Genomic DNA, 281,596 nt, shown 5'->3' with positions numbered 1-281,596 from the left:
AAACAAATTTCCACTGTATTAAATTTCCTTAAATATCCTTTTTTTAATAGCACCTACAAGAAAGCCTTTGGGAAGTGGGAATAAGTTGCTAAACTCACTAATTCTCAAGACTTCAAGTACTGTTTTATCAATCTATTCCACTCATTCCACACCATAAGAATTTCAACAGCTTGGGGAGAAATTATAAGCCATTTCAAAATGCTGTTGTTACTATCTCATCATATTGATGACATACCTTCACAGTCATAGTTTTAGTGCTGCAGTTTAGTCCATTGGTATATGAAACAGTTTTGTTTCTAGGATGTGGCTGGTTATTCTTCTCTGACTGCTTGTGCACATACATAATGTATTTTGAGTACATATATCAAATGAATGAATTTCATCCATCACAGTTCCTTATCATCCTAGCATCTAAATCCAGGTCAAGCAAAAACTATAAAAGGCTACCACAGCTGGATCCTTCAGGTTTCTAAAATGACAGCTGACACTGTTCAGTGCAATCCCTCTTATGCTCTCTTCCACAAATGGTGCTTGGGGCAATCAGGTCACTAAAGTGAAGAGTAACTCATGAAGAATAACTCGCCTTCGTAAGATAGGATTGTGCTTGTTTGCTTGTCCTGGATTAGTGCAAACTCACAACGGCCTTATCTTAATGCAACCACTTGGCCTAGATCAGCAGCGAGGCCTCAGTTATCAAGCCACAACAGAGCCCCAAGGGAGGCTTGAAACACACTGAATTCCTGCAAAGCCTGGACAGGGAGCTGCTCCAATCAGAGCTAGAAAATCTCAACAGCAGCTTGTCCCCACAGGAGTGTTTCTTCTTAGTGCTCCTGTGCAAGACTGCCCCTGGAGCTCCCATGCTTGCAAAAAGTCATCTGGTGCCAGGAATGCTGCTTTGCACAAAAGTCAGACCCTGCCAAGCAGCACCATACTGCCCTAGCAATAACAACTTCTCCTGTGACTGCCTGATGCCCCAGGGTCTTGCCATGTTCCTTCTAAAGAAACAGAGAGGGCGTAGGAGCTACTGCCCACTACTGGGGCAACCTGCCTTTTATCGACAATCCTGTACTCAAGTTTATAGCTACCCATAAGGTCAGAATAAAAATATTGATAATAATTAAGCAGCTAGTCAAGACTTGCACCACTTTTCTGTTGTTTGGTATTGGAATTAAAGGACAATCACGAGAATTAGATGTGTATGTTCTCCCATAACAGTATGGTATGCTTATCAGAATTAATTTGGAAAGAGCCTTCATAGCATTTCAGCTGCCAGACTCAGTTCTGCAATGCCCCACAACTCCCTGCTCACTCCACTTTTGTGCAATTTAAATACTGGGATGACAGTACTGGATTAAACAGGCTAAGATATAGAGGTCTCCATGACCCACTTCTGCCATTACATTTTCTTTCTTCTAGGCCTGATTTTGAATGCTCTTTTTCACTCTTACTACATTGAATGTGGGCTTCTTCTGGGCCTAGTTAAAGATATAAGTATCTATACATACCTGATCAAGCCATTAACTGACCTTCTATCCACTGGAAGACGGCTGTGGTTTTTATGAGGCCAACAGCTAGAATTAGAAACTCAACAGCCCTTTCTGGGTGGTAAAATATTTATTTCAACCTAGTATTTGAGCCCACATCTGTCAGTTATCTATAGTGAAATCTATAGCACTAATGTATCATGCTGTTGACAATTTGTGTACCCTACTACTAAACCAGATGAACATCAGATGATATGGTGGTATCAGGTGTGATCCAATTCTTTATTGATTACATAAAGCCTCTGTTCAGGACACTATGATAGATAGCCCACAAGACTGTTTCCTGAATCACAGCTATTTTCATTCCGTTTTGATTTCTTTATTTGGACTTTACAGTATTTATCCAAAGTCTATGAAAGAAGAGCTTCCATAGGAGTCTTAAGGTCCTGCCACTAGCTGTCTGCTATATGTAAGATGCTTATGTACTGTCTGGTTTCACATCTTTCCACTCAGATATTTTAGTGATGAAGCTTACTAGCTTATCTATACTTTCTTTACCTGTTAATTCAACAGGGATCTTTTCATCCTCATAAAGGAGGTAAGAAGACACAGGAAACTGCCATGATCCAATACAGAAAGGCATTCATGAAGCCATGATCAGCAATGGCTGCAGTGAGCCCAAGAATTGAAAACCATGCAATGCTGCAAACAAAGAAGATAAGTAATTGTCTATAAATTAGTTAAAAACCAAAACCACACCTCTGGCAACACGTCAGCCACCTGTCCATGCTCTGAAAGGCTGGAAAGGATTTTGGCAGAAGTCGTCAGCACAGACTTAATTTTGTATCAGATGTGGCCAATGGTTTAAAGCACAGCAAGGCCACAAAAACATTATAAATTCCCACACTACATACAAAAAAACTTGTTGCAGCTCTCAGGAAGAGCTAAACACATGTACAGGGCACAGTATGCAGAGAGCTTAAGCAGAAGAGACCAAGTAGCAAGCAACAGCTGTCTCAAAGAGGTCTCATGAGCAGACAGCTCAGAAAGTGAAAATCTGCCCATGGCGGGAAGCCTGGCCAGCTTATGACAAATACTAGTAACTCCTTCCAACAACAGACTACAGCCAAGAGCTTTCTGCTTCAGAAGGCCTTATGCAATAAAAACTGATCTGGTCACCCACATCTATCTCTAACCCCCCCCCCCCCAAAAAAAAAAAAAAAACAACAAATCTGCCCCTGAGAGCATGTATGTCACCAGTAGCACAGCTGCCAATAGCAAGCATGTTGCACATTTGTAAATACCCATCAGCGCATGATGAGATGTGCAACTATCTTTTGATTTCCTTCCTAGTGCTGAATGCCACCATTTCAAATGGATATGAGTTTCCTAGTTCTGCTTTCCAGCGCTAGACAAAAATGCCATCCTCTTGTTCAATACCTTCTACTGCCCCCTGCCAGCTCTGAAGACTTTAACTCCCTCTGTCTGTATGATGGGCCCATGCCCCCGGCTCTGCTTTCCAAGAACGCTGCATGCTGAGCTGCCAACCATACCAGATTCCATCCACCAGTTCCCTGACAGGCATGAATGAGTATAAATCCCTCCTTGACTCTATCAGAAATTACATGCATTTTGATCATGCAAGAAATCTGTACAGAAGACTAGGGCATGTTTGTTATGCAACTCATCATTAAAACTGTATCAGATTTCAGTACAATCTTTAAAAGCATTAACTTTCTATTCTATACAAGTCATTATCAAGGCAGACGGCACTCTGTTAGGGATTTAACATTGCAAGATATAGCTTGTCTTGCCCCAAATAGTTACATTCTTCCAGCTTTGCAGTGTCAGGAAGTAGCATTAACAGCATCAATATATACATCTTTTATCATCCTTACTAGCTTTAATGCACAAATATTTTTGTTGTGTTTCAGGGTCACATGTTCTAACATCCAAGCAGCAGCCCAAATGTAATCCCTCAGCCTCATCTGGACCCACCTCCCTCCTCACCACTATCCTTATCTTCACCCCAGCCCTGCCCCTCTAATCTATTAGTTTCATTCGTTATCTAGCCCCATGACCTGTGGTTTCATATAGCTTTTCCAGCAATAAATGCAGTGCAGCAACAAGCCACTGCACAATCCAATAAATGTAAATTTATCAATAAGGGGTTTTTTTGTTTTTTGGGGGGGGTGTGTTTTTTGTTGTTGTTGTGTTTTTTTTTTTGCAAGTGTGCCAAAGAGTACAGGAAAATCTCTAGAGTCTTTAAAAAAAAAAAAAAAAAGGCAGCTTGGGGCAGGGGGAGGAGAATTTTTATTATTATTAATCAGCCCGCAATTTGGAGATGCTAGCTTTAATCCATGCTACTATGGAAAACATACAATCAACAACTACTTTTTATATTTCTTGATTATATCAATAGCTTGACACAAGCAAAGGTTCTCAACGACATTAGTTAAATAGAAGGTGACCTAGTGGTTAATTTGAGGTTATTAAAACTAAAGAACCAAGCAAGCACTGGGGAATTTATGAAAGCTTTGATAAAATATGGCCCAGAGATGATAGAAGTTTACAGGAAAGAACGGAGAACAAAGAAGAGAAGATAAAGAGATTGAACCAGATAGAGAAGAGGCTCTATCTTAGGACTTTTATGACAGAATGAACCCAGAGTTAAAGCAAGCAAATAAATACGGAGATGATGTCTAGATGAAACTGTGTCAGCATCCAATAACGCAGTTTGTTCTTTCCCAAATAATTTTAGAACATCAGACATAATATCATACCTTGAATATTATAATCTTTTCTAATACCATCTAACCAAATCCTTACTTTTAAGTATCCAAATCTGTGCTTGCTCTCCCACCCATATCAGTGTTGCTTTATAAAAAATGTTCACTTCTCCCATGTGCATCATTTCAAAAACTTTTTTCTCATTTTTCAAAATCCCATGCAGGCCTTTTTGTGCCTTAGCATAAAGCAGGATAATCTGGCTGAGAGCAGGATATAAACAGTTTTTTCTCTATCTGTTTTCAAGTCTTTTAGGATCAAAATAATCTATTTATGACTATAAACCTGATTATCTTCCTTTTCCTCCAATAATTCACCAAAATCTTTCTCACCATAATCATTCAAAGAATGATTTTTTAAACTATAAAATATAAATAATTGTTTCTTATTTTATACTTTCTAGATCAGAAGCATTTGGGTCAAAGGACATACCTTTTCTCATTTAATATCAAAAGGCCAGTCAATATTTATGAAAGCGACAGCCATGAGCTCAGAAAGATCAACTAATCAAAAAAAAAAAAAAAAACCCTCAGGAAATTTAAAAAATATGCCACCTAGTGGACTTCTTTTAAACATAGTTTTGAACTAGAAGATACCCCTTAAAAATTTAGAATGATCAGTCTTAACATGCTTTGCTGGGTATTTTTTTAAGCTTTCCTTTAGCTAGACTTGATCAGTTAGGAAACAAAGACTATGAGAGAGCCCACTTAAATCTATTAATATGTGCAATAAACCATACCTGTTTTTTTCTAACGTCTACAAAATTGCTTATTTGAAATCCCAGAAGTATGAGAAAAGCGCACGCAAACATTAGCTCTCTTCCATCAAAGAGGAGATGGTCCCAAAGTCAAGATTCAAGTAAACTCAGAGATAACTGATAAAAACAGGAATTTGAAAACAAGGTAAAAAAAAGTCCAGAAATAACAGACACAGGACAGAATTCAAGCAATGACACTGCTCTGTGAAGAAATCAGAAAATGTTACACAGAAATTTGAGTGAACGAATAGCTAAAATACTCCAAACCAAAATCCTCCTTGTTCTGACTAGGGAAATGGCCATTTTAAGTAATGCCAGGGAGCTGGTGAAAAAGTCTTGGTGGCATCACAGGGGATGCACAGCAAAAGAAAGGATTTATTCTTCCAAGGTTTCAAGGAAGAAGGGAGGGAGGGAGGGAGGGAGGGAGGCCATAAGATAGAATCAAAGATATTCAGCAGCTGAATCTTACTGCCCCAGAAAAAGCTAAGCACCAAGGATGTCCGTGACTAGAATCAGCCAACATTGCCAGAGCCAGATTTTCCATTCTGCTTCTGTGACCACGGAAAAGCAAACAAATATTGGAGGTTGGCTGAGAACCAGCATGCAGGCATCAGCAACCTCCAAAATACATAGAAGTCTCTCTGCATAAAGCAAGATTAATTCCTAAGCAGGAACTTGGGTGAAACAGCAGCAGACTCCTTCACTAGCATGGGGTTCCTTCAAGCAAAATAAGTAGTCAGAAGCTGTAAAGGGGTTTACTAGGAATTAGTGTTTCACCAGCATGAAGGATTTTTTTCCTATCTAGCTAATATTACCCAAAGCAGGTTTATAAAGAGCAGTATTTTCACTGAAGGTAAGGTAACCACTGTATAGAAAGGAGGAAAAAAAAAAAGGCAACCACTTGTTAGATTTTTAGAAGCACATAGTGCAGAATTTATGTGTATATGCAAAAAGTAATGAATCAGTGCAATCAAGTGCTGAACTTCATAGCACAAGCATGCCTTTTAAAACTATTAGTTTTGAATTGAATGAGCAAGAAGCATTTAATGAAGAACATACACTGTCTATACATGTAATAAATAACATGGAATCTCAATGAAAAGCAGTTATGGTAAACTGAAAGTATAATTACTTCTGTTAATAGTGGTCCACCTATCACTCAAAGCATCCATTTGGAAAACTACATCACATGGTAGCAGAGGATTATATAAACACAATGTTCTCTAAAACAAAACCTTCACTCAGTCAAACAAAAAGGAACATGCTACAGGGCAGTAGAAAGTTTCCCAGTACTGTACTTTTTGTTTTTTTTTAATATTTTTTGTTTTCCTGAAAAAGCTTTAAGTATGCAAGTTGGGAGGACCTCTGGAGATCATCAGATCACATCAGAATCCCAACATTCATTTTCACAGAAAGTAATTACTGGTACACAACTGTAAAAACAGTTTCAAAATGCGAGCCACAAAGTCTCACAGTTGGCAGTAAGACATTCCACTTACGTAGCAGAAACATTTCAAAAGTTTTGTACGTTCCCAACTAAATTTCAGCAGAAACACATGCACAACAGCGAGATGCCAATTAGCAAATTGCTTATTTATTCAAATAAATAAAGAGGAAAAGAGCTATGATTCTCTTTTTAATGCAGGTGTACTGATGCCACAATTACAGAGGAATTTCAATGGGGAGGAGGCAGGGCAAGCCATCTCGTGTAAACAAGCTTCATATTTACTTTTCTAAACATATACCCTCTTCTGTATTATGACCTACCTCTCTACGTGAAATTACCTATTAGAAGCATGCTGATGAAAGGTTTGGTTGCAGAAGGTTAGAAGCAGGAGAAAGGTCAAGCCATGTCTGACAAACTCTGAAATATGTCAACAATCCAATTGTTAAAATTAATATATTATGCACTGTGTTCCTGATCCTGCTTAAACTGACAAGAGTTTACCACTAAAATTAGTACGCATCTGATCATTTTACATCAAAAGTATTGGTATTTTATGGTCTGCAACAATCCATTTTGATAAGTTATTCTTGTATTTTTTTACATGAGCTTATCATAACAGTCAGAATTGTTCCCAGAGAGTTCTTAAGAACCATTAAGCAAATAAAATGAAGCCTCTCATTCTTTTTTAGGGGAAAAAAGCCAAGATGAACTCATACCAGCCTTTCAGGTAATAAGAAGAATTGAGTCACACCACACTACCCTGTGGCCTCTACAAAGCTTCAAAATTAATGGAAACTGTAAATCATCAGCAATTACTCATAATGAAAAAAATCCCTTTTCACAAGATGAAATACATTTTATATATTTTCAAATTGGGTTGTTTTAGACAGCATGAATTTTACACTGCGCATGATTTTTAATGTTAAAACATACACACAGAGAAAAATACAGCTACAAACAATGCACTTAAATACCTGTACATCATTTACATATTAAAATATTTTACACTGCTCCAAATTGTGTCACTTAGCTATGCACATTTCAAAACAGAGTGTAAAATGCTTATTTTTTTAAACAAAGAATGGAAAGTTAATGCTGCTTTCAGTTCCTTAGTAATTCAATTGATTCAAGTGTTAACTTTGTTCCATGCCAGCCATCAGGGATAAAGCTAAAGATTCCACTGTGAACAAAATCATAAAAAAAAAGACAAACTGTTAATATTTACATTTATATCAGTCTGCAAAAATTCATTGCAGCACTCAATTTTGTACTTTAAAAGGAAGACACAATCTTATTATTTAAATTGTAAAACCTAAGGTTTTAAGACTGTCAAGTATTTTACGAATCTGATATTTCTGACCACACTTCACCATTTCCCTCACCTCCTGAAATAATTAAGGAATAACTGATAAGAATTGAGCTCCTTTGTGTGAAATACTAATTGCAGTAAATGGAAAAAAAAAGAATAATCTTGGGGGGGGGGGTTGTTTTTTGGTTTTTTTTTTACATGTGGTAAGCCACACTCACAGATGATTCTTGTAGACTGAATAACAGTGATTTGAGATAATACCTCTTCTAGAAGTCCATCTTACTTCCTGTTGGGGGTTACTGCTCTCAAAAGAGAAACAGATGAACATGCATCTAAGTCCCAGCTAACCCCCTTCAGAATTTGGCACCATAGCTCAAAGTGCCATTGATTAGCAATTTAAGCTAATACATCAGGCCACAATCAGAAGCACAGATATGTCCTCTTCTGCTGTTTCTGCTACTGAAGCAGTAACTGCCACAGAAGGGCAGAGCCAAGAACTCTCAGTTTCAGCTGAAACATCATAATATTTACTGTGACTAAAATTCTAGATATTAGTGATATATCACAGCTGTTAGCCAACAACAGTAAGAATGCTTTTCTATGCCTTATAGGAACAGGGAGCTTTATAAAATCAGAATACCACTCCAAGCTAATAAATTTCTAGACAGAATTTAGTTTCATTTACTTGTTCAGAAAACTACTTGCCATTTTCTTGGCTACATTAGTCATCCCGTCCTCCAGCAAACAGGTAAACTGTAGATAGCTGTCCATAAAAAAAAGCATGGCACAAATACCCTAAAAAGTGAATGCAGTTAACTTACTAAGAGGTAAGTAAAGCTTTATGTCTGTGAATACCTCATTTAGTACTTAAAAAAAATGAGATTCTTTAAGATGCACTGACAAACATTAAAATGGGTTAGCATAAATACATTCCTATAAGGCTTGTGTTCCAGTAAATGTAGGTATATGAAAACCCTTATATACTTACAATGAGGAAAAGAGCCTCGACAGACAGCTTTGTTCAGAATAGTTACAAGAAACATATGACAGTTCTTAAAATCAGATTCCATCTTCTCTATGGATTCCATCCTAAGAAACAGTTAAAATAGAAGTACACTTAACAGACTAGGAACTATGTTATCTTCAAAATACGACCAAAACTTCTTAATGACAAAAAAGCTCCCTGTACATTGTAAATTCAAGCCAGAATGCTATTTCAGTTATGTCTGTGTACACCATTTCTAGAAAACAAGGGCAATTTTGACAGGAATGCCTGGGCACTATCACAATGCTACCCATAATGATTTTCTCAATTTCTTAACTTAGCAGTTAGTAGGAGGAACTGTGTGGTTCTAAGTGACAAGAATTATTATTCCCATGTAGTTTTATGTCTTAGGACAGCCATTTCTGGTGCCTATTGCTTCAAAGCTCCTTGGGGTAAATCTGCACTGATAAATAAAATGGGGTCAAGATCACCACATTGCTTAGATATTCACTGACTCTTTAACTCCACTTTGGACTGCGCCAACTTGCTTTCACCAGAGAAGCAAGACTGGATAGTTCACACCAATCATTTCTTCCTTTTTTCTCCTCTCCCAAAAGACAATACAGATGAGACTACATCAGGTGCAACTCTTGACTCTGGCTGTCCTGCCACATCTGAGAGCATGCAACCTCGGATATAATTTCAGGCTGTATAAACACTGCTATGGCAGTTTATAACACAGCCTTCACAAATATTTCAGACATATTTTAGAACTGGAAAAGCACCCCAAAACAATAATTTCCTAGTGCCACAGAAGACCAAGGTCCAAGTCCTGTGTGTAGAAACACAGCCAGTCTGTGCCAAAAGGAACTACTTCCAAAAAACATGGATGTGAGCCAGTCCATGCCAAGTGGCCTCAGGGCCATGGGTCAGTCCTTGACTCTTAGACCTTGCCTTGGAGACCTGCTCACTATCATTCACCATTTGAGCAGCAGGTTTTACAAGCCAAAAAACCCCCCCCAAAAAACAGATCTTATTTTTAATCTAGGCTAGAGAATGGCCTAAAGAAGGACAACTGATTCACAGACCAACACATTAATCTTATCTGGGAAATTACAGGTGGGATTCTTCAATCATAGCCCTTAAGCAAGCACATATCATTTTTTAAAACCCCAGTTATGACAGCTGTCTCTACAGAATAGGTATTATGGGAAAGGACAAATCAAAAAACTTCCAATTTTACCACAAATACAAAATTCTAGCATTTGAGCAAAGGGAGTCAAACATTCTGCATGAAAATCTTGAATCCACCAAAGTTAATGGAAGAACTTTCATAGGCTTCAACAGTTTCATGTTTTTACCTTAAGATTTTGACAAAGGCTTTGTAATTTGGATTGTCCACATTAGGAAAAAAAAAAAAAAAAGAAAAACAAAAATGTATGTTCTGCACTTCCCTGCCTCCCAGAATGAAAGCCATGCTAGGTAATTCCACTCTTCATAAACCAATTAATGAATGTCAGCTTCTACCTGCCTACAGTTTTAAATCATAGCCGGGAAACATGTTTACAAACCCAACCTGTGACTCTCTCATTTTACCACTACTAACAAATTGGAAGGAAAAGAAAACCCTCTTTGTTGCTAAGCTCCAGAATCTTTTCAGAAACTTCAAAGTTAAATATTGGCCACCCTTTTCCACTAGAAAATACTTATTATACACTGAAACAAGTGCATGAAACTTGTTAAGTTCTACCTAAAAAAAATTTCATTTTGGTTAAGAAATACTATTTAGCCTCTGGAATCTGTCATTAAACATTCAGCAAAGTCCTGTTGTTTCGTGCACAAAAAAAATCTCAAAACCATATCTGTAGCTCAGAGCTTTGAAGTTATGATAATACAGAATTTTAGGTATGTATACTTACTTCCAAGCCCCCAAACCAGCCTGCCAACGATCTGCAAACATCAATACTAAATTTAACACTTTCATTATAGCTTCTTTCACAAAGCTCACCTAAAATAACAATTAAAATAAAAGGAGTAATAGCCAACAATTCCTTGTTAATCATAATCATTTTCATTATTAAACTGCAAGGCAGTAATATGCTAATGCCATTTACTCTGATCTGTAAAAACAATCTCCTAAGTATAACATGATTCTAAATTCAAAATGTGTTTTGTAACTGTACTTGCTCCCTGATTAATTTGATGGCTGACTATTTTGATGAAGACTAGCACAGAGAGTATTCGGGATAAAAGGCTACAATGCTATCCAGATATCTAAAGTGCCAACGTAGTAGAGCTATTACAGATAATGTATAATCATTTTATTTCCAAATACCAGTTTGTTCAAATTCCCACATCTCTCAAAAACAAATGAATTGTGTAAAATCTGATGTAAATAATTTCAGTTTATCCTCTTTTTCATAGAACTGAGGTAAGACTTGCAATGCAAAGTGAATCTCAATGTTAACTCCGGAAAAGTTACTGTTTCCTCAAGAGTACCTATGTACTGCTATACAGGAACTGCAAAATAGACAGCCTAATTAGTACTAAATTAGTTTCTATCTTGCTAAACTCAATATATCAAATATTCCTTTTTTTTTTTTTTACCCACCTTTTCTCTCAATAGGCAGCGATCATGGATTGTAGATAGATATCTGTAATGAATTTTTATCAACTGATCTAAATCTTTGGCTTCTTCTACCTGATGCTGAAACTCCAAGCCTGTACTGTGAAGAATCTTAAACACAGAAAAGACTACAGTTACTAAATTCTACGTTGTACAGCAGTACTTACTCTCTCAAGTCTCTCCCAAGACTTTTTCTGGAGACTAAGACTGCTCAATTAATTCACTCTTCCCTTTCCAATCTTTTAGGCTCAGTCTCCCAGCTACCATCAATATAGCATAGCTTTGAATTCTTCATAATTGATAAGTGACATTCTTCATATAAATGGGGATGCTGCCATTGCACAATGGACAGATTATACTATTTCTGTAGGAGTGATTCGGAACACATTAATTTCATTGGGGACTTTTTAGGATGCAGAAGATTTGAACTAGAAATAGAACACAGGTCATCTTTCAGGATACAGAAATGCAAAATACTATCGTAACAAAAGAACATCCTCCAACTTCTCAAAAGAGCAACATATTAACACAAGTAATTCCTTTATTAGGTTCAAAAAAGGCAATAATAGAGCAGCTATAAATCTACAGGTGTTATCTTATTATTTAAGAAGTTAAGTATCAACTTTTGGATCTGATTACTTGTGATTTCTGAGAAGGATCCATTTAAAGAAATAAAATTTCTGTATTAACACTTATATGACCATAATAACTCTTGAGAGAATAATAGCTTACAGAAACCTATTTTGACATGATAGTGTTTCAATCTCATAGCATTGGGAGAAATAGCTAAAAAGAAAAAACTATTAGTATCCATAGATAAATAATATGCATGTAGAAATTCTAAAATATTTTTTGAATTACTGATTTAAGATGTCTGAATTAAAACTGACAAATATTTTTAGCTCAAATTCAATGTGTATATTGGGCATTAGACTAAGATTCTGCTTTCTGTTTGCATCTATTTGGTCCAGATTGTTTTAAACGAAATTGCATCTATGGTTATACGTTCTTAACATAAATGAAATTATGTTATAAGACAAACCCTCGTCATGATATAGTTGTGCAGGCTGTTAACAAAATGCATAAGCTTCACTCTTAAGAGGAACATGTGATGTATTTGTTGTTTTATACGTTCTGTTTGAGGTCCGAACAGAGGAAGTGTTCCTTGTTCTAATAAAGTTCCTTCCTTAAGCTGTGGGTTTTCTGCAGCACAGAGTAGCTCTAAAAAAGAAAAGAAAAAGGTATTAAAATGAAGTGTATATGAAAAAATGTAGCTAAAACATTACTTAAATTTGAAATTAGTTATTTCTTATTATTCTGCACAGAAGAAAAAGTTTACATCAGTTTATTAATTCAGATGATTTATTAAGATATACCAATAAGACACTGAAATAGTTTGACAATATATGTACAATGCAAATTGATAAATACTTAAATAGGAAATGCTATATAAGAGCTAAAGATTATGTGAAAGGATAAAAAAACTATATTAAAATGAAGCTACTTCCTAATTTATTTTTTAGGACTTGAAGTGTCCATTATTCATTTTATATGGAAGAGGAAGAATACAAGTATCAAACCAGTGAACTGAGATACTAAGAGATCTCTTTCTAGATTCCCCAAATATTTAAATTGTGACTTAAAGTATGTATTCTGAATGATGTATCTTAATGCTTTGATCTCAATTGGAGCATATTTTTAAACTGTTTTCTTAACTTGTTTTCAAAATACTCTTGTAAAATCATGAATAAACAGTGTTGCTCTTCAGGTTAAAGATACCGAAGAAATGCCCTGAGTAATGTAACTGATTTTGAAAGCTAATAGAGACGGAGATCTATTTTATAAAATGAGTCAGAATCCTAACTGTTCTATATACTATTTACTGTAAAAATCAGCAGACTATATATATCCTTAGACTACAGACCAAGATTTTAGAATATCTGTCATTCAAGCAGTTTCTTACCATCAAATCGTAAAACATCTAGGCTATACTTGGCCCACTTTATCTGTAGTAAGAGCAGAAAAACTTGATTGTAAATTTTTTGGCACTCTAAGCTTATAACTATGTCCACAGGCCAAGGAACCTAAGAGAGAGGATAATTAGGAGAGAAAAGGTAAGTAACTTCAATAAAACATTTCAAATCTGTTCTAAAATAACAGCAGTAACTTGTAATTACACTCTACCTTATAACTCAATGTCAAACCATCTAAGGTGTGGACAGGGAGTTTCTTCTTTGCTGTATCAACATTTTCAAACGATATAGACAACCTATGTAAAGAAACAAGTGCTTTTATTGGTGATAATCTATCTTAAATTAGTGGTTACTTTTCTTAAAGGTTTTTAATTTCTCATTGTGAAACATCAACTGTCAGATTTAATGTGGTAGAGGAGGGTAGAAAAGATGACAACAGTTCAAAACTTCATTAAAACAGATTCTTGTAATGAATACGCAAGAATTAGTATTGCACTATACAAGTTAGGTATATTAATAGAGCTAGCTGTGAAGGAAACAGTAACTGTATTGTATTTTGCAGGATTTTGCATTTTACCTTGAACTATCCTCTGGATAGCGTTGCCCAACTGCTTCTTGAAGTTGAACATTTAAGAAAGCAATGTTCTGCCAAGTTTCTTTTTCTCTAATTTTGTCAAAAATTGATGTATAGAAATCATACATAGTATCTCCAGCTTCAAGTAAGAAAAAGTTTCTCATTGCCTGCAAGTATTCTACTAGCCTAAATGGGGAACAAAAATATAGGCATTTCCTCAATCTTCATCACACAACTGGAATCAAATACAACTTTTATAAAAACAAAATCTTAAGAAGTTTCTTCATTACAAGAACTCAAACCCGAACATGCTAGACTTAATGAAGTCTACCCTGAATCCTTTGTTTATTCTTCAGATGTCCTCCACATATGTTCAGATAAAACAAAATAATCTGCCCATGTTTTACTGTAAGCCTGAGCAGCTCCGTAACTTCAACAGAACTACTTACGGGATTCAGCCATCTTCTGGGCTGGGCAATTCACAAAAATAGCTTAGAAGTGAGAAATCCTGTCCCTCTCTCTAAACAGAACTTAGGAAAGGAGATGTAACTTCAGGGAGAGTTCTGTGTAAGGGAGGATTTTAATATGGAGCCCCCAAAAATGATATTAATTCTTCCTCTGAAAAAGTAGGAAGAAAACTACTTCCTCATCTGTCACAAGAACCATGAATACAGATATATTAAGTATGTGTAGTTCTTATATAAATGTGGTACTGCAGAGCACTAGTACTTTAGGCAGATTAAAAGCATGGTGACTTTATGGCAATGTAAAAGGTAAAAGGAATGGGTCGTTTTACTCTGTGTAATACAAAAATACCTCATAATACTGTTTTATGTATTATAAATTTTATAGTATCATAACCAAATCTCACCTTAAATAAATAATTCTGGCTTTGTAAAATTTCTCTTGCTGTTTCAAATGACAAGATTATTAAAAATACTGTCTGAAACAACTTCCCTATTGTATGTCCACTGAAAACAGATTGATAGCTTTACTCCTGATTTAACCTGGACAAAGGTTTCACATGGGATTCTATCATGTTATTTTCTCCTTTTTACTTCAATGTTTTTGCTGTTGTTTATCAAGTTGGAGTACAAACACAAGACATTTTGAAGCTTTTTAACAAAATCTTTAAAAGAAAATTCCTGCTTTTATTATATGGCATACCACTGGTATTTAGTATTTTTTAAAGGAAAAACACAGTTAATTTCTTACCTATAATCCTTCTTTAAAGTTTGCATTAGATTACCACAACATTCCAAGTATTGCTTGTCTATGTGAGGATAAAGGCAAGACCTTAATGTCAGTTCAAAAGTCTGGCAGGTCACTGATTCTGAGGATCTATCCACACAAACATCCCCACCAGTAAACTTCTCATGAAAGTCACTTTGTTCCAAATATAATCTTCAAAATAAAACACATTACTTAGTGGAGAAGGCATTTAATTCATACAACACATAAAAGAAAGATGTCATACCTTCAAAGCTTTTAATCAAACTTTGATCTTCTGCTCTAGAAAATATGTTGCAGAAGTAATAAGAGCTGTTTCTTAACTATAGCACTCTTAATTCATTAGTTGTTAGTTTCATAACAAGTCTATGAAGTGACCATTCACACTGTTTTTGTATGACCAAGCATAAGAATATTGAAAGGGATGACATACTGTAATCACCCAGTTGCTCAAGGAATAATTCTGAAAAATAATACCAAGCTCAAACACTCTACAGCTTAATAAATAAACCCTTTATCATAAATAATCATTTTAAAACTACATGTAGTTTTATAAATTATAAAACCGTATCATTTTAAAACTATATTGTGCATCAACAAAACACTGGTGAGATGAACTTCTCAGGACAAGAAAAAACAAAACTACAGGAAAAAGGCAAAAAATTTGAAAAAGCAGAATTTGAGGTCCCTTAAATATGGATTCATATATTATCTCTAATATTATATCTTAAGAAAAGAGATTCTGTGGGCATTCCACATTTGGTAAGCTTAATTATTTTGTCATAGGAAAGATCAAATTATTATAACTTGTAAAAAGCTACTCAGTAATTTCATCCATTATAAGAGCAAGCCCATTTTTTTATCACTTCAGAGCAGGTATTGCCTTGACAGACTGAACGAGATTGTCATTTATTTAATCATGCTATCAACTTTAATGAATAGGATAGTCTCAACCAACAAGGGAAGGACTCTTATCTACTATTAATTACAATTTCTTTGTAACAAATGGTGCCTTTAGACATATCTTAGGAAAAACATTCCAACTTTAATTGTGTAGAGTTTGACCTTTACAATAAAAGCCTTTAACTACAATTGTAAGCCAAAAGGCACTATGGATCACCAACATTTTTGAGAAACTGAAGTCTTAGATCCCAAATAGGTATTCAGGAAAAAAATAAGTGGCTATTTGTTATTTGTAAATAATTAAGATTTTTAGAGTTACAACCTTTCCTGCTAATTCTCAGAACATTTATAACCTCTACGACTGCCTTCCTTCATGAGGAAGAATGAAGAATCTTTATGCAATTAACATGAATTCTGGAAGGCTTTTAGAGCACAACTGAAGCTGCATTTTTCAAATAATATGCTTGGTATAAATCAAAGACATTTTATACAATCCCAAGCAAGCCCATTAAAAAGTTTGGATTTTACAACAGCATTCACTATTAAAACACACTTTATTTATTTGATAAAAACCCGTTATGATAAAAGACGACTCCAAAGGATGCTACTAGCAGGAATTTGCAAAAACTTCTTTACTGTTTTTTTTTTTTTTTTTAATTGGCAGAAGGGTGGTGGTTACTTAGCTTTTGCCACTGATTATCAGTGCTGTTCTTTATTCTGTGCTTGCTTGTTTTAAGCAGCAGCAACTAAAATTCGGTCTACCGAATGTCACCAACCAGAATATGGCTTTCCACAACACAGCAGTAAGATCATTCATCTAGGGGTTATTCATTTACCTGGCAAAATTAATAGCCAGCAGTGGGTCATGGACATCATCCAGTTCTAAGTGTCTTTCTGCTATAGACTGCATCTTTATCAGGCTCTGCTTTGTAGCCTGTTGTTCTGTAATAATATCTGGAACAGATTCTTCCCCGTGCCGCAGGCGAGATTGCACGGATTCCAAGAACAGCGTATACAAACTCTTTCTTTCAGCATCTGAATTGGGTAAGACATTTCATGGTAAGATTTGTTCCAAGAAAAAGCATCATTTGAACTATAACAGTAAGAACCGTACAATCTAACATTTACTTGGTATGTTTTAACCCACTACATTTAGGCCACTATTTAGCAAAGTGCTCAAGTACCTAAATGAAGCACTGCTAAACCAGTCCAGTGCTTAAAAACAGGCATATGTTCAAATGCATTGCTGAATAGGTGTCTGAATTATAAAATATTTCAGAAAATGTTAGAAAATTTCCTCCTTCAGGTGCAAAGGCAATTAATTATTCACACCTGAAACAGCCCTGCAGTTTTCACTAGAATAGATTATCTTCTCAAACCAAGTGGGGAAACAAGCCTAGAGAGATCCCAAAATAATTCAACTACTCTATTTCTAAACATAAAGAAAAAGCAAAACGAAAAAATATATTTTGTCTCCTATGAAAAAACAGAAAATAATAATTAATTAGACTGTTCTATGTTTTACTATCGTTCAAGATAACTACCCTAAATATTCATATTTATAAAAATGTCAAGATTTTTCATCTAATTATCAGTAAGCTTTCTTTAGCAGTCCTACATGCTGTCTCAAAATTATTCAACCACTTATTAGTGGAAAACAGCTACTTATTAAAATCAAAAAGTATTATGCTTGGAACATATAAACTGTTTTTGTTTGACTCATAACCAATGGAAAATGTTTTGCAAGCATAATAAAACAAAGTTTAAGAACAACTTAACAAATCAGACCAATAAAAACTGAAGTGAATATTCAATCTTTATTCACTTTGTTCTTATCACTTGTTTGCACTGGAAAAGTAACTGTTTTCAATCAGGTGTGAAGTTACAAACCATACTATTGAAGTGTAACTAGGAGAGTATATTAATCTAAAAACATAGAAACATTAATACATAAAATATGTCTGTACTGTTAGGTACACTAAGGACTGGTATTATACAAACTGACATCTCACCTCTTGATGCAGCTTGTTGAGGAGAACCATCTTTACATTGAAGATTCTTCAACAACTGCATGGATTTTCCAGCCATGATGATTTGCTTTAGAACTGGTTTCAGAAAAGAGACCATAGTATGTTGCCTGCTTGAAGGGGCCTGATCGCTGCCAGAACTGGCACTGGCATTATCACTCATCTTCTCTTCATTCTCTGTCTTTTCTGACACACTATATAATGTGTAGGTAGCATACCAAAAATCTCTGTGATTAACTGGGACATTTTTGTTTCTGTAAAGAAACAAGAAAGCTATTAAATACTTTTTTATTTTTGAAAGATGAATCTTCCTTACTAGATGATATAAATCATCCTTTTTCCTGTACTTAGCCTTTCATTTATACTAATCAAAAAGCATTTTCAAAATTATATAAAAAAAGCTCATTCACACATCAAACTATCTAGACATCTCCAGAATGATGGATAGTTTTAGCAGGATAAAGAATCAGCTCACAATAGATAAAGACAATTTTATACCCAAGCAAACCCCAAAACAAGGACAAATAGACTAATAAAATTAACTTTATGCAGGAAGTTAATAATGCCTAGGGCTGTTCATCCTTAATAACAAAATGATTAGTGTGATTAGTGATTTACTTAGATTTATTTAGTAAATCAAAACCACAATGAAGAAAATACTACTACAAAAGCAGAAAATTTCTAGATTAGGTGAAAATTAAATTCTTAATTCACTTTGCTCTTTTGTGCTGTTTATATCAGATACATAGTTTGGTCTTTGAAGTCAGATGGAAAGTAACCTAAATTAGATAATTAAAATTGGCTCAACTGTAAATACAAGCTGAAATCACAACTGTTAGCAGTACTGAAAACACAACTATGGAACCAAGGAAAGAAAAATCAAGTAGGATACAACAACAATGATAAAGATCTCAATAATTAAGGATTTATTACAATAGTATTAGAAAGATTCTCTTACTACCTGCTCACTTTTACATGTCTTAAAAAATATATGTTCAATTAAATATTGTAGATGGGGGAGGGAAATCTCTAATTTGTAATTATGAGACAAAAATCTACTAGTTTCCATTTCAAACTGTCAAAAAAGCAACCAGCGAACCGTAAGATACAAGAAGAGAAATTAACAGACAAATAATATTTAGGAAATGTGCATGTAATTCAAGACACTTTATTAATTTGTACTGCAAGTCTGAAGCAGTAAGATTTAAATTCTAAACAGCATTTGATTTATATCAACTACAGATTAGTAAAATAACTGAAAAGTAAATTTTAAAATTTTTCCAGGCATCTTGATTTTAAAAGAAATTATTAACAGCTTTAAAAAAAAAGTCAGCACACAGAGTTGGATTGCCAATTTTATATTATAGATAGGAAAGTTAAACACTTGATTTCTATTCCAAAAAAATACTCGATAGGGCTCAGTATCTAATGCAATTTCCCTAATATGCTGAGACAAGTCATAAGAGAATGATTAAGAAATTAATTCTACTTAAATAAAACAACTAACATGAAATCCTACTTTCATTGTGACTATTTACTTCCTAGGTTCTGCAGCAACTGTTATGTTCACACTCACATTTTGTTTACTCAGTATAACTATCCCTACCTCTGAATGATAAATTCCTTTGCAGGATCAAACAAATTACCATGGACTATCCACTCATCCACTGTCTGTAAATACGGCCTCACAGTTTCAACCCAGAGAGAGAACAGAAGGGACACCTGAATTAAAAAAAAAAAAAAAAAAGTGGCTGTTTTTTTAAGTATTAGATGAAATACAGCAAAGCCTAATCTGTTAATTGTGCAAAAATAATTTATAAGATGTACTAACTATACTTAAAGATTTTTAAAGATAAAATGTTGAACTAAAAATTACAGCACACATTGTGCATGCTTCCCTTTATTACTTTTTTCATTGCAATCAGTCCCAAATAGCAACATTCCTTATTTTCACTCTTACATCTTTTAAGCAGAAATGGTTAGTCATAGAACATTCTGTGGTTTCATAATGTAGAAAACTGAAAAACAGGAGGACAAGATGACATTTACTATATTTTTACTAGTATAATCAACAGGTAACTGTAAAAACAAAAGTGCATTTCAGCATTAATTGAATTATTCACCAATGTACAAGAGTTATTTAAAAGCTTTCTCTTTTGTAACAGTCTCCTTGCCTCTTGATTCCCCACAGATGCTCCCCACCTGAGTCCTAACACCTGCTGCTGATCTTCTTTCAAATCTGATTTTATCCAGGTTAAGTTAAGATACAAATAACTCATGTCAAAATACAGTAATTCATTTATGGCAATCAAATTTGTTCTCAACCTTCAATCAACTAGCTGAAGGCTAGTGTACTCAGTCACCATATCATAGAGAAATTTTACTCATCAAGTATTCTAGTGTGTGTTCTATTAAAGAAGACTTGATTTCCCCTACTGTTTGCTCGGATGCTTCTCCAACACTGTCATATTCAAGAATAGCTTTGTAGAGAGTATTAAGCAGATGAGATGCCCGTACAACATTTCTAGTGTCAGGTGGCACTTCCGCTACTCCTGTGCTGAAGACTTTGTGAAGTACCTTCAGCTGTGCCAGTCGGGGAGACAACTTATCTATTACTATTGAAAGCGTGACTGTTTTATCTGGAAAAAAAGACAAAAATATATGAAGATAACATCCAAAAGAAAACAACATTTTGGCAAAGGTATTCATGAATTTTTAAAATATAGCATAGCATCTTTCACAGTTTCAAAATTTGTGCAATGTCTTGCATGCTTCCCTCTTGTAAGAATTCATGTGCCTCCCTCTTGTAAAATTTCCCTTGCACTGTACCTTTGTTGATTATGCATTTTTCAATTTCAGTAAGTTCTTCTTTAAAGCTAATGAAATATTTGTACAAGGCCCACATAAAAGCTTGGTAGGTTCTGAATGGGGCTTCAGTAGTTTTCTTTGGAGTAGAAACAGTTCCATGCATTATGTTTTCCGGGCTGTGTCCCATCACTTCATCAATAAACTTCTGTAGTCTAAACACAACTTGACCATATGCTGCTATCTGCTCCAATACAGATCTTAGGCAATTCTAGAAAAAAAAAAATTAGAAACATCTAATGTAAATGTTTATTTTGTAAAACCTAAAAATAAAATCACAAAATATTTTTATTTTCTTTGAACTTAAATATAACAAAATTTTGCTATGTCTATCACCTAATTATATTCTCACATACAGGAACAGCCTGTTCAGTTTTATTAAATCAAATGTGTTTTGATCAACTTAAGAACAATTACAGAAACATCATTTTTCCACAAGAAGTTTAATTTCCTATTTGCAAAAGACTACATCTTTCTGATGACAGATACATTCAGCTGAGATTCACCAAACAACTTACATGGGTTAAATGAGTTACAATAATATCATTCCGCACGGCCACTTTTCCATCATTCAGTTGAAATATAAAAAGTTTTTTAACTCCTGACAGTAACCTGGAAAAGAAACAAAAGGAGTAATACATTCTTTTTCCTTAATGGACTCATAATTTTATAATTAATAGAAGAACTAGCTCTTGCTTGCCTAAATGTTTATTTTCTTCAAATAAAAGAAGACCAACCATGATGCTATTGGTACTGTAAGCTGTTGCCAGAACAAGAACAATAAAACACGGGCAGCAGGCAAACATCCCCTAAAGTTCCTTTCCAATTGAGATAATTTCAAAATATAGGATGGTTCAAAATTACTTTTCAAAATTGCACACTTGTTAAAAATCCATAAGGGCAAGATAAGAACAAATTGGTTCTTCTTAACAGTTGGACCTGAAGAATCAATACATGCAAGAAGCAGTAAACTATATTCTTCTTTGTGAACCTGAACAATTAAACACACATTAGCAGCATCTTTATTATCAGCAATGGTGCAAACTAAAGAAAGCTCAGTAATAATTAGTTCCTCAAATATTACTTCAATGATAAATCTCTCTTCTGTTATCTCCTTGAGTGAAGATACTAAAATAAAAGTTAAAATGCAAGCTTTTTTGACATTTCTGCTTACCAGAGAGTTTCCCGTATAACCTGAGTTTCAGTGACTAGTGTTCTTTCTTCTGGCACATGTAAAGGATTACTGGTGTACAAGTGGTGGTCCCTTAGAAAAAGAAAATGAAAACAATTTAATGGTTGAAACCACAGCTGACTCACTTGCATGTATCTTAAGACTCAGTTTTCCTCTACTTACACCTGGGTAGCTCCAATGGATCAAGGGGGTATTTGAAAAATATAAACAAGGGCAGAGTTTGTTTCTGTATTGTTAAGCAAAATAGTATGGAAAAAGCATTCAAATTTCATTTAGTCATACACAGCTTGACTAGCAGTTAAGTAGCAAATACTGAAGTACTGAATTTGTTTTTTTTTTAATTCCTTGATCCTTGATTATTTAATATTTCATATTCAATACTGTGAAAAGTTAGTCACTCTTTCTGTTCAGAATATTAAACTTAAAAATAAATATGAATTTGCCTAACTAATATCAGCAAATTCATACCTTATCCCAAAAGTTTGCCCAAGGAATGGAAACTCTTCCTCATGATGCTGTGTTGCTCAATTCCTTGTAAACCTTCCACAGTATTTTTCATATTTTAGCAAAATATACAGTGATTATGTGCATTTGTAATATTTTGACTTATTAATATCATCAATGGCAATAGTTATGTTACCACATTTAAAATTCAAACAATCCAAATTAAGTACTACTGGTTACACCATGTATCTGCTAACTTAGTTGGAACTCACAACAGAAACATTATAGTTTTATTTGTTACTGATTTCCTAATGCTTCCTGTAAATTTTGGTTCATAACTAGCTAGGCAGCTATCTGACTCTAAAACAGATTTACTCCTTCATTAAGAAATGCATTAAATTAAGCAATCAAATACAAATCTCATGACATGTATTAGTATAGTACTGATACTTCAGAATTCTGGAAGGGGGAGGTGGGGGAAACAAAGAAACAGACATAGTTTTTTTATTAAACTTTCTTCTCATTTTCCTTCCAGCACCACAGAGAATTGTGATGAGGTACTTCTGTGTGTACTTTCCCCACATAAAATCTGTGTTTAATTCTAACTTCATAAGGGACATACCAAAAAGCAAACAAAAATTAAATTTTAGGAAATTCTTTATTTTCAGGACTACTTATGATCCATCTACATTAGTTCCTCAGAGACCTTCAGAAGGGTTAACCTCAACAAAATTCAACACTGAGAAAGATTTGCTTCTTGAAACAAGGAAGTCTCTCTCTCTCTCTCTCTCTTTCTCCCTCTCCCTAACATAATAACAGATGCTTTTTGAAATGGTTTTTAATAAAAGAAACAACTCCTGCTTCCTAATCTTTTTCATTTGTACCCATTTAACTGAAAACTCTGTTTTTACTAAATCAGTAATAACTATAATAGCTTTATAACGCAGTATTAAAGACAGTCAATAAAGTCATTATTTAGCATTATATAATGCTGATAGGAATGCATAAGTGACCTTGTTTTCTTACCAGACTGCAGCTAGGTTGGAATGCAGGTGCAGACTATGTGAAAAGCGAGGAGCTCTTCCTGTCCAGTATTGAGGAACTACATGCTGTTCCAGCCAGCTGCGGGCATCAGGTTCACCAACTGTGAAAATGTGATAGTAACTGAGGTATTTTTATTTATTTAGGAAATGCTTATAAAACACAGGAAGAAGTTATTAATGCGCCTACCCACTCAGCTGCAGAAGTACAGATCTTTCAAATAAATCAGAATTTGCAACTATTTACACTTCATTGCATTCACATGTATTCAAAAATGAATTAGTTTACACTTAAATGCCCCCATCTCCTAAAGGTTTCTTAAGTCCTAAAAAAATAAACTTGGAGACGTATTTAGATTTCAGCTCTTCCTTCCTCTTCTATTTCAGGCAATTCTCAAACAATATATACAAAATAAAGGTAACTTAAAAAATAAATTGCCAAATATCACTGACTTTGTCAGCATGTCACTTTCTACTATGCGCTCAGTCCATTAACAAAAATTTTTTTCTTTAAATATGATTACCAGGAAAACTTTACCTAATCTCAGTTAGCTAGCTGCTTCTTGTACCATATATCTATATCATGCTGTCTTCTTACACAAGGTATCTTGTACCCTATACTATTCTATGCAAAAACATACAGCTAGTTAACACTGTCTGAAGCTATTCAGAAGCAAGCCACTAGTGTTTTAATTATATAAAAGCATTTTTTTCAAAAATGTTTCATATACAGAATTTGTTCAACCGTTTCTCATCACCTAATTTTATTTCAGCATTCTGGTATTTAATGATAAAGAGATCCATACAACTGTTACATTTACTGAATATGTTTTTATTCCTGTATTGGAATATTCGTGCACACTTTCACCACAGAAGTTTGTTTCCAGAAATAAATAGAAGTCTTCTCCATTTACGTCAACAGAAATCACACCAAGCCTGCCATTCTAGTGCTTTCTTACTGCTAAAAATTAAACAAGCAGCAGTGAACAGTAAGGCACATCTTTAAACCATAACTATAGGTCTAAGAACATAACACCTCACTAAAAAATAATAAATAAAGCAGCATTAGATTGCTAAACTTTGAGCACATATGTTTACATTAAAAAAATGACAGCTCTTGCAAACTCTCAGAAGAAAAATCTAACCTTTCCAGGAAACATTAGGTACTGTTTTCTTGTTTGGATCTTGGTCTTCTAAAGGTGTCCTGTCTACTTGGATACCAGAGTCCTCCCTGCTCAAAGGCTGAGTGTTTTCCTCTTCTTCACTTTCTTCAGACCAATCCTATGAAATGTAATAAAACACAGTATGTCTCAATGCAATGTAACAGATCTATATTCAGTTCCTATTGACTGAGAAGCTGAGTGTTTCTTCCACTGTAAAGGCAGTTCACAAAATTAGACTAACATTACTGTCTACCAGGGACTGAACTGGTTTAAGTTAAGTAAAATATTAAAACTGAAAGTTTTTGGAGCAAGAGAATTTGTATTTACCTTAAGGGATCTAGCACAATTGGATTTAGGTGTAGAAAAAAGCACAAACTACTGAATTTTTAAAATATATTTCAAAAGCACATATTCACATAATATATGAAGTTCTAATGATATCAGTGTGCTGTTCAAAGTTTTCAATACAATTTCTCCTTCTGAGGTTCAAAAATATAATTTAAACTCCTGAGCTTCCACTGCTCCTTAGGTACTGCCATATTGATAACTTCTCACAGTATTAACAGACTGTTAATTTATTTGTTTTGCAAAGTTTTCAGAGTCATGTGTTAGGATGATCTGGGAAATCCACATACATTCTATTAACTTTAGCTGATACAGTGAAACTGTTACTTTGAAATCTGTTTTCTTCTTAATCTCCTTTTGTCATTATGCATTCTACTTCGATGCTAAAAATTTGTCATATCCTTTTAGACCAGGGACAACAATCAGTAATCTTATCGTTTGGCTATTAAGTGGGAAAGAGATTAGAACAGTATACTGTCTGCCAAAGAAAAACATTTTTTTTCCTCCAAATCTTTCAAGTGAATTAGAACTTGGGAAAGGAAGTGTGTTCAAGTGGACAAACAAGAGAACTGGAAATGATCACAGAAATACAGGTAGTTCTGATTAGGAGCAGGCAGAGGTCAGCAGAAGAAGCCAGTTTAGCCACAGGACTTGTCAAGTTAAAACATGGTGAAGAACAAAAGCATTTTGTACTACTATTATTCCCATTTGGGTCTGTATGTCTTTCATGGTATTAGGTAAGGAAGTAAGCAACATATTAGGGAATCCTGGGAGGATCAACACAACAGAGTATACAAACCAGGGGAACTCAGCCAGGACTGTAACATGCTTCGAACCAGTGTATACGGTTATTTTCTTTCACCTTAAAAAATTACTTACTGGTGTATCTATGCCAGGGCCAAAGTAAATTTCTTCTCCTTCCATCAAAAACTTTCCCCAATCAAATTCTTCTTCCTTTTCTAAGAGGAGTATAAATACAAAAATGCTGAGTCTCATTTAACTCTGATTTCTTTTTCCTCTAAAGACATTTTCAAAGCTAAAAATATCTCGGTACTCTACATCTTTACAATAAAAGGCATTCTCTTCCGCTTAAGATTATGCCATTTTTCCTTTAACAAAGTTATACACTTTGCACGTGAAATGTAAATGGTGACTGTACATTCCTTAATATTTTTCAGTTTTGTTGCTTATACATTCAAAATATGCAATGTAGTGAGCCATCAGCATATTAATCTGTATGATGCTATACTATCCTAGGCTTCAATACTGGAAAAACATGCAAGGATGCAACATATTACTTATTATGACTAGTCCCATTTAGCTCAGCAGAAACATTCTAAACATATAATTTACATACGCATAAGGATCCTGGACTGTAAACAAAACAAAGCAAGCATTGGCTTATTCTCCAGAAAAGACACCACACATCCATGATGCTATGTGTAATACTTCAAAATAACAATCAAACTTACAATATATTATATCTTAAACATGAAGTTTACTCAACTGTAATTAGTGGTGTTTGAGATAACCTCTTCATATTCACATTCCTGGAATGGGCTGAAAGTGCATTCAAAACACCGCCGAGGGAATGTGCAGAGATCATTCAAAAAGGAATCTTAAGATGCAAGATTTTCTTTAGGTTAGTCTGAAATATTCTTCTTTCAGTCTATGATACAACACTGTAAACAAATGGGGGATGGCATCCACTCAAACTTAAGCACAAGCCTAGTTTATAGGCACTGAGTGAAACAGTCGTCCTTTCTAAATTAGGCAAATGGGCTCTCCCTCTGGAAGCCTTCAAAGGTCTTGACCTTTCCTTGACTACACAGGGAACAGCAATTTACATTACTAGAGCTGTTTCAATAGAACCCCTACTGAGGTGCAAGATAACTGCTGAGGATAGAAACCATTTGTCTTTGAGCTTATAAGTCCTTCTGAACAGGTGAAGAATTTTAGTAACTGATAGCAGTACAAGTCAAAAAGCATTATCAAGAAACTTTAAAGTTGGTCAGAAAACTTCATTAGCTGATGTAACAAAAATGGGACTACGAAAGATTTGCAGGGTGTTTTAAGTGTATAAATCATACAGCAGAATCAGTAAAGCACCCTGAAGTGAAGGAGATAATAAAATAGAGAGGACAATGTCTTTCTTATCATATTATGTTAACTGATTGTATGTTATTAGCAACACAAAAATCTTGTAAACTTACCCACTTCCTTGTCTCTTGGTTTTTCCACATAGTTGGTGTTGGATGGAGAATCAGATAAACACAACAGAAGAGATAGTATGGAATAGTGTGTATCTGTCTTTAAAACACATAAAAGAAGCAAGTTAGAAAATGGCTTAAAAGATTTTAGTTAGGAACAAATGAAGCCTATTATATGTAGGAATGCTCAGCATTAATTCCCATTCCTCAGTCTCAAACTAAGAAAAAAACCTGCAACACCAGATCAGATGTTATCTGTTTCCTTAGGCCTGCTCACTAGCCAATCAATATTCGAATACTTCAAAATCAGCCATAGCATAAGCTGCCTCTTTCTGAGCTGATAAGAAGAAGATATGGAAGAGATAAGAGGAACCCAGAAGTACAGTGGAGGTAAAAAGTCACCAGGGGACAAGGGATAAAGATGCATCTTTAACTGATATTGCACTAATGCAGCTGTGAAACAAAGGCCTTCAATCTGGCTACAATACTCTTGCCAAGATTGGTATGCTGCAGAGATTTGTGTCATGATCTGTTTCCTAGTATCTGCTTAGAGCACAACAATTTCTTATTGAAGTAATATCTTTCTTCAGCCTGGTTCTGACTTTCTGCAGCATATAGCTCACTGAGTATGTATTTTTCAATATAATGTTCCTATTTAATACTAGTGACTCTACAAGAGTTTGTCAAAGAACACCAGTAGGTTTTTGACAGAATCACATATGAGCTAAAGTTTCATTTACCAGTCATAAAACTCAGATACTCAGTCTAAGTTACATGCCATTGCTAAAACCTAAATGTTGCGTAATATCCCAAATGTGAAAGACTACACTCCAGTTGCATTTTCAAAGGAAAAAGGCTGTTTCAATTCTTAGGATATTTGCAACATTCAAATATAAAGTGCTTGTTTGGGGGTTTTGAGGGGGTTTATTTTAATTAACTCTCAAAACAAGCACGATTAGAGATATTTATTCACAAGTCTCCACAGTACAGTATAACAACACGTGACGTAAAAGCCATTGTGCATTCTTGGATTTCTCACAACAAATTAAAGGAAAACTAAAAACAATCCAAAGAATGGTAAGCATCAGTGCAGTGAGAAGTAGAATCAGGCTACAACTCAGAACAAACAGCCCTATTAAAGAATGACATTACCACCAGTCAAATCATAATTCACAACAGCAGGAACTTTCAGTTTTCAAAGGTCAAATTAAATATGACACTGCCATACTGGAAGCATAGTGAAAGCGTCCAAGTGAGTCAACCTTTGCTGTTTCCATCCATCCAATGCCCTAAACTGATTTGATTCAGAATGCATCAAAGATGAAACAAAGTCCCAATAATGAAACTACAGCATAGGAGTGCTCCATTTGGAAATATACTAAAACTAAAATGCCCAGATGCATCACCTGACATAGGGTAGAAAAATCCAAGCAAAATATAAGAACTTCTGCTCAGCTAGCTATTGTTTTAGAACAGAGAGGAATCTAGTTACAACATTTGTACAATGTTGACCATAAAACATCTTCTCTGAAAAAAGAAGATGTAATTTAAGTCATGAAACAGTGCATGCTGAAACACTGAAAAAACAAGAAACACATCTCTAAAATAAATGGAGAAACTACAGAATACAACCCTGAGAATCCATGACATAAACAGCAACTGCAAACCCCACTGGTAAAATCATCTGTAATTTCCAATACAACATCATTATAGAAGTCCTCATCATCAGTATAAATGCAAGAGCGCTGGAAAAAGGAACTACCAAAAAACCAAACAAACAGCATACATACCTTTGTTTCTTCAACGCCTGGGAGTGGCGAGTTCAGAAATTTTTGTGTTAATCTTCTCCAGCTTGCAGCTTTTCCAAGGTCAGAATGAACTACTAATTTTTCATGTATTCTAATAAAAAAAAGAAGTATCAACAAATGCTCTAAAAAGACAATTAATCCATTATTAATCCATGAACATAAAACTTACCCATCTATCGTCCTCTCTACTTTGTGACTGTTCACATCAAGAAACCGGTGAAACCTGTGTGAGAAATGTGTATTAGAAAATGTTTGAAAAGAAAACCTGAGTGAGGAAAAAAATAAAGCTGATTTACATATATGATGACAACATCAGTAATATGTTTTCTGGTTAATAACGCATGATTAATTCAGCAACATCATTAAACAGCAACAAAAATTAATCTCCATGTCTCTTATCTCAAGGAGGATTAACTATAATTGACTTTGAAGATGGGAAAATGTATGTAAGTTACATTTGACAAGCAATTTAAACTGAATAGAAAAATACTACTGTAGCAGCAAACCAAGCAATTAAAGTAGCTTAACTCAGTTAAGTCAAACGGAGTGAGGAGCTCAAGAACATGTTTGTCAGAGATCCCTGTTGAAGGCAAAAAAATTACCTGGGACATGCATCACAAGCACAGGGAAAATATCCACATGGAAAGGCCTCTAAACCAAATGAAAATCCTTTAAAAATAGTAAAGGACAGTGCCAGAAAGAAAAATGAAAGAGAGCCCAAATAAAATAAAGAAGGATGAACTACAGAAAGCGCACATAAGGACAAAGTAAGAACAGATGAAAGGTAAGTTAGACTTTACAAAGGAAATTAGAATAGGAAGAAGGTTCTTCAGTTATACATAGAGGAAAACCTGGAAATGTGATATGACAGCAGTTTGGATTACATCAAGATTCCAGATACTCTACACGTAGCCCTCAAAGTCAACCTAGTATTTTGCCTCAGCTTCCGGCAACAACTGCATAGAACAAGGTGATACAAATCATATGACCAAAAGATGAAAAAGAATACTACATTTGAACTGGGAGCACAAGCTAAATGTAATGGACTGAATTTGGAGAGGCAATCATCTCAGTGTCAAAGTAATGAACTAGAAAATGAAACTGCAAGCCAAGTAGCAAAGATTTTTAATAAGCATTACTGAAGAATAAAGACATGCCTGTATTTAAGAAAAACAACTTGGTTAACTACAGACCCATTAGTCTGACTTCAGCTGTGTGAAAGGCTTTGGAATAAATGTTGCAAAGAATAACTAAGAGATGAAAGTAAATGGAAAGCATGATAAAACGTAACATTAACTAGGCAGCTGATATTCAGGCTAAGAAAATACAGCTTATCTCATCTATTTCAGCACATTAGCTTACATGGGAAATCATTAGTTCACCTGGAAAATGATGATAAGTACAAGAACTGGAAGATACATAAAAAGAGACTAGAAAGATGACCCAAAAAAAGCTGCATTGAAAGGGAAAACTATTAAGCTAAAGGAAAGTTATTAGTGAAATTTCTTTAGCCCAGTACTGTTTAATACTCTAATTAATGACCCTAACACAAAAAAAGTATTTCAATTTTTTTTTAGGCAAGTTCAGAGAATCATCAATAGAAGGACTAACATACTGCACAGAAAGAATTAGATGAATTTGAGAACCACAGTATAGAAACATCATCAGATCTAATAATACAAATCACAAGTTTCACAAACTTGAAACTAAAGAGAATTTCTACTGTTATCTAAGGGCTCATGAGTTGGAAACACCAGATTTCAGGCTGAAGTTCCTGGTTTCTTGGACAGCAATACTGGCATAAACACCTTCCTCTTCCCAACCCTCCCACACCAAACTGTTTGTCATCAACCCTGCATTGCTCCCTCTGTTTTTCTGCCAGGTTGTTTTTCAAAAAACAACCCACCTGTTCCCCAATTTGAAATAGCACACAATGACACAAGCAACTGTGTCACTGAAACAGGAGAAGTGTCAAGTCAGGGGACAGAAGACAGGACTTATTTAACCAAGCTCAAGAAAACCCTGCTACCACTACAAAACTGCAGACTCAAGATAGTTACTATTACAAGCAACTATTCTGATGCAGCTACAAAACCAGCAAATAGAATTCTATGATGCATTAAGTCAAAATACTTCTGGTAAATACAAGAAACACAGTGAGACAGCAGTTGCAATACTCTATTCCTACTTTTCCAATGAATACCACTAACCTCCCTTGACATTTAGCAAAGTGTTGATCTTGTCAAAATGCCAGCTATAGGTCACACTCAGCTCTGCCACATCTCAGACTCACACCAGCCACCGACCAATGGATATTTAGTTATTGTTTCATGCAAAATAGTCTTATTTGAGTCTGCTATAGGTACAGGTTTCACAATCCTACTCAACGCTGCAATGCAGTAAATGCTATTGCTCACCTAAAAACTGGATTTAAGCAGCATGAGAAATGTAATTATTATTGATTTTAAATCGATTAGGCACTTACTGCATGAAGTTAAGCAACTACATAAGGCTCTGTAGAGGCAGCAATTAACTGAGAGTAAGGGGAACTGGAAATAGATTATGTGAAAACTGCAAGCAGACACTTGGTATGATAATTATGATAATTGAGAAAAGCAGTGTATGCAAGTTCAGTAAAAACACTTCAGATGGTGTAATATATGTTAACTGTATCCCTTTAACTTTATTACTGGTTAATAAAGACTGTATTTATGGCAAGCTCAAATAACATCAAACACATCTATCTTTGCAGACTGATATCCTTTCACATAAGTAGTATCCAGTATCCACAGTATCCATGGCCAGCTGCTTTATCTTGATTTGGTGAAGTTTTGTTTATGTGCTCTTATGTATAATGTTTATTCCTTTATTTTGCCTTCTACAGACATAAGTTTCCGGACGACTCAGTGAGAATGCTAAGTCACCTTTTTAGGTATCAAGAGAAAAACCCTATATCACTGAGATTTAGAAGCGCCGGAGTAACAGCCACTGATCCTGCGGTAAGGACTTGCAAGCGGCCGCCCGTGCCACCCCAGACGCCCGGCATCGCCGCAGCCCAGCAACCACCAGACGCCCTCCCCGCTGCCAGGCGAGGAGGCGACGGCGGAGCCAGGCAGGCCGCAGCCGGCCGCGCCGCTACGAGAGGGGCCGGGCGCCAGAGCCGCTCCTTCCTCCGGCGGCAGCGGGCAGGGGCCCGCGCGGGGCACCGGCCGGGGGCAGCCAAAACGGCCGGCGGTGTCCGCTCAGGCGCGGGGGGGAGGGAGGTGGCGGCGCCGCAGGGGCCTCGCAGCGGCGGGCGCTGACCTGAAGTTGGACCAAGCGAAATTCAGCGCCATCTGGAACCGGCCGCCGCCGAGCTCCTGCTCCTCCTCCTCCGGCAGGCCGGTCACGCGGCGGACCAGCGCGCGGACGTCCCGCTCCTGCTCCCGCTCGAAGCGGCTCCGGGGCCCGGGCGAGGGCGGCGGCGGCGCCGCCATGGCAGCGCCGCTGGGGGAGGGGCCCCGCGAGCGGGGGCTGGGGGGGGAGGCACGCCACAGCCGCCGGCGCGCACCACCTGCCCCGCGCGCCGCTTCCTAACGGCCTCTCGCGAGACCCTTCCCCTGCCCCCCCCGCCGTTTGCAGGGCGGGCGCGTGCGCATGCGCGCAGCGGGAAGAGGCGGGGGCAGGGAGAAGCCGTTTGCGGTCACGTGAGCAGCGGGGGTTGCCGCTGCGCGGGCTGGCGGCGGCGCACCAGCGCGGCCGCTGCAGCCCCTTCCTGCCCAGGAAATGGCGGTTGTGTTCAGAAGCGCCGCCGCAAAGGTGCGATCGCTCAGGATGTCACAGCCCAAATGAGCAATTAGCAATTTTGTAGTAACTCAAATAAGGCTAGACATTGCACGGTTCACTCCAGCAGACCAAAACATAATGCGCGTCTTGATTTCGAGGAGGATCTGAAGTCAGGCCGGGCAAGGCACACTATCATTTGACTTTAGAGCCATGTGCTTTTTGTGGCACCATCCACCCCACTGTTACCCTTAGTAGTACTTGAGTAAGAAGCTGCCTTTCACCTTCTTGTTAAGACCATCCCACACAAAGCAACTGTGCTGCTACCAAGCCATTCTGAAGCAGTCGGGTGTGCTCCTCCCTGACTAAGCCTCTACTTTTGCTCAGTGGAATAAAACATTGCAGATGGGTATTCTGTAAGCGATACTTGACTTGTGTATGTGATGATGATTGAGAAACTAATTCAGCTTTGTCCTTGCTCTGTCAAATGCTCGCAGTTAGGACACGGAGCAACTTCGAATGCTTTTGTCTCTTGGTGTAGTTTTACACTGTGGCAGTAGCAACATCCTGACAGTGATCTTCCTTGTAGAAAGAAATTAATCAAATCAGTGGAAAATACTGTTACTATTGACAGATTTCTGTAACAGTCTCTGCTGCAGCTGTCATATCCTTTCCTTATTCTTAGGCTTTGTCTTGCATATTTCATTTTGCCAACAAATACTGAGTTGTAATCCCCCCCACCCCTGCAATAATCTTTTATTCCTTTTCACTATAAAAATGTTTATATTGGCACAACTGAAGAAGCAGCCAGTGAGATTTGAATGAGTGGTAGAAACAAAGGTTACAGAAAGAAGTGTCCTTTTTGAGTCACTTCTAAATATGCCTCATCCATCACTTAGAATGGCAAAAGATGAACATAAATTGCAGTTTCCCTCAGACGTCTTAAATTAAACCAGCCTAGGGGCAGAGACACTTCAAGTATTACCTATTGTGATTAATTTGTGATAACTTTTCCTTATCTTTACTCTTTTGGTTGCAATTCACATCAATTCAAAATCTCTTCAGTAGGAGAGGAATCCTGATGCAACATTATACTTAATTTTCTCTTCCTCAGATTAACTCTTTGCTGTTGTATGTTCAGTGGTGATATTGGCTTAACTTACCTTTTTGCATGTCCTTACTCACTGGACAGTGCAACAATGGGATAAGAGACCAAAAAGGCAGAGGGACAATGACAGTTTAAGTTCATACATCAAACAAGAAATAATTTCTGAAAATGTGGAGTCAGACTGTTCAGAAAGTATTTTTTAGGCTTAAATCTTAAGTTGATTATATATAAAACCTGGAAAAATTTTAATGGTTTCCAACTACTATATTATATACTATACTATATATTGTTTTGGGAAAGCAAATGTTTTATTATATACAATTTTATTCCATACAGTTCAACAAACCAGCTCCAGGCAAAAAAAAATCCCCAAAAGCTTATTTTGAAAGAAGTTACCTGAAAAAAAAAGAGATTTTAAAACATATTTAATGTACCAACATTATGTAAAAATATGTAAAAATACAGTAGTAGTATGATTTTATAATCCTAACAGTAATAATAATGAAATTCTTGTAAGTTTTAATAAATTAAGGAACACTAGTACGCTTTCATACTGGTAAGCTAAATCATACCTTAAGCTTCATGTGTAAAACTGCAAGGAAGTGATGGTCTCAATGCATGTGCAGGTGGGAAACTTAGCATGAACATAAGCTCAGAGGGGCACTGTTACAGAGGTATTACTTACAAAGTCTTTACTAAGCATTCAAAAAAAAGGTCTATAAAACTTTATTGGTATTTCTATATCTCCAGTATTCTCTGTATATGATCTTTACTTTAGATTAGAAACAGTCTTTTTACTCTATATTTGAACAGTATTTAGCCAAATAGAGTTTTGGGTCATGACTTGTTGTCCTAGGTGTTACTAAAGGTCTACACAGTAAACACTGCAATGGTATAAGCCATAGTAATCAATAGTTGGAATACTATGAATGGCATTTAATCAAAGTTATTAGATAGTGAAGCCTCAGGTGTTCTTTGTATAATGTTACTGCAGTTTTTAGCCTATCACTTCTGTATACTTCAGCATACATGTGCCATCACTTTGATCACTCTTCAGAGAACAAGTTCTGGTCCTTGTAGCATGATGTTAGGATGTGTGTGTAATCTGAGCCCTTCATGGTGTGAGAAGCATTGCAGCCACCCATTTCAGAGCCCAATCAGAAAAAAACAAAACAAAACACGATTTTCACAGCAGGAAGGATTCCAGATCTTAATAGTTGCCTTGCGGCAAGCAGAGTTCCATGAAACATAGGCTTTAATGACAATGCTGTCTGAAAGATTTCCTGTTTCCTGGCTCTATCCAAGTCCTTTTCCCCTCACACCACACCCCCAATTGTGCTGTTTGTGAAGCCACACAATGAACTGAATCAGGGAATTGATTCAGGTTAAAAATCTTTTTTCTATTTTGCAAGGTATTTTATTCCAGATCAGTTCGCTAATCCATTTTATTGGAGGTATCAAGAAGTGAGGAGAGAAATCCATACACTAAAGCCTAAATGAAAGTACAATGTCAATGGCTGGTGAATCAGAAATCTCTGGCTGATTTTCAAAACAGGATACAAGGGTTGGGACAAATGCCTGACATCTGTGGTCCCTTTGTCTTGAACAGCTTTAACTCTGCTAATCACTTTTTTCATCATAAGCCTTATTTGACCTTTGTTTTCCTTAGTAGCAAGGCTCAGTATTTGATTTCAATACAAAAGTTGGTAGACAACTATTTTAAAGAGAGCATACTTCCCTGATGAAAATAGAAATCAATAAAATTGTGGACATTGGGATAAAAAAGTAGAACAATATAATACAGCAGTAATTCCACAACCTTGTGTTTCCTCCTACAGCCATAGTTCTGCCTGTCTCCAACCTAGTGCTCAGCAGTTTTGTCTCTCTGATCACAGTTCTGCTTCTCCAACTTGTAGTATACTACCACTAGCCCAGATATGTACCACTGCTATCGGCATTGCTGTGTGTCTGAAAGAAAGAGACAACACCACAGACCTGAAGAACGGAGATTTGAGACCCAGAGAAGAAGCTGAAACTGAGATGCTTCAGGTTGAAGAGAAGCAGTCAAGTCAGGGCTGAGAGAGGGAGCTCTGGGCAGGGGGTGGGCACAAAGGCTGGAGCTGACAAAAATTGTAACCAGTGATAAATGTTCTTTATCTGACAAATAGATAGATTTAAACTATCCATTTTTTAGCAAAACTACAGTTTAATGCTAGGGAGCTTAATATCTTACTTTATGTTCCTTGGGGTTTTTTTGTGGTAACTGTCACTTCCCACCCAGCTGTCCTTCCAGGCCACACTGCTATGAACTAGATGTAGCTCAACTAAGATCTTCCTTGGTCACAAAATTAGGTCATATGTGGAACACGTATGTGTAATGTCATGTAAATGTTTAGATCCAGTCACGTATCGAAGGAGGAATTACAATACAAGTCTTCCACTGAGAAGTGTGTTTTTCAGTGAGATTGCTCTGAGCATGCTATCTCAAAACTTCCTCCTACTTTTCAGCTTCATTTGACAAACCAATTTGACAAATTGACAAAGGATTGCAGAGTAGGAGAAGGAATACATGAAATGAAACATGTAAGATGAAGGCCTGGTTACAATGGACCTCTAGACAAGTCAGCTATGTGAGGTTCACACTTAATGCATATGACAAGTCAGATCTCCCATCACTTTCATTAGTCATCTCTGTTGCCAGCAGAGCACAGGATAAATTCTGCAGGACTGATGGAATATACATTTAAAATATTGTGTTTAAAGAAGTATTTCAGATTTTGGGTGGGTTTTTTTTTTCATATCCAGGGTATTTGTAGAAATAATTCTTTAATACTGGAGGGGACTACAGGAAACTGGTATTTATTATATTGTGGGTATACATCCATTTAATACTAAATATAGAATGTATGAGACTAATCTGAGTCCTGAGGCATCAGTAAAGAGTAACACTTGTCTTTAAGATCTAGCAAAAAATCAATACAGATAATTTTGAATACCAAAGGAGGCTATAAGATCTTGGAACTTACTTGATGATTTACACTAGAACTTAAAAAAAAGTCTCAGAAGGCAACAGGAAGATGATGTACCTGATCTTTATCCTTAACAGTAAGAAGGTCATCTGATAACTTTTTACTATAATAGCTTTTGAAATACACCTTTTTTCTGCTTAAGGATTAACTTCTTACTCTCAGTTCTTCATCTGGTGGAGTTTCACAACTGAATATAATGTAGGACAGATTTAGAAAACTGCTGAAGCTGACTTTTTTAAGATTACAGTTTACAATTGCTTGCACTTCCTGTTACTTGGATGTATATTTAAATAGACTTTTCATGGCATTAGCAAGAGAATCATTAATTGCAGACCCAACAGGCATTTGTGGTACATTGATAAAGAAAGTTTTGGTGTAGTCCTAAAGGAAAAAAATAGCTTTGTGAGTTTAAGCAATCATAAAAAGACAGATGAGTATTGAGAAAGAAATTGTAAGGATACCAAACTGACTGAACAAAAGACAGTAGGGCTAATTTGAAGAATTTGCTATTGTATTAAAGTCTTGTTAGTACCCAGTCTTAAAAATCAGTATTTAATGTGCAAAGTTAAATTTCTATTCAAGCACATATTATTTTTCTATTGAAAAGAATGCATACTGCCAATCTAACTGAACCACTTTCATCAGTTTCAACAAAGGTCATTGCACAGTGCTGATGCATTTGCATCTGTGTGTTCCTTTGAATGGTACCTAAAACATTATTTTTGACTACAGCGTAGAATATTGGATAAAATTCTGACTATAGGTAAATTATTCTTACAGACCCTGGAGTACAACAGGGGCCAACAGTCACTCTTTCAGATACACATATTGCTGAAAATCAGACTCATACATCTTTGTTTTTGTTTTTGTTTTACAAATCAACAAAAAGCACACAAACTTGTGTGACACAGTGGGTAAAGCAAGAGATAGAAAACAGGTATTGGGCTTATTGGAGATGCTAAGGAATACAATCAGCGCAGAAAGAACAATGAAAACTCAAAGAACTTGGCAGAAGACTGTTACTTCAAAAGAACAAGCAAGAGATGTGTGATATTTAAGTAGTTTGCTGCAGATTAAATAAAATCATGGCTGACAGACTGTGAGATTCAGTTTCTAATTTTGTGTATGATCAGTCCATCCATTCTTTAAGGGCAGTAGTGGTAGTGCTGTAATACCTTGTATTGGTTTATTTTATGGAAGACACAATCACAGAACATAGAAACCATGTTGGGTTTTAGGTCACTATCTCACTATCAATAGCAAAATCTTGTTAGAATATTGAGATATTTCTAGTGTTACTGAATAATTATACTTCCACAGTTATACTGTAGCTTAGTAAAATTAGTTCCATGGAAAGTCTCTTGACCAAAATAACAACTCTTTACTCTAGCTTTTTATTTGGATATAATATGTTTTCGTTCAGTAACATAATTCTCAAAGGTCAGCGGAGTTGCTTTTCTTACCTGTTTGTGGATTAGGTTGAGGCACAGTTCTTTTAATCATCTATGGGAACAGGGCTTGACCTTTACAAATGCTAATCAGTATTCCAATTTGAACAGCTTGTCACATTCATTTATATTCTGGTTTTGCTTTCCTCCCTTTTCTTACCCATTAAAGCCGTCAAACCTTCTTAGACAATTTTACCATACGTTGCTTTTCTTTTTGCTAAATACCCTTTCCAGATAAAAATACTATGTTCTTCTACAACTTTCTTGATATTTCTTTTCATTGTTAATGCCCTGACTTAAGTTTCCTTCCATATCAGATCCTTCTGCGGGGAATGTTGTTAGTCTGTTCCTATATGCAGAGGTGGTGCAACTTGGGTAGTAGTATGCTTGTTGGTTTTGTGAGCTGAAGTGATGTGCAATCTCTTTATCTAGTAGGAAAACAAGAGTGTGATTGTGATTTCTTCCCCCAGTACAGAAAAAATATCTTATGCCTGGGCTTTCCACACAATTCAAATATCATATGTCTGCTCAGATTTAAATGCAGACTTCTCTGGTTTACACAGGGACCTGGTCATATATGCTTTCTTTGTAGAACTCTTTAATATATAAAATAATAGAGCATCCAGCCTTCCAAATCCCTTGATCAGAAGTTTTTTCAGACATGTACACACTGTAATCTCTATCTGCCACTGGCTGTGGATACATTCCTGTCTTGGAGCACTACTCACAGTGTTTGCTAGGCTTCTTCCATACCACCACAAATTTTACTTTCCCTGCTGGTACTGCAGCACTGTGTATGAGGGCATGCGTCATGGCAGAAAACATGCAGTCATTCACATGGGAAGAAAAAAGCGAGAGAGATCTTCAACCACTATGAATTGCTTAGCTCCATGATCCTAACAGTTCACATTAGCCGAAGAGCTGATACCAAGTCCTTGGTCGCTGCCATGTGGTAGATCAGTGTGAAATGAAGACCACGTGTCAGCTTTTGGAATTCTCTGCATTTAAAATGAATCTAAGAGCAAATGAAGAAAACTGATAAAAGGAGTAGGACTGGATATGTGGCACTGCTGAGAGCTCGCTGTTCTACTGAAACAAAAGAGCTGTATCGGCCATCAGTGTTCAGACTGATGTCTGGTGTGATCAGCGGCACAGAGTCTAGTTGGAGGCCTGTAGCTAGCGGTGTCCCCCAGGGGTCAGTACTGGGTCCAGTCTTGTTCAACTTCTTCATCAGTGACCTGGATGAAGGGACAGAGTGCACCCTCAGCAAGTTTGCCGACGATACAAAACTGGGAAGAGTGGCTGATGCACCAGAGGGCTGTGCTGCCATTCAGAGGGACCTTGACATGCTGGAGAGGTGGGTGGAGAGGAACCTCATGAAGTTCAGCAAAGGCAAGTGCAGGGTCCTGCACCTAGGGAGGAATAACCCCATGCACCAGGACAGGTTGGGGACTGACCTGCTGGAAAGCAGCTCTGCGGAGAAGGACCTGGGAGTGCTGGTGGACACCAAGTTAAGCATGAGGCAGCAATGTGCCCTTGTGGCCAAGAAGGCCAATGGTATCCTGGGGTGCATCAGGAAGAGTATTGCCAGCAGGTCGAGGGAGGTGATCCTCCCCCTCTCCTCAGCCCTGGTGAGGCCGCATCTGGAGTACTGTGTCCAGTTCTGGGCTCCCCAGTACAAGAGGGATGTGGCGCTACTGCAGCAAGTCCAGCGAAGGGCTACAAAGATGATTAGGGGACTGGAACATCTCTCTTATGAAGAAAGGCTGAGAGAGCTTGGCCTGTTTAGCCTGGAGAAGAGAAGGCTCAGAGGAGATCTTATTAATGGGTACAAGTATCTGAAGGGAGGGTGTCGAGAGGATGGGACCAGACTCTTTTCAGTGGTGCTGAGCGACAGGACGCGAGGCAATGGGCACAACCTGAAACACAGACAATTCCATCTGAACATGAGGAAATACTTTTTCACTGTGAGGGTGACAGAGCACTGGAACAGGTTTCCCGGAGAGGTTGTGGAGTTTCCTTCTCTGGAGATATTCAAAACCCGCCTGGACACAATCCTGTGCAGCATGCTCTAGGTGACCCTGCTTGAGCAGGGAGTTGGACTAGATGATCTCCAGAGGTCCCTTCCAACCTCAGCAATTCTGTGATTCTGTGGTCCTGGCACCCAAACACACTTCAGTCTCTAGGACCAAATTCTCTACTGTTGTCCACCCTGTGTAGTCATTTGCAATGGAATAAAGGGGAGCAATATGCTGTCAAGTTCCCATTGACTTGAATGGCCTCTGTTCAGCTGGAAAAAAGCTATAGATTTAATTTAAAAACACATGTACAGGGACAAATATGGACCTTCAAGTAAAAAAGAAAGAAAAAAAAAGCAGCAACTGCTGTCTTCTTTTGTAACACATAGTTGTCTTACACTTCTTGCTAGCCTCAGAAGTTTCCCAAACTACCTTTTCAAGAGCTTCTGTTTGAACTTCTTATCTCTCTGGAAAATTCCATACAATTTTCAATTATTTCCAGACACTATGATTAGGTGAATCTATTACTAACTCCTGGATGCACAGGTAATCAGCAAATCTAAAACCATTTCACGGTTCTGTGCTGAAATGAGAAATGCTTTGTCTATTTTTCTGGAGATATTTCTCATGTCAAGCTGTGACAAAATGAGTATCATTAAGGGCATTTCTTTTTATTCAGCTGAGTAATGGAATTGTGGTGTGTAGCTGGGGCTCCAATTTTTTTTAAAAACTGATTTCCAGGCATAGAATGGGAGACAAATATTATGAAGATTACATTCAAGAATAAATGAAGTACGAAGAAATAATTTGCACTTGTCCTTGAGCTGAAATTTTCTAATGAGTATATAGCAAATGACATAATTGCTATATAATAGGCTAAATTGTGAAACATTTTGTTTATGAGATCACTAGTAATTTAATATGATTACAAGTTGGATTAAAGCAAGTAGAAATAATTGGAAGTAACCTTCATTTTTCATGTGAGAGATTTGCAAAAAATCAACAAGCTCCTGGCAGTAGAGATTAAGGCAGTCTTCATACCCAAAACACAGGTAATATCCCTGCCTAAAAGGAAGAAAAATGATAGCTGCTCAGAAATTTCTCAGAAATTACCATGGTCTTTACTAATAACTGTTTTGATCCAGTGGCATCTGTGAGGATGGGAGACAGCCCAGATGGTGGAAGAGATAGACAGAATTCAGAGCAGTCTAAACAAACATAGCAGTATGAGCCCAAGAGGAGATCTTTGTGAGGTACTGGCTGAAAAGGAGCTTGGTGACAAAAAGCTGCCTCAATTTGTGTGATTCTCTGTACCTTCAAGAAAGCAGAACTCTCTACATTCTTGTTCGTATAGAGCACTGTTCTGGAGACAAGGCTCCTTCATGATTTTCTTTTTAAATGGACTAATCTGCACAAGCATACACTTTTGGTTATCAACTTGGGTCAAAAATATAATTTTAATGTGGCATCAGTTCCACATTCATGAACCTTTTGCAGTCAGTGGGTATGAAATTGATGGATGCATGCAATTTAGCAAGCAGTTTAGCCCCACAGCTAATGCAGTTAACACATCACTATATGTGAAGGGGCATATGAATTGGATCATGACTGCAGTTTTACAGACAAATTAGGATTTTCTTTATGCCTTACAATGTGACTAGCTTGCACATTTTGCTGGCATTCTGAGCTAACAAGCACACACTTTTGGGGATGCTAAGCAAAACTTGCCTTTGGAGATGAAGCATATAGGTTTTACAAGCCCTTTAGTTTTTATTCATGTGATCTGGGAACTGGGAATTTGCATCTAGCTGATCTATGACTCAGATACCAAAAGTGTGGAAATTTTAAGGGGGAAGGGCTGTTTTTCTAGCTACTTATATGATTTTCCGTGAGGGTTATTGGACTAACCAGAGTGTATACACCATGACTTCTCACAGCATTCCCAAAAGTGCACAGTCAAAGGAGGATTTGAAAGTTAAGAATAGCGCTTGTTCAGGATATCATTTCCAAGTGTTTCACCTCAGGTAGCCTTGTTGCTAGGGAGGCCTTAAATTTTCATCTTCACCCAACACCTCTAGCCTCAGAAGATTTCCCACTGCATAAGACAAGTCTTAATGGTGAAACATGTACTGAGAGCCAAGCCACCATGCAGGTGGCCTGAACAAGAGATCAACCTAATCTGAAAAAAGTGATGGATTTTTGCCAAAACACAGAAGAAAACCAGGTCCTGTAAAGTCCTTTAGACTAAATCATTAATCAAAATTGAATTTAAGAATGTGAGTTTAATGAAGAAAAATGGTAAAATGTCTCAACAATTAAATAACCGATTGAGAACTTTTAATATCCTTAAAATTACTATTAGGAGATGGCCCAGTTCATGCCAATTATACAGGCCAAAAATTGCCATTGTCCACTTTCAAAATTTCAATGATAAAAATCTGGCAAAGCAATCTCAGTACTGTTTGAAGCAGAGCAGACATTGACTCAGTGAGAACCACTCAGAGAACTACTAGAGTTTATTTTAGACTAGAAAAAAAGAACCACCATTTGGTATTATAAGTCTATTTTAAAAAACAAAAAAGGTGAAGATTCTTGTTATAACTTGCTACAGGATGATATTCCCTGAGGCCTTTGGGCATGACATCAAATGCCCAAGTAACAATTTTAATGCAGAATAACAATGGTGGCTTGATTAAAATCATGGGCATGTTTGGACTGATTTTGACTCTAATCAACATGGTGAATGATGAAGTCAAATTTTGCAGTGTGAGTACACTGTTGATTCATGGAGCTCTACTTATGAGCAAATACACATGCCATGAAACTCTCCAGAGTATGCTGCAAAAAGACAGAGAGTTCCCATTTCCAGCAAATTTCTTGATTATAAGCAAATGTACCTGCCCTATAGGGTACACCAGATACATGGTCATGACACTAGCAATTAAATGGAAAATTCTTTAAATGGAGAGGGCCACTAGACAACTCTCCAGTAGTTCATAAGTAAAAGACACAAACACTAAAGAATGTTTCAGCTATAACAGAAGAACTGTTTCATAACCACAACTGCAAAAAGCAAGGCTCTGTGGAAGACATGAGAAGTGGAGAGAATACTTTAATAGCAATAAAAAATGGACTTAACAGGAAGCAGCAGAAGAAAGAAGAGCAAAACAAAGTTCATGACTGCAAAGACAGATAAAGAGAAAAGCAAATGCCAAAAAATATCCTGAGCTGTATTTAGAACAGCTAGACAGACTACCAGAAATGACTGGAAAGTGCACAGTCAGCTTGCTGCTTCCCATGAGTTTTATGTACAAGAACAGAGCTGTAGGTACAGACACATACAAGCTGGGTTAATGTATTTCTTATTAGCTTGGGTACCAGACTATATGAATGCAGCTATACTGCTTTTAGTACCAAAGTCCAGAGACCTTCACATGACTAATATGAAGCTAATAATCCGAACCTGTCAAGTTCAAACTGATTCCTATACCTAACTTAAGTAGACATTTCTGGATCACGCTCCAGCTGCAATAAGGAGCACACTGCTACAGCACTGAAGTGGTTCTTCATAGAGTTGACTCAGGATACACATGGTTCAGTGATGCTCTCCCAGTTATGGACTGTCTCCATAAGGAATAAAGCAGGTGGCTCTGCACAACAGCTCAGGTACTGGGAAAATTATGAGCTTAGATTCAAACCAAAGGTACTTTGTATATTCACAGAGCATGGCACCTGCTGTTAATAACTTCCCCTGAATTAGGACTGTGATGCAGATCACCCTAGCTGCAGCATTGTTTCTGTGCTACTAGTCACAAAGAATAAAAGAAATGAAACTATATTACTATAGGCATTCCAAAAAGCAACCACCTGGATGCATAGAGAATGATTACAGGACGAAAATCATTTTACCCATCCACATAGATAATGAACAATGAGTGTCTAAGCAGCAAACAACTTTATTAAATTAAAAATTTATGTTCCAGAAATATATGTTTTCAATGCAGATCTCATACTTTTTGGTGAGGTGGCACGGAAGTCCACTAGGGTGACTAATGGAAAGATTGACTCATTTCAAAGTAAATACCCATAGCAAATTGTCGGAGAAGGGTCTTCTTACAACATCAAGAATTCTAACTAGGACAAGCTCACATAATCATCAAGCATAGCAAGAAGTTGACAGACATATTTAGGACACCATCAATACAACTTCCATAACAACTGATAATATGGATGCCATCCGGAAATCTCAGAAAGGGAGTTGGATGAGCTTCTGTCAAAGTTGATCTCTATTTGTCCTGTTATTTTTTTGTCCAGGTTTCTGGCTCTGACTATTTTCATATAATAAAAATCCTCTTGTTTATACACAGACTTAGCATACTTATGGGTGGAGGAGTTCCAACAGCTAAGGGCTTTGTCAGAACAAGTGTTTAATTTTGTAAGATTTCAGGACAGAGATTGAAGCTGGCTTTGCCATCATTTGTCATGATGGACCTTAACAATTTGAACCAGCCTTTTTGCTGCCATGAACAGTAGAAAAGCTGTAGAAAGGCTGTGGGTTCCAGAGCATATTGCAGTTTGTTCTAATTATCACGTATACATTAGTAACTTGAATTCTTTTAGGTCCCGCCATAAAAGTAGTCGACTTGTCTGAAGACAAGTCCCTCCTGCCTTGTCCAGGAAATGCTTTTATGTATGAACCTCCTTCTGAGGCTAGAACACCCATGTAATTTCATTGCTATCAGTGGATTTATTTGTGGTTTATAACACTGAGATGAAAATCTAGCCCCATTAAGGGAGAGCAACCTCACTTTATTGCCTCCAAATTCTTACAGTCCCCTTCAAACTTGTCATCTTCCTGTTGGTAAAAATGGGATCCTGCTGTAATTGGGGTGATCCTTGAATTATCTTATTTAGTCTTTGTCTAAAGCTACTAATAAGCTGTATTTCTTGTTAGCACTGAAATGGCTGTAAAATAAGTAGCTATTGAGTTCTGTGCTACAGAAAATTTATATGCTTGGATTCTCATAAATTAAGCTGTTAATCAACCTATTTGTCAAAAGGGATACATTTGTGTCGGATAAATGAACTGCCTATTGGCAGATTAGTTAATAACAGAGTGCAGCCCAAAGGCCCAGTGTGGAATCTCAAAAACGTCTTGGCAGAATCTCAAAAACTAATGCTGTATGAGACAGTGTTTCACAAACTAGGGACTCATAAATTAATATCCTATTTAAATTAATTATCATGACTGACAGATACAGGAAGTCTCCAGAAGTAAATTTACATTCAGCTGAATTGCCAGGGCATAGAGAAATTCATAAGAGCTTTACTGTAAGTAATGGGTTCTAGTACAGGGGACACGACAGGCGCACCTTGTTTCATTGTGCTTTGCTTTATTGTGCTTTGCAGATATTGTGTTTTTTATAAATTGAAGGTTTGTGGCAACCCTGCGTGGAGCAAGTCTGTTAGCACCATTTTTCCAACAGCATGTGCTCACTTCATGTCTCTGTGTCACATTTTGGCATGTCTCACAATATTTCAAATTTTTTCATTATTATTGTATCTGTTATGGTGATCTGTGAGCAGTGATCTTTGATGTTACTATTGTAATTATTTTGGGGTGCCACAAACCGCGCCCTTATAAGACGGCAAACTTAATCGATCAACATTGTGTGTGTTCTGACTGCTCCACTGACCGGCCAGTCCCCCATTTCCTTGGGCCTCCCTATTCCCCAAGACCCAACAACATTGAAATTAGGGCAATTAATAACCCTACCATGGCCTCTAAGTGTTCAAGAGTCACACATTTCTCACTTGAAATCAAAAGCTAGAAATGATGAAGTGTAGTGAGGAAGGCATGGCGAAAGCCGAGACAGGCCGAAAGCTTGGCCTCTTGCACCAGACAGGTAGCCAAGTTGTGAAGGCAAAGGAAAAGTTCCTGAAGGAAATTCAAAGTGCTACCCCAGTGAACACACCAATGATAAGAAAGTGAAACAGCCTTCTTGCTGATATGGAGAAAGTTTTAGCGGTCTGGATAGAAGATCAAACCAGCCACAACATTCCCAAAGCCTAATGCAGAGCAAGGCCCTAACTCTCTTTAATTCTGTGAAGGCTGAGAGAGGTGAGGAAGCTGCAGAGGAAAAGTTTGATGCTAGCAGAGGCTGGTTCATAAGGTTTAAGGAGAGAAGCTGTCTCCGTAACATCAAAGTGCAAGGTGCAGCAGCAAGTGCTGATGGAGAAGCTACAGCAAGTTATCCAGAAGATCCAGCTAAGAGAATTGATGAAGGTGGCCACACTAAACAACAGATTTTCAGTGTAGACAAAACAGCCTTATCTTGGAAGAAGATGCCATCTGGGACTTTCATAGCTAGAGAGAAGTCAATGCCTGCCCTCAAAGCTTCGAAGTACAGGCTGACAGCAAGAGAACTAGAGCTGACAGCAAGAGAACCAGGATTAGAAGTGGAACCTGAAGAGGTGACTGAATTACTGCAATCTCATGATAAAAGTTGAATGGATGAGGAGTTGCTTCTTATTGGTGAGCAAAGTGGTTTCTTGAGATGGAATCTACTCCTGGTGAAGATGCCGTGAACATTGTTGAAGTGACAGCAAGGGACTTAGAATATTACATAAACTTAGTTGATAAAGCAGTGGCAGGGTTTGAGAGGACTGACTCCAATTTTGAAGAAGTTCTGTTGTGGGTAAAATGCTCTCAAACAGCATCGCATGCTACAGAGAAATCCTTTGTGAAAGGAAGAGTCAATCAATGCAGCAAACTTCTTTGCTGTCTTATTTTAAGAAGTTGCCACAGCCACCCCAGCCTTCAGCAACCACCACCCCGATCAGTCAGCAGCCATCAACATGGAGGCAAGACCCTCCATCAGCAAAAAGATTACAACTCACTGAAGGCTCAGATGATGGTTAGCATTTTTTTAGCAATAAAGTATTTTTTAAGGTGTGTACATTGGTTTTTTAGACATAATGTTATTGCACACTTAATAGACTACAGTATAGTGTAAACATAACTTTTATATGCACTGGGAAACCAAAAAATGTGTGACTCGCTTTATTGTGATATTCACTTTATTGCAGTGGTCTAGAACCAAACCTGCAATATCTCCGAGGTATGCCTGTACAGAGGATACAGGTTGTCAAGGGAATCAGGGCCCAGCTCCAATGAGCTATAAACCTGTCCTGTCAGCTCCCAGCTGAACAAAAACCAGAAAGAACTTTGGGAATTGGTCCAAACACAGATAGCCAATAAGATTTGTTATCTCTTTGTTTCTTTTTATTTGTTTTCTGAATCTGCTAGCTAGTATCTTGATTTATTTTACTTTCATCTGGTCATCTGGCATATGTCATCTGGTTTGAAAAATGATTTCAGCATGAGCTGGCAATAGCTCAAGTACCTCACTCTTCAGGGAATGAGCAATATAACAAAGGTCTACTAAATTGCACCCACCCATTAAGCCACATATATGCTTAAAATTAGTCTGGCCTGCTACCTTCCAGAAGAAGGTGGCACAAGAAAAAAATGAAATAAGAGGAAGAGTTGCCTTTTAAGCAAGTCAAACTAGGAGAGAAGCCAGCCTAATACTGGCTAAATAAAATATAAAGCATCAAAAAAAAAATTTTTGAGGAAAATAAGTGGAAAGTGAAAAACTGTAACAAAGAGCTAGAAAATCAACCAGTAATGCCATGAAGTTGTGACCAAGAAGCAGAAGGCAATAAATTAAGGCAGCATCCAAGTGTCATGAAACTAAGGTAAGAAAGGTAAAGACTGAAAAATAAAATGACCGACATCTCTCTGGAGAGTTTCTAGTACTTGAAGAAGATCTTATTAAAAGAAAATGAACTTGGTCACTTCAGAGTTTAACAAAGTCCTCAAATTGTACTCGTGTCCAATGCAGTGAGGTTAATGGTATGACAACAGAAGAAAGCTGTCAGCATTACAGAACAGAGAGAGGCTGAGGAGCGATTCTCTTTATGTAAGGTGGGTCTCCAGAGTAAACCAGCAATGTCCAAACTCAGTGTCACACAGGCCACGAAGTCCGTCTCCCTTAATGGGTCTGCTCTATGTGGAGACAGGAGTCAGAGGGAGCCTGTCTGGGAGGAGAAAGAGGATCTCGCATCCTCCAGTCTAAGGGTATCAACCCACTGTGACACCGATAGTCAGAAAAATACTGGGAGCTTCCTCACATGCATGTATCTTTCTGCAAATATGCAGAAAGACATTTGTGGAAGAGAAAATAGATTCTTGGAGAAAGCTCCCAGAAAGCAATTATTGGTTAAGTGCAGAAGCTATGTCTGTGATGGGGATACTGCTCAGTGTATTTAGCAAAGTGAGTTATTCCAAGGAAATACAAGTAGAAACAGATTGCTGTTATTTAAGGGGTGGTGAAAAAAGAAAAAGCACTGGACTCTGTTTTTTACCCCTCAGAAAAAAAAGTGGCTTAGCTGGAAGAGGCAAGTGAATTCTTGAAGCTATGACTGAGTGCAAGTAGAAAGCACAAGTATGGGATGTGATGGCATCCCATTTCCTCTTTGCTTACCCAGAGATTTCTTAGAGTCTGCTGCGCTTGTCCTGCTTGACCTGTATGGACAATACTGAGAAGCCCTTTTGATTTCTTTAAGGACTCCTTGGAAATGAACACTGAATCTGAGGATGCATGGAAGAGGACTACATTTTTCACTTATATGGGATTTTAGAGTACTTTTAAGATGTGAACTAATTCAGAGAGGACAGTTCAGATTCAACCCAATCCTTACAGGTGAAATTTTCAAGTTCAGCAGCAAGTAGGAAGAACACAAAGAGTGTATAGAGTTGTGTTAGGAGACTTTAAAAGGCCAGTACAAAAATCAGAGCAGAGCTAAATCTGCTCAGGTTAGACATTTCCAGTGCAGGCATTGGCTTCTGCATTAGTCATTTTAGGTTCTCCTTACAGTCAATGGGGAGCAACAGCTGTTTCTGGGCATGACTCATCCCATTCTAAAGCTGGTATTTGTAGTAAGTCAAACAAATTGAACCATGAAATTGCCAGTTTCTCTCCACTGACTGTAAAGGGTGACCAGCTCAGCTGTAAATGCTTACAATGTAGATGAATAAAAGCCAAGTAAGAAACAGCCCACGCAAAGTGCCTACATGTAAAATTGGAGCAGCCAGAGGCAGCTCGCCCCTGAAACAGTGAAGGCCATCATAGATTGGCTGTACCTAGACTAAATGCAAGTCCAAATTTTCACAGGGGTTGAAATTACAAGATATTTGTGAGAGGTAAGTAATATTGTTACTCCATTTACTCATCTAGGTTTAAAAAAAAAAAAAGAAGAAGCTTTGACAAGATAAGTGCACAGGCTCCTTAAGAGAATATCAGGAAAACCAAAGAAAACTTACTGAAGGGCCCTATTATGGCCAGTCCCAATTTTGTTAATATATTGATGTGTGCCCATGCACTATTTTCAAGAACAGATAGACATGAAACTGTGGCCCACAGAAATTGAATAAACAATATAATGAGAGTTAGCCAGTTATTAAATACATCTTTTATGATTCCTGTGTGACCAAACCAACAGATGCTGAACTGATGTCAGAGATACTGAGGAATGTAAAGTGCCTTGGGCTGGAGAGAGTAATTGTGCAACTTTGCCATAGGAAAAGGGAAAGATGAAGACGTCTGCCAAAACGGCACGTTTTTGAGGAAACCGTGATGGTCAAAGAAGCAATTAACTTGCAAAAAGTCACTTTATGTGTCTGGAAAGTCTCATTCTGCCATTAATTTCTGAAAAATAGATTAGCTCAAAGTGTAGTCATCTCCTAGCTGTTTATGAGTCAGAGATTAAAGCGGGACGATAGAGTGTGAAGAAGTATGGAGGAGTGAGGGAAAGAAGGTGTTCCTCTGTCTGTGACTGCTGTTGGATACAGCATATAACTGCAGTGAAACTCATGGCCGCATAGATTACTTGCATTACCAGGAAAATAATAGCTCTTGAAATCACCATGGGATTCATTTTTCGGTATTTTTGGTTTTGTGTTTTATTGGAATTGGATAGGCCATCCAGGAGTGGCTTTGACCAGTAGCCATAATTCCCTCCAAAAACCCTCTGAAAATGTCATCCGTACTTTTCATGAACTTGAAAAGTTCAAAAGTGACCTTTCTGATGTGTCCAAAACACTGCTAACTGTGGGCAAGTAACTTGGATGCCTACAGCAGCTGTCTTGGGCCGACAACCGTACTGACAAACTTACCCACACAGTCGGTACCATGGACAATATTTCTGAGTGAACAGAAGGGAAGGGGAAGCATAGGTGCACCTTTGGAGATGCACTGTCAGAAGAAAAGAATACTACATAACAAACAGGAACATGATCACAACTCTACAACTCTACTCAATCTGAATAGGAGCTTCCCTTGTGAAGGATTTATATGCTGAGGAAGGGTTTACCCATAGCAGGGTGCAAGGACAGAAAAAAGAAAGAGTTAATATTCCTTTATATGCCCTTTATCTTTTCAACAATTCTATCAATGAACCCAAGGAAAATATTTTGGAGAAACATGACAATGAATAAAGAGTTTGTTTCCCAAATCCTCTACCCTGTCAAACACACCTACCATAATCAAGAGCTGTATCCCTCTCTGGGTTGAAAGGTTAGCATTCATCTCCATAACACAGATTTTCCACTTTGGTGGTTAGCATTTTTTTCTAATTCATATTCCAAAAATGTGCATTTAGTCTATGAACAATTTTTTTAACCAAGCCAGGAACATGGCTAAAAAAACTGAGGAGCGAAGGAGATGAAGGAAAAACAAAACATCAACAGAGTTGGTGATTATGAAAAGTCTTTGTCTTACTCAAAAAGGAGCAGAAAAAGATGCATGCATTAGTTTGAGACTGGCAATTTTGTATTTAACCTCTTTATTGCTTTCCTGATATATTCAATTCATGAGGGATCTGATTCTCCATTTTGCTATCCAGTTTTAAATCAGGAAATCATGGAAGGTAATAGCTGTATCTTTCATTATGTTAAATGAAAAGAAACAAGCCAGCTGATGGGATGAGGAAGTAGATGATCTAATGAACCTTTTTACTTAAATATTTAAGGTTAATCCTGCTTAATTACTTAGTTCCTCGTGAAAGTATTTCCTCACATTCCTAGCCAAAATAAATGTTCACTACAGCCAGATGATCCCTGCCCCAAATAAGAACACAGGCTTTGTTGCTGGTCAGCACTTTCCAAGTCGCATATGTGGGATGAGTTAAGGAGCAGCACCAGCTGTGACAGCATGACCAACAGGCAAATGTGAACCAGGACCAGGTTTCAGGAATATACACCCCTCTCCACAGCATCAGGAAGGATGAGGTGGGGCACCAATCACTTCCTAATACACAATCACATATCCTCCAGAAAATCTGCCCTGACCCTGACCAAGCACAGTATCTCCAAACGCGGCCAGTCAGTTTTCTGGGTTTTGGTGTGCTCAAGTCACTCTAAAGTAACACACAAAAAAAATCCAAGGAAGGCTTTGCTAGCAGCTCATGCTGGTGAAAGCATTGCAGGAGGTGCTTACAGCCTTCCAGAAACTGTAAAGGCAAAAACTTTGAAACTAAGAGAAACATTTTCCTGCATGCTTTAACAGTCTCCGTTATTTAGCTGGTTCTCCATCTTGTCCTGAAGCTTATTTCCACGTTTGGTCACTTCTCTCCCTCTGGAATTTGCTCTGATGCTGTTAGCAATTATTTGTTTTATGGGTGCCAGACCACATTTACGCATTCTCAGCATTCCAGCCCTTTTCACCTTCTGAGAGTGGGGCCTTTGCCCCTTCCCCCAAGAATTGCTACAGATTTTCCTGTGAGCCTGCAGGGCCACTGGCTTCCATCCTCTTGGCTAAGCTCAGATTTACCCTTCCATTCCCTCACCTCCAAACATCATTCCCTGTTTTTTATTCTCTGCTTTCTGTGCTGGCTTGAGTTACTTAAGCTGCTGATCCATGTCAAAAAAAAAAAAAGATGGTAAGTGTCTTCAATGAAGTGCCCCTAAATTTGACACTAAAATGAATTCTGCAAAGGTTAGCCAGTATGATTGTCTTAAATGCAGGAGCAGCCCCGGCAGCCTGGAATGCCAGCCGCATGACCCATTTTAAACACACAATCACTGATTCATGGTAGGAATCTCATTATGGACTTTTATTTTTTGAAGAACTGCTGAGCAGTGGATAAGAGCATATCTTCAAATTAAATCCAGTTCAATAAATAGCACAAAATTAAATCATTCAATGTCTAGTCTGCTTTGAGCTATACTTAAACCCTGTGCATGATTAACAGATTAGAATGAGAAAAAGAAGCTTGATCTGCTCACTGCAGAGATACTTTTATTACCCTGTGCTGCAAATTGTTGTATCTCTAGATTCTACAGCAGTCAAGGCCTGCCTTTACGTCTCAGCAGATGTTATGACTAGGGGAACACTGAATTTTCAGTTTATCCTAAAACATGGATATTTATGTCATGTCTTTTTAATGAACCAGTGATAAGTGCCTTTCTCAATTCTTGCAAGGAGTGCAGACTGCTGTTTTTATTATATTTATTACAATAGCATCCCCTATCAAGATCTAAGTCCCATTATGTTAAATGCTATATGACCACATAGTAAGACAGAGTTTATTATCCTAAAGAATTTATAATATAGATAAACAGAATAAGCAGACACTGAGAGTCTCAGACATGGGAAATAACTTGATTCAGGCCACACAGCAATTCAGTGCAAGAAAGGAATGAATGGCATCCAGATATCCTAAGTCCTACTCTTGTGTCTTATCTGTAACAAAACACTGTCTGCCATATGATTATAGGTTATCCTTTGTATTAGCACTTTATACTAAGATATTTAAATCCTAGCTGTTCCTCACTGGGAACTCCAGTTAACAAAGGTGATTGTTCTCTACTTTTATTTTCTTAAAACAGCCTGTTTTCATTTATGACAAGCCTATGTAGCTATATGAATACACTACTACTCTTAAAATAAAAATATTGGGTTAATATAGGACTCAGTCCAACAGACTGTGAGTTCTTCCAGTGAGGCAGGAGCACGTTCCACTTTTGGCAGAAACTGAGAGGCGAAGGCACTCAGCATTTTGCAGGGTGAAGCCATTATGTACTTGAAATATTATATACATTGTATATAGCATTGACAGCAAATGAATGTCAGCCACACATTGAGACCATACTCAGATGCCTGGAATATCACCACATGATTCTTAGTACCTAAACAAACAGAACATTGCCAGACTCATTCACATTTCATAACTGGAATTCACATAAATGTAGAGGCATCTCAGAGTAAAAATGAGATAGATTAGCATATTCATATATTTTTAAACATGCAGGGTTTCCCCCCCGCTGTTCCAGGTGATGTTTTGCAAAATCTGCCCTGATACCCACCTTCAATTATGCCACCTACTTCTGTCAGCTGTTTTCTGCCAAAGTACCTGAAGAAATTATAATGCTGCTGGCACAGAGGATTTTTCAAATCAAGCAGTGGGATTTTAATTTGGTAATTCTTTAAAAAAAAACAGTGTAAGACCATCAAAACTCCTATATATAGGAGCTATACAGCCAAGTTAGGCTGTTGCCCCCTGCACAGAATCCCAGAGACAGCTGATGAGTGAATTAACCTAGGCCAGCTGCAAAATCAGTGTGGGTTACTTAGTATTGCAATGGGGTAACAGTGCATCACCTGCAGTCGCTGAGAAATAGGCTTACGAGAAGAGAAAAGCTTGCCTAGGAATAGGTTTATATGTCAAATGGTTTCCTTTTGCAAGCTTTCATGTGATTTTTCTCTATCAAGATTTCAGAAACAAGTCAGATGATCTATGACCCAGTTTTAAACATGAAAGTTACCCCAACTGCTTGTTAGTAAGAGCAAGGATAGTCATCTGCTTTTAGATGATAATAAGAAAAAGCAAATATGATTAAATTAGTCCTCAGTTCTGAGTTTTATTTTTCTAATTGAATTCTGTTTGAGAAACTGGCTTTGTCATGCTAATTTTTTCCAGTAGTAACTTTTCTAGTGACTTATATTTAAATTTTCCATAAAATGATGGCTACCTGTTTTTAAGGCCATTCATCATGACAGGGCTGTGCTGAGAATTTTAAAACCTGTTTGTATGTGTCATACTATTTGATATTTTTCTGGAGGAAGGTATTAGAACAAAGAAGTGTCTGTAATATGGAAAACAGTGAGCTTTTTTTAAGTCACTTGCTTAAAAGTGACAGCATTTTCGCAAGTCAGTATTCATTAATGCTGACCTCATGACTTCAGGAGTCTCCTACCTGACTGATTTGTAAATCTTGGCAGTTGGAGTTTGTAAAATTCCTAAATAAAAGAATCAAGAGAATCAGAGATGTCTAATGTTTGAAGAAAATACTGACTTTTTAAACTCTCCAAGACAGGTGACCTTGGGAAGAGAAAACATCCCAATGTCAAGCGCTAAGCCTCCCGGCTCGTGTCCAGTCGCCCTCAAAACAACAACAAGCGCTGCGCCAGAAACCATCGACTGATGAGAGGAGCTCCTGGCCTGCCGTGCCACACACTGCCCTTTTGGAAGCTGCGTGTAAGGGGGTCCGTAAACAGCCCAGCCAACACCAGCAGAGCTGGGCTAGTGCTATTCATAGACATCAAAACTGGTGGTAAGGCCAAGAAGTCTCAGCATCTTTTGGATATGTCAGATTTGCTGTGAATACACAGATCAGCTGGGCTCGTGCAGTTGATCTGCGTATGTCCAGCAAGCGTTTGTCCAACCAACCATTTTAAATTTGTCCAGGATGTCTAGACAGGCAGCAGTGTGCTCACCAGCCAAAGTGAAGTGATTTTGTAGAGCTGAAAGCCGTAGGGTTGGGGGAAAGGCTGACGACAGTAAGGCCAGCGATAGGAGAGTGTAGACCTCCTGCACTGTCCAACATTAAATTTTAAGTGCTCCTAAGTATTTTCATTAAGACAGTCTTGAAACTATTCTGTGTACCTAAAATTCCCAGATTTGAGACAGTTGTGTCATTTGATTAAGAGCTGTTAAGATTCCTGCTGAAACTATGTTGCTGACATTTATATTACAATGGCTCTGTGGCAATAATGTGAGAAAAACAGGAATAATCCCCTCATCATTACAAGACTGAAGAGAGTTCCGTAACTGGTTCTGAGTTTGTGGTTGAAAAAAAGGACGAGTTCTGCTTTTGCATTCAACTACATTTTGTATTTATTTAGTAAAATTCTCTAGTCCTAGTCTAGACTTTTTGATCAAACTCAAAGTAATTTTTTATTGTTTACATAAGGAAAAGTTGACTTTGTATTAACTAATTGATTTTGGTATTGAATTTACTATACTCCTCATGGCACAGTAAAAAACAGTTTAAGACCTGATTTTAATTTCATTTGAGTTTTAATTGGTTTTATTTCAGCCTAGTATTATGTTGTGTAGTGTAGCTTTGGTGACATCTTTCCTTGATTTAATTTTATTGTATTTCAACCTCCAAATACAATTTAATACAACACAAATACATAATGAGTCACATTTCTGTCAATGAGTAACATGAATAACATGAGTACAAAAAGGCTGGAGAACTAGAGCAGACAACCCTCTACCAAACTAAAAATCTAACTGCTTCTTGTTGATAAGTTTATAATTCTTGCAGCAGCATCCAAAGAGGCAGCAAAGCCCCCTTAAAAGGGCGTTGCTTCTGAACTGATGCACTGATGCAGACTTATAAAGAAAGTGATACTGTGAAGTGCAGAGCTAATATCAGCAGCAAAACTGCAAGGTAAAGGTAGGAAATATCCATTCTGAATTTGTTATAAATTACTTGCTGTAATTTGTTATAAAAGCTGTGTTATTAAAAAGGAGACAGAGAAAATGCACTCTTTTTTTTTTTAATTCCTGCACTGCTAAATTATGCATCTTAGAATGACAATAGAAAGACATAGTCCAGTTTGACTGGCATATTAATTTGAATTAAATATTAGCCACGTACAGTTTCATTTGGTCAGGGTTTTTCCCAAACTAAAATAGATAGACCTATTTTGAATTTTAAAGTCCTTTCACACTTTTAATTTCCTGCTAGTACTGTTTAAGGTGTTTTGGATTGCAGCAAAAACCTATGTATTTTTTTCAGCTGAGAAGCTGTCTACCTGCTTCATTACTGATGAAGAGCTGTCACGTGAAAACTTGAAGAGATATCACTATCATCTACTAAAAACTATCAAATTGTTTTTAATTTTCTTGACTATCTTTCTGTGCAACAGCAACACAAATAGACACAGACAGCATTCAGCAAAGCCACATAGTTTGATGTTGATGCCAATTTTACTCTCATCATGAGACTAAAAGAGAGAGATGAGAAAATGAGAGTTAGAGGCATAACTAATTAAATCAGGAAAGATGTTAAATGCTTTGCATTTGAGCAGTTTTTTGAACAGAAGGATTTGTGGTTGAGGCAGTCAAAATTAATCCTCCATACTGTAAGGCTGGAAATCGGATCACAGGGAACTCTTATTTGGGTCACATAGGGAAAGAAAACAGGACTCCTAACACAAACACAGATATTTTTAATTAGTTCAGCTGTTTTTACAGGAGCTGTTTAAAGAGAAACTCTATTTTTTAGGTCTCCTGAGGGATGAAGATAAAAAACCACGTAAACAGACACAGTGCATCTTAGATCCCAGACAAAACCTTTAAGCAAACAGACCTATTTGACTTCCATGCAGAGTATTTGTCCAATTCCCCCAGAGGAAGAGGCATGGCATTAAGCAATCCCTAGATACCATCTGAATCCTTGAAGTCAAAAAAGGCAAACTTAGTGTAAAAAGTGGTAAAAGTTAGAATATTATATTTCTCTGAGAAACCTTTCCTCAGCACCACATGGTGTGATACACCAAAATCCAAGGTACTCTTGGATGGAGAGAGTTCATGCTGTAAACTAGAAAAAAAAAAAAAAATTATGGGAAGAGCAACAGACAAAATAGATTAAGAATGAGGAAAATGAGATTAAAGAGTTTGCCAAGGTACTGAGCATGCCTCAATAGACTGGTATCCTTGCTGACTGTCAGTAGGACACAGGAACCAAGAACAGCTGGAAGGCTGCCAGGCCATCCTGGGCCCCGTGTGCGTGTTCAGGAGGTGTCCCTCCAGAGAGCACTGGGACCAGAGCTTCGTACGAGGTCCTCAGCATCCATCAAGCAAAAGTCTGCTATGGCCAAGTTACTCAAAAGGCTGTGATAATGCTGCTGAGAAATTCATTTATTTCACATTGTTCCATGGACTGTGAGTTTGGGTGATATCTGTTCAGAAACCCTTTCACCAAAATGGAGTCTCCCTCCCCCCCCCCCCAAAAAAAAAAAAGAAGCCCAAATTAGCTGAAATGGAAAGGAACTGTTTAGCTGGCTGGTTTTGCTAGCTTGAGAAGCCAGCATAACTCTGCATGGTGGAGAAGGCATTTGAAGCAGTCGCAGTAACCAAGAGGATGCTCACCCTTTGCAAAACAGCTGTCAGTGTGTCAAGGAGATTAAGAGAAGACATAGCCTTGTAATATATTATGCTTACTCTGGGGATATGAGAAGAAGATACACACCTAGTATATACCAACCCTTATATGACAATAACCTGGAATACTAATACGTTCCTATCTTTTAGCAATTATTCGGTTATTCTGAAGGAGAGCTAGTGGCTACTGGCAAGGGAGAAAGAGCTCGTCTCAGTAGCTATCCTGGGGTTCATAATATATTAGTAAATGTCTCTTCTGGTTTAAGAATGAGTGCAACTTGTGAGCAAAGCTTTTTAATGGGGAAGATTAGATTTTTCTGAATGTAAAAAAAAAAAAATTTGAACCCTCAAACTTGACTTCAGGAAAGGTCCTGAGCAAAGTTATCTTGCTTGAATAACTCATCAGAACTTAGACAGAGGTAACAGTGGGAACATTTTCAAATCCTTAAAATATTGGAAAATATTATAAAATTTACTAAAATATGTTGTGTGTTTTTCCAATAGCTTTGCAGTGTTTTCAGGGAGTGCTTCTTAACAGCATATCTCTTGAAGGGGAAATCACAAAAAATCCCCAAACAGTAAAACCACAAACTATGGCAATCTGCCAAAACAAAATGTTAAATAGGGGCTTCCTTCCATTTCACCCCAATGTCAAAACAAATATCAAAAGCTGTCCGTAACTCCCTGTCTTTGCAGCTGCTTCAGCCTCAGCCAGGACAGTCCTCTCCCTTCCCTGGAGGTTGGGTGCCTGGACCATCCAGCAAAAGGATAAACACAAAAAGCTGTAGATAAGAGGACTGAAGACATGCAGGCAGCAGTGAAGGAAGGATAAAAGAAAAGCCCAGTATGCAGCAGGAGAAGAGACTACCAGCAAGGTTCCTGGAGGAGGTACAGAGGGTATGAACACATGCCCCAGTCTTGGCTGATAAACAGCACAGCAAGCTGCAGCAGCCAGATTTGACCTGGTCAGTCCCACTGCCAGCAATGCCTACACACTCTTCATACATACATACATACATACATACAACGAGGTCCAGCAGCTAATAAATGATGTGGAAAGCCTGCTTGGATGGAGGATCACTCCAGTAGCTGCAGAGATCAGCTTTTCCCAGAACGTTTTTAGAGACAACCTGAACCCAATAGGCAGAGGGAGCAAGAACTTCCGGGAGGAGAATGAAAGTATTGCAGAAACCATTCTGCAAGCAGCCCGAAGCTTTCTGGCTGCATTTAAACTCTTTCTGTTTGAGGTGAATGGTAAATAGTTTGCACAGAAACTGCAACTGCATAAAACTTGTGTGCCTGTTCAGCTAGAATATTAGTTATCTCTCATTTGTAAATCAGCTGCTATATCCTGTAATGACCCTCTACTGTGTGGTTTTCTTCTGCTCACCCACTTGTCTGGTGAGTTGGGTTTGTGGGTTTTCTCTTCATTTTTGTAGCAGATACTGTAAGAGTGAAGATATTCTGAGAGCAGGAGAGCTCAGGATTACTGTACCAAAGTTCTGGCATATTTTGTGAGCCAAATCTCGGAGTGACATAAAACCAAAAAGCACATTAAACTGTCTACATAGCTAAAGCAGCAAAAAGGCCGATAATTTATGTTTGCATACCAAAAACTGCCCAGAGTAAATTTAGAAAGTCCCCCCTTCACAGAAAACTTGTGTAAGCATCTTGTCCTCATCACTTTTTTCTACCAGGGCATTGATGGCTAATGCATCTTTTACTTCTTAGTTTCCTCCCACCTAAGCTCAGCCTGACAACAAGAGGTGCAGCTCCCGCCCTGGGACTGCAAGACAGCAGTATCCTGGCCTCATTCTGCAACTTTGTGATGCAAATATTTCTTACCTCTAACAACCACAAACTTGCTAGAGTGCCAAGTGGGAGTAAAATATTTGTGATAACTGATGTGCACATTAATGCAATTGTATTTGTTACAGTGATTCTCAGATATACATGAGTCTGCACACATTTGGGTACGTGTATGAGTTTTCTACCAGGGAATTTCCTGTCATCTTCACAGACAAATAACATAACTCATCACCTCCAGATTTTCATATAATAAACTGTACCATATGATGTCAAAGTTTATTTTAGACCTTAACTGAGAAGATTTCCTCTTAAAAGTATTGCTGTCTAGCAGCCTATGATAAACTAAGTTGGGCTCAGGAATAGATGGACATGCCAGACCCCTGTTTAGGAGTCACTTATGAAATGGTAGGACTGGAAACCTAACAGAGTTGTCCTGCAGAGTTTCAGAAATGGTGTTCAGTCAGGGTGCAAGATCTTTGTTGACAAAAGTTACAATCAAACCAAAATGGTTTTCATGCAATGTTTTAAGCATATGAATACATCATTAAATAAATGCTGTAAGTTCTAATTGTTTGTGTGTTGAAACTGCATGATCGTGCTTTGATTCCTTTGTCCGATCTTGTAAGGCTTGTAGCGAAGGCCCAAAGCAAGAGAACAGCAATAAATTTTAAATGTGTCACATTCATTAGACCGCTGGAAAAAAAAACACAACTGTATGGTCCACTGACTACCATTCAAGTTGGGAAACCCCAGTTAACAGCATAACAGAGACAGGGAAGACTTCCTCATTAATAACAAATAACGACATCGGGGAACTAGACTGGTTCCCAGGGGGTCCAGGAACCAAGAAACTCCCCAGGACGTCTACCTTTTTGCTAGCTAACATTTTCCCCATGAAAGTTAGATCATCTGGCACAGGCATACACAAGAATAGATTCCAAGTGAATTAAACATTACAGCATTTCTCTTTCTCTCATTCAGGCACAGTAATGTCTTCTGGAAGTTATTTACATCAGAAATTCTGAATTTACAAAATAATCTTTAGAAAACTATATGGGACAAATTTAAAAACTAGGTGCAGTGATTGAGCTCCCAGAATTTTCATTGCATGTGCAAGTAGGAATTCATGCATAACACTGAAATGAATGAAAAGGCAGAGATATTCTCAGTCCTAAAATTCCATTTTGTATGTGGAAGGGTTGAGTTGTTAAGGCAGAGTACAGCTGTATGTATTCATATGGCAGTGACTGTCAGAGGGTTTTTTTATTAAAAAAAATCCCCTGTTAAAAATAGGTCTCAAATTTTCTAGTACATTTCTTTGCTTGGCTGAACTACAAAAGATTTAGTTCCCTAATTATACAGACACAGTGGTTTAACTTACTGAGTTGCAAAAGCTTGCTGATATTCTTAATCAGCATCTTTAATTCAGCAATAGTATGCCTATGACAATGAGAGAAAACAGAAAAAGATTCACGGTTTCTGACATTAAAAATAATTTTTTCACATGCATTTTAGTGTTGAGGCACTTCTTGTACTTGAAGCTGCGAAACCTTGAACACTTTACAAAGAGAATGATTTATGTTCAGCAGCTACTGCAAATTGCCAGACAAAGGGAGGCTTTAAGGAAGAGCTGGCTATTCATGTAGAATATGCCTATTTCTGGATTTTGAGACTGCTATATCACTGTTTATTACGGGATAATAGAACAGACTGTAGTGAAAAACCTTAAATACTTTGGATTAGAGTCATCCTTGGTATAACTTAGAAATACTGGAGTTCCATTAGCAGTGAATCACTGTATATATGTTTTCTTCTCTCATTGTCACTTAATTGATTTATCTGAATTTCCACTGTTATAAATAATAATAGATTTTTCTTTCTGAGCTTCCTGTTGAACCTCAACAAATACATGTATTTGTTTTGCTCTGCTTTCCACCTCCTGCATTTTCTTGTACTTCCTAGCAGCATTTTCTTGTACTTTCAATGAGGGCATTATCTTCCTCACTTAGAGGAGGTTAGAGGCACTAACAAGATCATTGATAAAATAAAAGGGACCATGATTTAAATTAAAAAAAACGCTTTCAATTTTTTTGCCATTTCAGTATACAGATTTCACATTCTTGGAAAAACTATGTCTTGGGAAATCAGAAAAGCAAGCTAAGACCATAGACAATCCCCACCCTGACACAGTGTAGTGTATTAGTAGTAGGTTCATCTTTAAAATTAGAAGCCAAAATGAAATGTATATGCTTTTCTCAATCCCAGAAGAGCTCCCATAGCTGGACACTCACCAGGCTATTGCAGATGGTTCAGTTATGCTGGACTGTGCTACTATGCGTTCCTTAGCCCAAAAGCAGTGGCTTTTTTTTGGCTTCATGCAAACACTTGCTCAGCTCATGGTCTGTGCCTGGCTTTTAGGCAGGATGGGGACAGCAGCAGGGTGCCTACCGTTAAGACTTTACCAATTCTCAATTAGTAGTAACGGGAGAGAAGAGGGAGTACAGGCAAGGCACCCCCTACCTTACATCTCTACACACGCCGTCAGCCTCAGATCTGCCCCCAGCTCTCCTTGTCCCAAGGTGCACCATCCTCTGCAGACGGCCTCTAGCGTCTCGTACCTTCCCCTGTCTGGCAGAGGTGTCAGCCCACAGTATATCCCACATTTGCACAGAGCTGTTCAATGGTACAATTTTCACAGTAACTACTGGATAAAATTATTATCTTAAGCTGTGCAGCTGGATTGTCTCAAATCATCCCGCAAAGAAACTCTGTATTTGTGCTGCTTTAATTAGCTGAAGGAAGACATAGATCAAGACAGTCATGAATGCCACAGTTTTCCTGCCTCACTTCCTCATCATTCTTGCAGGTACTAAAGAGCAACCTCAAATTTAGATGCAAAGAGCAGAATTACCACCTTCTGCACACAGCTTTGCATCTGAAGCCTATTTTACCAGGCTTCTGGCTACCCCCTTGTTTAGAAATCTCCTCTCCTTTAAATTACTCCTCTCTCTTGTCCGATTTTCCACTTTCTTTGTATCTTCCAAGTTCCCAATGAGTCTCCCAAAACCCTTGCAATTTTTTTGACCTTCTGTCAGCACTCTCTGTTCCGCTGTGGGGGAAATTCCACGGCTGAAAAAGCCTTCTGTGCAGACAGGCTTGATTGGATGTGTTTCTTTAACCATCATCCATCCCACTCTTCTCAAAATGTTCCTTCTTAAAAGAGCTATCAAGGCTGATCTCACGTGTGAGATGTGGTTTCGCACACGTGGAAACATCTGATGACAAAGCAACTTCAAAAACCCAAAGAGAATTACATAAAGACAAATTGTCTTGGTTTGTTACAAGGCTTCTTTAAGATTTCAAGCTGTCATTAACCACGGACTTCCTTCTGGCTTAAATCTCTAAATGACAAACATGCAAGCACAGAGCTTATTAACAGCCAGGATGTTTGAGGGCAACACTCCTTGTGTAAAACATACCAGTTTTATCAGCTAATCAAGTTATTTTTAATCACTGAGTACCCTTTGAAAATGACAAGAGCATACTTGCATACTGAAGATGAATAGGTAGAGAGGCAACTATTTCTATTTTAAAACATCTGCTGAGAAGATAAAAATGATTCTGATGCTCAAAAGCAGTGTTCCAACATTCACTGTTGTTGTCAGTATAAGTGCTGAGGGAGATGGAAGAGCAAAAATTAAGTTAGAGAGATAATACACAGGAAGCCAATGTTATGTTAGATTAAAAACAGCCAGTACTTTTGGTAACAAATTGGAAACTAGAATGGAAGTATTGCTACACTAAACTATGCAGAACATAAATATATCTAAAATTTATATAGCTAATAAAATATACTATCTAAAATAATGGCTTTTTTTTCTTCATAAAATAATAGAAAGCACAGAATTATCACCAAGAAATGACACAAGCTAGATGCCAAACAGCCAGGTTGCTTAGCATATGAATGAAGAAAAATCTGACTGGCGCGCTCATGGACTGAATTATCATGTTCCTGGAATTAAATGCAGAGGATCATCTGTATATGTAAATAATGTCTTTATGATTCATAGAAAAAGCTCAAATAGGCGAAATTCACCCCCCTTATCACTACTATTAGTGTTCAAGACATAAATTAACACAGAACTGAAAAACAAGAAAAGCAAGAGCTGATCTCTTCAACTATATTAAGACTAGCAATCAACTCATGAGCATTCAGATTTGATACTTCCCAGGACCCTTTGTGAAGGCTGGAACTGAGGGATTTCAATTCTGATTCAAGTACCTGATCACTCCCAGAATGAATACCAGCTCTGCTGGGATTTTGTACTCCCTCCGCACTCCCCCCCCCAAAAAAAAAGAACCAAACCCAAAACAACCAAAGTAAATGTTAAAAGGATACTTGGAAGCTAATCCTGCTTCAACAGAGTAACTGATATGAAGGCGCAACACAAAATTTTTATTGTGACTCTTTCCTGGTGTGATAATCTTTTAAAACCTTCCTATGTTTTTATATTAGTAAAAATGTAGCCTGTGGTAAAGTAATTTGTGTCTTTTACTTTTTCCAGAACAGTTGCCACAGAAGTCTGTAGTTTTATTGTCTGAAAAAAAAATCAGCGTAATGTGTATTTTTATTCCTATGGTTTCCCGTTTTGTCTGGCAGGCCATCTTATTTTGCAAAATGTTTCTTTTTTTTTCAAGACAGCTTTACTTTAGTTAGACAGTTTTAAGAGCTTGTTCTGAGTTTTTAGACAAATATGTATTATAGAAACCAATAAAAAAATAAGTATTTAAGTTGCACATGTATTTTGCTGCGATTCCTTTGTCAGCAACAATACTAATACTACTGATGACTCACTATTTTATCTTGTCTTACAAAGGGAAAACCCCATCAGCTCAAATTAATCCATTCACATCTGCACTTCTCAGGATCCCATCTAGATAAATATAGGTTGGCACATCCTCCAAAATAACTATTTTGCCTGATACTACAGAAGTCAACTACACTGCAGATACCTTTTCAGAATGCTAGATATACACATCTTGTTTGTATAGGTCAAGGTGCTTCGGCAGGTCTGTGACCTGGTTTTGGCAGGTATGTTTTTAATCCTGTAGTCCTTCTTTAGTCGATTGAGGGTATAGTGATCTCGATGACTTCCTGGCCTTAACAAAGTCAGAGTTGAGACTTGCATTGTTTTATCTTACTGCTTAAAAAAATCAAAGTGACAATGAATATAAACAGAAACATATGTTGGGGCAGAACTTCCCCTCAGATGCCATCATTTTTACATTCTTCTGTTGAGGAGTGTAGAAGTCTTGTTTGGCACCATCTACTCACTCAGCACGCCATAAACTGCAGGAAGCCAAGTCTTTAACACTTACTTAACACAGGTCAAGTAAAGTTTTAGAAAGCAGACTGCTGGCTCACCACCTGGACAGAACAGAAACATGCTTTTTCTCTCAAATTGTTCTGTGTTCTTCATATGTTACTCAATACATTTGAAATGGGATAATTGTTTTTTGTATTGTCTTTTATTGTTATTTAATACCTATACAATCAGACAGAAAAATGCATAGCAATTACAGATGCTGTATCTATATATTTATACTACAGAAAGAGCGTTTTTAGAACCTATATAACTCATGGATCATTTCTGCTATCTATTATGCGTGATGTTGGTGACTAATGCTGTATCACGGGCCTTACACAGGTGAATATATACTGCATAGACTATTCTGGAAGTGAGAATATCACAGACTGAGGGAAACTGAGAACTCTGTTATCCTTGTCGAATTTCAGTCTGCACAGTGTATTTAGATACTCATCATCTTCTAAAGAGGATGCTATCCATTGCCTTGCCTAATGGTTAGGATGCTCACCAGCCCCGGCTACATGGTCAGCAGGACAGGGACATCACCTCCTTGCCTGGTGGATGCCTTAACTGGGAACATGGGCTCATGATCCATCTGCTATTGTGAGCATCTTGCACAGCCAGGTGGGAGCCAGGCTTGAGATTTTGAGGCTCTATATTTGAATTTAAATACCTGAGGTTAACCTTTTTGTCTGACTCTCTATCTCAGAGGAGGAGATGAATTTAATGTCTGAAAAACAGAAGCCTGTGTCTGAGCAGGTAGCATTATGCTCCCTATTACAGTTAATCAAGAGAAGGGTTATCTGAAGGCGATCAGATATCCATGAAAGGTTAGACGTCCTTCTGTGCGTACCTGTTTCTTCCCACAAACTGTAAAGAGAGTGTAAGTGACTATCTCAGACAGACAGGAATCCTTTAGTGACATAAATTGGAGCAATGAATCACAGACAAAGATGTCCCTATCCAGTCACATGCAAACAGGAACAAGAGCTTGGCTCAGACGTCCCTCAGCTCTCTACAGCACTGAACTGCAGTATTTCTGACACCCACTGCAGATTTTACTAGCTGCCATATACCCAATTTTGTGTCCCCAAAATACATTTACACCTCTTTTCATTTTGTAGCGTGTTCTTTCTCTGGAGGTTTAGAAGGTAACGGAACCAAACACGCCTCCCCCGGAGCCTTTTCAACCTCAACTTTTCTGTAGCTGTTCTGGCTAAAATATCGCCTTTGTGGTGTTGTGGGAAGTGCACATCTATTTACCCATATTGCACATGTATTTATCTTAAAGGAGCGTACAAAAGTAGGAACGTAACACACGGGAAGAAAGGCACAGAATTTTCTAAATATTAATAAAGGACTTATTTGAAATATTACCTAGTCACTGATACGGGGACATGCCACGAAAACAGCTCTCCAGCGCGCACCTTTCGGGGCTGGCCGGACCCGCCAGCTTTTTCTCCAGCACCTCCCGGCTGAGGCGTCTCTCGTCGAGGCGCCTCTTAACCGGGGGAAGGAGCGCGGGCGGGGGGAGGAAAAGCAGAGCTCCCCCCCCCCGCCTTTTTTAAACCCAGGCCTCGGTGATTTCTGAGGTGCGCGGCGGCAGGGGGCAGCAGCTTCGCCTCGCCTCCTCTCGCCCCGCCGGCCGGGAGGCGGCGGCGGGGGCAGGTGCGGCCGCGGCTGCTTCCGCGTCGCGCCGTGAGGCGGCAGCGACGAGAGAGGGAGGCAGGACGGGCGGGCGGCGGCCGCGGCGCCTCGCCGGCGTGCCCGTGGGCGTGCTCCCCGGCGGGGAGGCCCGCCCGGAGCCACCCCCTCCCCGCCGCCGCCGCCTCCAACTTTGCCTCTTTGCAAGCGGGCGAGGAGCCTCCCTCCGGCAGCCGGAGCGGCGGGCGCCGCGGCTGGGGCAGGGCCGGCGGAGCCCCGGCGGGGCAGGGCCGCCCCGCTCTCCGGAAGCCGGCGCGGCGGCGCGATGAAGGGCCGGCGGCGGTGGCGGGGGCAGCACCGCCGCTTCGCCGCGGTGCTGGTGCTGTACACGCTGCTGCTGCTGCTCCTGGTGCCCTACGTGTTGGACTACGGGGCCAGGAGGGGGCGTGCGGACGAGGAGCCGCTGCTGCGCCGCTGCCCCAGCCTGGAGGAGGCGCTGAGCGAGTGGGGCTGGGAGCAGCGGCCGCCGCCGGAGCCGGAGGAGGAGGACGGCGGAGGCGCGGCCGGGGCGGCGGGGAACGGCAGCGGGGCGGCGGCGAGGAAGCGGCACATCTACCTGCACGCCACCTGGCGCACGGGCTCGTCCTTCCTGGGGGAGCTGTTCAACCAGCACCCCGACGTCTTCTACCTGTACGAGCCCATGTGGCACCTGTGGCAGGCGCTGTACCCGGGCGACGCGCTGAGCCTGCAGGGCGCCCTCCGCGACATGGTGCGCGCCCTGTTCCGCTGCGACTTCTCCGTGCTGCGCCTCTACGCCGCGCCGCCCGGCCCTCGCGACCCGCTGGGCCCCGCGCCGCCCGGCGGCGGCGGCAACCTCACCACGGCCGGCATCTTCGGCTGGCGCACCAACAAGGTGATCTGCTCGGCGCCGCTGTGCCCCGCGGCGCCGCGGCCGCGCCAGGAGATCGGCCTCATCGACGGCGCCGCCTGCGAGGAGCGGTGCCCGCCGCGGGCGCTGCGGGAGCTGGAGGCCGAGTGCCGCAAGTACCCCGTGGTGGTCATCAAGGACGTGCGGCTGCTGGAGCTGGGCGCGCTGCTGCCGCTGCTGCGGGAGCCCGGCCTCAACCTGCGCGTGGTCCAGCTCTTCCGCGACCCCCGCGCCGTGCACAACTCCCGCCTCAAGGCCAAGCAGGCGCTGCTGCGGGAGAGCATCCAGGTGCTGCGGAGCCGCCACCGCGCCGAGCCGCGGGCGCCGCCGCGGCAGCACCTCCTGCCGCCCGCGCTGCTGGGCGGCGGGCGGGGGCCCGGGCCGGGGCCGCAGCACCGCGCCGAGTTCTTCCTCAGCGGCGCCCTGGAGGTGATCTGCCAGGCCTGGCTCCGCGACCTGCTGCTGGCCCGCCGCGCCCCGGCCTGGCTCCGCCGCCGCTACACGCAGCTGCGCTACGAGGACCTGGTGCAGGAGCCCCGCGCCCAGCTGCGCCGCCTCCTGCGCTTCGCCGGGCTGCCGGTGCCGCCCGCTATGGAGGCCTTCGTGGTGAACATGACCCGCGGCGCAGCCTACTCCTCCGACCGGCCCTTCCTCATCTCTGCCCGCGACGCGCGGGAGGCCATCCACGCCTGGCGGGAGCGCCTCAGCCGCCAGCAGGTGCGCCAGGTGGAGGCGGCCTGCGGCGAGGCCATGAGCCTCCTCGCCTATCCGCTCAGCGGGGGCGACGGCCGGTAGCGGCCCGCAACGGCCCCAACGGCCGCCGCCTCCCCACGCCCGCTCGCTCGGCCGATCGCCCTTCCTGCTGCCGGAGGGGAGAAGCTGCCGCAGGCTGAGAGCCGGCTCCGGGGAAGGTGGCGACGCCCTTCCCGCTGGTCCCGGTCCCCGGTCCCAGTGCGCGGCCGGCCCCGGGGCCCGCCGCCTCGCCCCCCGCGAAATGGCGGCGGGCGCGTCCCTCACGGCGGGTGGCCTCGCGCCCGCAGAGCGGCCTGGTCGCCCGGAGCTGAACGTGGTCGTTTACCGAGGGATGGCCCAATGCTTGGAGGAGGAACTACAGGGAAACCGCTACGAGCGCGACATCCCGCGGACACCAAGCAAGAGGTGAGGCCCGGGGAGATAACGGTTTAAATCTCATCTCTTCCCTTCAGTTCTGCAGGGCAGGACGAGAGACTTAGCTTTTATTATCCTGACTCTTATCAAACCTACTTCTGAACGGCCCGAGTGTGGTGCCTTCACTTGCTCTGCGGGACTGGATCAGCATCGCTCCCGGAGGATGTAACTCTCAATTGGAAATCTCGGTTAAAGAAAACTAACCTTCTCCTTTCCCCTGGGTACAAGTAGCACTGTAAGTTTCAAAACTCCTAATTCTTGTTGTTTGCTTTTTCCTCCTCCCCCCAATTTGTCATGGGCAGTAAGATTTAAATACCTGTTTTATGTCAGAGGGAATATATTCACCTTGTGCTGAAATGCTTGTTGAAAGGTTCTCAAAGACTCCAGGGATTGTTTTTTTAAGAGCTCTAGAAACGTTGGGGACACTAGCAAATTCTGAAGTCTAGTTAGTATGAAACTGTGACTATATGCAAAGTGTAAGTATTCTTAAAAAATTGTATTAAATAAAAAAAAAATCCCCCCAAATGAAAGAGTCTAAGTAAAGAATTAGAAGACTTGAAAGGTATTAATGTAAGAGGATAACCTTTTCTAGAGCACTAAAACACATTCAGTTCTGTTGTAATTTTATTAAAACGCTTGTAAACAGCCTCTGTAAAATTCATTGCAGAATGTAAATGCAGGGCTTAACTGACAGATCTTACATTTACCACAGAAAGATGTCTTCCACTTAGAAGGACTCTGCTTCCATTCTGACTAACCTAATAACCTAGTGACTCTGCTGGAGATAATCTTTCTCTATATGGATTATAGAACAGTACTGCTAATATGGGGGGGGGCACAAGTCAAGGAAAGGGGAACCATTTCCAATTCCATGTATCTTTCAGAGTACTGTAGTAAATGGTTATATGAATGGAGTAAGCATTTGTCTGCTTAAGTGTTTTGAAAATGTTTGTTTCAGAAATCTGCTTTTCAAAAGAAATCTTTAATCCTTTGTAAAGTAGGATTTTGTATATAGGTATAGTTACATGATGGTGTTCACATGGGACATCTTGTGGACATCTGTAAAGATGACTGTAACTGGAAAGTGAACACGTGGTTTTTCTTCAATGTTGTTTTCTTAACTGAATGAGAAAATCACTTTTCTTTCCTAACTTCCTGACTGATACATTGTGCTGTGCACAGGATTCTCTTGGTCACATCCCTTCTGAACAATAACATCCTCTCAGCTGGTAACTTGTGCACACGAACAAAAGCAAATGTTTTCTAACAAGGCCAAGATTAATTTATCTTGGCAAATAAAAGTTCCCAAATAAAAGTGTGCATTTAAAAAAAAAAAAAAAGGATGTTTCCATTTGGATTTTAAAATGGCTTTTTTTTCCACAGACTCCCAGGAACCTGTATGAGAAGCGTGTGCATGTGTGTATGTATGTGCAAGTATCTTTTTTCTTAATTTGGGGAAAGGAGGTATAATTGTAATTTAGGGACACAGTATTTTAATTTCTTCCAGACTGCTTTTGAATATGTTACAGTCTGACAGCGTTTGAACAGCACTACAAGCGTATGCAAGGTTATAGGGATGTTCATATGCAATCCTCAAATATAAATTGAGAACATGAATTTCAAATTGAGGATAATCCAACATCAAGAATAAAGCTATATTTATATAAAGTGCTGGAAATAAAGACAGTTCAAAGAAATTTTTTATGCTATTCTTTTTGAAGAAACATTTGAATTATATTGTAGGTTTTGATGTTTTGTATATTGAGCTGGAAGGAAAGTCAGTGAGTTAGGATGTACCTTAATTTATTTTAGTTCTTCCACTTCTTTGTCCCGCCCAACCAAGAGTACAGTAGCACTCAAAACAGGCTTCTGTCGTTATCCAAGGAAAAATATAGTCATAAAAATGTTTTTGAGTAAATCTTTTAATTTCTCAGTAGCATGTTTTATACAGTTCTGCATCTTCAGGTTTCTGCATGAAGTGAAAAGTACAGGGGCTCATTTTGTAATAATAAAACCTCTTGTATTATCTAAGGGATATGTCTGTATTCTGTTATAGGCACTCTGAGAGCAGCATTTGTCTCTGGATGTTCTAGTGTTATTTAATGATGGTATTTGTTTAGATGAACAATATCTGTATCCATACCTTGATAACCTGTGCCCAGTAACCTAATTTGGAAAACTCTTCTGGGAATATAGCCAGCCTGGCTTGAACTGAGAGGCTTGGGAAGAAAATAAGATTTTATTGCATGCCAAAAGATGATGCAGTACTCCTTGTGCCAGGTGGGAGAGACTAAAAGCCAGTATATCTTGCTGATATTTTTTAACAAGTTGCAATTACAGATTTGTAAGCTGCAATATTTGTTAGGCATTTGCTTTACTTTGACAGAGCATCTCATCTTGCTAGTTCAGGTTGCAAATATCTTTCACTAAAAGATGTTGGAAATACACACTTAGTTTCACTTATGCCAGTTTATCATGATAAAGAAAGAAGTATTGTCATCTAACTTAACCTGATGCTTATAGCTAGAAAAAAAAACAGTAATTGTAAACTATTTAGTATTTTCTGAAACAGTTCCTGAGTTTAACATAGAGGCATTCTCTTCTTTGGTCTTAATTATCAAGATGTATTTTTCTCAGCTAAAGTTATTCACTAACACAATTTATCTTTATTGGCAATTAAATCAAATTTTTCTCACCCCAAGCTGTTCTTCTAAGACCTGTGTTATTATTGTAGCTTTTGTATACTGGGAAAAGGGCTGTTTTGCAAAGTGTACAAAAACACAAGTACAATTTCAGTAGTATTCAGGGCATCTGAAGCTTATTAAAAGAGTCTTTAAAGCAATCAAAAGGGAGTATACAAAACTGAAAAAGTAAGAACTAGCGGAGAATGTGTAGGATCTGACCATGATTTGTGCCCTTCAGTCACTGGATGACTTTCTAAAAAGTCCCTATCTTAGGAGGACACCTGAGGCTGGCAAACAAATGCATTTTACTTTCCTCTTCAAGACATTGTGTTTGAAAGCATCATCTTTCAGAGTGTTTACAGCGTATCCAGATTGACCTAGTAACTTATATCTAGAAGGAAAAAAAAAAAACCCTGTGATGTCGAATGACAGTATTGATACTTATCTGAGAAGACAGAGATGTGTTTGAATTAGGATGAACACAGTAGAGTTTTATTGGAAGAGATCTTTTGAGCTAAGCAGAATCTGCTGAATGCTAGATACAAAAAATGTATGGTTAAACTGCATTTTGAGAGGAGCTGGGCATTATGGATGGATCAGTAGCTTTTTTTACGGTTATTGGGCTCAGTCAATTACTTCAGTTCTGACATAAAGTCTCAGTTCTAGTGAATGATGTAGTGAAACCAAATGTACCTTGTTCTTTTAGAATAAGGGGTGGCATGATGAGCAAGGCAACAATAAACACGTTTTATAGCTGAGCTGAACTTGGCGGGCTTAGAGTCATCGTTCAGTGCTGGGCCACAGAGTTTTAGTAGTTTAGGCTGAGATTTGGAAAAAATATCCTTGTATTACATTACATATAATGAATTAATAACTTTAATATATTAAAAAATCCTAATGGGAAATGGGAACAAAACCTGCAAATGCTTACAAGACTTACTCCTATCATCTGTTTTAACTTAATTTTTTATCCTCATGCATTTGCTTTAAGGGAGTTAGAAACTTTAGTACTATAACTGTAAGTAAAATGCTGTGTTCCAAATGTGATATTTCCAAGCTGGAATTGTTAACTGCTGTCTCACAATCATTATGTCTGTATTTAAATTGTTGATTTTTGGAAATAACTTTAATGACATATCTGCAAGAAATGCTGAAAGTCCAAAGTAAAAAAAAATACTTAGCCCTATATTACTTGCTTTGGTACTTCTTAGAACACTATTGATAGAATCCTTGTAGATATTCATGGTACATATTCATATACTGCAGATGCAAAAGAAATGGTTCAGTTGTTCGGAGGTATTTACTTAAATTTGTTTCCCCTGACAGTGCAAAGCTGTCCCAGTTGCAGTATCCTTTGAGAAGTGTTGAAATGGTAGTGAAGTTACTTATCTAACAACTTTCATATTACACTGGTCACTTTTAACCTTCCCCTCATCAGTCTATCAGTGTACCAAGAAAAGTTGAGTTGTTGCATTAAGTTCTCTTCAGGAATCAATATCACAACTTTCAGTAAACCCAGTTATAAAAATCAGTGCAAAATTTCTGGGTTTATTACAGCAATGCAGCTAAACGAAATTTCAGTGGAGAACTGTGCTATTGCGAGGCTATCAGAGCCAGCAAGCCTGATAATACATTGTTCCTTTCTTGAACATGAAGAATTGCCACTCAAGCTCTGTGATGGTATTTGGAACAGAGGGACAGTAATTATGGTACATGTTATTTCAGGAGTCATTTCTCAGAATAGAATCACACTGCAATCCATTCAGCACTGCGGACTATGCACCTACTGCTGTAGAGAGGAAGAATAAGACTGTCAAAGCAAAGTTGGCAGTAGTAGAAATTTTCAAGACTGTACTGGTTATGGGGGGGGGGGGGGTAGGGGAAATGGATGGACTCCCAACTGATGTTCTCTTGACTGTGATTTATGTAGGTAGAATTTTAAATCCAGAGTTGTTGATGTGATGGTTTTCCATGACTGAGGGACTTGCTGCTTGTTGGTGAGGCATACCTCTGGCAGACTTGGCTCCAGAGCAACCAGCTGGAGGCTGATTAACTTTTTAGTACTTACAGTTTGTCTAGGTATATAGTCCCAGGAAACTCTAGCTGCCAACACTGATGTGTTAAACTCTGCTACTGACCTATATCGTCTACAGCACCATTTCTTGGTGTCGCTAAATGGGAATCAGGTCTTTCCCTGGTACTCCCAAATTTGTGACCCTGTTTCTTATTGTCTAACCTTGCCAAACCTTAACTGCATTTAGGTTGAAACTTTTCCTGTTGGGTGTCTGCTTAAAGTTTAATTCTGTTTCAGAAACTTCAGTCAAAAGAATACATGTTCTTTTGAAACTAAGGTTAGGATGTGGTGTTCTTTGACTATGTTCAAAATACTCTTGGAGATGTTTCTATGAAATCATTTGTCATTTCAGTGTTTGGGGACAGGAACTCCAATTTGGATAGGGGAAATGACCTCTGTGTAAAGGATGTGTGTGTTTTGTTTTCACTGTTGCCATCTACTCTAATTTGGCTGAATACATTAATGTTTAAAAAAAATAGTTAGCATGTGCTCAGTAAAAGTGGCTTTGGTATGTGTGTCTATCTGTATTTTTTACCAAATAAAATCTGCATTGGTTTTATCTTCAGCGAGCTTGCTCAAACCTCTTTCTTTCCCATAGAAAAGCTCAGTGTGGTATAGTACATACGGCAGTGGGAATCAAAGGCATGTAACTACTGCTTGGGCTGCAGCACTGGAGCTGAGTAAGGAGTGTGTGTTCCCACTGATACTTTCTTCTCTAGCCCCTTTTTTCCTGCTACTGCTAGTTCTAAGGAAGACTCTTGAATCCAGTGTTTGGTCTTCCAGTACTTAATAATGGAAAGGAATACAGGTGAGAAGGAAGAGACACTGATGATGGATGGGGTAAACAAGTGGTGATGGGGGAAAGGAGGGGAAAGAAATTGCCTTTGAATTGTAGAGAGAGGGGTTTGTTGGCAAAGGGCTTGGGTGAGCAGATGCACAAGAGGGATGAGGGACTGGGATTCAATGAGAAGTGACAATCAGAAGCTGGGACTGGTTTAAGTGGAAATGGCAACTAGGAGTCTTTGGGAGGGGAGGAAGAGAAGCAGAGATGAAAGAGAGCAAGCAGGGAGGAGAAGTAGGGACCAAGAGCTGAGCTGCAGTGAGGAGCTGGGAATTGCCCCAGTGCCACTGTTCAGGTGAGATGGAGGGAGACACCTCAGGGGGAGGGACAGCAGGCTGAGGCTGAATCCAAACTGTAGAGGAGAAATGGATAGCTCTTTAAAGAGCTGAGTTTTCCTGCTTCTCTGCTAAAATGGCTCTGAAGACAACTGGCTATGATACAATCCCTGCTGTACAGTGCTGATCCACATAGCAATGGCAACTTATCTTCCTCTGTTGGTTACTTGGCCCATAGAAGCCCATCCCTTCTGCAGACCAGGCTCCTCTCTTCCTCCCAACGCAGGGAATCTGTTAACTGCCCTGCAGTTCTTCTAGCAGCGTCACGGGTGGGAGGCACAGGCAGCAGTGTCAGATTCTACTTCTCTTTTTTTCCCCCATCTGCAAACACTGAACTCAAGCTCTGCTTGTGAGTAAAAGAGATGATGCAAGAGAGTTGTCTCATCAGGCTGACTTTGCCTAAGGTGCATTTGGGAGTGTGTTTGTGATCCTTCCTGCAGTGGTATTAATATCAGCAGACAGAACAGACGGATCTGGAGGAGGTCCTTGTTTGCGTCCTTGGTTCAAGTGACAGATGTTTGCGTGTTAGATTGAAAAGTTCCAGTTCTAGCAGTGACTCATGGACGTATCGCTGACAGCTATTGTTTTCAGTACATACACTCAGGAAGCCTCTTGTTACATGCACATGCTTACAGAGATGTTAAATGTCTGTGTTGCAAAGCCAAGTACTGAAGGAAAAGTGCTGCCTCCCATTTCGTACTTCTTGAGAGTCATATATTATAGGTAGGGGTTTTTATTCCATCTGCAGCACTTGGTCACTGCAGAAGGTAGACCTGTTTGGGTGGGGGGAACAGATTATGCAGTGAGTCTGGCAGTATGTGGCTGAAGTTAGAAAGTGCGCAGGAATGAGGTAGGGGAGCGAAGGAGGAGAAAGGATGGGGGCAGCGTCTCATGGCTGAGTTATTCAAAAGCTGTTGGAGAGAACTGGACTCAGTCCCTGGCTCCAGACTATCTGTGAGATGTTAGGCAAATACATTAGCTTTGCTGAAGAGGCCAAGTAAGTGTTAGGCTGCCAGAAGCTGAGTGACGCTTCTGGTATGCTGGAGTCAGGCTTGCAGAACTGCTGCAGCAAAAGTCAGCGTGAGGCTTTGCCTGGCTCAGTAGTGCTGGTTGCTCACAGGGCGATACTGAGCCGCTGAGGTGAGTCAGTTGCAAAAAAGGCAAATGTACAGTGGCATTAAACTCTTTGAAATGTTGGTGAAACTTCCTCTGGAAAGCTGCATATATAGGTCTAGTTACCTAAGCTAAAGGTGATTAATTCACACTTTAATCGGTACAGAGAAAGGTCAAGTGAGATAAAAGCCCTCTGTCTTAGAAAAGACTACGCTATTTGGCTTATTTAGCCTCACAAAGTAAAGGCTGCAAGAAGCTAGCAGTGCACAGGAGAATGAATATCCATGTGGGAGAAGGAAAGAGGTAATCCAGCTAACAGACAATACTGGCATGAGAACAGATGTGTATATATGAGCAATGAATCACTTTAGCCTGGAAGTTGGAAGAAGGTTTTTTTAACCATGAGAACAGTGTGGTTCTGGAGCAGCCTTCCAGAGCAGGAAGGGGAGGGAAAAAGATGACCAGTGTTAAGAGGCAACTTCATTAATTTAGAAAGGAGTTGATATGGTAGACAACCATGTTGCCATACAACAGATGAAACTGTGATCCAGGAGGCTCTATGGTTTCTGGAAAGTTCTATACAGAGTGCTAAAGTCTTCTGAAAAATCAGTTCTAATGCACAAAAAGAACCAGACCCCCAGCTTAAAGATGTTTTGTATGTTTTGTTTGTGCTCTGTGAAAAGGAGGTAATGCTGATCTTCACAGAAATGCTATAAAAATAGTTTGTTATGGAGTACTCTGCAATAAATACATGTTGTGTAAAATTTCCTATGAGGAAATCTGATAATTTTGTCTTTATGCAAGGGTTTGAATAAAATGCTTTAGAGCTCTACAAAACCCCAAGTCATTAATTCAGTAATTTTTGCCCTGTTTTTTGAGAAGACAGGAACTGAGGGAAAAGGAAAGCTGGTACATGTTTGACATGGCTTTAACAAAGGCTATATGGTTATGTTTACCTGCAATAGGTAAAAATGTTGGCTGTACAGGCAAAGGTACAGCATGTGAGCTATACAACCCTGATATTCCCCTAGATATAGACGAGCTGTCTTAAACATTTGCTATAAATTTGTGATTATAACCTTGTTAATTTATGCACACACATACCTGGACTATTTTCAGGTGTGCTCTGGATAGCATTTAAACTGCAGCAAATATGTAAGTGCATTCGTTAAAGTGAGTGTGAAAGAAAGGGCTGTAGGAGATCAGCCTAAGTACAGAAGAGGCCTATCTGATGCAAGCGTTGGAAATCCTCCTTCAGCTTTTCACAATCTGTTCAGCTACTGTTTGAAAAGGGATGATTTAGGTGAATTGTCTTCTTCCCTCCCTTTTATCTAAACCCAGTTTAGTTATGCCAAGCTTTATCTCACGCAAATTCAAAGGCAATAGGATGGGACATCTGTCACCTGTCGCAAGTCATCCTTAAAATCTTTAAGGATGGGGACTTCACATCTTCCGGTGGTCCTTTACTTTAATATGTCAGTATGCCCACTGTTAAAAAGTGCCCCCTACTGTCTGTCTGAATCATTCTTGCTTCAGTTACTTCTCTTCCAGGATGTAGAAAACAGTCTGTTACTACTTCTTTGCATTAACTTCTGAAAAAAGAATAATTGAAGACTTTTAATGTTAGCCTTTGCCCTTTTTCCCTCTAGATGAAATTTTCTCATTTCTACATTGACTTTCTATTCCATGTTTTCTCAATCTGTAGTCATTCGTGTTGCCATTTTCTGTGTTTTTTTTTTTTTTTAAAGCTATGGTGCCCCAAACTGGACACAATACTCCATCTGAGGTCCAATTCTATCTTAGCACTGAAAAACGCGGGCAAATTAAAGTGTTTCTTACCTTACACAAGTCCTGTTTCTACATCCCATATGATTTTTTTTTCATATTAGTGCCATGTTGTTGACTCATTTTGCTTGTGATCTACTAAATCTCCCAACCTTACCAGTAGCATGCAATTGCAAGGGTTTTTTTTTTTAAATGCAGCAAAAAAAGTATTAATCAGCTTTCTAACCTATTAATTTTCAATTCAGGCTTTAATTTATCTCTATATTCTTGTTTTGATAAAGCACTGGTTCATTTATCCTTTAAACTACTTCTGTACTCCACATGACTCAAGCCTTAGAGTTACTGAGTCAGTACTCAATGTATATACTCTTAATATACAATTAATATACTCTTAATGCCAGTATATCAGATAACCAGATAAATATTTTAATTAATTGTTTGCATAACCTCAATTTCTTGTGTGAAAAGAGGTGTTTTGCTACAGGATTAATTTGCTTACCTAAAACTTGGTCTTGGCTGTTCACAAAGGTTTCTGTATTTTGTTGCTGTTTTAATCCAAGATATGAAAACTGAGACAAAATAGGACCCAGCCGTGAGATGCTTCTTTCTGATCACGTGATTACTGATTATATTCTGTTGCAAATGAGGAGTCACTTTAGTGTGAACTTTATTTTGCACCTTAAACTGTAAATTTGAAACCATCTCTTCTTATTGATTCTCAATAAATTTTGGTAAAATAGTTGTAATAGTTGGCTATTCTAAGAAATTATAATCAAAAGAGTTGTGTTCAGATTAGAGGTAACCAGCCAGTTTTTCTTAAACTTCATTTCTTAATGGGAAAGGAATTATCCTGTATCTCTTGTCAAGATTTTGTATGTCCTGATATTATATACCATACATGACATTATGATATTGCAATATTATATGCCCTATATTAAATGACATCTTGATACTTCCACTATGAAAAATGAACATCATGCTGCTTTTAGCTTTCCAGTGTGGGTCAATATGCTGCTTGTAAACTAGTAATGCTAACCTTGAAAGAAATAGCTAATAAGCTGTTTTAAGACTGAACATACTTCACTTGTTTCTAACCTGAATTTCAGCTTGCTTGGAGTTGTTCAAGCGTGTGCTGTCATGCCTGTACCTAATGAGTCCACAAATCCCTGCCATGAGGCATGCCAGCTCTAAGGCACTGAACTCCCCAGCTACTGCTGTTGGAGCACTCCTGAATGATGAGAAGACAAAAAAATAAAACCCACTTACTGTCTGCAGAGGAGCTGGGTGACATCCCAGGTCTCACGGCAAAAAAAGAAAATAAATCACAATGGTTCTGAACAGTTAAGCTGTGCCTTAATAAAATCTATTTTAAAAATCTTTGCTTTTGAAAGGTAGGGGAAGGACCAGGGATAAGTGGGAGATAAGTCTCCTGTGATCTGTTACAGAACAGCTAGAACAATTTTGAGGTAGGCGTTTCACTAGTTAGTTAATAGAAGATGAAAAGTTGTAATGAGGCTTTGATCTCATGAATGCAGAAGCAGCATGAGGTCCTACAGAATAATTCTTGAAAGTTTTTTTTTTTTTTTGAATGCAGGTTTTTGTCACTGCTCTACCCATGAAATTTGTTAATTACAGATTTAGGTTTTTTTTAAAAAAAAAAACAGTTAAGGCAAAAAATATTCCAGGAAGTTGGTAATTTTTTCTTAAAGAATGTGAACGCTTGTCAAAACTAACATTAAATAGTAAAACAGCAATGGTACCAGAAACATCTTCAAGTTTGTACGCTAACTAACTTAACTACCTGTAATGTTACAGCTGCAGCTAATACAGAACTGTTTGGGGTAGTTGAGTTTTAGAATAACTGCTAAAGAGTAAATTAGGTTGATTACTGTAACCAAGTGCCTCCATACTTGTGCAGTGTTACTTCTCCAGCTAAGCTTTGAATTTCTACATGAAAAATTCCACAACCATCTTTCCAAATTCTGTTGGATAAGGGCCCAGAATGTACCGCTTCCCCCTCTAGAAGTGTTTTTCTTACTGCTGCCTTTGCCTCACACAGCTATGGTATCTTGGTTGAAGCATGCAGCTGATAGTTTTAAGTAGCCTGAGGGGAGTTTTGTCTACAGCAAATTCCTAGTGAAGAAGTAACTACAGGTATAGTTCAGTAGTATTTCTCCCTGCCCCCCCCCCCAAAAAAAAAAATCCAGGGCAAAAATATGTTTTGTTTTGTTGTTTTTTGCAGTAGACTTTTGTCACTGTGCTTGTCACTCACTTGGGACATGAAATCTCTCCCCTGAGCTTGCAGATGTATAGGGTATAGGTTAGTAATCAATCCACAGTGTCACTGACACAGGTGCAGTTTTGTCTAAATATGCTTGTGATCTCCTCCCTTTAGCTGCTTTAAATTGCTGAACATTGCTGCTTATGTGAGGCCTAAATCTCAATTCCAACTGTTGGTTGAGAAGTTTGACCAAAAGAGCAATACAGTTTAAGTCCTATTCTTCATATAATCAAACAGGCACTTATGTTATTATCATTAATGGTAAAAACATAACTACTATTACTAACTGCTGTCAGAAGGATTGAATATTGCCCACACCCTTCTACAGTACTTTCACTTTCATCATTTTCTTTGCATGAAACTGCAGAATCTTAGAAGATGCTGCCAGAGTGTCTAAAGATATGATGGGTCAAGGAGATTTCCTCCAAGATCCAAGAGCAAAACCAGCCCCTAAAACTCTGAAAAGAACATTTGGGTTCAGTAGGGGAGAATTTGACTGGAAGCAGAAGTTTGTAGCTGCATGCACACAACAGGGTACAGCAGTATTCACAACTCAGGATAATGACAAAAACAAATTTCTATACAGGAAGAATAGTGTACAGTGAAAGAAGCAGGGTATGACTGAGCATGTAGACAAACTGAGAACCACTTTTTAGGGTGAAGACTAAAAACACTATTTTGGAGTTTCTATATGATAGCTGGAGAGTTTAGTAGTACATCCTCCTATTTAAAATTTCACATCCTAGACCAAGTTTCTGCCTATAGCTGGAGCATCTGTTTAATAACCCATCATTTTCTGAATAAAGTACGTTTTCTCAAGATAGCTGTATCAGATTATGCTTCCATTGTTCAGATTGTATGTAATCATTTAGTATTTAAATACTATTTATTGTCCCATAACAAGAGAGCAGACTTTTGTTTAAGATTTTTTAATAGAGATGGATTTGATAATTTTATTTCATTATTCAGATGGCTCAGAACACTTAAACAGTGTATTTGGGAAAAGTCATAGTTTCAAGCATTACACTACACAAATTTGAGTGAGAGCTGACATTTTACACTTTTTTCTTTTTTTTAAAGAAAACTTTTTGTTCCTAGCTTCAAAAACACACATGGCTTATGTTACTTCAAGTGCACTGTAGAAACCACTTCGTCTTGGAGTGTGGATTAGTCTAGCAGAAATACACTGTTGTTACTTAGTGATTCACTCTTGATTAGGGAAAACAGGAGGTAAATGATTAACAAAATACAGTTTCTTTGAAAATATTGAATTCAGAGTTTAAAACATCTATGACATCTTGCAGAAGCTACATTATTTGCTTAAACATTTAAACATTTAATTGATTATATTAAAGAACACACAGAATGCCTGGGAAAAAGAAAGCCCGACACTGTGCACAGAACTTCTGTAGCTTTTTATTATAGCTTAATTCAAATCACCATTTCATACCATTACTTCTACTCCACCCTTGCTTGATCTAGTCCAAGTATTCAGCTGATGTCAGCATACTGAAAGTTTATTATCTGAGTACCCTTAAGAGTTCTTTTTTAGTCAGAGAGAACTTGAGAGAAGGAAGCTCCCAAATCTCTGAGGAAAACATATTACCAAAGCACAGCAGAAGGCTGGTTTATTTGGACAGAATATAAAATGTTGAAAGTATTGTTAAAAGCATCAATTCTTAGGCTTCCTGAACAAAGGGGCGCTGTAGTTGTAGGCAGGAAGTAGCTGTAATTTTCTTGGAAAATGAAGACCTAAGAAAATATTCAATAATATTATCAAAGTGCCTCCCTTTTCATTAAATAACAGATCTAGACTGCATAACTTACCTGAGTACAAACTTTCAAGTGTTCTTGCAAATGCTAAACCCTGCTTATTACTGAAACCCCAGTACCCTTCTTTCTTTCAGATTTCCTGCAGAGCTTCCCTTCTTGACTGTCAGATCAGTTTCAGTGAAAGGGATGGGTTCGCTCGCTCTCAAACCAGGGAGGTAACTGCACTACTTTGGCAGCAGCTACCCGCTTTGCACAATGTGATAGTGAGCTAGTAAGTAAAGTTTACACTCCTAAATGTAGACCACCTGAGCACTTCAGCCAAACTTTACAGCTGTAAAGGATCAAGAACTACTTCTCTCTAAAACATTTTCCAGTCACTTTAAACCTCATTTGTTGACTGAGATGGACAAGAAGTACAGTCAAAAGGCAGTAACTCTAATGACTGGAAACACTGCTTACAGCTACTCTTTCCTTCAAGGAAATGAGGCAACAAAAATAGCATAAAATAGGTTTCATCTCCTTTGACTGGAACTGTAATATTACATGCTCAGATTTGCAGACTGGTTCATATTACCTTCAAAAACTACTGAAGTGACTCACTTCATGCAAAGTACAGGAAAACCCTCACATTGTGTCAATGGGAAGAGGAAGCCTGTCTCTGCTAAAAGAAAGGTCCATGATTCTGTTAGCAGAAGCCTTGCCAAAGATTTGGTAAAGCTAAATGCATTGTCTCTTATGCTACCAAGAAGCATGAATTTCTTAAGTGGTCTCATGGCAAAAACTGAAGGTGTGAGGAAAATAATTATCTGGAGTTGTGGGTTCCAGCTTTCATTAAGCTGAAAAGTAATTCCAGAACTAACTGGTCACTACAGTAACAAAAAATACTCAATCTACCTGAAACAAGTGTGATTTTGCTGTAAAATGCATAACTAAGGAAAATAAGAGTGCCAAGCAGTATCATACTCCATAGATTTCACTTCAGTCATCTCACCAAACAAGTAGTCAGAGCAACTGATACCTTATGGCTTTGAACAGTACTGAATGAGCAGCTTTTGTCCCGGCCTTTGACTTAGGCTAGTAGTACATGCTTTGGGAAGAGTAAAAGCGATAGGCTGGGTGGTTGCCCTTCCCCCAACTTCTCAGTTGCTCAGGGACTGCCTAAGGCAGAGGCTGCATTCAGATTGTGTTTAACAGCTATCAGGGCACTTGGTCTTTCAGAAATGCTGAATTTTGAACCCGTTGATATGCTCTTGAACACACAGCCTGTGACAGCAATACAGTTTGTGTAGCATAAAAATATTGCCTTTGCTTTTGAACTGCTGGTTACCACGAACAGGTTACCTCACATTTGCTTTAGTAAGGGGTGAATCATCATTCCCTGTTGCCCTTCGCCATACCACTTGTAGTTTTACAAAACTGTATCAGTTCTTCCTTTGCCATCTCTTTTACCAAACTGAAACAACCCAGGTATTTACTCATCACATGGAAATTGCACGGTCTTTCTGGCTACCTTTTTGTCCTGTTCTGTGCCTTTTTAGTTTATGTCCTTTCAAAGATGACCAAAGCTACATGGGATGTAGGGACATGTGGTGGACTTACTTATAGAGCAGCATAAGGTTTTCAATTTTGACTTATACTTCATTTCCCAAGATTGTTTCTTTTTTAGCCATTCCTGATATTTTGTGGAAATTGATCAGAATGATTTCAAGCTCTTTCTTAAAGAGAAACAGCTATTAAGAGGCCATTGCATATGCATAGTTTAGGGTGCTTTTCACTAAGCACTACTCCACATTTTTCAGTCAACCTTAGGTTTCAGAATCCTGAATAACTGAAATTCCCACACATTTTTCATCTTCCTGCTCACTCCCTTCTCCAGATCCAGCAGCACAAACCTCTGGATGTCATTGCTAGCAACTTCTTTCCACTGTGAAAACTGGTAAAAAGCTAAAAAACAGAACCAAGAATAAATGGTCAGTTATTAATCCAAATGGATTTGTCCTTCTAAAGCAAGTAAGATAGCATGAGCTAGGAGTTCTTGGGGAAAAACTTTTCAAATAGCTTATTGGAAAACCAAGTTTACTATCAAGATCTCCTTTGTCTGCATGGTCATTCACTTGTCATTCACATTCACTAAGAACTAATAGATTTACAAGTTATAACTCCCCTCTATCACAGCCACATAGATCTACATTTTATACCTGAATATAATAGTTTTTCCCTTTCTGCCTGGTACAGAAGTGAGAAATGTATTTATAGCTGTTAGGATTTGTAAGAGCTTATAGTTGTAGCTTGCAGTCCTTCCTAAAATAAAAGGATATCAGAGCAACTGTTGGGTCCTCCCATGTGAGAATCATATTAATCCCATTTTAAGGATGGGAATCCAAATCCTGTACTGTGAGAACATAGCTAAGTTGCTAGCTTTGCCTTGAGGACAGATCTGCCATTATCAGCCCTTCTCATCTCTGAGCTGAAATACTGTGATACAGAATTTGTGTGTGTGTGTGTGTGTGTGTGTGTGTGTGTGTGTGTGTGTGTGTGTGTCAAGCCACAGTAAGTTTTGTACTATTACTAGTCAAGTAAGAAGAGATGATACATTTCTGACTTGGGTACAGATGACAAACATGATTGTATTATTTGTTCTTTAAGTTCAGCTAACAGGATAACCCCATGCAAAACAGTGAACTCTACAAAAGTTAGTAACACTGTGTCTGCTTCTCAATAACTACAAGGTCTATGCAAAATAAGTGAACATTACATAAGAAATGTAAAGACAAAGTACTTTGCTGACCTAGAATAGGTATCTTTATGTTCATACCTCACCTGAAACATTTTGTTAACAGAGCAGAAGCTCCACGCCGCACTAGGATTTCATATCTTTAGAAAGGAACGAGTGGATGAGGCCTTAATCAGCATGTTCAAACCTGAAATTACAGCAATGTCTGTCCACACAACTGAATGTTTATCTAAGTGTGTACACAACTCAGGGGCAGAAAGACCAGCAGGTGTTTCCATTCCTGTGCCCCTTCTACACTACTGCTCTCCCCAGAATATACTTTCACAATATTTTGATTTCTCTTTCTTCCCGATCCATTTTCTTGGTTAAACAATAATCCATTGCTATTTAATGTCATTAAAATACTGAGCTTCTGAAATAGAGGTTCAGAACACCTGAATTTTATAACTGCACTAATAACCTAAAACCAAAAAACCAAACCCTGAGACTGCAAAGTTACTGTCCTTCCTAAATTCTCACAGCTAAACTGCAACTATCAGAAAGATTATTGCTGTGCTGTCAGCACCAGGAAGATGATGTTTCACTGGTGAGACTGTTACATTCCAGTTTTACTGAACCCCTGCTTACCGAAATTACTTCAGCTTGGGGGGCAAAGGGGAGGAAAAAAAGCAGCAACACTGAATTTCTCCCACACAAGCGGTAAACACCATCTCTAGGAAGGATATGACTTAATACAGTATGGCCCTCCCCAATAAAGCACTTCCCCACCCCCAGCTTGAACCTATCGTATGAGGCAAGTTTTAGGTGCTTTGATAACAAGGAAACAGAAGTTACAAAAACGTTTGGACAAAACATCTACCGACCATAGCAGTCTTATTCATAAGACAGCACTGTATGCTCTGGATATCTAGTGCATTTTTATGTTTGAGGTAACCTTAAAACACCTCCCACAACCTTACTGATATGCGATCTTAAATCACAACAGGTTAAGAGTTCTGAGAATGGCAGACTGATAAAAATCAGATAAAATGCGGCTTCTGCTTTTGTGCATTATGAATACATCAGGACTAATACACAGAACACCACTAACACTGCATCCTATAGCTGTAAATGCAATACACAGAAGCCAATTTCACTTAAAAGGAAGGGGAAAAAAGCAAGTTTGGAACATTCTTAGACAGTTTACATTTTCCCTGCTCCACTGGAGCCAGCCAAGGGTCATATATATCCCTTTCTGCACTTCTGATAGGCCAAACTAAAACCAGACTAAAACTCTCACCTTAAATGACCCCTTGTGCGGGAAGCTGGGATTTCACAATAATTATGACTAATATCTTATGATCTAGAAGAATGTCTTCTGGTATCCTGCTTTCTGGTATTAAACCATGTCAATATTAAAACATTCAGTCATGCAATTTAGGACTGAAATTTAAAAATCAGACAGTGGATGATAGCCTCCTTGTCTAAACTAAAATCTGGAAATAAAGTTCAAGCATATGTTTTAACATGGAACTGCATGACCTACTTATCCCTGCCCCTGCAATAACACTTTCAGAGACTTTACTAGTTGAAAATAAATCCAGTTTATTTCTCATAACCTGAAGTATTTTAACCTTGCAACAAAAACCCTTTAAGGTGAGCATTCACTTTCTTTGAGGGAAATCAAGTTTGCTTTTTTCCAATAACCACAAAGTGACCAGCAAGTGTAGTATTTCAAGTTATTTCTATTTAATTAGCTGAATGTGCATCAGCTAGCACTCTAGCATAGTTCTGACATTGTGCTCTGGCACAAAGATGATGAAGTCTGATTATTCTGCCCTTTTTTTTTTTTCTCCTCTTCCTTAAACGCGTATCAAATATATTTACACGGGATGCTTTCAAGCTGTCAAAGGTTAAAAAAATGCAAGAAACTGGGGGCTTAAAAAAGTTAATTAAAAAGCATTATGTCAATAAAAGTTAGAACTAACCCAAACTTCTAAATTCTCCCAGAATGAGGATTGCTACTCATTTACATGCACCAATATAAATCTTTCCATCCTGGCTCTGTGCTAACAGTATGCGAGCCTTGGAGAGGCACCAGCTTTACCCATGCCCATATAGCTAGGTATTCGAAAGTACAGGGCTTCTCTCCCTCACTGCCAACACTTCTCTATGCCGTCAAGGTCCCTTATGTAGACAGTGTGGGCAGGACAGAAAATCCTTTATTCTAGTATAAATAATTATGAGTTGTGTCTCTGCTATAAAGATCCACATAGTATAATTACACATCCCTCATTCAGTTTCAGTCTATAGATAAAACTTCAAACCCAATGGTATTTTGGAAGTCTACAAGTCCATGTTGAGCAGTGCATAATAAATCATGATTAAGAAAGCAGCATAAGATAATGATGTATTGGATAAAGCATCCAAACTGGATAAGTCATTTTATTTTCTGAAAAATCTGAACTGATTCTAGCATTTAATCACCTTGTTCATCACAACTAAATTCCACAGCAAAAGTTTGCATAAATCAAAGTATCAACATATGGAATTTCATTTGTCTGTGCAACACAGATTCAAATATGATTGCCCAACATGTACATCACATGTGTGTATGCACATGTTGAAATACACTTCAGTGTTTGCCAGATTACTGTACCCTAAAACTACATTCAAATTGACAAAAGGCTTTTTTGATTCAAGAAAGTGTAGTAGTGAAGTGAGATTATCTAAAAAAATTTTTTTTCAAAGTCGCTTTCCATGCTGTGGACTATTGTTTCCCTGTTAAAACCTTCTATTTTGTCATAAAATTAGGATGGGGGAAATTCTGATTACTTTTGCAATATCCATTACCCTTATTTTAGGAAAAGGTGTGCAGAAGTTCACAGAACTTCTGAGTTTAAGACTGCAAGATTAAGAGTAGCATAATTGTTTATGATGCTGTTCCCACAGTAAAGCTGCCTGTTTAAGCCATTTCCTGGCTCTGTAATTCACTACTTCCTCCAAGCTTTCCTTCTCTTTCACTTTGCAGGCGTATTTCTCCTGGAACTTTATTTCTCAAAAGGGCACTCCCAAAATTTCCAGGCCAAGAGGCATCCGTGGTTTCTCACTGCACAGTGAGAAACTCTCCTTCCCAAACTTGAAAATTCGACAGACCCTCCTACTACAAGGTTTGCATGAGCTCCTTTTTACAGGGACAGCATTTTTCAATATAGGGACATTTGAAAGATTTTTTTGACACGTTTTTCTCTTAGGAGCATGTTCACGCTACTGACGTGCTCTGTCTTACTTTCTGTGACTAATCGTGACCAAGATTGTATATAGCCAGTTTGGGTATTTGCTGCCTTCTTCCCTGCTGGATATTCTGGGCCTCCTGGTGAAGGTTTATCCTCCCTTGCTTATAAGTTTCAGTGCGTCTTGAGTTCAGTATTTTGGAGAGGAATACTCCCTGCTGACGCATCTGTAAGTGCTCTAGTTGTTCCCTGCAAAGGTTATCCCCTAACCCCCATCTTAAAGAAAAGCACATGAAGTTAAAACTTAAGGGTACTCAAATTCCATTCCCACACTCGTGCAGAAGCAGAGACCATGTCTGCCAAGACTGAGGTCAAACATGTTATTCCTGTGAACTACTTCAAACAGAGCTAAAAAACACTGAACCTTACTTTGAACGGCATGTGAAGGATATTAGTCACTAGTGTTTCACCCTTCAGAATTAAAGAAATTTCTCTGTCTGGAGACAGACTTCAGTTCAAATTAAGTTAAAATTATACAGAAAGACCAAGCTTTCACAACTCTTGTGTACAAATAGTCTCTCTGATTATAACAATTAAAATCACAGGATAAACTGCTCATGCTATCTGTTAAAGTTGCTAGACAGTTTCCTACTCCGAGGCATTCCCCCGGCCCTGTGTAAAAGAAGCAGTAGCTATCATTTTAGTATTAGCCATCATTTTAACTATTACTATGTATTGCCTCAGATCAGTTCTTTGGAAGATCAGCCAAAAAAGTTTAGATTTTTTTTCTCCATTTTAAATTTCTGCAATCTTTTTCCAAAAGGAAATTCCTTCAGATTCAAAAAAACAGTAATATTTTGGGCACCTTCATAGGCCAAAAAGCTCCCGTCTTTGAAACAGCACCAAGTTTGGTCAAGTATTATGTCTTTGATACTTTACTCTTGCTCAGTCTCTATATTTTTTCAGAGAAGATAGCTTATATTGTTCCCTGCTTTAACAAAAGTCAGATATCTCTGCATAGCACTGTACCGTGTAGCATAAGCACACTTGTCAGTGTTCCTCCTTTCTGATAACTTGATGCTTTGAGATCAGAATATTCAGAGCTACTGCTGGAGTCAGTGGAAGCTGTGCTTTGAACACCTCTTATGCACAGCACCCCAAAAATCCAGTGTTATGCCTGTGTTTATAGTGAGACTGCTCCTGTATCTTTCTTGATAGTTGCAGAATCCTGTAATAGCTATTCAACTTTCTCTGATAAAGGTTGGTATTTAAAGGCCCACAATCCTGCAGAAGTTAAGGGATTCAACTGTCACTTGCACAAAAGTTATGCAGTATTGCAGAGGTGGCTCAAAACATGCTCATTTCTTATTCTCAAAAGATAACTAGCACACAAAGCACAAGAAGCCAAGGTTTTCCAGATAATTCTCGTGTCCTTCCAAATTCTGTAAATGAAAAATATTTCTAATTTTCTCCCAAAATGTTAGAGATGGATACACAGCAAGGTTTCGATAAGTTCTTTGTCTGTTTAAATATGATGTTAGTGCATTGCTTGTGTACTGCTGCGGCCTTTAACACTCACAATTAAATTAGAAAGACTTGCTTGTATGGGATTCCAAGCAACTGCAAAATAGTCTTGCTTCACTGTCAGTATTAGCTTCTCTGAGGTACTGAAAGAAGACTAGAAACTTCATTTGGCCAATCTCCAGACACAAGTGTTACTCTTCATTAAATAAGCACGTTCCTTGGCCACTTCAGGTGCAGTTTTTCTGCAGTAAGTTCATGAAGTAATAAGCAAAAAAACTACAAGTAGAAGTCACTAAGTCCCAAATATGGGGGACAGCCATGTAAGCTGTAAAAACCTAGGCTAGTATAGCAATATTTTTTTCAACTAAGACCCTCATCTTACAACTTTTCTTTATTTGAAAGGGATACTGATACTTATTAATTTCTTTGCTGTTCATTGCAAATTTAAGCTGTGTTTTCTATGCAAAAACTCCGAGTTAGAAGAAACATGTCTGCTGTATGGTTAGGTCAAGTTCTAGCCTCATCACCACAGGATCTTATTGGAAAGAAATTAAAAGTATTAAACTGTTCTTTGAAACTGATATATGCAAAAAAGGATCTATCAAAGAGCACTAGTCAGTAAATTTTCACAGTGCTTCAGTACAGATTTTTTTTTCTTCCTTTTTTCAGTAAAGAATTCCCTCAGGAATTTTGTATAAGGATCACTGTCAGTAGGAAGAAGGCTAATGTTTACCTTTAGTTCACAGTAAAGTCCAATTCTGGAAGATTTAAAATGAAAATAGATTAAAAAATAATGAATGAAATTCATCGTTTTAAAATATGAATGAAAATGATGCTTGTGTTTATGGGCCTCTCCTCAGATTGTTGAACAAGCATTGCAAGTAATTTTTGAATATGAAGTTAGAATATTACATTCCTCACCTCTCACCAATGGTTGATGTCAACTTTAGCTGCTCTTTCACAACCCCATTCTGGGCTTACTGGTGAACTCCATTCAATCTTATATCCCTGCTACAGGAATTATGAACGCATATGGAGAAGTATCTGTACTGGAATGGTTTATGATGCTACCAAAAGGCTTAGTCTTCCTGAGGAAGCTAATGAAAATTTCTGCTTCCAGAACACGTACGTGATCTTTCTTTCAAAGAACAGACAGATCTCTAGTTGTGCAGAAAGCTCGTGTTTCGCTGCCGAAGCGATTTGGTGAGTTTCAGCCTCAAGCTGCATGTGAAGGTTTGCCTCACTGCATTAAGTCCATTTATCTTTGATAAATTCCACTGTCTCAAACCAAAAAAAGATGTTTCATATGACTCGGCTAATAACTCAGATTCATTGTTGTAGATGTCCTAAATGCTCACTCAGTGTGGACAGCAAGGGGTTCCAAAGAGTTAGAATTGTCCAAAACCAATGCAATTGCTTTCATAATTTAGGAGGAAGTTATTTTTTCCAACTGCCAGCACTTAAAAAACAGTCAAGCCTTGGTAACAGTATAAATAGAGCGTGCATCATTGCTATCTGCTTTGCCATTCTTGTAACCATAGGAGAACAGAAAAGGAGTTGTTTTGTTCCAGGATTTTCATGAGTGTTTGTTACTCTTCACCATTTAAGAACAGAACTCAGACTGCATTGCTCTTCCCAATTTTCCACAAAAACAGAAACCCCCCCCCCCCACGCTTCTAATCTCTTGGTGTCTCTTTATAATATGTTAGACAGTCATTACAGATCAGTATCCTTTAAAACGTTATCTTGAAGGGACAGACAAGGAGGTGGATCACTCATTAGAAAATACATTTGAAAGAAAGCAAACTAGACAATATGACAGCAACGTTTCTCTGCAGCAGTAAGTTGTGATACTGACGTTATTATTACATTTAATAGTTAAGGAAAAACAGTGGATATTTATTCACACAATTTTATGAGAGGAACAACTGAAATGGCAGCAAGAAAAATACACTTTTTAGACAAACTGGTATTACATCACATTAGTGGGCCACAAAACTGTTAAAAAAACACCTTTTAAGACATGAGAATGAAATCACATTTTAGCATGCTTTAAATAGCTGAACTGCTATTCAAAGTGTAACAGTTTTCAGCTATTGGCAAAGATAATGATATCTCCTGATTTTGAAATTAGAAAGCATTTAGCAATAAGTTAAAGCTAGCCTACATGTAATTGGGCTAAATACTAAGCAAAGATTTTTTCCCTTTTCACATTTCAGATTATACTACAGTTTGTCACTTCTGCAGCTTAAATATTCTTGTGCAATGCCCCACTGAAGTTTCAAATCTACTCTGCAAAAGAGGACAAAAATAAACACCTTTCTTTTAGAATAATCACAAATGGTAAAGCCAGTAGTATTTGTCCTTTAAATTAATGTTTTCTGTTTATCACAAAAAATCTGTAAGCAGAGTCTATGGATTCTTCTAAGAAATATGAAACCTCATGGTTTCATGCAAGTTCAATACTGTTTCTCTTTTTTTTTTTTAATAATTATCATCAGCTGTTTTCCCAAGCCCAAGACAGGTTTCCAACTGTCTCCATCTGATTTTAACAGCCTTAGGGGAGAGAAAGTTTTACCTCATTATTCCTACCCAAAACAGCCTGGCTGCAGGCTTGTGTCAGGTCAGGTAAGTATCAGACCACAAGAAGTTGGATGCTTTTCTTTTGAGGCACTAGAAGTTAGGCTAATAGTAATAGTCAGATTGTCCAAAGTTAAAGGGACGAACACCTCTCATTGCCTTCCTATTTAAAACACATGGCCAGTGAAGAAATCTATTTTCCCTTTTTTTTCCCCTGAAATACATCAAGTACAGCTCATAGTAACAGATTCCCCACAGTGTTGCATTCATGCTTCTGTAGTCCTAAAGCGTGCTGTCCCATTTTCTGTCTAGTTTCCTTAAGCTCACTAGAGAAATTAACAGTGGATCTCTCCACACTCAGATAATACACACACATCCCTTTTTATCGCATAATAATCATCTTGTTTATATTTCTTCTCCCGCATTCCCAAGCTAAACCAAGACAAGCTCAGTTCTATGACAATGTTTTCACATACCTCTTTCCCAGAGAGAGCTGCTGCAGCTGAACAAGACAATTGCAGCATGCTAGGTGTACTTAGATTCAATATGTGGTTTGAGAGAGGGGAATGACCAGTTTCCTCATTTGTCTATTTTCAAGACATTTAGAAAACCCCACTGTCAGCATCTCGAGTAAAAAAAAAAAACAGGTCAAGTTTGACATCTTCAGACCATAGTAAAACCACTTAAATGTGTTAACTTGTTTAAATAAACATCCCCACCTCAAGCGACACAGTGGCCTGCAGTCTTCCTTGATCCATCCACAGAGCAAGAGCTGTTTTTACTGAGTCAGTAATCATGCATTGTCTTCCAGAGGAAATACTAGCCGGGTGCCCCTGCTTGTAACTTCATAATCTGCTGCTCCCAAATCACGTTCCAGCGCTTCCTCTGAACTGCTTTTTGTTCTCCTGCCATCAAGGCTAGTGGTAGCTGTATGGGGGCCAGAAGAACCATTAGCAGTTATTGTTGTATCACCATATGTCACAGTAAGGTCACCATCATTCAGAATAAAATCAGAATCCTCTTCTCTAAGTTGTTCTTGATTCTGGAAAAGAGAAGAAAGGAATCTGAGTACAGTGCACAACATTTGGTATTTGTCAAAAGGTAACTGAACAAAAAGATTTACCTGCATGTCAATACAGAAGCAGCAGGGAGTTGAATCTAAGAACCTAGATTATGAGACAGGTAACTAGGGAAATAATACCACCGGATGCTTAATGGAAGTACAGGAGAGATGAGAAACATGCACTGTTTTTTACATGACAATTTAAAAGACAGTAGAGGAAAAAATACTTGAGACCAAGCACAGTCATCATTTTATCTTTCTAGATAAAGTCAAGTTGAATCTCTCACTAATTAGGCAAGTTCAGAAATAAGTCATGCAAACTGATAACTCATTAGGCCCAAATTATTTGTATTCAAGGCTTCCTTAAGAAATTATTGTCATTGATCAAAATCTTTATTTATTTTTTTTAATATCTGCTCATTCTGTTTATCTGGTATTAAATTGAGAATTACTTGACCTAATTCCTAGGATCACTCCTAAGCCATAAAAGTAAGAAAGATTTATATAAGAAAATGCTTGCTTCATAGTTTTGTAACTAGTTCTGATACCCATTTACTTTTTAAAATCCTTTTAGAAAGTGGCTCACAAACCAATGAATTTATTTTGGCAGAGACGGGATGAAATACATTATCAAGGACTAGAAATCAGTGAAGTGTAACAAAACACAAAGTTGCTTTTCTTGCACAGCACAATACAATTGCAAGCCATAACACCAGGTTTCATTGCTGTTTAATGTGGCCTTAGTAAAAGGCAAAAGAGCTGGTCATAAATGGGTCCTCCTCACATGCAAAGAAAATTTTGCCAATTATATAAGCTTGCTTTCTACCAAATGAAAGCAAGTATTTCCATGCAAAGAGTTCCATACTGCTTGGCCAGTGCTGAGATTTAAGTGTGCATACTGATGTTCTCCTTGGTAGGCTAGACACTGATCAGGCAACACTCAAAATACATAATTTTCTTCTGCTTTGGCAAAGGAAGGAGGGAACAAGCTACATGTTATAGCATGCCTATGATCAGCCTGGCTGTGCTTTAACTGAGACGCAATATCACAAGTTGCCCATCGTGATGTTCTCCGCCCTTGGAGCAGCACCAAGAAGGGGCAGGCGGGGGTGACAGCGCACTTCTTTTGGAGGCACTGCAGTACCAGGGCAACGTGTGGAGCAGCTGCAGCAAGCTCCTAAAGCATCTCCTGGCTCTACATTGCCATTTAACAGCAAGTCCTTACAGCAAGGACTTATCAGATATGAAACTGGTAAGAACAAACCCTACACTCGAGTTTCCCCAAAAGGCTGAGAAGCAATGGCAAGCACGATTCTGAGAGCAGAGGGCCACAGGACTGATACCGTACAGCAATTCCTAACTCAGTCTTCTGTTTTGTCCCAGGCTATACTTACATGTGCGTAAATGTGATCAGTTCCAGAGAAAACAATGACCTTTCTCTCAAGCACTGCCTTGTATGAGCCAAGCTCCTCTTATTTATTTCACTTCTGAGTAACACTACAAGCAGCAGGCAATTCATTTCACTTCTCCAGAGCACATGTGTTAACAATCCCATGTGGTATATAGATTAGATGATATGTTTGCAAGCAAAGAGGATGCATGAATAAACCTCCTGTGCTTCACACAGCATGAACAATTCTTTCAAGACAGACAGGAAATGTATCCAAGTAGATCCCTAGAGACTTGAATTTTTTCCAAGAATAACCCTAAACTGGCCTCTACAATCCCCTACAATTCTGTAGGAGCAACAACTTGAATTCATTTAAGAAATACAGGTCTGAACTTCACTATTTAAACTGACAAGCTAGAATGGGTAAATACTTACATCCAAAACCCTACCACAGACTGAACCCTGTTTTAACGTGCTCACCATTCCCCATTCACCCTGATGGCCTTCACAGCAGTCTGTCAAATTTTGGGTAAAATTTGACAGAGATGCCATGCTCCTAAGAATTCATGCTGCAAGATGTTAAAATTGTTAGAGCTTATTTACAATTTCTGATTAAAGCCAAACAGTCTTTATCACTTCTTAAAGTGGTGCAAGAAGCACATATAAAGTATGCTGCACATACAAACCAGTAGTAGTCACCATTGAAACTGATGCTGCCAGTTCTTAAGATAGACATCATGTATGACAAAACTTGTATCAGAAAGACTTGTGCCCCCAAAATAAAAGCTTTAAGTAGTAGTAGTATACACGCAAGAATGTGTTACAACTTAAATCTGGTGCCCTGCTTTCTATTTCTCTATTTCTCAGCCAAGTACAAATTCATCAAGAAAAGTGCAGTTTCTTCTATTAAGCTAGAGCAACTAAGAAAAGGAGAGGGAGGCATTACTGAACAGTTTTCTTACCAATTTTGAGAGTCATGCCCTCTAAGACTTAGATGGACTGCAAATAGAGATTTCTTTCTTGTGTTTGCATACTTAGAAAAATAATTCAATTCCCTCTACCTTTATGCCAAGTGTCACACTGTGTATAGTGCAAGAGCTAAACTGTTTGAAAAAAAGGGGGGAGCAGGAAAGGGGAGGAGAAGAGGCACACAAAACAACTGTGAACAAAAAAAAGACAAAACCAAAAAAAGAACCACACCAAAATAAGGTGCTTCATCAGGAAGAGCAGTTGATAACACATATGCTTTTTCCAAATGGGAAAAATTGTTGGTGGAATGTAGAATTGCTACAAGTTTCAAAGCACATGTCAAAAGGGGGGGGAGGGGAATGACCTACATTAATTCAGGATAAATTAGAAAGCCTTGTCAAACGCTCATGTACTGAAGGCAGCTCCAGGAAAGAAAATAGGAGTAATGTTTTTAAAATAATCATTTTAAACTCTGCAGCTATAGCAGTCTTTCATACTTTTTAGTTCCAACTTGGATTCTATTTAAGCGCGATTTTCAGAAACACTTAACAGTGCTCCCAGGGGCATAGGGTTAAAGCAGTGGGAAAACCCCAGCAAGAAAGAAGCGAAAACTTCTCAGGGGCAAAAATAACCACTGTACCTCACCCCTGTATGCTGACTCAGAACCTTACATATACACCATGTCACCATATGAATTTAAAGTCTAGAGGACTACCTCATACTGAGGAGTTGGCTGTAGGTGGATTTTATAATAGTATTATTTGACTTTCAGACCTTAAAACTCCCTTTTGCATCTATTAAAAAAAAAAAGAAAGAAAAAAAAAAGAAAAAAAGCACTCCACACAGAAGTGAAAATGAACTCAAACAAGGTTGTAATAAAGCCAAAGAAAAACAGAATAACTGAAAACAACACACAATTACATGGCCAGTAAAGCCATATACTCATATGCTTTCTTCTCCTACAGTATGTAGATGCCATAACCACTCAGACATGTATCTGAATGAGATCCACATGATTTACTACTTCCCTTTGAAGCACATTTTTCTGCTATGTTATATTCTGCCGAGTCTTTACTGATTCCCCCCACCCCCCCACCCCAATTCAAGGTCTTCAGCCTTTAATCTTCTCAGATGTACCATTCAGTTTTCCTGGAAATACCTCACAAAAAGCACAAGCAGTTTCTGTCCCTAAAAAGATATGGTTCTTTCAGTTACTTCACCAGCACTGGACAGGAAGGCAAAAATATTCCACAGCTTTTTAATTTGTAATAAAATGGTACATTCACAGTGCTGTAGCTAGGCCAGTCATGCAAAGAAAGGCAAAGCAATTGCAGAGTTGGGAAATCTTGGAAAGAAACTAAAAAACAAACAAAAAGATAAAAACCCACCCACCAAAAAACCCTCAAAATAATATTCTCCTAATCCTAATGTAGCAATGCACCAAAGTAGGAACAATAAGAGAGAATACAGTGTGAATGTTCTATATTGCATACCTTAAAAAAGGTAAGATATGCAGCCTTGCAAGCATTTTTACTATAAGCAATGAATTATGCAGTGATGAGGTTAACACCCCAAAGGTGGTGGTGGTGAATAAATCACAGAACCAACCCAATTCAACAATGCACTTTCACATATGGTGCTAGCTAAGAATGAAGAGTGCAGAGAAAAAAGCCCAACTGTGATAGTAAATAAAAGCCAAGGCTTGCATGTTCTTTCTGGTTACATCCTCATCATATGTAGATAACCACATGGGCAACACACAAGTAGGTTAATTGGTCTGATGGATGCCTTCCAGCCTAGTTCTATTTTCAGATTTCCAATGGTATCACAAAGATGGGAACAATGCCAATTTCTTGCATTATTAAAAGCTTTAAATAGACAGTGAAAGTTTTCAAATTTCTTTGAAATTTTACTTTCAGGTAAAATTAACATTCTAATGATTTCAGAAGGAAATGTAAGGAAGTATTTCAAAGTTGCAAGTGGAACTTGTAACTTTCTAGGAAAAGATTAATAGAAGTCTGGTGCAGGACTACTTTAACATAACAGAGATGTTACCATTTTGGAGAATCTGCCAGTTTGAGTGATCTCAAACAGTATTACATTTCTATTTATAAGTGGTTCAGAAAAAGTTGTAGATCTACAAGTACCTTACAGACAGGAATGACATGTCAGGATGCTGCCAGAATAATAGGTGAATGAAGCATTAATTATTGCAAGACATGGCTGTAAAGGCACCATACTGACCTGCTAGACTGAGAAAGGTAACTGATTAGCAGTTTCTGAAATGCAATCTTAAATTTTGCTGTGGGAACAGTCAAGGGAAGTTCTACCAGATTTCCTTCTGGCATGGGTAAAAGCATGTCAGTGTCTTCTCCAAAGACAACCTAAATACAACTTCAGCAGTAACAGAAAAATCTTGTCCAAAAGTGCTAAAAGAGGACAGAATACTTTGAAGAGATTCATTAAGAACTAGATTACTGATTAGGCCTGTAATTTCCCAATATACTTAAATGCTGTTATTTATGCACTATTTGAAAATTAATAGGCCATCTTTGATTTCTACTAGCAGAAGCTATTGCCTCAGAGAAGAGTATCTTAAATCTTTTCTGCCTTAGGACAAACCAGCACTTACAATATGTAAATCGTACCACTTTTTCAAAAACAAAACAAAACACCTCCCCCCCCCCAAAAAAACCCACTTGTTTTGTTGAAGGTTAAAAAAGCAACAGCAACAATGGCAAAAAAAATAAGTATTTAGTTATTCTACTTACATCATAAACCTGAGGACTTGTCAGACAGCGGGCTATCAGACCACACCAGCTCGGTAGAGTTGTGGTTAATGGAGGGCCACTGTGAGTGAGAATTGGCTTTAAATAACTTTTAGTAGTTAAGGAAAATAGACTGGTGCTTGAAAACCACTGTTTAAAACAAAAAGACAATTAAGCATAAATATAACTCTGCCTTTGATCTATGTACTGTTCAATAATTGTACATAAACCAAATGCAGATTTTTTTCAAGTGTATTTGTAAACAAATGGGAAGCATCTCCCCCCTCCGTAGGCACTTTTTGCTTGATCCTGTTAAAGGCAGTTTCTTTATTCACATGTTTTCTGCAAGGGAAGCTAGCTACCTCTCTTCTTAAAGGTTCATGTAGTTGCAACACTTCCTTCTTTTGGGCTCCCTGGAGCCAATAGGAGCATGCAGGGGTAGATGTTCCTTAATGTTAATAAATCCTAGGGTATTTCTCTTCTGTACAGGGGAGCATAGTATTGAGATCCCAAGCTAGAGCTAACAAGATGGCATGACCATGTGGCTCAACACAGTGAAATAAAAAAATGTTATCCATCCAAGGTCCTCAGAGCACTACAGCTACCTGAACTGGTCCACTATTAGCTGGGTCAGAGTCACACTGATGCAACCGTAGATCCCTGCAGTCTGGACACAGTCTAAGGACCCTAACATAAGTGCTCTCAAGGATGTTCTCCTTCAAAATTTAAGCGAGATTTAGAATGGCTCATTTTACATACTAAGAAATGCAGTTAAGCCTTCAGGCATCAAAGCACCTAACAGGTTACTGCAGTTACACTGGTAAGGCTCAATGACATCTCTGCAGTGCGGATACACATACTTTACAGAGCCACAAAAAGGGGAAGGGAAAACTGTATGGCCAGAACCACATTGCATGACATGGAATGAAAGCATCTTCCAGGTAACACTAACTAGAATATATGGGGGAAAGAGTCTTTACACCCTTTTCCATAGGGTAAATCCATATTTGTTCATGCTAGTACTCTAGGCTGATGACATGCCCTGGGAAATGCTCAGAAGTCAAAAAAAGGTGTCCCTGCCACACAGCAGCACACTGATCTTGACTACCAGATGAACAGTGCTGGGGGAGAACACTGACTTCCAAATGTTGACTTGAATCAGGGCCACAAGATTTTGTGGTTTTGATTTTTTTTTAAATCAGTCTGATTATTTCAAATGGAAGCATATATTACAGGTATTCTAGTTACTTTATTAGGCCTGTACACACAGAGACAATCAACTCCACTTATGAAATATAACACCATTCCCCTCATCTTAACTCAATAGGTCATGGTGGGGGGGGGGGGGGAAGGACTGTCTGTTTCAGCAGATGTAGCCCTCCCCTTTAGCAGGGCCTGGCATAATGCATTTACTTGAGCACACAGTGGCATGATTACGCCACTGCAGAGTTATGTTTCCTCCCTTCCTCCCCCATTAACAGTGTGGCTCCATCCTGTCCTGGAAAGAAAAACTCTTCCCCCTTACACTAACCCACCAGCCTACATGCTGCCCTGTGGCAGAAAGGCAAGCAGCGAGTCAGTCAAAATGAAACAAACTCACTCAAAGACATTTGGTACTTCAGCAAAGTTGCAGTTTCCTTCATGTTTAACACTGGTGGGTGAACCCAGACAACAACCCATGACATTAAATGAACTCTGTGTTCCACAGGAGTGATGTTGCCGGTTACTCATCCACATACTCTGTAGACAATAGTCAGCATTAGAGCGCACTGGCAAATGCATCTTATTCACATCTTCAAGTTAAATTCTCTTGTGGAGAGTGAAGTTTGGAACAATCTTTCCACTCATGAACCATGTGAATACGTCAGCAAAAAATACTTTGAGATTTTGATGTAGGTATAGAGGTGACAATTCTGAAGATCAGCCCTTATGTGCAATTTAAATCCACTCAAAAAGCATTTATCTGAATGCTTCCTTGCAACAAGAAAGAGCAGAATTTTAACCTGTAAGATACAGTAAGACAGCTCTGCCTCTGGATTTCAAAGCTTCCTTGGCACAAACTTCACAGGAAGCGTCCTTAAAGCTTTTTAGTCACCACTGAAGAAGCAAGTGCTCTATCAGACAGCCTCCTTTAAAATAAAGTTTCTGTGATGCAGTGAATTAAGCTGTAATTTTCCCTTAGCATCCCCCCCACACACACACTGCACCTGCTGGGGACTGCAGTTGTGCTAGTGTCAATTGAGAGGAGAGTCAGCTATGCCAGCTACTCTTCTTTTTACAAGGCACATCCCCTTTCTAAAGGCAGGGGAAGGGGATGGCTCGGCTTCCTTCTTAAAAAAGGCAGTCAGCCATAGCCTGGTACTTCCCTGCTCCCCCAGAAATAAGTGGAAATCAAGTACTGAAACTTCTCTGAATGTCTGCAATATAAGTGACTTGCCCTGGTCGCAAGATTAGATTTCTCATTTTCTATTAAGTGAATGCAAGCTGTTGAGGAGGGGCACATGTGCAACACCTTGATTAAAAATACACTAAGCAGGAAAAAAAGCAAACACACACACACACAACAGACAGGAGAGCTATACAAAAATTGCACAGAAGCTTTAGCAAGGCTATCTAAATACACAACAACAATAGCTTCAGAAAGGCTGTTCAGCACTATATACGCACACAGAGCATACTCAGCCTTATCACCTATAGGAAGTTCTGGCTATACTGAAGGGATTGTGCTGGATCACAGGTATGTTTTTAGTTCCAAAACTTTCCATATCTTTGATGGGATCTTCCAAAGAGAGCTTCGTCACAAAAGCAGATGGCTCTTCAGAGCAAGGAGCTAGGGATTAGACATGCACAATGAGCTGGGAAACTAGATGCTCTGAGCATCAGCAAAAATGAGAAGAGATTAGTAGAACAGATCAGAGAATCTAAAATAGTTAATTAGCTGCTGTCTCACTGTTTAGCAAAGAACTTCAGCCCACAGAACTGACTGGCTCTTGTTCTCTGGCAAATGTGACATACCATGCACCCTAAAGAACAGAAAGGTCTGTCTCCCACATCCACAAGTTCAAGTTTGAGTTCTGGGCCTTAAACCTGTCAGACAATACTTGATCTTTATCACATTTGACTGTCTCAGGTGCTTAAGGCTGCACATGGGTATGTGGCAAAGAAAGAAACCTGAACATTTCATGTCTTGAAGATAAGTTGTGTTTTCAAAAGGATACTTATGGTCAAAGCTATACCATAGCCTGAAGAGCCACGCACTTTCCTGCTTTGTCCTGTTCCTTCTTTCAGAATCTGGGCCATCCTGAAAATAAGACAAAAGCAGATTCCATTATTTCAGGTAGAAAAATGAAATCATACATTCCAATCATTCACACTGTAATGCAATGATGGCTTAAGTACTGTACTTCGACTGCAGAATAAAGTTAGAGATATACCAAGAAGGTGAATTTCCCTAGAAAGAACAGAAATAACTGTGGCAGAGAACAAATAGCCCCTCTTCACCATCCTTAAGTTACCTCAAGGAGCCCCCTGCCACCGAGTTCTTTTGGGCCTAACTTATCACATAGTTACTGCAGTAACAGCCATTGAAAGAAATCTAAAACTGAGAAGTAAGCCTCCTAGATGTTTCATCCCCCAAATAAATGAACTGGTTCCTATTCATTACTCCATTGACTTCCTTAGCTCTAGGTCTATTTGATATTCTTTCATTAAGCCTATTGTTTCCTTGAAGAACATGCAAATTTATTATTCCTGTTAAGTATTTTATCAGGTTTGTGAGAGTTTAACACAGAGGAAATACGCTTAACAGGGGAAAAAAATTCACAACTGAGAAAGGTTATGCAAGTTTTATAAGTGCTGGATCAAGCCAGCTCTCAGAAGTGCTAACAGTGTTAAATATAATCCTTTTAATAGCTGTGCTGCAAGTCATCACACCATCTGGTCTGCAGCTGCATTTGTTTTTACTTTTTGTTACTGTTTTTCATTTTTGGCTAGAGGCCAAAGTTAAACTCAGAAGAACAGATGAGGGAGAATGCCTTGTATGAAATCATCTTCCAAACCACTGTGGAAAAAAAACAGAATTGCCCTGTGTACTTCTGATCTGCAAAAAAGCCATGATCCAACAGGAGTTAAAACTTAGTAAATATTCATTCCATCCCCCAAAATATATTTTCTCTAGCTGTGACTTGCTGCTAATCTTGGCTTTGTGAAAGGGAGAGGAATCCAAAGGGAATGGACTAATGGACTCCATTAGGAAGGCAATACACAGCTAAAGAGGGAAACAAATGAGTAAGTGCTTTATGTTTACATGGGAAAGAGCAAACAAGCTATTTCTACTCAAACATTGAATGAAAACAGAAGACTTGTGCTCTGTCTGTAGCTATTTCCTGTTAAAAGCAATTCCTCAAATACTGACAGGCTCAGTCTGAACTGGCCAAAGCCATCTTACCATGATACCACTTTCTAACCTGGGTTGCACGCCATATCTGTGGCCTTCACTGTAGCAGGAGTTTTGAGTTTGATGCCTGGCCTTCTGGTGGCTTCCAGACACAAAGCTAAGATTACCATTTTTGGTACTCAAACCCACCATTTCAGAACCTATATTGTGTGCTGGACCAGACTTCTACAAAGCACTAGTTGTGAAGGAAAAAAAAAAAAGTGTGTGTGTGGGGGGGAGGGCATCAGAGAGGCAGGGCACAGCAGTAGAGATCACTAATAAGAAAGCTGATCCCAAATACAACAAGTTTCACATGCATTTATCCTCCAGGTTCAAAGCCATCTGTATTTCCTGCCATTCAACTTCATTTTCCTCTGACAGGTTCTACATAAGCAACTAGTTGCGCTACTGAACAATTAGTGTCAAGCAGTACCCTGCATCTGGGAGAGTGTAAACTAATGTCTGGATGGCTGATGGAGATGTCCTTGTGCAGAAGAAGCTCCCACTTGAGCCTCAGGAAACTCTTTTGTTACCAAACCTTTCACTCCTCCTGTGAATTCCCTCAGCTTATAGATGAGGGAAGCTGAAATTTATGGTATGAACAACATTCTTTCAGTAGTCTTGTTTGCCAGTAAACATGCATAAACCAACTCACCACCTCCTTCCAGTGAAAACAAAGATGGGGGGAGAGAAACTTACCCCTGCACTTTTGTACCAGCCGTGTCAGCGTGAAAACTGTTCTGCCTCTCTAGTAACTTCCTCCCAGCACAGCCTTCCTGCCATGCCCCTTCCTCAGATGATGTGCTAGGACAGGGATCTTTCAGGACTGGCTATAGATGGAGCTCTATACTTTACAGCTAAGAAATGGCATGTCTGAAGCAACACACACACTTGCTAATTTCTTTGCTATAGTTGCCATATGACACAGCATCAGGGACACTGAATCAGCAACATAACTCACAAAAGACAATATTCCCTCCACCCTCATCAACTATGAGGTAAAGCCGGTACAAAAAAAAATAAATTAAAAAAATTTTTTTCTTGAGAGCAGAGTTCAATTCCCAGATTGACTGGGGATTTAGTTTAACAATGGTGAAATCAAGCAAAGAGGATTTTTTTTTTTTTTTTTAATGGAACATTGATTACTGTTAAGGACACAGAGTTAAGGACACAAAGACTCCTAGCATAGTGGAAGAAAAAAGACAACTCTTGGATTGTTACTGATGCCTAGAAAGCTGAACTAAAGATTCACAGCAACACCATGCTGAAGATAAATGATGATTTTTCTGATGTTCCCTTTGCCTCATAAAGGTGGCAGGTGGTAGAGACAAAATCCACTTGGATTGTGATACAGTAGCTGAAAACAGATTAGCGAAGTTAATCTTTGGTTCTAAGCAAGTCCAAAGACCAGAATTCAGTCTCAATTATTGACCAGAAGCCAAGAGCATTATCTCTATGTGTCAGTCCTGGGGAGGCCTGCTTATGCTGTAGAACAATAAAAGCAAGCATGTTGAGGCAGGGGAGAGAGGAAAGCACATTAAGTAGAGTGAATTAGTAGATTTGAGAAGATTTTTTAGAGTAAATTTTTAGATTTTTGGTTAGGATATATGCACACACACATCAATTTGAATGCAAAGTCTAGAGTGACATGCTGCACCATAACACCCAACAACACAGAATGTTTTTGGTGGGCATTACCAAGTAAAATCCACTACTGACTTGCCAAGTCAGGGAGAAAGCTTTCATCCACGCATGTAGCTTCTGCAGCTCTTTTTCATCTTAGTAACATAAGATCAGCCTAATAAAGAAGTTATGTAATTACTTACTCCTTGTAAGACTTGAAAGCTGTCATTAGTAGGTGGAGGATCCTGATCTGGGTCAACTCCAACTCTACAGAAACATTAGGAAAACAAAGCAAGAAGTGTTACTGAGGGTTGCAAATATAAGTTTGGCAGAATGCATTTTAAAAGCACCTTAACCACCCAGCAAAGATGCATTCAGAGAAATAAGAATAGTTTCAGGAAGAGCTGCCCATTATTCCCCTGTGGTTACACAGCTATAAGAAGTCTTTCACTCAAGCAGAAACCTCCTGTAGGTAACAGAGGTCGTAACTCCAACTCAGCATCAACTTTAGCTGCTTACCTTTGCTGCCAATTCCTTTAGGGCACTGGCAAATACTATTTTTGGCCTAAACAGGTGAACTGTGAGTTGACATCCTCTTCAGTGGAGAACATCCCTCATGTCCAGTAGCAGAAAATCAGAGACTAAGGATAAGTTCAGTCTAAATATTTGACATGACAAATCACTTTGCTGCTAGATAGACCTGAAAGTGGCTCAAATATACCATTTATATATTTATATATATGCACACACACGCACACCATTATTTCTAAAGGCACTGACAGAGGGAAGTTCCAGTAATACTTCATAAAGATTCATGATATTTATTTGCTGCAAGTTTCATTCACCTAATGCAAAACTGTTTTTTTCAAGTGGTCAGAGACCACATTCACAAGTGGTCTGTCTAGTCCAGTCTCCCATCTCTGAGAGTGATCAAGTGGTGTGTGTAACAAGATGGTGGATGACTACAGAATAGCTGGAGGGCCTGTCTCTTTGTTTTTGTGTAGTTAGTGGGCATCTTATTACTGTACCATTCTTTCAGGTAGTGTTTCTGTCCAAAACAAATATTTAATTTGATCCTTGAAATTATGTTCAGGTTCTTCTGATCTGTCTTAAAAAAAAAAAAGTAGTAGACTTTGCTTAGTCCCTTCTCAAATCCTACTCGTGTCTCAATCTCCTGTGAAACTGAAACCTCCAGCCTCTCATGTAAGGTATTTCCAGTGGCAGATGTACTGAGTTTCAGTTCTACCATGTTGCGCAATGACTGCATGAAAATGCATAAAGTGATGAGAACAGCTTGTTTGAAACAGTCACTTGTTCATTTTCCCTCTCTTGGAAGGGACTGAGCTGGTTTAGAGTAATTTCTTCATTACCTAGGCTTTGTGTCAGCTATTTCTAGCCATACTGTTTATGCAACATCACTTCTGAGATAGGATTACCAGAAAACAACAGAACATTGCAGGTAAGACCATATCATCTGTGCATCCAGGGGACACAAGCTTGCATAAAACAAGCAACAATTCAGACATGATTTACCTTCAGACACAGAAGACCGTATTGATTAAATTGAAAGGGAACATCATTAAATAACGTACAGGCAGCACCTTCTAACAGGACAATAGAAGAAAATTAGGCATTGAACTAGGTTTAAGTCATCCTTGTGGACTAAAGGCCAACCCAAGGCCTCACATGACTTGATGTAGTTCAGAGGAAATCCAGGAGGCCACTCTAAGACAACCTGCAGCAACACTGTACAGAGCTAGTGCTGCAAAGTCCTCTGCTTGTTTTTTTTCCCCCCCCAAGGTTCTTTTCTTTCCTCATCCCTTCTCTTTCCCTGTCATAGCAAAAACTACATACAGTATGTCAATCTTAACCCTTCGGCCCATTTGACCTGGGAATTCATTGCCACAGATCAGCTTCAAAACTAAAAAGTTCTGCAAGCTAAGGGAACACTGGAGGGACATGGTGGGTACTAGATTTTAATGCATTGAGCTGCACATTTACTTCACTTTATTAAAAAAAAAAAAAAGTAAACAATTCAGAATTTCTAGGCTTTTACTTGACTTACAGTTATGCATTGGATCTTAAGATCTTAACCACCCTTTAGGAAGGAGAAGGGGATCAGGGCTTTGAACAGGACCAAAGCAGGCAGACCATACTGTTCAGTGAAAAATCATGGCATATCACAGATCAAGTGTTTGGGTTCACTGACTTCCTGAAGAGGCAAAAAGAACCTTTCTACATTAAATGTTTCAGCCAAAGTTTCTTACTACAGAAGTCCCTTTCAATATTGAAATATTTACATGGACACAGACTATATATTTTAATGGTTTTCAAAGTTATTCTTCAAGGGAACTTACATTTTGAGTATTTCTAAATTTTTTTTTTTTTTTTTTTTTTTTTAAGATAAGCAATTTTATTTTGGGGTTTTTTTTTAGTTCACATTTTAAACTGTCCCCCAGTTCATAGATTAACACAAAAAACAGTACTCTCTTGAATTCCCAGGATTACTTTTTGTATCTGTTATTCTCTAGAATGACTTGTACAGAAAGCATTTGTTTTTCTTAGCAAGTCTGTCTGTTCTTATGTTTCAATGTGTATACACCTAGGTCACCTGACAAATATTATGTTTTAGCAGGCCCCCACCCTCCCAATTTCTAAGAAAGTTTCATCTTAATGACCTGAAACAAAAGGACACAAAAACACAAGAGTATCTTTTACGCAATACAGGAGTATCTTCCCAACTTTCTTTGCAGGGAAGAGATGCACAGAAAACACTAAGCTACTTCATTCTACTTTAATTACTTCCCTGATTGAAAGCACAAGGAAAGCTGTTGAGCGTATGGACAGTCTCCAACACATTTTTTTTCTTATTGTTAAAAAAGAAGAATTCTCTCACATCCCTAAGTAGTTACATTTAAAAAAACTTACCACAACTTAAACATGCTATAGAAGCCAACATCAGTTTTAATTTAAGCAGTTTTTAAATTAGAAAAGAAAAACAAAACACAACTGTTACTGGATTGGTTTACACACATTCTTTCTCAAAGACCAAGGGCACAGAGAGCGTAGCTTCACTGATCATTTTGGAGTTTCACTCAGCCTACCAGAAAGGCAGGTAAACAAGCCAGTTCTGGTTGAAAATAGTGTTTTGTTGAAGAGGCAGACTAGGTGATAGGAATTGAGGGGCTCATCAGCTCAGCTGCAGGACAGCCAAAGCCAGGGCAGTGCAGATGACAGCAAGCTTTCCACCCTTTTTGAAAGTCTGTAGCAATTGTGTGTGGATTTCTGGAAGGATACAGGAGCAATTCAAGCAAGTGTAACAGTGTAAGAAACTGTTGTCAGATGAAAAATGAAAACAGCTTTTCAGCTGTGACAATGCATATATACCCTGAAACTATTTGATGAAAAAAATACCCATTTCCCCTTTTGGTGTCAATTAGGTATTCTATCACTTCAGTACAGATAGTTAAGCTGTATTTAGTATATACAGTTTAGTCATTATTTCTACTCCTGCCATGGGAAGTTTACTGTAATTTGTAGACAAGGGTCCTCTATAGTAAAAGTTAAGTAAATTTAAGTATAGTTTTCCATTCCTCCATAATAATTAAACTACTTTTTTGTTTAAGGGCATAAACAGCTTTTCAGGTTTTAATAGCCCTGTAATGGCAAAGGGACTTAGGCTCCTAGCTGCTAGTATCAAAGCATAAAGTTTCTGCTCTTAACTGACTCCCAATCTTCTACATCTAGAATTCCAGCATCATATATAGGACAGCAGCTATTCTGATTTGATCCCCATAACACTCCAACACTAAGCGCATCTACAGCTCAGGAGTCTAAGCAGCATGGCAGAAAATATCTACCACACAAAACATGGAGTGCAAAGTGGAAACCAAACATATGGAAAGGAGTGGTAAGGAAAGCAGATAAAACTGCTTCAGGTTCTCCGCTATTTCATTTTAAAAGGGGTGGAACCATTTCTGCTGATACTTCAAAACACTTTAAGGCCCTGCAATACATGGATGAGAAGTTACCAAAATACCAGGAGGTATTACATTCTAGTATACATAATTATTGTGGCAGCAGCCAAGAATGACTGTAGTGGGTAATATTTCTCAAACTCGTAGAACAAGTTGCTTTAATGCTAACCTCTGCATCCCTGGCAATTTAAACAGTTGGCTGGGAGCACTGAAGCGTGACAGAATACATGAAAAATTTACCATTGCCCCACCCCCAAAAGTTACATATATACATGCATACAAATATCCACTATCCTATAGCTGCCAGTTACAGATTTTGTCTATCAGTATATCAGTTCTAGAAACCATCAGCTGGAAAAGACTTGGATTCTCAGTTATCTCCACTCTTATTAGCATCTTCCTATGAAGCAATTTGACCAACCCTTGCTTTTTAAAATACAACCCAAGAAGGCTGGACTAAATCATCTCTGGAAGTGCCTTCCAACCTGAATAGTTGTATGAGGTAATCCCCAGGAATGCTTAAGAATATCTAAGTAATCAGCGATTATAGGATCACATCCATGGTTTCTCAGTTTTCAAGTCCTCTCAGGCCAAAGACACTAGTCTCACTGCATTAATTATCCAGACACAAGAGTTAAAGGTGTTTTTTTGTTTTGTTTTCTAACTTTAAAGACTTGATGTATGATCCACACCCTCCCAAGAAGATTGACTCGGAATTGAGAAATATCCACAACACTCTGCAAGAAAGAGAAGCAGCAGCAGCATGCCATAGTACAGAAAAGAGAGCACATGCTTAGGGTTACAAAGATGAAGAAAACCAAGCACCAGGTTAATTTGGTATCAAGGAAAGCACAGTGTCACCTGAAATACAGCCAGCGGCTTTCATTCATCTCTTCCGCCAATGGAACATGGTCACCAACTCTGGTACAGTACAAGAATGGAATGTAAATAATAAAATGCTCATGAGATGGTAGCTTTACAGAGCTGCCTAGCAAAAACAAGCAAAAACCCCCAAACCCCTACCCAACCAAAAAAACCCCCAAACATACAAGAATATGAATGGCAAAACAATGAAAAAGTGACAAAATATCATAGAAATTAACTTGATTGAGATCTCCAATAATATTCTTCATTTACTCAGCTGGTAAAACACCTGCATTCAGGATATGCTACCCGCTACCCCTCCTCCCCCCACAAAATTAAATTTAACAGTTTCAGAGAACCACTACATGGAGACAGAGACAATCTAAGACACAGTTTCTACCCCTTGAGACTTGCACATGTTCTAAAAGAGAAAGTAATTAAAGAAAGTCATGACAAGAAACTATGCGTGCATGATAGAAGGCATCAACACAGCCTAGTTTAAGAGCAGTCAAACACAACTGGTAGTACATACTTAAACTGAGTGATTTATGTAACAATTGACTAAACAATTTTCAACATAATTAATCTTCAGTCATAGTAAAATTTGTTTTTATTCCTTGATTCACCTTTTCCATAGTACTTAAAGAAAACCACAACTGAAAGCACATTTCGTTTCTAGTACTTTCAATGTAAATTCCTTACAAATTGTCCCCCCCCACACACACTTTTCCATGAAGGCATACTACATGAATTATATACTGCTTATGCTAAAATCAAGGCCTAGATTATCAGAAATAATTAATCACTTAGTGTCCACTCTAAGAAATCCTCGGAGGCCTCAAAGAGCGGGTGTTCATATCCTGATTGCAGGCTCACATCTTGAATAGCCAAATAATTAAGGCCATAAACTTGCATGACCAAGAGCATGCACTAGTGTAATCCTTGAAGACTGAGGCAAACGCCAGACTTTGGATGGATTTGTTTTCAAATCTTAGTTCACCAGCTCTTTCCCACGCCAACATACGCTACAGGTCTGAGCACTCAGCTTCAGAAAGACTAACACTGAGATGGCTCTGCATGTCTAGCAAAAGCTAAAATTAAAAGCTGCCAAATAACTTCCCTTCTAAGACTTCTTTCTTAATGCTGTATCTTTGCCAAGCTAATATACTGAAGTTTTCCCAGATGTCTGTATGGAGTGTTGCATTTTTGGAAAGTTTTAGCTACTTTGGAAGAGTTCAACTGTTTCTCAAAAGGTGGCTGAGAAAGAAGACAATTCCCACCCCTATGTTAAAAAACAAAAATCAAAAAACCCCCAAAGCTCAGTCACTGAAAAAAGCCCTGAGAACTAGGAAAAGTTACATCAGGATGGTTTTAGGGTGCCTTTGGACATTCCTTTAGTCAACCTAATCAAGATAAGGACTCCTGAAACTGCCTGCAGAGGCTTCAGAACTTGCCAGTTATACCCTTATCCCCCATTTGCTCCAGATACATCTCACTCCAACTTCTACAAGGGCTGGACAGGATCTTCCCCACACATGCTCTCTCTCTGCTGGGAATTGCCATACTGTAGAGCACAAGTGCAGAGATAAGGAAGCACCTCCTGCACTTGCCTCCAAACACCGCAAAGGAGGAAACAGTCCTTTGCCTACCAAGGGAAAAAAACGCAGAGGGTCAGCCCAGTGAGACTGTACTGAACCTCCAAAACAGAGATTCACAACTGGTGATGAAAAACTAGAGATGGGGGGCAGGAGGATGGCAAAACTAGATAGGGCAAGATGACCGGAATAAACAGTGCATAAAGAGGTATGGCCAAAGGAAAAAACCCACAACAGAGGGAAAGGGACAATGCCTGCCTTTGTGTCTGCCCTTTCAGGGCAGCAGAAAGCAGCTAGAAGGCAGGCCTAGAGGAGGATAAAACCCAAACAAAGGATCTATCTTATAGAAAAATGAAAATAACAGGCTGCAAAGCAGAAGGATGTGACTTCTTATCAAATATCCTCCCCCCTCAAAAGTCCTAAACAGAACCCAAGGTTCTGGTCCGGTATCAACACTTGCCTCCTGGCATCGCAGTGTGGTGAAGCGCGGTATTTAAGAAATGCTCATTTTATTCAGCAACTAATAGTTGGACCACCAGATAAAACAGTGTATAATCAAAGACTGCCATCAGGCTGTTAGCAGCTATCTGGGGTGGTGCTAAAGTTATGTGAACTAACTCCCCAAGTGAGAGTTACCATGTTCCCAGGTCTTTTTCAGTTTGCCTTTCTTCTTTTTTAAAGGGGGGGGGGGGGGGGGGGAAGAAAGAAAGAAAGATAAATGTTAGAAAGTTGAGAGTTGCAAAGTCAGATATAAGGTAGTAAATTTCTAACTTGACATTGCTTGTTCAGTCTTCAACTTTTCTTGGAGAAAGATACATAAAAATATCTTAAATGGAAAGATATGTATATATGTAATATATGGATATGCTCATGCATAAGACTTACAAAAAGGTTGCTAAGTATAACTGAAATTACTTCATTAAAATAAACAGAACCCTTCTCATTTGAAGCAGCTTATGAAAGAGAGGAAGGTATTAATGTACAAATTGCTTCATTCAACATGAAAAGAACCAGTGCCAAGAGCAGTCAACCATCCCTAATGCAAAATAATGTTTTGTCATTTTTCAATACAAATGCCAGGAGTTCCCTTTTTTCCTGTGACAAATAAATAAAATAAGTAAGCTACTTTTCAGAAAAGAGGAACTTTGCCAATGCTTTTGATTTACAGGGCTCTGTAGTTGCTGAAACTGTTAAAACTTCAAGCAGGAAATTGTTCCTTGGCTTTAGTCACAACAAAGGGGAGACTGGACTTTTAAACGTTCATTTTTAATGTCCAAGCCATGCTTTATTTTCTAAGCAAAAAACAAATCCAGTGGTAGAAAGCCACAGGTGTTTACCATTCAGATACTTAAATGTCTCACTGATAGCCAAGAAAAATCAAACATACAACATAATGGGTTTAATACTAGTTTTTGCTGTTAGTTTTTAGCTTGCTTGATATCAAGTGGTTTAATCCAAAACATCTAAAGATTCCATCATTTTTTACTTGGATTTTACTGACGTGATCTCACTTTCCCACCCAGTTAAGCAATAAACTAAAGTCTCCACTACAAACTGTGGATCCTCTGCTTGGCTGCACATTTAAACCTGACCACAGCATACTGGTAACGTACCCAATTTGGAAATAGACCCACTCTTGATTATCTGAGAAAAGCCAGAATGGAGCAAGAGCGAGGAATAGTGCATTTTTGCCTATTTTCTTCCTCATGCTGCTTTTTACTTAGGTAAAACTTAATTTTCATGTTAGCCTCTCCCTCCCTGACCTACTTTTCTGTTTTTAAAGTATATTTCACATCACCGGAGAGAAGGGATCACCAGAAGTAAAAAAGCAAAGCGTGCATCCCAACTGCTATTCACAGTTAATTGTGTGGCAGTGGGCATGTTCCTTTGACTCTGAGTCACAGCAAAGCTACCCTGGCTCTTACCACAGGTATTGCCCCATATCCCTGTATGCCCACAGCCATCTCCTCATGACTGTAATGGTGCCAAGTCAGGCTGACAGGCTGGGCCAGAGGCAGCTTTCTGGTACTATTCTACTTAAATTGTGCAGTCACAATCTTAAGTAAGACCCCTTGTTGTTTATGCCTTCCTTCAGCTCCCCTGATGTACCCAGTACAGACAGGCACCTGCAGTTCCCAGGAAAGGAGCTTGGCCCATCGCAGCCTGCAAACTGTGGAATGGGCCACCCAGAAACCCCACTAACAGACAGGCAGGAGAGCAGTACCTGCAGGGTTACAGTACCTCTGCTCTGCTGAGCAACAAACTTGCAAGTTAAACTGGCCCAAAGGTCAATCAGTCCAGCCAGCTCTGCGTTAAAGCAGGCCCTCTGCTTCTCCTCGCCTACATACTGGAGCAAGACCAGCCAGCTCATGAGGACTTTGCTTTCCGCTCTTCCTCCATGAAGGTTGAAGTCAACCAGGACAGAGAGAACTATTGTGAATTTCACACGAGAGTTGGACACAACAACACACAACTCCCAGTATTTAAGTCCAACACACTATGGTATTAGTTTCCTATCCCCCTTCACTTAACCTAGAAAGCAAACAAGCTTTTTATCTTTTAATCTCTTTTCTGCTAAACAATCATGCATGTGAGCACAACTTATTTCCAGCCTCTTGCAGTCTAATCTGATGGGTAGTGCCAGGGGCTCAGTCAGCATCCATACAGGCAAAGCCATGCCAGAGACAAGTTCCCTACTGTATGGACTCAGGACAATGTCAGTACTACATACTGCACTGCTGAATGAAGCACTGGGACTGAAGAACACCTTCAGCTCCTTCTGGCTCTCACACTGGGTAGAAAGGGATGGAAGAGACAGCATATTTCTAGATTTTAGCTGCAAACTCATCTGTCCCTTTGTTAAGTCTGTAAGGTCAGACAGGTCTTGCTTTCCTGCAGGGAGGGTTGTATCACAACAGACAACAGTTTACCAGCACTGTGTTTCTAATTTGTTGTTATCAGCTGCACATGGCTGCCACCTCCTGGCACAAATCTGATTTCACATGGTCTCTTAGAAAAAAAAGTGCAGTCTCAATAATTAATGGAGCAGGGCCTATCAAGGCAGCTGTGGACAGACCCATGCAGTTCCCTAAAACACTTCCTGTGTGGAATTCCCTTGTTTACAAGATATCATTCCCTTAATATGGAAGTTAATTGTTTCTTTTCTGTCAACCATGCCCAACAAAAATGAAAGTTAAAATTACTACCTACTAGCAAGGGTGGGTACATCTCAAAAAAATATGACTAAACACTCAAAATCATGTTTCAGCCAACTGCCTTCTGGCAGCTACTCCAGGAATGGTATCATAGTGCTAGTCAGTGTTTCCAGCTATTCTCCCTCATTGCACAAATTGATTTTTGCAAGTGGAACTTATCCAAAGGGCAAGTCTGGAATGAACATGGTGTTATCCCTCCCTCCCTCCCTTCAGGGGTAACTCATCAGCCAGGCTCATAAAGTCTCATTATTGAGCCAGACTAGTCCTGTTAAAGAAGCAATGGCATCTTTTTAGATGCCTTTGCAAACTGTTTCCTGAGCTAGACCACAAAAAAGCTGTCACTTCAACCACAGAGGCACATTCCATTCTCAATTCACAGAAGGTTTCAGCAGGCCCACAACACGGGTAACATTTCTGGTTATCTCTAAACTAGTTTCCACTTGGCAAGAAGCTGGGCCACATTCTGGCATTCAGTCCTGTCATACTGCTGACAGCTGAATAAGGAACCTACGGCGGGGTGATGGTTGACTGCTTTCAGGAGCTCCATTCTGACACATAAGGTGGACTGAACTCCTCTTTACTTAATCATTTAGCAATACATACTGCCCCTTGCTTGATGACAAGCTGGGAAATGCCCAGCTATGCTCCCTCAACAAAAAAGGTACAGGAAGAAGGGCAGAAAGCCCAGGATGCCAGCATCTATGATGAGATCTTAGTCATTTTTGTTGACCTGATGGCAGGCAAGCTTCAGAAGATGCTTTAGAATCTACTGAAGCCGAAGGCAGACAACAGGTATCCTCACATCAGCTAATGCAAAGGCTGCAGGCAGATCTTGGCACATACCACTCAATCATTTTGTGACGAGATTTCAAGAGATGTTCTCACTTGCATCCTGCTTACCAGAACTCAGCTCCTGCTCTCTTGTATCCCACATTTCATGCAGTCTATGTACACTGCTGGTTAAGCAGACACTGTGCCTGCCCTGCTTGGTGAGGTGTATTAGTACAGCTTTCCTTTCATACCACTATTGGCCAGAAATCCGCTTCTGTTGCCAAAGACACCTAATGGAAAGGTAATGTGGTACCTATTCCAGGTATCTCGCTAAAGTCATTACACAGCTTTCACATGGGAACAGGAACCAGGCAGGATGGGCTTAGAAATATTGTTATCATGTGATACCTCATGATCATTAATGACGCAGCTGCACTGGAATTGTTTTGCTGCTGACTTCAAAATTAGGTGGTTGCAATAACTTGTTGTTAGCAATATGACCTTCAGAGATCCTGACTAAATGGAAGTGATGCCTCTTTCTGGTGTACCAGCCAAACACCTGGAACTTGCATTTAAGGACAGAAATGGATTGGTTCAGCACACACACAAAAATAAATAAATAAAACAAAATCAGAATTTCCCAAGAGCACACCCAATGTGTGCTGTTATATAGAGCTGAGATATTGTCATCACTGCTGTAGTAATGCCTGTTTCAGGTTGCAGGCATGTGACATAGGTTGCAGCAGATGTTGTCTGCCTGGCACAGAGTGGTTCAGCTCTTCCTGAGTGCATTTTCTTTTGACGAGATGTCAGTCAGTCACAATGACACAGCATAGTTTTTAGTAAGCTCACCCCAGCACATAGCTCCAAAACTTCCTACTGACGTTGTCAGATCAGGTACAGTTTAGCTTTAGCTGACTTCAATAAGAAGGGTTCCCAAACATTCCTGGGAATACTATCCATCCTATCTTTCAACCAAGAAAGCACCTGTCACCTATTGTCAGGTAGTTCACCTCAGTTTTCTGAAAGCAGCAACAGTCATTAAAAATTGTTAAGTCTTCCTAAAACTGAAACTGATTATACCTTCTAAGATTTTTTCCTATCTTACTAAGAGACAGTGGGAGACAAATTCTGCTGAAAACAACCAGAATGTAAGACAAAATAGACTTTCATGTACCAAAGAGCATATATAATTTACACATGTAAAATACACTGAAGGGTTTGGTACAGTGTGTTTTGTTTTAATTCCACTATTTACTCTGTCCCCCTGCCACTCAACCGCTAAAACCATCATAAAATGGAAACATATGTGCTCTTTAACAACAGACTGATTCACAATTCTCTAGCACTTCTGTGGATAAGTAGCCTCAAACATGGATACTTTAGAGCTGTAAGTACATGCAAGTATTAACCAAAACTTACAGAGGAAACAGCTACAATCATGCTGCTTACCATTTCCCTAGGTGTCCTCAAAACAGAGGAAACACCCAGAAGACTAGCAGGACCCCAATTATCCCAGCTGTTTAGATAATGTCAAATTTATTTGGATACATGTTTAAAGTACATCCAATTTAGCACCATCCACTAAAGACTCCCATTAACTTGGAAAACAAAACAGAGTCATTATCAGGAGCCAGAAGACAGGGAAATGTCTTAGTATAATAGGAAAAGAAGCTGGATATGAGACTGGATAGGCTAATTCTTTCTTTTCAGTATAGGGGCTGCTGCATCAGGCAATATTATTCCATATCCTGCTGGCCTGACAAAGACCAAGATCCCTACCACATAGCACCAAAGAGCTCTAGGCTGAATCCCAGTAACAGTGCAAGGCAGCTTGTACTACCTCCTTCCTGTATATAACAATGTTCTAAATACCTAGAACACCTCTAAGTGAGCATCAAACAAGTTCTGCAGGACTGTTCCTGCCTAGCACAACTGCTATTTGAAAAGTGAAGTTTCCTCAGCACACAGTTGCATACTGACCTGATGTTCAGCCATGAGAGCATGGGAGTTGTGCCTCCACCGACAATCCAGACAGTGAAAAAGACAATAAGGAGAGTTGTTGAGAACATCATTTGACGAGAGTAAGTAGCAGTATCTCGTATGGCCAGAGCAAATGCCATGGCTCCCCGGAGACCTATGCAAGAGAATAAAATAGGAGAGCTTCAGAAGTGCATCTGAGTCTCATCATAACAAACCATCTCTCCTTGCTCCCTTCCTTGGCAGACAAACACAGTGACGGTCAGAAAGCACTGGGCTCAGATTATTCTCGGGCAAGTTTTGTTTCACAGAAGTTCAGTCAGCAGACTTACCTGCTGTTTCTTGATTGTTCTCCCATAGCTCATGGAAGCAGATATCTACCACCCTGAACAATTCAGATATAAAACAAGTTCTCTCATAATTTCCACTCTGCCCTGGTATTTTTACTGTAACTTTTAGAATCTGCAAGTGCTACAAAAAGCAGCAAGTATTGCTAGAAACTAATGCAGAAACAAACAGGTTTTGGACAACAGCAAAACGTATTTTGGAAATCAAGAAGCTCCCTGAATTTAAATGAAAATGCAAACATTTCCATTTGTTTCTGTAACTCAAGAGTGAACTCTTGATATGAAATAACTATCAACTGGAAAAGTATTCTTGGTAACAACATGCTCATAGGCAGAATATACTCCCCCTGGATTATGAAACCCTCCCGGCAAGGGCATCTATGTACTTCTGTAGTAGGGGAAGAAAATGCACATGCACATAGTTACACACTCCATGATTTGCTTTAAATGACAAACTTCAAGAGTTACCTGTGTGACAGAAGTAGTAAACAAATTCTTAGTCAAATATCTTGTTTACTCCAACACAGTAGGACAGGGCACTCAAACATACCTAGATTATCTTGGCAGATACCTGTTTCTGCACAACACGTGTATCATCTCACCTAGAAATAAACTTTCTGGAAGAGATGCATCCCAACTCCCCCACCCCCTTGAGATGCCCAACACTTCAAATGAAAATATTCTGTTCACAACTTGAGGTGACCGCTGGCTGCCAGAACCTGGCATTCCAAGATTTCAATTCTTCTCAGACATGACACTCTCTGCAAAGGGTGAGAAATACCTCAGGGCAGGCTACAGACATGCCACAACAGTTACAAGCTTTCTAGTAAGGAAACATACAGGTGAATTACAAAAAAAAGGAGGTATTTCTATTAATTTCTTGTGAGTTAAAGAAGAAGAATTTTTGCTTTAGCAAATATTTTTGTTTTTACCTGAAAACATCATCATATGCTGAAAGTTCCAGCTGATCTTATGCCTTCTGCCCAGATTCAATAAGAAGGAAAGAGGGTAGATGTGTGCAGCTCTGCCTAGAAAGATTGCAACCTGTTCATAGCTGAGGGTTAAGGATCTCATTTTTCTGAAGTACACCGTCTTGGATACTTGGCTCTAATATAAAATTGATGTTTTAATGAGAAGGTTACATAACAATATCAAGTGTTTACATTATTCCTGCCTATATTAAAAGCAGATTTTCAGAGTTGTGCATACACAACTCACTGTACAGAATGCAAATTTTAACAACTAATATAACCAAGCTATTTAATGCACACTGACATTATACCTAGTAAAGTTATCAGATACACAAGTGAAGACTTTTAAACATCAGACTTCAGACAGCTATTGTCACCAACATCAGATTGTGTGTTTCAGACTAACAAAAATGCAGCCTTACATGTAGAAGAAAAGCCAACATAGGCTTAATTATAAAGAAAAAGACCAGCAAGCAGCTATTTCATTGTGGCTCCTGCAGAGACAAAGTCTCCCACTGGTTGGCAAGCACTTGAGAATTCAGAGAAACTAACAGGAAGAAAAAAATCCAAAGACACTTGTCAACACTAGAATGAGGTTCCACAAAGAGTAGTAAAAAAGTATTTCAGACAATGAAAGCAAGTGGTAAGCTCTTCCCCGCTCCTTATTGTGGTATAAAGCATCCAGTGGCTTCAGTGAATAACTAGAAAGCTGAGCGTTTCCTCTACCAAGTAAGGAACACTTTGCGACAAAGTGGAGTGATGTGCTGAAATCCTATAAAACACCAACACAATCAAAAAACCCCTCAAACACTATTTGCTACTGGGATAACAACATTAGAAGACTGAAATAGCTCTCTTATGGAAGAGAAACAAAACCACAGGAGAACTCTAGACACTCTGGGGTTGTTGCCACAGCTAAATACTGAAGCAACAATCCATTTTGCAGGGAATTATGTCTCCAGGAAACCAGGATTTTTTTATTACTGTTTTTACAAAAAACTTCATGTAATTATTGCAAACAACTTTTACAGCAGTCCTTTTGGGGACTGCAAAAAAAAAAAAAATAAATAAAATAAGAAAAACCACACCACACATCATAAACCACTGCAGTCAATTTAAACATGTGGGGAGAACGACTACAATTTTTTCACTGACACTGAAGGCTTTAGCTTAGCCTTCACAGTTGAACCTTTTTCTTTTAACAGTTGGCGATGCCTCTGGGTGTCACTTCAAAGGGGAAAGTGACTATTGCAGCAAAACATGGGGGCTAGTACCAGCTGCTTTCTTCCCAAAGGAAGGAAAACACTCAAGAGGTGGCAAAGAACATTAAGCATGGTGGGGGAAAAAAAAGATAGGAAAAAGTGTAATAGAGGCAGGGAGGATGAGACAGGAGCAAAATATATACTGAAAATAAAGCCAAGACACATAGCATAATGTGAGAGTAAACAAAGGTCATAGCAAAGATCACCCACTGGGGAAAAGCTGGGAGAAGGAAGATTAGAAGGTCATATGCTCATTTCTACCTTATTAGTTGACTTGATAAATTTTGGAGGCTCCGATTCATGAAATCCACTGAAGCTACTACTCCATTTATACAAACTAAAAAAATTACACAGTGCTTTTACCTATGCTGTCAATATCTTCAGAGTAAAGACTGTGGGAAAGAGGAGGGGGGATAAACAGCTATGATTTCACTTGTTTTAGGAAATTGTTGTCAAGAATCAAAGAGACTTTGTTTTAATATGTATTTCAAGGTCAGTGAGCTATAATACCCTGTATATCTTTATAGCAAATAGAACAATGTAAATGCTCCTTAAAGACATTGCTTTGCTTTCACAGAACTTGCCAAATTCAAGCACATTACATAAATTGGAGGAGTGAGAAAACAGTCTACAGCAATGAAGATTCCTCACTTAAGTAACTCAGGAGTCCAGAAAACAGTACTTTCATTTCAACTCATACCCATATCGCCATATGTGCTTAACCTGTACAATGTAATATACTTCCTTGGTCTTGATAACAAGACTTCTTGAGCTATTTCCCACAAAAACACCGATTAGAACTTGATTTAGGTTCTCTGAAAGACAACCAAATCTGGACACACATCCCCTCCCTACCACGATATGCAGAAGTCCACACTCTCCCTCATCTCCCTCTCTTCCCCATTCTCTTCCACTCCTCTCAGATTAATCTGCTGTAATTTTTCCAGGTGAGCAAAGTGTGCATTTGGAATGGGAGGGGAACAGTGAAAAAAATCAAAGTCCTGAAGGCCATTTGTAAATCCCTCACATCTTAGAAGAAAATACACAGAAAATTTTAAAAACTTTTTTTTTTTTCCAGAAAACAGTCCATTTCACACTGCCTTGGTAAGCCATTGCTCTTCATGAAGAATTCCCTGGCAGCATGCTATTTTGGCTTTTACCTTCAGATTAAATACTTTACCACACAAGAGTAGCAGGTGCTCAACTCTTCCCAAGAAGGTGACTCAGTTTGCTTATGCTGATAAAACAGCAACACAGAATGCTGCCTTTCCCTCCTGCCAATACTGAGGTTTTCTAGCTAGGAAGGGAATTTTAAAATCCAATGCCTAAAGCTGCACTGCTGTGATTACAAGGAGCAAAGCATATTCATTTAGATATATACTGAATTTACATGGCTTTTAGCACTTGCTCAGTTGCAGAGCCAACAATTTGTGGCATGGAAGCCTTACAACTTTGAGGTAAGGGGTAACAAAAGACTGTTCTAGGAATTCTTGTGCCTGCAATATATCACACACAAATTAAAGTTAATCACCATGCTTTAAACTGGTAAGGCCAAAAGACACCACAGATTTTCAGGCACATAGGATAATAAAAAAACCTCACACAAAGCGAGAAAGGATACAAAAGCTCCAATGATGAAAACCGGGCTGAATATGTGTTTCTGGAAAGTAAACAGCGCCAAACCCATATACGAAAATATGAAGTTCTCGGCCAGGAAGTGCAATACCTCAAAGAGCTAGGGAGAAAATAGTTTCATATTAAAGGCCAAGAAATTAAGATGCTTTTAAAAAACAATAATACACAGAATACTACAACAATACTCTACAGAAAAGGTAAAGGGCAATGTCTTACCTGTTTAGTGCGACTTCTTGATTCAACTGACAAGTTATTGTATGTATAATGTGCCTGGGTAATTCCACAGAAGAGGACAGCTACTACACCTGTGACCAAAATCACATGTAGAAATTAGCCTGTTTACCATGTCAGCTCAACACCATACCTACCTCCCTTCTCAAACTCTATTAAATTTATACAGCATCCTTAATCTTAAGATTTTATGAACCTCATTGAGTGAGTCATATTGCAGGTTTTGGGGGGCTTTGAAATAAATCAGTGATTTTCTTAAATACCCTCATTATACAGTGAGCTCTGCCTTAGATGGCATTGTACTAAACATGAAAAAGCCTAAAGCACTTGCATCATGTTTCTCATAGGAATGTTTTGAAGAGCAAGTTTAAAATTACTAAGATAGACAGGAGTTTTATCTAAGCATGCTTGAATCCCAAAAACTCACCAGTAAATCCACAAGCTTCTGCTAGCAAGAAAGTGCTCCAGGACATCAAGAAGAAGAGAGCTGTTTCCAGTAGGGGGAAGCAGTGCAACTTGGTAAACTTGGTCACGTTAAGTCATTGGTTAAGGGATCAAAAAATAAAAACACAGGTGTTTGGCTTCTCTGTACCCAGCATTTATAAAAAGCCTTGTTATGCACTAATAACCAATGCTAGTCTGAGAACATGACACTTAGTTTTGAAAAATATCAATTCCATTATATCAACACAAACTTCAGAATGGAGAAACAAAGCCTAAGGTTTCCCCTTGCAACAGTCATCTATTTTAGATAATTCCACCTCTTTCAGCTAAGATATCTTGCTCTATGCCACGTTTTCCTGCAAAGTGCCAGTAGGGAAGGGATATATACTTGGTGGTCCTTTTAGACGTTGCTTTTAGAAACCCCGCCCTGTCCTTTTTTTTTTTTTTAAATAAAGCATAAAATACATTCAGAAATGTTTAATTTACAGTGCTGTTCTTGACAACAGGAACCCTACGATGAAGTAGATTTATCAGAATTTTTCTGTTCAGATTTGTTGACAAGTCATTTTTCAGCAAGCATGGCTACTTCTGTACTTTTGAGGTAAAACAGAAATCCTGCCTACAACAAAATGTATTTCCTCTTCCCCTGTTGACGTGTTTTAGAGAAAGAGCCAGCTCAACCACAACAGCTGAGTCTTTCAAAAGGAAGAGAAAACAAGTTCATCTTCCAGATGAGTGAACTTGAGTATGTCACCAAACAAACACTGATTTACCATTTCATATAGCTACTGAAAAAGTGGAACAAGTTTCAATAAATATAGCTCTCCACATACTACAAGAGAGTTGCTCACATGTTCACGGTACAGTTCCCCCGTCTCCACCCATCACTACTCTGGCAGCAGGTGAACATCGTACAGTTCACGATATCTGAAGTGCAGACAGCCATGCACATGTCTACTAGAAGATACAGAAAGAAACCATGTGCTAACAGGATTGGTAGAGAGATCCCTTGTCTTTCTGAAGCCTGATAACTATTGCCATCTTCTGTGAAATCCAAGTGGGAGGGCAGCACGAGAAAAGCCAGGACACTTGAAACAGCAAAGCAGGCAGCACCTTTCCCTTCCCCACCTGAAGGTGACTGGTACCTCAATGGACACGATGGACACAGGGCTGCACCATCATCCACCATCATTCTCCACCCACCAACACAGCTGCATCCTGGGGTCTCTGCAGCACGACACAATTGAAAACTAATGGCAACACAGCTGTTTGGGGAGTTGTGATTCAGTAGGCAAAAGGGATGGCAAAGGCAATGGGCAGCACCACTTTCACAAGGAAATTTACAGCTTCTGAGAGGTCTGGGACTCACAGCACCCTTTGCTGCCTCTTGCAAGAAGCGTTCAGGTAGCCCAGAAGACTGGGTGGAAACTTTCTCTCCTGTGGGCTCTACCACAGGATATGGTGTTCACAACAAGCCCCAAGTGGTTAACATCAGAGGCAAATAAATGAAAGAATACAACTGGCTGCATTTCAGTGACAGCCTCATTAGCACAAAGCAATCCTGAGCACTGCCACCTCCTCCCCCCAACACATATTTCTTAGCATTATTCTAAGCTACTCTACAGAGGGAAAGGGGTCTGAAGAACATATTTATGCTGCAACATAATTTTTTCAGAATGTAGAATTAAAAAAGAAAAAAGTCCAAATCATCCTCAAAAAACAAAAGTTGGCATTTCACCAGAAATATAACCTAGGATTTTTCAACAACTATTATTCTCCATGCAGTCCCCTCTCCATGTAAAGCCATCACACTAGAATTTTTGATGATGTGCAGTTATGGCTGGCCTGGCTTTTTTGTTTGTTTGCGGGGTTGGTTTTTTTTTTGGGGGGGGGAGGGGGGAGAGGGGAGGGAACAGGCTGTGACAACACCATGGTGGTACCACATACTAGAGCAACAATTAGAACCCATCTTCCTGCTGAGTGCTCAGATTATCCAGCTGCAGGTTTATCCCAGTGCCTGACTCAATAGGCATTTGTGTATTCCTTGTGAAACACAATGTTCAAGGAGAGAAAAAGTAACCCCTGCTGTTATCATAAGTAACCCCATCAAAACATATCATTCAATTTGTAATGAAAACCTGCACTCGTCATTTTGGAGGAAGAGGAAAGTGAGAGAAACGCAAGAAAAAGAAATCCTTTTATTATTTCTTATAATAATTTAATTTGAAATAACACTTTAGTTTGGTCAGTTATTTCAAATATGAATTATTATTTTTATTTTCTTAACTTGAACGTTAAAACAAAAGAATTTTCTTTCTTTACTCCTTAGGCACGCATTCTGCTTCACTTCACTCCAACCAAGCAGATTCTCTATTTTAGAAAGAAAATACGAAGTGGTGCAATACCTTCACTGTTATAAAAATAACCACAGATAGTGTGGCCAAGACTACTTGTTAAAAAACAGAGTCCATGCAAGTTATCTGCATCATATTTGCAAACTAAGCATTTCATCTGTTTTCAAAGGACCATGAATAAGTATTAAACACCTCATTGGTAGAGAGGTGCAGCTTTAGGTATTTCAGTTATGACAGCACGACAGAAAATTACTTTGCAATAAGAGTCTATTAACATCATTCATGGCTTAAGTTATGGTTCTAATTAGCTAAGAAGAGAGTGACATGCCCATTTATAGTTTCTTTTACACTATTACATGAAATAAAGTAATTTTCCCAAAGAAAATCATTAAAATTGTATAACTGAGCAACAGATTACATATGTTGTTTTTCGTTTTGTTTTGAACCAGAGGCTGTCTTGTGAACAGCCTCCCCTCTCCCATTCTCATAGCACCCTCCTGAGCACACACATTAGAAAGAGCAAGAACCAATTGCTGCTTCAGAAATATGATGTTACAAAACGGATCTGAATGCATTTTAGCTGTAATTGGTAGCCAACCAGAAAGCCAAATACACAGCAACAGCATTGACCAGCTAGAGCTATGGATAGTCAATAGCCTAAAATGCAGATTAAGAATCACAGTTCTGGATCACATCAATCGTAGAACAGTGGAGCTGGAAGACTGAACATTAAAGTATTCCAGCATGCCTTCCCCCCTTACACGTGAAGTGTTTCTGTTATGAAGGATATGAACAGACAAACCAGTGTGGTGAGTATACAACGCCAGAAGTTCATGATTATAATATAAAATATTGCATTCTACCCCTTTTACATCAATTTTCAGAAATCTAGACAGATCAAAGTAAGCTGGGATGTGTACAAATGGGGTTACACCAGCCAGTATAGCAGCAAAGAATTTGAGTTTTTCCCTTATGTAGCATTATGACCTCTTGAGCAGGTCAGGCTTAAGGTCTACTGCCTGAGCTTAAAGCCAAATTCAAACAGATCACTCCCCGAGTACCTCAGAGCTCAGATCAAATAGTGGGACTGAGCTTCATGAAAGCAAGAAAGGTCATGCAAAGCACATCATATTATGATGTTAACTCGGGTGGAGGTACAGTCTTACCTGAAATGCACGACATCAGACTTCCAGCAGAAAGGTTAAATGCAGGATTCTCACAAAGAACCCATTAGTGTTTGAAATAACTATTATCAATGACTTTGCTGAAGAAAGGAGAACAAGCCACAAGTAATCATGAGGTTGCCTTTCAAGTCTAATAACAGAAACTACTTCCTTAAACTAAAAAGAAGATAAATGTTAGGACTTACCCATGTAGGGCCTCCCCTTTGCTTTAAATTTTTGCCAGCACAATGGATACCGCAACATCATTAGAATTTCTAGTGTGGTCATAGTTACACAGGAAAAAGGTGATTTCTGTGAGTACCTATATGGCTTTCTATAGAGAGAGAGGTGACATGAATACTCATCACATCTTCACACTCAGATCAGGACAAGCTAGAGTCAACATTTCTACAGGGGAGCCCTGCTAGGATCTAAATGTAGCAGCTAGTCTGGAAAAGCTAAATATGAAAAAGGATATCAGAGCTGTCACAACACCCGTCACTGCTCCCATCATGAAAGAACCACTGAATATTCCCAGGAAAACACCAACCGATTTGAAAAACGCTGCTGCATCAAAAGCATGGGTATTTTCACCTGTTGGCTGGTAGGCAACTATAGATCTAGAAAGACAGAATTACACAATGAAAAGTTAAAAATGGCATCAAAAAGGTTTTATTCTGTGAACAGCAGTGCCTGAACAACAGAAGAGACATCCCCATGATGAAGGCAAATTTTTCTTTACGGTGCACATGTGCATAAAGGATCTTAGCAAGTGTTTGCAATGTTTACTAACTCAGTTCAAGACAATCCATTTAAATTTAAAATAACATTTCTCAGAAAAATAATTTTAGACAAATACATAGAAGAATTAAGTGATTTTGAAGTAGAAACTCGGGCAGTTACTTACGAAGATAATACAATGGCAACAGCATCATTCAACACACTCTCCCCAAACAGAAGGGCATAGAGATCGACATCAGCATGCAGCTCATTAAATATTGCTAGCACCGTAACTACAGAAAGAAAACAAAACAAAACAAAAAAAACGTATATATATCATACTGGTTGGCTTCAGGATTATGGTGTGAGCTGACAGAGCAGGCTTTCCAGTATGCCTAAGGCAACAAAACCTAGGAACTGAAATACAGGATCAAAATTAAAGTGGGAAACAGATTAATCATGTTTAACAACAAAAAGTGGCTGTTATGCTCCCACCTGCACATAGTTTCTCTAGGAAACTAGAGGAAGCCCTCAAGATCAACAGGCATAGGGTAGACAAAGCCCTTTACCAAAACCCTGGTAATTTTTGTAGAGTATGTTCTGCTTAAGATAAGCGACAAAAGTTGTGCACCTCCGGCTACCTTTTAAGGCTGTATGGACTGTCAACATAACTTTATTATTTCAGTCATTATAAAATAGTGCTAATAATTCTAAATGCTCACCAAAGCATACACTATGCCACTGGAGTGTGCATTCATACAGAATCTGAAGAGGGTAAGGCTGCTAAATATTTATAACAGTCCTTTCAAAAACCCTTCAGTCTGAAATGAAAGACAATGATCTTGAAGATGTTCCTATACAGAAGCATGACAATTTTTTTGCACAAAGGCAAAACTGTGTGCAACCACCAGCTGTTCAGAGCTCAGCTCAACCATGGGGGCTACTTCCCATTTACACACAAACCAACCCTAAGTACATCAAATAACTTGTTTTAAATGTCAAGCTTCATAACTCACCACGACCTTCCCCCCACCCCGATACACACTAGCCCTCCAGATTGATTTGTCAAGCACAGACATCCGTGCGAGCCTGTAGTACTTTGAAGGATAACTAGGTTTTCTGCCAAAAGCTCAAATTACTTTGCCAGAAGAGCGTTCTTCTGCTTAAATTTGTAAAATGTGAAGTTCATTTGAAGGAAAAAAAAAACAAAAAACAAAAAAACAAAAAAGCCACCCCCCAAAATGAATCTCCCTCCCCAAATACAGCTCAAGAATTATCTGATGTCCTAAACAATGTAGCTACAGAAGTCCTGCTACCCAGACAATGAAATAATTTCATCTATTTGCAGTCTTAGACTTGATGCACACACACAAAAAAAACTATTACTGAAAAAATATCTAAAATAAATAAAATATTTAAACAGGAAAATTACATTCATCCCCAAGCATACCATCATATCATATCAGCCCAGCACCAACCTGGCAAAGAACAGCTTTCACAACACCCAGAATTTGTGTGCATTTCACAGAGGGGGATCAGACATATTAACGTAACATAACTGAAAATAAGAGTACCGTTAATATCTTTGTGCTATACAGCCAGCAATCCTACTGGTCATTTTGGAACACTATTAAAAACTGTTCAGCAAGCTACCTGGATCAGTGGCAGATATTATTGCTCCAAAAAGGAGGCAGTCTGTATAGTAGAATTTACCAGACAGCTGTCCCACCAACTTCATTAATTTCACAACACCATACATGAGGTTCCTGAAGAGAGAGGATAAAACAGTGCATTTTAAACAAGTTGGTGCATTTCAGACAGGCAAACGAAAACCACAAGCAACAGTATTTCAGGTGGACTTTGTTATGCTAGAGCTCTCTGGAACACAGCCACAGTTGAGCCCCTAAGCTCTCAAAATTAAATTTTCCTCTTTTCCCTATAAACTGAGTCAAGAGTGAGGTATGATCCAGCCTATCATTTAAAAAAATCAGTAAGCAAAGCATGTAATCTGTTCATTATTAGCATATATAATTTACAGATTGGGGGGGGGGGGGGGGGAAGGAGAAACAGAGACTGCTTCCCTGCCCCAAATCCCCCTCAGTATTGTTTCTCCCAACACAGTACACCAACAAAAAGCTCTGCAGTAAGAATATCTTTTAAAGTATTTTGCTTTTCTGAAATTCTATGAATAACAAACTAAGATCACCTATGCAATTCAAGATTTCTGTATTTCAGCATATTCATGCACCAGAGATACACAGTAACATTTGCAGTACAAGTGATTTTATGCAACTAAACCACTGTGACTAATTATCTCAGATTAAATGTGTGTGCATGTGCGTGCATGCACACATGTGTGTGTATATATAAAAACGTGCACACAATACACATTCATATGGGCAATCCTGAGCAACCTGCTTTAGGTGACCCTGCTTGAGCAGTGGGGTTGGACCAGATGATCTCCACAGGTCCCTTTCAACCCCAACTATTCTGTGAACCTGTGCAGGTACGTATGTATGTACATATAAATGAGCTGAAAGGGACATTTCTAAAAACCCGATAGCTAAAATTCTATTACAAGTAGCACCTACAATCTAGATGAAAGTTAGTAAAAGTCTAATAAGATTTGGTTTTGGACTAAATCATTAAATCAAAAACTGAACACTGCTTTTTAGTCGGCTGGAGCTGTCAAGTGATTCAAACTTGACAATATAGTTTGAACGGACATAGTACTATTTAAAGGTCAGATAAACCTCAGCAAAATTTAAGTTTGAATTTTGTCCAGAAAATACACAAATAAAATCGTCCAACAGACAAATCATAAAATTAAGGCAATCTGGAAGACTCAACATTTATTTTATCAACTTAAACTTTAATGTAAAATGGAACTGATATCACAAATTTCACTCACCCAATGATAAAACAAGAGACTGCTGTTCCTAAAAAGGCATATGCCAGAAGGGAGCCCAAATTCCTGAAAAAGTGTCTCTGAATAAGAAAGAAATTTACATACTCATTTAAACAAGTGATATCTCCCATTCAAAAACGCACAGCACAATGTTACACTTACAGAAATACATGGAAAGACCCTAGCATTCCAGATGAAGGTTAGTTACAACAATGTAAATTGTATCCAACTTCAAAAAATTGAATGAACCAAATTTGAACCATATATTAAATCCTAACCGGAGCTTACTGACAGGAAGCTTTCCAAACAAATGTTTATATAATAGATACAAGAGTTGGCTGCAAATCTAAGAAAAAGCCAGCATCACATTAGTAATCATGGTATCTTCAAGTGAGAGAGTGCGCGCACTATCTGGGCCTTCTGGCCATTCCAACACTCCCACCAGGATTCAGGTCTGGGTCTGCTTCTCAGGGTAACTTACTGCATTTTGGCCATTCCAGAAGAACCAGAACAATTCATGGCAAGAAATCCCTTAGTTTCAAACTAAGGTTTCAAGGTTTAAAAAATAAAAATAAAAAAAAAAATAAAAAAAAAAATCAGTAAGATGAAATAAAATTTAATGCACTTGCAGTAAGACATAATATAGTTTTTCTTAAAAAAAAAAAAAAGATGTAGCCAGCTGAGATTTTTCTTACTGCCATAAAAGACATGTTGAAATGAAGACCGCATTCCTGAACAGATCAGCAGTCTCACATTAAAAAGAAAAGGATATTTTCCTCAGGAACTGATTATACTTACCTTCTTCAGGCTATAACCAGCATGAAAAATAATAGGAGGCAACAGAATGTTGAAAAAAACTTCTGGGTCAAATGTTACCTAAAAAATAAAACGTGAAACCTCATATAGAAACAGACACACAAATTGTCCCTCCCCCCCCCCCATTTTTTGAAAACTGCGATTTTTGCTTGTTGAAATAGCAAACAATTTGCTAGGTTGACCCTCCAAAATACTGGCCAGCTCTACACACATGCAGCAGCAAAAAAAAGCCGCAGATTTTCAACGTAAGTAGCTACTAGACAAACAGACATTACATCCATCACCATGATAGCCTTGCAATGGCCCCAAACACTGTCCCTTTCTAAAGTAAGGAAAAAAAAAACAAAAAAAACCCTCCCCCACACTAATAGAAATGATGCTGGAGAAGATATCCCTTATTGTGGCAGATAATGATATTGTATGGATTTGCAGATGAAATGCTGTTTATATTTTTTGTGAGTCTAGCCACTAGCATAGTCATTATAAACCAATCAAGTCACAGATACAAGACTGGTTTTCAAGAAGTGGGATCATCCATCACTTGCAAGTATCTCAGTGGAAGCTGCAGATATCCATGAAAAAGTATAAAGTGAGAAAGGGACAAAAACAACATTTAAAACCTCAACAGATGACCTGCACACATGTGAGATTAACTATGCTCTCTTCACCCACAGAAATGTACACTCACTCCCCAAATGCCATTCATTTCATTTAATTTCAGATGTCTACAGCAGACAGATGTGTACAAGCAGTCACCCAAGGTCTCTTTATAAGTCAGCAGAAAGAAGTATTTTTAGGTTACAATCCTAAAGTTTCAAATCCTATACCTCAAAGTCTACCTTTGCTACACTTCAAAGGTGTTTAATTCCTGCCGTTGAGGCCAAATAGTAGATCTGAGCTACAGTTGGCCAGATGAATTCTATTCCCAATGTCAGATTGTCTCATTTGGTGGACTATGGGGACGTAAAGCAGTAACTATCTCCTGAAAATAAACAGATAAAAAAAACTCTAGGAAAGAAACCACTAAAAACAATCAGTAGTCATTTTTCCTTATATTATGTTATACAAGGAAGCATCAGGTTGTTTCTTCTAATACAGCTAATCTTAGTGAATTCTACAGGTGTTAGCAACATCCATTAAGTCTTAAATAGCAGTCAAAGAATCCGGGAAAGCACTGCATGCAGGCAATGGCACAGAGCTTTGCTAGTAGCAATATAATGCATAAGGTGCTTCTTAATTAAGCCTTGAAATGTTGTTACTATCAGAAATACAGACACTTAATACTACCTAACATCCAACTGGGAGGAAGGGAGGGAAGTATAGATAAAAAGCACAAAGCAGGAGAAACACTCAGCCAGGCAGCACACATCAACAAGAAACGGTCTACCCTCACCTTTCGCAACATGTCATTTTGCTCCACATTGTGGATCTTTCCAGGGCTTATTTCCCCTTTGAGGGTATATTCAAAGAACTTTCCACTGACGTTGACCAGCAGGGTGGTGAATGGCCGGTTCTCCTGTGAGCAGCTGAATGGTTTATCATGGCCACTGGTAGAAGGAGTCCCATACCTCAAGATTACCCCAACAATGAGTCCTGGAAGAGAGTTAAAAATCCATAAGGCGCGTTTGCCACTCCTGTACCCAACTTTCAAGTTTCAAATACCACCTAAGGTAGAATGCAAGAACCTTACAAGCTTATGTGCATCATAAACACATCCTGCAGTGAACAGTTAATATCAGTTTCTTACAAGGGAACAGAGGCCCTAAACATGTTAGAGCTAGTGATAAATTTGTAAAATTTGGTATCTGCCTAAAGAGACAACTAATATTCAATGTCATGTATCTTCTTCCTCACCCTCATTTACACCTCTAAAGTGCAAATCCCTGAGTTGTGCTACAGGCTAAACACTAAGACACATAAAATGCATTTCACCTTTAATCTACACCCGTTAAAATACACCACTGCACTGTGTGGATATACCACTGCTAGAAAATAATGACTGCTGCAAATATATTACCACAACTTAGCTGAAACTGTCTGCCATAGTATTTCAGAGCTGCAGCAGTGATACAGCTTTTTTTGCCTGGCAATTCTAAGCAAGCAAACAATACTAGCTGTAGGATTTCCCACACTCTGCATATGCATGAATTAAAATTCAGATGACGCACCAAGGAGTCAGCTGCATATCTTTTGCAATTATTCTCCATATTTCACAAAAATAATACAGGGTAAAATGAGCAATCATAAGACACATGAGACATGAGATTCAGGAATTAAAAAATAAAAAATAAAAATTACTCAGCCAGCCTAAAAAACACCCCAAAACAACCCCCCCACACACACACAACCAGAAAGCACTGACAGTAAAGAGAGATGCATCAGAAGCACGAGCATTTGTGCGTGCTTAAAAAAACCTGCAAGCTAATGGAAGTGCCATGCCAGCAGGCTGGAGAAGCACATAAGGTCTAAAGTGAGCATTGCCCTTTTACAATGTACTAAGAACAGAACTTAAGTCATACAGAGAGGGCGTATAAGAATATAGGCACAAAATGTTCCTACTCTGGTAAGTAAACAAATTGATACCCACTTAAAGATTCCCCATCCCCTTAAACAATCTGTGATAAATCCCAGTTCCAAACAACTGCAAGGTGAAGATGTATGTTTGTCCATAAAAGAAGTGATGCTTTTGTTGACAAGTCAGTAGCTAACGCTAGCTTTGCTCTCTCTGGCCCACACTCTACATCCATAGATCTGTTTCCCCAGACAGTAAATAAAGTTTAGCAGGTAATAACCAGAGGAATAAACAAGATAAAAGGCTTTTATCTTTAAGTCATAATCTAAAGGGTAAACAAACAGTAAGAAAAAAGGTCAACCAAAAGAACACCCCTCATCATCTTTAAGTTCAGAGTGGAAAAAAACAGTTTTAAAGCAAAAGAAGGTATAACAGATATTAGCTGTGACACTCCAGTGGGCAGTTAGCCTCTGATCCCACTTTCTTTATGATGAGGAAAACAATGGCAAAAAGCTCATTAAAAAGTAATCAGAAGGTTAAGATTTTATTTAGGAGGGAAGTATATACTCAAAGAAAACACGGGAGAGAGATCTATTTCTCAAATGGTGACAATTTAGATATAGAATTTTATATAAATATGCTTTGTAATGATCCCAGGTGTAGTTTACAACTACACATACTGGATGCAACAGAAATGCAGCTATGTATGAAATGACAGATTACAACCTGTCAACTTCAAGCCATTTGCACCATGAAGAATAAAGGGAGACATTTTCCATAAATCCAGCTAGTCAAACGATCAAAACTTTGTTCTCCTCACTCTCCGCATACCTAGTAAGATCTAGGATCCCAGAATGCATCAGGAAGATTTTTTATGTTAAAAATTGATCTGAGATCAGTAAAAAACCCTGTGGTAGATCAGAAACAAGAATGAAAATTGTACAGATTTGATTATACATAATGGTGGCATACAAAACCAGATCTAGACTGCCACTAAATTGAGAATCGAGAGGGAAAATTGTGACAGACAATAGCTCTAGGCTCAAAAAGACAACCATTCAATGAATTCATTGCAAAAGCAGATGGAAAATCCCTCTTGCTATTGCAAGAGGGAGAGCAGGACGTTATCTTACTACAGGATTGGATATAATCCACTTATATATTTTCCTCCTGTAATAAAATATATCAGTTATTTCAAAACAAGTTTTGAAGATGCACCAGTTAAAGCCACAGCTGATGCTTAATATTTGAATTTAGACATACTTGAACCCTCAGTATCCCATGGCCCATTTAACACAGCTACAGCAAAAATCTGTCTTTCATTCCCTTTCTACTGATAAAATACCAAACTTGATGGCCATTGCATAGAGCACCACACAACTTGGGAACGGCCAACCCCTGATGTTTGGCTGCCGTCTTGCGATTCCAGCCACCACTACCATAGCAAAATAACAACAGCAGGATGCAGCTGAGACCAAGGCCTGCAGCTATCACTTTTCCTCAAGGGGGTGAGTGCTGAGGCAGCAGGAGGTCATCAGAAGCAGCAGCAGCAGGCCAAGGCAAGGTGCAATCAAACAGCTAAAGCTGCACAGGGTTTTGCCTCAAATGGAAATAGCTATGAAAACAGAAGAGGCCAAACAGGCCACACAGATTCCATGGCCAGCTTCATCAGCACAAAAGCTAGGCAACTGATAGTTCAAGAGATGAGGTAAAAGAGGGGAAAGTTTCCTGATCTTACAACGGTACAGGCATACAGCTATATTTATCATACAGTCCTCAAATAATAGGTTTTGTACATTAAAACTAAATGTGTCAACTAAGCACATTTGACATCAGGAAAGTAACCTGCAGAAAGCCTGAAGTCTTTAATATTTGTCCAAAACCCTTTGAAGTCTTTCAGGGAAAGCCGTATGGAAGCATCTTCATTTTTCCACTAAGCATCATGTCTTTTACATGCTAAGAAGTTCCTGGAGTTGTTGAATGGCTTCTACATTCTGTTCTCACCTGATAAAGCAACATTAAGAAAGATTATACATTTACTCAATCCCCAGAGGACCCAAACAACCAAAAAACCTAAACAGTTTTCAGGCAGACTGAACAGTCTGATTTACAACTTCAGAAAGGATGCCCTTCTAAGCTCTACACTGGCACTTATGTGTTAAAAGGAAGACACATTCATCCTTTATAAATTCTCTCCAGATAATTGACTTAAATCAATTCTGAAAGGCCAGCGTTGCAGCTTCAAAACAAAACTGGAAAAAAAAACCCCAAAAACCCAGACTCAGAATTGCTTGATAGACAAACCCAGTGGAGTACTCTAGTCTTACTTCAGCAGCAATTTCTAGCATGTTAATACAAGCCTAAATTCAGTACAGCACCGTCTCTTACATGGAGGTGAGGGAAAGGAAGGGATGCTAGAAACTAAGAAGGGATACAGAAGAAATAGTGTACAATTTCCAAGTGACTTCCTCACCACAAGGGCTCACTGATGAAGAACTAATGAAGAACTTGGATCAACAGAGCAAATATTTGTCTGGAACACTTCAGAACATTTTAGCTCTTCAGAAGGAAACCTCTAGGGCCACTGATCTAGCACTGCCTTTTACTGCAAAATTGTCAAATGAGGAAAAGCTGGAAGCGGGTGCACTCACAACAGAGTCTCAAAAAGAAAAATCTCAAAAGTTAATACTTAATGCCTTGCACATGTGTAACTTCTATTCTCACTTCTTACACATCAAGCATTAAGCCAATACCTTGCCTGCATGCTACTTATCATGTAACTGGTACACAAAGAACATCTTGCTGGAAATAAAGCATGAAAAAGTATAGGAATATTTTTTTAAGAGAACCACTAGTGCTAATAAAAACCCCTGAATTTGGACAAAGTCAACATCAATCTGACAACATGCCATTTAAAATGGCATATTCAACTTTGAGCACAGAAGTCACTGAAGTGAGAATAAGACTTCAGACAAGAATGCACAAAGGCTAGCATCTGTGTCTGGTCAGAATTGAGTTCTGCCTTGGTTTTCCAAGCATTTTTTAAAGAATTAGAACTGAGATTTCATAGCACTTCAACAGTCAACAGTTTTCAGCAACTGAAGATGCATCCAATCAGTGTATAACTCAAGCCTCTTTAGATACTGTTTCTTTCATATGTTCCCTGTAAAAAACAGGCACTGAATACTGAGGTTTTAACTGTATGCAGTACAATCTATATTAACTGCAATTTAGCCTTAAGAAGAGGAGACTACAGATCTTACTGCTGTCTACAACTACCTAATTGGAAGACATAAAAAAGAGCAAGCCAGACTTCTCAAAAGTGCACAGTGATTAGGACTAGAGGCAACCAACGAGTTGCAACACAGGAAAATCTGATCACATACAGGAATTTTTAAGTTTTTTTTTTAAAACCATGAAGTAGTTACATACCAGAACAGGCTACCCAGAGAGGCTGTAATTTCCATCCTTGCAGATAATCAAAATTTGCCTGAACATGGCCCTGAGCAACCTGATCTGCTTGGGCCTGCATTGAGCAGAGGGTAGGACACGATGACTTCCACAGGTCCCTTTCAAACTAGATTATTCTGCGATTCATACTCCTTCCTACAAACATTCAGACCCCTCAGACAGGTACTTTATGCTGCATAGATTTCTTTAAAAGCAACTTTGTTATTTCTAGGGTTGTGACAGGGATTCTGGGGCTTTGGTTTTGGTTGTTTCTTTAAACCACAGAGACAGCACTGCTGATTCTAAATTTGTTAGTCAAAGAGGAACAAGGGCCACAACTTCCTCTTTGGGATGCAGACAGAAGAGGATGACCGAGAGATGTTCAAGTACTGTTAATGCCATAATGACATAAAAGCAGATACTGTGCTGCAGTAACAGAGGAGAAGCTTGCTAGTAGTCTTTTATTTTTCTTCTAATGTAATAGAAGTAAGTTTTGATACTGATACCACAGCAAATCACTGCCTAGTTTGTCAAGTGAGGCAGCACTATCAGTGATAAGACCGAATTTCACCTGGGTGCACAGCCTGCCTGCCCCAGCAAAGAGAAAGGCAGAGTAGCCTATTCTGGGTACTTGGACACCAGTTTCCTACTGGTCCAAGGTGATGGTGGGTGAAAGACTTGCTTGCTTTTGAACAGCCATACAAAAGAAATGTAAAAAGGATTTCATAACATTTAAAAGTCTAAAATTTTCCTCTATATTCACAAGCTAAGCTTCTTACCAGCTTGATGACCAAGAATCAAAGATGAAGAAAAACTTGGCAAGAAAGATGAAAGAAAACCATGCTTGAATGTTCTAGGCAAAAGTCTAATAATAATACACAATATTAATAACATAATTTCACTATATTTACTATAAGTGTATACTATACACTTATTTTACTATAGGATGTTTATTTGTGTGCATCATGATACCACAGCTGGAATGTTTTATTTTTAAATAACCTGAAATAGCAATAGAGGAAGCATTTTTCCTAATACAGGGTCAACCTTTGAACTTTGGAGTCCATACCTTCAAATCTGACAACAATTTATTAGGAGTTTCAAATCTTCTTACAAACAAAACTGTTCAAGAGCTTTTCCTGATCCAGAACTGAGCCAGTAATGTTGTATTTAAACTAATCAAATCAGAACTTTACATATCACCTACAGAAGAGCTAGCAATCCACTGTCCTCTTACTATTTGCTTGCCATTCACTGTACTTGTATATAATGGAGTGCAGAGGAAGACCAACCAACCACCCCTTGAAGAAAGGTTAAGCAAGTGGCTGCTGTGCTGCAGACCTCCATAAGCATTGCTAATCCATTAACTACTTTCTTAACGATACAATACTTCCAACACGGGATTTGTCTGCTTGTCACATTGCTGCAAGAGGTGCAAACTTTGAATAATGGGAAGACTGCTTTGAAAACAGTCCTTGTCTTTGGTATTTACACTGCTGAACATACGCTGCAAGACAAGTCCTCACTTCATTTCAGTAAAAGAGCATTTTTGGGCAGGGAATGGAGGCAGGTGATGATAATTCTTGAAATCTAAAGGAAGATTTTGGGATATAGAGAATCTAAAATGCCAAACACCACAGATTCAAGGTCATGCTTTCTCATTGCCTTAGAGCCAGTTTAGATAGAGAAGTTAAAGCGCAGTAAACATGGTGTGGATTAATGCTGCTCTGCACTAATTCTTCCATGTAGATGCATGCAATTGTGCTTTGGACAAATTTGTAAAAATCAGGTTATTCAGCTTTTAAGGAGGAAGTCGGACTAAACATGCTTTGAATTTAAATAAACAAATAACTCCCCCACCCTCTATGATTCGCATCTAGTTGAATTGCGGTAACTACAACACGAATTTAGGAATGCCTGTGCAAACACTCAAATAAATCTGGGCTGCCATAATCATTTTTTATAAATTTGTAGAAGGCAAGTTGTATCAGAGCTCTCAGTCAATTTGCAGCTTGAGTTGGAGGCTCAGTTCCTCTGCGAAGGAGAGGAAACCACCCCATTCTCTTCTCGTACCTTTAACTACTGATAATCGGGTTGGAGAAGGGGGTAGGGATGCCTCAGAGCTCTTTTTCAGATCACATTATTATAACATGATCCATACACTCATAGTATGTATAGTGATATAGTCAGAAAAGAATTTGTGAACCACATATAAAGAGGCAGACATTGTGCATTAGAGAATGAAGCATCTTACTGAAAATATGGTTAAAGAAAAGGGTTAAGAAGAAAAATCATTTAAAAAGACAACTATCTCAAACAGAAGACTGCTTGGCAAATTTCAATAGTTGCTGATCTCAAATTACTAAATTTCACACAGAACAGTTATAACCCCAGAAAAATTAAAGTGTTCCAAATAACTTGGAGAGATGAGTAAACACTATTAGCAAGATGGCAATCACAGAAGTCTGTGGCAAAGTGATAATCAGTAGGAAAAAAATCCCCTTGAATTCCCCCCTGAAATCTAACATTCAGGAAAAAGACTGAGTTGGAAAAATGCCCACAAGTCCAACAGCCTAAACTGAAAGCTTAGCCCCAGAAAAGACTGCCCTGTGGTAAGAACATGTGGCCTCTGGTCCAAGCATGAGACTGTGAGTCAGAGTTCCTTACCCATTTCCCAAATTTAGCAATGATTCAGTGGAAGAGGACAAACCACATAAAACAATTTAGAGAGACATTCAACTTAAAGAAATAAGATACCACAGTTATAAAAAGCACAAATATTTGTCAGAGATTACAAAGAAGGTTAGAGGCTGTAACTAATCTCAACTCTCCTTGTTCATTTGTTTTCCAGTTCATTTACTGCATAACCATCGTTTCATATAACACAGATGTAACAAAGCATTTGCTGTCAAATATTTTTTATACATAAAATTTAAAAAGATGCTTTGTTCTTTCAGGAGCAGAAGCATTCACTCTTAGCTGTAAAACCTCAAGCAGTGAAAGCCATACACATACAGTACTAGAGCCACGAGCAGCAACGGGCCAACAACAAAAACACTAGCTTCAGTCACACTGTGCCTCTTTCCCTGCTCCATACGGAAATGGCTTCTTAACAGAGCACCAACTGCGACTAGTCCCAATCCCCAGCTGCAGGAACAGAGCTCTTTCAGTGCAGACTTCTAAAGAAGATGATGAAGACCCTGAAAACTGAGATGCTTTCCCCCGCGGAATCTTTGCAACCATACCAGCAGGTGCACTGTGGGAAAGAACAGCAGGAACAGCAGCACCGTGTTAGGTAACAGAAAAACTTTCTATTTATTCATTCCATTTTGTTACTGCTTTTCTCATGATTTGCATATGCATAGTAGATATGGTTGGCATATCTCAAACAGGAGGCTACAACTTCCTCAGAGTCCAAAAAGAATAATCCCATGCTGTTTGTTACAAAAACCTTTGCAGTAATAACACCCGGCTCAGACACTAGCAGGAAATGAAACCTCCATGCTTAAAAGAACCCCAGCCAATAAAAGCTTTTTGTGCCTCTCCTTGCCCCCCACATATATGCCATAAAGCTTCAGCAGAAGGGTTTATTAATCTGTCATTGCACAGAGTCACCCTTCAACCCGAAACCCAGCTGAAACTCATGAAGCAACAGCAATCTTTGCTGACAGTCATTTAATTTTGAGGGTTTGACACACAGGAGAGACTGGAGGGGGAAGGGGCAGGAAACATATCCATCTCGGCATGGCTTTGTTTTCAAAGGCTCCATGACAGCTACAGAGAGCTAGCTGTTAACTATAGATAAGCCTGTTTTGTAGCTAACAGGAGTTTAGTATCCCAGTCTCAGGTCTTCATTCATTTGATAAATATTTACAAGTTTAAAGTGATAGAAATGTATGGAGTCCAACATACTAAAAAATATTTCAGGGAGCTTCTGATTATGACACCAGCCCAAGCAAAGTGTTAGGAATAAAAGAAGGAATAAAAAAATGGAAAGAAGTTTGAGCAAGGTGACTGCACTAAAAACTGCATCAAACAGATTTTAAGCTGTCTGAAGAGAACTTACTTCTCTCTTCCCTAAAGTCTTTTTGCTCCAAGCCACATCCATTTACCAAGAGAACAGTCTCCTAACTGTAGAACAGATAAAGTTTTCAAGCTGACTGAATTTTGAAGGAAATTCTTTTTGCTGAGGCAAGCTCCAAGTTCTGTAGCTGTGGGCAGAAGACTGGCTGGTGCTTATAAACAAGATAAATCTGTGGCTTGCAGGGAAATGCACCTACCCAAAAGACAGAAAGTCACAGAGTTGTCACCTTTTCTGTGATCATTATGTTTGATCACACAAGTCGTTATTACAACCTCCCCTCCCTCCGATATCTCAACAGAAGATCTATTCCATCTTGTAAGGGTAACTTTCTGCTTACAGAAGTCTCCTAAAGCAGAGTTGAGGAGTCATTTGTCCCCTCTATTTTGCCTTTCTGGGTGACTGCTCTGAGCACAGGCACTTTGGTCGCCATAGCCTTCCCACGAAAACAACATCATTCTTGATCTCTCCCACTCTACAGCTATTTAACCCGCTGACCCAGCTACTCTGACACACATCCTGCTTCACATGCTAGGAACCACTACCACTTGATCAAGACTGCCTTTTCTGCCTTCATATATAGCAGAAACTTTAACAAGTCATTTTAGTACTAACCAGTCATTTTAGTACTAACTGTACCAATCAGGCAAATGACTTCTGCTGAAGTCTGTAGTGCACAAGCAGCTTTATGAGACTTCCTTCCTTCTGACCAGTTCCCATGAACTAGAGAAGAAAATTGTGCTTAGGGCTGCAACAAGAAAAACACCCCAAACCCATGCCTGCTCCAGGACGCTCATCGTGCAGAGCTCCCAGAGGAGAGCTTCCCAACTTAAGCAGCCTGTTACCACCCTCCTCCCAACCCACCCTACAAGGTCCCAGTCACTACCTTCTTGCTCTGCCCCCACTACAGACTGTTGCCTTCTTGCCCAACCTCCTAAATCTCAGATGCTTTGTCTGCTATTTTCACAGTCCTTTCCATCTTCAGTATCAATGGCACTGGCATGGTGCCCAAGCAATCATATTTATTTGAGCTCTCCTCTGCATCCCACCTCAACTCTAACCCTGGCATTCTCACTAGTGATTGGGAACCTGTGATCTCACATGCCCTCCTAATCCAAAGGTTGTGGGTGAGACCAAATAAAATCAGATTTATTAGAGCTGAACAGCAGCCAGCCCCCACTACACGGAAGCATCTGACCCCATAACTGTGAGGACAACTGCTAACACTACAAGGGCTTGCTTGGTGTAGTCCTCTTGGCAGCAGGTTGGAAAAGGTGAGGAGTGAAACATCCTTCCAAAGGCTCATCTCTCTCACAGCGGCAGAATCACAGTGCCAGCACCCCATGAGATTGCTCCTATCAGCTTAGCCATTTTATACACATAAGTATTTAAACTGTCTTTTGGGCATCCATTCCTCTTCCCCACATGCTTCTCTCCTTCTTAAATACAACTTTGAGAACAAAAAAATATCAGAGATCCTCAGACTGAACCAGTAGGTTTTCCACACCAACTGTTTTGACAAAACAAAAACTAAAATTTGCTTTATAGTGATTTTGCATATGTCTAAAAACACTTCTTACATCCCAAGATGGGTGGATGCTCTTTCAGAAAGATACCAAGACCAGAAGGATCTTTTATTTCACTCACTTTACAGCACTGCACTTTCAGGGCTGCTTCAGATAATCATCATCACAACATCCTCCAAAGTTTCTGACATTGTTTTGTGTGACATGATTTTTGCCAAAACAATCACAAGGAGATAACTACATCTAACTAGTTCAGTCACATTGACTTCAGCAATTTTATGTGAAAAAAGTTAAATCGCATGCTGCATATATAGAAAAGTTTAAAACTAGTAACTTATACATTTGCCAGCAGAAAACACAAACAACTCCCACTTTCTGAAAAACTAGAGGGCAAGGGACTGACTTGCACCCAGACATGCAAGGTAACACAGAGAATAAGTAGGCCATGAAACTAAGCACTGCCGCCCATCATATAAGTCCTTTACCATTTTTGCATACACTTTTTTTTTTTAATTCATCAACCACATTACTGCTCAGACATCACTTTCATGACGTCTTAATTTTATTTTTCCATTTAGATTTTTCAAGCGAAATAAGATACAGCATCAGCTAATTCTGGCTTCACTTCACTTTCACTTCTCTAAATACATTCTTTTCTTAGACTAACAAAATGCTTGACACAGTAATACACATGCCAGTCATAACATTCAATATAATACAGTACATTTTCTCTAGCCTACATCTACCATAAAACAGACAAAACCCCCAAAACATTGGTTTGTGTTGATAATAGGTTACACCACCTTGCATTTGAGTGCTGAGAGAACCTAAACGTGTCAAGATTGTCCAAAAAGAGAGAGTTCTTCTCAGAGAACATGCAAGTCTTTACAACAAGCTTTTCATTTTTAAATCGCAAGCTAGTACTATTGTTTTTAGACAACGTGGTTAAGAGAGGGATGTTTATTTGGCCACTTGGAAAACCATCTCCTGAAAATTCAAGTAGTACTTACTCCAAGATTGGTCACCATATGAATTTGCTGGTAAAAGGGCAGTGTGTGTGCACTTAGTAGTGTCCTTACAACCCACAAATTTGTCTGGTAGTTACCTCAGTACACAAAGACTGCATATCTGCTTCACTGGAAGTAAACTATCTGGGGCAACTCATTGTAAGCTTCCGTTTTGCCTCCACCAAGTTGAGTTTTGGTAAAATAATTCTGTACAACTTAACAATCAGAGAAGCTGCTAGGATGAATGAATGGCACTTATCCAGAGGCATCAGGAAACAGTTGTTACCTCATCCTTTTCCAAGCACTCAAGCTTACAAGCTAACAAGAAAAAAAACAGTCAAAGCCTATGCTTGCCTGTTCCTCCCATTCCCACTCCAGGCCCTAAATCAGAAAATAACTTTTCCTTTAATCCCAATATGTTTGAGGCTTTAGGCGCACCTGTGGTGGGGCATTTTCAGCCCAACAGAATACCTCCTATATCTCAGAAGCTGCAGGAGCCTTTGGGCCTGTGTTACCATTTAATAAGTCTCAAAGTATTACAACTGAGCTCATTTATGCCCATTGGCTAACACTGGATCTGCTCTGTGTAATTTGTATAAAACAGAAATCCACAGAAGTGCTATAAATGGAAGCTGGATTTTTGCAAACATTGAAAGTACTTGGTGCACTTTAAGAAATGTGTTCTTATTTAATGATTTGCCTTTTAAAAGCCATTAGCAGTTTGCAACAGCTTCCACACATTTATCTTTCAGATAGTTCTTTGAGATAGGTGGGAAAAAGAATAGTAATCAACTGAAAACAAACAAACAAAAATTACAATGTCCAAGTATAAGCATTGACTGAGGTCTGACAAACAAATCAAATATTTAAGTTCAAACTTGCGTTCAAACTCTAAGGACATGTTAGAAGTAAAAACAGATGATCTCAAACTGTTTACAAATTTCATGCATAACTGAGTAAAATAAATAAATAAATAAAAATCAAGTTTTGACTCAAGCCTCCAGAAAAATTAGAAAATACACTTTTTTTCATTTAGATGTCAGCTGAAAGTTACTTGCTAAAACCACTTTCAAGACCTAAAAAGCCACTTTTGTGGGCTAAAAAAATTTTTGAGTTTTTTTGGGGGGGAAGAGTTTCAGAAGACTGAAATAATAGTTACCAAACTGTATAACTTAGAGTGCTACTTTTCAATTTCAATAACCACCTTCTTATTCAAAAAATAATCTAGAAGCGTTACAATGCTTAGCATGGATTTTCTTGGCGAACTATGCCAATAAAATTACAAATACTTTTATGGCTTGTGCATGAATTTCTAGAATTGAGAGAAAATAACTTACTAGGTAAGGCTCTGCAGAAAGAAGGAAGCAAGAATCTTTGCTTCAACTGCCTGAAAGCCAGAAAAGGCAGCTGTTTGAATAGCAACCTTCAACTCGAGCTAGCAACTTTAGGTTACAAGGTGCAGAGGATGAACAAATAAGCCCTGTCAAAGTCATGGAAACCTGTAGATAGTCAGCAATCTTGAAAATTGACTCCTCCGTATCCAAAGACAAAATGAGAGCTGGACTTAAGTTTGGAAATAAAGAGCCCTAATTTTCACAGATACTGCCTAAACCAGTTTATCCAGACTCCATATTTTTCTGGGATTTCTCACACCTCCTAGCTGGAGGAGGGAAAAAAAAAAAGAAAAAGTTTGTCCTCATGGAGCAGCCCCACCTTTTCCAGCAGACCTTTATCTGCAGCTGTGAATCTTGTCATTTCACTGATGGAAGCAGCTTTGCCTCACTGATGCATTTCCTGCTTTATCCATCAGACATGGTGTTGCAAGCACACCTCTAAATTTGGAGTCTGAGGAGAACTACAGCAAAGCCGCAAGACAATTTTTGAAAAACCACTTCTTACCACTTAGATACCAGAGTATCGGACTCATTAAATATTAAGGCCAGACAAACTGCAGAGATGTCAACAAGACTCAAGACTGCTTTCAACACTGATAGAGTGAGTGGTCCCTATGGTATCCTCTCCTAATGTTGAGGCAGATTTTGCAAAATGCACACTTGTATGAAAATAACTTTGGGGGTTTTTTTGCAAATAAAAGGCAGAAAATATTTCTGTCAGAAATGGTATTTCATAGTTCCAATTTCTGAGGAAATGTCTCACAAAAGCAAGGCAATTTCTGTCAAATAAAGTTTGTATGAGTTATTTTGCTAGGCTTAAGTCATATCCTTATTAGTGCCTGTACTTTAAATTCAATTTACTGTAAGAGTTTAACTAAATACCTTCATTTAACTTATTTTAAAGGGATTTGAAAAGCAAGTCAAGACTTCCGAATAAAAAAGTGACAGTAGAGAAATGACTTTGTATTGCAGCTATTATTAAAACAGTCACTTATTACACTAGAAAGAAAACTTTGAATTAGCTCATTAGTACCTCCAAAGGGGTGTCCGTCACAGTTCTGTCATTGGTTAAGAAAAGTTAGAAAGAATTATGCACATCTCCCTAGGTTATCACATTTACCTTACTCAAAAGTACAGGAAAGAGATTCATGGGACAACACAAATCACAGACCTTGGAACAAGGAGGGCACAATGAGATAGCTGAAAGAGTGAAGAAACACAGGACCTTGACAGACTGGAAAAGATAAGAAAAACGATCACCAAAAGCAGACTACAAAGAAGAGGCTGCAACCAACACTGCATGGAGCTGCAATCCTTTACTTGTGCCTTCCCTCCATTACTACTACCTCACTTTATCTTCGCTCGAACACCAGATGTTTACACAAAGCATTTAAAGTTTCACACTCTGCAGATGCGGCACAATAAACTTCATTTCAGTTTGCTTAGAAAATTACCTCTTTATTCCTAGAAATGGCAGGCAGAACATGAGAGCCTTGCACTGGACCAGACAGCTCAAAAATTAAATCCAGCTTAATTCTAACAAACACCTCAGATTTACTCTAAGAGCAGACTTGTTACGACTCAAAAGAAGCTGTGGCACATTAGGCCCACATCCTGCTTGTTACAAAATTTGGAAGGGACATTAAAAAGATGGGTCTTTTCCAAAAGTGACAAAGGCTTATGGTGAAGCCTGCAGAGCTGGATTCAAGGCTTGTGTCTTTAAGAACTTCTGGGTGACGCTAACACTCAAAAGCCACCCTCAGAAGTGCTCATGACTTGTGCATTCCTGAATCAGAAGGTATTTAGAGGTCTGGTTTGCAAGAGCACTGGGCTTTCCAAGCTTCACTGATAGTCAATAAAAGCATATCAGAGAGCACTAGATTTTTTTTTTTTAATTAAAAAAAATCCCAATCCTAGACATTGAGAAGGACAACTAAAGAAAAAATAATAATAATCAGTGAATGTTTTGATCTTTTTCCTTGCCACAGTTCCTCACCTGCAAGATGATGTAATAGCACTCCCCTGCAAACATTTCCCTGTAAGTCACAGGATCTAACAGACAGAATTTGGTGACTCCTCAATGACTGGGCATCATATAGCCAATCAAAGAATAGGAGAGGGAAGGAGAAAAACTTTACAGAGATAAGTTACATGATGAGAGTTCCACATATCCCATACCAGCTCTCTTCTTTAAGCCAAGAAGAGACAGCTGTGAGGAAGCTAGGTCTTGCAAGTCTACATCCTCTATGAGGTGACATTTGTTGTTTTGGATGCCCTCAATGCCTCACACAATACAGGGGAATTACTCTTAATCACTGCTAGAGGCACAGTATCCTCAAACCCAAGAATAAAACACAACTTGGGCTATGCAGTTAGAAGCTGGAGCATAGAAAAGGTATACTGACATGAAGGAGATGATAATTTACTTAGAATTGATGTACACAGAGCACAGGTTGGTCTAACATCTTTTTGGAATGTGACACAGTCATTGCTTTTGTAGTTTCCAAAAGACCTGCTGAAATATCCCAAGAGTTCACATGATCATGTAATATAGTAATATTGAGCATCTTTATTTGATTTTCAATGCAGGAAGTAGCATGGAAGCTAGCTAGCATGAATGCACTACACAGGCCGCTTCCTTCAGAATGAAGCATCAAAATTATCACATAGGAACATGAAAAAATACCTGTGACATGAATATACCAACGCAAATCAAGCCTAACAGATAACAGTTGGGCAACTGATGCCAAAAGAAGCACAAATATTCAGCCAGCAACTTCTATCAGCAATGATCATAGATATATTGATGTCAGGAAATGCAGTCACACTGATTCCTGCCAAACTGATGAATGCATATACATTAATAGAGAACTGCATAAAGTATATCACTATATGCTCAAGTCTAGCATTAGTGAAGGTCCTGAAGATGGCAACTGCGCGCAAGATGATTTCACTGAAGAATTAAGAGAACAATATTCAAAATATGCACCTAGATGGACTATATAGCACTGTCATGCCTTCATCAAGGGATATATAAATAAATGTGCATATCTCGCTCTCTCTCTCTCTCGGTTAAATAGTTACCCCTTTCAAGCTCTTGGCTTGCTGTTCAAAGACTCTTTATGCAAGGCTTGTCATTAAGAACACAACTGTCACAAGAAAGATACCGTTCAGGAAAGGTTACATCTAAGAGTCTATAGCTACAGATGTCTTCAAAAAGCACCACCAACATTTGCCACCTCAGCAACTGTATGAGCACCCGAAGTCTCTGGGTTTGCTGTTAACTCAACCAAAACATTTGAAGTGCCCAGATTCCCTAGTGAAGGCATCACAGAAAACCCATACAGGCAAGAAAACATTCTTTAGATAAGAATGTTCATACTGGGTGCAGTAAATAAGACAATGCTAACATGGGGCCCCAGGTGTTATATTTAGTTCATGCAGGTGCTAAATTAACTAGCAATGATGGATTTGGACGCCCAAGTCATGAAAGGCTTCCGTTCCATTCCAATCTGCACATTCAGTACCTAGTACAATAGTCACCCACACCCTGAATAATACATTACTAAGCAACTTAATTCTAATTATTTATTTTAAATGACATTAATAGGTAAAATATTAGGCAGCTAGTACAAAGTTTTGGTAGCAGTTAACACCAGGTTGGTCTATTAAGAGCACATTGACAACATGAGATGTTATTTAATTGCTCTGGTATTGGAGCACTAGGAACTGATGCATGTTATGTAACAGTATAGCAACTGCCCCGTGGCCATGTATTCCCGATCCCTGTAATTAGAAGAGACTAATACCACTGAGGATAGAACCACTGAACTGCTTTATCAGAACTCTGCGTAAAGCTTTCAGTTACTACCAACCACCACTAGAGGCTAAAGACACATGACAGAGGCAACAAAGAGGAATCTAAACGCTTGCAACTCGTAGAAGTTACAGTACAATTTCTATTTGCGAAGAGATCAAAGATCGTTTCGGACTCCAAAATCAACTAATCCTCATCCAATATGGCAAGGTTTTCTTTTTTCAGTGTTTCTGGTACAATATAATGCACCATCCCACTTGGAATCACAAGTAGCATTTTGTATGTATGATAGATAAGTACAGCTAGCAATGGGAAGTAGAATTAAAATCTAAAGTTACAAGCTTTTAGTGAGAAAAACAACAACCACCACCACCACACTTGAGAGACACACCAGTATATCACATACTGTCTTGGAATACATTCTCTGTCACTAGTCTTTAACGCTTTTATTAAAACTGGTAAGTTATCTAAAGCTAATGCTTTTTGCCAACCAAAATATATCACAACATACTGCCAACTGAACAAAATCCCAAGACAATCCATTCATTCATCAGCACTGGAGTTCATCATTCCTACTTATTCTTCATCCTCCACAGATGCAGTAATCCTTATGAATGCAGGCTTTCTTTAGATTGTGAACAGCAGCAATAGGGCCATAATGAAAATCCATCCAAAAAAAAAAAAAAATCAAGCTTTCAAAGTACGCACTGAAGATTTGCTGATTTGTACAATAGTCAGCCAAACAACATATATACTCTTTAAAACAGAATAAAAAAGGGAAAATGGTGAAAACTGAGTCAAAAAGTGTTGAAGCAGCATTCGATCATTCAGATGTTGTATTTGAAAAGCTGTAAAATGTTTCTGTGCAAGTGAAGTTACTCCACACCCTCCCTTCCAAAGAAGGCTACCTTTGCCCACTTCGTTGTATCTGCATATCAATGACTTACAGAAAGGAGGAATGATAAAAATAAAATGAGGTTACCAATTTGCTGAAATGCTGTTACAGTGCATTATGAAACATTGTGTTGCCTCTATGCAGCAAGTATGTTCATGTCAGCTCCTGACAATGATATGTTCTGAAGCCTTAGCAATTAAAGTAGTTCTTGAAAAAAAGAAAAACTGCTGCCTTTCCTTGCCTATTCACGAAAAGGAAAACCTCAAGAGAATTACTGCCCTAGTGAGCCTTCCCTTAGTAGCAGGCAAACCAACAGTACAGTACTTTTGCTGTAACCCAATTTGAAAAAAGAAGTTGCCTCCCAAATCCTAAAAAGAGATTACACAGTGGATGCAACCCAGTAAGTACACATTCATTGGATTATCTGCAATGCTTTTAATAAGACTATATCAATTTAAGCAAGAAAACTTGTTACGAAATAGGAACTGGTTAAGCAACAATAAATGGAAGATCAAATTGGATAGCTGCTCCTTACAGTTAAATGTTACTTAGCTATTAGACACACAAGTATAAATTACCAGTTTTGAGATCAGAGCTTATTATCATAAAGGAGGAAGTAGAAGATTTATACTACCATTTTCTTCTGGCATAAGTCATTGTAATATTTCAGCAGCAACAGTAGAATTTTGAGAAAAAGTACAATATTTTCATTGTTAGAATAATCTTTGAGGTTACTTAGATCCAAACGGTACAGGAGAAAATGTAGTTTTTTGGAAGTTATAAGAGCAAAGTAATGACAGAAAGGCATGCCCAATTACTCATTAAATGCTGACAGACTGAACTGCAAGATCGTTGGGAAAATGTTCATCAAATTGCAATCAGCAAAATTTTAGGACACAAATGTAGTGATTAAAGAAAAAAACAGTTAATATGACTAAGTACATGTAAAATACATTCAGAATCCATTATAATGATCGGGCTCTACTGAAAGATTCACTTCAAGCTCTAGGTTCAGCTTTGGTCACCGTCTGAGCAAAAGACCATTTATCTTGGCAGTCTAAGTGGATGATATATGATAACGTTTGACTACAAGTTAACAAATTGTGCCACACTTCCCCTGTCACTGTAGTAACTAAAAAAATCTTGCACTAAATTAAACAGAAATAAAGGATTGTGCAGATCTTATGTGATGAGTAAAACACACAATGCCTGATACTAAGACAGTCAAGGTGAACACTGAATATCTCACAAAAAAAACAAACACAAACCAACCCCACTGTTACTACACCAAAGTTTACTGCAGACATTCAGCAAAATCCAACTCCCCTTATAACTATTAGCTAGAAAAAAAAGCAGCAAGAAGCTATGGACAGATTACAGCACAGTTAAGGCATGCAAAGTCAAATCATGCTTAGAGCACTGTATGACCACTATGGGAGCAAGGAGCATACACAGCATTGACGGCACCACAGTGGAGGGCTCCACTTTCCCCGGATGAAAAAATGGAAGATGCTGGTGGAAATGATTAAGAGTAAAGGCAGAAACACAACTCAAGATCTAAGTTTAGTGGCAAATTTCCTGAACAGCCTTGAGTAAATCTTTTCTGTTTCGCACCTCAGTTCCTCAGTACTATTTTCCATCTTTAGGAGGCAAACATTGTTAAAGCTTTAAGATGCTTGAATACTGATAGGGCATTTCATGGAGATACAGATACACACACACTTTTTTTAAAGCACAACTTCTCTGAATTGTCAAATTATCATTCCCTTCACTTCATTACTTCATTGTGGACTTTCTCCTGGCTATAGACAGTGACTCAAAAAAAAGTCAGAGCAAAATGAATGCTAAATCTCAAGCAAAAAGCAGTTTAACTACTGAGAAAAGCAATTTTGTAAAACTGTTGTCCATACTCACAAGCCACTTCATTACATACCACACAAACAGGTATAAACTGTAGTGAGCAGAAATGAACCTTAGGTTTAAGCCAAATTTGATAAGTAGCAGTTGCCCAGCCATTACCCTGTTCCTCCTATCACACCATCTCTTCAGGTGTGCTAGGTGTGCCAAGCAGGGCAGGAGTATGAAGAAACAAGGAGCTGGCTAAACAGGCAAAAGCACCTTTATGAGCTGAGCTATACACTTGTGTTGGGTTTAGACATAGTACGCTTAAGAGTGCAACTGGCAGTCTTCTGTGAATTTATACAACATAAATCAACAGCATAAATCCTGATTCCACCGGAAGCTGCTGCCCCAGTTAAGTTCCTGGGGCAATGTTTTGTTCAGGATTTTCTATTATAACTTCAAAGAGTTGAGGTCACTGAAATGTGACCCATAGACTGGGTAAAAAGGTCTGCCAGACAGCACAGGAATATAGCATTGAAATCCCTAGACCACAATCACAGCATTTTTTTCCTTCCCAGAAGCTTCTATTTTTTCAGCCACTGTTTTGTCACTCAAAAACAAAACCACATTCATTTCCCCCCTTCATAGAAATTTCTGTCTTTCCACACAGTCTCTCAGCGCTTTTCAATAAACCTGACCGAGTCCCCTGCCTTCTCCTTAGCTAAATCTCCCTCTCCAGATAATGTTGAGCCAAGCATTTCTCCTTGGGGTATCCGTTGCCCTGTCAGTTTGTTCTGCAACTTCTTCCGGACAAGTCAGGTGAATTTTTCAGTATTGGCTGAACCTCTGCTCATTGAAGCTCACAATGAAACCGCTAGACCCTCAAGCATCTCAAATCCTAAATCATACGTAGATTTTAGTGGTCATCACAGCTACTTGACTAGCAGAACATGCTCTGAAAATACAATCTCCCAGCAGTAGCTCCAAATTTATGAAACAATATCAGTTTAAATTATGGTACAAAAGTAAGCTTTTGACAATTATTTTGAAAGTAAGATTATTTTCAAGCTTAATTTTCCTTAACTCTGATACCCAGCATTATGGAATGGAACTATGGAGGACGGCTCCTAACAGGAATCTAATCATACACAGCAAGGCCTTTCCAATCCTCTTTAACAGTCCCAGAAGACACTTTCTGACAGTACTAGTCTGCCTCTGGACCATTCCAAATTCCTGCTCCCTGTGCCGTACTTCTAAGAAATCCAGATTTGTCAAGTAGCTGTTATGTTTCAAGTTTCTCAACAGGTGCAAGGCAAATACAACATAGCAGGCAAATCACCTATAGCAAGAATTTTCAAATTTCAGAGTACGCAGAATGATTACTTAAGATGCATGAGAATGCCATTGATCATATCTTTATTTCAATATATGATTTAGATACCTTTCATATTTTCATACAACATATTCTCTCTTTATTATGTTTCAAAACAGTAGAAAAAAGGTACCAAAGTTTCTCTAGTTGACATGCTTTTCTGGTAAGATTAGAAAAATACCATCTCTACATTTAAAATGGTGTATTTACTACACTGAACAATCAAATACACTGCAAACAGTATTTTCTTTGCAAGTGAAGCATCAGAAAACTTTGTTTCTGTGTTCAGAGACAGAATATTACAAGGACAGGCTATTCTTGAAAGCAAGTAATTCAAATCTTAGGCATGCAAGTCATGAGAGTGCATCAATGTGGACCAAAAATGTGACCACTTCAAGGATCTCAGGGTCTGGAAAGCACCATCCAGATATTGTGTAATCTGGATTCTGGCACTTTGCCGTCATTGCAAAAATAGCCAGTTTTTGTTCTTAAGCATTGCCCTTTTCTGCAATTAAGGTTCCTGCAGATCTCCAAGGATTAAATCCCTTTATTCCACCAAAAGGGTATTTTTACAAATTCTTTGTAACCCAGTGTTTACAAATTGAGTTAATTTCCTCACTCATCACTCCAAGGAAGTGCAATAACATAATGTTGGTAATAAGCAGTAGTAAGTGGTCTGAGGTTTCTTCTTACAGCTGAGCAATTTGTACTTTACCCACCAGCCAAGGTTTTTCCAGTACCTTGCAGACTTGAAACCTTCTCTGGAATCAAAGGATTGAGAAATAGGTCTTTCTTTTGATACAGTGTATCAGCAAGTTAAATCATGTTAGTTTAATGCTTTTTAGAATTAATTTTTTCTAGAGGTAATTGTGTCTTTCCCTTTTTTCTACAAAAATATTGAATCACATAGCATGAATTAAAAAAAAAAAAAAGCAAAACAACAAAAAAAGTCCACAGAACCAGCGGGGGAAAGCTGAGAATAGATCAACAGGGCAAGAAAGTGTCTAGAAAAAAGTTATTTATTCATAACACTACAGCAAGAGCAATAAATTATTTTATGGTCCTTTGAGGCTAATATTTTGGGAAGGGGGTGGGGGGGAGAAATCAACATACCAAATAATAGATATCAGCAAGATATTTTCGTTTACATTTCTTTGTTTCATGCAGATACATGTTAAAACTAAATATGCAGTAATTATATTTAGTTACCTCTGCTTAGTAAGCAGATCATCAGTATGAAACCACTCACTAGCACTTCAGTCATGTCATGCTGGGGGGCGGAAGATATCCATGAATCTCAGAAACATAATAGTTAGGAGAATAGTCACTCATTGGGTTTTTGGAAACCCAAGAGATCTGTGCAGGTGTTCTAAAGAGACTGCTTCCCAGACAGTCACATTTGAGAGGAGCAGATTCCTTGAGAACTTAGTAAGCCAGAACTTCAGAGAAAAATTAAAACTCATGAAAATTGAATCTTTCTATTCATGTTCCTAAAGACTAAAGAACACGTCTGGGACTGAGCAGATAAACACATTTTTCTAACTTATATGAATGAGGTTTAAAGAAAGGTTAAAAGTTTCTGGAGATAAACTCTTCATAATCAAAGTATTTGCCAAGTTACATCTACTGCTGTGGAGAGATGAAAAGCAATAACGACTAGGCTAAGACATCCAAAGCTGTACTGGTACTCAGTTGCCTATATGAAAGTCTATTCCAGAGTTAAGGCTACTTCACTCAGACCATTATGTCTCCAAGATACTTACCTCCTTCAGAAAACTATTCACAGCAAACAGTGTCCAGGGGGAACATGCTTCCTGTAATAGGAAGATGCAGATAGGTATGCAGATAGATATGACAAGACCATATCTTTTATGCTGTGCAACAGGTGCGACTGCCAAAGCATAAAGCTTTAAGACAAGCTAAATGAGCAGAAATGCGTGCTTCAACTTCATGAACCAGAGAAGGACATTACAGCCGCCTTGCCAGACAAGCATGTGAAAGGCCATGTATACTCACCATACTCTCTGATCTTGATATACAAAGGCTATGTAAAATTCAACTAGAATACTGAAGAATACTCAAGAGGAAAGGCCGGATAGCACTTCCACAACTGGAATGAACCCCTATATAAGTTTTCTTCCTCCATGCTTATTCTAGTATTTTCTAGTCACTGCAGAACTCCAATTTAGTTAGTGATGCCAACTCCACCTCTCCAATGAATGTTCCTTCCACCTCATGTGGCATATCCCTCCTGTCTAGTTAAGGAGCCCTCTACATTTACCTCTTCAAACTCCTCCATTAAGTCCAACTTCTGGATGCTAAGTAGAAAGTTAGTTACTAAAACAGCAAAGCTAAGAGCCAGCTGGAATTAGTTGCTATCTCTGGCCAAGAACAACAAGTTTAAGTACTTATCTACAAGCAAACACAAAGAAAAATCATGAGTTTTATTGTCTTTCTCAACTACTTTGTTATCAATTTTATTGCCTATAAAAAGATAAGCAAAGACAATATCTATGAGGTAGAACCTAGCTAGGTCTTTGATTACTGCTATGTGAAACAAAGTCAACCCAGATCACTAACACAGATGAAGCCTCTACAAGCTAGTGCTTCTCCAAATGGTTTGGGGTTTTTTTTGTTTGTTTTTGTTTTTAAAAGCTTAACAGTGCAAAAAGGTAGAGTTTGTAATTCACCTATATATAGCCAGATCCCAAAAATGCAAGTAGTGGCTCTAGTTTTTAAATTACTTTTTCGTTCTTACTGAGTACATGGAACATCTAAATACATGATCTGCAGTCTCAGCATAGCTTCGGATAGGGGAAGTATTCAGCTCTATAGCAGAAGACTCCTATGTTTTGTAAAGTCCGTAAAACAAGTTCTCTAGCCACAGGAGAGGGTGGATTCTGGGGCTAAACACTGTCAGAGCTCGCTCGCAAAGAAGGCAATTTAAGGAAGAACAGTCAAGCTGTCTCATGGATAAGGGCAAGGAAACTATCCCAGAAGAAAGACTATTACACAACCATTAAGCACAGTGAAGACTGACAAGAAGGGAACACCAAACAGAGGATCATGCAGCAGTAAAACAACAGCAGAAATATCTATGACACACTTAACAAATCCTTCAGCAGTGAAAGGAAACTTGCATTTAAAGTGCTAAGTGGGAAAAATAATTTACTTCTCAGAGTAAGTGTAGAAACAGATGGCATCCATTCTAATGTGTTCAAAGAGTACAAATCAAAAGCTGGTCATATCCTCATGAGACACTTAATAGTAACGGAAAGATGTTATAACTGATGGTATTTTAAAACTCTCTTCCTCCAGTCTGTGAACACTTCCATGAGCCAGGTAGATTCAAAACAAACAACACATTGCACGAACGTTCAAAACAATGGCAAAGGTTAACAGTAGTTTCCATGTTTAACATAATTCTTGATTTAACAGGATTATATCCTAGCCTCAGTAACAATAAGAATCACAGTGTGTTGGCACTGAGCATGACATTCTGCAGTCAATACAGGGAAAAATCTCATGAGTCATCGGACACACAAGAAACTGTTTCACTTAAGGTAACTACTGATGTGAAGAGCCACATGTGCATACACCTTACATTCACACACACAGCCAGCACATTCAAGACTGTCATTTTATGCATAGACATAAGTTAACTGCATTTTAAAATACATTTATACTGTGCTCCTCCTTTATTTCCATACTTCTATTATTATTATTATTATTTATTTATTTTTAAGAATAGTCCCAAATTTCATAACGGAAGAGCAGAAGAACATGTAAAAGAACACTCACTTTAATTATTACTGAGGAGGGCTTTTTTTTATTTTTAAGTTTTAAAACATAAGTGAGAGGTGCAGATGTCTACACAGAGGCATGGCATTCAAAATAAGTGTGCTACATTATCTATTATTTCCAAAAAGGCAGCACATCAAGGTTTTCATCAAATTCACAGCTCTGCTGTACAAACTGCCCCCAAATGGGCTTATAAGGTAATAGAAGAGGAACTAGTAATATAGTCATTACATGCATTTAGAGTTTGCAGTGTGTGTTTCAGTGGTCCCCATTTGCCTTTAAACCACTTGCAACAGACCTATTTCAAATGCTGCAACAGAGGGAAATTTTGAAAAACCTGCAGGTAAAGGAAATGAGAGTCATGGAGAAACAGCCCAGACTCCTTGGTTAAAGCAGGAGCTGTACCGCTCCACTATCATGGTTTTATGGGCAGGACCCTCCAGTGGGACCAGAGCTGCTCCAACATACCCAGGCAATATAATTTAACATTCAGAGTGACAATGCAGCTAAGCCAACAAACACCTTCTGGCAGCAGTGTTGTACCTACCAGAGCTTTGCCAGGATAGGTCTGCCAGGTAAGGGTTTGATTCTTTTTCATGCTTTGCTCACACATACAGCCTTATCAAGAAAAAATCAGTTAAAATGCAGCCTTTGAAACTGGGCATGAAATACTGAAGCCAGGAGAGAAGAGAAACCATGAGCCTTCTCTGGCTAAGGGCACAGTTCATCTTCCTGAATTCTCTACTCTAATTGAAGGTGAGCCTCCAATTATTCTCCCCAATAAAAATCGACTTCTTCCATCATGGCTTTCAGGGGCCTGCAGGCATTTCCAGGGTAAAGTGAACTGTATGATTTCAGGGCATGAAGAAAAAGTGGTTTTATATCATTTCTCTTATTCCTTCACACTCAGTTAATTGCAGGCTGAAGTGCTTTTTAATGGAAAAAAAGGCCCTGTGTTTGAGCTAAATTACTCATCTTTGGTAGACAAACAGAAAAGATCCAATCTGCTGAGAGAAACTGTTTATTTCTTACAGCATTAGTAAAAGGAACTAAAGTGCTTAAGATAAAAATCTTCTAAAAAAATAATTGTTGAAAGGATTTGATACAAGCAGAGACACCACTTAGTCTAAGAGACTAAGAGAGAGATTTACATTCAATCTGAAATGGGGCTAAGCAATTAATCTTGAATCACAAATAAGGACTCCCTAAAACACTTTTTTTATTATTATTACAAGCTGGCATTTCTGGCCCTCCAAGTGAGAACAAGAGTCTTGAGTTAGATACCAAGGTGCTCTCTTGAATACACAGGAATAGTTCAGCAGCAGGGTTCACAGTAGTCAGCATGTGACTAATGAAAGAACATCCATGGTATATGGAAAGTGCTCAAGGGCTAGATAGAAAGTGCAAAATACTTTTAATTCCAGTCTAACGGTTCAAGATACATAGCTCTGGACTGCAGGAAGTCTATAACACATCACAGCTCTGAGACTGTCTTGATGCTTTTGTGGATGTTTTGTGGACTTGTGGTTCCTGCTTCAGATTCCTGGTTTCTAAATAAGTGGGAGGTGGTGGGTACTACCCCCTCTAACAAAGAAAGCATTTGTTTAGATACCAGGGTGGGGTGGGGAAATCTCTCTTTATCAGAAGCAAGAGAAAGGTTTCACTCCACCCTTTAAGACATTGTCTTGAACTACTCTACAAAGTAGTTTAGGAAGGGGAGCCAACTTTCAGTAGGAAGGACTGAAAAAAAGGGCCACCATGCACATTAAACATGAGGTTTGTGGGGACAGTGGACGCAAGCAAGGGGGAGCATAACTCTAGATAAATAATGACACTTTTCTGTCATAGGGAAGCATGCCTTCCCATCAGAGCTTCCAAAACTATCTCTGTATGTTGCAGGAAACCATCACAGCTTGGAGGCAAGGCCCTGAAGTGAGAGTTTGGGCCCTTCTGAGTCAGAGGCGAAGTGAACGCTCATTTCCACTCATACCAGCTTTGCCAACAGTAGGAGCTGGAAGCACACAGAACAGAAGTCTTTAAAGTTTCCACCTTTGCTAGTGAAGCCAAGAAACACAGAACCTGAGGCGGGAGTTTGTAGGTCACACTTCTGCACCTAAATGCTGCCCAAGACTGGCTGTGAACCTGAAGCACTTCTGAAACCACCCTGCTGTGTGCCCGATTACTTTGGGTAAAGGTGACTTCAGCGTTAAGATGCCCTAGTCTTTCTATAGCACAGCAAATAAGAAAGGTGTATAAAAGACACACTGCAAAAGAGGCCACAGCTCAAAGCAGTTCAGTCTAGCATGGATTTTTTATTAAATATCAGAAAGACCAGTATGTCTGAATTGCTCATTCTATTTTGAATAAGGCATAAACTAACACAGGATCGCTACCACACCTAGCAACTGGCATGTAATCCTGTTCCTACATAGATATTTTTGTTAACATGGCAAAGGAGAAGCTTCCTATTATCCTTCTATGATCATCCGTAAATCAAAAGCCTAACTTACCAAACGGAAAGGTGACAGCTAAAAACCTAGACATGTTCTGCCATACCCACCTTCTCCCAAAGATAAAGAAAACCACTATTACTAAGTAGGGCAGCACAGAGATGGGGATAATGTCTGCCCCTGAGAGGCAGTTGTGGGGATCTTTGAGCACCTGGAAAAGAGCTCTTCATGTTCATTTCTGATATATCTGGCTGGAAGGGGCTGGCACACAACTCTGGGAATGTAGTCATCTTTACCCAAAGAGATCAGAGGTCACAGCAGACAGTGCATTATTTATCTGCTGGACAACTGCTGCCACCACCCCCACACACTGCTTGTTCCAGCAGGCTCAGTAGTGCCAATGCAGCACAACTGAACAGTGATTACCTGTAGGACTTGACAGCTTTTATACATTACCCTCATCATTTCCTCTTCAGTCTTCTCATTTGCACTGAAGGGCAGAGGCTACTGAAGTTGCTGCAGAAGCTCTGTATTTGTGAAGGAACTCACTCCTTGTGTTAATGAGGAGTTAATGTTAATGCCCTTTTTAATGAGATTTCTTGGAGAACCTGTTTAGAGTTTATTTCTGATGACAAGGTGGAAGGGAAGGAAAAAAAAGAAGTGATTGCAAAAAATTTTCTAAAATGGACTAAGGAAAGTCTCAGCCCCCTACAGAGCTGAGACATCAGCAATGGTAACCCAGTGTGCTGCAGAAGACTCTCACTGTCTGACCCAAGAAACTTGTGCATCAGACATGATGTTACCTACCCTCAGTTCAACACACTCTTACCAATACAACCATGCACTGTGCAGACACACATGAACAGATGGCAGGCATGTGTGTGAAGGCAGGCACGTGTGAGCTCTGCAACATTACAGTACTGGCGTCTGTTTGTGGACACATTCTAATTCAGATGAGGGTTAAGCTATGTGGAAAGGAACACCTTCCCCTTCAGCATCCACCTGGTTCCTACGACAACAGTTTGGTGCTCTAGAGTATTAGAAGTTACTAGCTTTAAAAGCCAGTTATGTCACTAAAGGAATCCTCATACAGAGTAAACCCAGGGTTATCTTTTCCTCTCCTCTTCCCCCACATCAGTAAATCAGAAGGGTATTGTAGTACTAGCTTGATAGAACAAAACAAACAAAAAAGCAGAAGTTGACAACCATAAAAGTGAACTGATTTATACTGATGGCTATTAAGAATACTGGTGGGGGCCGGGGGGAAGCACCACTGTAAGGACTACAGCTAAATTGTACTCCACAGACATTTCTGAAACATTAGCAATATATAAGCTATTCAGATACCCTGTCTGAAGGGCAGATTTGAAACATACATAGGTTATTATCAGGGATATAGCATTTATTTTCAAATCTCTCTACCTTTATAAATTCCATCTGGTCTCAGGCCACAAAGCAGGCTTAAAGACAATATCTGCAATATAATTTGCATGTTGTAAGCAACCAAGAAATTGAGTAAGACTCACTTTGAAAGTCTGTAACCAAGGGATGAAAAAGAACATCCAGGAAGGACATGCAGGTTGCCAAAGAAAGGGCAGCTTTCTCAAAAATGGGTGCTTAGAGTTATGCTCCTAAATTTAATATTAGAATGCTTTCACGAAAGTGCCTTGTTAAACACCAACACCACCATTATTCTGATGACCATGACCTAATGCATCTCCATCTCTAGCACGTCTAGAGACTGAAGATATAACAGAGAGCACTGCAGTGATATGAGAAAAATAGGCGTCTTCTGTATTTACCTTGTGAATACAGGAACTTGTTTGATACACTCTGTATCAGACTAACTCTGAAACTTTTACCCTGAACATTTACCTCTGAGCTCTCATTTCTGTTTTCCTTAAGATAACTGGAATTTTATGTACCTCTTCATAAAGTATTTCTTTCTCTGTATGCAAGTCCAGTTTTGTTCTTATTTTTATCTGGATGGAGTGCAGCTTTCAAGAAAGAGTATAACAAATGACCTTGCTGCCTAGGCTGGCCTATGGGATATCAAGTAAGATTTTGATGGAATTGTTTAGGCAGCAGGTGACCTTTGAAATCAACGTGCTTGAGAATGGACAGTTACAAGCAACAGAAGTCTAAGCAGTGAAAACTGGGATAGCCAGCCTACAGTGCTAGAATGGGTGGCCCACAAGCAGTTCAATTATGGTCAACTAGGTACCTGGTATGATTGACACTATTAGTGTGCTGATGCATGGGTTGCCAACCATCCAAATTCCCTTTTATGAAGGAGGACAAACAAACATCCTAATGGAAGCGATACTGTTGGACCAGCTGGGACACATCTACATATCCGGAGAGCTGTTCCCCCAAAAAGCTGGGGAGCATCCCATCCTTAAACTCTTCCCAGAGCTCTCAAGGTGCACAGCCCATTTCCTGTAGCTCCCTGCCACATGGGAATGCTCCTAGGCAGCTAGACACAGGTAAGTTAGAGTTGCCTTACACAGCTGAACCTTTTCAGGAAAAACACAGGTCAGAACACTTTACCCTTGGGACTCAGACCAATGCGAAAAGTGAGCGCAAAGATCACTATCACAAGCTGGCCTACTTGCATCAGCAAAGTCTTGATTCCTTGATTGCTCCATATATACAACTTGCACTAGTAACACTAAGAGCAAGTAATACTGGAGCAGCTGCAGAAGGGTTGCCCCATTAAACTAACTATTACAGAGCAACACTTTGTAAAGAGTTTCAAGACCACAACTCAATTGTATTTAGCACTTCATAAGCCAAATGCATCTCTTCAAATAACCTATGCGTAATCATGGTGTAATGACATGATGCATAATCAGTTAAAATATGCATTGCAACTGCATCTAAAACTACAGGTTTAGCATATTTAAAGTTCAGAAAAGGCAAAGTCCCTTCCCCTTTCATACATGCAATTGTCAGATCCATACGTGCATTTGAGGGCTATGACTGTCAAATTGCTTAACTGAAAATAAAATTCTAAGCTGCACATCACAAAAAAGTAGCACTGTAAATTATTAAACGCTCACATAAACTTTAGAATATTTCACATCTTAGACATTTTTAGAAAAAGTTTAACTCATCAGAATCTATTACAGACAGGTAAGGTGTTACTGTCTCTTCAGAGACATTCACAACACAGGAAATGATAAACACAAAAAGACTATATAATGACTTCAACGACTTTTTAATCTTGAATCAAAGCAACCAGCATTATGAAGTTATATAAAACACAAGAAAGCTAGGCATGACAGTAGCCTTTGTTCTGCTGAGGACTGGGCAATTAGACCACCACTTTGAAACTGTGAGGCATGACAGACATCTCCCATCCAACTGACAACAGAAAGCATGCTTCCCAAAGTCTGGAAGAAATGCAAGCTTTGGCAGCACCAGGGGCATTTGGGCCATGGGTCTTTTTAGCTCAGTAAAAATACATGCTTTCTTTACCAGAGATGTGATCAAATCAACAGCAGAAGCACCATGAAAGCAGAACAGGATGTGCTTGTATCTAGATTCTGAGAAAAGCGAGAAATGTTGGTTAAAGCACTGGCTGGGAGTAACTCCTGCTCTCACAGTCTCAAGGTGGTGTTCTGCCACCTGATTTCTACTGTACCCAATGAAAGAGGTCTCAGTGCACATTACTGTAAGCAAACATGGCTAGATTAAGAACAAACAAACAAGAGCAAGCAATCTTCAAGACCTTTAGTTCTAAGTAGCTCAAGTCAAATGTGCCATGCTATTAGGTTTTGACCTAATACAAGCCTCTACAGATTAATCACTTTGAAACCAACTATTTTGGAGGGGGCTTGGGTGCAACAAGCCATTTTTTCTAGGTTATTTTCTCTACAATAAAAATTAACCCAGCATTTAAGTGCTAGCCTACTTCTCCTGTAAATGAAATCCATTTACTCAGGTAGCACAAAAACTGTTGTGATACAGAAACTGTGATTTTTCTGTGAGAGAAATCACATGCAAATGGGTATAAGTTCTAGAGACCTGAGCTTAAAACCACGTGAGAGTTAGCTAGCATGCAGAGTTTGGAGCCTATATCATTAACATACTGATTATTAAATGCATCTTTATGAGATCGCCTAGACACCTATCATCATAATCAGAACTCTTTCATGCTAGATACTTGTGTTCATAGGATTACAAACTCTTTGAATCAAGTATTGCCATAGGTTTCTGTGTAAATCAGACCAAATACACACATTTTAAATACATGTACATTTTGAAAAATGTGCATTTCTCAGATAGCGAGTTGTCAACAAATACAAACATTTCTCAGTTTAACCACTATCCATTAAATGACAAAGAAGGAAGAGGAGAAAACCCTATTTGAAGAATAAAACTTGGTTGTCAGAAACATAACAGACAGCTACTATGGCAGTTGCTATTGTTTTCTCTGCTCTAAAGGAAGCCCACAAAAATTTTTAAGTGAAGCCAGGCCCCAATGCAGCTTTATTGGCACGAGGACTAACAGTGTAAAAAAGGAACCGAACTCCCTGAACATGTTTCCACAGAGGCTTGCCATAACATGGCAAAAGTCAGTTTGGGATGGAGAGAAGCATGTCTTCTGGGATACTATAGGGACTCATTTAGACGGTGTAGGTATTGAGGAATGATCTGACGGTATTGCCCGTGGTGCAGAAAGAGCTATAATATAGTACCCCTTTTAATACAGAATTTCAGTACTTTTTCAATCAAATTAGGAATCTAGCATCCATTTCAAATATCAGGAACTGGATGTTACAGTAAAATCATTTGAGTTTAACATGAGGCAAGAGGAAAAATTTCATATTTTCTATTACAGCTCATCACAATGCATACCCAAATGTCCTTGATGTCCTGTTACGTATTTTACACACCTAAACCCCCTATAGTACCCAAGACTTCCCCTACAAAAAAGGTAAACCATCTAAATCACTGAAACATTTTTAAACATAAGTGAAATTTCTGAAGGTGACTAAATTGGGGCATTATCTAAACAACATTTTCAATACAACCTTACACTGTCTCTTCCAATTAGCATTTCTACAGTAATCTATCTCTCCTGAGCATTATTCAACTGCTAAGTATTATTATGATAGTGCATAATTTACTTTTTTATATATATAAAAATCCTTAGTTCATCAATTTTCAGCAAAAAGCATACATGAAATACACAGCAATGCAGCAAAGAGATCAGTGACTAAGAGCAAATTGGGGTGGTTTAAGAGAAACATCAGCAGAGGAAAATTCCACTGCTTTGCAAGCAATCACATAGCTCTCCAGAGCAGTAGTACTACTCCTCAGGGAGGAAACAGTTCTTTTTTTTTTTTTTCCCTTGAGTGCAGAATTTCCCATCAGTGGTTACCCAGAATATGCCTGACCCAAGCAATATTGAGTAGGTGTTTCACACTGTTCAGCAAGAACTGATCTAGCTAATGGAAGAGAAGCGCCCCGGCACTATGGCAGAAACCAATCACAGTCAGACAAATCATTTTTTAAATGGATGACTGCTTCTGATCAGAACTGTTTATGTTCTGTGTAACAAACTGCACACAAATACAATTGTATAAGTTCACAGCAGAGCACTGTATATACATCAATTCAGGCTCACCTGCAGTTCTCTGCACCAGTCATTAATAGTAACAGCACAGAGCACAGCTTATCTGAATTATCATCTCCACAGAAAGCAGGTGAGAACATATGTTCTGTTGAGACATTTATTTTCACTTTACACACGTTCATGGTGGGGGGGGGGTGCAAAGGACAAACTCGACTCAGTACAGTGGTTATTCAACCAAGTGGGCTCAAGACAAGTTTTGTGAGCTTTCCAGGCTATCTGGTTTCACAGCAATTAATTGGTAACCAGTAAACTCAGGCTGCCAGCGATAACAGAGTAGCAGCCTGCTGACAGCAAGACCTAGAGCATCAAAGTTTAAATATGCTCCTTTTTACAGAGTGCATGCCACAGCACAGCACAAACATTTGGATAATACGCCTCAGAATAATTATTGTGATGGCCTGCATGGTCCAGTACTTCAAATTGCTAAAAATATTTCTTAGCAAGCTAGCTTTCTAAAGCAGAGAGGTTCATTAAAGCGCTACATCTTTCAAGTACTAGGCACTCTAATGCCAGAGGATAATGGCAGATCATATTTTTGGACACGATCCTGTTTGTAGAGAAAACAGTTCACATTAGCTTTGCTATAGCATGCACAAAGTGGCAGACTGTATTATCCCCCCTCCCCCCCGCCCCCTGCCTTTGCCCTCTGGTCCAAGAAAAGATATTAGCAGGGGGAGAGGGGGGGAAGGGGCGACCATAAAGGTCAAGTACAAGCACCGATATTAAACTGCGTTTTACCCCTATTATCTATAGCACAGCTCCCTTTTCCCTTTCAGGGGTAAGGCCTGCTAGTGAACAGCCTCCTGCATGCTCTAAGGGGGAGTCACGCTGCAGCAGCGGAGCACCACACGCGCCTCGCTTGACACCAGCTTTCCTCAGAAATCGCGAATAAAGCAACATGCTCGAGGAGACACACTGGCGGGGGTGGGTGTGAGCAGCGAAGCCAGCCGGCCCCCGGCGGCGGCCGAGGACCCCCGACCGCCCCGCAGCCCCGCGCCCCCGAGGCAGCCCAGCTCCCGCCCCACCCGGGCCCGGCATCTGCGAGGGGACGGGGCGATGGCGCCTCCCCGGGGAGGAAGGGGCCCCCAGCCCCACGGCGCCGTGGCCCCGGAAGGTCGAAGCGCCTCTCAGGTGCGGCCGGGCGCCCGCGCCCAGGAGAGGAGGCGGCAGAGACGCGGGGCCGTTGGGCCGGGCCAGGCGGCGGCCGTTGGCGGAGCGCGGCGGCTGCGCGCGGGGCCGCGCCGCGGCACGGGGCGCCCGGCCGCCCCCCGCGGGACTCACCGTAGATCATGGCCAGGCCGGTCTCGTGGAGGAAGCGGACGCGGCGGTGCTTGAAGAGCCAGATGGTGAGGATGGTGAGGGTGAGGAGCAGGATGAAGGTGAGGAGGCTCACGCTGTCCTGCCGGTGGCTCTCCTCCGCCTCCTTCTCCGTGGCGATCTCCTCCATGGCGCTGCTGCTCCGCTCCGCCGCCCGCAGCCCGCCGGCTTCCAGCAGCAGCAGGAGCGGCAACACCGGCAGAGCCATGGCTGCGGCCGCCCACGGCTCCCCGGCCCGCGAGCACTGCCCTCCCGCCCGGCACGGAGGGAGGGAGGGAGGGAGCGGCCCCAGTGCGCAGGAACCCGCCGCCGCCTCCCCCGGTCGCTTAAAGGCGCAGCTCCGGCGCAGCGCGGCGACCGTTGGGCGCAGCGCGGCGACCGTTGGGGCGCGGCGACCCGCCTGTGGCGCTGGCGGGGGCTCCTCGGCCGGCGTGAGGCCGCGGCGCTGTGCCGCAGGATCAGCCCGCTTCTTCTGCGGTGCCCGGCGGGGCTGCCGGTTCCTGTCGCGACGCTGAGAAATGCCCTTGCAGGCACGGCGGAACTAATGAATTGCTGCTTTCCCTTGTGTTAACACAGCTTTTAATGGTGAAGTTCTGAGGGAAAAATGCTAAATAATAATCTCCACTGGGGAGGATTTAAATATCTCAGTCTGCCGGTGCTGGCAACAGAAGCCTCCACATGCAAAGGGATCACATTTTTATCTGGAAACTTATGCACCATTTCAGAGGCATTAGCAGCATTAAGGAATCGGTTTTATTCTCTCCAGGTCGCAAAACAAGCTGTTTAGTAACAACTGTACGGATGTGATGATACAAATAATCGTTCCAGAACCTGCTTTGTCATTTTCCATAATTGAGCTAGGTCATCAGCTAATTTTCTTTCTGAAACCTGGAAGGGAATAATGCAGGCACTGATCACTCTGGATCTCTATGAATTCTCAAAAGTTCTCGTAAAAGAGTTAGAAACACAGTCGTACTGAAAGTCAGGGATTCCTGAATGGCTCAAGTGTTTTCCCGTGTGTTTTTTTTACAGATATGGAAAATACAAATTGCTATCTTAGGATTTTTCCATCAAAATACATCTTACTGGAGATTTGGTTCTAGGAAGCAAGACAATTGTAGGAAACTAACAGAACTAGTCAGTATTTTTCATCTGAATTTTATTTTCCTGAAAAACAAGCATTTACCTAGTGTTTTTAGATCATCCGGATTTGGGGGAAGGAAAGAAAAGTCACTTTTTGCTTTTCAAAAACAAACCAAAATCAAAACTTTCTCCTTTAACTTTTTTCTTTAATGACTGGGAAACCTTCTTTAAAAAAAGGGGGGGAAAAAACATCAAAACCCAGGGAATTCCAAGTAATCCAAATATGGGGGGGGTTTACAAAAAGCTGTAAAATTCGGGTATTTTTTTGATCAGCCTCAACAGGAGCTCTGGAGCACAGTTTGACTTTGGCTACAGTCTCTCATTTTCCAGTGGTGGTGTGAGCAGTGTTCACACGTGTGCTTCTGTGGCATTTCTCACAGCTTTATTATTTTCAATCACAACTTCTAACAGTTGTATTCTAGCCATTTTGCATAAAAAAGAAAGCAGAAAACCTTTGGTCACGTGTTTAATTAGTTCTAAAGCTGATCCTATCTCCTTTAGTGCTGTCTTCTTAATGTTACTGCATAGTCATTTGTGTAGATATTAATTGGGGTGTTTTCTAGTTACAAGAGTCTCTTTTCCAGCTTTCTCTCCTCCTGCTAGTGAATTCAGATTTTTTTTTATCGCATATGCTTTGTTTAGGAGAGTCAAAATATATTGAAAGAAATCTAATTTGAAAAATATAGGGGGATGAGAATTGCAAAGTTTATGTCTTCTCAACATTTGGTTTTGGTTTGAGGCATTATTCTATATAAGGTATTTATAGTTCATCAATAATCTTGAATATCTCCTCTTAGTCTTTTTCCCTTCTCATTTCCTTTATACTCCAGCTGCCACCATTTGGAAGGTCTTCAAGTCATATTAGCTTTGATACATATTACGTCCTGTTTCAAAACACAACTTCACCTAGAGCTTACATAGCCTTTTTAGAAACATTTCAAGATACCACCTATTTAAATCAACATTTTTATTTATATGCAGTCCTTTAAAATGTAATTTATGCAAACTGCTGAACAGCCTTCAAACTCCAGGATAATTACATACAATTACCTGTAAATATTTGTGCAGTAGTGAAAGTTTGCTTTCATAGTGCCGTCATTTGTAAACCTTTTAGGGATGAAAAGCATTAATTTGCACTAAAGACCTAGCTCTTAAACCTCCATGAATCATTAAAAATTACTGCCTCCAGACTGTCTTATGTTGAATCTCATGTTCAAAATGAACATTTCTGGTACACTGACAGCCTTATACTTTGAAATCTTTAGGACATAATCTTCAGACCTCACATCAGACTACAGGCATGCAATACAGTGATAAGTATGTGTAATGCTGATAAAGCTGTAAAATGAAAACTGAACAGCAATAGTAGTCTTTCTACTCTTTTCTTTATCATGTGCTGGATAGTGCTGAGTGGAGTCTGTTTCTAAATGTATGCAAGCTCTTTTTTAAGAAAACAATTTATATGTATGTTGCAATTTCAGCTGCCTCTCGGCTGAGCTGCAAACTGTCAGGTTTGGAAGTTTCTTTCTGCAAAATTTTCCACCAATAACTCAGGTTTTATCCTTCAGCATCCACATAGGTCATTATACATTATGCCTCCCACTCTCCAGGCAAAAATGAGTATTATCTAGGCAATTTTTAAAATAATTAAGTGTAATAGCCAAGTTTTACATTTTCTTATCCAACTATGTTGTCTGTGGAGGGAAATATTCATCAGTAGTATGGCATGCTACCCATTAGTGTGACCTTTAAACCTCCGTATTCCCCTTTTTGGTGGGCTTTGACTGCTACATTGCACTTGTAGCCTCTGCACAAGTGTTGTCTTATCACCGGAACACCTCCATTGAAGTCAATACATGCGTAGGTACTGTTCCAAATTACTTTTATTGAATAAAAGATTTATATTCACCACTGTTGCATATAAAATCTGGTACAAGCATCCTTACCTGGCACTACGTGGAAGTGACTAAATCACATATACAAATTGGTAGTGGGAATATGATTGTTTCTGTCCATTTAGGAGGTCAAAGTTTAATCATGATGTAATTAAGGTCTCCCCATACAACTCTGTGCTTTGTCTAATGTATTATTGCCAGGGGATTTAATACATGCTTGCCAACACACTATGTTTGGTCCCTGCAGGCCTGCACCACTGATTGGTACCCTGGTCCATGAATAGCACAGTAGAATCAGTTATCAAGATTAAAAAAAGTGGTGTCAGGCAGAGCTTATCTATACACCACTGTAAACCAGGCTGCATCCTTATAAAAGAGCTGTGTTCACACTGGTCAGTTCCTTACAGCAGTGTAGCTAGCAGATTGCTGTGTTATTTTCAGTCCATTAGGCACATCCACAATTTCACCTTGAGGTAAGCTTCTTCACTGTAATGTTTCTGCAGTTACAGTTGTGCTCCAAACTTTTTTTTTTGGCAGATCTCCAGCTGCCTTCCTATGCTCATGCTGTTTGCACGCAGCTGTCTTTGTGTTCTCTACTACTTGGTGGTACCGGGATGTTTCCTCTTTTTAAAGTCACCACAAAGACAGGCTCTGTACTTTTATGTTCCAAAAGTCAGCCTGCCCACTTGGCAAAACTGTTATTTTGTTCTGCTTTGTTCCTACTTGTTATATTTTTAACTGGCCCCAGGTGGAGGCTCGCTGTTGGAGAGGCCAAGCTGCAGGATCCTTGGGTTCCAGTGGCAGAGGCAAGGATGTGCTTAGGGAAATTTAAGACAGTGCCAAGTAAGATCACAACAGAGGCATCAGAGACTTAAAACTAAAGCTATGAGATGGCATTTAAAGGTAGCAAAGGACAAGATCTAGTCATTAAACAAACTTCAGCAATATAGGAAGGGATTCAGGAGGATTTGGGTATTAAAAGCTAATAAATATGTGTATTTGCATGCAGCCAATGCACAAAGGGATATTAAGAACTGTGTACCTGATACCTTCTTTCAAGAGTTCTTTTATACACAGGATTCTGACCAGAACATCATAGAGAGAGACACAGAGCAGCCCACCCCACCTTCATCCACGATGCAGGAACAAGTTGATTAGCAAGACAAATTAACCTTGCAGCAGCTAGCATGTTAGCCACTGCCCTTACCTCCTCCCTTTCTTTCTCTTTTATTCCCACTTAAGTCAAAACCTCCTGTCACTGCGTTTTCAAAACGGAAACCCATTTTGAACCTATTGCCAACTCTGGCAATAGCTGGCTTGCCTTGTGGGCTACCCTCCTGTGTCAGCACAGAACATCCCAACGTCCTTTGATCCCAGAAAACATGCCTCATTGCAGACGTGTTTAAAGACAACTAAGTGTTCTGCAATTAAATTCCAAAGAACATGTCGTATTTTGATTCAAAAAGGAATTTGTTTGATTCTCCAGTTTGCTGCAAGAGCTAACAATAGTCATGGATTTCTGTATATCAGTGAAAATCTCAAAACTGCCTTTTTTTGCCAGTGCAAATGTAGAAATCAACATTTGCCTGTCCAATAAACAAAAGTCTAGCTACAATAAAAGCTGTTCAGTGCTATTTGCAAGGTACAAATATTGTTACTCCCAATACAGCTACATCTCAGCTTTTATAGCACAGTAAACTTTAAAAGTGCCTGAGGGGGATACAACTGAAAATTTTAGCAACAGAAGGATGCTCTGCTATCTCCCTCAGGCCCAAATAGTTTGCTTTCTGCTTCTAGATGTATGTAACTTCAGGAGGTAGTGTTCTACTAGGAACAAAGCAGGTTTCCCCTTATTCCTCATAGGAAGGTAGTTCATTAACCTTTGGCAGTGCAAATCGTGGTTATGGCTTTCAATGTTAGAATTGCTTAAAGAAGTGATCAGTGATCACTGGTCTGCTCTCATCACTCCCCACCACATCCCCCATAATATTGAAACTAGTGAATATCCTAGCACCAGGGCTCGTCTGGTACAAGAAGGATCTGAAAGGACTCTGGAAAAGAGCAAATGAGCCTTGTTTGAGACATGTGGATTATAATTTGACCTCCTTTTGTGCAAAATAAGTCTTGTCTAGCTCTATGAGGCTAGAACATCCAAATTGCAAACACGCAAAAGCATGTTCTGTGCTGTCAACTGTCAGCTGGCCACTACCAGAAACAACATCTATGAACTGGGAAGGTTTCTTAAGATGCAGTTCTAAAGCACAAAGGAAGTAAGGTGGGGAAAAACGTGGGTACAGTGTTGTGGCATCCAAGTTTTGGTATAAAATATTTCTATTTTATATTTGTGCGGTTTTATCAAATCTTTTGACAAAGCTGCTTGGAAAAGCCTGCTGTTTTGTTCTTCATAGAGAAACAGAAAATCAAAATGATGTTTGATTAAATCTTGATTACACTTAGTATGCCATGCCTGTAGGCATTGTATAGGTTGGAAAGTGAATCTTCATAACTAAAGTTATGTGAAGTATCTTGGCTTCACCTGAAGGCAGCACAAAGGCACAGCTAGACATACAAAAGAAAAAGAATATATCTAGTTTGGGAACCTATATCTGAATCTATTTATTCCAGTTCTTGTTCTGGAAAAAATCAGGAAACTTCTAGTTACTTCTACAAGAAAACAAGCTCCCCTATAAATATTAGCTTGTAAAACATCCTCTTAGGAACAGTCTTGGGTGATAAATGGCTCCATCATGCTGTACATTGTGCTCTGCAATTCCGGAAGATGCCTGGGAGCTTGGTAAGAAGTTGTAACTTGCCTGCTATGTTTCCTTAGGCTCTCTTTCTGCTTAAAATGCTGAATTATTAACAATATACTAATACAGTCAATTTGTATAATCTAAATGATCTCGTACATAGATAATAAACTACTCACTAACAGATTGACATAATGTCAGTTAACTGGCCAGTGATATCTAGCTCAGTAACAGTACTTATCTCCAGTGTTTCCAAGACTGGCAAAAGTCTAAGAGGATGGCACTTCAAAACAATGAAGACAATTTCATTGTAAATTTTTACTACTGTGGAAACTAAACAACTGAATGGCTATTATTCATCTCATCTTACAGGGTCTGACAAATCATGTAGGAAATTTGGAGACATATTTTTAAAAAGGCTACACACGCAGCAAATTCCCCACAGCTTGGGAAAAGCTTGAATTAAGGAGATCAAAGGGGCTGCCTAGCTCAAAGACAATGACCAAATACAAATTCAGAATAAGATCAGGTAATAGTAATACTGGGAGCTGGTTGATCTTTTCCAAGAATAAGCAGACTTGGGCTGGTGAGGGCAGTGGCATTGCACAAGTATTAGTGTGCCTGATGGACCCTGACTAGTACCAGTGGCAAGCTCTAAGGGAAAACACGCTGGATCCAACAGTTGAGCCCTCTCACACCAGCTCTGTGTCTACCAAAATTAATGACTACAGTGGGGCTGGGTCAACCTGTGACAGAATCTGAAGTCTGACAACTCCCTAAAAGCATGCCTATTCAACACAGAGCTGGACGTGGATGATACAGATAGGGATGTTTTTATTTGGTTTACTGCTAGGTTACTGGCCAAAGGTACAGAGGGGAAAGAGAGACACCAAAAAGGTTTAAATCAAAAGACAGAGAGCAGTTGTGGACTGCTTCAGGATGCAGTCAATATTATCTCGAGCTCTACGCCCAAGTTAGGAACAGTCCAAGTTAGATGTCTTACAGGAATCAACATCACAGTAGTCAGGTCAGACACAAGTCACCATTTTTGCTATGGTAATGAAGCATTTGATGTTATACTGGATTGCCTTTCCTTATTTATTTCTTATTCTAGGAGGTAGGATATTTCATTCTTAAAGAGGCTTTTAATGCTAATCTTATTTGCATATGTTCCATGTCTCATCCTTCCCCATTTGTATACTCTTCAAGATATATTTCAAGTTTGGGCAATAGAAGAGATAGGGCAGTTTATTGTGTCATAGGTTGTTATATGCATACAAAGCAGCAATGTTTAGCAGGCCAAAGCTATGTCTGCAAATACAGTTAGTACGAATATATCTACTAGATGTGGAATATTTGAGGACTTTTCAAAAGCTGCTTAGATAATAAGTACACTGCATGACCTCCAGTGGTATTAAGCCCAAGGCACTGTCAAAGTTACTCATAGCAATCTGGTACAATGGGGAAAAAGTCAAGGTTACAGAGACACTATCACATATGTGGTAGTTCTATTCTACTGTATCCCACCTCAGTGTCAGGTTTGTTCTGGCCCAGATTTTGTCCCACTGCCAGGATAACTTTCAGGAGAGTTTTTAGTTCAGCAGGAATCCCAAACACTCTCAGCAGAGCAAACGTCTTTCAGTTATGTCTTTACTGTCAACTAATTCCACATGGTCATTAATCCTCCCTGCTATTGTCTTCCTGGAGAAAAATATGGAACATAGCAGCACCAGTGCAGAAAGGAATGACTATAAGTACCAGGAGGGAAAATCTACAATGTCTACTCTCCAGTGACTCAGAAAGTTAAAGAGGTGTAAGTTCTACTTCTGACCTCAACAGAAGAATAATGATCTGGATTTTGTGGGTCCTATCTTCTGGAAGAGGTGAAGCAGTCATTATTAACATCCCCTTGGGGGGGTCCAGAGTTCCCACAGCAAAAGAAGGAGGCTAGGAATGACCTGCTGCTTGAAGTATGGGCCTTTGCCAGGAGGGGGAGGCAGGAGTAGGGCTGCCAGAAAGTGGCTACTGGCACAAAGACGTGGTGGAAATGGAAGCAAACACAGCAACAGAAAACAGTGAACATGACTGTGTGATTAGGAGACAACACTTTCTTACAAGACTGCCAGGAGAAGATCAACATTATCACAGGGAGTTGTTGGTGCAGTTGCTTGGCAGGATAGCAAGCAGATCACGGGCCACCTGGAGACAGCTGAGTTATGTTCTTCAGATGTTCTGGGCCTGTTCCCATGGTTCCCTGTCTCATCTATCATATTCTTCAGCCTCTGAGCCACGCTGAGTGTGCAGTGAGTCAGTCCCCAACAGCCCATCAGCAGAAAGCATTTCAGTGCTCTACCACAACAGGGAGAGGTACATAGACAATTTGACAAAGTGCAATTGCACTATATGGAAGACATATTTTGTTTTATTTGCATATAAGTTTGGTTTCACTCACATTCTGGGGTTTGGGGGCTTTCTCTTGTATGCTTCCTTTACATTTCATGGCAGCTGATTGCTTTCTTGCTGTTTTCTAATATACTGTTTGCTGTTTAGTCCTTTGGTGTGTAAATAGGTGTGGGATAAAGAGAGAGAGGAACTTCAAAGCAAATTATTTAAAAAGGAAATCAGTTTAATTAGGCAATATACAAAATTGGTCACTCTCCAGTTTAATTATTACACAAAATTAATGTTATGTTTGCCTTATGTTACAGAACGATTTAAAATGACAACTCTTCTCATATGCCCAAATAAAACTTTTAATGGGTTTCTTTCAAAGTACGATCCACAGTTATTTATGCATCCTATTTGTCTATTTAAATGTACATCACCTTCATAATTAACAATTCATTGTGAGTATAATTCAGACAGCTGTTTAAAGTTCAGTTGTTATAGTGGGCATCTCTTTAATGTATGTGTAAACTGATTAGGCTCAGCTGTTTGTCAAATGTAAGTAAGTTCTTTATGACATGCACTGTGTGATTTCATTTATGCATAACACTTACTACATACATGGTACTTCTGGAAATAAACTATCAGTGATAAACAGTTCCTCATAAAAAGTGAGATTCACTTAAAGCAGCTTTAGAAATTCAGCTTTGACCAGCTAAAATTTTGATTTCTAAATCTGAGTTCATCACCCCGGGCTGACTTTATAGCTCAAAGAAAAGCAGAGAGCTGCAGTAGGTCAGATTAACTACCCTCTGAAAGTGCTTATCTGAGAAGGAGATGAATTGCCATCCCAAAGTTCTTCTCCACTGGCTATAAAGTATTCTTTAGGTGACAAACTCAGACTTATATGTCTAACTATTAGGCATTCTATTTTAGGGCTAAGGAAAGCTATCCACAGATCTAGTTTGTTTGGAGGCAGAGGATCCCAGTAAGCCCTAGAGTCTCCAAAAGAAAGGGTCTTATTGGTAGCTCACCTGTACCGAAAATGTGCAGTCTCTTACAGTAGGGCAGAGGCAGATTTTTCCTCATCTGATTGAAATCAGAGACAATTAACAGGCTGTTTTGTTGGGAATATATATCCCACTGATAAGGTCGGAAAGTGAGCAAAGTGTAAGTCCCAAACTGAGCAATCCTTATTGGACTTCGGTTCATCTATTTTTTTTTTTGTCCTGATGCCTCTCTCACTCAAGATAATTTACAGATATTGCTGCAGCTTGAATATTTTCTGAATTCCTAGAAAGAGAGGGACTGAAATACATCAAAACAGCACAGGGTTGAATGAGTATAGACTTCATTTGCATTAGCTCAAAGACATTGCCCATTTTCCAATAGCTCATCAAGCAGCTCGGGACCAGCTTCTTATCATATGATTGTGCTTCTCCTCTTTTGACCTTTAAGACAAGATCAATTGGCCCAAAATATATGTAGGCTCCATGTAGTACATACACCTGTATATGATCACAGAATTGCCTTAGAATATCAGTTTACAGTATTAAAATCTGTATTTCTACCTACCTGGACTGAGAGAAAGGTCCTTCTACATGTCAGATTTATCTAACTCATACCTCCCTCTGGTAAATGATTCTATTCTGCAGGAGAAAGTGTCTTTCATTCCACCTCATTTCCTCAAAATAAGAACATTTAGTTTACTAATTTCTATACTGAACACTTTTGCTCCTTAAGCACCAATTACACATTTTGAAAACAAGAGTCTTAGTACAACAAGTCTTCCTAGTATGCAAGAAACTTTAGAGTTTAAATTCTTCCAACTAATAATTACTTTGATATTTTTCTTTCCATCTTCTGCCTTCAAAAAGTCCCTTACTATTTTGTATTATCAACAGTTTGACTAATTTATTCCTAAGGGTTTCAAGGTGATGTAGCAGTATTTACAAAAACAGTATGTAGAATGTGTATTACCTACTCTACCGATAGAAAGAAAGATGAAAAAAGCAAAAAAAAAGGAATCCCATAGTTGTTTACTTTCATGGTCTTTAATGCTCTTTAATTGTTTACTTTTGGTTTCAGGCTGATTTTGCTATCGGTAGGCATTGACACCTATCGACATCAGTACCTCTCGATATTCAGAGGCATCGATGCCTGTCGATTCCAATCCCTATCGATATTGACATCTCTCCGTCTCGACAGACATCTGTAGCTGTCACTCTCAGACCGATTGTGCTCTCAGCATGCATCAATGACTATCAGCATTGACAGTTCTCAATATTGACAGGCCTCAGTGAGTACTGATTTCCATACGTATCGCCAGGGAACAACATCTATAGATATCAATCCCTATTGATAGGCATTGTTACCTCTCAATCACGATGTAGCCTAAAGAATTAAGGAAGAAGCAGAAAACTCGCTTACACTAGTGGGGGGAAAGACAAGTGAGGAGCTTGAGTATTAGCCACTTCCATTGAGAACAGATGAGCAATGGACAGAGAAGATAAGCTCACACGCCATTCTAGGAGTTACTGCTTTGTGTTTTGTATGAAGAGGGACATGGCTGAAAACACCCAGAATGCATGCCTCCAGTAGCTGTAGTCCTGTGACACCAAAGCTGTACAAAACTGACAGAAGCAAGGCTTGTATCATGGCCGCGGAAGTTTCCACTTTACCCCTCTGCTCCCACCAGCCAAAAAGCTCCTAATTCTAAACATACAGCTCTATCTTTGTAAACATTGCCATGCCTCAAAGAAGTGTTTCCCTCCATAGCGATATTTTCCTAAGAGAAACGTAGCTAGGTCAAAGAGGTCAAGCCTGAGCCAGTACACTTGCTCAGAGATCCTACGATCTTCTCAGCTAAAAAGTGGGCTCAGAAGGTCCCCATCACTTCTGAGCACACCAGAGCCGCTACACTTGAGACTCTCCAGTTTCTTCTCCAACAGCTGCTCCTCCGGTCCTAGCCTCTTCTGTTCTTAGCCAAGCAAGAGCACAGGGAATGAGGTAGGGGAAAACTAGGAAGGCGGAAAGGTGCCTCCCTGAAGCTTGTTCCTTGCAGCACAGGAAACAGGGAAACACAGGGGACAGTGGGAAGACCTCGAGGAAGATTGCCACAAGGGAATGGAGAAGGATGAGGCAGTAGAAGGCAGTTTCCCTTTCTCTCCTGCCCCCTCTCCTTTTCAGCTTAAGAAGTTTCTCTTTGTAAAGCTGCTCTCCCAGTCTCCCAGAGTGAGACGACTGCCCAGAATCACAGGCTACAGTTCTTCCTCAAGTCACACTGCATTCATGATCTCCTGAGGTCTCTATAAGTGACCTGGTAAGCGGGTCTGCCAGACTTCATAATGGAAACAGGCAGACACACAGTTTGGCTTGTATAGTTACTTCAATGCAGCGGAAGAGAAAGCAGTGAATTGTTCCTTTCGGACCTTCTTTATCTGCTCTTTACTTTCAGTTTCAGGCTGATTTTGCTATCGGTAGGCATTGACACCTATCGACATCAGTACCTCTCGATATTCAGAGGCATCGATGCCTGTCGATTCCAATCCCTATCGATATTGACATCTCTCCATCTCGACAGACATCTGTAGCTGTCACTCTCAGACTGATTGTGCTCTCAGCATGCATCGATGACTATCAGCATTGCTGCTGGGCAATGTCTTTGAGCTAATGCAATTGCTGCTCTTAGCAGTGAAGCAGCTGTAGTGATAGGATCATGGAGGGCCTGGTTAGCTGTTAAGAGTACTCTCTTGAGATGTCTGCTGTAAGCTTTCTTGATGGGACTCTTCCTTCCTAGCTGTGAGTACTGAAACCCATTCTCCTTGTTGCACAGAAGTGGCACTAACTAATACTGCTGCTGCCTCCAGCAGAGAAGAGCCAAGTCCAGAGGCAGGCAGAGCCCATTCGGGAAGAGCAAGAAAAAAGGATGAGCTTGCCATGGAAAATGAAAATCTCAACAACAGCTTGAGTTGACTTCCGGTGCATATTCCAAATAGAATAATAAAACTGTTGGGCTAAAATGGCACAACTGCTTGGCTGTTTTGGTCCTTTCTGTGTGGGTGTAATGCACAGTGCTTATGGCAGGGTTGGATGTGTGAGAGGAGCTGTGAGAGAGTTGCCCTCCATCAAGGGACACCATCATCAACATGGTTTCCCAGCTTGGGCTATCGTTAAGGTTTCCTTCATGAGAATGGGGAAGTGCAGATGAGACTTGGAGCACAAATGGTTATCCTTGAACTCAGTGGGACTGCTGCACTGAATGAGGATGGATACAGGGGCAGAGAGGGGAAGGAGGAGCTGCGAAGGATGACTGTCCAGCTCTGAGCAATGACTGAGAGGAGTGCTAATGTGACAGCAGAGGCTGCTGGGGGTTAGAGCAATGGTCTTCCCTGCGCAGAACCTCAAAGTCTTTGACTCAAGAAAAGTGTGTGGGGGCTGGGTGGGAAAGAGAGCAAAAAGGACTGTGATGGGAATAACAATACTGGCATTAAACATGCCATGAAAGGTAACGAAAAGACCCATGTGAATGGCATTGCTCTGGTCCCAACCACTCAAACCATGACTACTAGAGGTAAGGCAGAATGGGTAAAACAGTCATATTTGAGGCAAGCCCAGGATGCTCTGCACTCTTTTTAAAGTGAGCCGAAGTGGACTCTTACCTTTCCAGAGGAACACAGTCAAACAGTTGCCGCCTCTGAAAACACTGGTCACCCCTGTTGCCAGCTTCAAAGAGACGGAAAGGAATAAAGTCCCTCGTGAGGCCCAATATGAATGCCATGTGAAGGCGCAGCCCCGCCATGTGCAGTGTCCCTGGGGAAGCTCACGCAGCCACGAGAAACCTGGTGAGGGAAGGGCATGGGACAGGAAAGGCAACCACTGAGATCTGAGGATGTTTCAGGTGGGCCAGCAACCCTTTGTCTCTGGGATAGGAAGAACCAGCTCCTCCATCTTCCCTGCATGTGCATCAAGTCCGGCAGGATTCGCTCTGCACTCTGCACTAAGGGAGAGGGATGCAAGTGGCAGTCTCCTACCATGAGGCTCAGCCAGGTAAGCATTAGGAAAACCATTTCCGAAAACAGCACTTCTCACGGGAAGATGTTCAGGCACTGGGTCTCAAAGCACAACCCTCCCAAACAAATGGGATGGTTCCCCTGCTGTGTGTGAGTTGACAGGCAGAGATGGTTGTGGTGGCTCCTCAGCAGAATGAGAGGCAAGGGGAGGAATGAGCTCAGGGTTAGGACCCTGGACTGGGCCTCCAGAAACACATAAGCCTAAACCTCATTCTGCCACAGGCTCCTGGAGAGATGGTGTAGAATCCCACCTCCTCGGTGGCTCATTTGAGAAATGCCTCACGGGCCACCATTTCCAAAGCAGAGACTTTAACACAGAAACTCCTACCTTGAGGCAGCCAAGAGAGTGTGGCCAGAGGAAGGGCAACTTGCAATGCCTCGCACATCCCAATGCCCGTGCCTTTCAGACTTCAAAGCTGCAGTATTGCCCCACCATCTGCTAAGGAGCAAAAGCAAGTCTCATGTGCAGCCCTGTGCTCCCCAGGGAGACAGAAATTAGCATGCAGGATTCCCTCTTCCCTTCTGCAGGGTTGCTGCAGCATATTGCAGTAGTTAAGCTAGAAGTCAAGCTCTGGATCAGCATGACTTCTTACTGCTGGTACAAGAGCTGAAAAACCTTTAAAACGGAGCTGGGATATGCCTACAGTGGCCTGCTTGAGCCTAGGTGCCGACTGCAGCCTCCCCAGTCTTTTTGCTGTGGACCCCTTCCTTTGCTGACACCTTGCTTAGTCTCACCTGCTGCACACACACACACTTTAAAGGCTGCTTTGGACTTCCAGGCAGATGGGTCCCTGTGGCCAAAGCTCCCTGCTCTGCACAAATGGAATAATGCCAGCATGCCCCTGCATCTTCTGAGAAAGGCAGCTGTGATCTCCAAAGCTCCAAAAGAACCACGCATTTAACAGCGACTTGGGGCACAATCACAGGCCAATACAGCCAGCACCTTGTGGCCTTGTTAGCCGCATTAGGAGAGCAGCCCTTTGGCCTGGCAAGTCTGCAGTGCTCAGAGGCACTGCCAGGAGAAGAGTCTTGAAGCCAGCTTTCCAGGCACAACTGGATTCCTGTTGGCACCAAAGGCAACAGAACCTTCAGCTGGAACTTGTCCATCAGGGCTGATGTTTGTGTGGTGTCGCTGGCATGTGGATTCTCTAGGGACACATGGGATCATGTAACAGCTCCCTCAGGGAAGGGGCCAAAAGGGTCCCTTTGGAGCTGCATTTTCCTAAACAGAATTTGGGAGGGATGGTAAAGTCACAAGCACATAAGCTTTGTGCTTCTTTCAGGCTTTACAATAACAAAATACCCCCACCACGCACACAGAATAGCTCCACCTGTCAGGTGACTCTTGTGACCTTAGGAGACCAAGCTCAGAAGCCTACAGCTCTCTGTTGGCACACAAAACATCCCTTGCCTCTGGGACCAGATTTTCTTTGGGTCAAAATGCTGCCTGCAAGGGCTCCTGTGAAGCTGCCTTGACCAGTCCTGTAAGGGGCATACAGCTGAAATACCCTTGCATGTTTTCTCTAAGCAAAGCAACGGATCCAGGGCCTGCAAGATAACCTTCTAGGCAGCATTGCTTCCACCAGCACCCGAGTCCCGGTGCCCAGAAGCCAAGCCACAGCTATAGGTTTGATGCATTGTGCCAAGAGAGTTTACCTCACTTGTCATTCACAGCAGCTTCCCCTGAACTGTCTGGCAAACGCCTCTAATTCCCAGGACTTAGAGAGGAGAAAGGGCAGAAAAGCCCACAGGCTTTGTATTCCCGAGGGCAATTGTTAGTCAGTAGTTTACACACAACCAGAACTGTTGATATTGAACCCTCTTGATAGGTCTGGAATTGCACAGGCGTTAATGCCAATCTATATTTAGGAGCCTGGTTGATAGCTTCCATATTGAAGCTATGATATTGAAGTTTCCTGACTGATAGCTTCCACAGCTATCAATCCCTCGCGATATGCAGCGATACCTCTCGATCTCAAAAGGCCTCGTGGCCTGTGGATTTCCAAACCTACTCACAGGGATCCATAGCACTAGGTGGTGGCACGAGTTATCGGTAAGTGGCGAGATCGATCCCTGCCAGTAGCCATCGAGACCGCTGGCTCTCAACAGGCATCTGTGGCTTTTGCTGTGGGGCTGATTTTGCTCTTGGGAGCTCTCGAAGGGGATTGACATCGATCACTCTCAATTTGGAGCGGCATCGATGCCTGTGCAATTCCAGACCTATCGAGAGGCTTCGATATCGATATTGATATCGAAGCCTCTCGATAGGCCCCAAAAGCACTCCTTCTTGGCAGGCATGCAGAGCTTTTGCTCTGGGGCTGATGTTGCTCTTGGTAGGTGCCGCTGATATCGACTGACTGTTTTTCATAGCGACGGGCCATGAGGAGGGTCGATTCGTGACCTCTCACTCGGGCACCACATCCATAGCTATCGATCCCTCTGGGTACGCAGCGATACCTCTCGATCTCTGGATTTGTTCTTCAGTTTTTGCTGCTCTGTTTTGAAGTCTGTATTCACTGTTCTTCAATGCATTTTTGTGATTACCTGTGTTCCCCTTATAAAGAGGGATAGTCTCTTCATTTAAGTCTCCTCCTTCTTTCAGGAGGGGAAGCAATAGGCATGTTTTGGTGTAATCTGAAACCGTAATGACAGCCCGAGCCGGGAAACCAAATTGATGACGGGACCAAGGGACTCCATCCCTTGATGGAGTGCAACTCTCTGATGGCTCCTCTCGCTCATCCAACCCTGCCATAAGCGCTGTGCATTACACCCAGAGAGAAAGGACCAAAAGAGCCAAGGACTCGCACCATTTTAGCCCACCATTTTTATTCTTCTATTCGGAATATTCATCTGAAGTACAATGTCCCTGCTGGTAATGAGAACACACACACTTGGAATGATCGGCTTGGGGTGAATTGAGGGAAATGCAGATATCTGAGGAAGAATCATAAGCACCCTCTGAGTTCCTCTGGTATCTAGGCTGAAATGAATGTTCTGAATTCATGGCATTAAATAGCTGGGCAAGCTCTGTTGCAAAGTTCACTGGAAGTGGACTGGAGCTGTTGTTGAGATTTTCATTTTTTATGGCGAGCTCATCCTTTTTTCTCTCGCTTCCTGGTTTTGCTTGGCCTTCCTCTATACTTGACTCTTCTCTGTTGGAGGCAGCGGCAGGATTAGCTGGTACCGCTTCTCTGCAACAATGAGAATGCCTTTCAGCAAAGAGTACTCACTGCTAGGAAGGAAGAGTCCAGGTAAAAAAAGCTTACAGCAGACGTCTCAACAGCTCACCAGGCACTCCATGCTACTATCACTACACATGCTTTGTTGCTAAAATGTAGAAAATATAAAGAACGTCGGAAAAGAACAACTCACCGTTTTCTCTTCCTCAGCAGGGAAATAACTATACACGTCAGCACTAGCCCAAACAATACGGAACCCGAGGCTGCCGCAGGGAGGACCAAACGATGCTTTTCTAGGGCTCTATGAGCTGCAGCCTCGGCATCTTTCTCACCACCAAGACCTGGAGGAAAGGAGACAATCCCATACATCACTGGGTTCTGCAGCACTGATAATCTCACTGTGTGGTTGGGATTCCCAGGCAATTTTACATTCTGTGTTGTTACTATTGCTGATTCTGGTGTCTTGGCACCGGCGGACAATAAAGTTCATTTACACTTCTCTTGGGCAAGAGCCCACTGGCCAGTGAGAGCCTGAAACATCACTACCCCTAACTGTGCCTCTGGGCTTCAGGGAGGGCATGTGTGCTGGGGACCTTGGATTCACCAAGAGGGCAATAAGATAGGACAAACGAAAAAATACTAATACAAAAGTCAAAAGGAAAGGAAGACAGACTGCTTACCCCTGAGACCTCCCTGAGGCTCAAGGAAAGGCTCCAGCTGAGAAGCTGGAGAAGTGCTGCCTTCAGGGACATCCGTAATTACACACAGAGGAGAAAAGGGTAAAATACCTGTTCCAATATACTTGTTTGTAAGGGAAGTGTAGTGAATCGAAAGAGATCTTGTAATGACCTGGGACACGTGTAGGTCTAGATTCCCACAGCTGCGGAGAAGCCTTCCTGACCTTTAGGTAGGGACATGGCACCCTCCATATAAACCAGTAGTCACGACTTACCTGTGGCATTCCCCAGAGACTCAAAATCAGAGTCCAGATGAGAAGATAAATCTCCATCACCTATGGCCACATCTGTAACCAAACACACGAGAATGGCTCCCATTATCTATTTCCACAGGCTTCTCAGGTTTGAATGGTAGTGAACGCAGGGGGAAAATGTTATCACACCAAGGCATTTGTTGGGCCCTTCCACTCACGAGCATCTTGCAAATGCTCACTGGGTGCATGCACAGGCACCATATGGGCATAAATTTAACCATGCAGAGAACTGCCAGGGGAAAGGACACCCTGGAGTTCACACAAGCTGTAACCTCAACCCCAACAAGCCTGCTGCCTTTGCTGTAGGCACCGCAAGAAGCACAAGGCTGGAGGAGCCAGGCAAAACACCCACTTTGGAAGAGTTGCAGCTGAGGTTGCAGTCTGAAGAGAGAAAGAAACAGCGTGAGCTTGAGGTACAGTAATGATATCACTAGAACATGGCAGTTAATTGAGGCAGATATAGATGGGTTTTGCTCTCTAATACTCAGGGTTTTTCTGATGGCATCTAGAGCTGAAACAAAAATTTAACGTTGGGACAAGTGTAAAAGTCATCCATAGCAGGTAGTGAATTCAAACAAAAGCCCCCGAATGGTGTTTTTTTGCTGGGATAACTCACCCATATTTTCCTTTTAGCTTGTAACAGTAGAGCAGGTACAGGTTATTTACAGCAGCTGTAATGGCGACTCTGTACCTTTTCAGCATGTGCACAGCATTTCCCAACGCTTCTCTCCAGCAGTTTCCACCATAAGATCCATTTCTCTATTGCCTACAGCTTTGCCAGGATATAGCTACCCTGGATGAAGTGCTGCATTGCCAAAAGAGTTCAGTTCACATGCAAGTTTGAGGGAAAACAGGTCAGAAGTGCTAAGGCCAGAAAATGCTGGTGGCTGTTGTCGGAGGCTGTACTGATCCCAAGCTATTGATGCAAGGACTTCAAGTCTGGGAGCAATTTGCCCTCTGGCTCCAAATATGGCATTTTTCCTGCCTGTGAAAAATTGTGCTAAATTCTTTAAGAATTGAGAGCCCAGAATAAATTGTCATTTGCGTGTTCAGAAGAACTGCTAGAGGTTGGCGATTTAGCTTCTGTCTGCCTGGACTATGTTCTGGCTCAGCCCCACCATGAATTTCCCAGGCAGGACCTCCCTGGCCAGCCTCTGTCATGTCTGAAGGTCACTGGGTGCTCTCCCTACGCATACGTCCACACTAGCATTTCAGCGGAGATCAGGAGTGAGCTCTTGCAGTGAGTCTTCCCACGCTCCCTACCTCCTGAGCTGCGCTCCATCCTGGGGAGAGCTCCCGCAGCCCCTTGGCTGGAGCTGAAGGGCAAGAGGGGCTGCAGGCCTGTGCCTCCTGGGTCCTGACTGCTGCCAGCTGCTCAGTCCCAGAGACCAGAGGAGAGCTAGCCCCAAATAACCCCCCCTCAAAAGGCTGACAGGCTGGTCACCACGTTCGCAGCACCCACTGCCCCTGTGCTGCTCCGCGGGGCTACTTGCTGCTGTAGGTGCGGCCTACCGCAAATGCAGGCCTACACACTGCAGGTGTGGCCTACCGCAGAGCGGTGCTTTGGAGGCAAGCAGTGGTTTCCAGCTGCTTTCGCCTGCCTTGTTCCTGCAACCTGGGAACACGTTGAGGTGCCCTGCTTGCATGGCTTGGGTCCTGAGTGGTCTCCAAAGTCTTGTGGGGTGGCCTGAGAGGTTCGGGGCAGTGGTGCAGGGGCAGTTGTCCTGCAGCCCCCGTCCCGGCAGCCCTAGGCCAGGCAGGGGAGTCCCAGCAGGGCAAGGGGGCTGCTCTGCTTAAAAGGCTGAGCTGGGCGTGCTGCAGACGCTGTAGTGTGTGAGCGACTGCCTTCCACAGCTGCCTTCTCTGCTGTGGAGCTCTTTGGCAAGGGGGTGAAAACAACGATTAGGCACTTCCCTCTCCTCCCGCAGTCGCTTCTCTCATGCCCCATTTGCTCCCCCCAGCTTTTCTGGACTCCTCATTCCCTGCTTTGCTCTTTCTCAAATCCCTGCCAGCTCCCCTTAGCCCTCGGAGGCAGGAAAGCCCTGTCTGTGGAAACTTCCCCGCCTCTTCAGAAGCTTCGGCAGTCTCGTCGTTCTGTAAACCCCCCGCCTGCACAGCTCTGCCCGTTACAGCTTGAGGACGGAGCAAACAGAGGCTAAAAGCAAACAAAAGTAATGCAGGTAGCACTGTTTGCTTTTGAATTTACCTTTGCCAAAAAAAGGGGCGAAAAAATTGGTCTCTCTTCTGCTGCAGCAGGGTAGTTTATATTTATTATGATATAATCGTTGGCTGCCTCCACAACTGGACCTAAATCCCCCCAGGTCTCGACCGGCTCCAGCTGGTTCCAGTGCGGCAGCAGGGAAACACAGGCGGGGGGCCGGGGAGGCGGTTTTGCAGGCTGCTGGACGGCACCGGGCACAGCGGGTGGCAGCTGCTGCTTTGCCCACGGCTGCATCTGGGCTGCGGCCATTGGCTGCTGGTGCCCAGGTGCCGGGGCAGTGCTGGGGGGCCGCGGGGGCCGTGGCGGGGGCAGCCGGGGTGGGTGGCTGCCCGCGCGTGACGGGTCCGGTTCTCTGGGGCGGCCGGGGCAGTTTTCCAGGGGTGAGGGGCGGCCGCTGGCGTTGGGTCCAGTTCTCTGGGGCGCCGGGGTGGGGGGCCGGTTGTCCCGGCACGAGAGGCGGCTGCTGGCGTCTGCTCCGGATCTTTGGGCTGCGCGGAGGTTCCTGCGGGGAGAGGTGGCTGTTCAGGACACGCAGGCTGTGGGTCCCAGGGCGCAGGAGAGCCTGGAGCTGCCGGGGCGCAGCAGCCCCGCGGTGTGGACAGGCTCCGAGGGCTGCTGCTCCGGGCCCCATCGGCCACCTGGCTGGGCCAGGCCACAGCTGATGCGAGGGTGCCGGCAGAGCGGCGTGCAGCCCCCGTGGTGCCTGGCACCCTGCCTCCGAGTAGGAGCTGTGGGGTACCGAAAGCTACACGTAGAAAACAGGGCACACTTGCACCCACACAGCGTTGTTTTTGCTCCCCTGCACCGGCCACCCAAGCCTAGTGGCCTCTCAAGTTCTTCTTGGCCCGTACCACATTGACCTGCCTTCTCTGCACACGCTGGGAGGGGGATCGAACTCTGAGAAACAGCGGGGACTGAAGTACTGCACAGTATGCCAGAATCTAGGAGAACTGCATAGTCTTACTTCTCAGCGTGCCTGACAAAGACCAATACTCAACTTGTAATATTTGACTGACAGCGACTACTCAGGGTATCCCCAAGGAAACAAGATCACAACTTCTGCTGCAATGACAGCTAGGCTGAGCAGCACATTTGGAATTAATGGCATTAGATAACAAGGTGATTTCTGTCGCCAAATTCCCTCATAGTGGACTGTAGCTATTGCAGTTCTTACTTTCTATGGCAATCTCGCCCTTCTTTGTTTCTCTTCCTGACTTGGCTTTGCCTTCGTCTGTGCCTGCGTCTTCTCTTTTAGCAACAGTGTCAGTATGAGGTAGTACTGGCAACAGTAGGAATGGCTTTCAGCAAAGAATACTCATTGCTATGAACTAAGGGGCCAAATAGAAAATCTTACACCAGAAATCTCAGTAGAGTGCCGTCAACAGCTAACTTTGCCCTCCTGAAGACTACATCTGTAAACTCTTCCTTACTGATAGCAGCCGTCTAATACAGAATTTTAGGGAAAAAAAGCACACGCGCCATTTCCTCTTCCTCCGCAGCAAAATAACTAGGCAGCACAACACTGCTCCAGCCACAAGGATACCCAAGGCTGCTGCAGTGCCTATCGCGCGATGCTTCCATACGTCTTTTGGATCTGCAGCAGCTGCGCTTCTCTCACTTGCCAAACCTGGAGGAAATTACACAAGGCCATATGTTACTGTGTTCTGCACGGCTGATAATCTCACAATGTGTTTGACATTCCCAGGAAATTTCCTTTTTCCCTTTCTTAGCATCTCTGAAGGAGTGAAAGCTCGGGGACTGCAACGCCTCCTTGGTTTCAGTAGCAGCAAAGTGCCCACGTCACTGCAAACGAGCACACTTTGGAGTCTCTCTTTAGCCTCTCAGCCTTGTTTACGTTCTGCGATGGCCATAATCCAGTTCTCCCAATTGGATGGGTTTGCTCCCCCTTTCTGGCGATCCTTTACATCCCACAATTCCTTTGGTGCTCTCTCGCCTTTCTGAGGCTCAAAAGTGCTGCTGCATGGAGGCATGCTGTGACCCTTTGGGACAAGTCGTCCCACTGAACAAGACTCATTAGGCCAGAAGGAGAGCACTCGGCGGTGCTCATCTGCTTTACCAATAACCCCTTTGAGTGACGTGGACAAAAGCCATCCCGGGTCCAGGGAGTGCCACTCCGACTCTTCCCTCCCAGGTCAGCACACTTGCCCCAAGGGGAAAGAGTCAGGCTCTCTTGGGCTCCGGCTTCCATAGCCAGTGACGCTGGTATTCCTGGCTACACCGTGTGCCGGCTCCAACTGAAATGGTGCCGGCTGCACTCCCCAGCCCAGCAGCCAGGGCCAGCTCCTCTGGGGCGGCCAGCAGCAAAGGAGACACCTGAACCTGGCTCTCTCCCTTTGCCTTTTCTCCAACACAGGCACCACCTCCCCTTCCTCCGCCCTCCGCTCTTCCAAACACCACTTGTGTGCTCCACGTCTTCAGGACAACTCTCTCACTTAGGCATCCCTGCAAGACTGCTCAGTACCTCGGTGCTTTGGAAAAAAGGCGTATTTCCTGTCGTGGGGGGCTTCCCCGGGCTGTGACACACTTGGAAGCCCTGTCAAGAATCAGAGAGAGGTAAAGCCTCAGCACTGCTCAGGCACACAGCATGCAGAAGGACGGACAAGCTTCCCTCCAAACCCCTGCCCGACCGCTGAATCAGGGCATCACTTGGGACCTCCTTTCACAGCAGGGATCCCACTCTGTGCTCCTTCTGTGCCTAGGGCCTCTGGGGACTCCCTGCAAGTTCTGAGATGCAGACACGGCAGGAGGTCGAGTTGATTAAGAGTTGTGGAGCCTGTGGAACCTGTGCTCAATGTGGTTAAAACTGCCTCCTTCCCCCCAAATGGCAAAACCCCGAAATCCCTGGGAGCTGCTTGGGGTGGGAAGTGAGGCTGTCTAACAGGACCCACAGAGGTTGCTATGCACATCTCGGGCACACTAATTGCAGTCGTCTCCACACGCCAGAGACAAAAGTCATCTTCAGAAAGCCGCTCCTGGCTTGTTTCAGAACACTTCCGGTGCCCTCATACGTTAACATTTGGTTGCTGACATGCTGTGCAGTAGTGGGCCCCCAGGGAAGAGCCTGCAGACACACAGGGATTTTGAGTTCCTACACCAGATGACAATGGACAGCAAGTACCTGGCATGCCCGCTGCTTGAATTGCCTCTCCTTCTTCATCAGGGACTGGCAGGCTGTGACTGCCTCCTGCCGGAAAGGTCTCCTTCTCCAGGGTCTCCTGATGATTCTCTTTGGAAAGAAAGCAAGACAGCTTGATTAGAAGGAACTGTTCCTCATCCACTTCCTCACGGTATCTTCAGGAGGCAATACTTTTCAAAAGGCTTCAGGAAAAACCTCAGAAACAAAACCTGGCATTTCAGGGCGGGCACCTGGTCACTAGCCCAAACAATGTGTCCTTTGTAGAGAAAAATCGAAGCGCACAAAATCTTCCAGATAACCAATACAGGCAGCAACACTGGCTGTTTGGGTGGGGAGACGAGACAATTGCATGTGATCCTCTCGTTCCCATTCCACTTGGTGCCTTTTTGAGAATTGGCAAGAGAGATTTGGCACGATGAGCCTTGTTTCTCAGAAGGCCTTTTTCCCAGCTGAACTGGCTACAGCTTTTTCCTGCTCTCTTTGAAGGAAAGCATTCAATAAGGCTCATCATGCCAAATCCACCACACAGCACGCACAGCAGTCACATAGAGTGCACTGAGCCCCAAGCTCTTGCCGCTCTATATCCAGGGCGCTTTCACAAACATGGTGAAGAACATGCTCGTAGAAGAGACCCTGAACAAGCTCTGCGGCTTGCCAACACCTGCAAGGTGTGAAATGGTGCGTCACTGCGGCAAGGCTCTGGTCAATCCCTTTCTCCTGCGTAAGCTGCAGCTTATGCATTCCTGTTTCTAAAACCTCGGGTTTACAATGATTGCGCTTAACACACAGTGAAATCTACCCACCAGCTGCTCTCTCCAAGTCCTTCAAGATTTCCTGTAGGACTTCAGAAGATTTCTGAGAAGACTTTCCTGTTTGGGCCTTGTACTTTCTTCGCCAAGGACCTAAACAGAAAGGATTAAGCTGAATTTCACATGAACGAGACATGCACAAGGAAATGATGCTTCTTTCAAGTAAACCAAAACAGTAGGAGAATAGTCACGACCCACCTGTACGATTCCCCAGAGTCTCTAAACCTGCATCCAGCCGAGAAGCTGCATAGACGTCCTCTACGGCCACATCTGTAACCAAAGAGACGAGCAGAGCTCTTTCCGTATGCTGCTTCAGATTTGAATGGGAGTCAATGAGCATGGAACGTATCATTAGACCAAGGCACTTGTCCCGCCCTTCCACTCCTGAGTCTTCTGCAAACACTTATCGGGTACCTGCAAAGGCACCATGTGGCTACAAATCTAAGCATGCTGGGAAAGGATGCCCTGGAGTTCACACAAGCTGCAACCTCAACCCCAACAAGCCTGCTGCCTTTGCTGTAGGTGCCGCAAGAAGCACAAGGCTGGAGGAGCCAGGCAAAACACCCACCGTACATCTCTGAAGCCCTCCCAAAGCCCACTCTGCTCCCCTGCAGGCATGAGCCTCGGCCAAGGACTTGAGCTACACGTCCCATGAATAAAACTCTCAAACAAAATGCTCATTCCAGGAAGTGAATAAATCTCCACCACTTACTCCTCGCATGCCCCTGAGGCTCAGAGATGGGATCCAGCTGAGCAGCTGGAAGGCCACTGCCTGCAGGAACGCCTGTAAGCAAACACAGACAAGACAAGTTTTCATCACATGGTGCCACATACTTCCGCAGAAGTGACTTGCCGTGAATGGAAGGGGAATGGGGGACATGCACGTAGGTCGAGAGTCTCCCAGCTGCAGGAGGGCCAGGGGGACTTGTTGGCTGGGACCTGGCACCTCTCCAAATCCTCCTTCAAGGCACTACCCAACAGCCCCCAAGCACCCCCAGGACAAACACCCGGCCCCTCAGTGCTTCCTTCTGGGGAGGTCTCTAACATACACCAAGGAAACCAGAACTTTACCAACAGGCAACCTGTAGAACCAGAGGACAACAAAGATCATTTACATTGCTCACGCACAGGAGCCCGCTGGCCAGTGGAAGACTGAACCAGCGCTACCCCCAGTTGTTCTGCTGCCCTTTGGTCAGGGGATGTGTGCTGCAGACTTTGGCTTCCTCAGGAGGGCGCTACAGAGCGAGAAAAGAAAGGCCTATTTGTTCAACTGACTATCTGCTGACTACTCACCTCCAGGTTCAAATCCAGGGTCCAGAGGAGAAGACAAATGTCCATCGCCTATGCCCACATCTGTAACCAAACACACATAGGAACAACTCCTATTACACAGATTTCCATATGCTTCTTCAGATTTGAATGGTAGTGAATGACGGTGGGGAACACAGAATCACAACTAGGCACTTGTCTTGCCCTTCCACTCACGAGCATCTTGCAAACGCTCACCGCGTGCATGCACAGGCTCCGTATGGGTACCAATATTAAGCAGGCACAGAGCTGCCGCGGGAAAGCACACCCTGCAGTTCACACAAGCTGTAAACTCAACCCCAAGAAGCCCGCTGGCTTTGCAGCAGGCTTTGGAAGCAGCACAAAGACTCTGCAAGGCAAAGCACTGCGCGGCACATCTCTGAAGGCCTCCCAAGTCCCACTCTGCTCTTCCGTCTGTGCGAGCAGCAGCCAAGCACTTATTCAGTTACACTCCACACCAAGAAAAGTTGGAAATGTAAAAGCTTCTTCTATGAAGTGAATACATCTCAACTACTTACCCCGCGGATCCTCCCGAGGCTTGGGAAGAGGGTACAGCCGAAAAGCTGCATAACCACTACCTACAGGCAGAGCAGAAAGCCAACACGTAGGTGGCCAGTTTTCCTTACAAGCTGCTACCAGCTTCTTCACAAAGCAGGTGTAATGAATGGAAGGGGGGGGGGGTGTCACGTCATGACATGGGACATATATGCAGGTCGAGAGTCTCAAAGCTGTGGAGGGGCAGAGATGACCTTTGGCCTGGCACCTGGCAGCTCTCAAAGTAAAGAAATGCTCACAACTTACCCCCGCAGCGCCCCCGCGGCTCTGAAGCCCTTGGACGACCTGAAGAGCAAGTATGAAGTACAATTTCATGTGAACAGAATAGTACAAAGTAAGTTCTTCTTCTTTCAGGGAAATAAAAACGGACTACGTACCCCTGGGAAGACCCCGAGGCTCAGCAACAGGATGCAGCTGAGAGGCTGGATAAGCGTCCACTACAGCCGCATCTGTAACCAAGCCGAGACGGGAACAGTTCTCATTAAGTATTTCCATAGACGACTGCTGATTTGAAGGGTGGTGGATGACGGGGAACATATAGTTACACCATACTTCTGCTCCCGTGCACCTTGCAAACACCTAGCGGGTGTCTGCACTGGCACCGTATGGGCATAAATGTAAGCAGGCACAGAGCTGCTGGGGGAAGGGACGCCCTGGAGTTCACACAAGCTGTAAACTCAACCCCATCATGCCCCCGGGCTTTGCAGCAGCCACTGGCTCAGGGGCACTCGCCAACGGCGCTTTGCGAGCCAAAGCAGCCAGCGCAGATCTCGGAAGCCTTCCCCAGGTCACACAGGCAGGTCGAGAGCCTCACAACTGCAGAGGGGCCGGGGGCACCTGTTGGCTGCCACCTGGCAGCTCTCCAAATCCTCTGTCCAGGCGCTATGCGACAGCCCCCAAGCGCCCCCGGGACAAACACACGGGGCCCCTCGGTGCCTTCTTCCGGGGAGCTCTCAAATGCCCACCAAGGAAGCCAGGACTCTACAAACGGGGAAGCCTCAGCACCGCAGCACAGGAAGGCTCATTTACACTGCGTGGGCACAAGAGCCCGCCGGCCCGCTAGAGGCCAAAGCAGCGCGAGGACATCCGTGCTTCCAGCCTTTCCAGGGAAGATCCCCTGACGACTCGCCTCCAGCCCGTCCATGAGGCTCACCGCTGGCATCCGGCCAAGCACCGCCATCGCCATCGCCCCCAGGCACCGCTGAAACCGCGCGCGGGGACAGCAGCTCCCGCCACACAGCGCCAGGCGCTGCCCCACGCACAGCGCCCCCAGCGCCCCCAGCCTCCCCGCGGCCCCACGAGCCTCGCGGAGCCGCTCCCGGCCCCCGACGCCGCCGCCGCGGCCCCGCAGCCCGGCAGCCGCCTCCCGCCGCCCCGGCCGCTCGCCAGCCGGCCCCGCGGCCCCCAGGCTGCCGCGCCGCGCCGTGCGGGGGCGGCGGTGCCTCCGTCGCCGCCCGCCCTACCTGGGCCCGGCGCTGCCCGCGGAGCAGCCCGGCTGTCCCGGGCACGCAGGGCCGCCAGGAGGCCGAGGAGCAGCAGCAGGCGGCGGCCGGGGGCGGACGCCCCCCGCGCTCGCACCATGCTGCCCGTCACCAGCAGCCGCCCCCCGCCGGCGCCCTCGAGCAACGCGCGCGCGGAGCGGCGTCTGCCGGGCGCGGCGCGGCGCAGCGCAGCACAACGCAGCGCAGTACAACACGGCGCACCGCAGTGCACCGCACCGCAACGCAGCGCAGCACGGCACAACACACCGCAACGCAACGCAGCGCAACACAGCGCAACACAACGCAGCGCAGCGCAGCGCAACGCGGGGCCCCTCTGAGAGCTCACGGGCGCCCTCCGCGCTCCTCCGCGGGGGCGCCAGGAGCCGCGCACCCCCGCCGCGGCCCGCGCTCCCTCCGCGCGCCGGCGCCGCCCTGTGCGGGCAGCCCGGGCCTGCTGGCGGCCGTGGTTGCTGCTGCTGCTGCCGCCCTCGAGGAGCCCCTCGGCGGCAGCCCGGCTCTCTGCCCGCACGCTCGGGCCCCTGCGCTCGCCTCGCTGCTCTGCAGCTCCGCGCCAGCGCTGCCGGCCCCGGCGCGGGGCCGCCAGCACCTGCTGCAGCCTCGCTCTCTGCTCTCCTGCCCGCCCCCCCTGCAGCCGCTTGGCTCCAGCCCCAGCTCTGCGCTTCTGCAGCTGGCCCGGGGGCAGCTGGTGAGAGGCGTGGGGGCTCCGGCGCCAAGCCTGTGCCCCAGCTCCCATCACCCGTCAAGCTGCGTTTCGTTCTTCTGCTTTCTTGCTGGCACCACTCCCTCTGTACATTTGGCCTTAGCACGAACATTTCTAGCCTCGCTGAGCCTTGTGCACCGCCTGAAGCAATCAGAGCTCTCCTGGTCTTGTACATTTCCCTTAGTGCTCCTGGTGGCTTTGGTGCTCTCTCCCAGCAAGGAGGAGGTCCCGACGCTCTCACGTATCACAGAGTCACAGAATCACAGAATGGTTGAGGTTGGAAGAGACCTCAGGAGATCATCTAGTCCAACCCCCCTGCTCAAGCAGGGTCACCTAGAGCACATTGTACAGGATGGCGTCCAGGCGGGTTTTGAATATCTCCAGAGAAGGAGACTCCACAAGCTCTCTGGGCAACCTGTTCCAGTGCTCTGTCACCCCCACAGTGAAGAAGCTTTTTCTCATGTTCAAATGGAACTTCCTGTGTTTCAGTTTGTGCCCGCTGCCTCGCGTCCTGTCGCTGGGCACCGCTGAAAAGAGTCTGGCTCCATCCTCTCAGTCTTCTCTTCTCCAGGCTACACAGGCCAAGCTCTCTCAGCCTTTCCTCCTAAGAGAGATTCTCCAGTCCCCTAATCATCTTTGTAGCCCTTCGCTGGACTTGCTGCAGTAGCGCCACATCCCTCTTGTACTGGGGAGCCCAGAACTGGACGCAGTACTCCAGATGTGGCCTCACCAGGGCTGAGGAGAAGGGGAGGATCACCTCCCTCGACCTGCTGGCAATGCTCTGCCTAATGCACCCCAGGATACCATTGGCCTTCTTGGCCACAAGGGCACATTGCTGCCTCATGCTTAACTTGGTGCCCACCAGCACTCCCAAGAAAGTTAAGGAAACCAAGGTGATGGCTAGTCTGTCACAAAAAGAGAGAAAGGTACAGAAAAACAGAGCAGAGATGTTGACAGATAGCAGATGGTGACCAGAGAGATGCTCAGAAAAGAGTAGAGAAAGAAAAGCATATAAAGAAAAATCTGAAGACCGTAGAAGGTGAAATTTCTATCATTGCACAGTCAATTTATTTTATCTTTTTGCGGAACAAATTCTGTGAAATGTTTTCCTCCAGACATCATCAGAACTGCAATTAAGTTAGCTATACAATACAGTATTGAAAATGCAATTGGAGTGATGGTTACTCTCAGTCTGAATATTAAAAGATATGATAAGAAAAACTGTCACAGTGTGATTACCGTGTGTATGAAATCTTACAACACCATGGAGAAGGAAAGCCAATTATTTGCATTTGAGATTTATGCCACAAGTACAGATGGGTTAAGCATCTAGGATCCCTCTCACTTCTAAAATGGGATCATTCCCATAACTAGCCAAGGCCACTTCATTTCCCTTTAAAAGTTTTCCAAATATTGCCAAGAGAGGGGCAAAGAACACAGTCTGCTGCTTTGCTTGCTAACAAGGTACTACATTTTTAAAAGAGGATGTTTGTACTGAGTTTTGCCTCTTGTTTCTAATGAACGGTACAGAAGTATGCAAAGAATTTGAGTGAAATTACAGACAGACTTAGAAAAGCAATTAATAATGCAAATGGGAACTTCCTTTTAAAAACTCAATGTGTAGAAAATAGGAATTAGAGCATATTATAACAGGGGAAAAATGAAGAAAGTAAAATTGTTAGGAAAACAAGCACTTTAGCCATCCAATGTAAAAGAGTGGAACTGTACATTTTAATGGAGAATGGAAAGGGCAAAGGGAATGTAAAATGGGGGGTGAAAATGGGTTTTGATAAATGAGAAAGGCAGGAGAATTCCCACTCATTGTGACTTTACTAACTGAAGTAAATTTTAAGACAACAGCAGAATATATACTTTTTGACAGCTGTGATCAAGGTTATTAAAACATCTGTAATGGAACTGAAATATTTTGTTTTTTATCCTGTAAAAGAGATTGATGCAGTATAGATTTATACTCAGTGTGTACATATATATGAATTTATATATAATATACACATGTAATTAATAAAAGTATCTTTTGATTTACTACAGAAAAAAACATGATATAAATTGCTCAACTACAGCAGAATGGATAAGCCAACACTATTTTTCTCCAAAACTCCAGATAAGGCATTTGACTCTAAAGAAAATGGGTTTCCTAAGCTTTAATAACAAATAAAGCATTGCACTACATCAAGAGCCCTGTTTGCAAGTTAACTACAACACAGCTTGGGAACAGCATCCACAGTGTTTCCCAAAACAACAGAAGAGGAAATGGATAGTGACTGTACTACCTAAACCTCTAATCATTCTTTGTTTTAAAAAAACAGACTGAGAGATAAAGAAGACAGATGCATTCTAAAAATAAGTCATGTCATAACTGTCCTTTCACCTTTATCTTTCCCTTCCCACCAGAGTCATCTCTCCCTTCCAAAGGTTTAGGGGGAGAGCTGGGGTTCTTAGTACATTTAGGAAGGCTGGAGAAGCCTTGAAGGAATTTTTCAAATAAGTTATAAACCCAGTTTTTGACAGATGATGTTGGTCAAGAGTTGCAAGAAAGGCAAATCCTTTAAAAAGTCATAAATAAATAAATAATCATAATCATAGCATTGCACAGACATCGCCTCAGGATTTCTCAGAAGACCCTTCTGATACCATACAGATACTTAAGAGCACTGTACTTGTATTTCAGACTGCCCTTGTATTTCAGCATTATATGATACAGACTTTACAAGCAATATACTCCAAGTTTTTCATATTTTCATAAATCAGGTTACCTCATTGCTTACAGGAGCATTTGATTAAATCTACTCTATAGACCTCAGCGCACAAAAGAATTAGGCATACATTTTCAAAAAGTATCCTGGGGGCATCAAAGAAGAAAAAAAGCTTTGGCATTGTGAAGAGACACCCTTACTAGTAAGATGTCCCGTCTTTTAAGACAAAAACAGCAAAACAGCTGCAAGAGGTGAAGCAGCAGAGGAACAATATCTGTCAGATTCAGACTTAATCTTGGAATTAGAACATGTACAGAGATTCTAATATTTTCATGGGTAAAAAATTTTGGAAGTTAAACTAAATCAAAGCTCCTGAAGAGCAAGAAAGCAAAACAGACAATAGGAATAGAATAGCAAATAATTACAAAATAGGAAATAATTACAAAAAGATTAATTGGATAGAAGCCAGGAAGTATAAGAAAAGAATAAATGTTATGGATATTTCCTTAATTGCAAGTGTTAAAGAAAAACAAACTGTAGGTGACTCAGAAGAAATAGTTGCTTAGAAAAAGTCTGCAGGAGCTTGTGACTTAAACAGTAGGGTTTCTTAATGGACAATTATATAATTGTAGGTTTATTTTAAAGCTTGACCTTTCTCAGTTATAAATAAAGAATTCCTCAAAAGCCCTATTTAAGAGTTAGTAGGTACCAAAAAAAAAGTTCACATTTTTAAGTTAGCCTTGGCAAGTTGATTTGGATGCTCATAACTATTTGTAGCAGACACCTGGGTATGTAAGGACTTCAGAGCTCCACCAGCCTTCTAGACTGTTTCAGCACACAGCACCATAGAAATCTCACTGACCCCTCCCTTGAGAGTTACAGCTGTTCTGCAAGTGCAGTATAACACACCTCACAAACATTGTCTCCACGTGTGTCTCGTTAGACTTCTCTCTCAAAGAGCTCATAAAACCCCTGCTTGTCTCTGACCCACTGACCTGCACTTTGGTAAATGAGCAAAGAGCACAAATAATCTGCTGCTCAAACCTCCAAGGCTGAAGTTCCTAAAACAGCCTTTAGAGGACAGCGGAGAATTGCAAATGACATCTTTTCCAGCTCTGGCCTCATAGTCCTGGATCCTTGGATTTTTTATATGGATTATGAGTTCTGATTTCAAATACAGAATAGGTGCAACTGTATTAATGTGTGCAGTTTGTGTATTCTGATTTCTAAGACAAGGATTGGGCTCATAATAGCCATGTTTAGTTAGACATCAAAATACTGTTTGAAAGTCTCTGTTTTATATGTTAGTTATAAAATAGCTTGTATTTTTAATGATATGGTCATCTTTCCTGTCATGAATATTTCCACTTCCACTGCAATATCCATTTCTCCATTGCCTTTAGATTTGCTAGGTTCTAGCCATCCTAAATGAAGTACCGCATTGCTAAAAAGAGTTCGGTTATTTCTATTCAAGTCTAATGGAAAATAGAATAGTGTGCCCAGATCAAAAAATTGTGGTGGATGTTGTCAGAGGCTTTAGTGAACCTTGGCTTTGATATAAGGACTTCAAGTCTGGGAGCAATTTGCCCTCTGGCTCCAAATATGGCATTTTTCCTGCCTGTGAAAAATTGTGCTAAATTCTTTAAGAATTGAGAGCCCAGAATAAATTGTCATTTGCGTGTTCAGAAGAACTGCTAGAGGTTGGCGATTTAGCTTCTGTCTGCCTGGACTATGTTCTGGCTCAGCCCCACCATGAATTTCCCAGGCAGGACCTCCCTGGCCAGCCTCTGTCATGTCTGAAGGTCACTGGGTGCTCTCCCTACGCATACGTCCACACTAGCATTTCAGCGGAGATCAGGAGTGAGCTCTTGCAGTGAGTCTTCCCACGCTCCCTACCTCCTGAGCTGCGCTCCATCCTGGGGAGAGCTCCCGCAGCCCCTTGGCTGGAGCTGAAGGGCAAGAGGGGCTGCAGGCCTGTGCCTCCTGGGTCCTGACTGCTGCCAGCTGCTCAGTCCCAGAGACCAGAGGAGAGCTAGCCCCAAATAACCCCCCCTCAAAAGGCTGACAGGCTGGTCACCACGTTCGCAGCACCCACTGCCCCTGTGCTGCTCCGCGGGGCTACTTGCTGCTGTAGGTGCGGCCTACCGCAAATGCAGGCCTACACACTGCAGGTGTGGCCTACCGCAGAGCGGTGCTTTGGAGGCAAGCAGTGGTTTCCAGCTGCTTTCGCCTGCCTTGTTCCTGCAACCTGGGAACACGTTGAGGTGCCCTGCTTGCATGGCTTGGGTCCTGAGTGGTCTCCAAAGTCTTGTGGGGTGGCCTGAGAGGTTCGGGGCAGTGGTGCAGGGGCAGTTGTCCTGCAGCCCCCGTCCCGGGAGCCCTAGGCCAGGCTGGGGAGTCCCAGCAGGGCGAGGGGGCCGCTCTGCTTAAAAGGCTGAGCTGGGCGTGCTGGAGACGCTGAACTGTGTATGTTAGTAGTTTAAAGCCATAATGAAGCTTCTGAGTTTTTGCAAAAAGTGTAAATCACTCGTAATTCAGTTGCTAACAATTAAGTATAAATGCTTGTGCATGTCCTTTTCTGGATTCTCTGTCTCCTTGTCAGGCTTGTATACCACCTCCATGTGCACCATGTGCACTGGCATGTTCTTAGATGTCTCTTGGGTTTTTCTTTCTCATTCAGGGAATCATCCAGCAGTTCTTGGTCTTGCTTATAACCAGTTCTGATAAAAGCCTTCGATTTCTCAGCTTTAGAATGGACTTAATGAATATTATAAAGGAAGATATCCAAGACTTCATATTTCTTTGGGCACTAGAGGCAGACAAAGTTCACTATGTGAAACAGTTTCTAACAGCTGCACCTCGGTATCTGAAGGATGTTGAACTTGTTGGCCTAGGCAATCCGTGTTGACATAATTAAACCAAATGGCATGTGATAGGTGTCTACCGTGTCTGCAGGCAACATGTTTTCAGGCATGTGATTATGTGACAGTATATATCAGAGAGCAAATTCTACACTGATGTCTGTAAAATTACCCGACTAAATGGACTGATTGAAGCTCTTCTAATATGCTTGTTAAATCATTCTTATTGAATGCCATATTAAATTTGGAGCTTTGTAAGCTCTCTCCACTGTGACTTATATCTGTGCCCAGGAAATCACACGTTCTATTGTTTAAGAAAGCATCATTTCCTTTTTTAACAAGAAATAAGAAGGCTATTTTTTCTATATATACTTGTTCTATTTGATAATCATTTTTGTTAAAATGAGCAGATTTGGATTCAGACCTAATGTCCTTGTTAAGAGGCTATAGAAAGCATTTTATTATGCTGATTTTAAATGTTGTGATGTGTTTGACTGTGTGTGACACAAACTTACATACATAGAGTATTTTCTTTGTTTTCAAGGTCAACATCTCAAATAAAAATGATTTAACAGTCAGGCAAATTCTACAGCTACAGTACAGGGGCAAACTGTAGAAGCAGACCAGGAGTGACTTTGTTGCATATGAGACATTCTAAGAAGGGAAGTTAAAGCCTCAGCACTGTGAAAGGAAAGTTTCAGTATGGATAGAAGTGAATGAAATATTTTGTGTTCAAAATCTGATATGTTAGAAATAAACTGACTTTGGTAATCAAGACTACCTTATTTCTCTTCCCTTGCCTATTTTTCATTGTAAATATTTATATATTGGTGTCTGTCCCCAGATATTGGGGAGGGAATCCTTTTGTTTGTTTGTTTTGTTTGCAAGGATATCATTATAGCAGTTTACTGAAGTATCCGCATATTATGCTATGCAAGTAGAAGCTTCAAAAAAATAAAAACACAGTTATCTTTCAAACACTTCTTTTGCTTTTTGCAGTTGAAAGATGATAATTTTTGAACAGGGTAAGAAGAGAGAAGCTTCCAGTTAGGCACATAACTGGTTTATAGATCTCTGTAGCAAACAAACCCATTACAAGGTTTTTGTATGAGTATTAACTATAATTAGGGTTGTGTTCGTTAATTAACAATTGCCCTCAGGTAAACCAACCCCATGGGCTTTTTTGCCCTTTGCCCTTACTCTGCTCAAACCCCTGGGAAGTGGATGCCCTTGCCAGACAATTCAGGGGAGGCTGCTGTGAGGGACATGAACTCTCATGGGGACAATGCATCAAACCCGCAGCCGTAAACTAACAGGCTTATCATCTGGGCACCAGATTTGGGTGCTGGTGGAAGCAATGCTGCCTGGAAAGTTATCTGGCAGGCCCTGGAGTTCTCACTTTGGTTGAAGAAAACATGCAAGGATTTGAACCCTGTGCCCCTTACAGGACTACCAGGACAGCTTCATGGAAGCACATGCAGGCACCATTTCAGCCAGGAGAAAATCTGGTCCCAGAGGCAAAAGATGTTTTGTGAGCCAAGGAAGAGCTGAAGGCTTCAGAGCTTGGCATCCTAATGTCACAAGAGTCACTTGACAGGTAGGAAAACTCTTACCTGTGTGCGTGTGTGCATGTGTGTGTGTGTGTGTTAGTGTGGTGGTAGTGTTTAGTTATTTAAAAGTTTGAAAGAACCACAAAGCTTATGTGACTGTATTTTTACTAAACCCCTCTCCCAAAATTGTGTTTAAAAAAATGCCTCTGGGTGGATAGTCTTTTGGCTCATTGCCTGAGGGATCTATTATGTGATCCCACGTGTCCTTAGAGAATCCACATGCCAGAGAACACAAATGTCAGCCCTGGGGCACAAGTTCCAGCTGAAGGTTTTGTTACCTTTGGTGCCAAAACAAATCCAGCAGTCGCCAGAAAACCCAGCTTCTGGGCTGTTCTCTTGGCGGTGCCTCTGAGCACAGCAGGCCAAAGGGCTGCTCTCTTACAGCAGCTAACAAGGCCTCGAGGTGTTGGCTGTATCAGCCTGTGATTGTGCTCCACGTCAACTTTGAATGCATAGTTATTTTGGCAGCTTGGAGATCACGGCCACCTTTCCCAGAAGATGCAGGAGCATGCTGCCACTTTTCCATTTGCGCAGAGCAGTGAGCTCTGGCCGCATGGGCCTGTCTGCCTGGAGGTCCATGGGAGTCCTTAAAGTGTGAGCCTGCTGCAGGTGGGATTAAGCGAGGCATCAGTGAAGAAAGATGTCCAGAGAAAACAGACTGGGGAGGCTGCAGCCTGCACTTAGGCTCGAGAAGGACACTGCTCCCACCTTCCGTTTTAAAGGTTTTTCACCTCTTGTACCAGCATCGAGGACTTCAAAACTTGACCTAAGTGCAACTAAGGTCAGATGTCTAAAGCTACAGACAGCATGCTGAGATCTGTTGGAGTCCCAGGAGGAATTACACTAAGCATTTAAGGGGCTGTGAAGGGTTGCTGAGGCCCTTCCTCTAGGACATGCTCTGTGTTAGGTTTGGGTTATCCCCTTACTTGTGCTGACACCTACCTTGTCTTCTAGCTTAAATAATGCAAGATGCCTCTGCAAGACCCCAGAAGCGAGGGAATCCCGCGTGCTACTTGCTGTTTCTCTGGGGAGCACAGGGCTGGGCGTGAGGCTTGCTTTTGCTCCTTGGTTTATGGCGGGGCAATAGTGCAGCTTTGAAGCCTGAAAAGCATGGGCTTTGGGATGTGCAAGGCATTGCAAGTTGCCCTTCCTCTGGCCACACTCTCTCGGCTGCCTCGAGGTAGGAGTTTCTGTGTTAAAGCCTCTGCTTTAGAACTGGCGGCATCTGGGATGTTTCTCAAGCAGCCGCTGTGGCGGTGGGATTTTGCCCTGCCTCTCCAGGAGCCTGTGGCAGAATTAGGCTTTGGCTTATGTGTTTCTGGAGGCCTACTACAGCGTCCTAACCCTGAGCTCCTTCCTGCCGTTGCCTCTGGTTGTGCTGAGGAGCCGCTGCAACCATCTCTGCCTGTCAGCTCACACACAGCGGGGGAATGATTCCCTTTGTTTGGGAGGGTTGTGCTTTGAGAGCCAGTGCCTGAACATCTTCCTGTGGGAAGTGCTGCTCTCGGGAGCGGTCTTCCTAGTCCTTACCGGGCTGAGCCTTGTGACAGGAGACTGCCGCTTGCATCCCTCTCCCTTAGTGCAGCGTGCAGAGCGAATCCTGCAGGACTTCCCTGCACACGCAGGGAAGATGGAGGAGCTGGTTCTTCCTATCCCAGAGGCAAAGGGTTGCTGGACCACCTGAGAAACATGCTCAGATCTCACCGCTTGCCTTTCCCGTCCTATGCCCTTTCCTCACCAGGTTTCCCATGGCTGTGTGAGCTTCCCCAGGGACACTGCAGCTGGTGGGGCTGCACCTTCCTGTCGTGGCCTTCCTATTGGATCCTACGAGGGCCTTTATTGCTTTCCCTCTCCTGCAAGCTGGTAACAGGGGTGACAAGCATTTTCAGAGGTGGCAGCTGTTTCTATTTCCAGTGGACTAGTTCCTCTGGAAAGGAAACAGTCAACCTAGGCTCATTTTAAAGAGAGCGCACAGGATCCTGGGTTTTCCTCAGAATACCGCTGCACCTGCTTTTCTCTTACCATTTCTGCCTTATCTCTAGTATTCATATCTTGACTCTTCTGGAACAGAGCAATGCCATTTATTTAGATCTTCTTAATTTGTTTATATTTCATTCCATTTGCAATGCCAGTATTGTTATTAATATCACAGTCCTTTTTGCTCTCTTTCCCACCTAGCCCCCTCTGACTTTTCTCTACTTGAAGAGTTTCAGGTTCTGGGCGTGGAAGATCCTTGCTCTAACTCCCACCAGCCTCTGGTGTCAAGTTAGTACTCCTCTAATTGGATTTGAGGGGAAGAAAAAGAGAAGACTTGACCTCAGCTCCCATTAGCTCAATTCATAAAAGTCAAGCAGAACTGAACTATTTAATTCCCTTTTTAAAGAACTGTGTTTTAAAAATGCAAATCCCATCTGTTCCTGTGATAATTTACAGAAAGACTGACTTCTGCAGAATTTTCTCCATGAGCTCTGATAAAAAAAGTATTCCCATTTGGGGCAGAACCTGCTCAAGTCCTACTAAATTCCAGTGACATGTTTCCAATGAGGCCTGGGCTAAAGTCTTGTCCCCACCAGAAGTAGCATCACAGCAGGGTGTACGCATTTAAATTCTGCTGTGTGAGGAAACCTGTGTCTGCTGACATGTTCACTTCAGTGCTGGTGCAGTCCCACCACAAAACTCACTGCTAACCATATTCTGGCAATACATGTCTCCTGGTAAAGAGAAAAGATTCTCAACGCTTGTGGAGAGGGGATGTTCAGTGTGATAATGTAGTCACATCATGAAGACTACTCTGGAAGTAGAGTTGAGAAGGAAGGTTGAAAGCAATTAAAAAAAAAAAAAGCTTTTGGGTGGGTGGGGGGTGCTGAAATCCAGAAGATGAAGAGCTTTATTTTTTTTATTTTTTAGTCCTGAATAATGCCTATTTAAGGCTAGGCTTTTGAAAAGCAATTAATTTTGGCCTTGATTTGTGTCAATATTGCCATATTCTTTTCTAAGTCTAATATTGTATTTTATTATGCATTTAAGAAATGTTCTCTGTTAACTGCAAAGAAATATGTAATGACTACATAACTTTGCACACGCAGTTAAAAATTAAGGCATTTCCCCAGAGCACGCTAAGATATTTCTTTAGACACAGCCAGTTCTACATTTGTTTCTGATGTGAATTTCTGTCTTTTTTCAGTATTGGACTGTCGTCTTTCACAACACCTCCTTCACCTCTCTGCCCCCATTTATGTTCTCATTCAGTCTTACTGAATTGGGCCTAGTTGAAAAACATGTTTCTGTCCTGGTTTAAGCAATTGACAAATTAAGTTGCCTGTGGAAATCTAAGTGCAGAAGCTCACCTCTGACAAACATCCTGAATGATAACTTGCTCAGTATTTGGTATGGATGGCTTTCTGTGTATCTCCATAACGGCAATGGTATTGTAACAGCAACTCTATCCAGTTGTAAAAATACAATATTCGTTACAAGTATATTTAAATAATTTCATGGTTTCTGTATGTGCTTCTGTAACTGTTGCAGGAGTCTCTCAGGGGATAGGTTGAAGCCCTGAATATTTATTCTGTGCCAACTGCTCTGGAAGATCTGATGCTTGCAACAAGCTCTTTGCTGACAGACTCACACACCCAGACAGAAATCACTGCAACAGCCAAGGACTCACTACTTTTTAGCCCAACATGATTTTTTGGAGACAAAAAGGTAGACAACATTTTTTGGTTCATTTGTCACTGCTACATAAGATGCTCTTGGTGCATAATTAATCCTAATATCTGTAAGCATCATACCCTAATAAAAAAAACATTTTTTATTAGTGTGATTGCAAAGGAGAACCTGACCTTCAGGACTTGCAAGACTAAGTCACAATCATACGGTGTAAAACTACAGGTACTAAACTCTCATGGACCGAAATGACTAGTACTAAACTGATCAAAAAAAATTACAGCTTCTGAGAAATGGTTGTGAGGCAGGCACTGTGGTTCTTGTACGTTCTTGAACAGCAGGTGTGATAACAGGTACTTGTGACAGCTGCTCACACTTTGGGGTTTCAGTAGAATTTGGAGGAGTTCTGGTCTTTTCCTCATTCCTTTTTGATGCTGAGTTAGTGGAGGATGTCTCATGAACAGACTGTTCTTCTGGAGGTCCTAAGTCACCATTGCCCTAAGATTCCTCTGCTGGTCAAGTCTATGGTAGCTACTGTTGAGGTTCTCATTTTATATGGCAATCACCTCATTTTTTGGTTTAGATTCCAGAGTTTTCTCTGCCTCCTTCTGCTTTTGGCTCTTCTCTTTTATAGTAGTGTCAGTTAATATTGACACTTTAGCCAGTATTAACCAGTTAATACTGGTTCTCAGCAGAGGCAAAAATGTTTCAGAAAAGAATATTCATTGGTACAGATTCAGAGGCCAATTAAAAATATCTTAAAGCAAAAATCTCAATCTAGTACTGTCAACAGCTAACTTGCATGTCAGAATTTGAAACAGAGTGGTGAATACTGTAACTATGAACTCTTAATTGCTGATAACAGCCATCTAATAAAGAACTCTGTGTGTGTGGCAGGGGGGAAACTGACTTTTCTTCATCAGAAAAGTAACTGTGGAAATCAACACTGTCTCAAGCAATATAAAACCAGAGACAGCTGTGGTGACTATTATACTGTGTTTACATAGATCTTTATGATCTGTAGCCTTTGTATTATTCTTGCCACCCGTACGTAGAGGAAGTTGTACAGTTCCGTATGTTAGAAGGGGCAGATTCTGCATTACTGATAATCCCACTGAGTATATGACATTCCCAGGAGGGCAGGTCTGGGCTCAAAACTGCTTCCCTGAAGGCAGCCTTAACTTCTAGATTGGGAGCCCGTAGGAGGAAAGACCTTAAAAGAGCCTACTGGCTCGTCCAGTCTGTTGCTACTGCCATGTTAAAGGACCTTTCCCAAGGGTGAACTGAGCTCAGCCCTCAGAGCAGTGAGTGTCATTTCTCCCCACCACTCCCATCTGCCACTGAATTACGTTAACGGTTACACATCACAGCTGTCAGAAGAAGGTTTCCATGGGCAGTCTACCCATATGTATTCCTATGCCAGAATCAGCCTAAAGGGTGAGTTTCTCTTCTTCCCTCCTCGCGTTCACACAAGACCGCAGGATGCCGCCCGAGGTCAGGGAGGCAGTCCGGCCAGCCGCTGCTCCATCCCCACCAATGACAACAGCAAGCGCTGTGCAGGGGGAGCACACAAAACTCACCCTCCATTCCCCTTGAGCTTCACCCCCCCCGCCCCCATGCCCCTCGTCGCTGTGTTCGGGATGTCAGAGGGAACAGACCTGCTTAGTCCTTTACGAAAAACTGTTTGTGAATCTGCTCCTCAGGAATTTCTGAGCCCCTTTTCAATCTGCCAAAACTGCCAGCTGCCACAACCTCCTGTGACAACAAATACCCAAAGGTGCCAGTCACTCTGGACAGCAGCACCCTATCCTTTCTGCTTTAAACCAGTCTCCTGCTTGTTTCACTGAATGCCTCTTCCTTCTCATACTACAGGATTTGGGGAATGACAGCTTTGCATTCAGCTCATGATTTTGGAAATCTCAGCCATTGCCTCTGAACCTTCCCCTCTCCAGCCTCAAGAGTCTCACTCTGTTGCTCCTCTCCTTATAAGTCTTCATTTCTGATTACTCTTTTCCCTTAAGACCTTTTTGTGGACATACTTTAAAATAAGGAAATAGATTTATTTTCCTACCTAATTTCGTACACCTTCCATTCCTTCAACACATCACTACCTTCATTTTGCAAACCCAAAGACTACAGTAACAAGTTCCTCCCTCTCTACTGTCATGTTAATTCATTTCTTCTTTTCATGTCTCTTTTTCCTTGCTTTCTTGTTCCTTTCTATGCCATCTGGTATTTGGTATTTGCCAAATATGCCATTTGGTATCGCCTTCTTCCCCTTCTTAAAAGAGAAAGAAGTGAAAGATCTTATAGTACTCCTTTTCTTAGATTGATGTACTCCTTAAAGAAAAATTGTCTTCCATAACAGCTTGCTATATCACAGGACCTAGTGCACTCCGTTTGATGCAGAATGTTCTCTGCTAGATTTGGGATCCACAGAATTAATGCCTATGTATGGAAGTTGATATGCTACCTTTGATCCTCAGAAAAAACTTCTTTGGATCTGTTAGGCTAATTTCAGTGCAGCAGCAATATTACTTTGACATCCAAAAATAAGCCTTTATGTGGGTGTTTCAACATGGATCTCTAGAAAAAATAATAGAAAAAATAAAGGAGTACAGATAAAGATATCTCAGTGCAGTAGAGAGAGACTTCCGGGATGAGCAGTATTTCAGCTGGGTTCCTCCTTTTTCTGTCCAATAAATGCCATCCCTGCTTGTTTCTCCATAGTCCACTGCCTAAAAACTGTAAATTCTAGGTTTCTCACTGAAGATGTGCTGCATGAGGGAATCATTTATCATATGCTTTTACTGCACTATTATTATTATTATTATTATTATTATTATATGTAGTACTGCACTTACATAACTTTCTTTGTTCTGTAGAATTTATTTCCACTAAAATATATTGCTCAGCTAAACCCATTAGTGAGCTTTAATTTGTAAAATGTTTTCTTAGGGTCTGTCTGATGAATTCTGAAACCAAATTTGCACAGCTGGATTTCAAAATTAAATGTAGAAAACAGACCATATATTTTTACAGTGTCTCATTCTGAATTCTCATGTCTCATCTTATTGGAGGTTTTCCTTGCATTCTAAGCAGCTCAACAACAACAAAATCTGCCCTGGTAATCCTGTAGCTGAGGTCTATGCAAACAAGTTGCTATAGCCGTAGAAAAATGTTTGCTCTCTTTCAGCTGAACACAAAAAGTACTTTTTAGCTCAATAAAACCCAGATGTAAGTCATAAATCAAGTGTTCAAAAATGGCATCAGGACAGCTGTAGCTTACTAAATCAATGAATAGAGGGACACAAACGCAAAGTGATACCCCTCTTGTATTAAGTGAGACTCGGTTAACTGCATAACAGTGCATTGCACAGAGATGGACAGGAAGAGCAAACTAGCATTCACTATTTACCTATATTAGAAAGGTCTTAAAGGACAGTTTTATATAAAAACAAATAGAACTGTCTGGTATTACCTTGATGCTCTTTTAACTTGCCTGGTGGGCTTCTCCTGGTTTTGACACGCTTGCAAGCACTATTAAGAATCAGAAAAAGATAAAGCCTCAGCATTGCTCAGGCACACAGGATGCAGAAGAATGGGGGCGTTTCCCTCTAAACCCATACCTGGCCTGTGAATCAGACCTCCTTTCATAGGAGGGATCCCACTCTGTGCTCCTTTTGTGCCTAGGGCCTCTAGGGATTCACTGCAAGTTCTGAGATGCAGGTACAGCAGGAGGTAGATTCAATTGAGAGTCATGTTTCCTAACATGTGCTGAATATGGTTAAAACTGCCTCGGTCCCCAAATGGCAAAGCTCCTAAATTCCTGGGAACTTCATGGTGTGGGAGGACAGGATATCTAACAGCATCCACAAAGGTTTATATCACATCTCTGACACACTAATTGCAATAACCTCCAGAAACCAGTGATGAAAGTCATCTTCAGAAAGCTGCTTCTGGCTTGTTTTAGAACATTTATTATGTCCTAATATTTTAAAGTTTGGTTGCTGACATTGTGTGCAATAGTAGGCAGTGGGACCAGGGGGAGGGGGCTGTAGGTGGCTGGTGATCTGCCCTAGGTACTTCTTAAATCCCAAACTTCTGATATTCCATAGTTTAAAAGACATGATTTTAGTATGCCCCAAATGTTTGGATGCAGGCTGTTGAGATTTAATACATTTGGTATTCAGAAGGTGGTGGTCTGTTTGTAAAACATTCAGTGAGAAAGAATTGACTGATCATTATCACATAACATGAAACTCAAGTAAAGACCTACAGCAGATATTTTGATTACACCATGGATAGCAGTTACCTGGTGTATGTGTTGATTTAATTTGTTCTGTATCTTCACCTTGGACTCTCCAATTGTGACTCTGTCCTTCCATAAATGTTTCTTTTCCCTTATTCTTCACTGTGGTCTCTGATTTCCATTTAGAAAGAAAGCAAGACATTTTTATTATATGTATATAAGGTCCTGGGCAACCTGCTCTCGTTGACCCTGTCTGAGCCAGGAGCTGAACCAGAAGATCTCCAAAGGTCCCTTCCAACCCAACTATTCTGTGCTTCTGTGATTCTATGTGACTGCTACATCCCCAGCACCTGTGCCACATAGGCAGACTGGCAGGATAAAGCCCATGGTGTGTGCTGTCTGCTGGCTGTCACAGAATTTGGGCACTGCTGCTTTTTGCACTGAAGTGATCTACTTGCTTTTGCATAGGACTAGGCAGAGCTAGTGGAAGCTCCCAGCTCAGCCCAGCACACCTGGCAGAGCGCGAGCACTGACCTTTGGCAAAAGAAACTGGCAAGACGCTAACTTGCAACCCCTTTCTTCCCTCTGCTGTAGAGAGGTAGAGGTTGCTGGTGGGCAAAGGGGAAAGAGTCCCTGTTCTTCAAAACGCCCCGAGAAACAGAGGGTAGATAATCTTTCTCAGGCATCTGAGGGGGAAACAGAGCGGAAAGGATAGATTGCTTCAGTTCTTTCTCCTCCTTTTGCAGATAGATGGTTTAGTATTACATACTTTTTTAACATTTAGCGTCGATTCACTGCTACGGTTTACATCAGTGAAGTGCGCATCAAGCATCCCATGCCCCTGTACAACTTACTGCCATTTTCCCTCAGGGAAGATTCATTCAGGAAGACTTCGGGTGACATGAATTTAACTGACAAGCGGTAGGAGACCAATCAGGGCAGACAGTGCTCTTAAAACATTAATCATCATTTCTCTTTATGTAATAATGCTTTAAAACACAAATAAAAAAGACAAAACATTACATGTGCAAAAGATGCTCCTTTTCCTAGTACCCATTTAAAACAACTATATAGTACACAGTCTGCTGCAAAAGCATAGACTGCTCTTGAATCCAGCAGAGGATGGGGATCAATAACTGCCAGTCCAGGTTGTTGCAGTAGGCCACAAACCATTCTCCAAGGCTGGGCCAAACTCTGCCTTTCAGGGACATTAGCAAACCACTACCTGTGCCACAAACAGTAACATCAAACAGCGATGTTTCTCCCCAAACTCCAATGAGTGGTGGAGGCAAGTTAAGAGCCAAGGTTTCAGTATCATCTAGATTTGGGATATATTTTAACAGATGTCTCTGGATGTGACAAAAAAAGAGCATTGATAATTAATATGCTATGAATGGCTGGGTTCCTTTAGTAGAAGTAGTTCCTTTCCAAAAAAGGAAATAGTGGAAAATAGTGGAAAATGGTTTGGTGCTTATTATCTCAACTTTAGCTTTTGGAAGCTTTGATGGAAAAAGTATGCCTTGTTTGGCAGTAGGTTTCAGTAGGAAAAAGCTGCTGTAATTCCATTCTTGCTAAAACATAGATCAATTTCTCTTCAATTGTACCATGAACTCACATTCCCCTTACCTTTATTAGGTTTTAAATGTTGAAGAAATTATTCCATGTTATGTGGAAAATGCATGTTATAGAAAAATGATTGGGAGCAAAAAAGATGTTTACCTTTTTTCATTTTACTTCTGCAAACTGTGAAGTATTACAAAGCCAGGTTGCTTTGTCAATGTAGTTCATGTCAGCTCAGGGAACTACTATTCTCCATCATACTTAACTAATGACCATTTCAAAATACTGCTGCTGGCTTTAAGTTTTGGTACAAATCTTGAACTTTTTAAGAAGGCAAAAGGTCTATTACAGCAGTATTTTTCTTCTCAGTATCTGTTCATTCTTTTCACTAACTACTGAAATCTTATTTGCTCTGGAAACAGCTATCCCAAACACAAAGAGCTCCTACTTTGCAGGGTCACAAGCTGTGTATTGGATGAGTTCCTTCTAGTGCCCATCAAGGCAATTCTAAAAGAAAAGCTTTTCTTCATTGATTGCTCTGATTTCCCAGAAACAGTGCTAGAAACTAAAAGTAGAGCAAGACTGATGGGCAGCAACTTGAATGGGGATGGGATATGAAGTTGGAGCCAGCTGGTGCTGGCTCCCAGCTCTGTGCAGTGGTTGCCTGACTTGTACAAGTCCCTCACACTGGGTCAATGGGAGAGACATGTCTTTCCTGCAACCACTGCTTCAGCCACATTTTTTCTCACATCTGCTTGTGAAGGGGCAGAACTTCACAGGGTGGCCAAATTAAATCAGCAGTCTGCATCTGAGAAGTATGAGACCCCTACAAATGCAAAAGCAAATACAAGCACAGTGGGGATCACATGCCTCTGATCTGTCAGGCTTCTCTTACCTGGGCCAGGTAGTTCAGGTGCACAGCTAGTATCCCATCCTGATCCCGAGGTGTCACCAAAAGTCTGTAGACACTGTGGAGAAGAAGGGGACTGGACCAGATAGTGAAGCCTGGGTCATTCAGATTCAGGAGAGGAGATGCCTCCAGGTCAGATGAACTCTTCCAGCCTCAGCATCCCAAATCTGGCTGTGTCTCTTAGAGTCCCAAGGCTATTCTTCCTTGCACCTAAAGTGCTTGCCTTGTGACCGCTGGTAAGAAATTAGCCCCAGATCAAGTTCCTCATGCCTTTTGGTTTAAGCACCATCAGCAGTCACATTTGGCCCATCATTGATGTCACTTTGTGCATTGAAAATGGAGTACAAACAGAAATGCCTGCAGAGTCAGCATCTTGACTTACAATATTAGGAAAGTGCAGCCAGTCTCGTTTTAAACATCATTCCTGCCTTGAACTTGCTCACCTATAGACAGCACTTGTGCACGAGCTGCACAGAAGTTCAGCACAAGCCAGTTCCTGACATTTGGATTCCAATATCTGCACAAAGCAATTCTGACCAGTAACTGTAGACTGGAGGTAGCAGCTGCCCTGGGCCTCAGCTTGAGCTACAACTGGTAGAAGAGACTCGGGACAAGCTCTGTGGCTTGCAAATGCCTGCAAGGTGTGAAGTGGTGTGTCACTGCAGTGAGGCTCTGATTGATCTCTTCCTGCTGTGTAAGCTACAGCTCATCTATATATGTTTCTAAAACCCCAGGTTTGCAACTATTACAGAGAGAAATATAACTGTCATATGCTTTCCCTAAATCCTGCAATATCTCCTTCATCATTTCAGAGCATATTAAGTTAAATATCACATGAATAAAATATTTAGAAGCAAATGTTTATCTTTTCAAGTAAATAAATATTTATTACATAACCATGGAATTTCTCCAGATCAAGTAACTATAAAAATGATTCCCACAGTAACTTTATTTCAATAAATTGTAAACCATTAAACATGCTTTTGCAACGCTGGACCTGAGAAGACTGAATCTTCACACAGTGTGGCATTGCAGATATTTTAGAATACCTATGTATAAATTAATGGCCCTGTGGTGGCTAAAAACAGTGCATGCTAGAATCTGGAATTTCCTCAGTTATGGGAATATCATAACAATACAAATGTGGGACAACAGCAGCAGGGATGTGTATGAGGTATGTCATGGGTCTCATACATCCAGAGAATCCTTGCACCAGAGGAACAAGTCCTAAAATACCTTACTTAACCAAACTGCAAGATCATGTGGTAATTATCACCAGTGAAAATGATTCTTTATGTATTACACTTATGTTTATGGTAGAAAGATGGAAAGATGACACAACCTCCCTGTAAATGATCCTGAAGTGGGAATTTGAGAGTGTAAGCAAAATATAACCTTTGTGATAAAAAATGGAACTGTGCAAGAGGCCAAAAGGTGAGGACTACAGAGGACTGACATTAGCTGAGACCCTCTCATATGACGTCTCTAGTGTTACAGGGGCTACATGACATGACTTACTATGCAAGCAACAGAGAGGCAACAGGCACAAACTAAAACACAGGAAGTTCCGTCTGAACGTGACTTTACTGTGAGGGTAACAGAGCACTGGCACAGGTTGCCCAGAGAGGTTGTGCAGTCTCCTTCCTTGGAGATATTCAAAAGCCGTCTGGACATAATCCTGGGAAACGTGCTCTAGGTGACCCTGCTCAAGTAGGGGGGTTGGACTAGATGATCTCCAGAGGTCCCTTCCAACCTCCAACCATTCTATGATTCTGTGAGGTTATGGGAAGCAACCTATCCAGCTGGCACAGAAGCTGAAACATTAAGGTGCAGTTGACCTTGCTGATCAACATTGCACAGGACAAATTATTTATGTAGCTTCTATTCTGCATAGCATCAGAACTATTCTCTTCTGCCAATATTTTCTCACTGACCAGAACATCCCAAGTTTATGGGATTATTGTATTATATTGTTCCTAGCTTACTGAGTGATGACTTCTTCAGTCTTTCACAGTATTTTGTGTCTGCTACATGTGCTCATTTTGACGTTTCCCTACATAAGAATGAAAAGATATTCTTTCCAGACAGAATTGCTATAGTGATTAGGTATCTGGATTATTGCATATGGCCTTGTCCTTAGGCGATTCTGTGCTTTTGAGGGGAAAAGGGAGTTTCAACTCCAAGGGTACATCTCCAGTGACTTTTAGCATAGTTTATATTCCACTTTGTTATTACTGGTGTAGAAATCATAGAAATCACAGGAAAGTCCAGGTTGGAAGGGACCTCTGGAGATCATCTGGTCAACCTTCTGTTGAAAGCAGAGCCTTAGATTAAGTCATCCAGGGCCCTGTCAAGCTCAGACTTGAATATTTCCAGTGAGGGAGATTCTACCACTTCTACGGCCAACCTGTTCCAATGCTTAATTGTTCTCACAGTATAGATTTTTTTTTTACACCCAGAGCTGCTGAAGCAACTCATTGTGATACACCAATAGAGAGGTGTCCGGGATTCTTTTGGATCCTGGGGTTAGTTGCACTGAACTCGAGAAATCATCATTTGTCAAGTATGAGAATTTATTAAAGATAAGAGGTTATAACAAAGCTAAAAGTATAGTAGAGCTGAAAATATAACAGAACTGAAAATATGTGTACATATCAGAGCTCTACAGTTAAATCGTGGGTTCATGGTACAACAACCACTCTCGTCCTTTCCTCGAGGGTCACCCCTCCTGTATAATTTTGCCTGGTTTCTTATGCAATGGGTGCATGGTACAACGACCACTCTTGCCCCTTATGGGCCACCCCTCTGGTATAATTTCCCCCAGTTTCTCCTCACCACGCCGTTGACATCAGGGGTGTCCCTGCTGATAAGGGTATCCCGCTGATGAGTGGGTCCTCGGATCCTGTCCTCAGTTCCGCAAGCCAGCTGACTGTGGGTCCAAGTCCACACAACAAACGTATGCGGCTTACTCTCTTTTATAGTCAGTCAAAATGATGCCAACGCACACTATACAAAAGCTGTATGGCTGTAGTCAATAACTGTGCATATCAATGGATAACCTAGTGCTCAGCCCACAGGACTGCTCAGTTGGTAGCAATATGCCCATTAAGAGGTCGTTCTGCAGGGAATGGCTCTACAGCACCTAGATGTTTATGGTGTGAGTCTGCAGTGTCACTTCTTTGGCTGGACTTGTTAATCATGGGGTCATTAGAGTGTGTGCTTCTAGGCTATAGCAACCCCACAGTGTGGTGAGTCTGGCTGCGGTGCACCCGGGGTTCGTTAACTCTTGGGAAGCACCCCAGAGCAAACCCCTCTTCTATGGGCTGCGCCATCTGGAGTCCTAACCTTGCCTGTGTGGCACCTGTCACTCATGCTTATTGCCTCTTGCCTGTCACCATGCATCCTTGTGAAGAGTACCTTTATCTTCTCTATAACTATCTTTCACATATAAGAAGACTGTGATTAGGTCCCCTGAGCCTTCTCTTCTCTAGGCTGAACAAAATCATTTCCTTCAACCTTTCTTCATGTCAGATTCTGACAACTCTTTAATCATCTTGGTGGCCTTCCACTGAATCCCCTCCAAATTTTCAATATTCCTCTTGAATTGGGGGGACAAATTCAAGACTAGACACAGTATTGCAGGTGCTAACTAGAGCAGAATGATCACATCCCTTGATCTGACATGACACTTGCTGACACAGGCCAGGATGTTGTTGGCTTTCTCTGCTGCCAGGGCACACAGCTGCTGGCTCTTCTTCAGTAGAGCTTCTCTGCTGCCAGTTTGACTTTGAGCTTTTAACCACCACCCTTAGAGCTGGGCAGTTCAGGGAGTTTTCCGCACAACCTGGGGTCCATCTGCCCAGTCCGAATCTTAACAGATTTTGAACAAGGATGTTTTGAAGACCCTGACAAATGCCTTGCAAAAATCAAGGTGGATGGCTTCCACTGCTCTCCCTGATGTACCAAGCAAATTTTTTCATCACGGAAGACAAACAGATTGGTCTAGTATAATTTACCCTTGCTAAATCCATGTTGGCTTTTCCCATTCATCTTCTTGTCCTTCATGGGTTTGGAAATACCTTCCATGAGGGCCTGTTCCATAATTTTCCCAGGGAATGAAGTAAGCCTAACTGGTCTGTAGATCCTCAGATCTTCCTTTTTACTCTTTTTGTAGATGAACTTATTATCCCCTTTCCATTTGTCTGGGATCCCTGATCTATGTGACTTTTCAAAGATGACAGAGAATGGTTTTGCAGTGGTGCCAGCCAACTCTTTTAGCACCCTCAGATGTATCCGATTAGGTTCTATAGACTTGTGTATGTCCCGTTTGTACAGATGGTCCCTAACTTGATTCTCCTCTACTATTTGTAAGAATGGTATATCCACATTTCCTGTTCTTCTAAAACCCTTCATAAATTGCAGATTCTTAAAATCTACATTTCCTCTCATTGAATCCTTTTATATAAAAATGTAGTTTTTATTTTTCACTTTTTTTTATTCTGATTATGATTATACATTTCACTTGTTAAAGATAGAAAACTGTTTTATGCCATTTGACACAACCATAATGCAGCTGCAAATAAAAATACTTGCTTTATTTACTCTTTTCACATAGAAGTAATTAAAATATTTTATTTGTAGATTACTGAATCCAGGTTCTGCACCAAGAACATGTGATGCATGGATACAAACTGAGGAAAAGAAAAACAGAGGAAACACTAAATGACTGTGTGAATATAATAGACAGAAAAGGCAAGTCTTTTTCATTTTTGAAGGATTATTTGTTGCAATTCAATAGTAAAAACTAAGTAGTACATTCTGCCATGGGTGCTTGTGGACTTTAGATATATAAGGATGATTATATGGTTTCAGTGCCATCCACAGAAAGGCAGTTGCTGTCACATGAAGTACAGATTGCTGTGGAAGACATGCCATCTGGTGGAAAAACAGAAGCAGCTCAGGGGGCTGACAGCTCTTCAAAGGTGGCTGGGAAATTCTTTTGCAGCCTTTAAGAAGTACATGTTTGGACACTGAGGCAAAAGACAACCCAGTGACCAGTGGAGGAGAGTGGGGTAAAATGCTGTAACTGATATGGACACATACAACCTACACAGACCTATCCGTTCACAAAGGAGATGTGATATAAGCGGAGGACTCCAGCCTGCAAGCCTAACTTGGGCAGAATTTCCCTTGAAATCGGAAGTTCTGCCTATATAAAAACTAGGACTGATCCCTTATGAGTTTGGCATAACCACCTCACCATATCCATGCAGAACAACACATTACATTCAAGAAGGGTATGCAAGTTCCAACATTAAACCAATGACAAAGCAGATTTTGAAATGATTTTAATGATAGACAGGCTGCATACCAATTGACTCATTTGTGCATACAATAGTTTGGAACAATACCAGAGAAATATGTAAAAAGTCTGTAATGCTCTATGACAATAGCTTCCAAGTATGCTGACCTTCGGTAAATGAAACAAATGGAAAGTACAGTACTCTTTTGTTGAGGCATTAATGAAGGATTAAGAATGGACACAGCTGCATCACACGTGCCTCTCCCATAATTACAACGGAAACACAGTGCAAGGCAGTCAGTGAGCATACGCTGTAACATGTTTCTATTTCACAACAACCAGTGGTACCGAGCAGCAGTGCAGCGCGGCCCAACCCTTCTGCTGCCCCTGCACTGACTACCTGTCAGCCCAGGTTCAGGGCTGTGCCATGGCCACCAGGTGCTCTGGACCGGCTGTTCTCGGGACAGCCCTAGCTGGGGTTGAAGAGGGGAGCATTGCTGCCAAAGGGCCCTGCCCACCTCGGTGGAGGGGATGCCTAAAATACATCCCAGACAGCCATGCCACTGCCATGTGCAAAGGTAGGATAAACAGGGCACAAGAGTACAGAGCCTAGTGAAAAAATGGTTATTAAGTGAATGGGAAGGACACGAACACTCGTGCAAGTGTTTTGACACTAGGGCTCTGATGTTGTATGTAACAGCTGCAGTGAGTAGGGCTCGTGAAAGAGTTTGTAGGTTGGGCCATAGTCTTTCCATGTACAAAATGATTTTCTAGCGTGCAGCCACCCCAATCCATTTCAAGAGATTCTAGCTGTTTGAAGTGGTGCTCAAATCCTCACTGGGTGAATAGTGACTACCTACCTCTTATCATGTGTCTTTCCTTGATATCCACTTCCAGAATGGGGATGCATGCTACATATGTATGAAAAATAAAATGTATACTTTTTCCTTTTTTACATCATTATAATGCACTTCTTACAAAGCTTATTTATAAAGAACAAGCTGAATAAAATTGAAGCTGCTAACATGGCAGGTGAGTTCCTATTTGCATGAATTGCCTTTGAAGGATTCACTTCAGATACTGCTGGTCTGCTTCCCAATTCTTCCCACTGCTGTGTTCCCCAGGAAACAACTATGGAGCAGGCAGCACTAGCAACTGTCCCAGGGAAAAGGCTGCCTCTTTTTTGTTTCAGCAGAGGCAGACTCTCTGTTTGGGTCCCAGATATGGATCCAGAGTACACCATCCAGATTAAGAATAATTAACCCTGCTGTTCAGCTCGAGTAGCATTTGGTGCTTCTTATTCCATGCCTTCTTGTTGTTGTTGTTGTTTTAAAAGGTTATTAGGGTTCTAGCGGGAAGCTTAATTTTCAATAGCACTTCAATACTCCAGTACTGAAAGTGGGTGATATTTGCTTTGGCAGCAAGCACAAGCTTTGGCTGCCTCATGGTTCTGCCCCTCTGTGGCAAAGCAGAGGAACTTCTTCCTCCCCCCGTGAACTCCTGACAAAGATCACTGGGAGGGTAAGGATGAACCTCTCTGTTTTTGTTTTCATTTATTTTTAATGCAGATCATTTCAGTGATCTGGCTTAAAGCTTGTCCAGGTAACCAGCAATGTCAAGTGCATGTGGCCACAGCAAAGAGGCAAGAACAAAAAGGTATGCATCTTAAAGGTATATATCTTTATTATCTTTAAGTTAGTTTTGATTTAGAAGAAAAACAGTAGTAATAATACCAACAGCCATTTGAGCCACAGCCACAACAATATGCTTTGGACAGATTTTCAATATCTGTGTTTGAGACAGCAACATTTTGTATACCTGTTTATGAAATGATTTCTCATAGGGTACAGACTTGCTGAGAGCAAGTTGCAGAGATAAGATAAGGCTGGATCACTGAGTTGTGAGTATTCAGCATGTTTAACATGTTTGAAGATGTCTGAGTGGTTTAACCTTTCCACTGCTCTTATTTAATAACTTCCTAGTGGTTTTTTTAATGGAAGCTGTTCACATAAATCTTTTCTTTGTCAGTGACTACTAATTACTGCAACTTGAAAAGTGCTCGAATTTGCTGAAAATGGTGAGGTCAACTAGACGCTACATATTACTACATACAGCTATACAGACAGATGTATATTGTAGGATTTCTTGTACTGAAGGTGTACACAGCTTTTTCAAACGTTGCATTTACTGTCCAGTTTATTATTGTGTCCACAGACCACTTTCATGCAATATTTTAATTAACTGCCTAGGTGTTGAAAGACACCAAGTGAGTAGCAAATTTTCATGTGATGAAAGTTTGGAGAGTCTGCAAGCACTTTGGAGGACAGATTCATAATCCATTGTGATTTTTGGCAAACTGAAGAGATGATCTGATGTTAAAAATAAGAAGTTCAACATAGAAGTGAAAAATGATGTATGTAAGAAAAGAAATCAATGTACAAATAGGAATGGAGAATAGAGATTATGTCTCAAAGCGGCCATATTGTAGAGAGGGATCAAGGGTTTGCAGGAGATCAGAAGTCTAATCTGGATCAGTGACATGATCCTCTTGCAAAAAGATCTAATTCTGGGCTGTCTTAAAAGGATCATCAGATGTAAGACATAGGAAAATGCTGGTGAAGCTTGATGTGGAATTCTGTGACTGGTTTTGTACCCTAGGCTTTAAGAAAGAGGTATGCAAAGAACAATGCCATGGGAGCGGTCTTGCAGTACCTAAAGAGGACAGCTGATTATCCTATTCTGTCCTGTGGGAAGTTGTCAAGAAGCAATCAGTTTAATTTGCCATAAAAATGTTGTGGGCTGGCATAAAGAAATGCTTCCTAAAATAACTTAGGCAAGCTAATTTTCCAAGAACAGGGCATCTTGGCAAGCTGTGGACTTCTCATGAGGACATCTGAGTTGAACACCCATATGGGGAGGTATAGGTCAGTGGCTCTCAAACTCTCTTCTGACATCACTTCATTTGTGGATGCTATGGCCATGCCTCAGCAATTCTCATCTGGAGGTACTTGATGGTACTGCAGTCCAAAGGAAATGGATTAGATGCCCTCTTGAGGCATGTTACAGCCCAACACTGACATTTCTGTAAAACATCCTTCCCCCATTCCTCAGTTACTGCGTTAAATCAGAAGCCTGTAAATAGTTATTTATTCTATGGTTATCCTGATAATTGTTAAGAAAAGGAGATGGTAGTAGTCAACACAAATTCACCTAGTGCTGCTTTTAAGAGGAATTTGAGGCTTAAAACAATTTTCAACCTAACAGGTGTTCAAGGTGAAAAAATTACATTTTCATTGGGTCTGGAATACATAAGTATTTAATAATAACAATAATAAGACACCCTCTTAGCCTGCTAACCTAGAACATCTACAAGTCTGTGGCAGACCAGCCTTCTGACAGGCAGTGTCAGCTCTCAGTTATCCATTGTTGTTACTCTTGAGATGTGTGCTGGGCATGAAGTTACTCCAGGTAACGTTCAAAGGAAGGCTTAGCATAGATGGCTATTTAGTCGCTTGGGTTTTTTATTCCTCCTTTGCCTCACCTGTCTTTCAGTTTTAACACCATCTCTGTACAGACCCATAGTTCTGCAAAAGAAAACAAAAAAGCAAGAACTGGCAATAAGTATTAGACATTTTCTACGAGAAAGAGAGAAAAGCTAGCTACTCTGCCTCCATTAGTAATTGCTCTCCTTCTTGTAGAGATGGTAGAAGTGGACTAGAAGAGACTTCCTAGGTTATCAAGTTCAATCCCCTTTTGCAGGCCACCAAATCATATAACTTCATTCATGAATCTGTCAAGCTTCACATTTCCTCTTTTTATCTGCTTTATCTCCAAGGAAACTTGGTCCAATAAGGCTTTTTAGCACACTAAGAGCTCTTTTTGTAAGATGTGTGTAGGGTGCTATTCAGGGTAATACTGGATAATCCATCCTGTAGAGAATTTACAGTCTAGGAAAAATGATCAGTAAAAATAGTAGGGATGTCATTTCTGATTTTGCTTTAGTTATAGGACTAGTGTAAAAAAACCTTGTCATAGAATCCACTGGAGAATCAGTAAATGAACTAGAGGCATATTAATAGACAGATTCACATTAAAGACTCTGAAAACTGTAAACTTCTAGAAGTCAAAAAAAGTGGAAGAGAAAAGCCATATAACCATATTTGAACTTTCCTGTTTTTAAACACAGGATTAGCTCTATCTATTGTGAAGACTGGTCCAGAGCATCCTTGGCCAACGTTGGTAAATACCCAATAACTGACATTTTAGAACATTGACAAAATCTCAGAATACAGTCTTCCCTGTATGGTAGTGAATAAATCGTGACCACAAATTTCATATGCCTCAATAGCTGGAAGACAAAATTAAGGAAAAGAGAGAAAGCAGTTATCTGCAAAGTAGACTAGCTTTGTTCTTAACAAAACTTCCATCTGGAAGTTCCTTCTGCAAGAGCTGCCTTCTAGGCTACTTTCTGAAAATGAGTCCCCTTCTTTTAAACTGCATGCTTTAAAATGACTGGACTGATGGAATTTTCCTCCTCTCTTCACATATCTTCTGAAATACAGAAAGTGCCATAGTACTCTGTGCTCACATGCTCCAAAGGAATCACAGAAATGTAGCAGATGGTGGAGTCTCACCCTGTGCAGTAAAACAAGATCAAATATACTCAAACTATTCCTAAGATGTTTGTTTAGCCTGTTCTTAAAGAGCTCCAGCAGTAGAAATTCTACAGAGCACTGAGGCACACCTTTTGCCTTTGAACTAAAAAGTTTGTATGCTAGCTTAAATCTCTGGAGTGGAATAATCTGCAGGGGGGTCTCATCTCTTCTCTCCCTGAAGGGATTTTCATGTTAGCTGAGGATTTCCAAGTAACTCAAGCAGGAGGGCAGCCCTGAAGGTCTGTAAATTATCGTTTGGTTGAGTGGGCAAGTAGGAAGAGACAGTGGATTACATAGCTGGAGGTGAATGGAAAAAAAATTGAATGGGGGTGATTGATTAGAATAGGTGGTGAATAGAGATTGCTGTGACTGAAACCGAAGGCTTTTGATTTCCTCATTTGTTTGTAAACTACCCCACATTTGTTTCAAGTCAGCTGAGCAGAAGCTAAACGAAGCCATATGAACACAGATCTGGACAGGCTCATGCATTTTTGGGAAATGTGAGCATGCTGCCGTTAGGTGTAATTCATACTTCTGGCAACCTCTGGTAAGAAAGTGAAAAAGGACTGGGTTGTTCAGTGTGAGAGAGAGCAACAGGGCTGTGTTTAAACATTGCCTCACAGAAAGCCCAGTTAAAGATAACTTGAATTACAAATTGCTGATTTATTTAACTTTGAAAGTATACTGATATATATATAGAGAGAGAGACCTGCAATTTGGCAATATACACTACATATAAAGTAATCACTTGTTTTAAAACAAAAATGATGCTGACTGTTATAATGTGAACTGTTTTCCAGATGAAAAGAATTAAAAGGATGTAATTGGAGAAGTATGCAACAGTGGCTAATATGCTATTATTTGCAAAGAGATATTACAACTTATAATCTTCTTTCATGGGTTTATGTTGTTAGTGTTTAATCAGGCGTGTAAGTGTATTCAGGTGTTAAACCATTCTATTAGCTAAGAAAATTGCACTATTATTTACTGAGCTGTTTGTGATACATTGTTGTTGGCTTTTTTAGTTTCTATTTCTTGTCTCCATGCAGTTCATGTAATTTTCCTTTCTACTTTTGTCTTTTATAAGGGTAAGTAATAACTGTAAAGTGTCACTATGGCAGATTAGCCATGTCAAAAATCAGGGTTTTCTCATAAGTTATATGAATTAATCTCATTTCCTTTCCTGTTTTACTGAAAGGCACCGCAGTTGCAAGCTTGTGCCTTTGAGCTTTTATCAGCTTTCCTCTGCAAAGCCAAACATCCTCTGGCACCTCCAGCCATTCCCTCAGAAATGCGCTTGAGCCCTAAGCGGTGATGGCAGAGTAAGAGAAGAAGGGGCTGGTAAAACAGTGTTTGCACCAAGACCTGCCATTTGACTGTGCTTTCTCTTCATTTTACACTATGTCTAGGTAGCTGTTGATAGAATATATATTCTGAAAGTGCCTTTCTCCCTCCATTGATTGCAGAGAAAGCATAGGGCAGTTACAGGTCAGGGTGCCACGGGGGCCAGGGGCTGCCAGGGTCTCCCCGGGGCTGGGCGCTGGTAGTGGCTCCCAGTGGGGCATGGCTGGGCCTCGCTGCCAGATCCTGTCCCACTGCCTGCGAGGGAGCAGGGAACTGGAGGCAGCCAGGGCAGCCCCAGCCCCAGTATTGGGCACCACCGCGGGACAAGGGCAGGGCTGAGGCCAGGCCGGGCAATTGCCTAAGGTCAGGGTTCAGATCAGGCCCAATGAGGGTAACCAGGGTCAGACACAGCCCCACAATGAGCGCAGCGAACAGAGGCAGCGAACAGAGGCAGCAGTTCGCGCAGCAGTTCGCGCGAAGGGACCTTCGTTTCTGTTCCCTGTGGTGTACGTTTCCTCAAGTATGGTCGTGACACGCCGCACAGCGCGTTCCCCAGTAGCTGTTGGAGTTGCTGTGTCAGAGGCTGGGACCCAGACCAACCCTCTGACAGTAGATGCGGCTCTACAGGTCTCAGGCTGCAGGGAGTGCTTGGGGCCTCTCCGGGAGGCCTGGGCTGGCAGCCAGCTCTCCTGCAGGAGGTGTGCTGCTGTTGACGAGCTGTGTCGTCAGGTAAGGGAGTTACGGGAGGAGGTCAGTAGGCTGCGCAGCATCCGAGAAGCGGAGCAAGAGACAGACAGGGTATTCTCGGAGACTGTGCAGCTTCGGGAGTCCCAACCCCCCGCAGCACTGGAGTTGCCAGAGGGCTCTGTGCCGTGTGAAACGGTACATCATAACACCGTAGAAGAAGGCTGGAAACTGGTCACTGCTCGTGGGAGGAGAAAGGCTCCTACTCCTGCTGAAGACCTGAAGCTGAAGAACAGGTTTAGTGCCCTCCAGGATGAGGAGGAGATGGACATGGCTGCAAGGGAAGTACCTGGGACAACAGACCCTGTGCCCTGCCGGAACGCCCGGAAAAAGCGGCGGGTGATTGTTGTGGGGGACTCCCTGCTGCAGGGGACGGAGGCATCTATCTGCCGACCTGACCTCATGTCTAGAGAGGTTTGTGGCCTGCCGGGGGCTCGTGTGAGAGATGTCATGCAAAGACTGCCGAGGCTCGTCCATTCTTCAGACTATTACCCACTGCTGCTCTTCCATGTGGGCGCCAATGACACCAAGGGCAAACTGGAGACCATCAAGCAGGATTTCAGAGCTCTGGGGATGGTGGTCAAGGGTCTGGGAGCCCAGGTCATCTTCTCCTCAATCCTGCCAGTGAGGGGGATGGATGAGAGGAGGAGGAGATGGACTTTCCAGGTTAACGACTGGCTGCGCTGCTGGTGTTGGCAACAGGGTTTTGGTTTCTACGACCATGGGACCCTGTTTGAAGATCGACAACTGATGGCGAGAGATGGGATCCACCTCACGAGGCGGGGCATGCGGGTCTTTGCCAACAGGTTGGCCAACCTGGTAAGGAGGGCTTTAAACTAGGAAAGATGGGGGAAGGGGAGAGTTATAGTGCCAGGGTAGTTGGCAAAAGACAGCTCAAGTCAGGACGCCTCCAGCAGGTGAATGCAGCCAGGGAAGTGTGCATGGGATGTGGCTATGGAGGACCCTCTTTTACCCCTCCTGGGAAACCTGCATGCTCGATCACCTCCCTGAAATGCCTGTACACCCATGCAGACAGCATGGGGAACAAACAGGAAGAACTAGAGATCTGTGTGCGGTTGCAGGGCCGTGATCTCATTGCCATTACAGAGACATGGTGGGATAGCTCGCGTGACTGGAGTGCTGTCATGGATGGCTACGTGCTTTTTAGGAAAGACAGGCCAGGAAAGCGAGGTGGTGGAGTTGCTCTTTGTGTGAGAGAGCAACTGGAATGTATCGAGCTGTGCCTAGGGGTGGATGAAGAGCGAGTCGAGAGCTTATGGGTAAGGATCAAAGGGCAGGCTAGCATGGGTGACACTGTTGTGGGTGTTTACTACAGGCCACCTGATCAGGATGAGGAAGTCGATGAGGCCTTCTACAGACAGCTGGAAGTAGCCTCACGATCCCAGGCCCTGGTTCTCATGGGGGACTTCAACCATCCTGATATCTGCTGGGAAGACAACACAGCTAGGCACAAACAGTCCTGGAGGTTCCTGCAGAGCATTGGTGACAACTTCTTGACACAGGTGGTGGAGAAGCCAACAAGGAGAGGTGTGCTGCTGGACCTCGTACTAACAAACAAAGAAGGACTGGTGGAAGATGTGAAGGTCGGGGGCTGCCTTGGCTGCAGTGACCATGAGATGGTGGAGTTCAGGATCCTGCGAGGAGGAGGCAGGGCACTAAGTAGGATCGCAGCCCTGGACTTCAGGAGAGCAAACTCTGGCCTCTTCAGGGACCTGCTTGGGGGAATCCCATGGGTTAGGGCCCTAGAAGGAAGGGAGGGTTCAAGAGAGCTGGTTAATATTCAAGCATCACTTCCTCCAGGCTCAAGAGCGATGCGTCCCTATGAGTAGGAAGTCAAGCAAAGGAGGCAAGAGACCTGCATGGATGAGCAAGGAGCTCCTGGCAAAACTCAACCAGAAGAAGGAAGTATACAGAGAGTGGAAAAGAGGACAGGCCACTTGGGAGGATTATAGAAACATTGTCAGAGTATGCAGGGATGCGACGAGGAAGGCTAAGGCCCGTTTGGAATTAAATCTGGCTAGAGATGTCAAGGACAACAAGAAGGGCTTCTTCAAATACATCAGTAGCAAGAGGAAGACTAGGGAAAATGTGGGCCCTTTGCTGAATGGGGTGGGTGCCCTGGTGATGAAGGATGCAGAGAAGTCAGAGTTGCTGAATGCCTTCTTTGCTTCAGTCTTTACTGCTCAGGCCAGCCCTCAGGAATCCCAGACCCTGGAGGCAAGAGAGAAAGTCTGGAGGAAGGAAGACTTTCCCTTGGTGGAGGAGGAGTGGGTTAGAGATCATTTAAGCAAACTTGACACCCACAAATCCATGGGCCCTGATGGGATGCACCCACGAGTGCTGAGGGAGCTGGCGGATGTCATTGCTAAGCCACTCTCCATCATCTTTGAAACGTCATGGAGGACAGGAGAGGTGCCTGAGGACTGGAAGAAAGCCAATGTCACTCCAGTCTGCAAAAAGGGCAAGAAGGAGGACCCAGGGAACTACAGGCCAGGCAGCCTCACCTCCATCCCTGGAAAGGTGATGGAGCAGCTCATCCTGGAGGCCATCTCCAAGCATGTGGAGGACAAGCAGGTGATCAGGAGTAGTCATCATGGCTTCACCAAGGGGAAATCATGCTTAACCAATCTGATAGCCTTCTGTGATGGAATGACTGGCTGGGTAGATGAGGGGAGAGCAGTGGATGTTGTCTACCTCGACTTCAGCAAGGCTTTTGACACTGTCTCCCATAACATCCTCATAGGTAAGCTCAGGAAGTGTGGGTTAGATGAATGGACAGTGAGGTGGATTGAGAACTGGCTGAATGGCAGAGCTCAGAAAGTTGTGATCAGTGGCACAGAGTCTAGTTGGAGGCCTGTAGCTAGCGGTGTCCCCCAGGGGTCAGTACTGGGTCCGGTCTTGTTCAACTTACTCATCAATGACCTGGATGAAGGGACAGAGTGCACCCTCAGCAAGTTTGCTGATGATACAAAACTGGGAGGAGTAGCTGATACGCCAGAGGGCTGTGCTGCCATTCAGAGAGAGCTGGACAGGCTGGAGAGCTGGGCGGAGAGGAACCTCATGAAGTTCAGCAAAGGCAAGTGCAGGGTCCTGCACCTAGGGAGGAATAACCCCATGCACCAGGACAGGTTGGGGACTGACCTGCTGGAAAGCAGCTCTGCGGAGAAGGACCTGGGAGTGCTGGTGGACACCAAGTTAAGCATGAGGCAGCAATGTGCCCTTGTGGCCAAGAAGGCCAACGGTATCCTGGGGTGCATCAGGAAGAGTGTTGCCAGCAGGTCGAGGGAGGTGATCCTCCCCCTCTCCTCAGCCCTGGTGAGGCCGCATCTGGAGTACTGTGTCCAGTTCTGGGCTCCCCAGTACAAGAGGGATGTGGCGCTACTGCAGCAAGTCCAGCGAAGGGCTACAAAGATGATTAGGGGACTGGAGCATCTCTCTTAGGAGGAAAGGCTGAGAGAGCTGGGCCTGTTTAGCCTGGAGAAGAGAAGGCTGAGAGGAGATCTTATCAACGTGTACAAGTATCTGAAGGGAGGGTGTCGAGAGGATGGAGCCAAACTCTTTTCAGTGGTGCCGAGCGACAGGACGCGAGGCAACGGGCACAAACTGAAACACAGACGCTTCCATCTGAACATGAGGAAAAACTTTTTCACTGTGAGGGTGACAGAGCACTGGAACAGGTTGCCCAGAGAGGTTGTGGAGTCTCCTTCTCTGGAGATATTCAAAACACGCCTGGATGCAATCCTGTGCAATGTGCTCTAGGTGACCCTGCTTGAGCAGGGGGGTTGGACTAGATGATCTCCAGAGGTCCCTTCCAACCTCAACCATTCTGTGATTCTGTGATTCTGTAATGGCTGAGCAGGGCCACAGTGACAGGGCAGAGCCAAAGCCAGGCTAGGACATGAGCCTGGGATGGGAGTCCGGGTGCATATTAGCAGCCCCATGGCGAGGCACGGTCAGGGCAGGGATGCAGGAGGGGGGATGCACTCAGGTTATTCCTAACGCAGGGCCTCGGCCAAGCAGTTTGAGTTAGGTGGAGAAGTCTGCTGCTGTCTGAGTGCTGGGCTACGTGTGAATACAGGAGATGTCGGGCAGTCCATGGCTCTGAGCAGCCTTCCCATCTCCTCTGAAGAAAGGTGGCGGGCTGGACAGACCCCAGTCCCGTGAGCCATCTCCTCGCACTGGATGATGCTGATCTGCAGTGCTGTATATAGGACAAGCCTGACTGTGAATTACTGAATAGGAATGGCTTTAAGCATGTGTCAAATGCTTTTCTGATGAAAACTGGGCGCTGGGAATTTGTGGGTTCAGAGGGTGACAATGCCACCGTTGCTCTCCCTTGTCTTAGATGAGTCAGCAGGACTTCTAAGCAGACTTGAGGTCTGTTACTTTAAATACCCCAAACCAATTCTGTTCCTCATCAGACTCTTAAATTTACTTGCTAGGTCTCTCTCTGCCCTGAAAATGGTCTAGATACCTGCAGTTGTGCTGCATACCACCAGGAGCTACCCTGGCCTGATCACCTGTCCATGTCTGATCAAGCTCAAGCAAGCACTTGTCCAAACCCGTTGGCAGGCCTAAATTGGTAGTTGTGGTCTAGGCATGTTTAACATTTGCTGACAAGAGATGCATTCAGTGCAAAGGCTTCTGTGTCCACTTTCTTTTTAAAATACAACCAGGGAAGATCTAGTACATATGGGATTTTTAGTAGTAACATGTATCAATAATTAGAGCAATCTCCTGGGAATCGAGTGTCTTTTTAAGTCTTACAGAGTTAAATAACTACTTTTGCTGTGAGTCAGAGGCTCATTGAGAGGAAATAAATAACATATGGATTTAGACATAAAGGCTGATTTTAGGAAGACAGTGAACCACTTACATAATTATGGGCACATCAGACAAGCTAGTTTTAGAAAGAAACAAGAATTAGTAGTATTGCTACACAGGGCACTAGAAAGCCCTTACTTAGAGAATTGCTTCACCTGTGTTAAGAAAACAATGATTTAAAGTGGTTTAGGGAAAAGTCACTAGGATGATAAAGAGAAGGAATTTGTGTGTTCAAGAGGAGACTAAAGAACTGTGCTTGCTTAGTCTAGCTGAAAGAAGACTGAGAGAGGGATCTGAGTGCTCAGCATCATTCTTTCTAGGGGTAAATACTTGGTAAGAAGTGAAAACTTAGCACTAGAATATGGTCTGATGGGTATAAATCGGTCATGAGTTATTTTAAACTGAAATGAGAAGAATATTTTTAACTCTTGGAGGGATGATGCGTATTCTGTGGTTCTGAGGTCACTGATTAGGTGTTTTGTGGGAACACCTAGATCAAACCTACAGCACTGGCTGCTTTGATTGTGAAGGGATCATCAGTGACCCAGATGGCCCTTTCCTTCATCCCCTTCCTGAGCCCCAGTGCCCTCTCTGGAGGCAGCATGAGATTATACCCCTGTTTGATATATTCTTTGTTGGCAGCTCTAGGCAGTTCCTCACTCAGAGCGCTGGCTTTGGGAGCTCACCCTTGGGTGCCTGACTGTTCCCAGGATGGGTATAGGGCACCTGGAGGAGGACTCTGGGCTCCAGTCTATAAGTCAGGCTCATAAAGTTTAGCACAGCTACCTGACTTATAGGTACGTGTCCTTTCTTTTGGACTGAACCCTAGTTAACCTCTGATTTATTTTTCTGATTTTTTGAATGGAAAGTATCCCTCTTGCCTGTTCTATGAACCCTGATTGTATTTGTGGCATGCCTTTTAAATCAAAGCTGTGTCACTTACAGTCTATATTACAGTGATTGATTGATTGGGTCTGAAGGTAAAGGTAAAGGTGATGCACTTACTCCAGCTGATACAAAAGCGGTGTCTACACCTTCTCTCTGGTTGAGGTCACTGTAGCTTTCCTCCCTTCTGGTTCCTGGGTAGCCTGTGACACTAGTTTAAGATTTTCCTTCTAACTGTAAAAAATGGAATAAAATTTCTCGTGAAGCCCCTGCTATACTGGAGATCAAATTTCAATCTGTGAATTATTGATGCAGCTGTATTCTTTCACATCACTGCAGATCACAAAGCCCAGAATGAAACCTGTGAGAGTTGAAACAAAAGCTTTATGAGTATAAGGAATCCAGTTCGAAACAGCCTTCCAAATGACACCCATCAAATCAAGTTCTGTCTCTCTCTGGGGATTTCTTCAAGAATTCCTCTTTTGAAAGGCCTTTCCGCTATTAAAAAAGCACAGTACTAACCCACAAATTGTCAACCTTCCATCCCATCCCCCCAAAAGACAACAAAAATAAAAGAAAGTAAAAAAATCCATTCCAAGCAGACTGTTTTATTCTCAGAAGGGAGAAAAGTAAATGTTTCCAGTAAATTCGCTCCCCCTCATTTATACATTTCTGGTGCAGAAGGAAGACATGGACAGATTTTCCCGATAAACCCATTATTCTCTTACAGCAAAACACAAGGGATGGGACCTAACTGTAGATGCTCATAGGAAATGACATCATTTAGATGTCTATAGAGGAGCTAGCCACTCAAGGATGTTTTTAAGGTTGGTAGTGAGAAATAGTCATATATAGACCATGACTCACCTGATTCACTTTAATTATTGCTGTTAGCATGAGATGAACTGGGGCCAATACAGACCTCTTCCTTTCCATTTCTTTCATGCTGCTACTTTCTTCCCCTGGTTTGGTTCTCATTTCCTGGCTTTCTTTCAGGAAGTTCTAAGCTCCTCTGTGAGCAAAATAATGATGTGTGTTACGTTTCTGTACCTGGTTTATCATCAGGCAGACACACCTTGCAGTTCATGATACATAATAGCCTGTTTATTATTTATTAGCATCCAAATAAAAATTAATTTAAAACATAAAGTTTTAAAAATTATTTAAAAATACATATTATGAAAGAGAAAGAGCATGCTCAGTTCCATCGTTCTAGTGAAAGATTAAATGTAAAGGCCTGGTGGTGGACTGATTCCTGAGTGGCTGGAAGAGCCAGCAGAGCAGTCTGACTGTGAAGCTTATCTACCCTACCCAGTGTGTTGTGGAGACAGTCTTACATAGACCAGCTCAGAGAATGCTGTGAAGATAGGGGAAGGGTCAGTGTACTGGTATACACACAGATTCAGTGGCCCATAACCTTGCTGGAGTATACTGGGAGATAGGACAGCTATTACCATACCCATCAGAGGCCTGCAATGTGCATGAAGGTAGCAAGGATAGAGCTTCTGTCTTCTGTTCTTGCTTCAGGTTGTTCCTTGTGTAAGGAGGGATGCATTTCACCTTAAGTGAATGCTCTAATATTTAATTACTAGGCACTATCAGCAACTACTCAGAGACTGGAGAATTTGTTTCCCTTCTAGTATTATTTGTACATAATAGTAAACAACAATGCATCCTTGGGGTGAGCTGTACTGCTGCTGTCAGGGAAAACAGAGGGGAAAGTCCACAGGACGTGGGCAACAGCAGAAGCAGTCTGTGGATATAAGAGCACAAAACCCATGTGTGCAACCTATAAAAATGGAGATAGCTCTGTTCTGTGATGAAGAGAGGAGAATTGGTGCTACACCCTGTGGTTAACATGACAACTTGTAGTTAGAGTATTTAACGATTACTAGTCTTTTAGCTCACTTTTCTCACCATTTAAAGATGTCACTTGTTTTATACTTAGCACTGAAGCCTAAGATTAACTTCATTCTGAAATGAATTGGTGAGGTGCATTAAAAAGGAGCAAGTGTGATGGAAGATGAAGAGTGATCTTGATAGATTAAATATAGGTACATTCAATCATACACAGTAAAATGAATTTTTATTCAAAACAGGGAATTCTTACCTCACTGAAGTCAGTGGAAAGACTCTTGTTGCTTTTAATCATGTGAGGAATTCACCCAGAGTGACTGAATGTTTGTTAGGAATGCATGCAAAGGCAAAATTTTAGGGCTTGCTCTTTCAAAGTGTTGAACACTTGAAACTCTGGTGAATATACACCACCACTAAGTGCATTGCTGGACAGACACTTTTGTTTGCATTTTTAAGACTTGCTGTGGAGAAGTCAGGATACCCCAATAGGACATGGTAACTACTTTATCTAGCCCCTGAGGTTGCCATGAGAAGGGAATTAATAATAGACAGGAGCTTTGCCTCCAAGCTTTCTCATCAGATGAACAAGACTAATACATCACTTGCAGGCTGCAGGAAACAGAGATAAGAGGAAAACAGGAGAAGGAGTAATGAGTGACATCTTCAAATGATGATCAAAATGATCTCAAATGATTACTATATGCTACCTTCCCTTAAAGGAAGTGTTGAGTCCTTTTCTCACTAATACAAGGATTTCAGGGACAAAAATGCTGTTGTTTGTCTTTTCATTGTGAAGAAAAAGGGCTTGTGTGAACATTTTTAGTAAAAACTGTCAGTTTATGATCATAATGGAAACAACCTTTCAAGGTTCTGAATTTTGACTAGCAGTTCATGTCTGAAAGAGCAACAAACATCTTGAGAGGAGTGAGAAAGGGTTGGTCAAAGTTCAGTATGTTGGTATGGGAAGTATTTTAAGGGATTTAGAACAAAAATGACTTGAAAATGAATTTTTATGAATTACAAACTTGTCTTTGCTGACAACATTTCATCTTCCTCATCTTTAACTAAGAACATCTACTGAAATGCAGACATTTCCAGAAACTGCAGCATTATTCTTCATAAACTTTATGCTTCTTTGATACACCTCTGTTCTGTCAAATGAGATCCTAATTGCTTGATGTTTAATGCAATCAATCAGACCAATTTCTAATTCCTTACATGCAGTTTCAAGAACTCTGATCCCCAATTTAATTAATGAATCATTGTTTCCTGAGTTATTAACTGCATCTGTTCTTCTCTCTCTCTTTTTTGAACAATCGCAATATTCTTTTCATTTGTCTCCTTGAAAATATATGCTGCAAACTGACTGTGATGCTCAAAAGCACTGTTGTGTTTAAACTATGCTTTCCTTTCCTTTTCTTTCCTTTTGTAGGGGAGAGGGGCTAAATATGACCTATTTACTGCCTGTGATGAGCTGGAAACTTTCATGAGATCAAAGCTTGTTGCAAGCTATTCTATCCATAGACTTTCTTTTATGTGATGACATCCTGGCTCCAGTGAAATCAGTGAGCAATTTTCCATCAAGTATTTTAACTCATATCACAGATAACTAATTCATGTCTGTGAAGTACTTTTAAACTATACAAACACTTATTTAATATTCTTTTTTATGATTTACTCTTCTTAACTCACATGATTGCTAAATTAGAGTGTTTCTCTCTTTTTAATCTGAAATCTGTCTTATCCAAGATTGTCAGACTGTTTCTGCTTTTCAGAACATGCCTCCTCAGTGGTGGCTTATCTTTACTACTCACAGAAATAAACTGTGAAAGCATGGTCTCACCAAAGTCAATGGGGGCAATGATCCCATCCAGAAAATGTCATTTCAAACAAGACCGAACTCCTAATGTACATGCAAGAAAGATTTTAGAAAGCAGTATGAAGAACCAGGGCTTAACTTACCCACTGTGGAATCTGAACAAGCTTTTTGCCTGTACTTTATTGGTCTCTTACTCTAGTGCTATACGCTGAAATCTGAAACCAGCAAACTCTGGCTCCCCTTCTGCAGTAAGACAGCTGGAGTCAGTGATAGCATTTTTTGTTTTACACCTAGTCTAGTTGCACATCGGAACTAACTGATGCTTCCAGTTTTGGCAAATAGTAGTTTTACCCAGAAATTCAAAAAACTCATTCTGTTCCTATTCAGTGTTTGAGGAGGTGCCATAGATCACCATATTTACAAAAACTTACTTTGCAAGAGTAAGGCTGGGCCCTTTACAAAAGTAGGATCAGAACCTAAGTAATTTGCATCCAAAAACTGTGGCTTTCTTTTAGCCCAGTTGGCTGAGTAGACCTACCAGAAGAAAACAAGGTGAGGGTGATGGATAGGGGAGGACAGTGTGTGCTCGGGTCTTACCTTTGACTATTGGACATGGCCACACGAGGACTTCAGACTGTGGGAGCATTCCAATAGAGACCAGTACAGATGAGGCTGGAATGAATAGGCACTTCTCAAAATCATATTTAGAACTCATCTTAATTGTGTCCTTTATTAAAATAGATGTTTTTATATTAAGTGGCGATATATTATTATTATCATCATTGTCATCATCATCATCATACTGCCTACCTACACTAGTATGTTATTTAAAAGTTAATTATACCTTCCATCCTTTCACAGTCCCCACTAATATTCAACTTTAATGCACTAATGGGTCCTTCTTGTATGACGTATGTCCTGGATGTAAGAATAAAAATTAAATTGGAATCTTCAGGTAACAAGAAGGTTCATCTCAATTAATTAATATTTACCTCTGGTAAATCACCAGCTAATTACACTGGTGCTGTGGAGGAGGGAGATGCTGTAAGGAGTTGGTTACCCATTATCCACCCAGCCTAAGGAGATCTCCTAGCCCCTATGAACTGATGAGAGTCCTTGAGAGACTCCCAGCTGAGGTAGCTGGAGCACAAATGTATTTTTCCTCTGTACCACATCTGTGTTGCTGAAGAACCAGAGCACAGCAGAGACCAGCAGCTTGAGGCATGCAGCCCAAAGCTGGAGTACAGACAGATTTTGTGTGGTACCCCGCAGTACGATGAGCAGGTGAGCATCTCTCTGCTCCTGGCTTTCAATGCATCTGGATTTCAGTGTGTGCTGGGATTTGTTGCTGGGTGGGCAGATGAGGTATTGCTAATCATGTGATAGGTGGCATCATGTCTCTTCAAGAGGCTGTGAGTGGTTGCTCCTTCTGAGTTTCTCTCAATGCACTTAACTCTTATGTTGGGGAAGAAGTCAGTCTGGTCCCTTTTGAAACGTTACTGACTCTTGGAATAAGGTAATAATACACAGTAACTGGCAAATTCCAGTACGCTCTGGAGCACTACAGCATTTGTTAGGCCTGAATCCTGTTCCCTTAAGGTAAATGGGGTCTCCATGGTTCTTTTGTCACTGGGAGAGAGCAGTGGAACAGAGAGTGCTGGTGCCACAGAACAGGCTTTTTGCAGGGTGACTGCTCTGATGCCTGTTTGCTGTGGTTCTCCATCATCTCAGCAAACAGCAGCACTGGGGTCTATCAGACAGAATAAGGGACTTGAGCTTGGGAAAAGTGGGTTTCTGCTCCCGGTGATACTGGTTGCCTGTTGAAGTTGCTCTGGGCAAATCATTTCAGCTTCTTCTACATCTGCAGCTTGCCAGCGGTAAAATCAAATGCTTGACGGTCTTTCCAAGATCTGTCAAAGGCAGCTCTAAGAATGGGCAGTTTCTTATGCAGATGGGCCTGTGAATGGCACTGAAAAGCCGGCAGTCTCCAGGAGGAGACATGAGTCCACTGCTTTGAGATTCCTACGGCTGGAATGGTGTATGGGGAAATGTTGGCTGTATTAGTCCTTTCTACTGACCCACTGCTGGATATGGACTTCTTTTCTCTGTACCCAGGAAAGACCTTTCACTAAAACTAGATCATGTAAGCTGTATACAGGTTAAATAAAATCCATCCTATTTTCCATTGAAACGATCATTTTATACGTGTCTGAAATAGGTTTTCTAACATAGTGGCCTAACAAACTCACAGGATTGAATAGGCATAACTTCTCTAAATCACTTTTAACAGATCTTGTCATTAATCACTGTTGATCTAAATAGTCCGATCCCATTAAAGTATGTAAAGCATGCATTCAGTGACTGACTTAGTTATGGAGACACCATTTAGTGCAGAGGTTAAACGCAAAGTTGTATTATATATAGAGTATTGCAAAAATAACTCCATGCTTTTAGTTTTGATTTCCACTCTATTGATTTGCACTAGGTAAATTTAATTCCAAATCTTACAGATGACTGAGATAGTCATTCAATTTTGTCATTGTAGTGAAGAAACCATTAGGAAAATGGAGAAGTAAAGGTCACAGTAATCTTTTCTGGAATGAAGAATGAAGAATCAATTTTATTCAGAGGTCAGATTTGTACCAGGAGCTCCGAAGCACTCACAGTTTGCCATTATTTAAGCATTTACAAAGTTTCATTGACATACAACATTTGTGAAACACAGCATAGCTTAACAGAAGATGGAAATGTGGGAAGCAACTTCTTTTCTTTAACACATAGACTGTGAGTTTCAAGAGTGGAGGATTTCTGTGCTATATGCAAGCAGTGTAACTATCCATGGGCGTCTTTGTACTCCAGTTTCCTATGGAGCTGTCTGTATTGGCCCTATGATCTCTGACTGGGATGTGCAGAAGGACATTGGATCTGCCTCAAGCTCATATCCATGAACTCACAGTTAATCACTTTTCTTTTCTCAGCATTCACTTTTTTTTTTGTCCAGGGATGCTTAGGGGAAATACTTTCTGCTATATGAGATAACCTGAATTTATTATCATTAATTTTAAATTTCTTCTTTTTGCATATGGAAGATATGCAATATGTTTTAGTGAAGCCATTTTACATTTAATATAAGGCGGTATAAGTGTGAAAGTTATATATTTGTTCTTTAAGGAAAGACTGTTTTCTACAACTGCAAAGTGATGGCCTGACAACACCCTGTGAGCTGTTTGTGTGTAAATGGTGGGAGCCATTTAGATGCTTAAACACAGGGATCTAGAACCAGTGTAGGTGGTCCCCGAGCACATGGTCAGGCTCCCCAGCTACTCCATAAAGGTAAGTCTCCAGAAGGTCCTAGGTCATATCTATCAGCTTCTCAGATGTCTCGGTTGTTCTAGGTGTCTGATGGTATAAGGTGCTTGTGTAGAAACCTGCATCACTTTCCCTGAGATTTTCCCTGCTAAAAGGTGAGGGAGGGCTGAGAGCATTCAGCCTACAGTTAGAGCTGGTTAAACACCAAATTTTCTGCTTTGCAGAAAACTGTATTTCAGAATCCCATTAGTTTAAGGATTTTCCTCACTACAGCAGTTCGTCCAGGTTAGTGCGCTCCACCACTCAGGAGCAGCACCACTAGGAGCAGAGTTTGGAGGACTGTTTTAGAAGACGATATTCACTTCAGCAATACCTGGCAGCTCCATCCCCATTTCATTACTGGCTCAAATGTCAGCATCAGTTGAGCTTCCCAGGCATATCCAGGTTATGATGGACCAATTCCATATAAAGCCTGGTACTGGCAATACCACTGGGAAGCAATATATTGCAACACCAGCTGTTACTGTATTGAGCTTGTTCTCCTTCATGGATGTAGCCTTTTTGAATTAACAAAGCATGGTTACAGAACGTGCAATATTTGAAGTCTCTTCCTTGTTGTGATAGTTAAGGAAAGGTCAGACACTGCTGAACTATTTCTTCCTTGGTCCTCTCATAAAAGTCCTCACCGGTTGCACAAGGTATCATTGGCTACTGGAACTAGAAATGGAGCTGAGTAAATGGATCATTTTCTGAGTAAATTCTTGTCTCACTCTGTCAGCCTTACAGGACTTATTGATTTCCCACTTGCTGTTCCTTTAAATTTTTTCACTATAAACATAACACTCCTTTTCTTAATTTAGCTTTGCTTCTTATACCTTTTTACTTTCAACCAAAATGCTTAAATCCTTCCTTGTGTCCCTAGTGGCAGCAACCTCACACCTGTGTCACACTGAACATGCACAAAACAGAGAGATATATTTGTGCATTATTACCATATGAGCCATGGAGCTTTGTAGATTTTTTTCTCTTGCAAGAAAAAGGTAATCCAGAGGAAAAAAGTGGATTTTTGAACCATGAGCCTTAAGTTTTAGTCCTAGTTAATGAAGCACAGTTTAAAAACTGATGTGGATAGAATTAAAAGAAGTAATAAACACTCATGATTTGAGGAAGCCCTCCCAAGTTCTGCTTCACATGTATTAGGGAAAAAGTGTGTTATAATTTTTTTTTATTTGCAAAAAAAAAATCCCCTTTTTACCTTTGGTATCGCAGCAAGGTTACAAGACTTATTATATTTTTATTTATATATTACAGTCCACTGATTCTATTTCAGGATAATGTGGGGCTGGGATACTCTAGAGAATGGAAAACCCCAGATCATACAGGAAACACTGGCAAGGGCAGTGTTGAGACACCTGGGTCTGGAAGAATGGGCATGTAGCCAGAGGAGATAAGCTCTGCTTTATTTAAGGTCTCCATGCCAGCTGCTCACGGATCTATCTTTTTACCCTTATTCAGAGGTTCACATCTCTATTGGCCAGTGCAGTATCCTGCTCTCTTGCCTGCCCTCTCAAACATAGCATACTGCAACTCTTGGCAATAGAAAACTTCTTTCTCATCTCAGACACTTTCTCAAGTGTGGTGTTAATGCTACATGCCTTAAAAAAAAAAAACAACACAGGACTGATGGGGACAGGGGCTCCTTCTGTTTTTTCTGCAGACTCCCTATGTAACTCCAGGTGAGCCTCATGGAGGCTTTGTTTTTTCGCTGAGCTAACAATGCACCTGTATTTTCTGATGTAGTGATAAAGCCAATGTCTAAAAAGAAATGTGGGTGAAAGACTAACTAACTATGAAGTGTCATGCTGGAAAAATTTCTATAAAATGATCCCTCCTTCCTTTTCTCACACTGAGCTATCATTGAATCCTCTCCTTTTTTTTTCTACAATATCTCCCTCTTCTCCCACTTTATCGTCTCCCACCGTGGTTACTCCAGTCTCTGTCTCAATCCAGATCAGTTGCTCCAATGATGCTCTGCTCATTCTAGATGCCTTTACATTTACTCTTGTGACTGATTATCATGGATGGGTAGCAGTAGTAATAATTATTTACTTAATAAAGAATGTCATATGGTAAGAATTTCACTTTCTGTCTACTGTCCCTTCTGCCAAGGCCCTCTTCTAACCTTGCAACTTATAGAACTGACCCTCTGATTTCTGTATTCACCTGGCACTGAGATAAAGGCTCCTGTTTGTTTCATTTGACATGTATTTTTGAAGGGAATGATGTGTGTTATGGTAAATATTCTACAGAAGTTTGATAAGAAATTTTTCAGTGGTTTATGTGACTGTCGAGATCAAGTGCCTAGAGCTGTGGTGTGCAAAAAAGTGTGCTTTCCTAAAGTTTAAGTGGGAATCAGTTATTTCTTAATTTGTTAGTTTAGAGCAAGCAACTGTACCTATGCTATAACTGGTATACCCATTGCTTCAGTTACTTCTATCTGAATAAGAACAAAAATACTTTTTATTATGTCAACACATTTTAAATAATGGCATACTGCATTTAATTTTCCAGTTTCGGTTTTAAGCCCTTTTATGTCATTGATGTGCCAGTGATTTTAAAATGTGACTTTGGCTGAAAAATACAGTAAAATAGAAAATGGCTTCAGAATCCCAGATTAGCTGTCACTGATGGCATAAGTCTGTCAATAGCAGCCAGTAAATGCAGGAGTCTGACTTTTGCCTCTTATTTTCATTTATAAATTCCATTTCAGAATAGCAATAAGACACTGCAGGCCATGCATTTTGAAGGGATTATTGCACTTCTCTTGTGACTAAAGTCACTTGCCCTTTAGCCTCATGCCTTATAACACCTCCCAAGGTGTTCAGGAGTAGCTCAGAAACACACAGCATGCTGTGTCTTATTGCTTAAGTATGTTTAGCTTGATCATACAGAAAAGTAATGATAAAACTATAAGATAATGAAGGAACTTCCAGCCCCCCTCCAGCTATTCCATGCTTTTTTCATTCTTTTTTAATCAGCTCATAAGTAAAGTAATTCATAGGTTACCAACTGTTTGTTAAAATGTACATGAAACATAGAGCAATTGTTTCCCTGTTATGGTTATGTTATCTTGTAGTAAATATTAAACACCTGCCTTTTAATACAGTTTGGATTGTTGCATAATATAGAAATGCAGCTAAATTCTTAAAAGGGTTAAACAGTTCCATTCTGCCTTAAATTACCACTGTCATTCAATTCATTAGATGAGTTTATGGAGTTACAATATGTCTGTAATTTATAGCCTGCTTACTGACAAAGCTTAATGCTAACATATGCCTAATTTGCCAAGGTTATCTCAAGTCCCATTCATCTCCCCCACTAACAATATGCTGCTGATTCCATGCTTCATGGATGAGGTACATGCGGTTTCATATTTAGTGCTATCAATCACAAGTAATTGCCTCCAGCTCCCCGCCTCAGTGTTCAAAGTGATTTCTCTTCAGCCTCTGAGGTTTGATGAAAAGAGGATGCATAGCCAGAGGAGGGCATCATCCTCTTAGCTCCTGCAAATCTGAAGGAGCTGAAAATCGGAGAGGAGAAGCGTACCTGCAGGTGACACTACCAAACTTTTCCCTTCTGGGGCATATGATTTTTGCAGTCAAGAAAATATGCTCCCAGGTATATGTTTGTGCAGCAGTGGCAAACCCCCATGGCAACTGAGCTGACTTCTAGATTAGTGCTCTTGGGATTTCCCAAGTGATATGCTGGACTAACCTTGAACACCTCCTGCATAACTCCCTCGTGCCTTGGATCACAGCCTATGGATTCACTGCTGTGTTCCTGTGGCTTTAGTGTGGCTGTACTAACATGTAGGAAGTGGCAGGATCAGGGTCTGCCGGAGGAGATCACAGCTCACGCCTATTTTCAGTATCAACTAACTTTTCTTGGTGGGACTGTTATACTTCCAACAAAATGTACTTTATGCAACATAACATTTTTAAACTCTAAGAGCCTCAGTTCTGCCAACTTTTCAATATGTGCTCAGCTTCATTTCTGGGAAGGGTCACGCTGATCTGCCTTGCAGGAGTGTTTACAGTATCGGGGTCTAAGGAGAGCAATTAACTCATAATTTCCTGTTTTCTTCTTCTTTGTTTGCTTGCTGGTATTTTCTGCAACTTCAAGTTAATCTATAACAATCCCTTGTATTGTATGTATATACCACTCTTTCTCTCTAATTAGACTTTTTTATATGGCTTTAGTCATCCTAAAAGCTGAATACCTAACAAAAAATTCAACTAAAGAGTCTGACCCTGAGCTGTTTATACATATTACTGTAAGTGAGAGGAATTGATCTCATTCCTGTATGAATACTAGCATTTGTATTTGCAGCACATGGATCAAAATCATCAATTTTGTATAGGCAAACAAACACACACAGACACATTCACATTGTCTATTGAACTAGCTATCTAGCTATCCAACTATATGGCTTTTTGAGCCTTTAAATATATTCCAAATATCTTTTGGATCATATTAGAAAACACAGAGAATGAGTTGGCAAATCCATTTTGCTAAAATGAGTCTCCTGCTTTATCTGGGGATTCTTCAGTCAAGAATAGCTAGGAAGAACTTTGTTCTTGCATACTCTGCTATCAATCAGCTATAATCCCATATTTTTCAAGGACACTATTATGCATGATATTCTAAAACTTCCTTGGGATAATGGAGACTGTTTGGCAGACCCAGTGCAACTCTCTGTTCTTGTGAATTTACTATGATCTGCAGTACTGAAAGAAATGACTGGAACCAAAACAATCCTGAATGGATGAATAGATTTACAGGTTTTAAAGCCAGAGTGGTGTCCTTTAGTTTTACTGTATAGGAACACTGAACCTATAATTTTAACAATCACTTGGAAAAGGAAAAGAGGATTGGAACAAGAAATAAGTTCAATTAAAGAAAATGCTGATGCCAATACTGTTGGGTTTTTTTTGTATGAAATGTAAATCTTTGTCCACTAGGAAGTGACAGTTAATGGTATGAAAACCAGTGTTAGTTTCTCTTAAGGCATTTTTTTTGGTTTGTTTTGTGTAGTGCCAGAACTCAGGAACATGCCATGGAAGGATAGTATTCATGTGCCTCAAGCAAGTTTTCTGAAGAAAGAAATAACTCCTATAGAAATCAGAAAAATTACTGCACATGCAGAAAGTATTAACTCAGTAACTGTGTTAATCATGGATATGCTTGCTATGAACTGACATGACTTTAAAAACTTAAGACCTTAAAACTGCAGTGATTCTTGCTTGTACTTAAATAAGAATTTTGTTTTATTTCTAAAGACTCTGATAGAGCAAAATCAAAGAATCTGCTAAAAAATTGAATTCTTTTTCCTTTCTGCCCTCAAATAAAAAGACAAACAATTTTATTTACAGAATAGTTTTAATTTTTCAGGTTTGCTTTTTAGTCAAAACCATTGAGCAACAAAAATTAAACTTCCTGCTAGACAGTATAAAACACTCTTTTCCATACTGTTTGTATTAATATGATTTATTATTTAAGAGGAGTGTGTGCATGGGTACAACATATGTTCTATTTACAGAATACAATATTAGCTCTTAATTAATTGAGGGGTTCAGGGTTTTTTATTTGGAGTATCTGAAATAAACAAAAATCCTAATAAAGTAGATAATTTGTAGGTAACATTTTTGAAAGGGATAGAAGAACTTTTAAAGGTTTTTTTTGTAATACAAGTGTTGTGATGCTTCAGAAATATATACAATTATCTATCTATAAATATAACTAGCCAATAAGAGATGGGAAATAATAGCCACAACTATTTAGAAAACTTATCTTTTTGTTTTAAAGACTGTTTCTTAAGCAGTGGCTGGAAGAAATTCCTTTGTTAATCTTTGCATATATTCAAAGGACTATAAGGCTAAGTGGATGCACTTTGCATTGCGTCTGCTGACTTCCTATTCAGAGCATCTCTGACAAGCTGGAGGTGGAGTGGTGCTGTGCTGTGGTTTGTAGGAATAGGCTCTTTCAGTTCTGGTTTATTACATGGCTAATTAACCAAGGTCACCAAGCTCTTTTATAAGTCTGCCAATAGAGACATCATTGGTGCTTTAACAGATCTGTTTATTATATTGCATGCCCTGATGATGATAAAAATGTGAGTAGGGGGAGCATTTACCTAGAGACATGTATAAACAGGCATATACAGGAAAAACAAACAAAACTTAAAAAGTAGGCAAACCAATATTCTGGATTTTGCAAAGTTTAATCTTAAAACATTTTTTTCTATTTTATTCCACAATGGATATGTGTAGCTAATATGAATGTGTAGCTAATATGAATAATGACTACAGGAATTTATAAGCTGTAACAATAACTTGTCACAGTAATAGCCTGATTTACCTGTGACACAGTATCTTCAGTGAGCTTATTTTCCTGTATACAAATGAACAAGGAATGCATGCTGGTGAATAATTAAGGAGCAAGACAAGGAACTGGGTTTCAGGATTATGCACCAGGCTAAGACAAGCCTCAGTATCCCTGTAGCTGTTGTGAATGCAGAAGAGACCTTTTTTATGGCTGATTCTTCACAGAACCATTTCGCAAGATGTTGTCACCTTCATTCAAGTAGCTAAGAGACTCTCATAAAAATAACAAGACCAGTGCTGTGCTCTTGCCCAAGAGTTCAAATGTCAGATGCCTTCTCAGGCCATCCTTGACATGCACAGCTTCCTCACTCCCACTCAGTAGTGTGTGTGAAACCAGGCATACGTGACAATATCCCCGTATGAATGACAGGTAGAACACTTCCCAGGGAAATTTGGCAGTAGCTCATCAACCCTATACTCCCTACCTTGTACCTGCCTGTGGGAAATCCAGCGGCAGCTATGCATTGCTCCCTTCTCATCTGCCAAAATCAGCTTGCAGAGGTACTGTTACTATATGACATTATAACTAATAGTAAGGTTTGCAACACATTGTGAAAACTGTAAAGTCAAATCCCCCAAAGCTGTTAAGACAGCCACACCATGTTAAAATGCTTGTTTGTTCATATGAGTACTGGCGCAATCTGCAACGATATGGGGGGATACTACCTTTTCTGCAGGATCCCTGCATCATTCAGAATACAGGCTGGATGGTTCTCAGTCCATGAGCAGTTATTCCTTGTGGGCTTGCTTCTGGATTTGTTCACTGCAGAAACCACAAACACCCACAGGACTGTTTCCATGACACTTCTGCAATGTGAAGAGCTGCAGGGATGTTACCACTTTCATCTTACAGATAGGAAACAGATACAGAGAGTTTTGTTCTCAAGTATCTGCCAGTTTTGGGTGTCCACAGAGAGGCCAGGCTTTTCAGAGCACTTACCACTCTGCAGCATTGCACAAGCACAAAGCACAGGTCCCATTGGATTTTTTAGAGCTGTGAGAGCTCAGCACTTGTGCAAGTCAGACCTCTGAGCTTCAAGTAAGGTGTACAGAAAAGGAAAGACCCAGGAAACATGGCCCTGGAAGTGCACTGTGTGGCAGGAGCAGAGGTAGGATCCACCTTTCCTGCTCTTCAAAGAGTGGACATTACATGGCATATGTGAAGGGGGGCTGCTAGGGCCCTGCAGTGCAGCCTGGCTGAGTGTGGCAGTGCCATGGAGAGCTTGTCTCTGGTTGCTCTTCTTCACAGACTCCCTTTCATATTCCTCTTTGTTCCTGCCTTCACTGGTTTGCCTGGGACAGGTGGGGCCCTGTCTTTTCTCTGTTGATCTGTCATGTCTTTCTGCCTCCCCATTCCTTTGGCTTGCTTATCACCTTACCTTTTCCTCTTAGTATCCAGTCTTACTGTTGACTAAAAGGTCCCAAATCAATACTTCACCTACAGTCTTCTCTGCCTCCTGCCCTTTCTCTTCACAATATATAGTCGATTCCAGCCTCTTTGGCCTTTCCTAGGTTACTAGTTTCCTCCTTGTCCATATCTCTGTCCCCTCACCTATACTTCCCTTATCCCACCTCACACACCTGATGCCTCCCCAAATCTGTTTGCCTTATTTCTAACCAGCCCACCCACTGCTACATTCTCTGTCAGTTCCAGAGAAATCCTTCCCTTACTGTATTGTATTCCTCTCTCTGACTTTATGACTCTTTTCCTACATTTGTCTTCTGCTCCCTCAAAAATGAGGAGGGGTATTCAGACTCATTTTCTCTCCCTGATTCTCATCTCTGGTGATTCTTTCTTCTACCTGCCATCATTCCCAAACCCATCTGGTTGGTGCCCATACCAGGTTTGACTCTGGCAACTTTGCCCCTGCAACGTAGAGAGGAGGACGGTGACTGCAGAGAATGTGATCCCAGCTGCTGCCTCCCTTCAGCCTTTGCTGGAGCACCTGGCCGTGGTGGTACTACTGCCTCAACATTGTCAGCAAGGCTGCCTTGGTAGGCTAAAGGAACAGGAGAAGAAAAAGGGACAGAGTCCAGCATGGTATTCCTGTTAGTAGTGGCAGCCCCTCCTGTCACAGTAAGATGAGCTGCAGCCTCTTTTTCTGAGAGTGCAAGGTCACTGGTGGCGACTGATTCTGCAGCCAAGCTGTATCTATGGAATGTGTTCTCGGGTGGCTCCACAGATGTGTACACTTGCCTCCAAAGTCCTCTCTGGATGTCACCCTGCGTGGTTTGGCTCTCAAAATGCCACTAACTGAACTGGAATGGTTTCTTTATAATCTTCAGGAAGACAAAGGATATGCGATCTATTCCTGAGTGATGGTGGAGGGAGCAGTCTGAGGACTCTTATTTTGGGATTGCTAAACAGCACTTGCTGTAGTGTTGGATCTCTGTAGGGTCCTGCTTTTTCTAGGAGAGGGCTGACAGGGCCTGATGTCCACCCTAAAGGCCCCTTAAAAACTTCTGTAATGTTTACATCATGAACTGCGTTGATACATGGCTTCAACTACACCTCCAAGTGAATAAGCAGCTCTGGTCTCTGTATGAAAGGGCTCAAAGCTGGTTATCTTCCTCAAGTCTGGGGAATTTATCCTGGCAGTGTCAGGTTCATGGTTATTTTGGTACTTGGGGGATGGAGGCTGTAATTTCAGTGCCTGGCCTCAGCTGCAATTTTCTGGGCTGTGGTCAGAAAGGCTGGGTGCCTCTGTGGCTCTAGCTTCATGTATTGCATTTCAAGTGTGCCCCAGGGCAGGAAAGCAGCCTTGATTCTTTACTAACTTTTGCTATATTTCCTCCAGATGCCTCTGGTGCATTATGGGAGCCACCTCTAGACTGACCTCTTCAGTATCTCTCTATGTGCTGCTCCCACCCTCAACCTTATTCCCTGACTTGGTACCAAATAGTGAGCTGTTTTCTTGCTGTGGGAGGCAAGGTTCCCAAAGGGTAGCATATAGTCTGCTGAAAAGGACTAGGGCATCCGTTCATTGAGTTTCACCTTCTTCTATAGCTATTCCTCATCTTATTTGGCATTGCCAGGAAAAAATGGCATTTACTCACTTATTCAACATTCAAACAAGCGTCTTCCTGCTCTCTCCATTTTAGAAGAAAACTACTCCTAAACATTTGCAAAATAAAGTCATCATCTTCTACCAGATCTCTTCCTGAGGATCTTCTGTTATACCTACTAAGATTTGATGTGGCTATAGAGGATCCTCTTGTATCCCTCCTGGGAAACCTGCATGCTCGATCACCTCCCTGAAATGCCTGTACACCCATGCAGGCAGCATGGGGAATAAACAGGAAGAACTAGAGATCTGTGTGCAGTCGCAGGGCCATGATCTCATTGCCATTACAGAGACATGGTGGGATAGCTCGCATGACTGGAGTGCTGTCATGGATGGCTACGTGCTTTTTAGGAAAGACAGATCAGGAAAGCGAGGTGGTGGAGTTGCTCTTTATGTGAGGGAGCAGCTGGAATGTATCGAGCTCTGCCTAGGGGTGGATGAAGAGTGAGTCGAGAGCTTATGGGTAAGGATTAAAGGGCAGGCTAGCATGGGTGACACTGTTGTGGGTGTTTACTACAGGCCACCTGATCAGGATGAGGAAGTCGATGAGGCCTTCTACAGACAGCTGGAAGTAGCCTCACGATCCCAGGCCCTGGTTCTCATGGGGGACTTCAACCATCCTGATATCTGCTGGGAAGACAACACAGCTAGGCACAAACAGTCCTGGAGGTTCCTGCAGAGCATTGGTGACAACTTCTTGACACAGGTGGTGGAGGAGCCAACGAGGAGAGGTGTGCTGCTGGACCTCGTACTAACAAACAAAGAAGGACTGGTGGAAGATGTGAAGGTCGGGGGCAGCCTTGGCTGCAGTGACCATGAGATGGTGGAGTTCAGGATCCTGCGAGGAGGAGGCAGGGCACTAAGTAGGATCGCAGCCCTGGACTTCAGGAGAGCAAACTTTGGCCTCTTCAGGGACCTGCTTGGGGGAATCCCATGGGTTAGGGCCCTAGAAGGAAGGGAGGGTTCAAGAGAGCTGGTTAATATTCAAGTATCACTTCCTCCAGGCTCAAGAGCGATGCGTCCCTATGAGTAGGAAGTCAAGCAAAGGAGGCAAGAGACCTGCATGGATGAGCAAGGAGCTCCTGGCAAAACTCAACCAGAAGAAGGAAGTATACAGAGAGTGGAAAAGGGGACAGGCCACTTGGGAGGGTTATAGAATATTGTCAGAGTATGCAGGGATGTGACGAGGAAGGCTAAGGCCCGTTTGGAATTAAATCTGGCTAGAGATGTCAAGGACAACAAGAAGGGCTTCTTCAAATACATCAGTAGCAAGAGGAAGACTAGGGAAAATGTGGGCCCTTTGCTGAAGGGGGTGGGTGCCCTGATGACAAAGGATGCAGAGAAGTCAGAGTTGCTGAATGCCTTCTTTGCTTCAGTCTTTACTGCTCAGGCCAGCCCTCAGGAATCCCAGACCCTGGAGGCAAGAGAGAAAGTCTGGAGGAAGGAAGACTTTCCCTTGGTGGAGGAGGAGTGGGTTAGAGATCATTTAAGCAAACTTGACACCCACAAATCCATGGGCCCTGATGGGATGCACCCACGAGTGCTGAGGGAGCTGGCGGATGTCATTGCTAAGCCACTCTGCATCATCTTTGAAACGTCATGGAGGACAGGAGAGGTGCCTGAGGACTGGAAGAAAGCCAATGTCACTCCAGTCTGCAAAAAGGGCAAGAAGGAGGACCCAGGGAACTACAGGCCAGTCAGCCTCACCTCCATCCCTGGAAAGGTGATGGAGCAGCTCATCCTGGAGGCCATCTCCAAGCATGTGGAGGACAAGCAGGTGATCAGGAGTAGTCAGCATGGCTTCACCAAGGGGAAATCATGCTTAACCAATCTGATAGCCTTCTGTGATGGAATGACTGGCTGGGTAGATGAGGGGAGAGCAGTGGATGTTGTCTACCTAGACTTCAGCAAGGCTTTCGACACTGCCTCCCATAACATCCGCATAGGTAAGCTCAGGAAGGGTGGGTTAGATGAGTGGACAGTGAGGTGGACTGAGAACTGGCTGAATGGCAGAGCTCAGAAAGTTGTGATCAGCGGCGCAGAGTCTAGTTGGAGGCCTGTAGCTAGCGGTGTCCCCCAGGGGTCAGTACTGGGTCCGGTCTTGTTCAACTTACTCATCAATGACCTGGATGAAGGGACAGAGTGCACCCTCAGCAAGTTTGCTGATGATACAAAACTGGGAGGAGTAGCTGATACGCCAGAGGGCTGTGCTGCCATTCAGAGAGAGCTGGACAGGCTGGAGAGCTGGGCGGAGAGGAACCTCATGAAGTTCAGCAAAGGCAAGTGCAGGGTCCTGCACCTAGGGAGGAATAACCCCATGCACCAGGACAGGTTGGGGACTGACCTGCTGGAAAGCAGCTCTGCGGAGAAGGACCTGGGAGTGCTGGTGGACACCAAGTTAAGCATGAGGCAGCAATGTGCCCTTGTGGCCAAGAAGGCCAACGGTATCCTGGGGTGCATCAGGAAGAGTGTTGCCAGCAGGTCGAGGGAGGTGATCCTCCCCCTCTCCTCAGCCCTGGTGAGGCCGCATCTGGAGTACTGTGTCCAGTTCTGGGCTCCCCAGTACAAGAGGGATGTGGCGCTACTGCAGCAAGTCCAGCGAAGGGCTACAAAGATGATTAGGGGACTGGAGCATCTCTCTTAAGAGGAAAGGCTGAGAGAGCTTGGCCTGTGTAGCCTGGAGAAGAGAAGGCTGAGAGGAGATCTTATCAATGTGTCCAAATATCTGAAGGGAGGGTGTCAAGAGAATGGAGCCAGACTCTTTTCAGTGGTGCCCAGCGACAGGACACGAGGCAACGGGCGAGAAAAAGCTTCTTCACTGTGGGGGTGATAGAGCACTGGAACAGGTTGCCCAGAGAGCTTGTGGAGTCTCCTTCTCTGGAGATATTCAAAACCCGCCTGGACGCGATCCTGTACAATGTGCTCTAGGTGACCCTGCTTGAGTGGGGGAGTTGGACTAGATGATCTCCTGAGGTCCCTTCCAACCTCAACCATTCTGTGATTCTGTGATTCTGTGATTCTGTGATCCTGAAAATGGTAAGGCTACTGGTGTACAGAAAGCACCAACTCTTAGATGGTGCAGAAACCACCACTCCCTCAGTTCTAGATTAAGATACTTGCACTTAAGTATATCCATGTAGATGTCCACATATGGACTAGGAGCCTAGGCCTCTCTTATAGTCAATTGCGTCTCGTTGATACAGTCAGAGGAAATGGGAGAGCGATTCAGCTTCCTCAGACATAGACAACAAGGGCTTGATTCAGTAACCAGAGTTCTAGGTACAGAGCTAGCACATCAGTAGGGAGCCTAGAGCAATACATGTAATGAATTATTATAGCCATGAAGAGATTCTAAAAGCTGATCAGACAAAAAAAGAAGCAGAAGAGGAGGTTCTCCTACAGCCATCTGGCCAGAAGCCTTTGCTTCTTAGCTAAGCTGCCCAGAGATACTAAAGAATGTTATCAGTGCCTTTTAAACTGAATAACACAGTGAAGCTAGTGCTGGAAATGATAGACTACATCTGCAATAGCCACAGCCAGGAGCAGTCATACAGCAGCCCCCCTTACAAGGTCCTAACGCAGCACTAGACAAGATGCAAAGAATGACTGGAGACTTTTCATAGTCTTTTACAGTCAGTCAGGTAAATCATATCATTGTAAATCACACCCATGTGACTTTGTCTGCCACTTCCTGAGACCATTTCTGGTCTTGACTCTCAGACACAGGTATGCTTTGTAAATCTGTGTCATCTGACTGAAAGGAGGAAATAAAAAACAGAACCAAAAAAACCCAACTTACAGTAGATAAGCAGAATTATAGCCTTATCAGAATGAAGTATCGTGTAGGAGTCAGAAGTCTAACTCCGTTAAGGCTAGGCAAGGAAAAACATTCTTCTTTCTTTCTGCCCCCTACAGTTTACCATGCAACTCAGACTGTAACCTTAGAAGGTGAATCTCAAACTGTATTTTGTTCTTTGCCTGTTTAATGTAAAATATATATACAGTCCTCGGAACATGGATCAAAATACTGGCCTCTCTCTTTTAAGCTAGCGGCTTAACCAGCAGGCTGTAGAATCATGCTTCTTTTTCTTCAGTGACTTTGGTTATATTACAGAGAGACACTTCTCTAGTTTGCAGCTCTTGTGACAAATATAGATTTGCTTCCTCTCAGGCCAAGAAAGAAATTCAAGCGAGTAGTTCATGTCCTGGATGAGTGAAAAGATGGAACAATTACCTCTCACAGTTTTAAAAAGGCAAAAGGTGATATGTTCTCCATTTTTTATGAAACAAAATGAGATGAATCTTAATTGGTCTGATTTTATTTCAAACGTAATGATATTGTTACTCACAGGGGCCTAAAGTATTTCCACATGTAGTGAGGGCAAACACATTGTTCTTTCTGGATATGGAAACTAACAGGGATACAGAGGAGTTTTGCATGGACTTGTGTTCTGTAACATCCATGCAATCATACCAAAAGTTGAATCCTTTGATGATGTCTGTGGTAAAGGGAAGTTTATGAATAGCTGAAATTTGGAGCAACCTAAGATACTAGCTTGCTCATCACAAGTAGAAAACATATAAGCCTTATCAGGATAATTTTTTCTATGCACCATATTTTTGATTGAGGAACCTTGGATATAGGCTGGATCAGTAAGATCTTGTTCATCTGGGCACTAAATTGTCAAATAGTAGCAGGAAATATGTCCACTTCTTATTCACAAGCATAATTTGAAAGGGAATCTCTCCACTGCTGCTATTCCAATTGTAAGGGCAGTGTGTTTCTAAGCATTTAGTTACCTACATTGTAAAACCTGGACTACTGTTTTACAGGAAAAAACTAGCCTTGGTGTTTCTGGAGAGAAGGATGTAAAAACTTTTGTTGCTCTTATTTTCTTCCAACAATGCCTAATATCTAAATGGCACATATTTAAGTCCCTTCCACACAGCTGTTGAACTGAGTAGGCCATGCCAACTGTTTTACTCGTAATTGCTTTTTCCTACCTGTTCCTTTCACATCTACATTTTTTGCAGTCATGTAAAATCTGCTGTGGTTGGTATTAACTTTTTGTAATTGTTTGGGTAGAAAGAGCAACAGTCACCTTATCCTCATAATCTTTTATCCTAAACATGATTGTTTGTTCCTGGTTAATAATTTCATGCAGTATGAAAATGCAATCAGTAAATGTCTGTTCTGAATGTTTTTCAAAAGTTCTTTTGGTTTTTGGACACCCACACATGGTCTTCTTTTGTAAAAAGGGGTGCTTTTCCTTAAGCCCCCATAAACCACTTTTTAAATCCTAGTGAGCTGAGGGGTTTACATCAGCAGGATCAGTAAACATAGCTCTCTGAAAAATGCCATTAGAGCACTTTATAAATGTGGGTAACAGTGTAGTGAAGATGTGGTGGGTTGTAAAATATCTGCACATCTTAGATTTTAAAGTTCTGTTAAAGCACTCTATAACTGCAGTTTTGACTTCATTTTTGGTAACAAAATGGTGAACATTATGTTACTTTAACAAACTGCTTAAAGAACTGTTTGAAAAGTTCTTTAAGCCTCTCTGTCTGTAATTTCTGAGCTTTACTTCTTTCAGCACAAAATGTTTTGAATGGCCTTGGAGCCTTTATTGCCCATCTTATCTGCCGATCCTAAAGCCCAGGCACATTTATATAGCATGTCTCTCATTGTTAAGACATACTTGAAACTGCGGTTGTGTCTGGAGAGCTGCTGCATATCCACAAAATGGGCTTTCCTTTGTGCAACTGCATATAATAATTTTGCTTCTTTTAAAATGTATTTGAGCTGCCTCGTGTAAAGTGCAGAAGTCTAGCTCTGACAGTGAACTTTCTGTTTGTTGGCTGTTCAAGGCCTCACTATATTCTTTTGACTTTTTCAAAAAACAGAGCTCATCCCTCCCAAAGCCTCCACCAGGTCCGTAAGAAATTTTCTTTAAAGGGAACATCTATGTAGCCCAGACTGAGCTTTATCATGCTTCTTGCTGCTCTTCGTATGGAAATGTTAGGCACACATAACACCACACTCTACAGGGCATGATTCATTAACCAAGTGCTGAAACACAGCATTTCACAGAGTCTGCAGGCTTTTCTACTCGGGATACCATCTTTTGTTTAACCAAATGTAAACAAAACCAGGACTATGATATCTTTAGAACTACAGATGTACCGGTGTGTAGCTTTGGAAAGACATCTAAAAAGGCCTCATCCATCTGTGAGGAGCTTTTGAATAAAGAGCAATGCTAAGTCACAGTTGTATGTGAGTCCTAGTTGGTTTCTAGTCCCATTACGCCAGCCACTGCCCCCCGAGACCCTTTAGCATGTCACTGCTTATTTACCTGTGCCTCAGTGCTATATTTCAAAGTGTTCAGTGAAATCTGCCTACCCTCAAAAGATTTTTTTTTTTATTATTGCTTCATCCATGGAACAGACCCATTCCTCTGTCTGAGAAACTGAGTGTCAGGTATATGAGGTTGGCTCCTGACGAGTCATTGTTCACCGGGCAGAAACAACTCTGGAATATAAAAAAGGAAAAGAAATTTGATTTGCATCCTCATCTAGCTTGCTACAGGCTAGCTATTTGGAAGAAGGATGAAATATCAGCTGAGAGGAACTATCCTGAGACATCTGTGAGTTTGTTTAAACCCTCAGAAAAGAAGTCTGGGGCTTCTCCTTTTGCGGACAGAAGAAAAGGAGAGTGGGAGGTTTTTGTTTGTATAGAGCTTGAGGAAAGGATATTTAGGACTTTGTTTGCTTTGACCCAGCAGGCAAAGGCCAGTGGGTTTGTGGTTTAACCCTGAGACAAGAGGATTTGGGACTTTTGTTTGTCTTGATTGGAAAGAAGGTGAATTTAGGACTAGATAGGCCTAAAAAAACACCCAAAGCCTTTCTACTTTATTTTTAACTCAGGCTGTCTGTGAAGAGGAAGGCAGTGGTTAGGAAAGGGAATGGGCTGAAGAAATGTTTCTTCAGATAGAAAGCTTCTAAAGTAGATTCTATTTAATGAAGTTGAGATGTCTATATTACCTATTATAATTGCCTAATCCTTTCCATTATATGCCATTGTTTTCTTCTGCTTATAATTCTGTCAAACTTCTATGCTTTAAGAGGAAATTTTCCTTGCTTGTACTCTGTCTGTCACTGAATTTTCTAGGTGATTTCTAAAGAGAAGCAAGACTTTTCTGTGTACAATCATAGAAAAAGTTAGCCTGCTTTTGTAAACTCTTCCAACTTTCTGTGTAAATCTTCACCATGTGCAAGTTTCTGAGCAGGTATCTGAAATTTGTCATGAGAGAGAACCTGGGAATAAGGGAATGAATTTTGCTGCCCCTTGAAAGCGATATAGATTTGAACAAGACAGACAGAACTTGACTATTTTTTCTCCACAGTTCTAGTCTCTTAGAAGTGGTGATTGATCTTAGATACCTCAGATCTTTCTTGTTTGTCTTGAGACATCTTAAGCAGGCTGGGAACCTGAAACTGGATTAACAGAACCACTTACCACTTTTAAAAATCTTTTTTAATCTAAAGGAAAACTGTTCCAAAATATTTTCCCATCCTCTTCTCTCCTACAAAATTCTTTATTCAATTTTGAATGTAGATAATAGGTTTTCCCTTTGGCCATTTTTGTTTTAATTTTATCCCTCTCCCCTTTTTCACACAGAAGTTTTTTCTACTGTGAAACAAAAAAATCATTTTCACTTAAACCTATTCCATCTTCCAATTACATATGAACACCTATCTATGTATATGTGTGCTTATTTAAAAGTTAATTGTCTCAAAGTACTTAAAAAGATCACTTTTCAAGTATCTTAAGCACTCACATTTTAATATACGGAGATAAGAAATTTTAACTCTTTTGTCTATGTTCTTGCCATGGAAGTAGAATGTTTTAAAAACTGAGAGAAGTACTGCCAGGTCCATGAGGGCAAACAGCATTCCAAATCCCAACCTGAACTATGACAAAAAGAAATAAAAGAAGAACTAATCCTTTACAAACTGGTATGAATCAGCATATACTATTACTATTTTTTCTGAAGGAGAAAACTTTAAAGCTAACACTTAGTTAATACATTTTACCATTGACTACATCTTCTCCTTGTTCTTAAACACCTCTTCTATTAGCAAAGCCAATGTCTATACTTGGATAAAAAGGGTTACAATTGTGTAAAACTTTCAATCTTATATAAACACTCTCTCTCTTCAGAGACTTGTTAAATCTCTCCTGATTGTAAAAGTGATGCTCATCAAGTCAGGAAATACCCATAACATTATGATCAAACTCAAACTAAAACCCATAGTTCAAACTTTGATTATTGAATATTAAGCATTTTAGTAAAGTACTCACAAACATTTTAGAGTAAACGTAAACCGTAATCTTCAGTGGTTACTAGTTGAAATCAGTTCACCAATAAACTTTAAAAAAATGCAAAAATTCAGTGAATAGAGGAAAAAAAGAGATTTCATTGTGTAAACCAATGACTGTAAATTATTCATCTCCACGAGGTACAAAAATTATTCGAAACTCCTGCTTTCATATTCTTTTGCTAATCTTAGGTGAAAGGCCCTTGCATACTTTACAAACCTGCATAGGAAGTGGCATCGTTCTAGCAGCTGAGATAGCTTGTTTTGAGACTTTTATTATTCCACTATGTTGAGAAGGATCTTCAAAAATGCCACATGGAATATTTGAATCATGCAGCCATTTTGAACATCATCTCTTTTCCCAGTACTTCACAGGTGACATTGCTCTCTTTATGTCTTTTGGCCTGAAAGAAATGCTTATACTCTTGTTGCTTCACTGCTGGCATTCTCCAGAATTGCCCGTAACTCTATTTGTTCAGCTCTGCATGCAAGGGGAGGATGGACTCTGCCATTCTCTGTGGATTTTCACCCTGTTATTTGTACATTTGCTAGTTGTTTGTATTTGTTGTACTTCTATTCTGGGCTTTCATCCAATACCATTTATTAACATTTTTTCTTGGCTGTCTTTCCCATTCCCCATCCTATTTTTTATTTATTTTTATTTTTTACTTATTCCCACACTTCTTTTTTCTTAGCCTTTCCTGCAGTCTTTTCTGCTGCTTGCTAGAGCTGTTTCCTTCATGAAATCTCTCGGCAAATGTGCCACATCTCAACAACAATGTCCCATTTAAGCTCTCTAAAGAAACTTCCGCATCTCATCATCCACTAACCTGGGAACTACCTTTGCTAATGCTTTGAAATGCAGTGAACCACAGTATTCAACTTAATGGTGATCTTGGGTGGCCACAGATTAAGTTTTCATTGTACACAAATAATGTACAATAGGAAAATTTATAAAAGATACCAGACCATGTTTAATGGAGGTCTTTTCCACCTTCTTATAGGGAACTGTAGAAACATTACAGCCAATATCTGGCACACTGATAATACATTTTGCATTTGTACTGAAAGATTTGGTCTGAAAGATTTTATTCAGTTTCTCTTCAGATTTAGACAGCTGGAGAGAAAGATCAATCCAATAAAGATGGGTGACTATCAACACTTCTAATCGTTTCTGATTAACCTCCATCCATCAAACTCTCTTTCTATTTCCTTGTGGGGTGAGAATTAAGTTACCAGAAGAATCCAGAGTGATCTCATATCCTGTAAACTAGACGACATTGGTATATATGCCTGGAAAGATATGCAGCCTCTATGTACTGGGGTTGTGGCATCCTGCTATCTGCTTAACTTACGCTTCTTCATACAGATGGCCTTCCTGAGAGGCAACAACCATGGAGGTTGTTGTTTCCCACAAAAATACAAACAGCCTGGCTATCTCAGCTGCTTGTTTCTACTCTGAAGACCCTTCCAGGGGTGGGAAGGCAGAGAGCTCACTTGCTCAGGTGCCCCTTCCTCTCCCAAATCTTCAGCTGGCCTGGGGCTCTCTGACTCACATGACCTGCTGTCAGATACCTGGCTGAACCTGAGCCTGCTTGCCTGGGCCCACTTAATACCAATATCACAGAGGCTTATGAAGTCTATTCACTCTTACTGTGAGGTTAGGGCTCACACTGCAAACCACCTGCGTGACTGATTCCTATCCCTGGCAATTGCAAGTCCCATGTGTTTAGTCTAGAGGGAACCACTCAGTGCACACCTCAAGTCACAAAACCACTTCTGAGTGCTAGATAACATGAGGCCTTTAGACTTCAGGACATTTTGTTCTTTCTCACAAAAGATGCTCTTTCAGTAGCTGAGTGTGATAAATAAAGGAAGGTGCAGTTTGCTGCTGAATTCTTCTTCTTCTTGATTGAAACAGGTCTTGGGTGACACAGGGCACAGTAGAAATGAAAGCAGCTGTACCATCAGTATCACCAGACCTGTCAGCCTGGTTGATGTCATATATTAGTGCCTGTGGGAGTATGCTAAGTAATTGAGGTTTTGACCAAGACATTTATGCTTTCTTTTAAAAACAATTTACATTATGTTTAACCTCATTTGCACAAGTTTGAGCAAAAAATGGTGGTCAGAGCATTGTTAAATCTTTTAGACTTACTAAGAAGTTGGAAAGTTTCTAAGGAGGACAGAGACACTTCAAGTGAGGTAAATAATCTTTTTATATTTGCCCTCCATCTAGAAGATATTACAAAAATAGCTGTGTTTTCAAATCATAAAGGTAAAATAAAATTCAAGAGGTATCAAGAGAAGATTCTGAAACATTAAATAGTAAGGGTTGCATAGCATTTGTTCAGCAACCTTAAGCAACTAAAACAGAAGGAAACTGAGCTGGTAAGCAAACTATGGTTCTCTGCCATTAAAATGTATCTGAGAACAGTAGAGGTACATCTTTTTAAGAAAACATATTAACTGGGTCATGGGAATTATAAACCGTTCTTTCTTCAGTACCAGGTAATTTGACTGAAACAGGTCACATATGCCAAAGATCTAATATCTGACAATTATAGGGGAACTTGGCGTGTATTCCCTGAAACATATATTATGCTATTCAAATTTGTTTGAGTTCTTTGAGCTCATCAGAAAAATGACAAATAAAACAAACCCACTTAATACATAATTGGACTTCTAAAAATGCACCTAAAGAGTTTTGTACAGGAAATCAAAAGCCACAGAACTTTCACAGACATCTCTCTCAATAAAATAAGAAGGGCTAGTCTGAGGGGGACAGAATTTATTCAGCTAAATATCAGCTAAATAGGATAGATACTGTCAGCATGCTGTCAATTTCCGCACTAGTGTTTTATTCTGAAGTTTTTCTGACCTTGAACAGGAACATTATTTGAAGCCAATGTGAAGATGAATGATACAGAAGGGAGGATCTTGTCCTCAAATTCCTGGTTTCTGGTGAAGAAAGTGTTCAGCTGTTTAGTAGTCTTCTGTCTTGTACCAGTAAAATGTTGCAATCCTTCTTCAGGTGAAATCTTTATTTCTCTGCAAAATCTGGTATGCTTGAGAGATTTTGTTCTACTTTTAGTGTGAGAACTCCGACAGTTATAAACAGTATGTGCCCCTTATAGTATCTTTGCTTAACCACTAATTGGTGGGACTCAGTGCACTTTTCATAAAGATTGGCTCTAGTTTTTTGATCTAAAGTCATTTTAACAACACATAACATAGCTGCAAAATTTGGAGTCAGGATTTAGTGTCCCTATCTGTTGCTAGTTTGTGTCTGCCTGAGATAAACTGGGAAGAAAACTCTAACTGTAATTTTTTTTACAAGTTCTTTGTAAAACTTACTAGATTATGAGCATTTTTTAAAGTTTTTTCTTCTACTTTCCTTTTTTTGCTCTGTAATTCTATTTTGTATCCTTTTTGTAGGACCCTGTCTCCTAGACTGGTCAAAATTCCAGATGGTCTGGGACAGATTATTGTCCAAAGTAGGTGATGCAAAGGCTCTGTTTTTCCACCCTTCTCTTTCTCTTGTGATTCTCTGCACCTTGCTTCTACCAGGAGAGGTGCTGAAATGATTTAGGCTACTGTAGCAGCATTATGCTGATTACATGCAGTTTGCCAAGCCCAGGTGGAACAGTATCTTTGCCCATAAAAAGTCTGACTGAGCTTGAGAGATAGGTATGAGCAAATTCACTGAACTTTAATCTGAGTGAGACAGAGCTGATGTTAAAAAAGGAATACATAAAAACTTATGGAACGTGAGAGAACAGAGATTCCTTTTCTCAGTGAGTGTTTGTCTATCTTTCCGCAAAATGTTGGCAGTATGGGAGTGTGCACTTTATGTCCTTCTTGAGTGAAGTGTGGCAAGCTCAGCTTTATCTTCCTGACTTCTAGAATGGCATATTCCCTCTTCCTGGGAATGTCCTTGGGGCTGGCAAGCTATAAGTGAATGCATTAGCAGGTATGCCATCTGAGTTATGCCATCCCAGGACAGAGCTCCCCCTAGGACCATGTCTAGACTAGCACAGTTCAATACCACTCCTAGTGGAGCGCAGCAGTTAAACGAATTGAAATGCACTTCTTTCATTTCTTCATCCTCCCCAGGACAGTAGAGGTTAACAGCCCTTGAGCAAGAAGTCCGTAGGTTTAATCGTCAGGCAGTCGCTAGTGAGACATTTTCAGTGGAGGACTCTTGACTCTGGAATTCTCTTCCAAGGTAGTCCCAGAATGGATTTATTGATCTGTGAGGCACAGTCAGGCTTTCACCTGAATGAGAAATGGGTGAGTTGGTTTTGTTTTGGAATTATGCACAGACAAAAGAAAAAAGTATTCTACAGCAGTGATTTGGTGAGCTTTGTGCACCCACTCTGTTAGGCACATATGTGAAACAGAATGATGGGTAACACAAGCTGTATATTAGCTCCCCATCTCCACCTTCTAGTTTGAATCCCACAGTTTTCAAAGACAAGATTAATATACTTTTCCCTGATTGCATTCACTTCTCTTATTACCACCTCCAAAGACTCACCCTCTCAAAGATAGAACAAAAAACAGCTGAATGTCTTATCCCTAATGATATTTCCATTAGTCTGTGATTTAGACAACAGAACTAAAAACCATTGTTCAATGTAAATATCAGCAGATGAATATGTTTTGGTAGCCTAGATGGCCATGATTTCTTCTCTTTCAAACAGAACCTTCCAAAATCCACTGTTATTTCATGGACTCCAAATAGCAGAAGAGTGCCTGAAAAGATATTCTCACTTTACTTCCTCAGATTCTTCATTACCTCAGCTAACCCAGAGAGGAGTCATTCAGTATAATTTACTCTGTGATGGATAGACTACACAAATCTACTAACGTGCTCTTCTACTGTGGATCATTATTGAATTAGGCACGCAGACAGAAGAATCTTAATGTCAAGCAATGCCAGAATTTATAATCCATTGTTCCCTCTTGGTTTGCACTTTACAACCCAAGCTTGTAACTAGATGTGTCTCCAGTGACTTCAGTTTTTCTGACTCCATTAAAGTTTTGTCAGAGAAATCTACAAACTGTACTAGATAGCAATCCCAGGATAATGCCAATGATCAAGAATTGGAGTCTGATGGAGAATATTCTATTCCCGTGCTAAAATTCAAGCACAAAATTAAACTTTTTTTTTCTACAAAGGGATAAATCTGTGTAGAATACAGAAATTTCAGATATTTTTAACTGAAATTTTATTTAAAAGATTATAATTGGCTTTGGTAAAGAGTACTGATGTTTTGAGAATTCTTGGGCTACATGTGAACTGGATGACTCAGAAGTGTTTCCAGGCTTCTGGGTTTGGATGTAAACTCTGGCTGCATTCTTACTCCATGTTGGAGTGAGATGCAAGAGCACATCACAACATTGCTCCTTCCTTAGGAAGGGAAATTTTGTGTATGGGCTAAATAAGAGCTATAGTGAGTTCTGAGCAGGTGCCCTATGTGGACAACAGATATCAAGTCAGGATGCAGACCTTACTAAAAGAAAGTGCAAATGGTGCAGAACTGCAAATTGTAGTTGATTTACTCATCAGATACTCCCACGATAGCAGTGTTACTTCCAAGGTGTCTGACCCTATGTATCTGGAAGCAACTTGAGGAGTGGGCTTAGGGTAGATCTGGGAAGGAAGAGAACACTTCAAATTACTTTGTTAATGCTTTTGAATTATCAAATATTGTCAAGTATCGTGCAATCAGTGTTGCTTCCCATTTATGAAACCATTCACATTTTATGCTTCACAATACATGGAGGTGCTGGGAGATCTTATGCAGCAAAAGGCATGCTGCATGCAAATTAGAATATCCCCAAACTGTGTCTGTAAAAAGTGCTCCATGGGACTGATTCTTTGTCCTTTTCTTTGACACTGAAATTCCAACCTGCCGTGTTCTCCAAAAGCCTGTTTTAAATGAAGAGAGGAGCTACAGCTGTTTTGGTTCTGGATGTCAGCGCTCCTAGCTTCATAATCTCCACTGATGCCTATTCTTGGAGCAATTTGCATTCCTGAGTGATTAAGGGATGCTTTGTCCTTCAGTTTTCATAGGTTATTCCATCCTTAGAAGCTTGCAATATTTTTGCCAGGCTCTCTCTCTCTCTCTCTCCTTTTTTCAAAAAAAGGATTTGATCTTTTTATCCAGGACCTTATAAGAGTCATTGGTGAGATCAGGAGCTTTAATGGAGTTGTTTATTGTAGTTCAAATAATCTCTAGCAGCAGCTTCCTGGAGCTGTAACAATGGAAACGTATTTTATAGCTTTGAGTATAATAGTGTCCTAAGGAAAAAAAAATCTTTATTATCTCAAACTCTCTGTCCTGAGATAGAGACTTAAAGAGCAGGCTAGAGAGACATTTTTATATATATTTAACTCAGTACTTAATAAGAACAGAAAATATACTTCTAATAGACCAAAGTAGTCTTTACCTAAATTACTCAGCTTACAGGACTTCCTACCTCTCTTTGTCTAAATGTGTGCAGACAGTCTGAAAACAAACAGCCACTCCTAAGAACAGTAATTATTTTAATCTTTATCCTGGAAATTTAGTGCATTTACTTGTTGGTGGCAGAGGTGCAAGTTTTGAAATGCAGGCAGCTCAGTTGACTTTTTAAGAAAACTTTCCGTGTCCTGTATGCTGGTCTTTGGCAGGAGCACATCAAACACCTGTGCTCCCAAACCTGGCCTGCTAGAAGTGCCCACTACAGATGTCAGAGCTCTTTTGTTGACTTCCTATTAGTAGCCACTTAATGGATGTGAGCTGAACACAGCTTTGCCTAAGCACTTATCAATAGACAGCAAACATTCTTCTTGCAGTGGGCAAAGGGTCAAACTGTTTTGCTTGGCTATAAAGCTGTGCCAGATAATTGCTGGTGATTAGCAATTTTAATTACCAGGTGCTAGGGGTCGTTGCTTGTGGAGTTTTTTTGCTGTTGTTGTAATTGGGCAGGTTGTTAATAGGTATGGCTTGTTGTACGCATGGTGTATATTTTACAGATACATCGTGCATCCTTTTAAAGCAAGTAAAAGAAAGTCAGTAAAATAACCCGTTTCTGTTTGCATCTGATTAGCTGCATAGTGCTCCAACAGGTTTTTCAATAAAACTTGCCTGATAAAGGAATCTTTAATACAACTCACTAAAGCAGCTTTTAATCCTCTTGTAAACACTTGTATGTACTATTGTTATTGAAGAGAGGCAATGATTTTAAAATCTTTTCCTGCTACATTGGTCATGTTGGAACTAAGCTTGTCAAACATGTTCTACCTCATTGGTTTTGCATGCAGACTTTTAGGGGGTTTTCACAGAATTACAAAACCAACAGCACAATTAGCAGTGAACTAATCTCTTCCCATACTCAGCAGTGAAATGGGTTCAAAATAAAACTGACACAAAAGACTCTTCTCTGATCTTCCTCACAGCAGTGAGAAAGTAAACAGCTACAATACTTCAGTTTCTCTTTCTCTGAAATTTCCATTTATTTTCTTTACTTATATTATTTTACATCATAAGCCCTACAGACACATTGAAAGTCTCTGAAAGCTGAATGTACTGTTTACTAATCTACTTGGGTTAGTAGATTAGACTTGTTCTTTGAGAGAATACAAAGGATGAATACATCTGCAATATGGAGTTCTAACTCTGTTTTTATTTGTACTGCAGTAATACCTAGTGTCCCTGCTCAGATCACAGTTTCATTTATTCCAGCAATAGCCAGGCTATTGTTCATGGGCTGGTTACTGCCTGACAGAATATGTTATGCAAACCACTCCCTAGTATCTTCTTTCCTGAGGAAAAAGAAGACAGGGCAGCACTGGGCTGAGGGCTACATGAATTGTTCTCCCTGCTGTACCCTTTCCTGAGTGCTCCCCAGAAATGAACCTATGCATCCAGTTCTGGGGATGGGATGCTTGCGTGTTGGATGCGTGCCTGGGTTATGTGAGTGGGGAAATGCTGCAGTGTAAAGCCTTGACTGGATCTGCTCTCAACCGTACTGCCCTATCCAGCAAAAAAAGAGTACTCCCTCTCTGCTACTATGTAAATATGTGGGGGAAGGGGGCAGATTTTTGTCTTTTTTAGTGGAAAAGGCAAATAAGCCCTCCTGTTCTGTTTTGATAGAATAAAGACCCACCTGAGTGTTAAGACAAGAACTATTGCTTCCAAAAGAGACAGAAACTGCCTAAGAACAAATGCAATGCGCCATGCGCTAGGGCTGCTTTCCTGTCACAGCATTGCACAGAGCCTGTCCTCAAGGACAGTGACAGGAATTACAGCTCCCTTAATCATTTCTTCTTCCCCAGGTCACATATATTTATGGGCCCCTTTCCATATGGCAAATCCCAGCCTAGGAACCTTGTGAAGCACAGAAACACACAAGAGCAAAGAAATATAATGCTTGAAAAACAGAATTTTGAGCTTACTATGAAACATCATCAGAGGTTAGGCCTTGTTCTGCCTAGCAGCCTACCTCAAAAGCAATGCCATCAACTCTGAAGGCACCATTCATGCTTTTTCAGTGCTATTGACTGTTGAAAATGGTCCTGGGACCTGGCCCTAGGTATACATAGCCATAACTCAGCTTCCAAGGAGTTACTGTTCCAGGTGTGCATTTTGACTTTGAGAAGTGAAAGCATTTTATAGGTTTTTCAGAAGGCATAGCAAGAAAAATCTTATGGCAGCTGCCATTAGAACTGAGGGCAAAGTTTTACCCGGCTTGAGCAGCTATGGCACTGTACCATCAAGTCCCTTTTGTGTCTAAATGCCTGAGATTGCTACAAAGGTGTTTAGGAAGCTCTTCAATACAACACATTCTAGAGCTACAGACTAGCCGTAAAGGTTGATCTGCTGCTGCTAGTTAAATTACCAGGGCTTTGAAATCAGTGAAACTAGGAAAAAATAGTTAAATTGTTAGTGTACTTATGAAAGTACTGCTAGAGAGGAGAATGGAGTGTTCAAGGTGCTCCCATCCCCTGTGTTTCCATGGCACAGCCACAGGTCCTAATACCCTGTGGAAGATACTGGGCTGTGTCCTTTCTTCTGGCCCCCAAACCTGTGTGCAAGCTGTAAAACTGCAACCCCTGCCTTGCTACCCATTCCAAAGGAAGTTGCAGATAACCCATATTCCTGATCAGTGGGACCACCTAACAGAGAATTTCCTTTCCTGAAATCAGTCTGTGAGCAGTGGTAGATGTAGGCCCACAATGGCAGCTATTTTTGGCAGGAGCTGAAGTTATATGACTAATACACAGTCATTATATGTTGATTGGTTTTCACAGACAAGCTTCATTTTTAGGTCTGAAATCTGATCTTCACTCCAGAAACAAATTTCTTAGCTCAGGTGTTCTGGCTAAATTCCCACTTTTGTAATAACATTATGTTTCCCTCTACAGCTTCAGCTGGAAACACATCTTTTTTTGCTTCCTGCACTGTATTTTTGTTTGCCTACAATATTAGCAAGCACAAGTTACATAGTTTTACAAGTTACATAGTTTTGTGGTGTGATAAGTGATAAGTGATTTTAAACTCAACCAGAAGAAGGAAGTATACAGAAAGTGGAAAGGGGGACAGACCACTTGGGAGGAATATAGGAACGTTGTCAGAGTATGCAGGGATGCGACGAGGAAGGCTAAGGCCTGTTTGGAATTAAATCTGGCTAGAGATGTGAAGGACAAGAAGAAGGGCTTCTTCAAATACATCAGCAGCAAGAGGAAGACTAGGGAAAATGTGGGCCCTTTGCTGAATGGGGTGGGTGCCCTGGTGACGAAGGATGCAGAGAAGGCAGAGTTACTGAATGCCTTCTTTGCTTCAGTCTTTACTGCTCAGGCCAGCCCTCAGGAACCCCAGACCCTGGAGGCAAGAGAGAAAGTCTGGAGGAAGGAAGACTTTCCCTTGGTGGAGGAGGATCGGGTTAGAGATCATTTAAGCAAACTTGACACCCACAGATCCATGGGCCCTGATGGGATGTACCCACGAGTGCTGAGGGAGCTGGCGGATGTCATTGCTAAGCCACTCTCCATCATCTTTGAAAGGTCCTGGAGAACAGGAGAGGTGCCTGAAGACTGGAAGAAAGCCAATGTCACCCCAGTCTTCAAAAAGGGCAAGAAGGAGGACCCAGGGAACTACAGGCCAGGCAGCCTCACCTCCATCCCTGGAAAGGTGATGGAGCAGCTCATCCTGGAGGCCATCTCCAAGCATGTGGAGGAAAAGAAGGTGATCAGGAGTAGTCAGCATGGCTTCACCAAGGGGAAATCATGCCTAACCAACCTGATAGCCTTCTATGATGGAATGACTGGCTGGGTAGATGAGGGGAGAGCAGTGGATGTTGTCTACCTCGACTTCAGCAAGGCTTTTGACACTGTCTCCCATAACATCCTCATAGGTAAGCTCAGGAAGTGTGGGTTAGATGAGTGGACAGTGAGGTGGATCGAGAACTGGCTGAATGGCAGAGCTCAGAAAGTTGTGATCAGTGGCACAGAGTCTAGATGGAGGCCTGTAGCTAGCGGTGTCCCCCAGGGGTCAGTACTGGGTCCAGTCTTGTTCAACTTCTTCATCAGTGACCTGGATGAAGGGACAGAGTGCACCCTCAGCAAGTTTGCTGACGATACAAAACTGGGAGGAGTAGCTGATACGCCAGAGGGCTGTGCTGCCATTCAGAGAGACCTGGACAGGCTGGAGAGCTGGGCGGAGAGGAACCTCATGAAGTTCAACAAAGGCAAGTGCAGGATCCTGCACCTGGAGAGGAATAACCCCATGCACCAGTACAGGTTGGGGGTTGACCTGCTGGAAAGCAGCTCTGCGGAGAAGGACCTGGGAGTGCTGGTGGACACCAAGTTAAGCATGAGGCAGCAATGTGCCCTTGTGGCCAAGAAGGCCAATGGTATCCTGGGGTGCATCAGGAAGAGTATTGCCAGCAGGCCGAGGGAGGTGATTCTCCCCCTCTACTCAGCCCTGGTGAGGCCACATCTGGAGTACTGCGTCCAGTTCTGGGCTCCCCAGTACAAGAGGGATGTGGCACTACTGGAGCAAGTCCAGCGAAGGGCTACACAGATGATTAGGGGACTGGAGCATCTCTCTTAGGAGGAAAGGCTGAGAGAGCTTGGCCTGTTTAGCTTGGAGAAGAGAAGGCTGAGAGGGGATCTTATCAATGTGTACAAGTATCTGAAGGGAGGGTGTCGAGAGGATGGGACCAGATGCTTTTCAGTGGTGCCGAGTGACAGGACACGAGGCAACGGGCACAAACTGAAACACAGACGCTTCCATCTGAACATGAGGAAAAACTTTTTCACTGTGAGGGTGACAGAGCACTGGAAGAGGTTGCCCAGAGAGGTTGTGGAGTCTCCTTCTCTGGAGATATTCAAAACGCGCCTGGATACAATCCTGTGCAATGTGCTCTAGGTGACCCTACTTGAGCAGGGGGGTTGGACTAGATGATCTCCAGAGGTCCCTTCCAACCTCAGCGATTCTGTGATTCTGTGATTCTGTGATTTTTGATACTGAATACCACTGACATCTTCAGGCTAAAAATCACCATTTTATTTTCATTTCAATATGGACCTATGTCCCCTTCTTTTTCAGGTGCCTGGTAATTATAGTCCAAAACAGCAAACCAACAGCAAACTGACTGTTCCTGCTGTCACAAGAAGACAGTTCACAGAATAGATTTTTCCCCACCTCTGCCTGCTATCACAAAACTCCGATATGCCCTAATGAGCAAAGAGAAATTTGCGGTCATCTAAACCTTACTCATCCCAAGCACCTTTTGTAGTTATTGCAGATTTCCCAAAAAGTCCCACATTTCAGGTCCAAGTAAAGGCAAATATTAGTAGACAATATCTTTACTAGATCTAATATAATCACGAAGAATTTACATATAAATATCATGGTGGGTTTGTTTTCTCCCACAATCTGTGAGGCAACATGTAGCTACATATATCTGAGATTAGAGATCAGCTGTATTCATCATGCAATTCCTAAGCAAAGTAGAGCGGATTATGGATAGATCTTAAGCCATAACTTTGAATTGCCTTGCTTTTGTGGATTGAAGTTAGACCCATACAACATTATTTGAACATAGTCTTTGGTACTTTGTTGATATTAGTTACCTGCTGTGACACACATTACGTGGCAGTTTCATTTTTGTACTCTGTAAAATACAGGTATTGTACACCTGAATTATAATCTTGCTGTGATAATATGCCTCTATTGATTCAACAAAATAAGTTGTCTATTTTATCTTCACTCAGACATCTCTATGAAGGGAAGACTGACAATCAGAAAAGTAAATATTTTGGACTTCACATCTCGTGGCATGATGAAAAAGATAAAAGTGCAGTAATTTTGAAATGAGACCTCGCAGACAATGCCACTCCATTTGGACCAGTGAGATGAACTTCTTACAAAAAGTGTTTATTATACAGCAGTGTTAAAGTGTTGTAGACCAATTATTTAAAAAATGTATAAAGTAAAAAATGGTCTATTTAATGAGGTACTACCATCTAAAGTACAAATATGCAGGAGAAAAGGATAAATATGCAGGACTAAAAGATAAAAAAGGCTGAATTTTGAACTTTGACAAAATGGATACTATCTTAACCAATGAACCGCAATGTTTCACTCTCCATAATGATTTTGTAATTATTGTAATGTACTAAGCAGATAATCTATAGGTTCTGAAGAGAGAGTTTTATTCATAGACCACTAAATTTATTGTGTTCCATGAAAATTAAAATTAAAAAAATAAAAACAGGGGAGTTTTCATATGAAAGATTTCAGTTTTATTTTGAAATGACTTAATTTTAAAATTTTGTTTCCATACTTTTGTAATAAATGTGTCACGGTCCCGATAGAGTCGTACCTGATGGGGCAGCCCTGGGAACACTGATTTCAAAACACTCCTATAGCCAGTGCTGAACAGAGTACGCAGGTTGTACTGTAAGAAGTCTGAATTTAGCCTGGACTGGTATCATTGTGATAGGAAATATTGGAGTGCTTTTAGGAAAGACCGATGGAGCTGTGAAAGGCTGTGCCTTGGACTATCTTTTCTACCCTGCATTTTTTGCTAAGAGGAGAGGGTAGCTGGAGGCTGCATAGCAACACGGCTGGAGACAGCGCAGCACATTAGGCTATCACCACAGCAGGTATGTGTGCTCAGGAGGGTGCTATAAGTCCCAGGGATACTCAGATTCCTGCCTAGGATGGCCAGCTGCTGGATCCAGGGGCCATGAACAAGCTGGGCAGATATTTGGTATGGCCCTCCAGCCACCGCAAGGGCCATCACTGAGTTTGTGCAGCCTCAAGAAATACAGTTGTTTTCTCATCTGGCACCTCCCTGTCCACAGGCTGTCTCTGTTACCAACCTTTCACTAGCACTGTGCTGACTCTCCAGGACAAACTTATTAAGTGTATTTTTCAGTGAATATTCGCAATGTTTTACTGACTTTTCCAAGAACAGGTGTTATTTAAATCATGTAAAACATGAGTGGGAAAAACAGGAAAAGTAGTCCACTAAAAAAACTTTAAGCAATGAATGAACTGCTGGTGAACTTTGAATACTTGATGAGAGTGATATTCAGGTCCTGTATGCAGATGTGAAGATGAAGAGGGCTCAAGACCTTATCAGAGACTGAGAGAAGCCCAAGGCATGCTTAGAAAACTAGAGGAAACTGAGAGCTGATATACATTTTCACACAGTAAATGGCTGCTGTAGTTCAAATGGTTATGGTCCACAAACTCTTTACTCCCTGCTAGATATTAGTGCCTACAAAGTGGAGTGAGAAGAACAGAATATGTGAGTTCTCCTTCACATGTTTCAGTGTAAAATCTGACAGCCAAGTGGCAAGTCAGCCTATTTCTGTGAGCCTTGTGGAAGAGGTAGAGAGGTACTTACCTCTGTTGTGCCATGAGAACTGCATGAGCGCTTAACCTCTGGCAGGATAGTGTCTGCTAAGGAGACATGGAGAGGCATACAAGAATTTTATTTTTCATTGGCCTGTGAAACTCTTAAGCCTTCCCAAATAGAGAGTAATTCTAGTGCAATGTATGTATATGTGTTTCAACTACAATATATTTGCATATAGTATATGCAAATTACAAACTATAGTGCTATGAGATAAAAACTGAGGAAGAGAATATGCACAAGCAGCTATGGTGCTTGTAAAGGAGATTTGACCCTAATCCCTGGCCCTGAGGAACTACCCCAGCTGGATGACAAGACTGCATTTTGGTGGGTGGTTAACACAGTCTGGGTCCTGGAAGCGTTCCAGAGGAGAAAATGCTGGAGCCTATATGTGCCAAAGCAGGCTAAAAGCTTCCAGACACAGCAATGCAGTGAGATGTTCAGAAGAGGTTACTTTATCATGACACCCTGTTAGGGTGAGTTCAATTAAATAAGTTATTATAGAGAGATAGGAGACCTGATTTCCCAGAATGCCTTCTCTCCCATTCCCTGTGGTGAAGGAAACAATATGTCTCAGCTGCAGATAGGTGACTTGAAAATGATGTTTGGGCCCACAGCAGGAGGAAGCCAACAGAAATGGGTTGATATATTAACAGGACTTTCAGTGATTGGTATCAGGAAGGAGGATTTGTGGTATGCAAGCATAAAAATAATAACGATGAAAGAGGCTGTTATAGCACATGTCTGCTAGAAAGAGTCAAGGAAGTAAGTCTAAAATGAAATAAATACAAGGTCAAGGTCAAATTGTGGTTGAGTACAGTGTCATAAAAGTATGTTTGCTGTCCTAGCCAAAGGTTTTTCCTGAAATGATATAAGGAGTATACAAGTTTGTATACAAAGATAACAAAACAGTGACTTTTTGAAGCCTTATGGATGTGTGTGAGCTCTGGTGACTGCCTGGACAAACATGTGGTGTGGACAGAGCTACCTTAAAGTGATGCATCCATCATATTATGTCAATAATACGTGACATAGTGACAGTCATCTAAACTGAGACCTACCTGTTGCCTTACTTCTTGTCCTATCCTGGTCGTTTTTAAAACTTCAATCTGCACCCTCAGTCTCCTTTTCTGTCCATTGCCATTCCTTCAACTTCTCCTTTCCTAGACCCCTTTTTGCTCATCTCCCCTCTAGGCTTTTTCCAAAGGATATAGAGCTTCAGTGAAAATCAGTACCTGTAACTACATCCAATGCTTTAGCTGAGGCTTTACCAGCACCAAGTAAAGCAGAAGGATTATTTCATGCGTCTTACAGATGACCCTCCTGTTTACACATTCCAGTATGATTTTTTTTTTTACTGCCACGTGATGTTTTTGGCTTACGTTCAGTTTGTGATAACTCCAGATCTTGCAAAACTGTTAAGCAGTTAGTCATTTCCCACTCTGTATTTATGCAGCTGAAATGCAGAAATAAATGCAGAACTTTGCATCCATTTCTTTCAGACCATTCCAATTTCTCAAAGCTCATTCAGACTCTGACTCCTGTCCTCCAAAGCACTTCCAGCTCCTCCCAGCTTAGGGTTAGCTGTACATTTACAAAGTACGCTCTCTATTCCGTCATCCAAGTTGACAATGAAAATATTGAACAGTGCCAAACACAGGACAGACTCTTGGGAAACCCATCTCAATACATCCTTTTAATTTGATGGTGCGCCATTGATAACTAATTTTTTAGCACAACTTTCTGGCAAGTTTTGTATCCACCCTATGGCTGCTTTTTTGTTACTGTCCAGCAACTGAGGGCTGTTCCTGTAAGCACCTGCTCTTTTGTCAAAAAATGTGTTTTTTTTATCCCCTGTAGTCTCATGCTAGTAACTCCAGGGAACAGTAGCTATAGAGGTAGTGGGCACACAGCATCCAAAGAGTTCTTCTGGGCACTTAGAGAGCCAATTAGTACAGGATGAAAAGTTGGGGTCCCTGTGGGCAATCTGTCTTTTCATTCTGACAGTTCAGTCCTATTCACTACTCCAAAGAAATGCCCTCAGTGTTTATGAAGGATTTTTTTTTTCTCATATACTCCTCTTGTGTCCCTTGGACAAAAGGAAGTATTTGCATGTTGACAGTGAGCTAATGTTAAACACAAGTATTCTTTCTCACTCCCTAATACTTGGAGGCTTCTTCCTTAATATCAATATTGTAATACCATTTTTAATATCAAAAAGTACATAAAGAAAGGTTATATGAACCTAGATACTCAAATATGCTTTATTCTGCATACTTGAAATGCATGTTTGGAACTATAGTTGCTCATGAAAAAAATTAATACTTTGGAAATGAGAAAGAATATTTTTGCTTGACAAGATAATTAATATTTACAATATCAGAATTTTTCCTTATTCTGTTCTTTTTTTAGCAAAGTTCCCAGTAATTTTACAGGACATTTTATAGCCCTAGGTTGAGTCCTACCATTCATTAAACTTATCCCATAAGGTAAGCATAAGACAGTGCTGTTCAAAGAGGACTGATACAGATAGTATTTCTCTCAGATGCAACAAAAATTTTGATATAATTAAGGGATAATGGACATTACTGAGGGTCAGATTGCTCTCATCACCATCGATAGCAAGTGGAGATGGTAAATCAGAAAGTATTTTACATATTCAAAGATACACTTGTAAGAAGGTTGGATCAAGGTGATTTAATTACTCCTCTTTTACCAAGAGGAGCAGAAATGAAGTGATGGAAGATGTTCTGAGAGGTAGTTCGGGACTCCTTTACAGTTTGTGAATAGCCTATAAGAATACAGCCCACTCTGGGCCCCACCTTGTGAAAATAAGTGTTGGTAAAATGGGTTGATATTTAGAAGTAGCTCAGATCTTGCCATTACAGTATTTTAGATGTCAAAGGCACAGATGGGTAAATGTGAGGAGGCTTTAGAAAAGGAGGCTTTCAGAAAATGATGTTGCAGTCCCATACTGAATGAATAATCCACTCTAGAAATGTGGAAAATATTTAGTGAACAGCTGGAGTGACTGCAGTCAATTCATCACTGTTTTAACAGGGGATAGAGGTCAGCAAATGCTAACTATGTTTAAGTGGGGATATGAAAATTAGTATAATCAAGAATTTTTAAAAATACAAACCATCTGGTTAAAGCAGGAGAATTAGAGGATAATTTTCCAATATCAGAAGCTAAGCTAAGGGATAATTAGGAGAGCAAAAATATGAATTTTGATCTGCTGAGAACATTTCAGTTATCAGCAGAACACACAATGAGGCTAACACGAGCTCTAGCTCCAGTGTTAGCGGAGTGGAGAACTGATGTTCATTTTCACTTCAGGCAGCACAGTGCTTCCCTGGAGACAATGAAGCTGCTGGTATATTCCCAGTGCTGGAGAAGTTGGATCCTGCAAATATCTTTCTGCCATCTTGCTTCAAAAAGAAACAATGGTGCAACACAGGAACCTTACAGAGCAAACCCTCCACTGGGCTATGGGCACCAGTGAGATATACAGAACACCTGCCTGGCTGAAACTCATTCCTCTTTGACATTTTTCTTGCAACTTATTATGGGCTTTCCTGTATTTCCTCTGCAGTGATTTGGCCCTAAATGAATAATATAGAGGTCTGCAAAAAATCAGCAGAGTCATAAACCATGAACAACAAAAATGATGAAACTACTCCTAGCATCTTTAATTGATGCTCTTCATCCAATCAATAAAAAAAATGAGGTTATTGGCTGATGAAGGGGTAGAGGATTGTCAGGCTTTTAAATTCAACCATTCTTCTACTCTGACTCAGCTGTCAAAGCTGACTTGAAGGGAATGGTTGAGACAACACACAAACTGAGTTGTTAGAGGGCAAGGAAATCTATAGAATGAAAGCAATGATTATGACTTCCCAGGAACATTGATATGCTAAATCTCTGAGGGAGAAAGATATCTTGGATAAGAATTTAAATAAATTCAAGTTTTTTGTAAAAAATTAGCTTTTGAGAGTCATGAGAAAAGCTTGCATATGAAATGTTGGCTGCTTGGATACACCTCACCTACATGAATTGTCTTGTGCAATTTTTGGTTGCTAAGGATGTTATCGCAAACAGACGGAATTTCAAATGGAGTGTAGAACAGGCAGCCTGCTATTTCTGGTGGGGTGCAAAGTAGCCTGTTCTGATCTATTTATTAATACTTTCTTAATAAGATATCAATTCCTGGAATTGACAAAACAGTGTTTCTTGGGAAGAAATGTCTTCTTTTTCAGGTGGGGCAATTCAGAATATCACCATGGAAGTTGAATTACTTACCAGACTTATATCAGTAATCAGAGCACAGTGCATATCCTAGGTCCATGTTTTGTTAGAATATGTCTACATTTGGGCCACAGCAGCTCAAAAAGGCATATTCAGACTATCTTTAAACTACCTAGCAGGTTATCACTAACAGTGAAATTGAGGTAGCACAAAGCTCAGTGTAGATCATAGATGGGAGAAAAACCCCAGTAAACATTGACATAGGTCACATTAAGCACCATGGTATCATGGTTACACTGCCATCAAAACCAAGTTAGTTTTAAATGAAATGCAATATAAATGTATCCTTAGTGGGAATTTGCTGGGGAGGAATAGTTTTAATCCTTTTCTTTTAGAAGATGTAAGAACAGAGGTTTTCTCAACTATTGTGGTCTATACAGACATAGACATGCCTGTGAACACCAGTGTCCCACAGGGACTTTGAAAGGTTTCCACACAACCCCACCATCAATAAAGAAGAGGCTTGTTCTGTCAGCAGATGTTAAGAAGTCCTGTTCAAGCAGTTCTCAGTATCTATTTTGCTTGTGTTGCTTTAATGTCTTATAGCCAGGCAGCTTCCTTTTTCTGTGTATAAATTTAGACCTAACAGAAGTACCAGAAAAATTCCTCTCTTTGCCTAAGTGTTGGCAACAGAGCTTAAAAGCACCCTTTAAATAAAATTATTTTGGAGAATATTCTGCAAATTCTCTCCCCTTTCAAACAGTCCCCTAGTCCCACAGTGAAGATGTCCCCCTTTTCAAAGGCCTCTCTGGAAGAGAGGAAGGCAGGGTAGCACCCAGCCATCAGATGGAGACTGTGAGTCCCGTCATTTGGGTCTGTCTTCACACTACTTAATTGGCTCTCTGCCCTCTAATTACGTTATGTCAGTGTCTGACATAAAGACGCACGTCGCCATCATTGCTCTTAAAGCATGAGATCCAGAGTCAGAATTTTAAAAGTGTTAGGCTGTGGATGGCCAGTTTGTCTTTTTCTGCTATTTCCTCTTTCTTCCCCAGCTTTTTACAGATATGCTGTTTTAAGTCATTCTTGAAGGAAGTTTGTAACAGGTGATAACCCAATTTCTTAACTAACAGTGATTCACCACACTGACTCCAGAGAAATGGGAATACTTTTATTTTTATAAAATCTGGGTAAGATTATCTTTTCCCATATGTGAACTAATACCCCTCGTTATTCATTCAAAATGTATGTAATTCAGCTGAAGTGGAGGGAAGGGGAATCAGAGGGAAAAGGATGCATCCTGTTAGAAAATGGAAAATACTGTATTTATCATTTTAAAAAGAACAAAAAGATCTGTAAGTTATGTGGGTTTCTGTGACAGTAATTATCCTTCTATTCAAGAATGAGTAATTACATTATTCTGCATACTACCCCCTCTCCCCAGTTATGTGGCATGTGCAGACACACACACACACACACACACACACACACACACAATGTGGTTGTACACTAAAGAATAAAAAAAGGATGCACCAGAAAAGACAGTTATGCTGTTTTCCTTGAATAAAGTGACTATGGTACTTTTTTGTTTATGCTGAACACCAGTGGGTGAGAAGAAAGAAAGCCAAATTTTTTATTCTTCTCGTTACGGAAGCACAGTATTGCTATTCATTGGCACCAACCAGTGCAATGCTTTGCAAGTGTTCACTCCCTTTCCTCTACACTGAGAGAAACAGTGAGAAAATATTACGTACTGATTAACTTGGATACAATTTGTGCAGTATGTGTGTATAAAAGGACAGTTCCTCCACTGCTCAGCACTTCTGAAGAGTGCTTTTCCTTTGGTGGAAAATACACTTTTCCCTCTCCTTTTACATGCACTGACCCACTGAAGGTGAACTACACTGTGTACCTGCCATTCTCCAGTAGTTCAAATGCAAGTCTTCCATAAAGAGATGAAAATCTATATTCTAAATTCACTAGTTACATGAGGTTTACCTTTAACTTGTCTTGCTTCCTTTTTACGCTGCCTGTGTAAAGCATAGGTAGAGTCATGGACATGACCTCAGGGGCTGAGCTAGACCTTCCCTAGGCAGTATCACCTACATGCCCTGATTCCTTAGGGGTTCTCATCCAACCTTTCCTTAAATATCTCTGATGCTGGAAGTCCCATAATCTCGTCAGGCAACCTGTCCTACTGCTTCTCCATCCTTACTCTTACAATGTCTGTTGTCATTCTTAACCTGAATTTTTCTTGCTTCATTTTAATCCCAGTTTTGTCCAGTCCTTCACAGACATGGAGAACGTATATCTATAAACATGAGTATTTATAGTAGTCCTTTACATATCTGAAGACAGTTGCTGTATTATCTCTTCTCAAGGCTAAATCCTTCTTTGTTAGGAGGTGCTTTCTAGACCTCATCTGCAGTTAGCCTACTTCTTTCTTTAAGTGAGGGACCCAGAACTTGGCACTGTTTTAGGAAAGTTTTCACCAATCCACTCAGTCTACTCACACACTTTGAATCTATGTTTTGGCAGATAGAAAGGCAGTCTTTTAAAATAAACATCTAAATTCCTAATACACTTAATCTCCAGAAAAAGGTTAAGCCCAGGTCAGATCCCTCAATGTAGACTGATGGATTTCTTCTTTGGAGACTGTCAAAACTGCCTGCCTCTTGCTGTAATATTGCTTAACCCACCAAGCTCAGTGCTGGTCTTTTCTAGAACAGACTACCTATGTCCGAATATAGCAGATTGCTGTGTCCCGTGCGGTGCCATTAAAATCCATTTACTATTTTTCATGTATTTCTTTGGTTCAAAACATCTGACATGATGGGAGAGCTGTGTCACAGCCCACCAGAGCAGCGCTTTCATGGCATGAAACTGAGCCCTTGTGTTAGTGAAGGTTTGTAGGGGCATGTGAAGCATGCTGGAGTTGTGTTTTGGAATTGAGGAGAGCAGAGGGAATGCTTGGTACAGTATCATACAGACAGTCAGTCTATTGGGAGCAGTCTCTAGCGTGAACTATCCCTCACACACAGATTTTGTTTTTGGGGAAAAAACAGAGCTTGGGAGTAAGATAACACAAGTACAATGTGAACGACCAGAGAGTCAGGAGTGAGGAGTCAGCTTGGTAGCTAGGTTAGTCAACAGTACAGACGCCCCCTACCTTAGGAGATAGAGGTTTTGTTCATAGCATTTTTTAGAGACATATTTAAAGGAAAGGACTGCAAGACCAGTCTTGTGCCATGTCATGATCAGAAAATCTTTCATCATATTTATGCATCTGTCTCAACAGCTCAGTGTACGCTTAAGAGAAGAATTCATGGTAACCTCTTATACTCTTTTTCATGGGAGTTCGATTTAACTGTATCTGAGAAGACAGTGGCATAATAAAATCATATGAATAATGAAATGTTTTAAGCAAATGTTTGCTAATGCTCCATATTTAAACCTCAGTTGTCTACATTTATTTAAACATTCATTTGCCATACAAGTGAATTTGTAACAGCAGGTTTTCTTCGTAATAGCCATTTGAATTTACACTGACCCTGAGGTCTTATAAGTTGGAGAAAAATCATAGTTTTGATTACTTATGGTATTTTCTCTCTTGCCCAACTATTGGAAGGGCAAAACATCCTTACAGCATAAGTTGCTTGTTCAGAGTCTTGAACATAATTACCAAGCAGACATTGTTTTTAACAAAGAATTTTCAAGTCTCACATGACAACTACATCCATTTGACTTCAGTGGTTACTTCCCTTGATCATATTCATTCATGCTGAGGAACAGAATGAAGCAATGCAAAGAAAAAAGCTTTGATAAGGAAAATCCAGGCTTCAAACAAGTATGTGTTAAATTTTGAGAAATTTTCTAGGGTGTTAAAAATGCTAGCCTGCTGTAGGTGTGTTCATTGCAAACAAAAGTGCCAAAGCATATAACAGAGTACATGCATATTCAGAGATAAAACAGAAAATAGTATTTTGTATGTTTTCCCACTACAAAACTACATGTTTCACTGCACTAAAAAAAAGAGCAGCTGAATATCAGTGATCTGGGTCAGTTTTCATTAACAATCTAAATGATAGCATAGGAACTGTGTTCAATACATTTCCAAACAAGCAAAATTTGAGAGGGCCTGCAGGCGTGTTGAACCAGGAATAGAAATCAGATGTTCTTGGCAAACTGGAAATAAATCGTGAAAATGCAAAACATCATGCTGGGATATATAAATAGGAATACAGCCTGCATGACATGTGAAGTTTGTCTTCTCTTCTACTCAGCATTAGTAAGTCCTCATCTGGAATACTGTGTCCAGTATGGGATGTCACTTTTGGGTAGAGCAATTGGAGGGAAAGCAGAGGAAATGAGCAGTGCTCTTAAAAACATGATTTCTCTGGTCTGCTTGAGCTAAAGAAGGGAATATTGAGGTGATATTGCGGTCTTCAAGTACATGAAAGGCTCTTGCAAGGGAGTGAATAACGTGTTTCTCATGTCTAAGACAAGAAAGAAGAGACAGGCTTAAGCTGCATCAAAGAGAAATTCTGGTTAGACACTGAAAAAAACCCCCTCCGACAGTAGATACAGAAGTGCTGGAATATATTGGGAGACTTCATTATTACTGGAGGTATCAAGGGACAGGTTAGACTGGCCTCTGTTAAAAATGGAATTGGGAGGCTTGAACTTGCTTGGGCATGGAGAACAGCGGAATAACCTTTTGGGATCTCTCTGGTCCTGTGGATTTATAATTGTGTAAATAGTCTATGGAGATAAGGGAGACAACACCAGACTATAAGGTAGATTCAACCTTACCATTTTGTCATGCACCTGGTGTCAGAAATAAGCAAAAGAGGAGATTTTTTTTGTTTTGTTTTCCTTAAATGGCACTGGTGACTGGTGTATTTGAAAGCTCTGCCCTAACATGCAAAGGCAGAATTTGCTTTCCTGCTGCTTCGTAGACATCATGTGCCTGTGTGAATGTATTTCTGAGTTTCCATACAAGAGCATACAGGATAAAAATAAAATTACATTAAATCTGGATGCATGAAAGCTGTGGGAGGGTGGGAAGGCTGCTGCCAAAGCCCTGAATCTAAGCTTCATGGGAGAATTGGGGAGAAATTGCGGTTCCTCAGTGAGATTGATTCCATGACTGCTTAGCTTGATAAGCTCAGCAGAAGATCAGCAGGAAAAAAACCTTCCTAAAACCGGGGGTGGGGGGGGGGTTGTTTGAATAAAAGCCTATGTTATGAAACAGTAGTAGTGCTCATTTGTAGCTTTGCTATTTGACACAAACATTACTCATCAGTTGATAGTGTTAGTGATTATTTAGTATTTCAGCCTGTAATTAACAAGTACAGTGATAAATTCCTTCAGAAAATACAGTTTTACTTTGTGCTGTATACTTTTTTAAAACTTGTTTCAGGTCTTTCTAGTTAGACGTATAAATAAGATTCAGAAATAGAAAGGTTTTCTGTGTGATTGGGATAGAAAAAAGGGTTGTGGACATTTACTTCATAGTTTGAGAATTCCAAGGGCACAGAGGAGCTTTTGGCATGTACATCTTGGCTTTAAAGGGAACTGGAAAAACTACACCAGGCTTCGTTGTGTTTTTCCTGTAGATCTCCATTCCCTTTGCCATCTCTCCTCCCTCTTTTCAGACTGGCTTTCAAACTCCATATGGACCTGATACAGCATTGCTCTAGGAGTTTCCTCATACCCAATTCCTGTCACATGAGGATACTGCTAAGAGGAGAAAAAGCCCTAACGAGTTCTAGCAATGCCAAATTACATTCAGTTCTTGTATTTTTACTTGGCGTGGTAACACTTCCAAAGAGTGATTGTTTTACAATCAGAACTTCTGCAGCCTGTTCATTTCCTTTTTCTTACTTAGCTGTTCAGAGACCATCAGACACCAGGCAAGCCAACAAATGTCCATCTAAGCAATTATATAGCATAAACATCAAATGAAACAAACTGGTTTTTTTTCAATTCTTATTTTTATTGTAAGTGCAAACTGAACAGGCAAAACTGATAGTTTCACTAGACATAATTCATTTGCAGGGCAGCTCTTTTCTCTTCAGTAAGCTTCAGGTCTTAATACAATCAAAGCTCCTGATTTTAAGAAAGCTTTTCTCCTAAAAAATCCCTCTTTAGTGATAGATATGGGACACGATTCTCTTAAAGAGAAGTTAGTACTTGCAGCCAGGATTCATGTTACCTTTTCAGCAAAATACTCAAGAATATGCTAGTGGTTCCTAGACTGCTTGGATTTAAACTTATGCTTAAAGTTGTATTTATAAATCAGAAGTTTGTGCCTGCATCATCTTGATTAGAAGCAAACACCGCTGTGCATAGGGATATCAATAGCTCTTCTGTTAGGGGTCACTTGTAACATCATTTAAGAGGCTGTCTGTAAAGAGATTGGGTGGTTTACAGCGCTTCCTCCTACACTTCCTACAGGGCTTCCTTCCTTCGACACTGAAAGATGTGAAATGCCTTTGTGTAGCACATAATGTGCACAAATGTGCAAAAAGACAATTGATGGTTAATATTCCTGTTGATCGCCACATGACCCAGAGGACAAGTCCTGTGCAAGAGGGGTTTCTGAATCACAGAACTCCAAGGCAGGAGGAATCTCATTTGTTAAGAAACTAGCTTTGGCTGGGTACTTGTAAGTGCATTCAAAGATAGCTGGGTCTGGTTGGTGCAGAAATCTGCAGGCTCCATCCTTTGTTCCAGGACTTGTGCCCAATTTGGAAGTGAACAAATGCCATTAATGAATATTATTTGGAGTCTGTGGTTAATTTCTGTCCTTAACTGGACACTGACATGCAAGCATTCCCTTCCCAGTAATCTCCAGGTGTTTAAGAAACAGGTCCATGCTGATGAGCCACAAAGGCTGAGACTCATCTCTCCTGACTTCAGACATTTGCAGTATAAATGTCTATCTGTACTAGTCTCCTTATGCTTCCTTTATAATCACTGGAGAGAATTTGACTCTATTTTAGGCATCTACTTTACGATGTTATGAATAACACCTTCAAAATGCTTCTTTCTCTTTCATGATTATAAAAGCAGCTGATGGTGACTAGCTCATAAAACAGACATTTAAATAACAGATCCACCAAGTTAGGAGACATGAATCCCAGACAAAAAAACAAGCATACACAGTATGCCTGGATGCATCCTTGTTGTTGTGGTTCTATGACAGCCCCGAATGACATCTATCTGGTGAATGCCTCAGCACTCATGTGGGCTGTATGTCTGCCTTTCACTCATGTGGAAACCAGAAAACTGTGAGTAAGGGGAACTGTTTGTGCCCTGCTCTTATCCCAGCATGGAATGGGAACATGGCTGCAGAGCCTACCAGGCTGGAGAACTGACACACATTTTTGGGTCCCATAGCACAGAAGTAGCCAGTGTGACTTTTCTGAAAAGGTTCTGGTTCAGTTCCCAAGATGCCACTTTAGCACTAGGTCAGGATCCCTCAACTGGTGGCCTCACTCCCTCCTTACATTATGCTTATCATGGAAAGCGAAGTCGCAGGCATCAGGACTGAAAATCAGAAAGCCAGGTTTCTTCCTGTTTTAGTTTACAGATATAGGAAATTGTCGCTTAGCAATGTTAAAGCAAAGCCTCCACTTAAAGGCCCAAGTATATTCTCTAGTTACAGGCCTATCATTGGCTTAACACTAACAGTCTAGCAGTGCACTACACTTTGCACCAGCCAAAGATGTTTGGTGGGGGAAGCAATAAGGACACAGGTCACCCTTACTCATTGTTCTTTGACTTTGCTTTCAGGTTATTTCAAAGAGAGGTTAATAAAAGACTGTTCTTCTTTGAACAAGGCTTGCTTCTGTGATCATTTTCTGATAATATCATTTGTTTTCAACCTGGCAATAGGGTTGTAGAATGAGGTCCCCCTGGACCACCATGACTTTGTATTTTACCTGCCAGTAAACATCTCAGCTCCTTCCCTTGTCACTTGATCGGGGATAAAAGAAATCTACTCTTTTCTTAAAAAAAAAAAAAAGACTGAGGGAAGGAATGATTATAGGGAAGATGGGATGATTACTGTACTGGATGTCCATTTTCTGGCAAAGCAAATGGAGCCCTGAACTCAAACTCTGTTTATTAAGCAAACGAAATGTTTCACCATGTGCAGTGTGCCTGATTCTACAGCAAATGATGGAAACAACCTTGAAACAACCCTGTTTGCCAGACAAGAGGTGAGATAGCATTGCAGTTGTTCAAGCTCCAAAAGGAAATTTTGTCCCAGCTTTGGTGCAATAATTTGTTTGCTTGTAAAAAATCCAGTCTTCTATAATTTATTGTAGGTGTAATGAAATATATTTAATTTGATAGAAAGTACTTGATAAGATACCAGCGGCGGCAGCATGTGGATGTTTCCTAACCGGCATTTAAGAAAACCAACATGATTCAATTCATGTTTATTTCAAGTTGACTTCTAATTGCCTGCACAGGAAAGGTAAAAAGTGAGTTCCTGTGTAACCATGAGATTCTGTTCTCGACATCCAGCCGGAATATAATATTGCTTGTAGGCCTGTGGGGTTTAAATAGTGTCTGCAATCTGGTGCCATGCTGATTTACTAATCCTTGATCTTAGCTGAACATGATCACAGTCCCTGCTTCTGTTCATAAGGGATAGGCTTACTGTTAATTGACAGGCTTTGGCATCTTACCAAGAGAATTGCAATGCAGAGAAGGAACTAAAACTGAGCAGAGGATGTATCGGACAAGCCAATTTGGGAAAAAAATCTATTTAGTAGATCTTTATGCCAAAAATTATTTTCTATTTTATTGTTTCATTAACACTACAGTATGCGATTTGCATTTTAACATGAAACTAATAAAAACAGATTAATCCTAAATGTGTTTGCAGGGTGATTAAGTAAGTACGACATGGCTTTTGGAATCTTCCCAGCTGCTCTGCTTTCCATTTGTTTGATTATTGTGTGAACTTTCGTGTTTGTGTCTGCTCACAGAAACTTGTGTGTAACTGCACATGCTATGCATACACAATCACATATACACAGATGTACACAGAATCTATAATTGCTTATAGACTTTAAAAAGGTGATATCCATGGTTTGGGGATTGCATGTCATTTTATCCAGCACATTTCAAATTTGATGGGAAAGTGTTAGTAGGCAGTAGTTTCTTATCCAACACAGGTTTCAGGTTGTTTTTATTTTATTCAGAACTATGCTTGCCCCAAGTTTTGAACCCTTTCTGTAGCTTTCTGAACCTGGCCAGACTTCAGAGAAAAAATATTGTGAGGGTTAGCTGAAATCTTTTTAGATGCACCTGAGTACATTGCTGCATTACAAGCCTTGCAGTCTTCAGACATGCTAAGCTGAAGGGCAATATTTAGACCTCTGTTGTGCTCTAGAAGAACACAATAAAAACTTTCACCAAGAAGTTCTGTTGTCTCCAGCACGGCTGTAGGCCATTACAGCTGAAACCTCCCAATGTAGGTATCTCTGTTTGACACCTTAAAACTATCCTGTTTTTTGGATCTGTGTTACTCATGCTGCTTTTGAATCCACCTACCTAAAGTCAAATATAAGTGCTCTGGATCCCCTGGAAACTTAACATTTTGTACATAGTGGACCAAACTTTAGTGAAAAATTCCCGCCTATGCTGACAATTTCATCTAATCAAGGGAAGAGATGGATACTCTTTTAGGGCTTTTGGGATCAGTTGTAACAGACCTTACACTGCCAAACAAATGAAGCAAAGACTAGGACCCTTTTTTCTTGTTAGAGACTTTTTTTAGGCTGAATGAAGGAGAGTGGAAGGCTGAAAACATACAAATTATTTCAAGCTATGCCAGAGTTGGAAGGCAAGTTATTGTGCTGCACCCCTAAAAGTCTCATAACAAACTTAAGCCAGATGTGCCTTGGAGTCATCTATGAGGCTTCCCAGTTCTTCACTACTTTGGATGTTCAAGTGTCCCTCAGATATCCAAAATTACTCTGAGGTCTGTCTACATTACTGATAGCCTCCCAACCCTGTCCAAATGATTACATCATTGCCTGGTATTTCAGCAATGCTGTGTTTTGTTTCTGCCATGCAAACCTCCTGTTGGTGTGTTTCCTGCACTGGGTATGTGAAAGATTCCTTGAAAGGTGGCTGTATAACTACCTTGCAGTTCCCATGTCAGGTAATTCCTGCCTGACTACCCACTTATTTAGGGTGTCTGAGGATGAAGACCAAGGAGGCCAGCTGTCATCTCACAAATGTGTGTGTAACCCACCAGAGAAGCTTGCAGATAGTGGGCAGAGACATCCACACCAACATCAGGCTTTTGCTCTCAAGATATGTCAGTGTGTTTGAAAAATCAAACCTTTCTCCAAGTCGTTCCATTGCCTCTGCAATGGCCTTAGTCCACTGTGGCCACACCAGACTGTCAGAGCTATTGCTGCATAGCTGCAGATCTGTGATTGAGCGTAACCTCTGTCTTCATGTCTGGGATCAGTTTACATTGCCAAGTATCATGCATGGATGAAGAGTTCATGTTCACTCTAGTTCATGTCTGCTTTTCCCAGGCCCTGTCAAGGCCTTCCATATTTTGATGTCAGATATGTGCCTCACTTACCATTGGGCTACCTAGTCTAAGCAGAATCTGATTCTCACCTCTGCCATCTTTTATGCCAGATCCTTATGAAAATGATGGCTTTCTTGTCCACCCCCAGTGCAGGATTTCTTAAATGTGCTCTCTTGTGCCTGGGGCCTTGCTTTTCTGTGAGACCCAAATTTGATGTCAGCCACAATCAGAAAAAAGCCTCTTCAGCTTACACGCTGGTGGTATCCATGACGTTGCTTCAATTATTCTCTGGCATATCCTGTTCTTTGGCACACGGGTTGTCTGGGTTTGGGAATTTTGGAATATGGCATGTCTCTTTTCCAGTCCATGAGCCCTGTTTCTGTCAGCGAAAACCAGGAGTGAGGAACTGGGGAGAGAAGGATGCTGTACCCAAGGTCTTCAGCCTGTCATGG

At 40.9% G+C, this 281,596-nt stretch overlaps 3 protein-coding genes and 1 non-coding gene across 9 annotated transcripts; 1 reads left to right on the top strand and 3 right to left on the bottom strand.

The window, feature by feature from the left end:
* Positions 1-7,227: 7,227 nt before the first annotated feature.
* On the bottom strand, positions 7,228-32,649 carry TUBGCP5 (tubulin gamma complex component 5). 2 transcript variants are annotated; one of them, XM_067294164.1, is made up of 24 exons: positions 32,473-32,649; positions 29,339-29,392; positions 29,152-29,260; positions 27,365-27,461; positions 26,659-26,769; positions 26,031-26,110; positions 24,789-24,924; positions 23,630-23,747; positions 22,142-22,231; positions 21,486-21,579; positions 20,932-21,178; positions 20,539-20,741; positions 19,709-19,824; positions 18,088-18,356; positions 16,912-17,110; positions 15,158-15,346; positions 13,946-14,128; positions 13,580-13,664; positions 13,359-13,479; positions 12,438-12,616; positions 11,381-11,506; positions 10,689-10,777; positions 8,773-8,873; positions 7,228-7,655 (listed from the first exon to the last, which is right to left on the bottom strand). In XM_067294164.1, exons 1-24 carry the CDS (start codon positions 32,643-32,645, stop codon positions 7,609-7,611), a joined length of 3,216 nt encoding a protein of 1,071 aa, XP_067150265.1. In that variant the 5' UTR covers positions 32,646-32,649; the 3' UTR covers positions 7,228-7,608. The 2 variants fall into 2 exon arrangements, with proteins under 2 accessions (XP_067150265.1, XP_067150271.1); XM_067294170.1 differs by lacking the exon at positions 26,659-26,769.
* Positions 32,650-67,137: 34,488 nt separating this feature from the next.
* CHST7 (carbohydrate sulfotransferase 7) lies at positions 67,138-199,275 on the top strand. Of its 5 annotated transcripts, none has more exons than XM_067294093.1 (3): positions 67,138-69,206; positions 90,345-90,530; positions 119,715-119,843. In XM_067294093.1, the coding sequence occupies exon 1, from the start codon at positions 67,202-67,204 to the stop codon at positions 68,597-68,599; it is 1,398 nt and encodes a 465-aa protein (XP_067150194.1). In that variant the 5' UTR covers positions 67,138-67,201; the 3' UTR covers positions 68,600-69,206; positions 90,345-90,530; positions 119,715-119,843. The 5 variants fall into 5 exon arrangements, with proteins under 5 accessions (XP_067150194.1, XP_067150185.1, XP_067150200.1 ...); XM_067294084.1 differs by lacking the exon at positions 119,715-119,843 and adding an exon at positions 108,805-108,833; XM_067294099.1 differs by lacking the exons at positions 90,345-90,530; positions 119,715-119,843 and adding an exon at positions 199,206-199,275.
* Positions 81,029-164,724, bottom strand: SLC9A7 (solute carrier family 9 member A7). Its single transcript, XM_067294117.1, has 18 exons — positions 164,481-164,724; positions 130,802-131,001; positions 129,391-129,468; positions 128,596-128,672; positions 127,338-127,450; positions 125,872-125,977; positions 125,443-125,584; positions 121,431-121,536; positions 120,989-121,077; positions 120,759-120,872; positions 117,837-117,948; positions 116,561-116,714; positions 108,994-109,053; positions 104,359-104,422; positions 101,316-101,398; positions 98,101-98,206; positions 92,384-92,949; positions 81,029-83,801 (listed from the first exon to the last, which is right to left on the bottom strand). Exons 1-17 carry the CDS (start codon positions 164,722-164,724, stop codon positions 92,701-92,703), a joined length of 2,097 nt encoding a protein of 698 aa, XP_067150218.1. The 3' UTR covers positions 81,029-83,801; positions 92,384-92,700.
* Positions 94,081-94,271, bottom strand: LOC136991181 (U2 spliceosomal RNA). Its single transcript, XR_010883225.1, has one exon. It is a non-coding gene; the product is annotated as a U2 spliceosomal RNA (small nuclear RNA).
* Positions 199,276-281,596: the final 82,321 nt, after the last annotated feature.

This window comes from Apteryx mantelli, chromosome 1, assembly GCF_036417845.1.
Source record: "Apteryx mantelli isolate bAptMan1 chromosome 1, bAptMan1.hap1, whole genome shotgun sequence".
Taxonomy (NCBI): Eukaryota; Metazoa; Chordata; class Aves; order Apterygiformes; family Apterygidae; genus Apteryx; species Apteryx mantelli.
The sequence above is the reverse complement of the archived record's forward strand: the minus strand, read 5'-3'. Positions and strand labels throughout refer to the sequence as shown.

What these genes read in the sequence shown, in the direction of transcription:
- SLC9A7 (XM_067294117.1), bottom strand. Translation starts at nt 164,724, where the DNA reads ATGGCTCTGCCGGTGTTGCCGCTCCTGCTGCTGCTGGAAGCCGGCGGG. An exon ending in GTCTCTTGTTTTATCATTGG is followed by an intron (nt 127,451 to 128,595) that starts GTGAGTGAAATT and finishes CTCTCTCTTCAG; the next exon opens with GAACCTCATGTATGGTGTTG. An exon ending in GCATATGATGATGTTTTCAG is followed by an intron (nt 116,715 to 117,836) that starts GTAAAAACAAAA and finishes TCTCTTGCATAG; the next exon opens with GTCTCCGGGGAGCCATGGCA.
- CHST7 (XM_067294099.1), top strand. Translation starts at nt 67,202, where the DNA reads ATGAAGGGCCGGCGGCGGTGGCGGGGGCAGCACCGCCGCTTCGCCGCG.
- TUBGCP5 (XM_067294164.1), bottom strand. Translation starts at nt 32,645, where the DNA reads ATGGCGGCGCCGCCGCCGCCCTCGCCCGGGCCCCGGAGCCGCTTCGAG. An exon ending in TTCGCTTGGTCCAACTTCAG is followed by an intron (nt 29,393 to 32,472) that starts GTCAGCGCCCGC and finishes TTTCTCACACAG; the next exon opens with GTTTCACCGGTTTCTTGATG. An exon ending in GCTGCCTATTGAGAGAAAAG is followed by an intron (nt 10,778 to 11,380) that starts GTGGGTAAAAAA and finishes TTGTTATTTTAG; the next exon opens with GTGAGCTTTGTGAAAGAAGC.